Source organism: Squalius cephalus, assembly GCF_949319135.1.
Source record: "Squalius cephalus genome assembly, chromosome: 23".
NCBI lineage: Eukaryota > Metazoa > Chordata > Actinopteri > Cypriniformes > Leuciscidae > Squalius > Squalius cephalus.
Window position 1 is genome coordinate 30,553,276 of NC_137144.1, and position 288,358 is coordinate 30,841,633.

Genomic DNA, 288,358 nt, shown 5'->3' on the forward strand with positions numbered 1-288,358 from the left:
AAAACTCTAGATCTTCGCAATTTAACGTCACAAAGGCCTTAAGATTACACTCACTAAATTTGAAGAGGATCAAATCAAATCTGTAGGAGGAGTTCGTTAAAGTACAACATCAGGAAATTCCGAAAAATGCCCAAAATCTAGGAGGAAGTTCAAAATAGCTCACTTCCTGTTGTGTTTAGGGCTATGCTCCAAGAGACTTTTCTGTAGGTATTGGGTCATTACATGTATGTACCAAATTTCATACCTGTACATGAAACCAGGAGCCGGGGCAAAATGTGGGGGCAATAATTTACCGAATTTGCCCCCCCCAATTCTGAAAACCATATCACACGTAAATTTTCACCACTTCTGAAGCGTGTGCAAAGTTTCATGAGTTTTCGAGCATGTTTAGGCCCTCTAAAAAGCGATTCACTTTGGAGAAGAAGAAGAAGAAGAATAATAAACGGAGCAAAAACAATAGGGTCCTCTCACCATCGGTGCTCGGGCCCTAATAATAATAATAAGAACTAGAATGTACATTTCCTGAAGAAAATGTGAAATGGTGCTTGCAGTGGCAAAACTCGCCACTCGGTTGCTAGAATGTGGTACATGATTGCATACGAGCCAACAAACATGTCTGTACGATGTTCTGGTGCTGAGATATGGCTTATTCATGTTGTTCAGGTGGTTGCTAGGGTGTTGCTAGGGTGTTTTGTGTGGTTGCTAGGGCGTTGCTAGGCGGTTGCTATGGTATTGCTAGGCGGTTGCTAGGGTATTCTGGGTGGTTGCTAGGGCGTTGCTAGGCAGTTGCTAGGGTGTTCTGGGTGGTTGCTATGGTGTTGCTAGGGTATTCTGGGTGGTTGTTAGGGCGTTGCTAGGCAGTTGCTAGGGTGTTCTGGGTGGTTGCTAGGGTATTCTTGGTGGTTGCTAGGCAGTTGCTAGGTGGTTGCTAGGGTGTTCTGGGTGGTTGCTAGGCAGTTGCTAGGTGTTCTGGGTGGTTGCTAGGCAGTTGCTAGGGTATTCTGGGTGGTTGCTATGGTGTTGCTAGGGTATTCTGAGTGGTTGCTATGGTGTTGCTAGGCGGTTGCTAGGGTATTCTGGGTGGTTGCTATGGTGTTGCTAGGCAGTTGCTAGGGTATTCTGGGTGGTTGCTATGGTGTTGCTAGGGTATTCTGAGTGGTTGCTATGGTGTTGCTAGGCGGTTGCTAGGGTATTCTGGGTGGTTGCTATGGTGTTGCTAGGCAGTTGCTAGGGTATTCTGGGTGGTTGCTATGGTGTTGCTAGGCGGTTGCTAGGGTATTCTGGTGGTTGCTAGGCGGTTGCTAGGGTATTCTGGTGGTTGCTAGGGTGTTGCTAGGCAGTTGCTAGGGTGTTCTGGTTGGTTGCTATGGTGTTGCTAGGCGGTTGCTAGGGTATTCTGGGTGGTTGCTAGGGCGTTGCTAGGCGGTTGCTAGGCAGTTGCTAGGTGGTTGCTAGGGTGTTCTGGGCAGTTGCTATGGTGTTGCTAAGCAGTTGCTATGGTGTTGCTAAGCAGTTGCTAAGGTGTTCTGGTTGGTTGCTAGGCGGTTGCTAGGGTATTCTTGGTGGTTGCTAGGGTGTTGCTAGGGCGTTCTGGGTGGTTGCTATGGTGTTGCTAGGCGGTTGCTATGGTATTCTGGGTGGTTGCTTGGGTGTTCTGGGTGGTTGCTAGGCAGTTGCTAGGGTGTTCTGGGTGGTTGCTAGGGCGTTGCTAGGCAGTTGCTAGGGTGTTCTGGGTGGTTGCTTGGCGGTTGCTAGGCAGTTGCTATGGTATTCTGGGTGGTTGCTAGGGCGTTGCTAGGCAGTTGCTAGGGTGTTCTGGGTGGTTGCTAGGGTATTCTTGGTGGTTGCTAGGCAGTTGCTAGGTGGTTGCTAGGGTGTTCTGGGTGGTTGCTATGGTGTTGCGAGTGGATGCTATGGTATTCTGGGTGGTTGCTTGGGTGTTCTGGGTGGTTGCTAGGCAGTTGCTAGGGTGTTCTGGGTGGTTGCTAGGGCGTTGCTAGGCAGTTGCTAGGGTGTTCTGGGTGGTTGCTTGGCGGTTGCTAGGCAGTTGCTATGGTATTCTGGGTGGTTGCTAGGGCGTTGCTAGGCAGTTGCTAGGGTGTTCTGGGTGGTTGCTAGGGTATTCTTGGTGGTTGCTAGGCAGTTGCTAGGTGGTTGCTAGGGTGTTCTGGGTGGTTGCTATGGTGTTGCGAGTGGATGCTAGGGCGTTGTTAGGCAGTTGCTAGGGTGTTCTGAGTGGTTGCTAAGCAGTTGCTAGGTGTTCTGGGTGGTTGCTAGGCAGTTGCTAGGGTGTTCTGGGTGGTTGCTAGGGTATTTTTGGTGGTGACTAGAGCTTTTCTAGATGTTGCTAGGGTGTTCAGGGTGGTTGCTAAGGTATTTTTTGTAGTTGCTATGGTGTTACTAGGTGGTTAGTAGATGGTTACTATTAGAGTTTTTATAGAGTTCTTAAAATATTTAATAACAAATGGCTTCAGTACGGCACGAGGCCTGCGGCCTCGTGCCTATAGCCGAATATGCACAAGCATGGAGCAATATCACAAGGCTACGAGTGTGATATTGCTTTAAAAAATGTAAAAACAATTTTTTTTAATTATTTATTGGTTTAGGGTGGTTGCTAGGGAGCTCTTAGTGGTTGCTAGGGTGCTGAAACTGGTTGTTAGAGTGTGGCTATGAAGAATTTAGGCCATTACTTATTGGCTGCTTGATAATATAAATCCTCTGAGGGAGAGAGAGAGGGAGAGATGCAGGGGTGTCAGGCCCTTTGGAGTCTGTGTGTGTGAAAACGGCAGTTGGGATTAAAATATTTTTAGAACTCCCAATGTAAAGTCAATGGGACTTTTTTGGCCGCTTTTTCGCCCGCTGTGCGAACATCGTACACCCGATCGCTTAGAAAAGTCATAGCACACCTCTCCTTAATGAGCCGGTCGATTTGACACCTCACTCAGGGGTCTGAGACAAACGGTGCGGGGCGAGTTTCGCGCCAAACTTTGTCCAGAATAATAAGAAGAAGAATAATAAGTATGCAAGAGAACACTAATGATGCCTTGCTTTCAGCAAGCACCATTAATAATAAGTATGAGCAATAACAATAGTGATGCCTTGCTTTCAGCAAGCACCACTAATAAGTATGCAAGAGAACACTAATGATGCCTTGCTTTCAGCAAGCACCATTAATAAGTATGAGCAATAACAATAGTGATGCTTTCAAAAAAGCACCACTAATAATAAGAATAATAAGTATGAGCAATAACAATAGTGATGCCTTGCTTTCAGCAAGCACCACTAATAAGTATGGAGGATAACAATAGTGATGCCTTGCTTTCAGCAAGCACCACTAATAAGTATGAGCAATAACAATAGTGATGCCTTGCTTTCAGCAAGCACCACTAATAATAATAAGAAGAATAATAAGTATGAGCAATAACAATAGTGATGCCTTGCTTTCAGCAAGCACCACTAATTAAGAAGAAGAATAATAAGTATGCAAGAGAACACTAATGATGCCTTGCTTTCAGCAAGCACCATTAATAATAATAATAATAAGTATGCAAGAGAACACTAATGATGCCTTGCTTTCAGCAAGCACCATTAATAATAAGTTTAAATAGGATTTCAGTAAGTTGGCTTTCTCAAGCCAACTTAATAAATGAATACCTCTATCTCCATAGACAGTATATACACGTCTATCTCCCTGCAGCATATGTATTCTGGTTCTGTAGCCATCTTCTCACATCTGCAACATAAGCATCTGTACGACAAGTAATGCACCCCTGGCATATATATAATTTTGTTTGTACTTAAGAAAAAAAAATATTTGTTTGTACTTAGCAAACGTTATCACAGTATTTGTGTGTGTGTAGTTTCAAAAAAATGTGCGACATTATTACAATTCGTGTGTGTGTGTGTGTGTGTGTGTGTGTGTGTGTGTGTGTGTGTTGCACATCCATACTGTAATTGCAAAGGGGACGCGATTAAAACTTTGTAAGTACATAAATGTACCAAATAACCTTTCCGAGACGTTTAGTCCATTCTCATTCGTGTTTATTCTGTGCCAGACTCTCTTCATCATCTAGGTCCAGCAGCAGGGCGGGGATATGCAGCTCATTTACATTTAAAGTGGTACACACCAAAACAGCTTTTTTTAAAACAGGCCCCAAAAATGTCATTTTCAAATGGTTATAATGAATTAACTGTGGGGTATTTTGTGCTTAAACTTCACAAATACATTCTGGGGACACCCAAGACCAATATTACATCTTGTAAAAAGGGGCATAATAGGTGCCCTTTAAGGTCATAAAACTCTGGGCTTCTGATAGTACCCAGAATATCTAAGTCCACTAAAGGAGGGAGAGCGTTTCCACATTTAGCTCCTAAACTCTGGAATAGCCTTCCTGATCATGTTCAGGGCTCAGACTCACTCTCCCAGTTTAAATCAAGATTAAAGACACATCTCTTTAGCCTAGCATTCATATAATGCATCTCCTAACCTTATACAGTTATAGCAGATCAAATACACATGATCATTCTAGCTTAATGTTATGAACAGCAGCTACGCTAATTATGTTCTATTTGCTTCTCTGTTTTATCTTGGGAAGCCCATGCTGATGTAACTAGAGAGTATGTCAGCTCCAGTTTGGATCACGCCTCTTATGAAGACTTCAGACGATCATAACTCCTGTGAAGAGACGGCGCCAACTATCCTTGTACAGGGTGCATCTGTCCTAGAGGCAAAGTTGTAGATTTAAAGGGTTAGTTCACCCAAAAATGAAAATACTGTCAGTAATTACTCACCCTCATGTTGTTCCAACCGCGTAAGACCTTCGTTCATCTTCGGAACACAAATTAAGATATTTTTGATGAAATCTGAGCCCTGTCTGGACGGCTGATGAATATTGTTCCCCAGATGTGGAGTTTTTACTGTTGAAGTGCTGTCCTTATTATCTACCGAGGGAATTTACTGCTGTGTTTTTGGCCGCTGTTTACATCCCCCCGCGAGCTAATCCTACGGTAGCACTCAGCAAACTTCATGAGGTCATCAGCGCATCAGAAACGGCTCATCCTGACGCTGTTTTTATTGTTGCTGGTGACTTTAACCAGTGCAGTTTACGGACTGTATTCCCCAAATACCACCAGCATGTGGACATTCCCACTCGTGATAAGAACACTCTCGATCATGTTTACAGTAATATACGTAGTGCATACAGGGCTGCACCCCGCCCCCACTTCGGACATTCAGATCACATCTCTTTGTTCATGTACCCTGCTTACAGACAAAGATTGAAACAAGCACACCCGGTCATCAAACAGGTTAAACTCTGGACCCAAGAGACTGAGAGCACCTTGCAGGACTGTTTTGCCCTGACAGACTGGGACGTGTTTGAGGCTGCAGCCACCCTGGAGGACTCTTCCGTCAGTGTACAGGATTATGCTGAGTATGTGACTGGGTACATCAGCACTTGTGTTGATAACATCGTGCCCACCATACAAATTAGGAAGTTTCCAAACCAGAAGCCCTGGATAAACACTGAGGTACGTCACATGCTGCGTGCTCGCTCTCTTGCATTTAGATCAGGCAATGAGACCGAGTACAAAGCTGCGAAGTATGGACTGAGGAAAACCATCATAGCGGCTAAGAGGCAGTACAGAGAGAAGCTGGACAGCTTCTATTCCACTGCTGACTCAGGGCGGATGTGGCAAGGCCTGCAGCACATCACAGACTATAGGACTACCACCAACAATATCATCTTAACAGACAGCCTGCCGGATGACCTCAATACATTTTACACCCGCTTTGAGGCCCCCAGCCACACTGCAGAAAGAGGGCCCACGTACACATGGACCACCCAATCCGCCTTCCCCCCACCATCCGTCTCAACAACCCAGGTACACAAAGCTCTGAGGAAGATCAACCCCCGCAAAGCATCAGGACCAGACAACATCCCTGGGTGGGCCCTCAGAACATGTGCCAATGAGCTAGTTGATGTTCTTACCTCCATCTTTAACCTTTCCCTCAGCCAGTGCACTGTTCCTTTGTGCTTTAAGACCACGATCATTGTCCCCCTGTCTAAAAAGAGCACACCCACCTGCCTGAATGATTATAGGCCAGTGGCACTCACTCCGATCATCATGAAGTGTTTCGAGAGAGTGGTGCTGGCCCACATTCAGAACAGCATACCAGACACTCTTGACCCCCTGCAGTATGCCTACCGGCCCAATAGGTCCACTTCTGATGCCATTGCTGCTGCCATCCACTATTCCCTCTCTCATCTGGAAAATAAGGATTCATACCTAAGGATACTCTTCATCGACTACAGCTCTGCCTTCAATACGGTCATTCCCCATAAACTCACTCACAAACTGTCCACACTTGGTCTGCACCCCACACTCTGTGACTGGCTCCTAGATTTCCTGACTGGCAGGCCTCAGTCGGTCAGGATCGGTAATAGGACTTCAGCCAGAATCATCACAAACATTGGCACTCCACAGGGTTGTGTACTTAGCCCCATTCTCTACACCCTGTTCACCTACGACTGTGTCGCCTCCCACAAGGACAACATCATCCTGAAGTTCGCGGACGACACCGCAGTGATAGGACGTATTGCTGGCGGCGATGAGGCAGCTTACAGGAGGGAGGTGGCCAGTCTGGTGTCATGGTGTGGTGACAATAATCTCATCCTCAACACGGAGAAGACGAAGGAAATGATAGTGGACATGAGAAAGGAGAGGAGTATGCATCAGCCACTGTTCATCCGGGAGCTTGAAGTGGAGAGGGTGAGCAATTTTAAATACTTGGGTGTCCACATTAGTGAGGACCTCACTTGGAAACCACACGTCACACAGCTGGTTAAGAAGGCCCAACAGCGGCTGTATTTTCTGAGGAGGCTGAGGAGGTTTGGCATGTCATCTAATATCCTCAACAACTTCTACAGTTGTGTTATCGAGAGTGTCCTGACTAATTGCATCACTGTGTGGTACGGCAGCACTACTGTCATGGACCGTAAACGCCTGCAGAGAGTGGTGAAGACTGCACAGAAGATTACCAGGACTCCATTGCCCTCTCTAGAGAGCATATACCACCGCAGGGTCATCAGGAGAGCTGCTTCCATCCTCAAAGACCCCTCCCATCCCCAGCACGGACTGTTCACACTTCTACCCTCAGGACGGAGGTATAGAAGTGTGAAATGCAGGACTTCAAGACTGAAGAACTCTTTTTTTCCTTCTGCCATTAGACTCCTAAACAGTTGATAGGAGTTTGCAACCATGGACATAATTTTATTGCTCTATTTAACTGCACTATCTCACTTTTATTGCTTTTATTAAGAAATTCACTATTAAGAAATTTTTCTTTTTGCTATTTTTATTTTTGTATGACATTGTATTTATTGTATTTATTTTATGACATTTAATGTGGACGGCAAAGTAAGAATTTCATTGTACAGGGAAACATGTTTTCTGTCTGTGCATATGACAATAAACTCTTTGAACTTGAACTTGAACTTGAACTCACTCCTCCGTAGGCTGCTAGGTGGCCCAAACCAAAAAGTTATTAAAGAGATTGTTAATATAGTCCAAGTGACTACAGTGGTTCAATCTTAAGTTTATCAAGCGACGAGAATACTTTTTGTGCGCAAAAACAAACAAAAATAACGACTTTATTCCACTATTCATTTCCTTCTCTCTGGGCCTCTAGTTGGTTCACGTAGTGTTTTTGCGCTGCGCGTCTGTGTTACACGTCGCCACGTAGGCTCACTATTGGCCGACGCCGGTCATGTGTGTGATGCGTGTTGACGTGCAACACAGACGCGCAGCGCAAAAACACTACAAGGCCCAGAGAGAAGGAAATGAATAGTGGAATAAAGTCATTATTTTTGTTTGTTTTTGCGCACAAAAAGTATTCTCGTCGCTTGATAAACTTAAGATTGAACCACTGTAGTCACTTGGACTATATTAACGATCTCTTTAATAACTTTTTGGTTTGGGCCACCTAGCAGCCTACGGAGGAGTGAGACAGGGCTCAGATTTCATCAAAAATATCTTAATTTGTGTTCCGAAGATGAACGAAGGTCTTACGCGGTTGGAACAACATGAGGGTGAGTAATTACTGACAGAATTTTCATTTTTGGGTGAACTAACCCTTTAATTTGGACATTGGTGTGGCTGAAGTGTGAAGTGTTTTAGTCCTGGTGCATTCTCTCTTGTGAGATTTCATTGTATTTATAAATGTTTTGCTTTTTTTGTGGTATGTTACTTACATGAAAGCTGATTACTGCAATTATTTAACATAATTCTCAGGTTAGTGTGTGGGACATAATTGTGGCAAGTAGGACGGGGCCAAGAGCCATGGGAATGGAATGGAACAGGAATGGGAGCTGTGTTTCATCGAGGAGCTCCAGGAGGATAAAAGGAATAGCGACGAGAGGCTTCTCTCCTTTCCCATGGCTCTCAGCCCCATCCTTCTTTCCACCATGATCAATACATATCCAACATCATCTGATCATATTTTCTCTTGGCTTTTATTGCCATAACAAATGTGCTTTATAAACACATTGTCCTAGAAGCACTGATCACCATAATGGTGAATTCAAACAAAACATGTTTAATAATAACATTATCAGCATCTAAGAATCTGTTCATTTTCACTGAGAACTTTAGTAGATGCAACAGGTATACAATTATACTGTTAAAATATATGTATTATTAAGTAGAATTCACACAAATGTGTTCGTTTACATATACCTGCTGTGGCTGTCTGGTCGACATGTGAGCGATTTCCCCTTTAATTGTTGTGATGTCATGAATCAACATAACTTCCTGTTCTGTTCCTGTTCCTCCTCTTCCCTTTTGCATTGTAACTGCTGAAGTAGGTTTCTTGTGACTTCTGATAATCTTATTTAATCTTTATTGTAATTATTGCTTTTAGATATGTATTTTTACTCCAAATATATATACTTACCCTGTGTGATTATTTTTGTTGTTTTACCCTTTTTTGAGATACACTTTTGTCTTATGCAAAATATGAAGAAATGAGAGGACATGATGATAAGTGTACATCATATTTATTTGATAGAAAACAAGGGCAATTCACTCTTAAAGAGGTTGCTTGTTTGTGTTTTGAGAGGAATAAAATCCAGCAAAACTACTGCCTGCTGCGGCTGCCCCATGTCTGACTATCCATCAATTCCACAAAGCTACATAATGCAGACTAAAGTGTTTTATAACTGGCGTCACAGGCCACAGGCACACAACATACTTGGTGTTACCAATCATACCACTGATTACATAGACATATGACAGAAATAAAATCAATCTGGTTAGTAGTAAGAGGCTAATAATGCTGTTTGTGGAATTGTTTAATCATTCTCTGTTCAGATCTTGAGAGATGTAATGTGTTTATTTGCAGTTGATGGTGTGTCAGATAAGAGAGACATCTAAAACAGGCAGTGTTGAAGTACTCCAGGATCAGGGTTGGGAACCCAGTGCTCTAAATTATTAACAATGCATTTAAGATGAAGTCAAAACAGAGTCATAACATACCCGAGGCACTAACAAATTGTGAAATAAATTATCTTTAAGTGGATATAGTTAGAGGCAAACTCCATTTCCAGTCCAGTGTTTTTAGGATCCATTTTTGTATGTTCACACATCTAGAGTAAAGACAGGATGGGCGAGATAAATACATGTAATGAACATTATATGCCATGTATGTAAAATAAAACAAAATGAATGTTGTAAGAAAAAATACCTCCTCCATGCACCTTCATAACAAACGAAAGGACAGATAAATGCTTAATATTGTAAAAATTAAATGTCAGGTTGTCCTCCAGAGGCTTTGTACCAAAGATAACCCTTATGGCATCTGGATCTATAAAACAAAGGGGAACACATACCAATATTAATAGATATTACCAGCTCAAACATTTAAACCAGTGAATGTCTACACTCAAAATACTTAAATATCTGTGTATGAATGCATAATTTGCAATGAACATAAAATAAAGTGTTTATACATGAAGATCGTAACCTGGAGGAGTGCAGAGCGCAATTAACATCTGATATCAAAGACCGCTATCGTTTTCAAGGTAGTAACATACTAACTATTCATGTTAAATAAAGTAATACTGTTTGTATGTGCTTTATAATAGGGCTTCAACATGGTGCGGGATTGTTTTAAAGTACCCAAAAAATCCTACAAACACATTTTAAAGTCCTCCTGTGGTGAAAATCAAGCTATTAATATTGTTTATATGTCTATGTGGTGTTTTAAGGCAAACCATGTAAAAATTCAGAAGTCAACACCATTGCTGAGTAAAAACAAAAACAAAACAAAAAACGGTTTGAAATCGCCGGTGTTCCTTAACCTACCATAAACTACTTTTTAACCAATCACGTCAACGTGTGGGGGCGGTCTTAAGCGTATTAGCTATGCTCTGAAGCAAGTCTCAAGAGAAGCCAAGTTATCCCAGTATATTATTCTGTTGAAATTAAATTTTATGTTCATGTATCAATATAGCAGGTGAATATATCATGGTGAAGGTAGCCTACACTCAGATATGATTTTTTAAATAAACACTACACTTACAACAATTAAATTAGCAGAAAAGACATACTTTGTATTTAAAATGAGCCTAAAATGCAAAATAATAGATCTGATTAAGGATAGTTAGAGCCATTTCTAAGCACATACATAACAAAACATTTGAAAGGTAAAAAAAATATATATATATTGTTGCATACAGTATGTAGTTTGTAGAAATTAAAATATTAAATATAATTACAAAATATAAAAAAATCGTCAAATACAGTTATTTATATTGTATCAGATTTATATTGTTTTTAGAAAATCTTAATTTTATAATCATAAATCAAAACTTGTCTCACTTTTCCATGTGCCATAGGTTGCAGACCCCTGCTCTATGTCATATTATTATACTTTATAATTTTTATGTTTTAGAGAAAAATACATTTAAAACTTTGAATTAAAATTTCTAGAATAAACATAACATTAACCTACCTGGTGCTGAAGGATTCTTTTCTTTATATTTCTTCTTCAGTTCCAAAATGGTGGTTTTTTTAAAAAGGGTCTCATTGTCTGCAACTTCTAGCTGTTTATTCTTTTTATCGAAGTTAATGATCACCTGAAAGACCATCTTCACACAGCAGAGGTTTGAAGTATCACACTGTGAAAATGAAAGCACTGCATTATTTATAATCGATGTGGTGCCACATACAGATGAATACACTTGTGTGGAAGGAGGAGCTTCATGAAACAACAGGAGACAAGGTAAACATGTAGCTGCTCATTTTCAATTTTAAAGTCACCCAGGATCTCACAATAAAAACAAGTCTCAAGCTGAATAAAATCAAGTTTGATATGCTCTTTCTCCTAATCTTCGAAGGTTTGTTGGCAGAAATCAATTTTATTTAGTTGACATTTATTAAAGAAGTTATGAAGACAGCTTGTCCAAAAGATCAAATCTTTGCCTTGTGTCTAGTTTCAGTCTTGGTGAGTTCTTGATGTTGTTTGTTGGTTTTTCTGTTCCTGAGTCCTGTACCCTGACTCACATAGACATTTTAACAAAATTACTGTTGGCATATATAAACAATAATCAATAATTTAAAGCAAATACATCTAATTTAGAATAACCAGACCAGCTGACCCTCAATTAACAGTAGAAGGAGAATTAAAAAATGTAATTGCTTGGGAGATAAAAGTTTGGACCTGTTTTTCATGCATCAGGGAACACAATACCATTGGCCAGATGGCAGTAATCCAAAAGCATAAAATAAAGGTTGCCTCTTATCATTCATAATGATGTTAGCTTTACTCTAGCAGTGAGATGGCAGTAAATGTGATTTTTGTAATCCCATTTGCTACAATAGCAAAAGAAAAATCCATTAAAGCGATTCCACGACCCCCCTAAAAAGGGGGAAAATATCAAGAGATTAATTACAGCAGTAGAGAATTATGTGAAATTTGTTGTAGCTCCCTAAGCTGTTGTATTAAAAGCAGTGTTAATTTTATTATTATTATTATTATTATTATTATTTGCAATTAACTTTGCAAGTCTTTGTAATATAGCGCAAAGTATTTCATTATAAATGTATACTAAATTTGTATGAATTAAAATATGAAAAACTTTACTAGATTTGTGATGTTGACACCTGTGGAAACACGCCATAACAGTCTGTTAAAAACGAAAGGGAAGCTGCTTTTAGCTTCAGAATCATGTGATTTACAAGAAGAGCCTCTTACTGGAGAAAATGAAACTAAAATATGAATAAACAGGAGGGTGTGTATGTCCTACATTATAGCACATAAATAATGCTGAATCATTTGTTTCTCCAGGAACTGATAAGCCTGCTATAAGAGTCATTTTTGTCCCGATCTTGTACTTTGAGATTTTGCATATCTTGTACTTTGAGATTATGTGTTTAGTGTTTAATAAGTAGAGATTTCTCTTCTGAGAAATCGAAAGTGAAAAAAAAGAGACCAAAATTCCCCTAAATCCCCTGAGTAAAGGTTTATTGTTGTGTACAGTGAAATGACTTTTCAACTGAGGTTATGTGATGTGGAGGTGTAGTGCTGTACAGTCTGGGAACATCATCCCTGTATAAACAGCTGGATAGCAGAATAAGTGTTTAGTTTGATATTTAAGTTTACAAAAAAAAATTTGGGGGGGGGGTTGGTAAAGTTTTATGGGTTTATCAGTCACATAAATAGGAAAAGAATGTGTGTGTGTGTGCGTGTGTGTGTGTGTGTGTGAGAGAGAGAGAGAGAGAGAGAGTGTGTGTGTGTGTGTGTGTGTGTGTGTGTGTGTGTGTGAGAGAGAGAGAGAGAGAGAGAGAGAGAGAGAGAGAGAGAGAGAGAGAGAAAGAGAGAGAGAGAGAGAGAGAGAGAGAGAGAGAGAGAGTGTGTGTGTGTGTGTGTGTGTGTGTGTGTGTGTGTGTGTGTGTGTGTGTGTGTGTGAGTGTGTGTGTGTGAGAGAGAGAGAGAGAGAGAGAGAGAGAGAGAGAGAGAGAGAGAGAGAGAGAGAGAGAGAGAGAGAGTGTGTGTGTGTGTGTGTGTCAAGTCCCATTTGTTTGTATAGTGCTCTATACAGTACACACAGTTTCAAAGCAGGTTCACAATAACAGGAAAATAACAATATTAACTCTTTCCCCATCAGCATTTAAAAAATAGCAAAGTGCCAATCAGCCGCAGCATTTTTGACCATTTTCAAAAAAAAATGTTCATGGATGGAATATTTTGTTGTATGAATATCTGAACATACAATATATCAAAAGAAAGAACAGAGCCTCTGATTTTAAACACACACACACACACACACACACACACACACACACACACACACACACACACAACCTGTTTTATTCTACCTTCATGCATTTTTTATCAACACTTGAATGTAAGTTTCATTCAAAAAATAGATTTTTTTTATTATAATTTTTTTGTGAAAGACTTTGTCCGGATGGGATTCAGAAAGATGATAAAAACACAGATGGAGTAGATCGAGTCCATAACACCCCCAAAGCTTCACAGTCCTGGGTCGAAATTTCATTCTGTAACATTAGGCAGTTAAGCAGTCTGTTTAATTTTGATGATAGGCGTACCCCATGGCTGCCATAATTAACACTGCTCCCGGATAACCAAAAACGGGCAAAGAGGTGAGATTAACTGAGATGGCTAACAGAAAGCAGACAAATAGCTAGTAGTGAGAGCAGTGCAGCGGCAATCCACCTGTCACTCAAGTGGCCACGCCCTTAATTATGCAGAACTTTAAGGCTTAATATATTATTATATAGTTATTAAAAAAAATCACCTCCCTCACAGTCATCATGAAGGGCAAATTTAGCTATATAGACTAAACCCACTTTTTGTAGCAGGCTGTAAACATTTTTTTTTTTCTGCTGTAAAGTTGGTCATATTAACATGGGGAGACTATGGGACTGACTCTCTTTTGGAGCCTGTCACTAGTGGCCTGTCAATGAACTGCAGTTAAAGTGACTTCCGTGTTGGATTCAAGAGAGAGACAGGAAGGTTGGTTGCCCTAGGCGAGATTGAGTTTTGCGCCCCCTGTTTCTGGCATTTCTATTCACCTTCAAAATTGACGCAGCATTAAAATTTGTCTCGTCTGGACTTCATAATGGCAAATTCGTGACAGCAATGAAACGTCCAGTATTGGGCAGTTCTAAGGTCAGTGGATATTCGGGGCTTTAACCCAAACTAAAATTGGGTATTTTTATTTAAAGGAATTAATTAATTAATTATAAAAGCGATTTAAGGGAATAAAGAAAAAGAAAGACTTATTTTATTAGTGAAATAATTTAAAATATTTGCAAATTATATTTTATTTTTAAGTATGCATACATTCTCTCTACATGAATCAAGGAAATTATAGCATATTTTCAATTCAAAAAGGCAAAATTTAATTTAAAAAAAAAGTTTAGTAATTTGCGTCACCAGCAGATACTGTCGGTAGTAAATATTAAATGTTTATCTACTTACATTTTACCAGGCATTCGTTCCCTGTTAACATCCTTCTGTGAACGGTAAGCCCCACCTTCTTTAAACAATTTGACATTAATGAGCTAGACCGCTGAACTTTTAGTCATCATAACAACAAACAGAGTGGTGCGTAATGGAGTGCATCAGAGCAGCATCAATAATATCAAATACATTGCAGTGAATCTCTTATTTGCATCTTAAAGGTATAATGGAGGATTTTTTACTTCCGGGTGGATCCCCTATACCAGGGGTCACCAACTGGCGGACTCCGGTCCGAGTCCGGACCGCAAAATGCGTCCATACGGACCGCGAAGCCTTTTGACATAATGAAATAAATAAATGCCGCTTTTCTAATAAATGCCGAAATTTTCTAATAAAATCACATTTATATCAGGCACATCAAAGTCAGCTCAGTAGATCCGTTTTGGTCCTACAGCGCAACGGGTTGCTATGGTTGCTACTACAGTTACTATGCTCACTGTTGCTACGTTCAGACGCGCAGTCATGCGTGCAGTGAAGAGAGCAGAGAGCGCGCAGACAGATGAAACTTTCAGCAAGTGAAAAACGCAGACGGATAAAACTTTCAGTGAGTTAAAAACAATGTAATTTCAACAATTTGGAAAGTTGACGCTGAAAACCGTGTTGAATGGGTGGAAAAATACACATTCGTCCTGCATCGAGCTGTACGAGGCCTGTATGTCTCATTTGCTCTGAGTCTGTCGCGGTTGTCAAAAGTGGAAACATTAAACGTCAATACGAAGCTAAACATAGACACTTATCCTCAGCAGTCCGAGGTAAGGGCGCGGAAAATAAATGAGCTCAAAGCCCATAATGAGCGATCTACACGGGTCCTCTCTCACTCATTTGCCGCCCAACAACGAGCATATGAGTGTATACTGAGAATACAGTGATTTTTAGACAATTTTATTTAAATTTCATAAGATGTTATTTACATTTTTATGGACTTAAAGGAACTGTACAAAATAAGAGATAAAGGGTTTCTAGCACTTTTTCATTTTTCCAACACTGGTGGCACTATTTTTGCCTGTTTGTGTTTCTGAATGATATTGCTGATTATCTTTTACCAATGCAACTTGAAGCACAGAAGAGAGCAGTGTTCAACATAAGATACATTTAGTTAAGTAGAGACAATACATGTAAATGAAGATAAAATGGGATATGAGATAATAATTAAAAAAAAAAGTTATCTACACTCATTTCTTTAGTCTGGTAAAACCCATCAATTTATATTTTTAGGTATATAATTGTCCGGACCTCGGCTGGTGAGGAGGGTTCATTTACTGGACCTCAAGCAATTTTAGTTGAAGACCCCTGCCCTATACTATTGGTCCTCCTAATTTTCAATCATTCTGGTGAATCAATCAAACTTATTCAAAAAGTGGAGAGGGCGGGTCTTATCTAAAATTCGGAAAGATCCTCCACTATACCTTTAAGTTTAATGCCAATAATATTGACAGGTTTGCGAAAAGTGTAGAACTCGGTGAACTCGCGCAAAACACATCTTCAGCACAGCGACTCATTTAAACGCCTCTGATTGGCTTATGCTTTCAACAGACATGTCTGTGATTTGCTCAACGCTGCAAAAACACGTTGCAAGTACCTTTAATGCAAGGGGAAAAATATAAATAAAACTGTAATATGCACTTTTCATGATAAGGTAATCGCGGCAGCTGTAATCTTATTCACATTTGTTTTTCTGATTAATTGTTTTGCTGTATGAGAAAGACAAGGTAACAAAATATTCGGGGATTCACTAAAAACATTCTGGGCTTAAGCCCCCTTAGCCCAGCCCTAGCGCCGCCACTGGGTGACGCCCTCTTTATTGGGCTTTCTTTGCCAGAGTGTGTTGTGTGTGGGTATTGTGTGTGGTGTGATAATTGAGGGCCACAGCAGGCCAGCTCTCTCCTTTAAACTTTCTTTTGTATTTATTAATTTTTTTGGTATATTACAGTTGTGTTGTTGTCAAGTTATTATTTCTGTTAAGTGTGAATATTGAGCCCTTTCAAGATTAGTGTATTGGTTGTTTTACTTAATTTATTGTATACTTTAATAAAGTTGCCTCATCTTTGTACTCCCTTTGCTTATGTCTCTCTGCTCACCCACTTATGGTTAAAGAACCTGAACACCGTCATTTTATCCATTACCTGACCTGACGGCCCTGCCACATCTTGGCGTAGTCGGCAGGGTGCCATATTTTGGGTGAACTTGTTTTTTGAGGCGTGGATCTGGGAGTGTTTTGAAAGGGGTGTGTTTGACGTTTTAATTAATCTCTTTCTCTCTTTCTCAAGGCAAGGCAGCAGTACATGTTATTTTTAAGTAAATCTCCTCTCGTGGGTGATTTCCCTCTACAAGTGGCAAGTAGTGTGTAGTGATGGAGGGGAGTTGCAAGAATTAAGGGAGTTATTAGCACAGCTAAAAGCAGATAATGAGCAGTTGTGTCAAGAACATGTATTATGGGCAGGAACAGACACCGGTTCGGGAACAGACACCGGTACCGATGTTTGCGGCTTGCGGGGCTCCTCATCCACAAAGCCCACCGTAAAGGACGAGCAACTTATCTGTAGGGCAAGGTCAATGTACTGCTTTAAAGTCCATTGAGGGGTGTTGTCAGGCATGAGGTATACCAGAATGTCCATAAGCCCATAGCAGAACATGTCCTTTAAGACCTCATCGTTAAAGTATACCCCATGGCAGAGCTCAAAAAATTCTTCTACGTACCTTTCAATCGGGTGGTCTCCTTGGCTGAGGTAAAAGAGATGGATTGCTGGGTCCATAATTTGGTTTAGTATTCTGTTACGATTAAATCCTGGAGGCAAGTTGAAGTGAACCCAAATGCAACTTTACTTCAAAACATAATCAAACATAAAACAAGGGCATGGCAAGGCATGAAACTCAGAACTCAAAACAAGAACCTGGACAAACATTCAATACTAGACCAAGACACAGGGCAAACATGAGGGCTTAAATATACAGACGATGATCAGACGATTAACAAATGATAAGTGTTGTGGCAAAAATTCTATCAAACAATTATCACTGCGTAAGAGACACTCTGATTCGAATTGTCTTTTAAAAGTATTTATTCTTGCAAGAATAGTTCCCAGTCCAACCACACAGTCCAGCTGCAGGCGGAATGAAACGCAGAGGAAGAGTTGGCTGGCAGTTTTATAGTGTTCTTTTCAAAGCTATCTCTTGTCACTCACTTGTTTAGACAAAAGGAACAAAGGAACTTTTTGGCTACCCTTAAGAACTCCCCAGCTCAGGGGTCTTCTCACCTCTGAAGTCAGAGGTCACTGCCCAACCATCTTCTGAGTGTCTCACACATACCTTCCAGCTGTATAAACATAATAACAGAAAACAAGGTTCCCGTACCCAGAATACAAATAAGGAACCCATATGGCATTCCTTTGCTAAATCTACTAAAATCAATGAAAATAAAAAAATTCCATCACACAAGACACATGGCAGGATCACATGACAATCAGGGAATCACAGACAAGAACAAGGAACAAGACACAAAACCCACAACGTGACACATAGATTAGGTGAGCCGGAAAATGGGACACTTCCTATAACACCTGATGTACTCGTTACATCATAAGAAGAATGGCATCTACGCTAATGTTAGTCTTTCTGTTTATTCCGAGGTTTACTGAAGTCAGCCGGATCTGGGCCGTATCCAGAACAGATGGTGGACCTGCGCCTGGACCCATCCACAACGCATCCTGAAGTGCCACCCTCATAAGCCCTGTGAAGGCCTCATCAACACGACAGGCATCGGCACTGATCCTCAACAAACTCGTCTCCACACCAGCGTGATGACTCCGACTTCCAACCAGATGAAACTGGATAATATTCTGAATGTTCTGATCCAATCTGACTTCTGACCTGTAATGCTGCCTGGATCATAATCATAAACTGTTCTCTCGTTGGCCAGAGGAGAACTGAGCGACTGAGTCTAGGTTCTCCCAAGGTTTTTTTCTCTATTCTGTCCCTGATGGAGTTTTGGTTCCTTGCCACTGTTGCCTTGGCTTTTGGCTTGCTTAGTTGGGGACATTTAATATTCAACTATATTATTGATCTGCCTTACTTAAGGTGGATGATGACGCAATTTTCTTCTAGAAACAAACTTTGTTGTATTATTTTCATGTTATCACTGTGAAGCTGCTTTGATTCTGTATTGTAAAAAGCGCTATAGAAATAAAGGTGACATGTTTTTACTCCAATCACATTTCATAATGTCATAAAATTGGAAAACATTTTCTCACCTCCCTCATCACCTGCTGACCAACTTCTACTGGTCAGTAATAGAGAGCAAGCGCCATTACACACTCGAGTTTTCGGATATGTGTGGAAGCCATTCTGACACTTCTGTGGAAAAAAAACGAAAATTATATTTTGCTAAATGTCAAATAAGCTGTTTATGTAACATTATTTATTTGCCATCTGGCTTGTTTGGCAAATTAATGTCGTTGCCGTCGCGTTTATCATTTTATGCATATCGTCACAAATTGAAATATTTAGTTCACACTTGTGGAGGTTCCCTGATTGTATATGTGTTATAGCAAAGTCCTTTTAGGCAAGTCGTGCCACTCGGCCGCCATCTTGGCAACGCCTCCGGGCAGCTATTTCAGACTAACAAGACCAGGCTCCTATCTAAATGAATGGGCAGAGAGTCAGAACTGCACTTTCACTGGTCACCGGGACATAAAAACTGCATGTATAGAAACAGCAGTAAAATATGATAAAAATCGCTGAAAAAGTTTGATGACTTTGCCCCAAAATAAGGTTTAAAACGCCTTTTCCCCCACAGGTTATACTTTTACTACGCATGCACAAGTGTTCACGTTCACGACACCAACTTCATTTACGTCTCTATCCAGAATGCCGGTGTTGTGCCAAGCACTTAAACAATTATATGTATTTAAATGTCTGAAACCTAAAATAAACATTATGTGGTTAAAAACACTGAACAGTTGTGATATAGCCTATGACAAGTGCTGAGCGCGTCTGTCTTTGGCTCAGCGCCAGCCACAGCGCGAAAGCACAGACTGAATATGGCAGTTATGTCACGTCACTGTACATTCGCTCCCTATTGGTCAGCTGCTGACTGTTAAAAGCAGATGATTGGCTTTCCAGCGGGAGGGGCGGGACATGTGCATACAGCCGCCATCTTTGACGTTACGGGTTTTCCTTATATAGTTGTATTGAGGATTGAGGAAGTGGCATGTCTCATATAAATTGTCTCTGGTTATATAATTTATTGACTTTTATATGTCAGTGATGCGGTTTATTTCGTGCTGAGCGCATTCGTTTACCAGTTGTGATAAAGTGCAGTACTATTGTTTTTGGAGCAGTTTAATGCCTTCAAACAAAATCTACCAGAGGAATTGTCAAGAAAAGGAAAGGCCATTTAAGATTTGCTTGATTTAAAAGGCATGAAGATACAACGTGAAGATGCAGTACAACTGGATCAAGGAAAACACCACCTTTTCTGCCTACTGTGGTAACTGTCATGAACCAGGGTTAATCTCTCTACTTTTCTCTCTCTCTCCTGATTACACACACACACACACACACACATTCACTCGCTCTCTCAGCTGTTCCTCATTTCTATCAGCAATTGCGCTGATCATCTTCACACCTGTTATCTCTTTCCCTTTGATTATGTTTGCTACTTCTAGTTACCTCTTTTCCTGCTTCCTTGCCAGATTATTGTTGTATCGGTAAGATACGGCTTCATGAGGTCTTACTCTATTCCTCTCCCGGATTTCCTACAGTCTCCTGTCTTGTACGTTCTGGCTGTGTGTATGCTTATTCTGTGTTTCTTTCATTAAAGACTGATTTTTCCTGCATTTGCTCTTGGGTCCTCTGTTCATTCCATGACAGAAATATATATATACTGTATACTTTTGCCTTTATAACGTTAGACATTCTTTACCAGCTCCCTCCTCATTTGATTCATAGTGTTTCTGTTGTTTTCTTATCTATTGACTTTGCTGCTGTACTGTGCATCCCAAGCACCACCCTGCATGCTCCTTATGGCTTTGTATTTTGTTTATAGCATTTCTTTTATTAATCATTATGAGTGTACAATATTGGCAAAACACATTTAAATTTAAAGTCTGAGGAAAAAGGTTGATAGAAAAGGTTGGTTGTTGAATAGCCCTTCAAAGATTTTTATGTTTATATGGTCAATACAAAAACAAATTTTATTGGAAATATTTAAACACCTAGCCTATGTTTGGAGCGGTTTTCTAAAGTAGTTGTGTAAAGTTTTTTTTTATAAAAGTTCATATAAATGTAAGCAACAAATTTTTTTTATGAAATTATGTATAGAGCATGTTGTTGTGTTACTGTTTATTTAGTTGAAAATAATGAAACATATTATAAGGTATAATTGAGCAGACAAGAACATGACATGACATGAATATGACATGCAATTGGAATCGACTGGAAATTGAATTGAATTGGAAAGAATTAGGGATGGCTGTTGATAATTTAATGAATGTAAAATGTATGATTGTTTTTCAACCTCAACCTGGTCTGCATACTTTGTAGTTCAGTTTCATTTATTTAATTTCTTGTGTAGCTAAAAAATATTTATTTTGCAGAAATCCTGAACGAAGGTCGAAAAGGCTGCGATGAAGGAAACCAAATGGCAACACATTCCTCCAAGACTGCTAAAGTTCCTGTATGAAAAACTTCGAAAATCCATGTAAAGTTTGAGCTTTTGTCAAATCTCAAAATGAAACTTTAACTGAACATACTGAAAAAGGAACATTTTTCACCAAAGTATGAAAATAATGTCATTAAATACTCGCCCTCCTGATGTTCCAAACCTGCAAGACTTTTGTTCATCTTCAGAAAAAAAGATTTAGAAAAAATCAAAAAAGATTTTTAATGAAATCTGAGAACTTTCTCTTCTTCTGTTGACAGCCTAAACAACAACCACTTTCAAACTCCAGAAAGGTAGTAAAGACATCATAAAAATAACATTGTGTCCAAACCAAATGTGATAAATTCTAGCAGCAAGTAGTTTGTCTGTCTACACCCTATGCGTCGTGATGTAATGCGACAAAAGGGGCTTTCGCACCAGAGGAACCTTTTCCTAATTCCAAGAACTATTGGCTAAAGTAGGCCTAGCCTACCCGGATTTTGGCGCGTTCGCACCACTGGAACTAGGAGCGATTTTAGTTCTAGGAACTCCTTTTGGAGGAACTAATTTACTTCACAGTCAGTCTAAATCAGCGCTATAGGATCTATCCGTGACGGTAGTGTTCACTGATTGGCCGAACGCACGTGAAACAGCAGCACCCGCCATTTTAAAAAAGCTGTGTAAACACACAGATTATAGCCTATATATTTACCTCACAAACTATCTATGAACATGGAAATAGATGAAATAGATGATGATGGATGAAGCTCTTAACCTTTATGCTGAGGATAAAATCCAACGCAACTTTGAGGAGACCGAGAGAAACATGATTATGTATTTCTGCTCAGCAACGCTGGACATCAACCACACGGAAAACGCTAATACCTTTTCATTACGGTCTACTTTCAATGTATAACAGTTCTATCTAATGATGTATTAGACAAGACTAGACAGATCATAAACTAATGAACACAAAGAATGCGAGTAGCCTACTGTGTGATCAGATGTCATTTTCAGTGCCATCAAAATAAAGGTCCGTCGCACGTCAAAATAAAAGTCACAACAAGTTCAAGTTCAAGTTCTTTATTCAGTCACACAGAATTCACAATGAAATGTATAAGTACATAATCAAATTCATATTTTACATCATTTAAAGAACATACTGTGTGACTGAAACATTTTTTGTCATACGCTTGTTTGTTCACAAACACTTTCACAAACTGAGTTGACAGTTGTTTTTTTTGTTTTGTTTTTTTCAGTTTTGTTCCAGCTGCAACATCACAGAAACATAGAATCCATTTCTAAAATACACTTGTCACGTGTCACTGGTTAGGACAAAAATGATGTTTGACATGGAAAAGATGCCTTTTATCGTGTGTAGTTAGAACACGGTGTAATCTATTTCAGTGGTTTAACTAAAAAAAAAAAGTGATGCAAATGCTTTGTGTATGAAAAAAAACAAAAACAAAAATTCACAATATTTTCATATATTCCCTATATATTATATATATTGAGTTAATTAATAAAATATGTTTATGACATTATTTTTTGAAAGCATCCTCACTTTACAACATTTTTACACAAGTGCCTTAAAATTTTCACAGTACTGTAGCTTTGCAGGAAGGTTTCTTCAATCGTCTTGGAGACATTTCCACAGTTCTTCTCGATTTACTCTGTGTCAGTTTTTTTCTGACTTGATGATGATAAGATCAGACCGGTGTTGTGCCGAATTTCGACCCCCGCCAAATTATTACCCCCCTAGCATTTTTAAAAGGGGGGTAGTAATTTGGCAGGGTAATAATTCAGCACAACACCAGCTGTTGTCAGACTCCTTGTGCATACAAAAATCTCACTGTATTATTACAATTAATGGCAAAATGAATGTTTGGAAATGTAAACTGATATTTCCTACTCACACACTGCAGCAAAAGATATAAATAGCTGGCTTAAAACTATTTTTTATGGTGAAAAAACTAACGTGCCTAAAACTTTTGCAGTGTTTTATTATATATATGTATGTATATACAGTGGGTACGGAAAGGGTCTGAATACTTAGGAACGTGATATTTCAGTTTTTCTTTTTTTAATAAATGTGCAAAAATGTCAACAATTCTGTGTTTTTCTGTCAATATGGGGTGCTGTGTGTAGCCTACAATAATGAGGAAAAAAAAATAACTTAAATGATTTTATCAAATGGCTGCAATATAACAAAGAGTGAAAAATTTAAGGGGGTCTGAACACTTTCCGTACCCACTGTATATATATATATGTGTGTGTATGTATGTGTATATATATTTTTTTTTTTTTTTATCGCCCGATAAGAGTCTCACGTTAACGCAGCACGTTAACACCGATAACGGCCCACCACTAATATAAATATATACATACATATATATATTAGTGGTGGGCCGTTATCAGCGTTAACGTGCTGCGTTAACGTGAGACTCTTATCGGGCGATAAAAAAATATCGCTGTTAATCTATTCTCAAAGTTGGGTTGGGAGCTGGGTCTATACTACGCAAGCTATGATGACTTTTACCTTGATATTTTAGCGCGGATGTATACCTAGCAGAAGTGCACTGTAGTGGGCTTCGAACCTGTGTGTAACTGTGTATGCCTACTGTGAAATGACCACATCAAACGTAGCCTACATGCTAACATGGATGCAGCTATGAAGCCGCCGGGTTTGCTTCAGGGAAAATGTATTTCTCAGATTCTCAGATCGGATAGCTATCTGATTTATCAAAACGATTCATTTACACCTCGTCACATAAATGTGTTTTTGCGAAACGGATTTAAATCAGATCTTCAATTCCCGCGCTATATGCAGATTTAACGGAGTGCACGTCACCGAAAGCAACAGATATGAGCTGCATTTTATGGATCATCAGCTAAAATTTCAAAATCAAAGACCGCAATAAGAGAGAGCAATAAAAGATAATTTCGTTTCTTTACTTTTAATGATGAAGATTGTGTGTTAAGCGTCTTCGACTTACTTTCACTTTGATTTGCGTTAGTTTGCACGTTGGCTTAATAAATAGATGCTCAGCTGCTCATCTGCGGTGGTGCGTGTTCCAGTTGCGTCGTCATATCTGGCTATAACATGACATATAGCCTATAACACGCTCTCACACGTTTATTTTTTAGCATTTTTGGCAGTAGGTTGTATTGCTCACAGTCTGGTCCGTGTAACGCTTCACAATTCAGTTTTCAGACCATACAATGCAAATGCAAAAATTAAAAAATTAAACCAGATGTTAATTTTTCCCTTTTTTCCAGTTATATTATCAATGGATAATTACATTTTCACCGCTTTTCATTTCTTTTTTACAGTTTCTAAATTGTAAATTTAAATTCGTTTTTTTTTAAATATATAAAAAACTGATTTTCGTTCTGGTCAAGGTGCATTTTTCAATTTGCAAGGAACATGGGCGAGTCTATTATCATTGAGGGGGAGACCGGGGCAGAACGGAAGTGGATGGTGGTAATTGCGCGCGAGATCATTAGTGTGCTTCTTAAGCAAGTCGAGAGTGATAAACATGGATGACCTGTTGCAGTTCAGTTTACATCACGGTGCTAAACGGCTGACCATAAGTGCCAGAGATATTTCTCGGGATCGGCTGGAATCTATTTTTAAGGTAACGTTATTAATACACACTTTTAGTAAACCCTGTCAGCTAGAATAGCGAAGTTACCAGACCAATGGTCAATCAGTCGCTAAGATTGTACCATTATTTTTAGATGGAGCCGGAGTGCATATATCTGGAGGATGACATAACAAGGGAAACCTATTTCCCAAACCTAAACGGCGTGTTTCAGACCGATATAATGCGTCACCGAGGATCATTTGCTGTATGTGGCAGTACTAAAGAGCACACCACCGCGGCCGCCATGACGCCAAGCGCTGCCTCATGTGGCCCAAGTCCTATGATTTCTCCTCAATGCCACAGTACACCTTTTAGGCCAAGAGGGAACGTTAGCAATCCAGGTAACACTTTCCAGAACCCGCTGAAGCGTACAAGATCAGCAAGGAAACAGATTTATGTTGCCGACATTGAAGACAGTGGGAAGATTTCACCATACAGTAAGTGTATTATTTTCTGGGAAATAAACCTTTTAATGTTTTAATTTCAATGTCCTTTAAGCAGTTGCAATGATTGTTGTTGTTGTTGTTGTTGTTGTTGTTGTTGTTGTTGTTGTTTCACAGCCACCGTGCATGTTACAATATCAGAGGGTCAGGGTGTGCAACTCGTGGGGCAAACTGTACAGGAGTACTTGAATTCTGCTGACTGTTACACCATCTGTGACGTCAAGGGTCTTGCAATAGCAGATACCTCTGAGACAAAAGGTAATACAACATTATTATTATTATTATTATTATTATTATTATCGTTATTGCTGAAATAGTAACATGGCTTGCAAAAAAAATGGTGTTAGAACTACATACCTGTGGTATAACTGAGCCCCTGGTGTGATATAAGGTTTAGTGACTGCATCTACTTTTGATAGTTTGATAGTAAGATCCTTTTATTTTTTTATTTTAGATTTGGAGTTTTGGAAGTCATCCAGTCGCAAGATCTTCGCCATTAAAAGCAGTGACTTGGTGAAACTTAAAAGACAGGAAAACGTGTCTAAAAGGAAAAGGTGGGTATATATATATATATATATATATATATATATATATATATATATAATATAAATATAAATTAGTCCTCCCCAAAATTAAAATACTCATTTACTCACCCTCATGCTATCCCAGGTGTATATGGCTTTTATTTCTTCAGATAAACACTTTTTTTTTTTTTGGAAACTAATCCATCTCTGTGAGTCCATATAATGCAAGCTTATGGGGATTTAAAGTTGACAATTAAAACATTGGACAGTTAATATGTCTGTAATCTATGCAAACCTGAAGGAATCAATGTCTTCTGAGGCTGAACAATAGGTGTGTCAAAATAAATGCAAATAATTTTAACTTTAATATAAATATAAAAAAAATAATCACTTCTTGCCAACTGTCATATTGCACACTCATGAGATAGATGTTGTGAAGCGTGATGCACGTAACAGTTCCTGTGTGTGGTTCTTGAATCATAAACTATCTAATTGCCTTTCACTTGCATTACATGGACTCAGAGTTGGTCTATTTCCCTACAAATCTGGCATGAGATGAGGGTGAGTAAAGGACTAGATCATTTTCCTTTTTGGGTGGGCTATCCCTGTAAAAACCAGGGTAGGAATATTTTTGGAAAGGATATTTTGTGTATGTTCAGATATTGTTTTGTAGAATATAACTATGCAATCCTATAAGTTTTAAATTGTAAGCAAAGCAGATTTTACTGTGACCTACATTAACTGTTGAAAGATATTTTACATATTGTTAGATATGTCGCATATAATGTCATAGAAAAACTTACGCCCGTTTCACACATACTCCGTGTGCAGTCCGTGTTGCGGTGCAGGAGCAGCATGCCCTATAGTGCTTTCACATATGCTGCGTTTGCAGTGCGTAACTGATCCACGGCTATACCACAAACGCATATAGCCTACTCACCATTTTGATTTCAAATCCAGAAGTTATAATAAACTTTTATTTAAAAAAGGAAAAAATAGACTCGGTACGGAAACAATACATGCACTGCTGTATATGCACCGCAACTGGAACGGATCGACAGACTGCATCCGCGTGCAGTGTGAAAGCTCTAACCTGTTAACATGGGTACGGAAAAAAGCACGCACTGCAAACGGAGTATGTGTGAGATGGGTGTAACTGTATTTGCATGTGTGCTAATTGGTGCTTTTTCACTTGTTTAGAGTTGAAACGGAGGAAAGTGAAGTGCTGGAAAGCCTTCAAGAAGTTGAGTTGGAGGTCAAGAATGCTGCTGCACGCATAATGGAGAAAGTTGATGAACAATGCAGTGAACTGAACATTGTTGGCACTCAGGTTAAGGGCAAAACTTTTTGGCATAAAACGTTTTAGGGCTTCATGCACTTCATTTTTTTTTTTTTTTTTTTTTTTTTTTTGGCAGATGTATAAGTGAATTTGGTCATAGTTCAACCATGTGATCATCACTGACAGTTATCTTAATATTCCAAACTTTTAGGGCTTCATGCACTTCATTTTTTTTTTTGTTTTTTTTTTTTTGTGGCAGATGTATAAGTGAATTTGGTCATAGTTCAACCATGTGATCATCACTGACAGTTATCTTAATATTCCAAACTTTTAGGGCTTCATGCACTTCATTTTTTTTTTTTTTTTTGTGGCAGATGTATAAGTGAATTTGTTCACAAACATGTGATCACCACAAACAGTTGTATTACAATATTTTACTTTGAGTGAATGCTTTTACTTGCAACCTTTCTGGAGCATAGTTAACTAAGGAGTAATATTTCACTTTACTTTGTTGACCATTGTCATTTCCAGATACTTGATTATGGTTTTTGCTTGTCAGTATTTCTATTCATTAAAAATGAGCAAGTTCTGATTTGCAAATGGACTTATTGTGTTCATTATTGTTATTTAGTTTTCTCATAGTGACTGTTTTTGTATGATTTAATAGCTTTACTACCATATGGGGTGCAGCTTAGTGTTTAATATACAAATGGGGGCTTTATTATATACAAAATAACGATAATGGTTCCAGATCACACGCTCATTCACTATTCCCTACAATCATTCACTAATTGTAGACTTGAATGAAAAGTGAGTGAATTGAGAAACTGATGAACCTGATCAGCAGAATCATTAAAGGTCAGAGAAAAGAGAAACACAATAACTACAATAGACTTCAGTGTGAAACCAGTTTAAGGTGGGTTTTTTTTTTTTTATGTACAAAAGTTCTTGTAGAGAATTAACAGATAATTGGTCAATATTATCAACATCATGGAGCTCAGTATTTTAAGTTAATTAATTAACTCTAACAAAATTATGAAGGAAAAGATGGGATCAGTTCAGACATATTTTAAACATTTTGCCTTATGTAAACAGACTGTTTTTTATTTATTTATTTTTTTTAAATAATTTAATTAGGCTACTTATTTTTTTCTTATAGATTTTATTACATTTCATATTTTTGAGTAGACCTAATGGAACCTTCGATAGGACATGTTCTTCTGGCATCTCCAGCACCCATTTTTATATAAAATGTTTTTATTTTAGATGTGATTGTAAACTACCCAATAGAGATGTTTTTTTATTATTATTATTACCCAATAGAGATGTGCGGATGGGGTATTTCATCCTCAACTGCATCACAAAACTCATCCGCACCAACTTTTTTTAAAACCAAATTTCACAGCCGCACCCGCCCGTCATCCTGACTGTTTTAAGATCTATTGACGATACAATGCTGATGCGAACCGCTAGAAAGCCCTTGTCTGTTCTAGTTCTGATCCAATGCAGCAAAGATGGCTAATGTATGAGGTTTGGCAGGGGAGGAGCTAGACTCTCTCAGTACAGTGGGGGCGGAGCTTCATCATGCTACTCTGCTACCAAGTCATTAAAAAAAAAAAAAAAGAAAACGTAAAATATCTGATGAATGAAAATGTAGCCTAATAATGTGTCACTTGTTGAGCCAAGTAAGCTTATATGCTAAATAAAACGCAAAGAAAAGCGACATTTTTTGACAAGTTTGTATTGATGAACAAAGAAAACAGTTTGCCATTGAAGTAAAAAAAAATTCAGCACCACGGAAAGCTAGGCTACATCTGATTGACAGCAATGGTGCTGAACAGGGTTGCGTTTCCCAAAAGCATCGTAAGCCTAAGAAGTTCGTAACTTAAGAAGCACTTGAAAATCTTCGTAGAACTAGTGCTCTGGAGGCCTAGGCTTAATCGTAAATCCCCAAGTGCATCGGACAACCGGCAGATTACACTTTTATTGATTTAACAGATTACTCTGCAACGTGAGTAGGCAATAAAATAAGATTTTGATTGTAGGCTACTTTATTGTAGCCTATAGGCTAGGCCTACTAGTTTTTTTTTAATAAAATTATAAATAAAATAATTAAAAAGGGAAGAAAAAATATAAATAGCCTACACATCAAAATTAAGTGAATGTAGGCTAGGCGAAATTCACTTTAAAGAAATGTCTTGCCTTAAGGCTTTCTAAGGACCATCATGCCGTTCAATTTTCATAATCAGCATTGATGGAAAAAATATTATATTTTAACAAATATGAAATGCGCTTATTTAATGGCTACAACACATAGTAGGTATACAGACTCTCTAGCCTAAATATTGAAATTAACATTAACAATGCTGCAAGAAGTGCAGTGCGCAGTTTATTAATATGGCCTAACTGTTAACTAATATAGCCTAAGTGTTGTGTTACCCTATTTTTTATACACCGATTCAGACGTCTCGTGAGTTGGACATATCAGTTGCTTTAACCATTAAAGTGAATGGTTCAAATAAGTCATTCGTTTGCATATCGGGTCTACGGCACAATTGTGTGATTATCTATAGTCAGGCCTATACTTTTTTAGATTTTTTAATTTTTTTTAATTTTTTAATTTTTTTTTATGTGGGTAGCCTGGTAGCCTACATTATTGAAAAAAATTGAGAAGCACTGCAGTGTAACTTGTGTTTGTTCCGTTACCTATAACCTGCGTTTGGAGTAGCCGGATCCACCGCCCCCCTCCCAGTCCCTCTGCGCTCCGGGACCTCCCAAATTATAAATTAAGCACTGACTACTATCCCAAAAACTGCTTTATTGAGAAAAATAGAAAACTTAGAAAAGAAAAACACTAACACCTTCTGAACAAGACCTAATGATTCTGGAATAAGCTACATTTTCCCTGGAATAGGCTACATCAACTGAATTATAGCCTATATCATTGTTATGACCTATGGCTCCAAGCGGTCTGTAATGTTCATGTACATGTGCAAAGCATCCCAAAAGACACCACTGTTACCCACGAGAGTGTCATAAAAAATATGATCACACTGGTATGTCGACGACCACAAATTTTCCCTCTGGAGTTGGCGGTCAGGGTAGCCATCAAGGGGGTCTTGTCCATAGGGAGATGGATATGTTAAACAAACTCCCTCCATTGCTAATATATTCTGCTGCCGCGACCTCGGCAGGTGGTATAAGGTGAGACTGGATTCGTGCGGTCCTCAGATGGGCTGCGAACAGAACATCAGGAATGCCCTTGTGTGGAATCGTGTGTGCGTTCCATGCAGGAACGAAGTTCTGTAATCCCACCAAGCAGCATTTAGAAGCAATGCTAGATACACAGTGCTTGACACGTGGATCATCCATGTCCAAGAAACCATTGTTCGTAAGATAACACAGAGCATGCTTGATAGGATAGTTTATGCGTGCGTTTATTTCTACCCACTTTCTTTCAGCGGCATGGTTTTGCCTGGACTGACTTTGAATGAAAGGAAGACGCTGGGTATTGGTCCGAAGGGCCTCGAGATTGTCCTGCTGATAAAGACACAAATAAAATTCACGACCATGGTCAACTCTTAACTGGTCAAACAGTCCATGGTTCAAGCAAATGTCTCTATATACCTCATCATATATTGTCAGATTGTTCTTAATTGGCATGACAGAGTATCCCAATATTTTCCCACTAAACCCATCACTTGCAACTACTTCGGTCACACCAAAATCAACTAGCTTCTCATTTTGATCCATGTGAAGTTTGTGTCCAGCGTATTCTGCGTAGTAAACATGAGGGTTTGTTTGACGAGCGGTTCCCTCTCTTCTCATTTGAGTGTAGGTTGGAGCAATTTGAGCCAATGCGCGCCTGACGCTCCTTTCTCCCAGCCTGAATCCCGAGGCTCGCAACATTCCTGTCATTACCTTTCTCCCACACACCGGGCCGCATGCGGTGACCGCTGATCCAACAACCGTATCCACTCCACTTCTGCCAAGTCGTGCATAATCAAAGCGATGAATGTTTTTTGAAGCGCAAAACTGATAAATAGACGACATACTTGCACCTCTTTCTATTCCATATTGTGTCTTCAAGTGATTTTGCACTTCTCTACAAGTGTATCCAAACTCCTCTACTAATCTACGGATCACAGTTTCATAACTATCCAGTGAACTACAGGCAGACATTTTTAGCGGACAAGCTACAGCAAGTCAGCTAGTTAACGTTAATAGGCTAGAAAACCTTTGGCGAAGTCTTTACTGGGGGGGGGGGGGGGTTCTTAAGGTCACAACGCAGCGAGAGTTCGTTGGAATATAACTAGGCACTAAATAAAAGACTAAGGCAGTCACTATGAGAAAACTAAATAACAATAATGAACACAATAAGTCCATTTGCAAATCAGAACTTGCTCATTTTTAATGAATAGAAATACTGACAAGCAAAAACCATAATCAAGTATCTGGAAATGACAATGGTCAACAAAGTAAAGTGAAATATTACTCCTTAGTTAACTATGCTCCAGAAAGGTTGCAAGTAAAAGCATTCACTCAAAGTAAAATATTGTAATAAAACTGTTTGTGGTGATCACATGTTTGTGAACAAATTCACTTATACATCTGCCACAAAAAAAAAAAAAAAAATGAAGTGCATGAAGCCCTAAAAGTTTGGAATATTAAGATAACTGTCAGTGATGATCACATGGTTGAACTATGACCAAATTCACTTATACATCTGCCACAAAAAAAAAAAAACAAAAAAAAAAATGAAGTGCATGAAGCCCTAAAAGTTTGGAATATTAAGATAACTGTCAGTGATGATCACATGGTTGAACTATGACCAAATTCACTTATACATCTGCCACAAAAAAAAAAAAAAAAAAAAAAAAAAATGAAGTGCATGAAGCCCTAAAACGTTTTATGCCAAAAAGTTTTGCCCTTAACCTGAGTGCCAACAATGTTCAGTTCACTGCATTGTTCATCAACTTTCTCCATTATGCGTGCAGCAGCATTCTTGACCTCCAACTCAACTTCTTGAAGGCTTTCCAGCACTTCACTTTCCTCCGTTTCAACTCTAAACAAGTGAAAAAGCACCAATTAGCACACATGCAAATACAGTTACACCCATCTCACACATACTCCGTTTGCAGTGCGTGCTTTTTTCCGTACCCATGTTAACAGGTTAGAGCTTTCACACTGCACGCGGATGCAGTCTGTCGATCCGTTCCAGTTGCGGTGCATATACAGCAGTGCATGTATTGTTTCCGTACCGAGTCTATTTTTTCCTTTTTTAAATAAAAGTTTATTATAACTTCTGGATTTGAAATCAAAATGGTGAGTAGGCTATATGCGTTTGTGGTATAGCCGTGGATCAGTTACGCACTGCAAACGCAGCATATGTGAAAGCACTATAGGGCATGCTGCTCCTGCACCGCAACACGGACTGCACACGGAGTATGTGTGAAACGGGCGTAAGTTTTTCTATGACATTATATGCGACATATCTAACAATATGTAAAATATCTTTCAACAGTTAATGTAGGTCACAGTAAAATCTGCTTTGCTTACAATTTAAAACTTATAGGATTGCATAGTTATATTCTACAAAACAATATCTGAACATACACAAAATATCCTTTCCAAAAATATTCCTACCCTGGTTTTTACAGGGATAGCCCACCCAAAAAGGAAAATGATCTAGTCCTTTACTCACCCTCATCTCATGCCAGATTTGTAGGGAAATAGACCAACTCTGAGTCCATGTAATGCAAGTGAAAGGCAATTAGATAGTTTATGATTCAAGAACCACACACAGGAACTGTTACGTGCATCACGCTTCACAACATCTATCTCATGAGTGTGCAATATGACAGTTGGCAAGAAGTGATTATTTTTTTTCATATTTATATTAAAGTTAAAATTATTTGCATTTATTTTGACACACCTATTGTTCAGCCTCAGAAGACATTGATTCCTTCAGGTTTGCATAGATTACAGACATATTAACTGTCCAATGTTTTAATTGTCAACTTTAAATCCCCATAAGCTTGCATTATATGGACTCACAGAGATGGATTAGTTTCCAAAAAAAAAAAAAGTGTTTATCTGAAGAAATAAAAGCCATATACACCTGGGATAGCATGAGGGTGAGTAAATGAGTATTTTAATTTTGGGGAGGACTAATTTATATTTATATTATATATATATATATATATATATATATATATATATATATATATATATATACCCACCTTTTCCTTTTAGACACGTTTTCCTGTCTTTTAAGTTTCACCAAGTCACTGCTTTTAATGGCGAAGATCTTGCGACTGGATGACTTCCAAAACTCCAAATCTAAAATAAAAAAATAAAAGGATCTTACTATCAAACTATCAAAAGTAGATGCAGTCACTAAACCTTATATCACACCAGGGGCTCAGTTATACCACAGGTATGTAGTTCTAACACCATTTTTTTTGCAAGCCATGTTACTATTTCAGCAATAACGATAATAATAATAATAATAATAATAATAATGTTGTATTACCTTTTGTCTCAGAGGTATCTGCTATTGCAAGACCCTTGACGTCACAGATGGTGTAACAGTCAGCAGAATTCAAGTACTCCTGTACAGTTTGCCCCACGAGTTGCACACCCTGACCCTCTGATATTGTAACATGCACGGTGGCTGTGAAACAACAACAACAACAACAACAACAATCATTGCAACTGCTTAAAGGACATTGAAATTAAAACATTAAAAGGTTTATTTCCCAGAAAATAATACACTTACTGTATGGTGAAATCTTCCCACTGTCTTCAATGTCGGCAACATAAATCTGTTTCCTTGCTGATCTTGTACGCTTCAGCGGGTTCTGGAAAGTGTTACCTGGATTGCTAACGTTCCCTCTTGGCCTAAAAGGTGTACTGTGGCATTGAGGAGAAATCATAGGACTTGGGCCACATGAGGCAGCGCTTGGCGTCATGGCGGCCGCGGTGGTGTGCTCTTTAGTACTGCCACATACAGCAAATGATCCTCGGTGACGCATTATATCGGTCTGAAACACGCCGTTTCGGTTTGGGAAATAGGTTTCCCTTGTTATGTCATCCTCCAGATATATGCACTCCGGCTCCATCTAAAAATAATGGTACAATCTTAGCGACTGATTGACTATTGGTCTGGTAACTTCGCTATTCTAGCTGACAGGGTTTACTAAAAGTGTGTATTAATAACGTTACCTTAAAAATAGATTCCAGCCGATCCCGAGAAATATCTCTGGCACTTATGGTCAGCCGTTTAGCACCGTGATGTAAACTGAACTGCAACAGGTCATCCATGTTTATCACTCTCGACTTGCTTAAGAAGCACACTAATGATCTCGCGCGCAATTACCACCATCCACTTCCGTTCTGCCCCGGTCTCCCCCTCAATGATAATAGACTCGCCCATGTTCCTTGCAAATTGAAAAATGCACCTTGACCAGAACGAAAATCAGTTTTTTATATATTTTAAAAAAACTAATTTAAATTTACAATTTAGAAACTGTAAAAAAGAAATGAAAAGCGGTGAAAATGTAATTATCCATTGATAATATAACTGGAAAAAAGGGAAAAATTAACATCTGGTTTAATTTTTTAATTTTTGCATTTGCATTGTATGGTCTGAAAACTGAATTGTGAAGCGTTACACGGACCACAGTCTGTAAACGTGTTTAGTTTATTTTAGAATACAATTTGAATCGACAAGACACTTGTTTTCTCTGTTGGATTATTTATAAATATATGTATGTATTATATGTATATGATCCATTTCTTATGTATATATATATATATATATATATATATATATATATATATACACATACACACACACACACACACACACACACACACACACATATATATATATATATATATATATATATATATATATATATATATATATGAATACTTAAGATGTAAAAGCCTCTTAAGTGCCATCTGAAATTTTCTTCTAGTTTGATTTTATTATCAAGCTTGTATGTTTATGTTCAGTTATTTCACTTTAGTGGCAATGAAAAGGACCTATTAATTGTCATTGTCACGGTTTGGGTTTTGTTTATTGTTCCTGGTTCTTGTCTGTCATGTGATCCCCTGTTCTAGTCATGTGATCTTGCCTTGTGTTCCCCTGTCTGTTGTCATTTTGTCATTGGTTGATTGTTTAAATGTTCACAGGTGTCCCTTGTCTCGTCATTAGTCCAGTATGTATTTAAGCCCTGTGTCTAGTTCAGTCTTTGTGAGTTCTTGATGTTGTTAAGTGGATGTTGGTTGTTCTGTTCCTGAGTCCTGTTCCCCGTTCCTGTATTTGAGTTTGTAAGTCTGGAGTTTGTTTAATAAAGTGAGCTGCATTTGGATCCTGCTTCCTCCATGTTTCAACCGAATCATAACAGAAGAACTCACCACAAAATGGATCCAGCAGTGGTTAGCAACCAGGCCCTGAGGAAATTCCTTTCTTCATTGTTTCAGGATGGCCAGCCCATTGAGAGATATGCGAGGGACTTTTTGACTTGCTGTCATCTGGGATCATTAGATGACATCCAGCTCATGGAGCTGTTTTGGAGCGGGTTGGATGATGACATTGCTCAATTTATGCCGGAGGACTATACCGGCTGGACCCTGGAGGGATATGTCGACCTGGCCCTCTCCTTGAGCGGTTTGGCATTTACTGTGGGCTTGGCTAATGAAACACCCCTTGAGCTCACAGTACCCCCAGAGCCCTCACCGCTGGTCCCGTCCAGTCCAGAGTCTTCACAGCTTCACGTCTCATGTGCCCAGCCTGAGAATCTTCACGTCACGCCAACCATCAAGCCAGCCACTGGATTGGTCTATGGCCGTCAAGGACTGGTTTCCAGCGTGGCCGATTCCCCGCTGATGTCAGCACATGCTGCCACAAAGGCCATCGTTCCAGGGACTCGTCCCGCCGAGCCTTGGCTCCACGTCAGCCCTGCCGAGCCTGAGCTTCACGTCACGTCAGCCGATCCAGAGACTGAGCTTCACGTCGCTTCTGCTGATCCAGAGACTGTTCACGTCGCTTCTGCTGATCCAGAGACTGTTCACGTCGCTTCTGCTGATCCAGAGACGGTTCACGTCGCTTCTGCTGATCCAGAGACTGTTCACGTCGCTTCTGCTGATCCAGAGACAGTTCAAGTCGCTTCTGCTGATCTAGAGACGGTTCACGTCGCTTCTGCTGATCTAGAGACGGTTCACGTCGCTTCTGCTGATCCAGAGCTTCCCGCCAGTCCAGCCGAGCCTGCACTTCCCGCCAGTCCAGCCGAGCCTGCACTTCCCGCCAGTCCAGCCGAGCCTGCACTTCCCGCCAGTCCAGCCGAGCCTGCACTTCCCGCCAGCTCAGAGCCCTCTTCGCCGCTGGTCCTGCCCAGCTCAGAGCCCTCTTCGCCGCTGGTCCTGCCCAGCTCAGAGCCCTCTTCGCCGCTGGTCCTGCCCAGCTCAGAGCCCTCTTCGCCGCTGGTCCTGCCCAGCTCAGAGCCCTCTTCGCCGCTGGTCCTGCCCAGCTCAGAGCCCTCTTCATCGCTGGTCCTGCCCAGCTCAGAGTCCTCTTCACCGCTGGTCCTGCCCAGCTCAGAGCCCTTTTCATCGCTGGTCCTGTCCAGTCCTGACCTGCCCTCGTCGCAGACCTCGTCCAGCCCTGACCTGCCTTCATCGCCTGTCTCATCCAGCCCTGACACGCCTTCGCCACCGGACTCCTCCTACCTGGCGTCTAAGTCCGTTAACCTCCCCAAGAAAATTTTGGGGGGGGGCAATAAGCCTTCACCGCCATGGCCACCCGAAGGGTCTTCTCCGCCGTGGCCGCCCGAAGGGTCTTCTCCGCCGTGGCCGCCCGAAGGGTCTTCTCCGCCGTGGCCGCCCGAAGGGTCTTCTCCGCCGTGGCCGCCCGAAGGGTCTTCTCCGCCGTGGCCGCCCGAAGGGTCTTCTCCGCCGTGGCCGCCCGAAGGGATTTCTTTACCGTGGCCGCCCGAGGGGTCTTCTCCGCCCTGGTCCTCTGCACATCCTGATCCGCCGTGGCCACCCTTAGGGTCTTCTCCGCCGTGGCCGCCTGAGGGGTCTTCTCCGCCCTGGTCCTCTGCACATCCTGATCCGCCCTGGCCACCCGCACACCCTGGTCTGCTCTGGTCCCCTGAACAGTCTGGTCCACCCACGCTTCATGGCCCAGGCCCGCCATTGCCATGTCCTGGATCTATTCCTCTGCACGGGCCTGGCCCTCCATCCCTCCCCCAAGACCGCCTCCGCTCCACCACCCTCCTGAACTTATGTTTTTGTTTTGATGGGCGTCGGGAGCCGCCCATAGAGGGGGGGCTATGTCACGGTTTGGGTTTTGTTTATTGTTCCTGGTTCTTGTCTGTCATGTGATCCCCTGTTCTAGTCATGTGATCTTGCCTTGTGTTCCCCTGTCTGTTGTCATTTTGTCATTGGTTGATTGTTTAAATGTTCACAGGTGTCCCTTGTCTCGTCATTAGTCCAGTATGTATTTAAGCCCTGTGTCTAGTTCAGTCTTTGTGAGTTCTTGATGTTGTTAAGTGGATGTTGGTTGTTCTGTTCCTGAGTCCTGTTCCCCGTTCCTGTATTTGAGTTTGTAAGTCTGGAGTTTGTTTAATAAAGTGAGCTGCATTTGGATCCTGCTTCCTCCATGTTTCAACCGAATCATAACAGTCATTAAAGTGAAATTACTGAACCTAAATAATACAAGCTTGATAAAAATCTTCATTTTAGACACACATGAATGTGTGTGTGTGTGTGTGTGTGTGTATTGTATCTGACTTAAATGTGTTACCCTACTGTTCACTGTGTGTGTGTCATACATACACAAGGGCGCCGTAAAGGGGTGGAAGGTTAGGACGATTCTAAGGGCCCAGGCTGATTTAGGGCCCAGAAGAGCAGACCCCCTTTTTCTTTTCTTATTTCTTTTCTCTTTTTTATACATACATTAAATGTGCTAGGGCCCCTCATGCACTAAATGTGTATTTTGTCCGTTTTGACCATAGATTTAATATTTCAAAAACAAATAATGTATTTACTGTTTCAGTCACACCCCTCCCCCTTACAATGGTTCATTCCACCTGCGCTGTCCGAGCTACGATCGCTAACGTCTCTTGCTTATTGCACTTGCTATGATGCAGCGCAGACAGTGACACACGCAGGCATGTCACATCAAAAGTTAGGGCATCAAAAAAGGAAAGGAAAGAGAAGACAGAGAACGCCGAAGTCGACAGTATGTCACACAGTTTTTCAAAAAGAAAGGTATAGCTTGCCCTATTCCTGTATTCCAAAACTTTCAGAGTTACTTATTTTTGTTGCTACATGACCTGCTTTTATCTAGCTAGCTTAGAAAAATAATTACTGAATTATGTATTATATTACATAATTATTATGTATTATGTAAGATAATTATTATTATAATTATTATGTATTATTTACATCCAACAATAATAACATTTCTGGGTTATCATGTCTCTACACCATAGACTGTAAAAAATAGCTCTACACAGATTCAGCGGCTGCTGCGCACCCACGTCCTCCTTCTCCCCCCGTGCGAAATTCGCGTCCGATATTTTAGCACGTTAAAAAATAAATACAACCTCACATTATGTCAATCACACTTGCACACTGCCTCCGAAACTTTCGTCCGTCAAAAAAAAAATCGGATCGGGTTCGATTTTCTGCGTTTTTCGCATCCGTTAGGCCGGTGACACACTGGATGCGTGGCGTGAGCGTGGCGTTTTTGCGTGTCAGCTGCGTGGCGGCTGCATCGCGTTTTCCATGTCTTTGCACACCAGAAGCGTGTCTGATGCGGCGCTGCTGCTGCTAGGTGACATATTGGTGATATATTTGACACATGGGGAGAGAGTTGTGGAAGGCCTAGGCTACTTCATGTTAAACATAAATATATAGCAGCAAAGACAACGTCGGCAGTGTTGACGGCAATATAGGCTACAGAATATTTCGTTCTGTATTGACAGGTGCAGTATTTGAAAATCAATAATATTTTTTGAAATTGCATTTATATTTGCATTTATGTCAAACCCTAGACACTTTCAAACATCAAAATGACATTTATTAATATGTATTTGTGTCAAAATGTCATATAAACATCTTTTCCTATTCAATTTTGCTTGGAAACGCTTCCAAGACGCTTGCGTGTCACGTGAAAAATAGGCCGGCGGTTCTATTTCTAGAATGCGGCTCGTGCCGCGCCTGAGACGCGCGTGTCACGCAGGCAGTGTGCAAGCTCTAACCTGTTAACATGGGAGCCGAAATAAAAACGGACACGCCACGCAGCTGAGACGCTTACGCCACGCATCCAGTGTGTCACCGGCCTAACAAGGGTTTGAATGGTGTTTTGACAGTTTAGAGCCACAGAATGACGGATACGAAAAAAACGCATGCGAAAATTTCGGATTCAGTGTGCAAGGACCTTCAGCCGAACAAGGTGAGCCTGAGCGCGAAACTTCACGAAGATTGAAGCCTCTAAACACGTCTTATCTACTGTGTTCGCCACATGATGATAACTTTACAAAACAAAAAGTAATCTATACACTTCAAAAATCACAAAATCAGTTTGCCGTGTGTGTCGTGTGTTCTGTGAAGTGACAGTGCTGCTGCTACGATCGATTATGTCAAACTTGACGTTCTTAATATGAATAAAATGCCCCAGAAAAAAATAATATAAAAAAACTGAATAAAACATGTGTCTGTAGTAACCATTGGCTATAAGGAGTTTACAAAATAGATATTTTAATATTAAGAAAACTAAATAGGCCAATAGAAATAATATGGTTATTACGTGTGTGTTTGACTTATACAAATATATATATTTTTTCTTGTTTTTGTAGGCTTTGTACTCATCTTTAGACATTTTAACTACGCAATGTGCTAAGTATCTTTTTTAAAGTATACAGGGCATGTTTATTGGGTTAAATTTTATCTGTAAAAAATGTAGGGGGCCCAGAAATTTTGGTTTCCATAGGGCCCAGAATTTCTGGCGGCACCCCTGTACATACACATACACACTGTGATATTGCATGAATGAATCAACAGAGATAAACACACGCATACTATTGATTTATTCATGTTTATTCATTGATGGTAATATCACAAGCAAATGAATTACTTTTTTCTTACCAAAAATCAACATCTGTCATTGTTCATATGTATTTACAGCACTATATTTATTGCACAAATTATTGTATATATTACCTCTCTCACTTATATTTATGCTATATTTTTGACAATACTGGTGAGCTGCTAAACAGTCTTTTGTTGTTTTAATGACAATATCTATTCTACACAAATTCTGACATGAAAATAATAATTTTCATAATTAAGTCAATTGTTATTTTCCCATTTTCCTTTTCAATTTGAGCTTCTAGGCAAAACACTTTTAGACAAAACGTGTTCACTTTGCAGTAGAAAAAGTACACTAACAGAAAAATAGCTGGTTTTAGTTTGATAATCACATCAATAGTCTCTTATAGGAGAAAATTATTAAAAATATGTTCCAGGATGTTGTACATGGTGTGTCTGTCCTACTGCACAGTACAGAAACCTGATTCATTGCATTCTGCAGGAACTGATAAGCCTGCATGTTTACTGTTCATAGAACAGTGATTACCATAAACACTATCTCTTCTGAGAAACTGAAACTGAAACAAAAGACTGAGCAAAATTTTCATTGGAGAAAATGTTTATTAGCATGTTTTTCAGCTAAAATTATAATCATCTGTCATCTTTACAGCTCAAGTCCTGTGTAATAATTAGATGCCCCCCTCCCCCAACAGAGAGATTAAAGTACAACATCAAAATGACATGAAGAAACACATATCATGCAACTTTTCAGTAATATCTTCGCCCCCCCCCCCCCCCCCCAGAAAGTTGGGTTTTGTCACTTGCACCTCTCAGGTCATTTAGGATCCATATGTCTAAGAGAGACACATAAAAAGGTTAGTAATAAATATATATGACATTATATATGGCAATAAAACAAAAAGGATTGTGATGCAAGAAAGTCATACCTCCCTCCAGGCATTTTCAAAACAAAAAATAGGACAGATAAATGTCTAATATTGTAAAAACCAAGTGTCCTGTTGTCCTCCAGAGGGTCTTTTCCAAAGACAACCCTTATGCTATCTATAGAAATAAAATGGATGAAAAAAGCTATTACTCTACTAAGCCTTTCAAAATATGATAGCCTACCATGTCAAACTTTTTTCTTTTCTTTTTTAAATATATAGGCTATATATATTTTTTAATTAATTATTTTTATTTATTTAAGCAATAACAATGCTCTAAAATGAAGTTATTTAGATTTGTTTATTGCCTAAATGCTGAGAAGTTTTGTGCAACTCAACTGCTGGGTCAAACTAATTGATGTAACCCACAGTTGAGTAATCTGCGACAATCCAGATAAAACTTAATCATTCTTTCTAAATTAAATTAAGGTTTGTAGGCCTAATCAATTGTATTCCTATCAAATTATAAGCCTACTTAGATCACACATTATACCTTTATTTTATTGTAGGCTACTTTGCAGCTAACATGGAACGTTAGCCTCATACAAATGCAGCCGTAACCGTGTCTACACACAAATGACGCCACCATATGGAAGTGAAAGGAGAGGGCAGAAGGGCTGCGCGACGCCACGAACGAGATTACAGTTTCTGCAAATTTGCCGTTCAGTCAGCTCCAATGTCTGTAATGGGGCCGATCTATTGATCTATAGGCTACAATGTTCCAGGCCGTTCTCGCGTCACTCGTTTAACGAGTGATGATAGCTTTTTAAACATGACTATTAGCATAGACTGACATTTATGGACAAGATATAATCTTCTGTTACCAGTTCACCGAGGCTACTGTTATCGCTCCTGTCACTTCCGGGAACGTTGTTCTAAATATTTTCAGTTGCCTATTATGATATCCGAATTGCCATCGAAAAAATTGTTTTATATGAACCGTTCCTGTCATATAAAATATATTTTAGAATGCATTAATCATATAAATAAACTTCAATATGAGGTTGTTTGACCCAACACTGTCAGTGTGCCAAAACAATCAATATTTATCCAGCACTGGATTGTCAAATAAATCATCTTTTTTTTTTTTTTAAACCTAGCATGTTTTAAATACAATTTTGCTTTTAATTTCAATGTGTAGTCTATTATAAAAACAATGTGAGTTTAACCTACCTGGTGCTCCGGGGTTCTTTACTTTAAATTTCGTCTTCAGTTCCAAAATAGTGGTTTTATCAAACGTTTCCTGAGTGTCTGCCACTTCTAGTGGTTTATTCCTTTTATCATTGAAATTAATGAGCACCTGAAAGACCATTTTCACACAGTCGAGTTCTGGGCTATATCAGATCAGATCACACTGAGAAAACGAAAGCACTGCGCTTATAAAACGCCTCCTACAGACGAGCACTCTTGTGTGGAAGGAGGAGCTTCATGAAACAGTACAATATAGAAAGCTGCTCACTTTCGATTTCATTGCCATCTTGGATCTTGTATAACACTTGTGTCTAGTTGGTTAAGGTTAAATATGCTCTTTCTGTGTTGACTCTATGATCAAGAGATAAATCTGGTTTATATCGCAAATCGTGAAGCTGATGCGTTATAACAATGCAGACAATACCAAGCAAGATATATTCGCTTTTCTCCTCGGGAAATCACCCAACGATGTCTGATCAAAAAGGTAAAACTGACTTATACTACATGCCTTATGAAATAGCTAGATAAGATATAGCAAACTGTAATTAGATATTATGATGAGAGAATAATGTTTTGGTTGACATCAATAAACTCTCTTAATTAGTTTTCATAATCTGTTCCTCTCATTAGTTTATTTCCTCGATATAAGGATGGACACTTACAAATAGCCTAATATAGGACTGTTTTAAGAAAAAGAAAAATTAGGCCAAAAAGGCCCACAATTTTAAATAATACCTAACAGGGCAAGAAAGACAGGTCGTCGTGTTGTGTTAATTCAGAAACAGAAGGAGCTGCTCCTGTTATAGAGAGATTTAAGTCGTGTTTTTAATGACGTATTCCTCTATTAATTTACTTACACGCAGTAGATTTGCTGAACCAAACAGAACAAGAGTGAAAAACTGCTTTGACTAGGCTATGGCATCTCTGCACAACAACAGCAACAACTGTGCCTGTGTTCACAATAGCCCCTTTAGGCCTACCCTCATTCACTATTCCCTACATTAATCCAGATAAATCTTGTCCAGTTAAATGAGTGAATAAAACGAGTGAGTGAATTCGGACACTGAGTGGCAGGAAGGGCTGTTGCTTTTGCATAGTTAATAATAATAATAACTTTATTAAATTATTTAATAATTAATCAAAAGAGAATTTATATCTGTATGATATTACAAATGTAGCAGCATTAGACCAGCGTTTTGAATGGATGGATGTATAGATTCAGCTGTGGCGCCATCTTTTGGCCAAATGTGGTAATTCATTCGGTACGAGCCTCACGCTGCATTATGGTTATCGTACACATATTTCTCTTTTTTATTGCATAATTATAAATCAGTATTGTTTTTTTATTGAAGGATATTTTTTCGATGTGATGAAAATAGTAAAAGTAAATCATAAGCAAATACTTTGCAGTTAGGTTTGAATTTAAGGTATCTTTCTTCATTAATTTGGTATTCAAGCATCATACAGATAAAGTTTAAGACATCACCTAGCTCTATATTTTCAGAGATATCAGAGTGAAAAAGAACCTTTCTGACAGAAATATTTCACAGCTGTTTAAATACAAGTAAAGAAGCTGAGACATAAGCCAAACATGTCAGACTTTAAGAACAGAAGTAGAATAAGTTTAGATTCTTCCTCTTCTTAGCAAAAAGAGCAGACTGGGGAAACATTTTTGTTAAATGTACTTAAATATTTAGTACAAGGGTATTAATGATGAATTATATATATTTTACTTCTTTTATTTTATTATTAAACAACACATTGTTTGGCACTTTTCATATCTTTAATATTTGGGGAAAGTGATAACCATTTAGCCCTTTCCCATAAGCTTTAATAATTGAAATATTACTAGCAGTGACAAAGTTTCTTGAAAACTGATTTGTACATTTAACATCCAGGATATATTAACCCCTTTTATAAATAGTTGGTGAATATTCCAACTCAAATTACAGGATAATTTATAAGATTTCACAAAAAAAACAAAAACAAAAAAAAAACAGAAGGGATAGTATTTGTAAGATTAACCAGGGCTCCAGACTAACTTTTCCACTGGTTGCACTGGTGCTAGCAAATTTCTCAGTTGGTTCCACCAGCACATGATTTGGGCGCAATCTTTTTTTTTTTTTTTTTTTGCTACAACATGGACTTAATTAGGGATGTGCACGTGTACCTGAGTAGTCAAGTATTTGCACAGGACGGTGGCAAAGTTTATATTTTTATTTTCTGATCGGTTATAGCAGCATTTGGCACCTTAAGCTGTGATTGGTTAGCGTTGCCTGAGCATGGGGTCCAGAGTCGAGACAGAGAGAAACATGGCTTATTCATGTAGTGATGTTAGCTAAACATCAATGAAGGTGTTGCTAATTCAGTGTTGCTACTGTGAAAAGCGTGATCACTGCCAGTAGCCGATTGGTGGCACATTTTCACCACAGCGCTGTGGCTACAGTGGCACTTCGCCAGAAACAACAACAGCAGAACGTACCCAAACACACACTTATCCAGTACTGTGTGGAATTCTGTGTGCAATATGTTTTGTGCAATATGCAATGTGTTTTGGAACAGAGATGGACTGTGTGCGTTGTTCTGTCAGATCGCAATATCCCAAAACTTGCAGATGCGAAGACACTTGACTTGAAAGATGAGCACTGGTAGAACTGATACACATTCTCCAGTCTCTGAAGTCTGTCATAACAGCAATGTGTAGTGAGACGCATGTTTGCGTTTCGATGATCTATCTGATCACACATAGCTTCATCACTAAACACCTAAACACACAAACTGGTGTGTCTCCAAAAGTGTCGGAATTCAAGACAGCCGTGGCAGAATCTCTGAAACGGCGCATAGTCACTGTTGCTGAGGATGCTGAGAAAATGGCTCTACCTCTGATTGCGGCAACATTGGATCCAAGACACAAACATCTGAAGCTTCTTGAGATAGAGCTTCGATAGAGAGTTAGCTTTACGACACAGTTACAAATTTTGGTGGGGGGGGGGGGGTTAATTCATGTAGCCTAGGTTATATGTGCAGCAGCTGCGTGTCTGGGAATGTGTTCTCCAAGAACAAATACATTAACATTGCCATATCCATTACCATGCCAGTCTGTATTACCATGCCAATCTCTCAGAGAGTTGTCATGACAATTATATATATAGATTAATAATAATGTTAGTAATATACACAAAAATATATATTATATATAAAAAATATATAATATACTCCATTGTTTAAAAGGGTCGGTAAGATTTTGTAAATGTTTTTGAAAGAAGTCTCTTCTGCTCACCAAGGCTGCATTAATATGATAAAAAAATGCAGCAAAAACAGTAATATTGTGAAATATTATTACAATTTTAAATAGCCATTTTCTATGTGAATTTATGTTAAAATCAAATTTATTCCTGTGATCAAAGCTGAAAACTTGAAACAGTGATACGTTTTAGTTTTTATGATTCTTTGATGAATACAAAGTTATTATTATTAGTTGAAAATTAGCTGTTTTTATATTATTAGATGATAATGGGCTGCTAATGAAATGTGAAAAGTGTGGAGGATTTTTTATTAAGATTTTATTAGGAAAGATTGAAATATAAATGTGAAATATAAATGGGAATTATTTTTATTTAATTTATTTAATTATTTAAGTCTATATAAACATTATAAATGTTTTTACTTATTTTATTGCACATTTTCACATTTATAATGCAAGACAGAGAACATATTACCATTGTAAGGCACATCACACTTATTGACACACAAAAACGCAAGATTTGAAACGTAATGGACTCATATAAATCAGGACATTTCTTCTTTTTTTTGACGTACTCGCAAAACAATGAGGAAATAAAATGAATGTGAGTTTACATTTCTTCCATTTACATGTGTGAATGTGATATTTACAAAATAACAATGTTCACAAAGTCAACACAAATAGGCAACACTGAATAACAGTCAACAATATATGCAGGACAATTAGACTAAATTTGATTTGATGGAGGTGGTAAAGGACCAGGATAACTGATAGGGGGCGCTGTCTCAATAAATGTTGAAAACCACTGCTCTGAATAAAAAGGAAGTTATTTCAAACAGTTGACTGACATTATACAGTGAGTTTGATGCAAATACATAATATGAATCTCATAAATTGTTGAGTTTTGATGTGCTATTCTAAGCTAATGTGCTAGCTTGTCCACCTAGCTTTTACACACCTGTTGACAGTACTAATGACTAGTTTTGAAAAGAGGAACTCAAAGCTGCTTCATGATTTTATGGGAATTACAATTTCAACATTGCCACGTCCAAGGCAACCAAGCCTGTCCACACGGCTGTGTGTAAGCACAGACACTTGTTGAGCTCAGAGTGTACTTGGATCACCCCTGAATGACTCTAGATCCTGGGGTCTAATCCATGTCTAAACTATAGAACCTGATAAATGTGTGAGTAGAAGACCATCCTGTCGCAGCACAAACATCCTGTCAGGTACACCCCGAGCAAGAGCTTTGGAAGACGCAAGGGGATTTCGTTCAGGAGTGATTTAGGTCTGCAAACCAAACTTGGAGCAACTAGTAGAAGGTGAAGTCTAACCTGGCTAGAACTACTGGGAGCTCGAGAACCGTACCCCAGTCCTTGAGAGAAGCGTCTATCGTTAAAGACTTGAGCAGACTTAAGGTAATTATGTTGGCTGCTGCAGCCATGAGACATTAAAGCCTCTGAATTTCCAATACAGAGAGCTCCTGACCTAGCTTGAGTGCTTAGAATCGAAGTCATGCGTGCAGGAGAAAGATGTGGCTGCATCATGGTCGAATCCCACACTACCCCTACAAAAGTGGTTCACTGATTGGGAGAAAGCATACTTTTGGTGGGGTTTAATCTCCGTTCCAGACACACCATATGAGTGAGATCTCGATGGTGTGCTGCTAGCTTCTCTGATTGAGCTAGAATGAGCCAATTGTCTGTGTAATTCAGTACACGGATGCTCTGGAGTCACCGAGGAGCCAGAGCAGCATTTATGTGTAACCGGTGGCTCGCGATGCCCTGCGTGATGCCCGGCCAGCGACACCAGTTAGAAGACTTGTCTGCATTGTGTAGCATTGTACAGACAGACACGGGACAACAGGCGGCAGGTTCAATGGATTTAATCTGATATCTGATATATAAAACAAATAAAAGCAGCCTCTGAGCGAATCACCCTTATAATGCTCTATAAAACAAATGCTAGGGGTAGAATGGTATCTGGGCTCTGGTCGCTGTGTGTCAGGAACCCAGAGACGCGATCGGGTTGATACATTGACACTGTGGCACAGTGTTTATGTGGGGCGGCGTGCTGAGAATAGCGGCCGGCCGATTCACACATAACACTCTTGTCACGGGGACTGTGAAGTGTTTTATTGAAGGGAGCCCTATATGTGTATGTGACGCAGTGCGTGCAGTGTTTACTAGTAAGCATGAGCGCTGAGAAGCGGGCACACTTCTTACACTTAAAACACAATTGGTGTTTTTTGATGGGAGCCCTAAGTGAGTGTGTGTCACTGAACGGGCAGTCTTTATGAGTAGGGGTGGGCACTGAACAGCGAGCACATATCCTACATTTGAAACACACGCGGCTTGAGCTGATTTTATTGATATGGGCCCTGAATGAGTGAATGTCACTGAACGGGCCATGGTTATGTGTAGGGGTGAGCACTGGGAAGTGGGCACAATTCCTACATTTATAACACTTTTGGAGTGAGTCGGACCAACAGACATAATGCTCTTTTCGAGATTTATCTGGGTCGCCGTAAAAACGGCGTTTGAGTACAGGCGAGCGGGTTGTGTAACAGGCTCGTTGGCTGTGAAATACACTCCTCCAGTCACCTCTGCTGTAGGGACTGCGAGAGCGAAGCGTGTTGTTTTCAATGGCGGTCCGGCCGCAGCAGGACTCGACCATCGTCGTCTTCCCAAGATGGTCAGGAAGACTTTGGAGGCTCGGGATTCAGTGTAATCTTAGGCCTGGGTCCCCGAGGGGGAGGCGGCCTGCGGAACTTGAGCGTCTGGGGATGAAGTGTCGCATTGCCTGTGACGTCTTCTGAACCTCTGTTTAGCGCTCAGCAAACCCTTTAACAGACGTGCCGAAGAGACCCGAAGGAGGCACAGGCGAGGAAGGTGGCTCTGTCAGAGTCTTTCATGTCAGAAAGTGTGACTGTGAGAGACGCCATGCTTCTTCCAATGGCCTGTGCAGTGGACTTGGTGGCTCGTAGAGCTAAGTCCGTGGCGCTTCTAAGATCCGTGAAGTTTTCAGGATTCGGGCCCGCCTTGTCCATCAAGCAGAGGAGGTTGGCTTGATAAACTTGAAGCACGGCCATGGAATGAAGTGCTGAAGTGGCCTGACCGGCAGCGGCATAAGCGCGACCGATGAGGGCCGAAGTAGTCCGGTAGGCTTTGGAAGGCAAAGCGGGCTTGGATTGCCACCCTGCGGACGGCGGGCAGAGGTGCGTGGCTACCGCTTCCTCGACGGGAGTAATGGCCAGGTAGCCTTTGTCTTTTGCGCCATCGACAGACTAGAGCGTCGAAGAGACAGATGTATGCAGCCCTGAGTGAGGCGGCGGGCGGTGTCCGGGGAGGTAAAGCCTGTTGGGCGCGGGCTCTTCGGGCAGCGACCAATCGAGGCTGAGGTCCTCCACGGCCTTGGTAAGGAGGCGGAGAAGTTCGGAGTCGACGCTGGCCCGTACACTGGACTCTTTTAGTGAAGGGGCGGAGTCCAGAATGGAGCCCGACCACTCAACAGCTGTCTTCTTCTGGGTTATCTCCCTCAAACTCGTCGGGCACGGTGGTAGCGGTGGCGGGAGCGTCAATGAGCGATGTACGCGGGGATTCCACCGGCATGTCTTCGCGAGGAGAAACACCTTCCGGGGGTCTCTGAGAGCGGCGCTTCTTCCAGCGCTGCCCAGGTTCCACATCAAACACTGCCAGTCGACATAGTCAAAGTGTCGCATTCCGGGCAGTTGCCCTGGGAAAGTGCGTGTTCAGCGTGGTTTCTGCCCAGGCAGGAAACGCACAGGATGTGGCGGTCCCCGTCGCTGAGCTGGGCTCTACACGAGCCGCACTTGGAACGAGGCATTTGAAACAACGCCTCTGCTCTTTTAGCGGATAAACGTGAGTGTCGAGGCAGCGAACACACACGGAAGCAAATGAAAGGATATAGGCAACGGATGGCGCAGCAGGAGCGGCGGCTGAAGGCGGCGAGAAGACGGCCGGCTTCCTCAGTCTCTTATTCTGCGATGCAGATGCTGCGAAAAGTGCCTTTTCGACGGCGCAGGCTTCTCTCCGGAGATCCAGCAATGTGAATACTTTGCTGAAGAGATGAAAAATCAAAGAGCATCCTATCGGGACCTGGCTTATAAAGGCATAAGCCACGCCCATTCTGGCGGGCCGTGACGACTGAGACACGCGCGCCCTCATTGGTGCTACATCATGAGCAGTCTCCCGATAGGTTGCAGCAGTTGCAGCAGAGCGACCAATAGGTGCGTGAGCTGCCTCGCCTAGGTCTGCTCTCTGCAGCAATTGCGTTTTAAATAATACAAAATTAAGGATAATTTTTGGCTTCAGTATTCTCTAGCTAGCTTACGCAACACGAGAGTACTCTTGTAAGAGAACTTCCTGTGTTTTGGAGGAATCTCAATGTGAAAATAGGCGTCCTTTAGATCTATTGAGTTTGTAATGTAGCTTTCAGAATTAACTGCAACATTAATTAATTAAAAATAATTAATTTTACAATCAACTGATCTGTTTGTCCACCGAACCGACATTACGATCTGTTATCTACTCGAAGAAAGATTATTCTTCTGGCCAAGGATAACTTTCTCATTGGCTATTACTAATAGTACAAAAAGTATGTAGCAAGAACAAACGTTTAAGTGACTTTGATTTGTAAACCATAAACACAGAGATAATCAAGTGTGTATATTAGTTGTACATTAGCAGGGATGCACATAAGTGGTGCGCAGGTGCGCATGCGCTACTCAATTAAACAATGCGTACCAGATGAATTGCCGCAACCCTCATTTGCGTACCTAAGATTTGGGGATAGATAGGTGCGCAATCTGTGGTGTTGGATAGGCCTCAGAACTAGAGATGCGCGGATGGGCTATTTTATCCGCAACCGCATCGCAAAACTCATCATCCGTCCGCCATCCATCCGCACCAACGTTTTTGACCAATTTTCAAAACCGCACCCGCCTGCCATCCGCTGATTGGGCAATGCAAGGCGCTGCTGATGACAGCCGCGAGACTAGAAAACTCTCTTACCTCAGAATATCAGCAGTGAACTCTGTCTCCGATCGGCGCACCTGGACAAAAATAAATAAATTATTTAAATAAATAAATAGCCTAAATTAAACGAACTTCGGCAAACCTGACCGTACAATATTTTCATTGTAGCCTAATAGAAAACGCATTTTGGCACATCATTTAGGATTTTTCGTTGGTGCGCCATCAGCTAGCCTATGCCTACAAAAGACAGATGAAATTTAATATTAATAATTGATCCATGTCGGTATACACAGCCTAATATTTTACACTTAGGCTATAATTAAAAAATAGCCTAAACAATCAAGATAGCCTATTTACTTTTTTTATTTATTAAAACCAGGAAATTGGTTAATGAAACATGGATTAAAATTAAGATACAATTAATACAAAACGAAATGCGCTTTAAAGAAAGGCTTTGTGCTTTCTGTTTGAGGTCTCTGTGAAAGTTTGAAAGTCTTTTAGTGCCGCGGCGCTTTCAGAGTGGTCGCGTCCGTAATGGAGAACTGTCACTCACGTAAGATTGTTTTTTTCCTCATAAATGACAAAATACTTTAAAAAAAAAAGACAAACCATCAATTTAAAAAAAAAATATATATATATATATAAAGGATGGATTTATAGCGTTTTGGGGGAAAAAATGGATGGATGACCTTCTATTGCCTTTGTTTTTAATTCTCCTTTTTTGAGTTTGTCACGTAAAGTTACCTCCTTCGCCGGCGTTGCCATCTCTGATAATAACAAGCAGTCTGCGTAGACTCGACTAGGCCATATTAGCCTACTGCCTGATAAAAATTTGACTATTTTAAAGTGTGCTCGATTTTTTTTTTTTTTTTTTTTTTATGTAGGTATAGTCAGATAATAACAATATTTAACAATAGGCTATATTATGCATCCCTCTAATTTGTTCCTCCCGTGAGGTGGGTTAAGGAAAAAATGCATTTGAAAATGTGAGGACCAAGCAAAACCAAAATGTTATGTGCACCCCTGTACATTAGGCACACATGAGTTAATTAATATTAATGCGAAAAAAACCATGTAGTGCGCTCTTGGTGCACAGATAGCTTTTTGCACAAGCACATTTCAGTTTGGTCGCATGTCTGGTGAGTTTTTGATATAGAAGTTTGCGAGGGTCAGTGGTGTTAATGTACATATGGACATCAGACGTCACTCCAAGCACAGACACAAACACTCACTGTGACAGAGGAACTGCTCACTGATGATGTCAAATGCTTTCAGATCGCCATATTCGACATTCAGAATGTTTTTATTTAATTTGTATTTTGCGATTTCAGCAAAACATCTAAAATTGTTTGAATTTCATGATAAAATGAACATAGTTTGAAAGATGAGACTTTGTTTCTGATTGAAAATAACAAAACAAAGATTTTTGTGATTATTGCGGGGTTAATAGTGGTTAATAGGCTAAACGCTGTATTCATTGTGTACATGTGCGTAATCACGTACTGAAAAATCCTGGTACATACGTGTACCATTACACCCCTGTTAGAAACACATCTAAAAGTTGATAAAGAAGTTACTTGCATTGGCTTTGGTGCTGAACAAGAGTCCGGATGCATGTAGAATACAGAGATTCTTGATCAGTTTGTTAGGAGTGAGCTGGAAGCTTTTGTTGAATTCTTCCGAAGAACGGGGAATTGTAATGAAGTGAACTCAAAAGTAAAAATGCCGTCAAGTCAGAGATGTTGGTCTCAAAAGGAATGAGCATCGATGTTTCTGAGTAGAGATCTCTTAAGGCCCTATCAGTCAAACCTATCTTTGGTTAAGTAGCCAATACCGAGATGCTAACTTTGAGCTCGAGAAAGTCCCTTTGTCCCTTATTTGCATGTTTATGATGGTCTGGAGTGTTTTGCAGAATCAAACCGAAGTATTGTTAAAAAGAATATGACGCAAACTATGGTAACATACTAAACACCATTAATTAAGAAATGAGAAGAACGGTTTAAATTCTCTTAAAACATAACTACCTGTGTTTACGCGAATACTCACCAAGACCAGCATTTTGACTTTATTTTGTGTGTATTTGAATGAGGAGAGGAGAGTTTGTGTGTAACTGAGTCCACTGAGATGAGATTCAGTTGAACCCAAGTGCAGTTTTATTAAAGATTATCCAGAACAAACCAAACAAGACGATGACTTAAACTAGATTTGACGATAAACATAGCATGACCATAAACGTTCAAATAAACATTAACTTGACCTGACAAAACTAGATGCATGAGACTCTCCAACAGCAGTTACAGGGAATAACACAGGACAAGAGACTGTGGAAACATGAAGTCAATAAATACACAGATACTAATGACTTGAAAAGACACACCTATGAACATGATTAAACAATTAACCAAATGACAACATAGGATACATGACAAGGGGAGCGCATGACAAAACCAGGAACATGACAATGACCATGAATTACAAAATAAAACATGAACAAAGAAACCCCAAACAGAATGTGACAGTGTGTAACTCGCTGTCAGAGAGAGAGAGAGAGAGAGAAAGAGGAAGAGCCGCTGGTATTGTCTATCTTTTCTGCGGAAAATGAGTATTGGAAGTGTTTCAGATATTTCAGTATCGATATGTATTGAAAAATCTATATTTTTGACAACATTAGTTGCACTTAGTTTGTTATTTCAGATACCTTTTTAAAAGACTACAACTGAAAATGTATGTATTATACAGTGAGGAAAATAAGTATTTGAACACCCTGCTATTTTGCAAGTTCTCCCACTTGGAAATCATGGAGGGGTCTGAAATTGTCATCGTAGGTGCATGTCCACTGTGAGAGACATAATCTAAAAAAAAAAATCCATAAATCACAATATATGATTTTTTAACTATTTATTTGTATGATACAGCTGCAAATAAGTATTTGAACACCTGTCTATCAGCTAGAATTCTGACCCTCAAAGACCTGTTAGTCTGCCTTTAAAATGTCCACCTCCACTCCATTTATTATCCTAAATTAGATGCACCTGTTTGAGGTCGTTAGCTGCATAAAGACACCTGTCCACCCCATACAATCAGTAAGAATCCAACTACTAACATGGCCAAGACCAAAGTGCTGTCCAAAGACACTAGAGACAAAATTGTACACCTCCACAAGGCTGGAAAGGGCTACGGGGAAATTGCCAAGCAGCTTGGTGAAAAAAGGTCCACTGTTGGAGCAATCATTAGAAACTGGAAGAAGCTAAACATGACTGTCAATCTCCCTCGGACTGGGGCTCCATGCAAGATCTCACCTCGTGGGGTCTCAATGATCCTAAGAAAGGTGAGAAATCAGCCCAGAACTACACGGGAGGAGCTGGTCAATGACCTGAAAAGAGCTGGGACCACCGTTTCCAAGGTTACTGTTGGTAATACACTAAGACGTCATGGTTTGAAATCATGCATGGCACTGAAGGTTCCCCTGCTTAAACCAGCACATGTCAAGGCCCGTCTTAAGTTTGCCAATGACCATTTGGATGATCCAGAGGAGTCATGGGAGAAAGTCATGTGGTCAGATGAGACCAAAATAGAACTTTTTGGTCATAATTCCACTAAACGTGTTTGGAGGAAGAAGAATGATGAGTACCATCCCAAGAACACCATCCCTACTGTGAAGCATGGGGGTGGTAGCATCATGCTTTGGGGGTGTTTTTCTGCACATGGGACAGGGCGACTGCACTGTATTAAGGAGAGGATGACCGGGGCCATGTATTGCGAGATTTTGGGAAACAACCTCCTTCCCTCAGTTAGAGCATTGAAGATGGGTCGAGGCTGGGTCTTCCAACATGACAATGACCCGAAGCAAACAGCCAGGATAACCAAGGAGTGGCTCTGTAAGAAGCATATCAAGGTTCTGGCGTGGCCTAGCCAGTCTCCAGACCTAAACCCAATAGAGAATCTTTGGAGGGAGCTCAAACTCCGTGTTTCTCAGCGACAGCCCAGAAACCTGACTGATCTAGAGAAGATCTGTGTGGAGGAGTGGGCCAAAATCCCTCCTGCAGTGTGTGCAAACCTGGTGAAAAACTACAGGAAACGTTTGACCTCTGTAATTGCAAACAAAGGCTACTGTACCAAATATTAACATTGATTTTCTCAGGTGTTCAAATACTTATTTGCAGCTGTATCATACAAATAAATAGTTAAAAAATCATACATTGTGATTTCTGGATTTTTTTTTTAGATTATGTCTCTCACAGTGGACATGCACCTACGATGACAATTTCAGACCCCTCCATGATTTCTAAGTGGGAGAACTTGCAAAATAGCAGGGTGTTCAAATACTTATTTTCCTCACTGTATATAATATTCAACCCACCAAAGTGGCTAGTAGGAGTGACTTCGTTACACGCCACTGCTGAAATACTCATTAAAAATCGTCATAAATGTACTGTGCACATTGGACTACTGAAATCTGTAAAGGATCAAAACTTTAAAAGATTGATAAGATCACTGGAACACTAATGATTATTTATTCAAAAAATAATTATGATTACAATTACAGCTACTGCAGTGTTATAGCATTCGGTTCAGATTATTCTCCAGGTATTCTCCCATTACACCAGTTTCTATTTACAATTTGGTTTTGGGGTGTTTAATTGAATAATGAATAACTATTGTGTGTGTGTGTGTGTGTGTGTGTGTGTGTGTGTGTGTGTGTGTGTGTGTGTGTGTACATATATCCTTTTGAGTTTCTTTTAATAACTCAAAATTTGTATTATTCAAAATTGATTATTTTATTGTATTCCAGTTCCCTGTGGTTTGATCAATCAAGGAATGACCTGCTACTTGAACACAGTTCTGCAGACGCTCTTCATGACAGACAAGTTTAGGAAGCATGTGATGAGGTGGGAAATATACTTAATGCTTAATAATTCAGTGAAAATCAAAATCTTGTGTAAGTATTTTATTGATCATTAAACTTTGTGTTTAGCTTGAGGAATGAAGCCACCAGTAAACCCTCAGGAGAAAACCTACTAAAGGCGCTGGCTGATTTATTCTGGAGTTTAACGAAGCAGGAACGAAGAGCTGTTTCCACAGATGAGGTCACTAAAGCTCTAAACATCACTAGTGGTTAGTCACTTTAAACATTTGTTTTTATACTACTGGTTCTTTAAGTTAGTTAACTACTTTAGTTTACATGAACTAAGAATGAACAATACTTCTACAGCATTTATTAATCTTAGTTAATATACATTTCAAAATGTCACACTGTGAACTAACATGAACAAACAATGAACAGCTGTATTTTTATTAACTAACATTAACAAAGATTAATAAAAACTGTAACACATATATTGTTCAATGTTAGTTCATGTTAGTTTACATCCACCATTGTTAACTAATGAACCTTATAGAAAAGTGTTACACCAATAAAGATAAGGTAACATTTCTATGAAGTCCATGCTTATAATGAATTATAGCCCCATTTATACTTAGAGATGCAACGATTACAATTTTCTTGGCTGATTCCGATTTCCGATTTTTCATTGAGTTTGAGCTGCCGATACTGATTTTAACCGATTCAGATTTCATTTTTTTTAGCCACTTTACAGCACACACAAATATTTATTTTCTATCTTTTCTTTAATAGAACATTTTGCATAGAACATAGAATTTTTTTTGAACAGATATTTGCTATAAAATGGAACTATATAAATTACTCCTGGTGTGGGAAATTAAAAGTTTATTAAAATTAAACTAAAATAACGCTTATACTGTATATTCTGACTAGTTTACTTTTTTTTTTTTTTTTTTTTTTTATAAAACACCATATAGTACTTTTACCCAAACTGAATAATAAAAACAAGTTTGAATGGGTACATTTTCTCTAAATATTATTTTCTGACATAACCTACTCCAGGTCTTGTTAAAACACACTAGACAACATGCAAATTCTGTGCATTTTGGGCACTTTTTGTGTGAAATAATACTTATTTTGTCCATTAAAAGTGTGCTTTTACTTTAATTGAGTGTGAGCAGCAGCAAAAATAGACTCGGCGCCGAAATCCGCGCTTCACTGCTGCTCACGCTCTGCTCCTGCTCGCGGTGTGAATGCACTCATTGATTAACATGCACGCCGGAAAAAAATATGCGCTGCTCATGCGCCACTCACGCTTGCGGTGTGAAACGGCCGTAACCCCTCATTTACACCGCACACATCTGTGGCGCATTACTGCTGCGACACGGCTACCGGAGCTGATCGCGCCCATTCTAGTCAATGCTTGTGTTTACACCGGCCGCGACGCGGCGCGTTTCAGAAGCTTCCCAGAAGCGGCTCTCCACGCCGCTTCGCTAAATATAGGCGCCTAGTCTATTTCTGATGGATGCGCGTCCAAGTCGCACCGGAAATACAAAATAAAAGTAAAAAAAACATTGTCAAAAACATTGTCAAATTCAAAATAAACACCCTGTGCAAACTCCCAATTGTATTACACACCAATATCCTTGGTAGAAACCATAGACAGTATGGTAGAAACCCAAAAATCAAGAAAAACTACGTCGGACAGGCAAATCACGTGGTCTTGCGCATCCAGTCGCTCCGCTTCTGAAATGCTCCTGGTGTGAGTTGGCACCGCGTGGAGGACGGAATAAAACCTTGTCGCAGCCCTAATGCGCCGCAGGCGTTTGCAGTGTAAATGAGGGTTAATTCTCGAGGTTTCCTATTGCGTTCCGTTTGCACGTGTGATTCTGATGTTGCCCGATGTTAATCATGCGGCGCCCGGGAGCATTTGACCGGCATAAAATCGGCATATGTCAGACTAACCGGCCGGTCACCGGTCATGGCCGATCACGTGAAAATCGTCCAATTCCGGTCACCAGCCGATCAATCGGTGCATCTCTAAAATCTGAATCTCCTTTTTCAATGTGCATGCTCATAATCCATTATACACTAATTTATAAATGATCAAATATAAAACACTTGTTTGCGGTTGTATTTTATGAGGTTTGTCTTTAATGGCTAATGTTTGCATTTGAGGTCATGAATGGTAATTTTGATTTGTTAAAATCTATATCTCCTCAGCCATATGCATGGTTTTGCTTATAGCAGTTTCAAATTATACTCTTTTTTTTTTTTATTCAAGTTTTTATTGTTTTCATCCGGTACATGACAATATCATACAAAACACAGATTACAGAAACAAATGCTACAGTACATATAAGGCCAAAATATATACAGTGGTTGCTATTAACAGAAGGTAACGGAATACTAAATGAGAAAAAAAAAAGAGAGAGAAAAAGAAAAGGGCTAAGTAGTGCATAATAATGAGGAGTCAGAGTTATTGTGTCACCTGGACAGACAACGTCACATACCGTAAGACCAAAAATCTTCCCTGACAGGGATACACACAGACACACATGCTCTGTTCTTATTATGCAGTTTGTAAAGCAAACGTTCATAAGAGGCTGTCTTTGTCATTATGTTGACCCTTGTGGGTTTGTGGTCATGTCCAAACATTGAGACAAATGCTCAATAGGGCTGGATGGCCGAGACATATTCACCTTCCCCCATAAAGTTAACTGAATTTTTCCCCATTTGTCCAGGTTATTTTTTATGTTTTGTAAAAGTGGTGTCAAATTTAACATAGGTGTAAAATGTCATTTAACATCTTTTCTAACTCCTTGATACCCAAATTTAGTTACCACATTTGCGTTACATATTCCGGATATAGCCATAGCTTCAGACTTTGTCCAGTTAATCTTATATCCAGACACTTTAGAGTAGGATTGGACTGTCCCCATTAAATGAGGTAAGGACTTATCTGGCATGGCATGGGGGCCAATTTTCGATAAGCCCTCTCAGTTTCGAAATCCCCCTCCATGTCAATCCCCAGTGCTTCACTCAAAACTTTCTTCACACAAGGTGCCGTTCGTCCCATACTTCTCTTTCAACCCCACAAGCCTTACATTGTTTCGCTTACTATGGTTCTCAAGCACTTGAACACGATCCCACAAAACTTTTATCTTCTTTTCTTTAGCATCTTTGTCTGTTGTCAACCCCTCTGTCATGTCTTCATGATGTGAAATACGGCCCTCCGCCTCCTCCATTCTGACTTGCAGCCCGATCACAGTATCTTTTAACTCATTCATTGTATCTTTAATGGCGAATGTGTACGCTGCAACTACCTACTGGGTCATTATTTTATTACAGGAATTATTGTTCATTAGTTACATTTACAAATAATCAAAACAAGATGTACTGCCAACAACTCGAGGCAATTGATATGCCAATGCAGATGGAGGTCTGTCCAGATCCCCGCTACTGCATGCCCGTTGTACGTGGCGCCCCAGCCTGTGTTGGAGGCATCTGTGAAAACCACAGCATGCTTGGACACTTGTTCTAGGGGCACTCCGGCCCGGAGAAACGAAGGGTCCGACTATGGGCTGAGTAATCGATGGCAGGCTCGAGTGATTGTCACCCGCAGTGTGCCGCTCTGCCACGCCCACTGTAAATGGCTGCCTCTGCAATCTTCGTTAAGACACGAGGCGAAAGGGGTAGAAGGGCAGTAGAAGGGTAGGACCTTGTACTGATACGCTTGACCCTCGAACAGGGTGGAGACATGAAAGTAAGTCTCCTTCAGGTCGATCACTGCGAACCAATCTCCAGGATGAATGCTTTTGAAAATGCATTTCTGTGTTAGCATCTTGAACAAAATCTTGTAAAGGGTCCGATTCAAGACACGCAGGTCCAAGATTGGTCTCAACCCACCCCCTTTCTTGGGTACAATGAAATAGGGGCTGCAGAAGTCGCACTTCATTTCGGCTAGTGGAACCAGTTCTATTGCATCCTTCGCCAGTAGGATTGCAATTTCCGCATGCATGACAGGGGCTCTTTCGCTCGACACCGAAATGAACACCTCTGAACACGGGGAACCCAGCTGGACGGATTGGAAAGCAGTCTCCAGCCTTCCAGAAAACGCTCCAGGGGAACCAAAGGCACCACAGACGTACCCGGGGTAGGGCAGCGATGTGGATAGCAGGGAACTGGCACGGAGGGCCCGGGAGCGGTCCAGAGCGGAGTCTGAGTGTGCAATGCAGCACTGACCTGTTTACACTGATCGGCATTGGGTACGGGAGAAGACATAATCGGGTCCTCAAACCATACCCGACTGGCGACACTATAGAGCAGGCATTCTCAACCCTGGTCCTCGAGGGCCACTTTCCTGCAGAGTTTAGCTCCAACCTTGATCAAACTCACCTGTCTGTAGCTCTCTCGTAATCCTGAAGAGCTTAATTAGCTGGTTCAGGTGTGTTTGATTAGGGTTGGAGCTAAACTCTGCAGGAAAGTGGCCCTCGAGGACCAGGGTTGAGAACGCCTGCTATAGAGGATTGATGGTTGCAAGGCTTTATAGGGTCGCACACCATCAATCTGACTCTCTTGGAACCCAGGGATAGAGGAACAGAAACTCTGAAAAACTCCTCCCTCCATCCCTGAGTGGCCTGTATCAGGGATGCTTAGTCTTGCTCTTGCCACCTGGTTTGGCAGCGCCTCATACAGGCTGGGTGGCCTGCCTGTGGCTAGCTCTCTGCTGAGGCCTGAGTGAAGGCTGCTGTGGTGGCCCAGCGGGAGTTTGAACAGCGGCAGGGGGGGCGCCCTCGGTGATGTGCAGGTGGAGGAACTACCACCAGCGGTGATATGACAGCAGCAGACTGCTGGGGCAGGATTATGTTGGACCTCCTCCAACTGCTCCTGATCAGTAGAGAACTGTTGGGGGCAGTTCTTCACTGCGTCGCTGAACAACCCAGGCTGGGAAATTGGGGACTGCAGGAACTGAACCTTGTCCGCATCTGCCATATCAACCAGGGGTGCGTTTCCCGAAAGCATTGTTAGTCAACTATGGTCGCAAGTTCCGTCGTTATCAGCATAGTTCAACGAGTCAGTGTTTCCCGAAAGAGAGCCAAGTCAGTTGCAGTGCGGAGCTCACTCATGAGCATACGGTCTAGACTACCCTTGTGCATATCCATGAGTGTTTTGGACTGATATTAGTGGTGCACGATATATCGGCTGCCGATATAATATCGGCCAATATGGTATTTTTTTTACACGTCGGTATCGTTCCGATGTCAAAATATGGCCGATGTGAACAGGCCGATAGTCATTCCTGTGTATTTGACTTGTGAAGTTGAAGATGAAGTTAGTAGTGAACACACCTGAGAGAAATGCACATTTCATACGGTTGACATAAGCAGAGAACAGTCTGCTTTCTTTCTTTTTTAAGTATTCTGTTTAAAAGTATACATTTCAAGCTTTCTATATATGTCTCAGGTCTGTGAGGCAAGTAGGCTACCTTATATGCTGATGTGTGTTGACTAGAGGTACACTAAAGATTTAGGAAAGTTACCAACTACGCCACCCCGGGGCCTCTTTCCGGGGAAATGCCCTATAACCAAGAGCAAGGCTCAGAGGTTTGTTATATCCGAGTCAGGTATCAGACATGGGTTGAGTATAAAACAATACAAAACTTTATTTTCTCAATAAAAACATATAAAATTTTATTCAAGACAACACCAATAAATCAAAAATAATCGAAAAACAAAATAACACACGGACGCTCACTTCAGAATGGGGTGCTGGCTCTCCTTGGCAGAAATGATATAGCAATCATACGTGCACACTCACTTCACACTCACTCCACACCTCACTGTGAGCACAGCATTCAGGCAAAAGAACCCACCACCACAATCGGGAAGAGACACTTATTTTCTGCAACTGGCTGCCCCAATTCTAAAGAGAGAAGAAAAGAAAAGTAACACGAAACACACACACAATAAACCAATAATATCAAAACATTAAACAGAGCCACAGGCAATCTAAGACACAATTTTAAAAGAGTTCACCACATCAGTTTGGCTCATCAAATCGAGGTGGGGTCCGGTCCGGTCAAATCGAGGTGGGGTCCGGTCACCCCAACAATGCTGGGTGGACAGAAATGGGCAAAACAGCCAACAAGGTTACAATAAAGAAACACCTCTTTCAGGCTGCCCTCAGGTTATCCACACAGAAGAAATAAACATAAATAAACTTAAATCACACACAATATATATATATGGATTATATATCCAGCACAACTCCAATCAATAAGAAAAATATATAATTATAATCCACACAACAATGAGCTCACAAGAAAATCAAATAATGTTTAAAGAAAACAAACTGCAGAAGAGCTGGTGACAGTTAGGTGGCTGATCTGATACTTGGGCGCCACTGAAGACTTTCGACTCAATTTAGTTACTCACGACACAGTCGATGATAAAGGTACCACGCCAACGGCCCAGTCATCGGTCCAGCTGATGGAGTGCGTTCAACACCGTGAACATAAACAATGGACGAAGGATCAAGCAGCACAGCGCGTCGACACGCGAACTGAAAGAGAGTTAATAATGCTCGTTGGCCGGTTCAATAGAGCAGACACACTCGGAACAGTCCCGTCTCACTTTGAACCAGAGGTTTAGTCACTGTAACGAGTCCGATAAAGTCGGAAAAGGCAGCAAAACAATGCTGACAGCAAAAAGGAACATCCGAACAGAGGTTTAGATGAACCCAAAGCCCACTGTAACGTCCCTTGTGCTCTTTGGCCCGCACCTGTAGTGCGATTCACACGGCACCAAAACTGCTGTGTATTAAACACGCATCAAATCGACGGCATCCCACAGAGCTCCTCTGTCCAACCGTACAAACATTCACGCGTCCCGCCGGAAACACGGTGTCTCGCTCAAATGACGCAGAGAAAACGCACTTCTTCTTCTTTTTTGTTTTTAACGGCGGTTGGCAACCAACTTTTGGTGCATTACTGCCACCTCCTGCTCCGGAGTGTGAATCAGACAATAGGCTTACAATCTAGTTTCCACATAAAAAAAATAAAAACATAAAAAATCTTATAACACATAGACACCAGGGTGGGAATTATACCGCGGCCACGCGGCTAGGGCTGTATTTTGGCTAAAATCATAATCGCAATTAATCGAACAAGTTACCTCGGTTATGATTATTGAACGATTATTTAAATTTTTTTTCTTTCTCATATGTCAATGGCAAGTTCACAGTTATTTTTTTCTAATGAAAGAGTGCATAATCATTTCTTTGTGATTCTAAAATAAGGAAACACACAGATAGATATTAATGCTTATTTATTAAATATTTCAAACAATTGAATAAAATGCACTGTTTGCACTGTTCATATTCGATAATGTGATTGTGCTCTAAGTGTTGAAACAGATAATCGCCTTGGTAAAATAACGTCGGTTATAGGCTCTGAATTTCGGTTTCGATTACTTTTCGATTAATCATCCAGCCCTACACGCGGCCATGGCCGCCGTTGCCCTACACTTTGGCCTTCATGCCCCGTGAAAAAAAAATCATTGTGCGGCCACAGTGGCCTGTGTGCCCTGGCTCTGTCCAAGTTCCATGTATAAAGCGCCAGTGCAGCATAGTGGCGGGCTTGCTTTGAATTACAGCGGGCAGGGATCTGATTGTTTCACACGGACCGTTGTTCAATGTTCAGGAAGCACACCATAGCGCGTGATACATTTTGAATTTAGTTGGCGCGATGGCGGAGAGTAAAGATGTCCATAAACGGCAGATTATGTCTAAAGTTTGGGATCGCTTCCTTTTAGCGTCGCTGAAACAAGGTAACTTCTGTCCCCCGCATTTTTTTTAACCCAGCGCCAATATTTCCGCCCGTGCCTAAGCCTATACATTGATGTTCGCTGATTTTAATCCCATACTGTATTTGTAGTGATGTCGTGATGCGGTTTGACTAGATATGATGTTTAGCTTTGATGTTTTTAAGTAGTAAACGAACGTATTCACGTTCAATTGCAAGAGAGTATAGCCTAAAAAAGACACACACACACACACACACACACACTTGTTTGTAGGCTATGTCACAAAAAACAACAAAAAATGAAACTCCCCAGCCTGCTTCTCCAAATCCACTCGTACTTTTGGGGAAGACATAATCGGCTAGCAAAGTAATTGAGCATAGAACATTTTCAATTAACAAAAAAATATATAATACTACAAAACGTGCTAATATACTTCAACTAGCCTATGTGAAAAACAAAATGCTGTTCTTTTTCTATTTAACAAAATGCATATTTGCAATAAAACATTCCCCTTTTCAAAGCTTTTTTTTTTTTTTTTATAAATTGTATACATTGTGTACCTGTTTGGCTTGATATTTTATATTCATTTCATTTATTTTTGTTCTCCGGTGGGTAATTTGCAGAAGGTGCAATCCTTTTTTTGTAATGTTGTATTAAGAAGACAAAACTAAGGCCAAATGGCCTTTACTATTTAAGTTTGTATTCATAGTTTTACATGTTATACATGTTTTACAGTATAAAGTTGACTTAACTGTATTGTTATATAATTGTTGGCACTGGCACTTATAAACACTAAATGGGTAAACATTACAATAAATAGGCTTAGTTTTGGAACCAAATGTTGGAGTTGGAATAAATACCTCTGTTTTTTTTGTTTTTGTTTTTTTGAGAAATAAAAGCCAAATGCTTGATCATTTTACAGCCACATCATTTTCATTATGCATTATTTGTTTTGGTTGTTTAAAAGCACACCATCCATCCATCCATCTTCTACCGCTTATCCGGGGCCGGGTCGCGGGGGCAGCAGTCTAAGCAGGGATGCCCAGACTTCCCTCTCCCTAGACACTTCCTCCAGCTCTTCTGGGGGGACACCGAGGCGTTCCCAGGCCAGCCGGGAGACATAGTCTCTCCAGCGTGTCCTAGGTCTTCCCCGGGGTCTCCTCCCGGTGGGACATGCCCGGAACACCTTCCCAGGAAGGCGTCCAGGAGGCATCCGGAAAAGATGCCCGAGCCACCTCAGCTGACCCCTCTCGATGTGGAGGAGCAGCGGCTCTACTCTGAGCTCCTCCCGAGTGACCGAGCTTCTCACCCTATCTCTAAGGGATCGCCCAGCCACCCTGCGGAGAAAGCTCATTTCGGCCACTTGTATCCGGGATCTTGTCCTTTCGGTCATGACCCAAAGCTCATGACCATAGGTGAGAGTAGGAACGTAGATTGACCGGTAAATCGAGAGCTGAGCCGCTTCACCACGACAGACCGGTACAGCGACCGCATTACTGCAGAAGCTGCACCGATCCGTCTGTCAATCTCCCGTTCCATCCTTCCCTCACTCGTGAACAAGACCCCGAGATACTTGAACTCCTCCACTTGAGGCAGGAACTCTCCACCAACCTGAAGCGGGCAAGCCACCCTTTTCCGACTGAGGACCATGGCCTCGGATTTGGAGGTGCTGATTCTCATCCCAGTCGCTTCACACTCGGCTGCAAACCGTCCCAGTGCATGCTGGAGGTCCTGGTTTGATGAGGCCAACATGACCACATCATCCGCAAAGAGCAGAGATGAAATCGTGTGGTCCCCAAACCTGACCCCCTCCGGCCCCTGGCTGCGCCTAGAAATTCTGTCCATAAAAATTATGAACAGAACCGGCGACAAAGGGCAGCCCTGCCGGAGTCCAACACGCACCGGGAACAAGTCTGACTTACTGCTGGCAATACGAACCAAGCTCCTGCTTTGGTCGTACAGGGACCGGACAGCCCTTAGCAAAGGACCCCGGACCCCATACTCCCAGAGCACCCTCCACAAGATGCCGCGAGGGACACAGTCGAATGCCTTCTCCAAATCCACAAAGCACATGTGGATTGGTTGGGCAAACTCCCATGAGCCCTCCAGCACCCTGTAGAGGGTATAGAGCTGGTCCAGTGTTCCAAGACCGGGACGAAAACCACACTGTTCCTCCTGAATCCGAGGTTCTACAATCGGCCGGATTCTCCTCTCCAGTACCCTGGCATAGACTTTCCCAGGGATGCTGAGAAGTGTGATCCCCCTATAGTTGGAGCACACCCTCCGGTCCCCCTTCTTGAAAAGAGGGACCACCACCCCGGTCTGCCAGTCCAAAGGCACTGTCCCCGACCGCCACGCGATGCTGCAGAGACGTGTCAGCCAAGACAGCCCCACAACATCCAGAGACTTGAGGTACTCAGGGCGGATCTCATCCACCCCCGGTGCCTTGCCACCGAGGAGTTTCTTGACTACCTCGGTGACTTCAGGTTGGGTGATGGACGAGTCCGCCTCCGAGCCCTCAGCCTCTGCTTCCTCAATGGAAGACGTGACGGCGGGATTGAGGAGATCCTCGAAGTATTCCTTCCACCGTCCGGTGATATCCCCAGTCGAGGTCAACAGCTGCCCACCTCCACTGTAAACAGCGTTGGTAGGGCACTGCTTCCCCCTCCTGAGGCGCCGGACGGTTTGCCAGAATCTCTTCGAGGCCAGCCGATAGTCCTTCTCCATGGCCTCACCGAACTCCTCCCAGGCCTGAGTTTTTGCCTCCACAACCACCCGGGCTGCAGTCCGCTTGGCCCGTCGGTACCCATCAGCTGCCTCAGGAGTCCCACAAGCCAGCCAGGCCCGATAGGACTCCTTCTTCAGCTTGACGGCATCCCTTACTTCCGGTGTCCACCACCGGGTTCGGGGATTGCCGCCTCGACAGGCACCGGAGGCCTTACGGCCACAGCTCCAAGTGGCCGCATTGACAATGGAGGTGGAGAACATGGTCCACTCGGACTCAATATCTCCAGACTCCCTCGGGATCTGGTCGAAGCTCTGCCGGAGGTGGGAGTTGAAGATCTCTCTGACAGGAGATTCGGCCAAACGTTCCCAACAGACCCTCACAGTACGTTTGGGTCTGCCGAGTCTGTCCAGCTTCCTCCCCCGCCTTCGGATCCAACTCACCACCAGGTGGTGATCAGTTGACAGCTCCGCCCCTCTCTTCACCCGAGTGTCCAAGACATACGGCCAGAGGTCGGATGAAACGACCACAAAGTCGATCATCGACCTCCGGCCTAGGGTGTCTTGGTGCCATGTGCACTGATGGACACCCTTATGCTTGAACATGGTGTTCGTTATGGACAAGCTGTAACTAGCATAGAAGTCCAATAACAGAACACCACTCGGGTTCAGGTCAGGGGGGCCGTTCTTCCCAATCACGCCCCTACATGTGTCACTGTCGAACAACGGAGTAGAACAACGGAGTCCCCAGTCGGAGCACTTTCCAGCACCCCTCCCAGAGACTCCAAGAAGGCCGGGTACTCTGCACTGCCGTTCGGCCCGTAGGCACAAACGACAGTGAGAGACCTATCCCCGACCCGAAGGCACAGGGAAGCGACCCTCTCGTTCACCGGGGTGAACTCCAACACATGGCGGCTGAGCTGGGGGGCTATAAGCAAACCCACACCAGCCCACCGCCTCACACCATGGGCAACTCCAGAGTGGTGAAGAGTCCATCCTCTCTCAAGGAGTGTGGTTCCAGAGCCCAAGCCGTGCGTAGAGGTGATCCCAACTATCTCTAGTCGGAATCTCTCAACCTCACGCACAATCTCAGGCTCCTTCCCTGCCAGAGAGGTGACGTTCCATGTCCCTAGAGCTAGATTCCGCATCCAGGGATCGGGTTGTCTAGGCCCCCGCCTTCGACTGCCGCCCGATCCACTTAGCACCGGCCCCTTGCGGTCCCTCCTGCAGGTGGTGGGTCCATGGGAGGGTGGCCCCACGTCGCTCCTTCGGGCTGAGCCTGTCCGGACCCCATGGGGGGAGGCCCGACCACCAGGCGCTCGCATACGAGCCCCAACCCCGGGCCTGGCTCCAGGGTGACCCGTCGCCTAGGATCTGTTTGCCTTGGGAGACCCTACCAGGGGCATATAGCCCCAGACAACATAGCTCCTAGGGTCATTCGGGTACTCAAACCCCTCCACCACGGTAAGGTGGCAGTTCAAGGAAGGGTAAAAGCACACTCATTTTTTTTTTATCCGATTATTTTATGGGGTGTATACCTTCTGGATGTAATTGTGCTCTTTCTCTCTCTCTCATTAAAAAATGTTTTATATAAAACAATTAATACAAAACGAAAAGACAGGCTAATTTAGTGCCGCTTTCAGAGCGCTCACGTCCGTAACGGAGAACTGTCACGTCCGTAACATTGTTTTTTTTTGTGTGTGTGTGAAATAAATTTCTAAATAAATGCGACTTATAGTCCAGTGCGACTTTGTGCGACTATGTTTTTTTCCTCTTCATGACGCATTTTTTGACTGATCGTTTTATGACTCGTAGATATTCGAATACATTGCTTGATATTTGATACCCGTTCGAATTAGATTTTTCCCAGAAGTGACAGCACGTGTGATTTGTGGATTACCGATAAGCGCGAGTCTGGTTACGTTATTGTGTTAATAATAACTAAAGTACCTTCATAAATCTATTTTGTATAAAAACAGCGCGTTCGTTACTTATAGATTAAAAAGTACCATTGTATCAGTGCTGCGCGAGCTCTCTCTCACAAACACAGATGCGCGCACACACAGAGAAGATAATTGTAAAATGAAAATTGATGGGCTAAGTTTAAATTTTGTTCTTGCTTGTTTTGTTCTTGATTTTTTTTTTGTCAGACACATTTTGTATTATCCATCCGTGTTTTTAAAATTCGTTAAATGACGGACGTTTTAGTCCTACTGTTAACACCATAGACAGTAAAAGAAATGGACAGAGCGACCCCATAGGTTTCAACAGAGACAAGTGAAGCCAATTGGAAGCACTTCTTCCTGATGGCTGAGCGACTGCGCAGACTCAAACTGAGCTTGACGGCGTAGCTGTGACGTGAGCAACCCGTCTGGCTTCTAGTAGCTGTGCCAAGAGAAATCTGAATCATTCCCTTCCAAAACTCGCAGAGACGGAGAGCGTGAGTAGGAGCTGTCCATGAGCTGGTGCAGGCGAAACTTTTGCTAAGTATTCTGATTAATTACTTTGTCGTTTTGCCTCACGTCCCCCCGATCGCCCTCGAGCTTCTCCTCCTGTCCATACGGTAATCTCTCTACTGTGCGACAGAGAGTTGTGTGGTTATGACGCAATCATTAGCCTATTTTTACAAAAACTGCTTCTACGGGGCCATAACATAAGCTACAAGGTAATGGAGCCTTTTATACATTGTCGTTTTTCTTTAGAAATAAATAATGGACAAATGGAGTCTTTAAACGCTTCAGATGTAAAGTTATTCGCTGTCAAAGTGACGCCAAAATGAATGGGAGTCAATGGGATGCTAACAGCAGGTGGTGGTCTGCTAATCAATGGCGGCGCCCGGGGAAACTTCAACCCTGCCCCCCTGGTTATCACAGCCCTCATTATAGGCCTATGTCGGATTCGTCTAACTTAAGGCCATTGCACACTGAATTTAAACAAAAAATATTGGTTTCCTTGGACAAAACAAAACACTATGCTAATGAATACTACTCAATGGAATTGTTTTGATTTAACACAAAAATAATTTGATATTATTTTTAATGCGTGGATTAATTCAAATAATTTAAAGGTGCTGTAAGTCATCCTGGGAGACGTTACTTCTTGTTGACATTCGAATTGTTGTCAAACAAAATGGAGGCTAGCTAGACCCTCCCTCCTCCTCATCCCGTCTCCTCCCTCCTCCCCTCCCTTCCGCCATAAAGTCAAAATAGTCACTACAAACAAAGTTAAGTTTTACTGATACTTCATTCAATGTGTAATGTCGCCAAGTTAGATAAATGCTTTTATATATTGCAGAACAGAATGCAGAAAAAGAGAAACATTATCTTAAAATCGTTTCGCCACCTGAGGTTATATCTATGTTAGCTCCCATACAAGGACGCAATAATAACAAAATAACGTTAGCTTCGCGTTTCCCAGTGAGCATAAACAACGGCGGTGGCGTAAACAAATTTAGTCAAAGTTGTCAATAGCCTATAAATGAACATTCAAATTCATAACAAACAGTGGATGAAAACAATCATTCACACAAATTGTCGCCCTTCTGTGAATTTGCTTGATCATTTACAATAGAGATTGATCACTAGCTGCTAGAAACATACATGTTGTATTCACCAAAGTTAACGCTGACTGCATAAATCTAGCTAATTACATCCTTGTGTTGGTTTGGCGAACATGAACGTCAGTTTAGAAAGAAAAATGTATTTACCTGTTCTGCAAAAACAGAGCAACTGAATGTCGGATTGGGAGCCCTTCTGCCGCCGGAGTTCTCGCCACCTTTCGAAGGTTTTTCCGATGTAAATTCGGTATTTCGCGCGTCCCTTATCCTTGTCCCTCTTCTTTGCAATTTGTTCATCGGAACGTCGTCTCTTTGGTCGTGTGTCGGCCATAATTCAAACTAGGGATGTCCCGATCAGGTTTTTTTGCCCTCGAGTCCGAGTCATTTGATTTTGAGTATCTACCGATACCGAGTCCCGATCCGATACTTCTATAATACATAAAAAAGAATAAAGTAGAGCGAAAAACAGATACAGGATGTTCCTTATTTTTTATTTAATTCACCTTATTTTAACATTCAACAACTCTGTTAACAAACAGAGCACTTCTGTGAGGTAGCTTGAACAATCAAGTAATAAATAACATCAATTCTTCACTTTTGGAATTTAGTGCAATAGTAAATATAAAAAGTCTAATATATAAACAAATAGCACCTCAACTTAAAATACCCGGCAGGCATGTAAATTAACAGATTAGAGCATTCACACCGCACGCAGAGGCGGCGCGGCAGTGCGTAGCAGAGCAGAGCCGCGATCGTTTCGGCACCGAGTCTATTTTTGCTGCGCCGCATACGCTGAATTAATGTGACCATACATTGTTCATGGCCAAAATACACTGCAGTTTTATCCAAAAAGTGCATTGATGATATCTATTGTGTTTTAAAGAGTCAATCAAATGACCAACAGCAATTTAAAAAGAAAACAAATGTCCAAAAACAAACTTGTTGCCATAACAATAAAAACAAAGATGAACCAAAAGTTATATAAATGAAATTATTAATAAAATAAACTTCTTGACTATGACAAGTCTTTTCTCCTAAATGTATTTGAAAACGAAATAAAGCAATGCCAACTTATCCATTATAGAGTAGCTACTCTGTCTGTACACAACCCGCGGTTCAGCCGCACGTGACAAACGCTGCCAGTGTGAAAGCAAAACGCGCGTGTCCTGCTTCTGCTCACCATATGCACTGCTCCTGCGCTGCTAATGCTCTGCTAACGCGTGCAGTGTGAAACCGGCGTAACTCTGTGCCACCGCATAACTATAGATGTGTTAAAAAATAATGAAAATATATATACATATATCCGAGTCCTGATCGGGAGGTAACGTCCGATTCCGATCGAGTCTGAAAACACGTGATCGGGCCCGATTTCCGATCACGTGATCGGATCGGGACATCCCTAATTCAAACTGCCCTCTTCATGCTTCTCTGTTGTCTGTTCTCTCTCCTCCACACACCCCCTTCACATGCACGCGCACTAACCCACCAAACCCCACCCTCCAATACTTCTTGTCTGTTATTGGCTGGAGCACTGTTTGCTGTGTTTCTTGGTGCGGGTGAGCTGCAGTTTGTTTTTGATGATGTTTCATTAACAAAGTTCGGGAGGAGCACGTTCAAATAATCAATCAATCAACTCATCAAACAATTACCCTATCAGCATGAGAGGAAGCATATATATTCACTCTGTCAACTCACCTAACTTCCTTGACAGTTTCAGCATCCCTCCACCACCCCGACTCCTCACTCTTGGCTGTAAGAACTTTCACCCCCTCGACAACTCGATTCCAGTGTCCAATGGGCTCACTTGTAGAAGCTCCTTTCTTTGTTGTTGAAGCTCCTGTTGGACACAATTACTGTCATCACAAGCCGTTCAATTCCTGTCTGTTCTTTGTTGTCCTGCAACGTTAAACAGCAGTGAGATAGAAACCTAAGAAATATTGATCAAAAGAGAAAATATCAAACTTAGTTTTTTTGATCAGTGTTCTTACACTGTAAAAAATTTGTAACACTCCCAAATCAAAAATTTCAATTGACCGATAACATCTAAATTTTTCAATTGGCCCAAGTGAAATTCTGTAAATTCTAAAATTAAATGTACAGCTTTTCACTTGGGCCAATTGAAAAATTTAGATGTTATCGGTCAATTGAAATTTTTGATTTGGGAGTGTTACAAATTTTTTACAGTGTATATACAGATCCAATCAACGATATAGTGGCCTCTTGGGGAAGTAACCAACAATAATTTTGATTTAAATTCACATATCTAATATATTGAAATTAAGATTATAAATTTAGTTTATAATAAGAAAATAACCTTTCTAAAAAACAAGAAATACATTTTGTTAAATAAAGTTAATTACATTTCATGAAGTCTACAAACCCCCAGTATGACTTTTACAGTGTAACTAGGGATACAGATGGGCAGGCAGACAGGCAAAACCAAAACACAAAGACAATAAAACAGAACTGCATGTTACAGTTTTTACTTCCACTTAGAATAAGTGAGGGACACTTAAACCAATTTTTTGTTTTATTGGATAGAGAAAGAAAGAGATGATTACCTGAACCTGTGCAGATCTCAACAGCTTTGGCCATCAGCGCGTCTACAGAGACCAAACCATATGTTTTCACTACTAAGAAATGTAATGTCACTTTTCAGTGGTCATGGAGTTATAGAGATAAATTCAAACTTACAACCTCTTGTAAGAATAAATATTCCTTTAACCATATCAGTTCATGCACTGGAGAGGGCCTGTGCTGCCGTGACACTGAAATCCTAGAAATAGTGTGTTTTGTGGATGTTTGTGATACTATTTTCAGGTCTTGTTGCAGTTGCTTAAAGGATATTATAATGTCTATTCACTCTTATGCCAGTTGTATTTCATAGTTATCTTTCTCACTTAGTTTTTGAGCAGCAAGATGCAGCAGAATATCTGCAGATGATATTACACAGAGTACCTGAGCCATCAGAGGTAATTTCACTCTTATTTATTAAAGATATGCTGTAAATGTAGAATTTAAACATATTCTGTGTGACTGTGATAATCTCTTTAATACTAGATTTTCAGAGGATTAATGGTGACATCTACAGTGTGTTCTTACTGCAACCAGAACAATGAAGAGGAGACTGAGTTTTTATCAATACCTCTGTCTGTTGATGCCAGAGGACGTTGTGATGTGGTAAGAGAAACTGACTTTATCACCAGTGGACATAAAATAATATAAATTTAGGCCTGATCATGTTTGAGGTGAACGACATTGATAATTTTTTTTTAATTTACAACCTAAATGATGAATAATAAAACTGCTTTAAATCTTTAAACTTAATTTATCATTTTAGAAAGATGCTTTGATGGAGTATTTGGAAATCCATGACATGAGCGGAGATGATCAGCTATTCTGTGTTACATGTGATTCAATGAGAAACATGAAGACGGCAAGTATCATTTGCTTTTTATTAACTAATGTCTATTTAGAACATTACCAATATATTGTCTTATTGATAAAAATAGTTTTAGCTTTTAAAAACAATTATTTATATAATGTATGCATACATTTAATATGGTGTTTTATAAAAAAAGACAAAATCAAACTAAAGATTAAAGATTTATATATCGATACTGTGAAGAATCAATGATTATGAAGCTGCTTTGACACAATCTGTATTGGATAAAGTGCTATAGAAATAAATGTGGCAGTAAAATCATAATTAATGTGTCAATGATATGCAATTTATGCATTATCTCTCTCTTTTTACATCAGAAAAATGATATCAAAATGTGGCCAGACGTGTTGACTCTGCAGCTGAAGAGATTTGAGATGGGCTTCAGAGGAAACAAACTTCACTACCTGAAAAATGAATGCAAAGTTAACATTCCTTCAGATATACAGGTAAAAAATAATAATAAAATAAATTGAGTTTTCATCATTATATACATGTCTAATTATTTTCAAACAAAACTTGCTTTACAGTAAGCGAGAACAGACTGACACCAGAAACAATGAGGTCAAAGTGTTAAAAAGAAATATTAAGCTAAAATGTCCTAATCAATGAGATATCTAAAATTGTAAGAATTTGTATTGATCTTTTTTCTTTTCTTTTTCTTTTTCTTACACTTGGAATAAATCTTAAAGCGTTTTTTAACAATTTGACCTTAAAGGAGAACTCCGGTCAGTTTTAACATTGAGCTCATTTCTTTGTACATTTGGAGTGCTGTCAATACAGAGAACAACGACAAAAATCGGTGTTGCCTACACCGTGTTATCCTCTATTTAAGATTTGCACCCTGTTGACTTCAATGGGGCAAGTTTTAAACCTGCTCTTAGATTGTCGAGTTCTCCACTATTGCTTAGTACCTATGATCACGCGCGTGAACTCGGCAATTGACTACTATGGACTTTGACCGAAAACAGGATGTAAACACAGGTATGTGCGCTGGCTGAAATAACATCATTTTTATTCATATCTTTCACATCTACTGCAGTCAGATTCACCCGTATTCACGGTGAAGGAATCACTCACATTGGCTGTGCACTTGTAATGACACATCAAGGATGTTAAGAGGCTAAAAGCAGGTTTAAAACTTGCCCTATTGAAATCAACAGGGTGCAAATTTTAAAAAGAGGATAACACAGTGTAGGCAACACCGATTTTTGTCGTTGTTCTCTGTATTGACAGCACTCCAAATTTACAAAAATGTTAAAATTGACCAGAGTTCTCCTTTAACAATTGGATTTTAAACTTTGTAACGCCACTTTACATGATAATGCAGTCATGATGGATGTATAGGTTGTTTGTTTAAGTTAACTCAACTGATGTGTTTTCCCCCAATTCAGCACAAAATCAAAACTGCAAAGCCAATAGAGCACATACTGTATGTGCATTCTCCTTCCATAAACCACAAGCTCAAACTCAATGTGTTTTTTTCTCTTCAGGTTTATGAGGAGTCCCCAGTGTATGACCTGTATGCCATCATTAATCACCATGGCTTCTACGATGGCGGCCATTATGAAGCATTCATTAAAGATAAGAGTGGACACTGGTACCGTTTTAATGATGACAGGGTTGAAGAGGTGAGTTTAGGATTGATTATATATTAGAGGACACTGAAGGTGATGGAGGGAAATGTAGGGTTTTGTGTAAGGTGGAATAGACAGAAACATTATTTGATGTTCTGAACAGAGCAAATACATCGGGAATATTTCAGGAGGACAACTAGAAATGATTTGTCTTCAAACCTTTCTGTTGGATGATTTACTAATTTATCAAGTCCTTTTTCCTATAGCTTTATGGTTCAGGTCAACAGTGGATCAATAAAAGGTAATCTTACATTATAAATCACAAACCACACCATAGCTAAATGAAAGACTGAACCACTTAACATTTGCTCTAACATATATGCATACTTTTCTTATTTACAGCTCTAGCTCTGCGTATTTACTGATGTACAGAAAAAGTGAGTATTATTTTATTTAGTGTTACATTAAACCTTGTAAACTTAATTAGTTGATTAATTCATTTTAGTAACAATATTTTTTGCATATATACAATAAAAAATAGCAATACTAAACTTTTCAAAGCAAGGAAACTTTCACCTTAACTAACCACCCTTTACACAAGCTGTTACGATCAGCAGCTGTAGTGCCCTTGAGGGCCAGCAGGGGGCACTCCATCCTAGACTTGTCACTGTTTTGGACTCCATTACCCATAACTCTCTGCCAGGTTTATCAGCAATGATTGTTTGCAGCTGGTTGTCATTAGCATCATCACTTCTTTCTATGAATGTCAGATTCTATCAGAACAGTGTAAATGCAACAAAAACACGGCCAAACATGCATAAAAACACCTTTTACAAATCTATTGCAAATTTTTTTTTAAAAGTAAAATCTTTCAAATGCAATTATCTAATAAGATTGTCAAGTGTCTATATGTCCTTTTATCAATTGTCAGGGTTTGTTTTGTTTGTGCTATGAATGGCTCAGCTAAACAGGCCAATAAGAGACTATTCATTATTATTCAATTTAATTTTTCTAATGTCTAATTAAAACGTCTACAGTGGAATAAAACTGATCAGAGATCAGGTAAACCCACAGACACTGGTTCACTGGTTCTCAGTGACTCCTCGTGATCATGTGTTGACAGAGATCATCGCCCCCAGTGAAACATTGAAACGGTTATGCGTAATGAAGCCTCGTTTGCTGAGATCTCGTGACTCTGTCAGTGTGATATACACTCTCAGAACCACTGATTCAGAACAAACGATTTGTAAAGGTTTGGAAGCTTCATGAAGCAGTGTTTTGAGATTGCCATCAGTAGTTTGGACTGATTTACTGTTGTTTGAACCCTGTTTTGTCTACGATTGTGGATGACCCTTCATTAAAAGTAGCTACTCTGCATTTGGATCCTCAGCCTTCGTGCCTCGGAGCATTGTGCAACACAAGCGGTGTTACAGTAGCTAAAAGTCCAATGCACATAATGTTGCTAAATTATTAATAGTAAACATTTATAAACATTTACAAATGATGAATAGTTTCAACTATAGATTGGGTACTGCAAAAACATGAACAAATAATTAATAAATGATTTGTAAAAAATACACACCACAACAAACAAAGACCAAAGGATGACTTTTACTCGTAGTGAAAAAAAAAGTATCTATATTTTTCTTTTTTTATTGGAATATACAAAGGGTACAGCAATATTAATAAATGTATACATTCCTTTTTTCTTTTTTTTACAACTAAGGGTGGACACAAACATGAACAGTCAAAATCCTCAAAAAAAACAACAACTTCTATTACCTTTCTTAAGTATCTCATTAATGCATTAAGGGCCCTATCTTGCACCCAGCGCAATTGACTTTGTACACCGAAGCATGTATCATTCCTATTTTGCACTCCACAGAAGCACGTCGGTTAACTAAGAAATACACTTGCGCTCGCGGGGGTGGATCAGCGCAAAGAGGCGGCGTGTTCCGGCGCAAACGTTCCCTCATGCTATTTTACAGGTTTAGAAAACAATTCCACCACTATCCGAAAAAAACTAGTTTAAAGTCAGTGGTGCGTTGCGCATGTTATTCATATGCTATTTTAAGGGCCATAATCAATGTAGCATGTGCACAACACACACTTTGATCCTCTCATCTACACAGAAGCAGCAGTTCTCATTTTTGCAAATCATACATTATTACGATGGATGGAAGAATAGATAGATAGATAGATAGATGATAGATGGATAGATAGATAGATAGATAGATAGATGGATAGATGGATAGATGGATGGATGGATGGATAGATGATAGATGGATAGATAGATAGATAGATGGATGGATGGATGGATGGATGGATAGATAGATGATAGATGAAAGAAAGATAGATAGATGATAGATAGATAGATAGATAGATAGATAGATAGATAGATAGATAGATAGATAGATAGATAGATAGATAGATAGATAGATAGATAGATAGATGGATGGATGGATGGATGGATGGATGGATGGATGGATGGATGGATGGATGGATAGATGATAGATAGATGATAGATGGATAGATGGATAGATGGATAGATGGATGGATGGATGGATGGATGGATAGATAGATAGATAGATAGATTATTATAAAAGCATAAATCTAGCTTACACATTATCATACGCCTATTTAACCGAAGCTAATTTGTCTGTGTTTTTCCATCCCCAATGTCACTTCTCTGTGTTTTACGGCCCTGACGAGAACGTCGGTCTCCTCGGCTGTGAACCGCTCCTGGCAAATCCGCCGTTATAATAGCAATCCGCCATGGAAAAAGCGCGCCTGCTCTTAAAGGGAATGTGAGATGACGCTCTGATTGGTTTATTTCACGTTACGCCCAAACCACACCTATGAGAAATGAAGCTACTTCAGACCAACACATTTTAGATTTGCGTCGGACGCAAGAGTCATTTATCCCGCCGGATAAATAGCAACAGCGCCGAGACCCGCCCACAAAGTTACTTGCGCTTTGACACTTGCGTTTCAGATCGTTAAAATAGGGCCCTATATGTTAAATCGGTGACACTACTGTAAGTCTCATTTCTACATGTATTATTCCACACGCTGCTTCTGCCATCCATCCAAAACTTATTAACTTGGCTTATTTATATTCCCAACAGTTTAACAATAGATTTTTTAATTGGATGAGTTTCATAGTGTCCCTTTACCGAAATCCAGTAAGTCAAGTCAAGTCAAGTCAAGTCAAGTCAACTTTATTTATATAGCGCTTTTCACAATACAGATTGTATCAAAGCAGCTTCACAGTATTAAATAAAATAATACATCAATGTTTGTTTCTAGTGTAAAACGTCCACGTTTGGTAATGCTGATCAATAGTATTGTTGATTGATTAATTAAATTAAGTATCCCCAACTGAGTAAGCCAAAGGCAACAGTGGCAAGGAACCGAAAAACTCCATGAGGTGACCCAATGGAGAAAAAAAAACCTTGGGAGAACCCGGGCTCAGTCGGGGCCAGTTCTCCTCTGGCGTTTATGAACTAGAGGTCGGATTTAACTGTAAGATTAAAAATATTATATAAATGCCTGGCTGAAGAGATGCGTCTTTAATCTAGTTTTAAACTGGGAGAGCGAGTCTGAGCAACGAACAGTATCAGGAAGGCTATTCCAGAGTTTTGGAGCTAAATTTGAAAATGCTCTCCCTCCTTTGGTGGTTCTGGATATCCTAGGTATGACCAAAAGCCTTGAATTTAGTGATCTTAAAGAGCGCGATGGATTATAGGGCGATAGAAGATCCGTTAAATAGACTGGAGCTAAGCCGTTTAGGGCTTTATAAGTCAGTAGCAATACCTTGTAATCAGGGCTTGACATTAACTTTTTTGCTCACTAGCCAATGTGGCTAGTGGTTTTCCAAAGTTACTAGCCACACAGCATTTTTACTAGCCACATTTTTGTTGTTGTGAAATTACCTGATAAAAGTTGACTATGGCGTGCTAAAATTTACTTGAACTAGATTTACAACCCTTTTAAATATAAAACCACTGTACACACCCAAATCAAGACTACATACATATATAACAATACAGGTCATTATCATTAGCTCTGATAAGGTTGTGTGTAAAGCTCCTTTTTTTAAAATAAAACCATGTATTATGTGTTATATGTCGCCACATAGCTCCACCGGCATACGAAGTAACTCCAGCAGAGCAGCTAGCTGTCTCTTCGTTTCTGTGTTGCAACACTGTGTGCATGTAATACTAATTAGGGTTGTCAAAATTGGTCAAAAATGCCGTTCGAATATTCCCTCTAAAAAAACACATAGCTATCGAACTATTCGAACATCTGGTTGCGCATTTTGTCAATGACGCGCATTACGTCAATAACAGGACAAATTAATACAAAGAGACATAACTACTTGTATAGGTAGTTTATTTAAGTTTAAACATATTTGACAACGTATTACCTACACGAAAACAAGTAAATCAACTAATGGCCAAGACCGCAGACCTCACTCTCGCTCGCACTCGCAGGCACTCTTTCTCTCTCTCGCCCTCACGAATAGAGCGTCTGGCGCGAGTCTGGCGCGAGTGATTTCAATGTTAAGTCAATGTAAAGACGCGTTTACGCGCGTCTGGAGGACTTGCGGCGCGAATGAGGCGTCACGCTCTCTGCGCATAACGGTTTAAATGAACAACAACAATAAGCAAATGTTGAGTGCTGATCAAGAGTTTTGTGCAAGCAATTTAAGGTTGTGACTCTTATATAGCAGGCTTCATTCAATGATTGAAACAAGTATTATTAACATTAATTTAAGTTTTACAGTAGGCCTATACTGCCCTACAAAGGCAAAAGACCTTAAGTCGCTAGAGTGTGGAACTGAGAAAAATGACTTTAAAGATTTTTAGTTGTCCCGTCAAATTAATTATAGGTAGGACACTGGAAATCTGGCAAATAGTTGTTTTAGTAATGGAAATTATATACATAAAAAAAAATTTGAGCTCAAACTTGACTTTTGACCACTATTTTAAAGTTACTGTACTCTGCCTTTGTATTGTCAGCAAAAAGTGAGAAGTCATGCCAAGGCAAAAGGCAGTAACTTCCACATTATCAATATTTGGTTGCTGATCACCATTAACAAAATCATTATAGTAACACCTGTATAAAATCTAGTCACCATGGCATTTATTTTGTATGATTTACAATTATTTATAGCCATCTACTTATTGCTATCCTGTGCTTTGGTTGCATTCTGATGGCATTATTAATACATTTGACATGACAAAATACCTCCATAGATATATTAGTCCAGCATTGGCTCGACCGCGTTTAGGGCAGTGCTGAAGTCGCCGGCGAAGTTTTGGCACTCTGCCAGCTAGATGCATGAGTGTTTCAACCAGGTCCTGTACCCGAACTGAGTGAGGCGGGGCTTTAACTCTTGGTTGTATTCATCTGATACGGCAATGCGTAATGTTTTTCTGTCAACTCTGCATAATCCTTCGCGATCGTTATCGCACGTTTGTCGACGGCGGGTTCAGACCATACTAAATGTTCTGACCGCAGTTGTGCAGGAGAAAGCTCTGAGGACATTAGAAGTTAGAGGGACTGATGGCAGCTGTACAAAGTACACAGGCTACACCGTAATTTTAACATTAAAACAAAGGCAGATAACAGTACAATCTGGTAGGCATTATTTGATAGAACACCGGCACAGTAACTTCATATTGACGCGCGGCTAAACAAAGGCAGAGCACCGTAACTCCATTTCGAGCGTTCCAAAACAAAGCCAAAGAGCCGTAACTGATGTTACGGTGCTCTGCCTTTGTTTCTCATGGGCTTTTGGAAGTTACTGTTAAGACAATTCATTATTTTCTCGCAAAAACAACGGAATTGATTTAAGATACTTATCCACATGATAAAGGAGGTCTTGAATGTGCCAAAAATATAAATAACTCATTTTCGACCAAAAACGAAGTTACGGTCTTTTGCCTTTGCACGGCAGTATATAGAACCGACATTGAACGCTCCGAGCGAGCTGTGCTGTGGTAAACAGAACTTTTCCTTGACATGAAACGGTACATAATCAAACCAGTGGAAGCCTGCAGTGCATGAAACTGCTGTATCTAACCTACCTTATTCATGCAATATCTATTCAGTCAGTACAGTAGCCTTTAGTAATGTTTCTGTTTAACGTTAAGCTTTCCTGTCACTGATCCCTCAGGCAGCGCGCCCACTCGCAAAGCAGACAGCCGCGCCTCTGCTACCGCGGGCGTTTTTCCACATTCGAATATTCATTTTCACCTTCAAAATTCTGTTTTTTTAAAACTATTCGAATTCGAATTTAGAATATTCGTTGACAGCCCTAATCCTCATGGGAGTTGTAGCGTCGTAGTGTCACACTTATTTCAAATGCCTTTTGAAAAGACAACAATTATTCAACCCGCCAAAGTGGCTAGTTGGAGTGACTATGTTACCCGCCACGAGCAAAATCCACCCGCATTTGGCGGGTTGGCGGGTGTTAATGTCAAGCCCTGCTTGTAATTAATACGGAACTTTATAGGTAACCAATGTAGTGATGATAAAATCGGTGTTATATGATCATATTTTCTTGATCTAGTAAGAACTCTAGCGGCGGCATTTTGGACTAACTGTAGCTTGTTTATTGAGGATGCAGGACAACCGGCTAATAAAGCATTACAGTAATCTAGTCTCGAGGTCATGAATGCATGAACTAACTTTTCTGCATCAGAAACTGATAGCATGTTACGTAGCTTAGCAATGTTTCTAAGGTGGAAAAAGGCTGTTCTTGTAACATATGAAATATGATTTTCAAAAGACAGGTTGCAGTCAAGTATAACACCCAGGTCTTTTACTGTAGAGGATAAAGTAACAGGACATCCTACTATATTAAAGTTGTATTGTGAGAGGTTTTGTGGGCGTTTTTTTGAACCGATAAGTAGTACCTCTGTCTTGTCTGGATTTAATAAAAGAAAATTACGCGCCATCCATATGTATATCTTTAACACACTCTGTCAATTTGGATAATTTAGCATTTTCATCCGGCCGTGATGAAATATATATTTGAGTGTCATCAGCATAACAATGGAAACTAATTCCATGTTTCCTTATAATATTTCCAAGTGGCAGCATATATATTGAGAATAACAGAGGGCCTAACACAGATCCCTGCGGCACTCCATAGTTTACTGGAGTTATGATAGATTTTTCTCCATTTAAATAGACAAAATGGTAGCGGTCAGATAAGTATGATCTGAACCAGCTTAATGCTTGTCCTTGAACACCAGTATAATTTTGTAGTTGATCTAAGAGTATTGTGTGATCTATAGTATCGAACGCAGCACTAAGATCAAGTAAAACTAGTATTGAGATACAGCCTTGGTCAGAAGCTAAGAGTAAATCATTTGTGATTTTAACGAGCGCAGTTTCAGTGCTATGATGCGGCCTGAATCCTGACTGAAACTTTTCATAGATGTCATTTTCTTGCAGGAAAGGGCCCAGTTGAGCGGACACCACTTTTTCTAGTATTTTAGACATAAAAGGAAGATTTGAAATGGGTCTATAATTTGCTAGGTTATTTGGGTCTAATTGTGGTTTCTTAATGAGAGGTTTTATAACTGCCAGTTTAAATGTTCTTGGAACATGACCTAAAGATAAAGATGAGTTAATAATATTGAGGAGAGGCTCTTCCACTACAGGTAACACTTCTTTCAGTAGTTTAGTTGGTATAGGATCTAATAAACATGTTGTTGTTTTAGATGAAATGATAAGTTTATTTAACTCTTTTTGTTCTATAGTTGTAAAGCACTGTAATTGTTCTTGCGGGGTGATAATTGAGGCTGAGTTATAAGGCGCGATTGAGGATTGAACGTTTACAATTGTGTTTCTGATATTTTCTATTTTCTCAGTGAAAACATTCATGAAATCATTACTACTAAACTGTAACGGAATATTTTGTTCAGGTGACGTCTATTTATTTGTTAGTCTAGCCACGGTGTTAAATAAAAACCTTGGATTATTTTGGTTATTTTCTATTAGTTTGCGGAGGTGCTCAGCCCTGGCCGCTTTTAGGGCCTTTTTATAATGTGACATACTGTCTTTCCATGCGATTCTTAAGACCTCTAAATTAGTTTGTTTCCATTTACGCTCTAAATTACGAGTTTCTCTCTTTAGAACACGCGTAGTATTGTTGTACCACGGTGCTTTAATTTTCTCTCTGACCTTTTTAGTCTAATAGGTGCAACAATATCCAATTTCCCATAGAGAATGGTGCTCATAGTGCTAGTTGATTCCTCTAGTTCATCTGTTTGTTTGGGTTCACTGAGCAGCTGAGACAGATCAGATAAGCAATTTGTAAAATGATCTATGGTGGATGGAAGGATTGTTCTGCCTAATCGATAACGCGGAGCAGCATGATATATTACAGGGGTACGTAATATGCAAGTTACCATGTAATGGTCAGTGACATCATCACTTTGTGGAATGATATCTATATCGGTTGGATCGGTTCCATGTGATATAATTAAATCGAGTGTATGATTAAGACGATGAGTTGGTCCGGTAACGTTTTGCTTAACCCCAAAGGAGTTTAATAAATCTGTCAACGCAGCCCCTAACGCATCATTTGGATTATCTACGTGTATGTTAAAATCTCCAACAATTAATGCTTTATCGACATTGACTAATAGGTCTGAGAGAAAATCTGCAAACTCTTTTAGGAAATCAGCGTAAGGCCCTGGCGGTCTATATACGGTAGCCAAGGCTAAAGATAATAGGGATGTTTTTCTAACATCTAAGAGCGTAACATTTAGTACAAGAACTTCAAATGAAATAAACTTATAACCTGTTTTCTGAGTAACATTGAGAATATCTCTATAGATTGTTGCAACACTGCCGCCACGACCAATCAGAAGGGGCTCGTGCTTATAGGAGTATCCTGCTGGGGTAGACTCATTTAGACTGAAATAATCATTTGGTTGAAGCCAGGTTTCAGTAAGGCAAAGTACATTGAAGCTATTATCTGTGAATATTTCATTTACAATAACTACCTTAGGTGTGAGTGATCTAATGTTTAAAAGACCTAGCTTTAGAAATTGTTTTTGTTTACTAATAGCAACATTTTCTGTTTTAATAACAATTAGATTTTTCCTAGATCCTGCAGTAGATTTATTATTTGATCTCACTAAACGAGGAATAGACACGGTTTCTATGCAATATTCTACACTAGTATTTATATCAGTTAATTTGGTGCAGCAGAGACTGTGATTTGGACTTTTGGTTACTAGTCAAAAGGTATTTAACAAGTCAAAAGGTATTAAGCTCATGTTGCAGTAAGTCAACATGAGCTGTAATTTTCTTATATCAAGAGGCAGTTCACTCATTTCTACCTGTAAATCAGGAATAGGAGAAGATTTGAGAGCACTTCATCATATTCGTAATGCCTGTGATTAAATCATTTATAATTTCTGCAGCAGAGTTTTGGACGCAGACCCGTATGCTATACATCCATAATCTATGGTTGACCGGATTAATGCACAATATATTTTCTTCAATGAGTGACGCCTGGCGCCCAATCCACTCCAGCTAAACATCTTAAAATATTTAAAACATTTTTGCATTTATCAACTATTTTTTTGTATATGAATTGCAAATGTCAGTTTTGAGTCCTACCATACCCCCAGATATCTTATCACTTTCACTTGTTCTAACTGTTTGACGTACAATTGTAATCTTATACTAGGACTTTCTCTCTTTTTTTGAAAAACAGATGACCTGTGTTTTCGACACTGATAAACGAAATCCCCATTTACCTGTCCATTTCTGAACTTCATTAACTGCAATCTGCATACTTCTAGTCACATACGAAACATTCCTCCATCTCTTCCACAGTGCTCCTAGCCTGGCTAACGTCAGACCTCTTTCTCTTTGAGACGTGGTCTGGGAAACTACATGTGCATTTTCTCGTATTTGAGGCGTGGTTTACGAATGCCCAGAGCTGTTTATTGGGCGCTACGAATGTCTATCAAATGCGCCTGTACGTAGCTCATAGCCAATCGTTTCAATTATACCAGATGACGTATGTAGATCTTCAGATCTCCAGATATTCAACGAAGAAGAAGACGATGGGTCAGAGATTTATGAGTACACCAGAGTCCTGCACGGGTCCGATTTTGTAAATCCGCACCCGCCTGTACCCGCACTGCTTAAAACAGCACCCGACCCGTTTACCGACAGCAGCACTAATTAAAATCTGCACCCGACCCGCTTAAAATAGAACCGACACCCGACCCGCACCCGAAATAAAATCAGTTTAGACTATCACATTATAGACACACTTACAAAAATGTTTATTGCCAGGTCATACAGACGTTATTACACGACAATTAACACAAGGACAACTTCAGCCGAAGCTGTCAAAAGGGCGGTACATGAAGAACATGGCTAACGTTACCACAAAACTGAGTAGCCTTATCACTTTTTACTAATCGAACAGACACGGCTACAACACTATATGCCACGCAATTTCGTCTAGACTAACGTTACATCTGACAATTTTGGGTTCAAACACGCCCTGCACACCACACATACTTAACAGTGTTAAATATGAAAAATACTGTTCGATAGAACTGCTTTGTTACCACAGTTATCTGCGTGCTTCCTCGGCGATGAAGTTCCACATTTGCGGCTATCCAACACGAAAATGTTTGCAGCAAAGCCTTTCACAATATTTTCTTCAGATAACTCCAAATTTTCCCACACACTGGACTTGATTTTTGATGACGTATCGTCGACAACTTTACAATCTCCACTAGCTATTCTTTTCTTCAACTCCTCAGCATCCATCTCGACGACTGCAAGCAGATCGCGCGCGCGGTTATGATGAATTTTTAAAAGTGAAAGTAGCCTAGGTAATGTTATAGATCCTGGGAGGGTGTGGCGCGTCGGCACAAATAAACTGATGTGGATTTTAAATTATTTTATCAACTTGAAATACAGGCATATTTTTGTAGATGTGTTCCTAAAAATATGCATATATTTTTACGTCTGTCATGTTGGATCCATAGATATAAACAAACTGCTTCGGTGTGTCGCATAGATGTCGTCATCGTCTTGCTGCTCCCTCCCCGTTCTGTGGTTGGTTCCCTTTTTCAGGGGAAAATCTGGTCCATGGTGTCCAGACTGCCTAGCAGCGTGAATAAAATCGCGCTGCGCTCAAGGCAGTATGGGGAAACCCAGGCTACAATGCTCTATCATCTGCATCTCCATCATCCATCAAATCTTGATCCCAGCCATAGATCTGTCAAAAAGGAAACTATGTAACCAGTTAAACATTCTTCCTCCAATACCCGTCTCATCCAGTTTAATTAGAAGCCCCTCTTTCCATATCATATCGTAGGCTTTCTCCACATCAGAAAATACCCCTAATAAAACCTCCTTAGCAACTTGAGCCTTCCTGATGTCAGACTCTAGACATAAAACCGCATCCATAGTGTTCAGACCTTTCCAAAACCCACTCTAAGAAGGAGAAAAATATATAGCACATGATTTAATCTATAAGTGACCATTCTCTCCATAATTTTACACAGATTGGACGTTAATGCAATAGGCCTTTAACTAGACACTACTGAATGGTCCATTTCTTGGTATTGCAATGGGAATAATTATACCATGTTTCCAATTAGTCTGTAAAACTCCTTTTTCCCAGATTTTATTAAAAAGACAATATGCATAACATCGATCTGAAAGGTGCTTTACCATTTCATAGCACACATCGTCTTTCCCTGGAGAAGTTTGCTTAGCTCCTATAATAGCCCTTTTTAGCTTGTATAAGGAAAAATCATTATCTAATGTACTTCTGACGATCCTCTATGAGTTAATAATTCTTTATTGTCTCTTGAACAACTCTCTCTATATCTTCTTACATTTACATTTACATTTACATTTACATTTACATTTACATTTACATTGCCCAGCAGTGGATCTTCTGTAATATTATCATTGCTATGCACTTTTACCAAACCAAAAATGTCAGCTTTTTCTATGTCCAAAACAGCTGGTTTGTTTCCATTTATAATAACTGGAATGGTATTTATTTTTTATATCCATAGGTTAATTAAAATACATATTACAAATCAGCAAAGATAAATGGTGAATTCTTGACAAAATTAAGTAAATGATCCCAGTTTGTATAAAATTTGTCAGTGGAAAATATTAGTGCAAACTTTAGAAAAGACATTTTCTATAGAAAAGACATTTTCTAATCATGAGAAAGTGGAAAGTGCAGTAAAATTAGTCTGCGAGCTATCAATGAGGCAAAGGCAAGAACATTAGCATATTTTTTGTATACTCGTCCAAAATCACTGGGACACCAAAGATTACAATCAAAGGGCATGGTTTGATATAAATATTGCAGAGAAAAATTTGCGCTGAAAAGGCATGGACACAGTTATTTCTGAGGCTGGCCTTAATCCATATGCATTGAATGAACGTCAGTCCAGTGTTAATGTGTTTCTCATGTCAGGATACTGTGGGCTGGAATATCAAGGGTTCAACTGCTTGAATGCAGTTCTTCAGACGCTCTTCATGACGAAGGGATTCAGGGAACATGTCCAGAGGTAAAGAAACATCTTTCACTTCCAGCAGTGGAAACAACATGACAAACAGCTGATCGATAAACACTCAATGTCTTCTGTAGTTTGGACAGAGACGGTGTTTCGTCTGATGGACACTTGGCTGAAGAGTTGAAGAAGTTGTTCAGTGAATTAGAAACACAACAGAGAACTGCAGTTTCAGCAGCTGGAGTCACGAAGAGCCTCGGCATTACAGGTGGTTGGTCTCTTTATTGCTGTTTCCAGCATTCAGTCAATGTTTCTGCTGATGAAAGTTACTCAATATAAGTGTTTGATTGTTATTTGCTTTCTCTCCATCAAACCCAAAGTTCATGAACAACGAGACGCAGCAGAACTTCTACGTTTGATCCTTGAAAAGACTCCTGGATCCTCTGAGGTAACTAGTTTCTTCTGGGTGATTCTGTCATCTTCATGAGGAGCATCTATCATCATCTCACAGCAGTTCAGCTCTGGAAGTGTTTCTCAGAGAACGCTCAGAGACATTATTGCCTCATATCTGGTTTAGATCTCCTCTACAAACGCACTTCACTCGGATCCTTGACTATCATTTGTTGGCATGAGACACAATTAAAGGTTTATCAGCAGTCTAATGTGCTGGAGGCTGAACTGCAGAGAATGATCATTTTAACAGTGAAAGCACACGTATATCTGTGGATCATCACTAAAGTCTGTTTTCTTCACATCTGTGTAGCTTTTTAAGGGCACTATGAAGAAGACGAGAACATGCAGGTCATGCAGAGACAAACCACAAGAAACCTCTGAGGATTTCCACTCATTGACCGTGTCTCTTCAGAACTCTCAGGATGTGGTGAGCAGATCTTTGCTCTTCTGAGTGAATCTCTAAGAGTTATTTCTATACACAGATACTCATCTAAAGCAACTTTATTCTGCCGTCTCATCCTGAAATCTTTCTTCCTTTTCCCATTGATTTCTTGTAAATGTAGGAAGATGCTTTACAGGCATATATTAGTGGAGAATATCAGCAGTACTGTGTTTTCTGTGGAAATAAGACAGACATTGAGACTGTGAGTATCTTTTCTAGTGTATATTAAATCTTCAAGTGTGGAATTTTGATCCTCATTTAACAGAGAAATTATCACTTTAAAAATAGTTGAATTTCATGTGAACGTCAATTAAAAACAACCCTGAAATCTGTCAAATCAAGCTGTCGTTCACTGTGACATTAGCCTCAAATGTTGAAAGTATCTTGTGAAGAAAAGCAGCACAAGTCATTAATGCTGCACTAATACATTATTATTTTCTCCACAGAAAAGGGAAATGATCAAGTTTCCAGAACACATGATTGTTGTGTTGAAGAGATCTGAGATGAAGAAGAGCTCATATGTGTCGAGCTCCAGTAAAAATGACCAGGAAGTGATCATTCATCCTCATATCACGGTACTGACAATAATATGAGTGTCTGTTGCAGTGATTCGGTTTAATGCTGTACGGACACACACATCACAACCGCTTTAGACACACATTGTGTTTTGTGATTATAGACTTATTTGTGAATTTAAACTCATTTCCATTTCTTGCTGAAGTCAGAGACTGTAATTCTGTTGCGGCTGTTTTCAATTAATCTGTGCTTTTATTAAACTTGAACACAGAAGATCTGATTGGTGGATTTTAAGATGAAGAAGAGAAAATAATGTAATATTGTGTAATGTAAATATATAACTAACATAATGATCATAATTCCTCCTTGTGTTACAGGTTTTCTCCCATAAATATGAGCTCTATGTCGTAGTAAACTATGTTGTTGGACGTTATAATGCAGACATCAGATGTGAAGATGAAATCTGGCGTCGCTTTGATGACCGCAGTGTATCAGAGGTATTTATATATATTTATACTGAATATGTGTAACGAGGTTAGTTGCTGTGGGAAGGAGGAGGCGGGAACCGGCGAACCTTTAAAGACTTTAATAATAAACAAACACAAAACTAAAGTAAAGGCGGCAGACCCTCACGGACGACTGCCGCACACACACACACACACACACACACACACACACACACACACATAGACACAGCATGAGTCCAGGCCTGGTCCTCTCTCGTCCTTCACTGTCGGCGCTCCTCTTCTGTGCTTCTGAAGCTCCTCTGTGAGATACGAGACGGTGTGGCGCGCAGGTGAAGCTCTTTATTAATCACATCACCGGCCTCACGCTGTTCTCTCACAGCCCTCGGCCTCAACATGCACAAGCTTTACTGTGTCACTGAAGCATTAGTGTATGTGAGATTTCATTAGTGTGTTTGTATAATTACTCACATCTCCTGTTATTTTTTCCTCAAAGAGTTCCTTGAACGGCGTCTTCATAAACGAGAGCTCCACACACAGGTATCAGTTTTATTTCTGATCACAGCAGCTTTAGAGACTTTGTTCATGACAGATATTAGTGTTTTATGAGCTCATATCTGAACAGATCTTAAAGTGTGTGTTTCTTCACAGCAGTTCAGACGCCCGTTTACTCGTGTACAGACACAGAGATCAGTGTGAGTATCACAGTACTTCATGATTTCAGTGAGAGAAGGTCAGTGACAGCATGATGATCTGCAATGTTCTGTCAGTAACTCAATCATAGTTATACGCCGTCATGACTGCACAGATGAAGAGCTCAAAGTTACTGTGTAAACGTGGGAAACACAGTGAACTAAAGGACAGCCGTTAACAAGCACTACAAGTGACAGTCAGCATCTGGAGTTGTGCAAATGACATTTATTTTTCTAAAGATTGACTAGTAGTGTCAGACAGCTCAGTGTCTGTCCTCTTACAGTTACAGTACGACACACACAGAGTTCTCAGAGTTATAGTTCAGTATTGATGGCTTGGTAAAGATGTACACTTGACACTAGCTGAGATTCACACACTGACTCTGATTATGAGCAGAATTAACCAGAGTTTGTGCTTTTGGTCTTACAGCAGCTGGAGACTCTGGAGAACATCAGAGGTAATGAATCTGATTCTGTCAAATATGTACATTATTCTGTTGGATTCTGTGGTGTGTGTCATTAGATCTGAACTGAATCTGTTATGATAAGATTATAGTGAACAGATGTAAGCAGCACAGCGCTGGTGTAAAGCTTCAGTGTAGTATATACTTGTGTGTCATCACTTCAGCACTGCTCATTAGTCTACAGATTTTCAGCTAGAAAGATTGAGAATGTTTTTCATGTCATGATGAGAATCTTAAACAGTGTTTATAAAGTGAGGTGTGTCAACTCTTTCTGGACTGGATGTGAGAATCATCAATGTCTCTCCAGCTTATTCAAACTCTCTTCTGATATGATGGTGATATTTATCAACTGCTCATTTAAAATAAAAGTGTTTTATTTTCTTCCACAGACGTGAAGTTCAGCGATTGATGACGGCCAATGAAGTCACCCAACCAGTTGCTGCTGGAGAGGTTGTGTGTGTTTTATTAGGGGTTTCATTGTGAACACACATCGTTTGAGCTTCGTGTGCTTGTTTAATAACAGATAATTGGTGTTTGACATGCCATCTTTTTATGTTATAGTAGTTATTTAATTTAATAGTGATATTCTGTTATTCTGCTATTATTCAGCAGTGTTGGGTCTGTGGACTCTGAATATAATGCAGTTGTAGATTGTAAAGATGTTGTCGACACTGTCATTTAGTCAGATATTGTAGCGCTGAATGTGTAAACAGTCTTTGAGTTTGATCAAGTTCCTCTAAAACATATTACAGAGACAGAAGACACAGAAACCCAGAGATGATCATCTCCAGAGTCCTTTCTCAACTAACACAAAGAAGACTGACTCAACAGCCAGGAACAGAAGTAAGACATGAACCCTTCATCTGATCTGAACATCTCCATCAGTAAAGAGTGTGTGAATCATGATTAGAGTAGAGCTGTACCGAGAGAAAACACTTTCTCCGTCCCTGAAACCCTGTGGAGAAGAACAGCATTGATGCCTCACGTTACTGTCTGTGTTTCTCACAATGATCCGGTGTGTTTTCTGTGGGAAACAGTCTGATCTTCAGTGAGTTCTCTGCAGTTCACACAACCGTTCATATTGGGAGTGTTTTCTGAAGATGGACATTAATAACACACAGTCATAGATGACTTCTTTTCTCACATTTCATTTCATTTCATTGCTGATGAATATTGATTGACTATGTCCAGACCTACTCTCTTTTAAACCTAGCCAACATTTGCTTTGAACCGTAGAGTCAGTTTCTGATCTCGATGGACACTCGATGGCTCTGTATGTTGTAAGATCTGCCGGATGTGTTTCTGTAGTTTCTCTGGTCAGCTGGATGGACGTCAGTCCAGTGTTAATGTGTTTCTCATGTCAGGATACTGTGGGCTGGAATATCAAGGGAACACCTCCTACTTGAATGCAGTTCTTCAGACGCTCTTCATGACGAAGAGATTCAGGGAACATGTCCAGAGGTAAAGAAACATCTTTCACTTCCAGCAGTGGAAACAACATGACAAACAGCCGATCGATAAACACTCAATGTCTTCTGTAGTTTGGACAGAGACGGTTCATCTGATGGACACTTGGGTGAAGAGTTGAAGAAGTTGTTCAGTGAATTAGAAACACAACAGAAAACTGCAGTTTCAGCAGCTGGAGTCACGAAGAGCCTCGGCATTACAGACGGTTGGTCTCTTTATTGCTGTTTCCAGCATTCAGTCAATGTTTCTGCTGATGAAAGTTACTCAATATAAGTGTTTGATTGTTATTTGCTTTCTCTCCATTAAACCCAAAGTTCATGAACAACGAGACGCAGCAGAACTTCTAGATTTGATCATTAAAAAGACTCCTGGATCCTCTGAGGTAACTAGTTTCTTCTGGGTGATTCTGTCATCTTCATGAGGAGCATCTATCATCATCTCTCAGCAGTTCAGCTCTGGAAGTGTTTCTCAGTGAACGCTCAGAGACATTATTGCCTCATATCTGGTTTAGATCTCCTCTACAAACGCACTTCACTCGGATCCTTGACTATCATTTGTTGGCATGAGACACAATTAAAGGTTTATCAGCAGTCTAATGTGCTGGAGGCTGAACTGCAGAGAATGATCATTTTAACAGTGAAAGCACACGTATATCTGTGGATCATCACTAAAGTCTGTTTCTTCACATCCATGTAGCTTTTTAAGGGCGCTATGAAGAAGACGAGAACATGCAGGTCATGCAGAGACAAACTAGAAGAAATCAAGGAGGATTTCGACTCATTGCAAATCTTTTTTGAAAATGTTCAGGATGTGGTAAGCAGATCTTTGCTCTCGAAGGATAATTAAATATACTCAGTTGGGCTGTCAGTTTTTTAATAATGCCAATTAAATCAAATGTCCTTTTGAAGTTCATTTTGATTTATAACACCATTAGCAATTAAAACAAATTTTTTTTTTTATGTTTGATATTTGTAATCAGACCACAGTAATCAAGGGTAAACCGACTCCCTACCACAGATTGTTTTATAGACACCATATAGTTATCTAACCATGATTTATAATTAAAAAGCTATACATCTAAGTACATTTAAAAAAACGTAAAAGGGTGATTCTTAGACTATGGGCACTTTTATGTACTTTGGTCATATTTTTAAAAATACATACAATTTTGGACAAAATCCTCTTTCTTTTTCAAACTAACAATAAAACCTCCTTAAAAACTTTTTACTACCTTTCTATTATGATTTTTTCATACTTTTCAACCTCCTTATAGGTGTCAAAATCACTGTTTTCTCCTTGTCGCACACCCAGACTTTTTAACTTCAACAATGAAAATACAGTTTAAAAGTATGACTTATCTGGTAACTATTAATATACCTAAATTAAGCACTAGTAAAATAATTAAAATACATTATAGTATTTAATGTGAGACCACCATCAATATTACTTTTTATACAAAATATAGCTGTCGCACAGTATTGGTGTCATTTCCACCACAACACTGTAATGTCCCTTTAAAAAGTTTGTGTGAAAGATTGTTTAGGTGGTTTCTATGGGAATGTTCAGAGACATCAGAGCACATGTTGGACATGGAGGCAATTTTAAATTTTCATCAAGAACAAAATAAGAAAAATCAAGGTAAATATTGCTTGATCAGTTAATATATTTATTCTACGTCATTTCCAAACATGCTGTACCTTCAAGGGTGTTTTTAAAAAGTTAAAAATTGTAAGTTAAATAAGAGTATTTTACATGCATGAAATGCTAAGTATAAATTCAAAGGTAATCAGTGAAGCTATCTTCCATTTTTTCACAAAAAACTACAGAAATGTCATTTCCACCACACTGCCCTCTATGGTGGAAATGACAGCATGTGGTGGAAACATGCTGTACTTTCAAGGGTGTTTTTAAAAAGTAAAAAAAAAATAAGTTAAATAAGAGTATTTTGCATGCATGAAATGCTAAGTATTAATTCAAAGCTGATCAGTGAAGCTATCTTCCATTTTTTCACAAAAAACTACAGAAATGTCATTTCCACCACAGTCATTTCCAGCACACTGCCCTCTGTGGTGGAAATGACAGCATGTGGTGGAAATGACATTTATGATTACAAAGTACAATTGATATGGATTGCAAGAGTAGATTGACGTTGTGAATTGAGTTTACTGAGTGTGATGAGTTTAAGAGTTTTTCAAATAAATATTTCTCTAAATATTACTGTTTCTCTACACTCACGTTAATTCATTGTCATTTCCACCACCCTGTCATTTCCATCACCACACACATTTTTAAAAAACATTTAAAAAGTTCTCATCACACATTAAAAATGTATCCACAATTTACGAGATCATGCTCTACTTAATATAAAAATTCAAGTTATTTATTTTCTGATAAGCTCTTGCCCTAACCAATATTACATTTCAGAGTGTGACAAGTGCACAGTTCACCATTTGGTCCTTAGGGCAGTTCATTTATCTCATTGACAAATGTATAATTTTTGTACATTGTGGAAAAACTAATAAAACTAGTTACAAAAATGATCTTAGACAATTCTTGAGTGGCATAAGTTATTCTGTTTTTAAATAACAGCTGTATATAGATGTGGTGGAAATGACATTTGTTCATTGCAGGTCGGAATTTTTTTTAAATATTAACAATTTCTCTTGTAATCTAAGTTTGTCCTCTTACAGACCTTAAAACTAGACAAATTATTTAAACTTATGAGACTGTGTTACGTGACTTTTGAACAAGTTTTTTTTATTCAACTTCACAAGCCTAAAAGTGCCCCTAGTTGAAGAAACGCCCAAATATGAACATTTAAAAAAAAAAGCAGGTGTAAGGTTTGGTTGAAGGAAGGACCCAAAAGCAGATTAACTTTATTTGGATTAACTTAGACTGACTCTTGTTAGAAAGAGCAGGTCTAAAGAGAGGTCAAACATGTGAGGGTCAGGCCAGAGAGACAATCCTTGTAGCGATCAGATCATAGACTGTAAAAAATATGGACAAAGCGTCTGTGACGTCACCCATAGACTTTCTGAAGAACGGGTTTGAAGCCGTTTATGGGGGGTATGGGCGGCGCCATCTTGGAAAATCTTGGGAAATCCTAACCCCGCCCACCTTCTGACGCAGCACTCTGCTACTCCGGTCATCTCTGTGTATATTTTAGGCAACGAAATATGTTATAAAACACCATACTAACTCTTTTTGTTTCCATTTAAAGAAATCTTAAACATTATAGCCACACAAATGTGGTTCAGGCAATGCATATTGGTTATATTCACTGCACATAACGTTTGCCTATTTATAAAAAAAACAAAATATAAAACACAAACCTGCCTCTTTTCGTTTTAAATATAATATAAAAATATTAAACATTTTAATATGGTCCAGACAATATGTGCATTTGTACTAAACAACAGATGTTGCAGTAAACAACATTACAGATCATATTCGTTGTGTTAAAATTTAAAATGACAAAAACTTAACCCAAAAACTCTCTTTTTGTTAAATTTCAGTTTTATCAATATTAGTTATTATAAAAGTATAAGTAAAAGGTAAAGTTACAAGAAGCTATACAAATAAAGCTAATTCAGTCAAACATATAAAGTCAGCGCTCTAGTCTAACCATACAACGGTAAAGTTAAATATAGCTTATAAAGTTATGAAACTTCCCCTCAGCCAAACCGATTGGCCAGGGAACAAATTATAGATTTACAAGACCAAAAATCGGCCGTTAGATATACACAAGACGAATTATATCTCATGTTTAACCACTACAGAGACGCCAGAGTCAGCGGCAAACCTCAGAACGACTAGCCGAGGAAAGGCTGTTCCAGGCGGGGTACATGAGCGCCGAGCGCCCGGTCATCGCTGGATCTCACAACTGGATACAATTTTCATAAATCTTTATAAATAAACCACAGATTTGAGCTTTAAACAACTACATTCTCGCCTGAAAAACTCTTAAAACTACATTTCATGATACAGAAACAGTAGTATTATATGTCAACTGTATTAAATAACGGCGCTTCTTATGTTGTCATTCTCCGTGGCGCTGCCTTGTCAGCTGTCAATCAAGATGTCAATCAAAGTTAACCACGCCCTTATTGTCATACATTTTAAATGTATGTATAAATGTATGTATCTAGATACGATCTAAACTAACGAGTTAGAAAAAAATTCACAGCCCTCATGGTTGTCAGGCACTCAGAACCTATCGAAAAATACAATAAAAGTCCATGGGACCAACCTGTAAAAACATGAATTTATGCTGTGAAAACGGACATTTTAACATGATGGTCTATGGACATTTGCTCCCTTTCGGGACTTTCCCCTAGCGGATTTTCGATGTATTGCAGTTTTTCGCACTTCCGGGTAGGCTTCATTTTTCAGATCAGAATGTTGCCAGTTGGATCAGATGCAGAAAGAAGACGATAGAGGAGTCAGATAGATGAAAAAGTCATTACCAGGAATACAGCAGCAGAGACAGAGCAGATCAGTCCCAAGGTCAGCGGCAAGCAGAGGTCATACATGAGCAGGCCATTCCTGTAAACAGAACCAAAGACAAGTGTTTGTCAGCTCTGGGATGGGCAGTATGTTGACCAGTGGGCAGAGGACAGGAGTGAAAGCGGGGAAAAACACGAAACCAACAAAGGTGACAAGATGGATCGAGGCATGGGTGAATATGAGAGGCATAAAACACACTGGCAGTGAGACAGGGCAAGAAGGAAGAGAATATAAAGCAAAGAAATCAAGGAGAGAGTAGAAACAGCTGTGAGACAAACTACTGTGATGACTGTTGAACACTATCAGCTGCTAATGGCCACTACATGGGAAAGATGAAAACAAAGATTAGAGCGAAGAGAAGGAGAGATAACACTTGAGTTCTGACACCATATCTGTAACAAAAACTAATTAACTTATTACATTAATAAAATTGTAACTGATCAAAGTTATTACTGTAAATCTACATGTAAGATTTTTGTATTGGTGCCGATTTGTTGATTGAAAATCTTCCTAACATGTTCATTGCTTGAATTCCTAGTTAAAGTTGTGAGGAAAAGGAAACAGCATCAGATCTTTTCTTCTGTATAGTGATGTACATTACTGTAAAAGAATAAATGTAGGGCGAGACTTGGTTCTGTGCATTAGTGGTGGTTTGGATGCAGAGATATGGGTGTGGGATAAAAATGGTTTCAGCAACTCATGCCACACTTCTTTCTGGCCGTCTCAGTCACAGCGCTGTTTAATGCTCTCTGCTGCTTACTCACTCAAGACCGATCCATGCTTTAAACTGGGAGAGTAAATCCGACACTTTGTCACAATATGATCAGACATTGATTCCCTTATTCTGGGCATCCACTGTGAGATTTATGCTGTCAAACTAGCTTTCAAACTAAATTTTTCCATCGGAAGAGCTCGTGTGTCAATCGTTGATGCTTGTATGGTCGCAGCTCGCATTGTGTGAGAGGAATTACGAGCTGAGCCGATACCATATAACCTCCTCCCAAGATCCTGATCATTTTTAAAATGTTAAAAAAAATCAGCTCGATATATTGGGAGTCGGCCCACATTTCAATAGAGTAGGCTCTCCCCAATTCCAAAATCATTCGCAGAAACATAACATAGGAAACCCTACAGCATGAAAAACACACACTCACACAGAGAGAGAGTGTTTTTGAATGGAATGACCATGCTGTTCTCTGCCATTCAACAAATCAGCCAAGTTTATTTTCTATATCTGCTTTATTTTCTGCTATTCTGCAACATTGGAAACTCCAACCTCAATGTTTAGTGCAAAAGCTCATCCAATTGCTGTGCATGCAGTACAGTCGAACTGTGTACCAACTGCTGTGACATGATTATCAGGTTGACTGGCTCATAGGGCTTGCATAGACTAGTCGAGTAGTCGATAGATCGACTACTTCAACTACTAGTCGACGCTGTCGGAAACAATCGACTACTCGAGCGTCCATTAACCATAAATGAATTAAAAATGGCGCACGTCACCAACAGACACCACACGTCAGATGTGTGGAAGTATTTCATCAAGGATGACAAAAATATTGTAATTGGCCAACTCTGCAAGAGGCCGTTCACATATTGCTTCTAAAAACCATGCTAAAAACGCGTGGAAAGCGCGCGCGGCCGTGCCGCTGTCTCCTACAAGCGCTTGCGCTCCCATGGCGTCTGTCGTTGCTATGCAACCAAACTGCGCTCTCCATGATGACGACGAAGAAGTATCATTCAGCAAAGGATTAATTGATTTCTAGCCCTTGCATTAGCTTTACTACTAGATATATTTCTGGAGATGAGAAGGAAAAACCCGCCTGGAAAAACTAGCGCACCATGTTGCTTTCATTATGAGCGCGCCTACATTTGAAATAACGACCTTGAGCGCGGAAAGACGCGATATGTGAACTGCCCCTCGAAGCAGACGTCTGAAATGAAAGGCAAGAACGGCTATTTATTTGGTACGGTGACGCATTGCTGCCACATACATATTATTTTTTCCTCCCAATTATGTCGTAATAACGAGATCTTATGTCGTAATAACGAGATCTTATGTCGTTTTAACGACATCTTTTCTCGTAATAACGAGATCTTATGTCGTTAAAACGACATCTTTTTCTCGTAATAACGAGATCTTATGTCGTTAAAACGACATCTTTTTCTCGTAATAACGAGATCTTATGTCGTTAAAACGACATCTTTTTCTCGTAATAACGAGATCTTATGTCGTTAAAACGACATCTTTTTCTCGTAATAACGAGATCTTATGTCGTTAAAACGGCATCTTTTTCTCGTAATAACGAGATGTTATGTCGTTAAAACAACATCTTTTTTTGCCCTTATAAGGACATGTGTAGTCATGTACAAAATATGCCTTTATCCACATAAAATTGACAGCCTATTGCGCCTTTATCACACGTTCAAAAAGCTTAAGCAAATATAGCAGCCCCCAATCATGCAAAATTAATCAATGAGGCCCTTTTTTGAAAATATATTTTATATAGGCTAGGATTTTTTATATTTTATATTTAAGTTTTTTTTAATATGATATATTATATAGGCCTAATAAGATTTATTTTTGTTAATATGCTATATCTTCATTACCTAGAGATATAATTAAACAAAAAGTAGTCAAAACACATCTAACAGAACATAGCCTAAGTTGTTTATTTTTTACAACATTGTGTTCTTATTTTGTTTAATTAACGAAATGTCAATCTTCGTCTTTATAACAGAAGATACAATACAAAAATCTTCAAGATAACGGATTGTCACCTTATAAACAGTCATTTTTTAATGGAATAATACACCCTTATAATAAAGAAAAAGCTTCAGTGATAAAGAATATGAACGCAATGCATTTAATTATACGTTAAGCGTTTTCCTTCCATAGAAACCCTTTATTATAAAGAAAATAGGTGGCTCTTAACGTGTCTTTCTATGGGAGGATGGCATTGCGGTGCACAGCAAATATTCAATGCATTCAATGCAAATATTCAATGGTATTCAATGCAAAACAAAAATGAAAAATACAAGTAGCCAATAAAATAAACAAATTATTGTGGCATTAATTAGCCCATAAACAATATTTATTTTAAAGCCTAAACGAATTTGTTTAAAGAAAAACACCAGCGTTGGGCGTTTATCTGTATAGGCTAAGTGTTTCAGCCGCCCTTTTCAAACTGCCGCAATAAAATGCAACAAAATTTGATTAGTTAAACATGAAGAGGATTATCCGTCTGGCATGGCCGCTCGCTCTAACGTTAACCTAGATAAATGTTTGCTATTATGAAGCGCATATCCAAGTGTTTGTGCAGAGTGTGGAGCGCGCACTATGACATGGATGGAGGCGCCGGTGCCATCACTCGCATTTTCCTATCAACAGTGGAAACAACTTAAAATACTCCATCATTTCTGGTCATACAGAAAATCATAATACATCAGTCGCAACTACTTTTGTTTGTGTAAACTCACAACAACAAGAAAACGGTGTGCTTTTGTAAAATAAAATAAAACAAACAGGGCGCGCTTTCATGGTCTCTGAATTGGAGCAAATACGGTACCATCTGATAATGTAATCCTGTCTGTAAAGGCACATCTAGGCTACATTACAGCGGAGATGTATGGAGATACAGTGCAGGCAGCCTACACTGAAAAGACTAGTTCATTAATAAACAATTAAAATGCTTCGTTATTTTTTTCAGATACATTTATTATATCATTAGCCTACTTTTGCCGGCGCTTTGCGGCAAGTTTAATGCTTGCGCTTGATCGCGGAATAGGCTATAGCCTACATGCACCCAGCATTGAATATAAACGTGCGATCAGTCCTAATTGCTTAAATGAATGACTACTAGTCTAGAAAAATCCTTTAGTCTATGGCAAATCTAATCAATAGCCTACAGTTAATATTTGACATTATTTCATTAGTAATTAGTATCCAGCTCTTCACATTTAATTAGTTGAGCTAGCATAATTAATGAACTAATAAAATAATAAAAGAAAATTTTAATTAAGATACTAACCATATTTCTATATAGCATTGCTTATTCCACCACACAAAGGACTGTTTATAAGGTGACATGTGAAGATTGTAGGCTGTATATTGAAGATTTTTGTATTTATTGTATTGTATATTCTGTTATAAAGACGACATTTCGTTAATTAAACAAAATAAGAACACAATGTTGTAAAATTTTCTGTTTTGTGTTTTGACTACTTTTTGGTTAATTATATCTCTAGGTAATGAATGAAGATATAGCCTATTAACAAAAATAAATCTTATATATAATATATTAGCCTATATATATATATATATATATATAAAAAAACTTATAGGCCTATTTAAAATATTTTCCAAAAAGGGCCTCATTGATTAATTTAGCATGATTGGGGGCTTCTATATTTGCTTAAGCTTTTTGAACGTGTGATAAAGGCGCGATAGGCTGTCAATTTTATGTGGATAAAGGCATATTTTGTACACGACTACACATGTCCTTATAAGGGCAAAAAAAGATGTCGTTTTAACGACATAACATCTCGTTATTACGAGAAAAGATGTCGTTAAAACGACATAAGATCTCGTTATTACGACATAAGATCTCGTTATTACGAGAAAAGATGTCGTTAAAACGACATAAGATCTCGTTATTACGACATAATTGATGGGAAAAAATAATATGTATGTGGCAGCAATGCGTCACCGTAATTTGGCTTTAGACTGTTACATTAAAATTTAATGAAATGTCATAATTATAATGTTTTGAGAGTTTACTTATGTAATTGTTGCATTAGGCTATGAATTAATAAATGTTTATTGATAAGATCTTACGGTGGCCGAGAGAGCTCAACGCGCTGCAAATGAAGAAAACGCATGCAAACAGAAAAAAACGCATGCAAACAGAAAAAAACGCATGCAAACAGAAAAAAAAACGCATGCAAACAGAAAAAAACACATGCAAATAGAAAAAAACCCACCAGCGAATAAGAAAACATCTTCATCAGTTTTACGATCACGTGCGTCCCAATACTCACAACACAACCAAATACGGAAACGCGCTGCAAATACTGAAACGCGCTGCAAAAGTTCACAACACAATCAAATACAGAAACGCGCTGCAAATACTGAAACGCGCTGCAAAAGTTCACAACACAACCAAATACGGAAACGCGCTGCAAATAGAACAGAACACAACGGAAATGTTTCCGGGGAACGCAATAAGTGACGGACCCGGCTAGGACGTGCTTACAGCTGTCTACTTTTATTATTTATTTATTTTTTATTTTTTTGCAAAACATACAAAGATGACACGTTTATGACATACAACTTTGTATACAATATAGGCCTGCAAAATGTATATTTGCGATATGTTCAATGCCATAAGAATACTAAAAAGGACAATGAGCTGAAGACTAAAATAAATAAATAAATAAAAAAGATAGAGAAAAAGAAAGAGGAAAAGACATTAATCTATACATCAGTTACATTGAACACATTTTGTCATGTTATGTTAAAATAAGTTTCATAAGAAATGTTAGAATGTAGCTATAGGTCCAAATATGAGACGGCAAGTTGTAAAGTTGAGACACTCACACAAAGATAACACATATTTTAAAAACTTTGTTGTATAAAATGTATATTTATTTGCAACAGCTATGTTAACAGCATTAATACTATATTTCTGGTAAGAACAGCTGATGGACACGCACTGCGTTGTCATGGGAACATCCCAGGTGAAAATAATGAGGAAATTACGTTGTCTTTCGTTGCTCCCTTCATCAACATAATGGCACACAACAAGTGCCCCGCTCCCTCCAAAGTGCCCAATTCAAGGGCTCTGCCGTCTGCCCTTTTAAGAGAGTAGGGCATAGGTAAAGCCAGAGCCCGCGTCTCTCTGGTAAAGCTCGCGAGCCGTCCGTCCGTCACTTATTGGGTTCCCGGAAACATTTCCGTTGTGTTCTGTCCTATTTGCAGCGCGTTTTTGTATTTGGTTGTGTTGTGAATTTTTGCAGCGCGTTTCTGTATTTGGTTGTGTTGTGAACTTTTGCAGCGCGTTTCTGTATTTGGTTGTGTTGTGAACTTTTGCAGCGCGTTTCTGTATTTGGTTGTGTTGTGAACTTTTGCAGAGCGTTTCTGTATTTGGTTGTGTAGTGAGTATTTGGAGCACACATGTGTTGTGAAACTGATGATGTTTTCTTAATTTGCGGGTGTTTTTTTCTATTTGCATGTGTTTTCTTCAGTTGCAGCGCGTTGAGCTCTCTCGGCCACCGTAAGATCTAGCTATTTCATGTCTTTTCATTTACAGTAGCATGAACGACGAGTAGTCGAGTAACTCGAGTATTGTTTTGATAAGAAATCGACTAGCAGAAATCAGTAGTTGTGCAACCCCTACTGGCTCATAACGTATGCAAGGGCCCATGACCTCCCGAATGTCTGAACTCTTTACGCACTAAGCCAAGCTTTAGTCAGCAATATTGTAACAATCGGCCAAATCGGTAGCATTACAAGAATAAAATTGGGGCCAGATTAAACTGTTGAGAGGTTTTGAAGTGTTTTAAAAGATGAGACGACAACAGAAATAAAGTGAATAAATGAAGTGTATTTACAATTTCTACCAGGAACTTAAAACAACACAATACAACCTAGAAGCCTTAGGCTGTTAAAAGTATAGAGTCCATTGGTACCATACCATAAAACAGTTTTTAAGAGTCCTTGCGTGCTGTAAGTCCCAATGTGTAAGTGTCCACCGGTGTATATACAATCCAACTGTAGTGATAATCCAATGAAAAGTGATAAGTAGAAAGTAGAAGTAGAAAGTCCTTAAAAGAAACTCCTCGATCCAGCTTTGGTCCTTTTAATAGAGACCCCATTTGTTTGCCATGCTGCTTCCTTTATGATGGCTGTTTCCTGTCATGTGAACAGTCGCATGACAGGCAGACCCAGAATTGTTTAAAGACATACACGCTTTAAAACAGATAAGAGGAATAAAATGACTTAAGCCCTATTCGGACGGGACTAGTTTTCCAAACGACGTTTGAGTTACAATTCTTATCAACCTACGTCTGTGATTTCATGTATGGATTCAGACGGGACTAACATCTCCATCGAGGTCTGTGTTTTACATGTGGGCATTGCAGAAGATCACGTGTTCAGAATGCGTGGATTGCGTATGGTCATATACTTTTAAAATTAAGCACTTTGAAATATAAAGTAAAACGTCCTAACGTATTTAGTGTTTTGTAAACATTTTATAAAAATTGTAGTATAAAAAAACTATACATACATTTATCACCATGATTTCATAGAACTGGGTTCTTATAATAAACCCACTGGAATAAAAAGTTTTAACTTATATAATTTACACGTTATGTAGGCTAATTAAGTGCAGAAATTAAAGTAATCTTGCCTGAAACTGATATTACAGTAGCCAGTCTTAACGGTTTACGTGATTTGGCTCTTCTTGTTGATTTCATTTTTTTATTTTTTTATTTTTTATTTTTTATTTAACACATCTACATCCATTATCAGTGCACAACAAGCAGACACGTGAATACCGGCGTGATAGCAAGAGATTGTACGGTAGTTCATGTTGACCAAAACACACAAGAAAAGGCGTTTTGGAAAAAAAACATTTTCGGCAATCACAGACATTCGCATTCGGACGGGATTAGATTTCTCAGAGGACCGCCGAGTTTGACGAAAAACAGTAGGTAATTTGCTCTGGAATTTTTACAGAGGTCATGTGAGAAAAAGACAGACATGGCAGATTCGGACAGGATTAAAATCTCAAAGTACAGTACATCTGTCAAACAGAAATTTCTCTAACGTCCCCCTGTGAAACTAGTCCCGTCCGAATAGGGCTTTAGACAACATGTAAACCTATTAAAACTCTAATATACATAAAATCATCATAATATATAGAGTGGTTAAAACATCTGTCATGTGTGACAGTGTCACAATATGATATTTGCCAATACTGCAAAACAAGCTGCGTTTCGCAAATTACGATTACGATATGATTAGATTCAGGGCTATATCGATATTACGTGCCTATTTTACACAACCACTTGGATTTTTATTGTTCACATTTACATATGATAAGATGTTATGTATAATAAATGTTATGTGTATGTGGTGTGCTGTCCGAGGAGAGTGCTTAGAGCTCAGAATTTGGCCTGAACTCCCAAAAAGCAAACGAGCAAAGGACAGCCGGTAGATGGATTTACTAAAAGCCCCTCCAAAATTGAGTGTGATAAATTGGCAGGCTGGTGTTTTGTGAAGGTGCCTGGCCATTTGAACAGCTCACAGTGTCGGACCTATCGGCTGACAAACTTTGTTTTAGGGTGTATTCACACCTGCCTCGTTTGGTTCGATTGAATCGAACTCTAGTTCGTTTCCCCCCTTGGTGCGGACCTTTTGGGCAGGTGTGAATACAGCAATCGAACTCGGGTGCGGACCAAACAATCGAACCGAGACCCAGCTGAAGAGGTGGTCTCGGTACGGTTCCAAACGAACTCTGGTACGGTTCGTTTACGGTGTGAACATGAACCGACCCAATTGCAGAAAACTGCGCCTTTTATTTGACTGCTCTTATGAGAATACGGACATTTTGGCATAATGGTGTCTAAAGCGAGCGAGCGAGCGAGCGCACGGCAGAGAGAGAGGGAGCGAGAGACCTTGCGTGCGTGTGCCAGCTAGTGTGCCTCACGAAGCGCATGTAAGGAATCAAGCAATCAATTGTCGGTGCGGGCGGGCTTTTATCTATACCATAGTTTCTTCATATTGCGTTTGTAGAGAATAACACCAAATCAGTAAAATAACAAATATTACATTACGAAATATCTCCATGCTGAGCCTGTTTGTGCACTTCCTGCTTTTCCCTGCTTGAGAATTCCTGTCCAATGAATGGACGACCTTAGCACACGTGTGGTTCTCTTACGAGAGGTTCTCTCGTATTGCGTAGTTACTACGCTACGGGAAAGCCTTTCTTTCTCGAGATACTGAAGCCAAAAATTATCCTTAATTTTTATAATCTTGTCAACGCAGTGCGGCAGCCTGCAGACCTAGGGCAGGCTTACTAGCGTGCCCATTGGCTGCCCTGCGGCAACTGCAGCAGCCTACCGCTGAGCCCTTGGCGTGACGTCACGACCAATGAGCGCGCTTGGCGCGCTTAATGCGTCACAGCCCGCGAAAAGGGGTGTGGCTTAGCGTATAAAAGCGGGGCTCGGAGGCTGCTTCTCTGATTTCTGTCTTTTCAGCGAAGCTCTACGCATCGCTGCTCTCTGAGGAAGCCGCCGTCGAAACAAGCGACCAGCACGCCGAGGATCTCAGCCTGAGGACGCCGGCCGCCTTCGCCGCCTTCAGCTTTCCCTGCCTGCTTCGCTATCCGGCGAATATATCCTTTTACTGCTCTGTGTTGTATGTGTTTGTGTGTTCGCCCCGCGACACACTTTGCATCTAAAAGAGCGCGAGGCGTTGTTGCAAATGCCTCGCTCATCCTGTGGCTCGTGCAGAGCCGCGCTCAGCGACGGAGACCGCCACGTGATCTGCGCTCTCTGCCTGGGTTTCGACCACGCAGCCCGCGCCCTTCACGGGCGGCTGCGAACAGTGTGAGGACTTGCCGATGTCGACCCTGCGGGCTCGACTCGCCATGTTTCACGATCCTCCACCTTCTCCGGCTGCCTCTTCCGGGCCGTGTAAGAAAATACGCCGCTCTCAAAGGCTTTCCGAGCCGGTGGTTATAGCTGAGCGCTCGCCGGAGCCCCTCCCGCGAGCCTCGCTCTCTCCTTCTCCCCCGCCCTTCACCGACGCGCAGCGGCCGGCCTCTGCCCGCACTGCCGTCGCATCAGGGGGTGAAGCAGACCAGCTGGTTACTCCCCTCTGTCAAGCCGCGCAAACGGCGCCGCTCACAAGGGATGTCAGAACGGACGGTCACGGGCTATAGCTTCCTTTACGTTACAAGGAAGCTACCCCCCCCCCCGGATGACGCACGCCCTCTCCCCCTCTGTTCGAGCCGCGCAAGGCGCCGCTCACAAGGGATGTCAGAAGTAGACGGTCACGGGCTGGCTTCCTTTACGTTATAAGAAAGCTACCCCGCGCCTCGGTCGCGCGCGTCACTCTCCGGCCACCTCCGTTTCTCACACATTTCTCAGTCCCCTCCTAGCTCAGGCGACTAGAAATATCTATATTGCAGTAAACGAGCCTGTTGTTATACACGCACGCCTGCAAACAAACGATGTCACAGCACATAATGACATCTTCCCGCTCTCTCTCCCTTTGTTCGAGCCGCGCAACTGCGCCGTTCTCAAGGGATATCAGAGCGGACGTCACGAGCACCGGCGAAAGGAGGAAGAGAGAGTGATTTCGTCCCGCTTAGGCCGGACTTCCTCCAATCCTCGCATATTTCTCAGTCCCCTCTAAGTTCAGGCGGCTGGAAATACTAATACTGCAGTAAACGAGCCTGTTTTAATACACGCGCGCCTGCAAACAAACGCAAACAACATATGCTCGCACTGACTGGAAGCTCATGTGTGTCCCTGTGGCTCAGTGGCAGAACATTAGGCTTCCGCACCAGAGATCCGTGTTCGAATCCGGCTCTGGCAGCAGAAAAACTTTTTTCTGCTTGCTTCTCCGAGTTCGCGGCCAGCTTTCTTACATACAGAAAGCAAACCCGCATCTCACGGGATACATATTTCTCAGCCCCCTCTAAGTTCAGGCGGCTGGAAATACTAATACTGCAGTAAACGAGCCTGTTTTAATACACGCGCGCCTGCAAACAAACGCAAACAACATATGCTCGCACTGACTGGAAGCTCATGTGTGTCCCTGTGGCTCAGTGGCAGAACATTAGGCTTCCGCACCAGAGATCCGTGTTCGAATCCGGCTCTGGCAGCAGAAAAACTTTTTTCTGCTTGCTTCTCCGAGTTCGCGGCCAGCTTTCTTACATACAGAAAGCAAACCCGCATCTCACGGGATACATATTTCTCAGTCCCCTCTAAGTTCAGGCGGCTGGAAATACTAATGCTGCAGTAAACGGGCCTGTCTTAATACACGCGCGCCTGCAAACAAACGCCGAAACACGACGCTCGGTCATATGCTCGCACCAACTGGAAGCTCATGTGTGCCCCTGTGGCTCAGTGGCAGAATATTACGCTTCTGCACTGGAGAACCGTGTTCAAATCCGGCTCTGGCGGCAGAAAAATATTTTTTTTTTTCTGCTGGCTTCTCCGAGCTCGCGGCCAGCTTTCTTACATACAGAAAGCGAACCCGCATCTCACAGGATGGTGCTTGAGTATTTATGAGCGTCTAAACATATGAGCCATCAAAGCATTTGATCTATAACGCCGATGGTGTTACAAGTGTAGAAAATGTGCCCACTCCCATGTGCTCACTGCTACACACAAAACACGGTCTCCCCGGTAACGCTCACAGAGCGCACTCTCATAAAGCGGACACATGCCGCTTGAGTACTAAGTGTAGTAAATGTGCCCACAACTCTGTGCTCACACCTAGCTGCTGCCCGCTCTATCACACAGTTACCCCGGGTTGCAGATCCTCTAAAGCTCACAAACATTCCGGCTCTGGCCGAAGGTGTCATAAGTGTAGAAAATGTGCCCACTCCCATGTGCTCACTGCTTCACACAAACATGGTCCCCATGGTAACGCGCATAGAGCGCTCTCTCATAAAGCGGACACAAGCCGCTCGAGTACTAAGTGTAGTAAATGTGCCCACAACTTTGTGCTCACACCTACCCGCTGCTCGCTCTGCCATTCAGTTACCTCGGGTCGCACACCCTCTAAGCTCCCAAACACTGGCCGTGTCATAAGTGTAAACTCTGCGCCCGCTCACGTGCACGCGCACTCACTTTTAGACATTACAATCCCCACGCCGCTTTCGCGCCAGGGGTGTTTGTCAGCAAATCGCGCTCCATCCTCTGGGACCGAGCTACCGAACGCTGTACAGCCGGCCAATACTGTTTACCAGCCCCCGTGTTCGAGCACCAGCGGCGCGCACGCCGCTCCATCCTCTCTGATACAGGTTCCCCAATCCCGCGCAGTGCGGCGATCTGAACCCAGAGACCATTCGACCCCTAGCTATGCATGCGGAAGCATGGGAAGCTATTCAGGGCGCGTCAGAATGGGTGCTGAGTACTATAAAACACGGCTATTCGCTTCAATTCGCTCGTCGCCCTCCGCGCTTTCTAGCACAGACGGAGACGAAAGTGAGTTCAGAAGCTGCGCACCTGCTTCAAGCTGAAATAGCGAAGCTGCTGCGCAAAAGGGCTATAGAACAGGTTCATCCTTCTCTGAGCGAGTCGAGCTTTTACAGCCGCTACTTCCTCGTACCCAAGAAGGACGGAGCGTTAAGACCTATTTTAGATCTGAGACATCTGAACAAAGCCCTCATGAGACGGCCGTTCAAAATGATCACAACCAGAAAAATCCTCGCGCAGATTCGCCCAGGAGACTGGTTTATCTCTCTCGATCTAAAAGACGCATATTTTCAGATCCAGATAACTCCCCGTCACAGGCCATTCTTGAGATTCGCCTTCAACGGTCGAGTATATCAGTACACAATCCTGCCCTTCGGCCTGTCTTTGGCACCCCGTACATTACGAAATGCATGGACACGGCTCTCGCTCCCCTGAGAAAACAGGGAATGCGAATACTGAATTATCTGGACGATTGGCTTATTCTAGCGCTGTCAGAGACGGAACTTGTGTCTCACAGAACAGCGCTTCTTAGCCATCTGGAGGATCTGGGTCTCTCGGTCACTGGACCAAGAGCTCGCTATCGCCCCGTCAGTCAATTTCCTTCTTGGAATAGAACTGGACTCGGTGGCTATGACGGCCAGACTGTCGGAGCAGCGCGCGCGCCGCATCCGCCTCCTCGCCGCATCCCTCCAAATAGGCAGCCGGGTTCCGCTGAGGACATTCCAGCGTATCCTGGGGCATATTGCCTCAGCTGCAGCAGCGCTCCAGCTGGGCTTACTGCGCATGCGCCCGCTTCAACGCTGGCTGAAAGCGCGCGTGCCCCACCGAGCCTGGGCGGCCGGCGGCTTGCGAGTCAAAGTGAATCAGAGCTGCATTTCAGCCCTGCAGCCCTGGCTGGCAGCCGAATGGTATCACACAGGAGTGACTATGGGAGTGATTTCACACCGGAAAGTTGTCTCGACAGACGCTTCCAACCTAGGTTGGGGAGCGCTCTTCGAAGGCAGACCGGTCTATGGCCGCTGGTCAGACCAGGAGAATCTCCTACACATAAACTGTCTAGAGATGCTCGCGGTCGAGAAAGCGCTCAAACACTTCCTCCCATTCCTCCACGGTCACCATGTTCTAGTCCGCACGGACAATACATCGGTAGTGGCCTATGTGAATCGCCAGGGCGGTGTCAGATCAAAGACGCTCTGCACCCTGGCGGAACGCCTCCTCGTGTGGGCTCAGCACTCTGCGCTCGCTGAGAGCCGCGCATGTGCCTGGCCACCTGAACGAGGGCCCCGACAGACTGTCCAGGGACAACGTTCCCCCTGGGGAGTGGTCTCTACACCCCCAAACAGTCCAGTCACTGTGGCGCCGTTTCGGCAAAGCGAAAGTCGACCTTTTTGCGTCAAAAGACAACGCTCATTGCCCAGAGTTCTTCTCGAAGAACGAGGACGCGCTGGCCCAGACCTGGCCCAGCGGCCCGCTGTATGCTTTTCCCCCGGTCTCTCTGCTGCCTCAGGTCATCAAGAGAATCAGGGAAGCGCGCCACACAGTGCTCCTCTTAGCCCCATACTGGGAGAACCAAGCTTGGTTCCCGGATCTAATACAGCTGGCAGACTCAGCCCCCTGGCCGATACCGGTGAAGAGAGACCTTCTCTCTCTAGCCCGCGGCTCGATATGGCATCCCCATCCAGAGCGCTGTCTCTGCATGCGTGGAGCCTCAACGATTACACGCTGATCTGCCAGACGGGGTCATGAACACGATCATACAATCTAGAGCCCCCTCTACGAGGCGGCTCTACATGTCGAAATGGTCAGTGTTTAACAGATGGTGCACTGCTAAGGGGCTCGATCCACAGACATGTGGGGTATCGCGAGTACTGTGTTTCCTTCAAGAGTTACTGGACGCGGGCAGGTCCCCCTCCACGCTCAAAGTCTATGTCACGGCCATTTCAGCGCTCTCTGTTCAGAGCTGGGCCGCGCATTAGGAAGGAACGAGTTCGTCATCCGCTTCCTTAGAGGAGCCAGGAGGATGAACCCCCCGCGACCCCCCTCGGTTCCTATGTGGGATCTTTCACTGGTCTTGGAGGCCCTGAAAGCGCATCCCTTCGAACCCTTGGAAACTGTGGATATGAAATACCTCACGCTCAAAACCGTTTTTCTGATAGCACTGTCTTCAGTCAAACGAGTGGTGGAACAGCTCTTTGTTTCGTTTGGCGGGCGCACCAAGGGTCTCGCCGCCTCGAAACACAGCCTGTCCAGATGGATAGTGGACGCTATTGCTGCTGCTTATGCGTCTAAAGACCTGCAGTGCCCATTGGGCATTCAAGCTCACTCCACCAGAGGCATGGCCTCGTCGTGGGCGTGGTCCAGCGGGATTCCCATTCATGACATTTGTGCAGCGGCAGGCTGGGCCTCCCCCTCCACATTTGTTAGGTTTTACAACCTGGATGTTCCCGCCTTGCAGGCGAAAGTGTTATCAGTCTAAGTCTCGCGTATGCCAGCCCACTATCTGTGCGCGGGCTACGTTGTGTGATTTAGCTCTACTGGTTGAGCTGCACTATACAGGGAATTGTCAGTTCGGACCGGCCGTGCCGCTCCTAACCCCCTAGTGTGTGCTTATGTACGGCGCTAGCCCTCTGTGGGCCGCCCGGCTCTCTGCTATCACGTTCCCCGGGCTCTCCCTGGGACTCATTCAGTGGATGCTGGGCGCGCACGGCGTTGACAAGGGTGTTCCCGTAGCGTAGTAACTACGCAATACGAGAGAACCTCTCGTAAGAGAACGTTTCGGTTACTAACGTAACCTCTGTTCTCTCTAGAAGAGGGAACGAGTATTGCGTAGCCCGCCGTGCTCGCGCCACGAGCTCATTCGCTTCATGCGACAGAAACCAGAGAAGCAGCCTCCGAGCCCCGCTTTTATACGCTAAGCCACACCCCTTTTCGCGGGCTGTGACGCATTAAGCGCGCCAAGCGCGCTCATTGGTCGTGACGTCACGCCAAGGGCTCAGCGGTAGGCTGCTGCAGTTGCCGCAGGGCAGCCAATGGGCACGCTAGTAAGCCTGCCCTAGGTCTGCAGGCTGCCGCACTGCGTTGACAAGATTATAAAAATTAAGGATAATTTTTGGCTTCAGTATCTCGAGAAAGAAAGGCTTTCCCGTAGCGTAGTAACTACGCAATACTCGTTCCCTCTTCTAGAGAGAACAGAGGTTACGTTAGTAACCGAAACGTTTTGTTTACACATTTTGGTTCACTTGTAAAAAGAGCAGTGTGAAAGCGAACCGTACCAAACAAAAAAAATCAACATCCTATTTGGTCTGGACCAAAGCAAGTGAACTATCGGACTTTCCTGGTGTGAATACACCCTTAATGTTGTTGACTGTTGACTGTCACTTACACTAAAGGTCAGTCTTGAGTAGTGTTGGGTACCAAAGTAACCGGTATGTAACCGAACCAGACAGATTTCGGTGCCTCATGTCGGTGCCACTTAAATCCTCAGCTGTTGGTTGAAATATTTGCCCTCTGGTTCTCCAAAACGCACGTAAGGGACCATTCGGTATTTATGGAATGGACCACCGGAGGAAAATAGGGGAGGGTCATGTATTTTTATTCTTTGTTGAGGGGAGGATCATCCAACTTTTGTATTCATGAAAACAGCAACATTTCAAAGTGGCTTGTTTGGTGCATATTTTTTCCATGTAGCTCCATAGCTCTCGCGGTCTCAGCCCCCCATCGCTATCATAGCTGTTTGACAGTGCGCACACACTTCAGTACTCACTCAGAAAAAGTGCATCATGTCAGAACAGAACACCAATGAAATGTTTACCCGGCAAAGCTTTAAAGCACGAGCAAATAATGAACTTTTGTGATTGCGAATAAGTGCAGTGTCCTGTGAGTGTAACTCTACCGCTGCATTAACATGTGATGTGAGTGTCGAGTTTTACAGTATTGGGACTGAGGCGCCAGAACTGCAGCTGATAGAATGTGCGATGTTGTACGATGCTACCATATTTTAGTTTCCATTCTTATTTTGTTTCCACAATAATGTTAGTGAGTAAATCTACTGAAAATTGCCACCATAACAGTGGAGTGTGATGTGTAAGATGTAGGGCTACCACATCTTTAAAGCAGCGCTCAGTAGTCTCGGGATTTCTTCGCTGTATTCTCGCTTTTTGCTCGCAGGTTTCTCTCTAGAGCTCCCCCGCAGCTTCGGAATAGATATTTGACAACACTGTTGTAAAAACTCGTTGGTGATTCTCAGACACCAGAGGCTAGTAGATCAACGACATCAAAGCAGATGGGACATTCTTTAAAACGTCTTCTTCATTCGGGTTCGGACAGCGTGAGGGAGCGCAATAATGACAGCATTTTAGCAGATTTCTTTTGGCCGTAAAGCAGTTGTTTACATCGCGAGACCTGATATCACGCGAGACTTCCTGACGCGGCGGCCGGTGGCCCGCCGCCCCAAAGTTGCAAGTGCGTATTTTCCGCTCACGGGCACCAGGGGGGTGCGAAACGACCACCATTTAACCCGAAATAAGTAATATAACCATTCCAATGACTCCGAAGCTGTTCAGTTAAGGTAAAAAAAGTTACTTAGTTCACCTTTAAATTACTATTAGTAGGCTATTATTTGAAGTTAACATAAGATACGTAGACCTACGCAAAAAAAAGGTTGAGGATAAATTCTTTAAAATTGGGCAATTCCAGCTTTATGGACGTGACATTTGCAGTCAAAACTTGAAATATAAATTCTCAGAAAATGCATTTAATACCAATATATTGAAACGTCTGTTTACATATCCATACTCCCTTAATAAAGGAGTCAAGACATTAGAAAAATATCAGTCTACACATGCTTTTTATATTTAATATGAGGGAAATACATGTGACGTGACACAAAATCTTTAACTTTTAGGTGGCAAAATATGTTTTAGTAATTCTATGAATTACACTGCGCAAATCAAAAGTAATATACCCACCGGATGAAGGGTCGGCCTCCACAGAACATAAAATATTATTTTTATTTTATTTTCGTGTTTGCATTTATGAGGAAAAAACAATGCTACGGACGTGACAGTTCTCCGTTATGGATGTGAGACCTCAAGCAGAAAGCACAAAGCCTTTCTTTAAAGTGTATTTTGTTTTTTATTATTAGTATCTTAATTTTAATCAATGTTTCGTCAACCAATTGCCTGGATTTAATAAATAAGAAGTAAATATAGTATAAAATAGATAATTACGACACGGAGGCGCCGGCGCGTGAACTGGAGCTCGTCTCATAAATGAACCGAAACTCAGTGTAAGGTACTTGCCTCACGGACCTGAGACATATATAGAAAGCTTGAAATGTCGTCTTTTAAACAGAACAATTCAAAACAAAATAAAAAACTGTTCTCTGCTTATGTAATCCATATGAAATGTGCATTTCTCTCTGGTGTGTTCACTACTGCGAAGATCGCGAGTCAGCGTCATTCTTCATCTTTGCAGTCGACACAGAAAACACTTGTTTATTAATAAACAATTAAAATGTCTCCTTATTTTTTTACTTCAGATCTCAAAACTCCTCAGGTAGCCCCTTAAATAAAAAAACGAACAGTCCCTAAGAAGCATCATCACTGCATGTGATCTCTAGTTAACCCTTTGACACATACAATTGTTCGGACTGGTGAGATTAGTTCTCATTCAGATCGCGTGATCATCAACTTCTAAATTCAAATGCCGTTGAGCTAGAGACGTAGACGCGCTCAACACTGTCATACTGTATATCATACTGTATATCACAACTATCATTGTTTTAAACCACATAAGGTTTATTTTAGGTTTCAGACATTTAAATACACATAAGTTCTAGGCTAGCAAAACAATACATTTATAGTCCATAAAATACACACTGCGTCTATGGAAGTGGCAATACAAATCCTTATAATTATAAATTGATGATGTGTTTAGACACAGATAGTGGTAACTATAAAATTTACTCTATTCTTCTCACACTTCACCAGCCACTTACTTTAATGTATTTCGGGAGAACTGGATGAATTGACCGTTTGTAGGCCTAAATCTGAAAGATGCAATTCTCTGAACTGCCATGCTTTGAGGCGGCCATCGTGCGTTACTGATCAACTAACATGAATCATGATCAAAAACAACATTTGCTCTTTTTCATCACCACTAGGCTAGGGCAGGCAAAATGCAAGAATTTATATTTAAATCTATGCTATATAATGCTTATAACTCACCAATAGCAGATTACAAGAGGACAATACGTCTGTTGTTTTCCTCTGAGCTATTCCGAGATGCTATTCCTGATTTATAAAAAATATAGCTGCAAGCAGCGATACGGGGCAGTAACAGCAGTGCAGAGCCAGAAGAGCAAAAACAGCAGAAATAGAGTGTACATGAAAAACAGATTGGTTCAGAAGTACAGGTGAGAATTAACTCATTAACACATAAAAAAACACAGTTCTAATCCAAGAGGAAGAAAGATTATTACAACACTTACCTAAATAATAAAGGAATCAAAGTTACAGATTTATCCCATTTGTGATAAGTCTTCCAATACTTTGGAAATGTATGCAAGAACTATTGTTTTCTTTCAATTGTATTAATTCTATTTTTTATTTAATTTTGACATTATATACATTACATAACCTAAACAACCTTCTTAAGAATTTTTATATATATATATATATATATATATATATATATATATATATATATATATATATATATATATATATATACATATATATATAATTTTTTTTGCTTGAGGAAACCCTACTCATGTGCATGCAAACTGAAAAAAAAGGCATTCTACTAAATAATATACTTTACGTTTGGTGAACCCTGACCTGTGAATTTGTGAGGCCAAGGCTTTAAACTGCTTTTTTAAAAGACCATTGTTTAACTATTTGTTTTTTTAAACCAGTTGTATTTGCATATTTACACATCCACTTCAGAAAATAACTTATAGTGGATAGTGAAACTTATGACCTTTTAGTGAAGCATATAGTCATAATTTATCTGACTTAGTATTTGTGTATTGGAACTAATTCCTCTACACAGATAATAGGCCAAACCGATGTGGAGCAACTTTATTTAGCTGTTTCTTCCTAAATGTTTCTTCCATTTACTATTGTTTTCTGCTTTTAAAATTTTAGGAAGATGCTTTACAGGCGTGTATTGATGACATATGTGGAGAGCATCAGCATTACGATGTTCACTGTGGAAAAATGACAGTCATGGAAACAGTAAGTATGTTTTCTAGTGTGTCCATCAGATCTTCGAGTCAGATTAAGTGTGGAATTATTTTACATTTTAACAGAGATATTTTGACAGATTTAAACAGTTTGAAAATATTTTCGTGAGAATTTAAAAAACCCAATTAAAAACAGCCCTGAAATCTTCTAAATCAATTACTCGTTCACTGTGACATTTGCCTCAAATGCTGAAAGTATCTTGTGAAGAAAAGCAGCACAAGTCATTAATGCTGCACTAATATATTATTATTTTCTCCACAGAAAAGGGAAATGATCAAGTTTCCAGAACACATGATTGTTGTGTTGAAGAGATCTGAGATGATGAAGAGCTCATATAGGTCGAGCTCCAGTAGAAATGACCAGGAAGCGATCATTCATCCTCATATCACGGTACTGACATAATATGTTAGTTTAATGATTTACAGACACACATCACAACCACTTTAGAATGTACTGACATTTGTAAGTATAATTTTTTTTAAATTCAAGCTCATTTCAAATTCATTACATTTCCACTTCTTGCCGAAGTCAAAGACTGTAATTAGGGCCCGAGCACCGATGGTGAGAGGACCCTATTGTTTTTGCTCCGTTTATTATTAGGGCCCGAGCACCGATGGTGAGAGGACCCTATTGTTTTTGCTTCGTTTATTAGGGCCCGAGCACCGATGGTGAGAGGACCCTATTGTTTTTGCTCCGTTTATTCTTCTTCTTCTTCTTCTTCTTCTCCAAAGTGAATCGCTTTTTAGAGGGCCTAAACATGCTCGAAAACTCATGAAACTTTGCACACGCTTCAGAAGTGGTGAAAATTTACGTGTGATATGGTTTTCAGAATTGGGGGGGGCAAATTCGGTAAATTATTGCCCCCACATTTTGCCCCGGCTCCTGGTTTCACGTACAGGTATGAAATTTGGTACATACATGTAATGACCCAATACCTACAGAAAAGTCTCTTGGAGCATAGCCCTAAACACAACAGGAAGTGAGCTATTTTGAACTTCCTCCTAGATTTTGGGCATTTTTCGTAATTTCCTGATGTTGTACTTTAACGAACTCCTCCTACAGATTTGATCTGATCCTCTTCAAATTTGGTGAGTGTAATCTTAAGGCCGTTGTGACGTTAAATTGCGAAGATCTAGAGTTTTCGTCGAAGGGTGTGCCCTCGGCGGCCTGACAAATGTTCACCCAATTTCGGCCTTCTGGTGATATATGCATGATCAGATAAGTTCAATATTAATGTTGCTTGCAGTTCCGATGTTGCTAGGCAACCACAGACAGCCTGCAGTAACTCAGGCATACAATTTCCAATCTGTCCCAAACTTCACATGTTTGATAAGAGTCCTGTCCTGAACACATGACCATGCTCATATTTGGTTATAGCAATAGCGCCACCTGCTGGTAGCAGGAAGTGTGGCAAATACAAAACATGCTCGAAAAATCATGAAACTTTGCACACGCTTCAGAAGTGGTGAAAATTTACGTGTGATATGGTTTTCAGAATTGGGGGGGGCAAATTCGGTAAATTATTGCCCTCACATTTTGCCCCGGCTCCTGGTTTCACGTACAGGTATGAAATTTGGTACATACATGTAATGACCCAATACCTACAGAAAAGTCTCTTGGAGCATAGCCCTAAACACAACAGGAAGTGAGCTATTTTGAACTTCCTCCTAGATTTTGGGCATTTTTCGTAATTTCCTGATGTTGTACTTTAACGAACTCCTCCTACAGTTTTGATCTGATCCTCTTCAAATTTGGTGAGTGTAATCTTAAGGCCTTTCCTAAAGGCGCCGGGTGGCGGCGGCAGGGGTGCAAGGGCCCTTTTCATCGCTGCTTGCAGCTTTAATTATTAGGGCCCAAGCCCTGAAAGGGCGCAGAGCCCTATTGTTCTTCTAAGGATTATTTATTATTTTTTTTTTTTCAACCTTTCGGGCACTTTTGGGGCCCTTAACGTGCTCGAAAACTCTTGAAACTTTGCACACGGGTCAGAACCCGCGGCCATTAGGGCCGGGCTGAAGTTGGGACACGGGCGTGGCAGGGAGGCTCGACAGCGCCCCCTGGAACGGGGTCTGAAAACTTGGTCCATAAATCAAACACGCTTGCATGTAATAATATGAAACTCGGTACACATATAGATCTCATTGGGCCAAACAACTTTCGTACTTTTACTTTTTACGCCAGCCCAACAGGAAGTCGGCTATTATGGGTTGTTTGGAAACGCATGCTTTGGAATTTAATGTACTCCTCCTAGGGAATTCATCCATTCGCCTCCAAACTCAGTCAGCATGAAGTCAAGACATTGAGGATGCTAAATTGCGGACGGATTTTTGATATCTCGAACGGTTTGGCTGTGGCGAGGACACAAATTTATGGCGAATAATGGAAACAGGAAGTGTGTAATAACTTCTGCATACATTAACTGATCTTGATTAAACTTCAGCAGTGTGTTCGTTGTAAGAGGCCGATCACATGGATGTGACTATTGTGAGTCAAAGTTATAGCGCCACCAACTGGCAGCAGGAAGTGTGTCCCTTTCAAAATGCTTTGAAATCACCCTCTTATTTTTACCCGATTTGCTTCAAACTTTATGTGTATAATGTAAACACACGGCAGATGTAGACCTGTGAAAGGATTTTTGATATCTTTAATACTGTTGCCATGGCAACGCTTCAAACTTTAATATTCTTTTTTGATGCTTTTGAGACTCTTAACATACTTGAAATTGGATGAAACTCGACAGACACATCACATTTATTAGCCCGTAGACATGTGCAAAGTTTCAGAAACGGGCGTGGTGAGGGGCTCAGTAGCGCTACCTTTAGTCATAAGTGGGGGGGTTAGTTTTATCAACAGCAACAAAACTTGGTATGTGTATTGTTCTCATCAAGACGGACAACTTTCTAATTGACATTAACTACCTCCGACCAACAGGAAGAGAGATATTTTGGTTTGAATGTGGATTTTCTGAAGAATTTTCTCTCCCTCTCTCTGTGTCTCTGTGTGTGTGAGGGGAGGGGGGGATTTGACTATTGCATTTATATTGTTAATCAAGGTTTCAGGGGCTTTTGGGGTCCTTAACGTGCTCAAAAACTCTTGAAACTTTGCACACAAGTCAGAACCCCCTGCCATCAGGGACGGGCTGAAGCTGGTACCCGGGCGTGGCAGGGGGGCTCAACAGCGCCCCCTTGAACGGGGTCCCAAAACTTGGTCCATAGATCAAACACGCTTGCATTAATTAATATGAAACTCGGTACACATATAGATCTCATCGGGCCGAACAACTTTCCCCCGGTCAAGTTTTACGCTAGCCCAACTGGAAGTCGGCTATTATGGGTTGTTTGGAAAACGCTTGCTGTGGAATGCGAAGTACTCCTCCTAGAGAATTCATCCAATCCCCAACAAACTCGGTGTGCATGTAGTCAAGACATTGAGGATTCTAAATTGCGGACGGATTTTTGATATCTCGAACGGTTTGGCCGTGGCGAGGAAACGAATTTATGGCGAGAAAAGAGAAACACGAAGTGGAATAACTTCTGCATACATTAACTGATCTTGATGAAACTTCACCAGTGTGTTCGTGGTAAGAGGCCGATCAGATGGATGTAACTATTGTGAGTCAAAGTTATAGCGCCACCAACTGGCAGCAGGAAGTGTGTCACTTTCAAAATGCTTTTGACAAAAGTGGGGGGGTTAGTTTTACCCACAGTTACAAAAATCAGTACGTACATTGGTCTCATCGAGCCGGACAACTTTCTAATATACAGTTATTAGCTTCGACCAATAGGAAGTCAGATATTTTGGTTTGAATGTGGATTTATTTGCAAATTCAGCCTCTGCTTTTTACCCACTCCTGCTAAGTGTTTTTTTTTTTATCCACACCAAACTTTTTTAACACAATGAAAATACATTAAAGATGCTAAATTGTGAACGGATATTAAATACTTCAAACGGTTTTGACATGGCGAGGGATTAAAATAATGTCAAAAAAGGAATCAGAAAACATCTCATATCTTCTTAAAATTTAATTATACACCATTTATTTTTATGGAAAATTATACAAATATCAGAACTAAACCGAAACAGAACTAGTTTTGGGTTTATTCAGTTTTTTTCAATTCAAGAATTATGTACAAGTTTAAAATCAGCCAGAATGCGCTATTTAGTAAAAAAAAAAAAGTCATACATAGGGCTATACTGCCCTCTTGTGTTCAAAATCAGGTAGGCCCATTGTATATTGTGTTTATATATAAATATAATAGCGATGTGACTGAGAATTTTTTTCCCACTGGTTAATCGATGTGTGACACCGCGGCGGGGGCTTTTAAATCGCTAACTTAAAGGGATACTCCACTTTAAATTGAAAATTCTGTCATCATATACTCACCCTCATGTTGTTTCAATCCTTTATTAATTTCTTTCTTCTGCTGAACAGAAAGGAAGATATTTAGAAGAATGTCAGTAACCAGACAGTTTCTGGTCTCATTGACTTCCATAGTATACATTTTTTTCCTACTATGGAAGTCAATGGGATCAGAAACTGTCTGGTTACTGACATTCTCCTAAATATCTTCCTTTCTGTTCAGCAGAAGAAAGAAATTCATAAAGGATTAAAACAACATGAGGGTGAGTATATGATGACAGAATTTTCATTTTAAAGTGGAGCATCCCTTTAAAAGCGAAAGTGAAATACGGTCGTCCAGTAGCAATGAACTAAAAAACATTCACTCTGTTCTGCTCGTTCCTCGCTGTAGACGCGTTATTGCCCATGCAGCCGTGAGCATTTTAGTTTCATTTAAAAAATAGCGCCATTTCGGGGGTGGGATTGCTTGAATGTTTTTTTACAAAAGCACAATGTTGTGTTTTATTGCGAGTGTACATAAATATAAGTAAACACAGTGCAGTTTAAACGATGTCCTGTATGAACAAACCGACGGAGTAGCCTATGTTTTTTTGTTTCCACTGTTCGATCGTGCCCACGCCTCACACACACACACACACACACACACACACACACACACACACACACTGTGCATTCCAGCACTGCAATCTTGACATCGCAGCCGGTTCATTACAGCCGTAATAAAATATAATAATAAATATAAATAGTCAACCTATTTGCAGCAAATGATAGTAGATTTTAGATCAATATATTTGTTTTCCTTACAATTTTAATTAACACTAACTTTATTCTCATCTGAATTATAAATAATTTATTTCTGTATAAAATAATACTACCATTAAAAAATACATTTGATTGTCTTTTTTAATCAATGGAGAATGTGTGACTTAAAAATAAACAGATTAGTGCTCGGTTTGAGGACAAGAAATGAAAACCAATGCAATATGATGAATGTCCAAAAACGTTCGCTCTTCTCTGCCCGTTCCTCGCTTCGCCATATATATATATATATTTTTTTTTTTTTTTTTTTTGTTACATATATATAATGTATATACATATATTTATTTTTTTTGTTACATTTTTATATATATGTATATGTATATATATATATATATATATATATATATATATATATATATATAAATATAGCTGCGAGCAGCGATGGAGGGCCCAAGCCGGTGACACCGCCACCCCGGTGGCTTTAGTGTAACTAAAGGCACCAGGGTGGCGGTGCCACCGGCTTGGGCCCGCAATCGCTGCTCGCAGCTATATTTATTCTTCTTCTTCTCCAAAGTGAATCGCTTTTTAGAGGGTCTTAACATGCTCGATAACTCATGAAACTTTGCACACGCTTCAGAAGTGGTGAAAATTTACGTGTGATATGGTTTTCAGAATTGGGTGGGGCAAATTCGGTAAATTATTGCCCCCACATTTTGCCCCGGTTCTACGTTTCACGCACAGGTATGAAATTTGGTACATACATGTAATGACCCAATACCTATAAAAAAGTATCTTGGAGCATAGCCCTAAACACAACAGGAAGTGAGCTATTTTGAACTTCCTCCCAGATTTTGGGCGTTTTTCATAATTTCCTGATGTTGTACTTTAACGAACTCCTCCTACAGATTTGATCTGATCCTCTTCAAATTTGGTGAGTGTAATCTTAAGGCCTTTGGGACGTTAAATTGCGAAGATCTTGAGTTTTCGTCGAAGGGTGTGCCCTCGGCGGCCTGACAAACATTCACCCAATTTCGGTCTTTTGGTGATTTATGCATGATCAGATAAGTTCTCTGTCAATATTGCTTGCAGTTCCGATGTTGCTAGGCAACCACAAACAGCCTGCAGTAACTCAGGAATACGATGTCCAATCTGTCCCAAACTTCACATGTTTGATAAGAGTCCTGTCCTGAACACTTGACCATGCTCATATTTGGTTATAGCAATAGCGCCACCTGCTGGTAGCAGGAAGTGTGGCAAATACAAAACATGCTCGAAAAATCATGAAACTTTGCACACGCTTCAGAAGTGGTGAAAATTTACGTGTGATATGGTTTTCAAAATTGGGTGGGGCAAAATGGCTTAATTATTGCCCCTACATTTTGCCCCGGCTCTACGTTTCACGTACAGGTATGAAATTTGGTACATACATGTAATGACCCAATACCTACAAAAAAGTATCTTGGAGCGTAGCCCTAAACACAACAGGAAGTCAGCTATTTTGAACTTCCTCTCAGATTTTGTGCAGTTTTTGCCATTTCCAGACGTTATACTTTAAAGGTCCCATGACATGAAATTTTCACTTTCTGAGGTTTTTTAACATTAATATGAGTTCCCCTTGCCTGTATATGGTCCCCAAGTTTCTAGAAATTTGAATCGGTGTAAATCGAGCTTTTGCTATCTTTCTCTGCCTTTGAGAAAATGGAGGCTCAATCAGGCTGATCTTGAATCTCCTCCTTATGACATCATAAGGAGAAATGTTACCTCCCCTCTCTTTGCTTTGCCCGCCCAGAGAATATTTCCCGACCATGAGAAAATGAGCTAGGAAGTAGGAGGAGCGCGCGCGCGCGATTTTAGTTTGTCCACGAGAGATATCATGGCTTTTGAGCGAGCGAATAATTGCTCAATAACTGGATGTACAAATGAACACCGCCCCAGAAGAACCAGTGGATTAATTTCATTTTCTCTGGAAATGCGCCGACACAACTTCCCAAAGTTTTGCATGTCTGCGGCAAACATTTCACCGACGACTGTTCCCTCAACTTGGGTCAATACAGAGGGCTTGCTGAACGTCTGAAACTAAAGTCTGGATCAGTACCAACTCTCTTTGGCTCAGCTACACACCTCGGACAAGCAAGTCAACTAATGATAAGTGTGTTGCTTGTTTACTGTTTATGGTTACCTAGCTTGTTACACGTAGAATGTGGACACACACACTGTAACGCGAGTGTTGTACACTTCTTTGTTATTTGGATAACCGTTTTCCTGTTGTTTATATGGTGCGCGCGATATCCGCATTTCAAGATCGCAGAGCTTGATGTGATTGTAATAAGATAAATTACAGACGTTACAGATCTCTGTACTAGAACATCTAGGCAAAATAAACAGTTTTCCCCCCATGCTATATATATATATACTTTTATATATATTACTTTTAATATATATGAAATATAAATTATGTAAACAAATAAATTATGTAATATCATTTTGTCGTTTCATAGATCTAATTTGAAGTATTATTGTTATTCACTAAAGTACCGTATCCAGACATAATATTTTAAACTAACCATTCGGAAACGTCCTGCTGGTGCCGCTGAGTTGCAACTTCTTCATCCGTTGCTTCTCCATCTGGATCCGATTCTGGGTCGAACTGAAATGCTTGAACGACTGCGTGTCTTCGTGCCATTGCAATACATCCAACGTAAACATGCATGGTACCGTTGCTCAATAGTATGTCCCTGCAAGATGGTCAAGGCCACACCCACCCTCCACTTTGCGCCGCCTTTCTACTCCTCATTAACATTTAAAGCTACAGACACCGAAACGGCGCGTCTAAAGGAAGCTCATTCTGGGACTGGCTTGTAGTGGCTATAATTCTGCACCAAGGCTGAATTTTTGGAAAAAGATTTCAGATACAGTACTAGGGACCACTAATGCCTATATTAAAGCCTACAAAAAGTAGCATGTCATGGGACCTTTAACAAACTCCTCCTACAGTTTTGATCTGGTCCTCTTCAAATTTAGTGAGTGCAATCTTAAGGCCTTTCCTAAAGGCGCCCGGTGGCGGTGGCATGAGTGCGAGGGCCCTTTTCATCGCTGCTTGCAGCTTTAATTAGGGCCCGAGCACCGATGGTGAGAGGACCCTATTGTTTTTGCTCCGTTTATTAGGGCCCAAGCCCTGAAAGGGCGAAGGCCCTATTGTTTTCGTTAGGATTATTAGGGCCCAAGCCCTGAAAGGGCGAAGGCCCTATTGTTTTCGTTAGGATTGTTATTATTATTAGGGCCCAAGCCCTGAAAGGGCGAAGGCCCTATTGTTTCCGGTAGGATTATTTTTAGGGCCCAAGCCCTGAAAGGGCGAAGGCCCTATTGTTTTCGTTAGGATTATTATTATTAGGGCCCAAGCCCTGAAAGGGCGCAGAGCCCTATTGTTTTCGTTAGGATTATTATTAGGGCCCAAGCCCTGAAAGGGCGAAGGCCCTATTGTTTCCGGTAGGATTATTTATTAGGGCCCAAGCCCTGAAAGGGCGAAGGCCCTATTGTTTTCGTTAGGATTATTAGGGCCCAAGCCCTGAAAGGGCGAAGGCCCTATTGTTTTCGTTAGGATTATTATTATTATTAGGGCCCAAGCCCTGAAAGGGCGAAGGCCCTATTGTTTTCGTTAGGATTATTATTATTATTATTGTTCAAGGGTTCGGGGGCTTTTGGGGCCTTTAACGTGCTCAAAAACTCATGAAACTTTGCACACAGGTCAGAAGCTGCGGCCATTAGGGCCGGGCTGAAGATGGTACCTGGGCGTGGCAGGGGGGCTCGACAGCGCCCCCTTGAATGGGGTCCGAGTGCAGTCCGAAAACTTGGTCCATATACCAAACACTCTTGCATGAATTAATATGAAACTCGGTACACATATAGATCTTATTGGGCTGAACAACTTTCGTGCTCTAAGTTTTACGCCAGCCCAACAGGAAGTCGGCTATTATGGGTTGTTTGGAAAACGCATGCTGTGGAATTTGATGTACTCCTCCTAGGAAATTCATCCATTCGCCTCAAAACTCGGTGTGCATGAAGTCAAGACATTGAGGATGATAAATTGCGGACGGATTTTTGATATCTCGAACGGTTTGGCCAAGGCGAGGAAACGAATTTATGGCGAATAATGGGACACAGGAAGTGTATTATAACTTCTGCATACATTGACTGATCTTGATAAAACTTCAGCAGTGTGTTCGTGGTCAGAGGCCGATCACATTGATGTGACTATTGTGAGTCAAAGTTATAGCGCCACCAACTGGCAGCAGGAAGTGTGTCACTTTCAACATGCTTTGAAATCACCCTCTTATTTTTACCCGATTTGCTTCAAACTTTATGTGTATAATGTAAACACACGGCAGATGTAGACCTGTGAAAGGATTTTTGATATCTTTAATACTGTTGCCATGGCAACGCTTCAAACTTTAATATTCTTTTTTGATGCTTTTGAGACTCTTAACATACTTGAAATTGGATGAAACTCGACAGACACATCACATTTATTAGCCCGTAGACATGTGCAAAGTTTCAGAAACCGGCGTGGTGAGGGGCTCAGTAGCGCCACCTTTAGTCATAAATGGGGCGGTTAGTTTTATCAACAGCAACAAAACTTGGTATGTGTATTGTTCTCATCAAGACGGACAACTTTCTAATTTACATGAACCATCTCCGACCAACAGGAAGAGAGATATTTTGGTTTGAATGTGGATTTTCTGAAGAATTTTCTCTCCCTCTCTCTGTGTCTGTGTGTGTGTGAGGGGAGGGGGGGATTTGACTATTGCTTTTATATTGTTAATCAAGGTTTCAGGGGCTTTTGGGGTCCTTAACGTGCTCAAAAACTCTTGAAACTTTGCACACAGGTCAGAACCCACGGCCATCAGGGCCGGGCTGAAGCTGGTACCCGGGCGTGGCTGGGGGGCTCAACAGCGCCCCCTTGAACGGGGTTCTAAAACTTGATCCATATATCAAACACGCTCGCATGAATTAATATGAAACTCGGTACACATATAGATCTCATCAGGCCGAACAACTTTACCCCGGTCAAGTTTTACGCCAGCCCAACAGGAAGTCGGCTATTATGGGTTGTTTGGAAAACGCTTGCTGTGGAATGTGAAATACTCCTCCTAGAAAATTCACCGTGTCCCCTTCAAACTCGGTGTGCATGTAGTCAAGACTTTGAGGATGCTAAATTGCGGACGGATTTTTGATATCTCGAACGGTTTGGCTGTGGCGAGGAATCGAATTTATGGCGAGAAAAGAGAAACACGGAAGTGGAATAACTTCTGCATACATTAACTGATCTTGATGAAACTTCAGCAGTGTGTTCGTGGTAAGAGGCCGATCAGATGGATGTAGCTATTGTAAGTCAAAGTTATAGCGCCACCAACTGGCAGCAGGAAGTGTGTCACTTTCAACATGCTTTTGACAAAAGTGGGGGGGTTACTTTTAACTACAGTAAAGAAAAAATAGTTTGTATATTGTTCTCATCAAGCCGGACAACTTTCTAATTTACATTCAATAGCTCTGGCCATCAGGAAGTCAGATATTTTGGTCTGAATTAGAGTGCGGATCGGGCCGAATTTTTCTGTCCGAGCCCGGCCCGCGTCCGACAGAGCAGTAACCGAACCCGACCCGAGCCCGACAGGCATAAAGATATTTATGTCCGAGCCCGACCCGAGACCGACAGTTAAAATCCCATTTTTTTCTCATACTAATGACACATGTACGTTTGTGTGGAAAGCCCGCTTTTATTAAGCAACTGTAGGAAGGCATTCGGAAATGTCAACAGGATGAGTGCATCAGCGCGCACGGAGAAACAAGCGCACTGGCGCGCATGCACGTGTTTGGTTGTCACGGCTACATAAACAAATTTGAAATTTGCGCACACAGGATGACAGATGTTATGGTAAAATTTCACATGCATTTTAATCACAAAAACGAACGTTTGCATCAAATGAAAGCATCACATTGGCTACCTACATAATAAGCTGTTTTAAATTTAAAATGTTCAATATCGCGCTGATGTGACCGAGCCCGACCCGAACCCGAACATAATTTCTAAATATCTGTCCGAACCCGGCCCGGCCCGTCGGGTACCGACGGGTCCCGTCGGGCTCGGGTCGGGTATCCATCCTCTAGTCTGAATGTGATTTTTTTTGCAAAATCAGCCTCTGAATTTTTAGCCACTCCTCTTAAACTATTTATTTTATTCGTACCAAACTTTTTCAACATGATGAAACTACATTAAATATGCTAAATTGTGAATGGATAAAAAAGATCTCAAACGGTTTTGCTATGGCGAGGGATTAAAGTAAAAATCTTCTAAAAATGTAATTATATACCATTTATTTCTATATAAAAGTATACAAATATCACAACTAAACCCATTTTATTCTGTTTTTGCAATTCAAGAAGAATGAAAAAGTTAAAAACAGGCTATTTAGTGCTATTTGGTTCAACAAAAAAGCAAACATAGGGCTATACTGCCCTCTTGTGTCCAAAAGGACATCAAAATAGTATATAAAACTTTTTACCAGGTAGGCCAATATTGTATTTAAATATACATTTATTAGGTATGTGTCTGAGGATATTTTCCCACCGGTTAATCGACGTGTGACACGAGTGGGTGCTTTTAAATCGCTAATATAATAGTGAAAGAAAAATAATGATAATGTTGCACACACAAATCACACACATGTGGGAAAGAATGATGCTTTTAAACAACACTAAACCGCCATTAGGTGTCGCCAGGCATCCATCTTAATAAGCGAGTCATTGATTCATTCGTTCAAACGATTCGTTCGACTGAGTCGATCATGATTAAGACAGATGTTTATGGATTGATCATTCAATCTTTGAGTCAACCGATTCGTTAAAAATGCTGAATCGTTCAGTTATGAGAAAACACGTGATGCGTGATGGTTCTGCCGGGATCTTTGTTTAACTATTTTCGCTGCTGAAACAGAACAAAAACAGTCAACATTGCATCTATAATGTAAGTGACTTAATTGTAACTGTTTATTAACCTGTTGTATGAAATCTAGGGGTGGGAGAAAAAATTGATTCTTAGATGCATCGCGATGCGGACGTGGACGATTCTGAATCGATTCACAAATGTCAAAAAATCGATTCTCTAAAAAAATATTTTTCTAATAACGTAATATTGACGGAAGGCAAAAGGCGGAACTCTAAGCGGACGTGCGTGCAGTCTGTGGCGCGCACATAACAGAGAAGTTTCTTCTGCTCACCAAGGCTGCATTTATTTGATTAAAAATACAAACAAAAACAGTAATATTGTAAAATAGTATTCCAATTTAAAACAGCTGCTTTCTATTTTAATATATTTTAAACTGTTATTTATTCCTGTGATCAAAGCTGAGTTTTCAGCATCATTACTCCAGTCGTCACTGTCACATGATCCTTCAGAAATTATTCTAATATGATGATTGATACTCAAGAAACATTCATTATTATTTTAAATGTCGAAAACAGTTGTGTACAGTCTTTGATGAATAGAAAGTTCAAAAGAACAGCATTTATCTGAAATCTAAAGCTTTTGTAACGTTAAACACGTACCGCTCAAAAGTTTGTGGTTAGTAATAATTAAAATTTTATTTTTGGGGGAAAGAAATAAAATAAATCAGTACTTTTATTTATGAAGGATGAGTTAAACTGATCAACAGTTACAGTAAAGACATTTATAATGTTAAAAATATATATATTTGAAATATATGCTGTTCTTTTGAACTTTACATTCATCAAAGCATTTTGAAAAAAAAAAAATCTGTACACAACTGTTTTCAACATTGAAAATAATAATGAATATTTATTGAGCATCAATCATCATATTAGTATGATTTCTGAAGGATCATGTGACACTGAAGACTGGAGTAATGATGCTGAAAACTCAACTTTGATCACAGAAATGAATTACTATGTAAAATATTTTAAAATTGAAAACAGCTGTTTTAAATTGGAATAATATTTCACAATATTACTGTTTTTGTTTGTATTTTTAATCAATAAATGCAGCCTTGGTGAGCAGAAGAGACTTCTCCTAAAAACATTAAAAATCTTACTGACCCCAAACTTTTGAACAATAATATATATATATATATATATATATACATATATATGTATGTGTGTGTATGTATGCATGTATATATATATATATAAATATAGCTGCGAGCAGCGATGGAGGGCCAAAGCCGGCGGTACCGCCACCCCGGTGCCTTTAGGTAACTAAAGGCACCGGGGTTGCGGTGCCACCGGCTTGGGCCCGTAATCGCTGCTCGCAGCTATATTTATTATTATTATTGTTCAAGGGTTCGGGGGCTTTTGGGGCCTTTAACGTGCTCAAAAACTCATGAAACTTTGCACACAGGTCAGAAGCTGCGGCCATTAGGGCCGGGCTGAAGATGGTACCTGGGCGTGGCAGGGGGGCTCGACAGCGCCCCCTTGAATGGGGTCCGAGTGCGGTCCGAAAACTTGGTCCATATACCAAACACACTTGCATGAATTAATATGAAACTCGGTACACATATAGATCTTATTGGGCTGAACAACTTTCGTGCTCTAAGTTTTACGCCAGCCCAACAGGAAGTCGGCTATTATGGGTTGTTTGGAAAACGCATGCTGTGGAATTTGATGTACTCCTCCTAGGAAATTCATCCATTCGCCTCAAACCTCTGTGTGCATGAAGTCAAGACATTGAGGATGATAAATTGCGGACGGATTTTTGATATCTCGAACGGTTTGGCCGTGGCGAGGAAACGAATTTATGGCGAATAATGGGACACAGGAAGTGTATTATAACTTCTGCATACATTGACTGATCTTGATAAAACTTCCACAGTGTGTTCGTGGTCAGAGGCCGATCACATTGATGTGACTATTGTGAGTCAAAGTTATAGCGCCACCAACTGGCAGCAGGAAGTGTGTCACTTTCAAAATGCTTTGAAATCACCCTCTTATTTTTACCCGATTTGCTTCAAACTTTATGTGTATAATGTAAACACACGGCAGATGTAGACCTGTGAAAGGATTTTTGATATCTTTAATACTGTTGCCGTGGCAACGCTTCAAACTTTAATATTCTTTTTTGATGCTTTTGAGACTCTTAACATACTTGAAATTGGATGAAACTCGACAGACACATCACATTTATTAGCCCGTAGACATGTGCAAAGTTTCAGAAACAGGCGTGGTGAGGGGCTCAGTATCGCCACCTTTAGTCATAAATGGGGCGGTTAGTTTTATCAACAGCAACAAAACTTGGTATGTGTATTGTTCTCATCAAGACGGACAACTTTCTAATTGACATTAACCATCTCCGACCAACAGGAAGAGAGATATTTTGGTTTGAATGTGGATTTTCTGAAGAATTTTCTCTCCCTCTCTCTGTGTCTGTGTGTGTGTGAGGGGAGGGGGGGGGGGGTTTGACTATTGCTTTTATATTGTTAATCAAGGTTTCAGGGGCTTTTGGGGTCCTTAACGTGCTCAAAAACTCTTGAAACTTTGCACACAGGTCAGAACCCACGGCCATCAGGGCCGGGCTGAAGCTGGTACCCGGGCGTGGCTGGGGGGCTCAACAGCGCCCCCTTGAACGGGGTTCTAAAACTTGATCCATATATCAAACACGCTCGCATGAATTAATATGAAACTCGGTACACATATAGATCTCATCGGGCCGAACAACTTTACCCCGGTCAAGTTTTACGCCAGCCCAACAGGAAGTCGGCAATTATGGGTTGTTTGGAGAACGCTTGCTGTGGAATTTGAAACACTTCTCCTAGAGAATTAATTAAATCGCCACCAAACTCGGTGTGCATGAAGTCAAGACATTGAGGATGCTAAATTGCGGACGGATTTTTGATATCTCGAACGCTTTGGTCGTGGTGAGGAAACGCATTTATTGCGAGAAAAGAGAAACACGAAGTGGTATAACTTCAGCATACATTAACTGATCTTGATGAAACTTCAGCAGTGTGTTCGTGGTAAGAGGCCGATCAGATGGATGTAACTATTGTGAGTCAAAGTTATAGCGCCACCAACTGGCAGCAGGAAGTGTGTCACTTTCAAAATGTTTTTGACAAAAGTGGGGGGGTTAGGTTTACCCACAATTACAAAAATCAGTAAGTATATTGGTCTCATCGAGCTGGACAACTTTCTAATTTGCAGTCATTAGCTTGGACCAACAGGAAGTCAGATATTTTGGTTTGAATGTGGATTTATTTGCAAATTCAGCCTCTGCTTTTTACCCACTCTTGCTAAGTGGTTTTTTTTTTATTCACACCAAACTTTTTCAACATGATGAAAATACATTAAAGATGCTAAATTGAGAACGGATATTGAATATCTCAAACGGTTTTGACATGGCGAGGGATTAAAATAATGTCAAAAAAGGAATCAGAAAACATCTCATATATTCTTAAAATTTAATTATACACCATTTATTTTTATATAAAATTATACAAATATTAGAACTAAACCTATTTTATTCTGTTTTTGCAATTCAAGAAGTATGAAAAAGTTAAAAACAGGCTATTTAGTGCTATTTGTTTCAACAAAAAAGCAAACATAGGGCTATACTGCCCTCTTGTGTCCAAAAGGATATCAAAATAGTATATAAAACGTTTTACTAGGTAGGCCTATTGTATTTAAATATAAATTTATTAGGTATATGACTGTGAGGATATTTTCCCATCGGTTAAGCGACGTGTGACACGAGCGGGTGCTTTTAAATCGCTAATATAAAAGTGAAAGTAAAAAAACGGACGTCCGCACGGACATTAATAATGGTGCACGTTGGAAAGAATGATACTTTTAAACATAACACTAAACCGCCATTAGGTGTCGCCAGGCGACCATCTTAATGAGCGAGTCATTGATTCATTCGTTCAAACGATTCATTCCAATGACTGAATCTCAGTCATTCATGATTGAGACAGATGTTTATGGATTGACCATTGAATCTTTGAGTCAAGCGATTCGTTTCAAAATGCTGAATCCTTCAGTAATGAGAAAACAAGTTGCTGTGATCTTTGTTTAACTATTTTTGCTGCTGAAACAGAACAAAAACAGTCAATATTGCATCTAAAATGTAAGTGACTTAATTGTAACTGTTTATTAACCTGTTGTATGAAATCAATGTCACAGTTTCAATTGTGATTGTATTCAGGAAATAGTTGCCTACTCGTCAAGTGAGGTTGCTTAACTCTATCATATGTTATAAAATATATAAAAACTCCATATTTGTAATTTTTATAGTCAGTATGTTGTTAACTGGGTTGCTTTTTTGTGTGCTGCGCTCATTTGTTTACAATTCTCCTGGAGAAGCAGCATGAGCCTCAGCAGTGCAACCTTGTTACCACTGATCAGTAATACATTTATTATTAACTACTGATTGCAACTTAAAATGAATGTAATGAAATTAGAATAATCTCTCGTTTTAGTGATTCCCAAGTTATTTTTTTGTTATTGACGTTCTAATCAGGCTATACTTTGGTCGGGCAAGTAAAATTCTCTTTCAGGTAGGCCTATTGTATTTATATATAAATATATTAGGGATGTGACTGTGATAAAATTTTCCCACCGGTTAATCGACATGTGACACCGCTGAGGGCTTTTAAATCGCTAACTATAGTATACTATATACTAGTAAAATACAGACGTCCGCACAGACATTGATAATGGTGCGGAGTAGAGCGAGCATTTTCAATGTATTCCTATGGATGTAGGAATTAACTAAAACATTTTATTTATGTTTTTGTGTCCACTGTTCAACCGCAACCGCGTCACACACACATTCCAGAATTGCAATCTTGACATTCATTATAGCCCTAATACAATATAATAATAAAAATAGTCAACCTAACATAAACGAATTACACTGCTCTGTTTAAATAGTCAGTAGTACAATCTGTACCATTCACAGTAAGCAGAGCTCCACTGTGATGTTTCCAAGCACATTTTTGCGCGCGTGAAGAGGATGATTTTTTCCCTCGATATTGGAACACGAGTGAAGTACAAAGCCTATAATAAAGAATAGTTTAGCATCCAAATACATCGCAAAAATTTAAACATTTTGATTCTAATGAGAGGGTTACGTGAGACCAACACTGCTTACTTTCGTTTTTATTTTTACATTAAATTTAAAGGATTTGTTGTGGAATATTTTGAGTGTATCATAAAATCAGAATAAGGTAATACAAGTAATATTTTCTGTCTTATAAATATATATATATATATATATATATATATATATATATATGTGTGTGTGTGTGTGTGTGTGTATATATATATATATATATATATATATATATATGTGTGTGTGTGTGTGTGTGTATATATATATATATATATATATAAATATAGCTGCGAGCAGCGATGGAGGGCCAAAGCCGGTGGCACCGCCATCCCCGGTGCCTTTAGGTAACTAAAGGCACCGGGGTGGCGGTGCCACCGGCTTGGGCCCGCAATCGCTGCTCGCAGCTATATTTATTATTATTATTATTATTGTTCTTCAAGGGTTCGGGGGCTTTTGGGGCCTTTAACGTGCTCAAAAACTCATGAAACTTTGCACGCAGGTCAGAACCCGCGGCCATTAGGGCCGGGCTGAAGCTGGTACCCGGGCGTGGCAGGGGGGCTCAACAGCGCCCCCTAGAACACAATCTTAAATCTTGGACACATACAAGAACGTATTAGTATGAAACTCGGTACACATATAGATCTCATCGGGCCGAACAACTTTCGCGCTCTAAGTTATTAGCTCTGCCCAACAGGAAGTCAGCTATTATGGGTTGTTTGAAAAACGCATGCTGTGGAATTTAATGTACTCCTCCTAGGGAATTGATCCGATCCACACCAAACTCGGTCAGCATGAAGTCAAGATATTGAGGATGCTAAATTGCGGACGGATTTTTGATATCTCGAACGGTTTGGCCGTGGCGATGAAACGAATTTATAGCGAGAAAAGATAAACAGGAAGTGTGTTATAACTTCTGCATACATTAACTGATCTTGATGAAACTTCCGCAGTGTGTTCGTTGTAAGAGGCCGATCACATGGATGTGACTATTGTGAGTCAAAGTTATAGCGCCACCAACTGGCAGCAGGAAGTGTGTCACTTTCAAAATGCTTTGAAATCACCCTCTTATTTTTACCCGATTTGCTTCAAACTTTATGTGTATAATGTAGACACACGGCAGATGTAGACCTGTGAAAGGTTTATTGATATCTTAAATACTGTTGCCGTGGCAACGCATCAAACTTTAATATTCTTTTCAGATGCTTTTGAGACTCTTAACATACTTGAAATTGGATGAAACTCGACAGACACATCACATTTATTAGCCGGTAGACATGTGCAAAGTTTCAGAAACGGGCGTGGTGAGGGGCTCAGTAGCGCCACCTTTAGTCATAAATGGGGCGGTTAGTTTTATCAACAGCAACAAAACTTGGTATGTGTATTGTTCTCATCAAGACGGACAACTTTCTATTTGACATTAACCATCTCCGACCAACAGGAAGAGAGATATTTTGGTTTGAATGTGGATTTTCTGAAGAATTTTCTCTCCCTCTCTCTGTGTCTCTGTGTGTGTGAGGGGAGGGGGGATTTGACTATTGCTTTTATATTGTTAATCAAGGTTTCAGGGGCTTTTGGGGTCCTTAACGTGCTCAAAAACTCTTGAAACTTTGCACACAAGTCAGAACCCACGGCCATCAGGGCCGGGCTGAAGCTGGTACCCGGGCGTGGCTGGGGGGCTCAACAGCGCCCCCTTGAACGGGGTTCTAAAACTTGATCCATATATCAAACACGCTCGCATGAATTAATATGAAACTCGGTACACATATAGATCTCATCGGGCCGAACAACTTTACCCCGGTCAAGTTTTACGCCAGCCCAACAGGAAGTCGGCTATTATGGGTTGTTTGGAAAACGCTTGCTGTGGAATGTGAAATACTCCTCCTAGAAAATTCACCGTGTCCCCTTCAAACTCGGTGTGCATGTAGTCAAGACTTTGAGGATGCTAAATTGCGGACGGATTTTTGATATCTCGAACGGTTTGGCTGTGGCGAGGAATCGAATTTATGGCGAGAAAAGAGAAACACGGAAGTGGAATAACTTCTGCATACATTAACTGATCTTGATGAAACTTCAGCAGTGTGTTCGTGGTAAGAGGCCGATCAGATGGATGTAGCTATTGTGAGTCAAAGTTATAGCGCCACCAACTGGCAGCAGGAAGTGTGTCACTTTCAACATGCTTTAGACAAAAGTGGGGGGGTTAGTTTTAACTACAGTAAAGAAAAAATAGTTTTTATATTGTTCTCATCAAGCCGGACAACTTTCTAATTTACATTCAATAGCTCTGGCCATCAGGAAGTCAGATATTTTGGTCTGAATGTGAATTTTTTTGCAAAATCAGCCTCTGAATTTTTAGCCACTCCTCTTAAACTATTTATTTTATTCGTACCAAACTTTTTCAACATGATGAAACTACATTAAATATGCTAAGTTGTGAATGGATAATAAATATCTCAAACGGTTTTGCTATGGCGAGGGATTAAAGTAATGTCCAAACAGGAAACACTAAAAATCTTCTAAAAATGTAATTATATACCATTTATTTCTATATAAAAGTATACAAATATCACAACTAAACCCATTTTATTCTGTTTTTGCAATTCAAGAAGAATGAAAAAGTTAAAAACAGGCTATTTAGTGCTATTTGGTTTAACAAAAAAGCAAACATAGGGCTATACTGCCCTCTTGTGTCCAAAAGGACATCAAAATAGTATATAAAACTTTTTACCAGGTAGGCCAATATTGTATTTAAATATACATTTATTAGGTATGTGTCTGAGGATATTTTCCCACCGGTTAATCGACGTGTGACACGAGTGGGTGCTTTTAAATCGCTAATATAAAAGTGAAAGTAAAAAAACGGACGTCCGCACGGACATTGATAATGGTGCACGTTGGAAAGAATGATACTTTTAAACATAACACTAAACCGCCATTAGGTGTCGCCAGGCGACCATCTTAATGAGCGAGTCATTGATTCATTCGTTCAAATGATTCGTTCCAATGACTGAGTCATTCATGATTGAGACAGATGTTTATGGATTGACCATTGAATCTTTGAGTCAAGCGATTCGTTTCAAAATGCTGAATCATTCAGTAATGAGAAAACAAGTTGCTGTGAGATGCACAATGGTTCTGCTGTGATCTTTGTTTAACTATTTTTGCTGCTGAAACAGAACAAAAACAGTCAATATTGCATCTAAAATGTAAGTGACTTAATTGTAACTGTTTATTAACCTGTTGTATGAAATCAATGTCACAGTTTCAATCGTGATTGTATTCAGGAAATAGTTGCCTACTCGTCAAGTGAGGTTGCTTAACTCTATCATATGTTATAAAATATATAAAAACTCCATATTTGTAATTTTTATAGTCAGTATGTTGTTAACTGGGTTGCTTTTTTGTGTGCTGCGCTCATTTGTTTACAATTCTCCTGGAGAAGCAGCATGAGCCTCAGCAGTGCAACCTTGTTACCATTGATCAGTAATACATTTATTATTAACTGATGATTGCAACTTAAAATGAATGTAATGAAATTAGAATAATCTCTCGTTTTAGTGATTCCCAAGTTATTTTTTTGTTATTGACGTTCTAATCAGGCTATACTCTGGTCGGGCAAGTAAAATTCTCTTTCAGGTAGGCCTATTGTATTTATATATAAATATATTAGGGATGTGACTGTGATAACATTTTCCCACCGGTTAATCGACGTGTGACACCACTGAGCGCTTTTAAATCGCTAACTATAGTATACTATATACTAGTAAAATACAGACGTCCGCACAGACATTGATAATGGTGCGGAGTAGAGCGAGCATTTTCAATTTATTCCTATGGATGTAGGAATTAACTAAAACATTTTATTTATGTTTTTGTGTCCACTGTTCAACCGCAACCGCGTCACACACACACACACACACACATTCCAGAATTGCAATCTTGACATCGCAGCCTGTTCATTATAGCCCTAATACAATATAATAATAAAAATAGTCAACCTAACATAAACGAATTACACTGCTCTGTTTAAATAGTCAGTAGTACAATCTGTACCATTCACAGTAAGCAGAGCTCCACTGTGATGTTTCCAAGAACATTTTTGCGCGTGTGAAGAGGATGATTTTTTCCATCGATATTGGAACACGAGTGAAGTACAAAGCCTATAATAAAGAATAGTTTAGCATCCAAATACATCGCAAATATTGAAACATTTTGATTCTAATGAGAGGGTTACGTGAGACCAACACTGCTTACTTTCGTTTTTATTTTTACATTAAATTTAAAGGATTTGTTGTGGAATATTTTGGGTGTATCATAAAATCAGAATAAGGTAAGACAAGTAAAATTTTCTGTCTTATATTTATATATATATATACGTATATATATAAGTATATATATATATATATATATATATATATATGTGTGTGTGTGCGTGTGTATATATATATATATATATATATATATAGATAGCTAGATAGATAGATATAGATATAGATAGATAGATATTTATATACATATATATATATATATATATATATATGTATGTGTGTGTGTGTGTGTGTGTATATATATATATATATATATAAATATAGCTGCGAGCAGCGATGGAGGGCCAAAGCCGGTGGCACCGCCATCCCCGGTGCTTTTAGGTAACTAAAGGCACCGGGGTGGCGGTGCCACCGGCTTGGGCCCGCAATCGCTGCTCGCAGCTATATTTAGGGCCCAAGCCCTGAAAGGGCGAAGGCCCTATTGTTTTCGTTAGGATTATTAGGGCCCAAGCCCTGAAAGGGCGAAGGCCCTATTGTTTTCGGTAGGATTATTGTTTATTAGGGCCCAAGCCCTGAAAGGGCGGAGGCCCTATTGTTTTCGTAAGGATTTTTTTTTTTTTTTTTCTTCATTATTTTTTTTTTTGCCTTTTTGCCACTTTTGGGGCCCTTAACATGCTCAAAAACTCTTGAAATTTTGCACACACGTCAGAACCCGCGGCCATCAGGGCCGGGCTGAAGCTGGTACCGGGGCGTGGCAGGGGGGCTCGACAGCGCCCCCTGGAATGGGGTCCGAAAACTTGGTCCATAAATCAAACACGCTTGCATGTAATAATATGAAACTCAGTACACATATAGATCTCATCGGGCCGAACAACTTTCGTGCTCTAAGTTTTACAAAAGCCCAACAGGAAGTCGGTTATTATACGTTGTTTGGAAAACGCATACAATGGAATGTGAAATACTCCTCCTAGGGATTTCATCCGATCGCCACCAAACTCGGTGAGAATAAAGTCAAGACATTGAGGATGAATTCTTGCGAACGGATTTTTGATATCTCAAACGGTTTGGCCGTGGCGAGGAAACAAATTTATGGCGAATAATGGGACACAGGAAGTGTGTTATAACTTCTGCATACATTAACTGATCTTGATGAAACTTCAGCAGTGTGTTTGTTGTAAGAGGCCGATCACATGGATGTGACTATTGTGAGTCAAAGTTATAGCGCCACCAACTGGCAGCAGGAAGTGTGTCACTTTCAAAATTCTTTGAATTCACCCTCTTAATTTTACCCGATTTGCTTCAAACTTTATGTGTATAATGTAGACACACGGCAGATGTAGACCTGTGAAAGAATTATTGATATCTTAGATACTGTTGCCGTGGCAACGCATCAAACTTTAATATTCTTTTCGGATGCGTTTGAGACTCTTAGCATGCTTGAAATTGGATGAAACTCGACAGATACATCACATTTATTAGCCAGTAGACATGTGAAAAGTTTCAGAAACGGGCGTGGCAGGGGGGCTCAACAGCGCCCCCTTGAACGGGGTCTGAAAACTTGGTCCATATATCAAACACGCTTGCATGAATTAATATGAAACTCGGTACACATATAGATCTCATCGGGCCGAACAACTTTCCCTCTGTCAAGTTTCACGCCAGCCCAACAGGAAGTCGGCTATTATGGGTTGTTTGGAAAACGCTTGCTGTGGAATGTGAACTACTCCTCCTAGAAAATTCATCCCATCCCCACCAAACTCGGTGTGCATGAAGTCAAGACATTGAGGATGCTAAATTGCGGACGGATTTTTGATATCTCAAACGGTTTGGCCGTGGCAAGGAAACGAATTTATGGCGAATAAGGGACACAGGAAGTGTGTTATAACTTCAGCATACATTATCTGATCTTGATGAAACTTCAGCAGTGTGTTCGTTGTAAGAGGCCGAACACAAGGATGTGACTATTGTGAGTCAAAGTTATAGCGCCACCAACTGGCAGCAGGAAGTGTGTCACTTTCAAAATGCTTTGAAATCACCCTCTTATTTTTACCCGATTTGCTTCAAACTTTATGTGTATAATGTAAACACACGGCAGATGTAGACCTGTGAAAGGATTTTTGATATCTTTAATACTGTTGTCGTGGCAACGCATCAAACTTTAATATTGTTTTTTGATGCTTTTGAGACTCTTAACATACTTGAAATTGAATGAAACTCGACAGACACATCACACTTATTAGCCCGTAGACTTGTGCAAAGTTTCAGAAACGGGCGTGGTGAGGGGCTCAGTAGCGCCACCTTTAGTCATAAATGGGGGGGGTTAGTTTTATCAACAGCAACAAAACTTGGTATGTGTATTGTTCTCATCAAGACGGACAACTTTCTAATTTACATTAACGATCTCTGACCAACAGGAAAAGAGATATTTTGGTTTGAATGTGGATTTTCTGAAGAATTTTCTCTCCCTCTCTCTGTGTCTCTGTGTGTGTGAGGGGAGGGGGGGATTTGACTATTGCTTTTATATTGTTAATCAAGGTTTCAGGGGCTTTTGGGGTCCTTAACGTGCTCAAAAACTCTTGAAACTTTACACACAGGTCAGAACCCACGGCCATCAGTGCCGGGCTGAAGCTGGTACCCGGGCGTGGCAGGGGGCTCAACAGCGCCCCCTTGAACACGGTCTGAAAACTTGGTCCATATGTCAAACACACTTGCATGAATTAATATGAAACTCGGTACACATATAGATCTCATCGGGCCGAACAACTTCCGCAGTCTAAGTTATTAGCTCCGCCCAACAGGAAGTCAGCTATTATGGGTTGTTTGGAAAACGCTTGCTGTGGAATGTGAACTACTCCTCCTAGAGAATTCATCCAATCCCCACCAAACTCGGTGTGCATGAAGTCAAGACATTGAGGATGCTAAATTGCGGACGGATTTTTGATATCTCGAACGGTTTGGCCGTGGCGAGGAAACAAATTTATGGCGAGAAAAGAGAAACACGAAGTGTTATAACTTCTGCATACATTAACTGATCTTGATGAAACTTCAGCAGTGTGTTCATGGTAAGAGGCCGGTCAGATGGATGTAACTATTGTGAGTCAAAGTTATAGCGCCACCAACTGGTAGCAGGAAGTGTGTCACTTTCAAAATGCTTTTATCAAAAGTGGGGGGGTTACTTTTACCCACAGTTACAAAAATCAGTACGCATATTGGTCTCATCGAGCCGGACAACTTTCTAATTTACAGTCATTAGCTCCGAGCAACAGGAAGTCAGATATTTTGGTTTGAATGTGGATTTTTTGGATATGTCAGACTCTGAGTTTTTAGTTACTCCTCCTAAGTGGTTTATTTTATTCACACCAAACTTTTTCAACATGATAAAAAATACATTCAAGATTATATATATATATATATATATATATATATATATATATATATATAAATATAGCTGCGAGCAGCGATGAAGGGCCAAAGCCGGCGGCACCGCCACCCCGGTGCCTTTAGGTAACTAAAGGCATCGGGGTTGCGGTGCCACCGGCTTGGGCCCGTAATCGCTGCTCGCAGCTATATTTATTATTATTATTATTATTTTTTTCTACTTCTCGGGCACTTTTGGGGCCCTTAACATGCTCAAAAACTCTTGAAATTTTGCACACACGTCAGAACCTGCGGCCATCAGGGCCGGACTGAAGCTGGTACCCGGGCGTGGCACGGGGGCTCGACAGCGCCCCCTGGAATTATGTCGGAAAAATTGGTCCATAAATCAAACACGCTTGCATGTAATAATATGAAACTCAGTACACATATAGATCTCATCGGGCCGAACAACTTTCGTGCTCTAAGTTTTACACCAGCCCAACAGGAAGTCGGTTATTATACGTTGTTTGGAAAATGCATACAATGGAATGTGAAATACTCCTCCTAGGGAATTCATCCGATCGCCACCAAACTAGGTGTGAATGAAGTCAAGACATTGAGGATGCTAAATTGCGAACGGATTTTTGATATCTCGAACGGTTTGGCCGTGGCGAGGAAACGAATTTATGGCGAATAATGGGACACAGGAAGTGTGTTATAACTTCTGCATACATTAACTGATCTTGATGAAACTTCAGCAGTGTGTTCGTTGTAAGAGGCCGAACACAAGGATGTGACTATTGTGAGTCAAAGTTATAGCGCCACCAACTGGCAGCAGGAAGTGTGTCACTTTCAAAATGCTTTGAAATCACTCTCTTATTTTTACCCGATTTGCTTCAAACTTTATGTGTATAATGTAGACACACGGCAGATAAAGACCTGTGAAAGGATTATTGATATCTTAGATACTGTTGCCATGGCAACGGATCAAACTTTATTATTCTTTTTTGATGCTTTTGAGACTCTTAACATACTTGAAATTGCATGAAACTCAACAGACACATCACACTTATTAGCCAGTAGACATGTGCAAAGTTTCAAAAACGGGCGTGGTGGAATGGCTCAGTAGCGCCACCTTTAGTCAAAAATGGGGCCTTAGTTTTTCCTAGAATCACAAAAATCGGTATGTATATTGTTCTCATCGAGCCGGACAACTTTCTAATTTACACTTAATAGCTCAAAGCAACAGAAAGTCAGATATTTTGGTTTGAATGTGATTTTTTGGAGAATTTTCTCTCTCTCTCTCTGTCTCTGAGTGTGTGAGGGGTGGGGGTGATTTGTCAGTTGAGTGAGATTTACTTTTTCATTTGTTTTTCAAGGTTTCTGGGGCTTTTGGGTCCCTAAACGTGCTCGAAAACTCTTGAAACTTTGCACACAGGTCAGAACCCGCGGCCATCAGGGCGGGGCTGAATCTGGTAGCCGGGCGTGGCAGGGGGGCTCGACAGCGCCCCCTTGAACGGGGTTCTAAAACTTGGTCCATATATCAAACAAACTTGCATGAATTAATTTGAAACTCGGTACACATATAGATCTCATCGGGCCGAACAACTTTACCCCGGTCAAGTTTTACGCCAGCCCAACAGGAAGTCGGCTATTATGGGTTGTTTGGAAAACGCTTGCTGTGGAATGTGAAATACTCCTCCTAGAAAATTCACCGTGTCCCCTTCAAACTCGGTGTGCATGTAGTCAAGGCATTGAGGATGCTAAATTGCGGACGGATTTTTGATATCTCGAACGGTTTGGCTGTGGCGAGGAATCGAATTTATGGCGAGAAAAGAGAAACACGGAAGTGGAATAACTTCTGCATACATTAACTGATCTTGATGAAACTTCAGCAGTGTGTTCGTGGTAAGAGGCCGATCAGATGGATGTAGCTATTGTGAGTCAAAGTTATAGCGCCACCAACTGGCAGCAGGAAGTGTGTCACTTTCAACATGCTTTTGACAAAAGTGGGGGGGTTAGTTTTAACTACAGTAAAGAAAAAATAGTTTGTATATTGTTCTCATCAAGCTGGACAACTTTCTAATTTACATTCAATAGCTCTGGCCATCAGGAAGTCAGATATTTTGGTCTGAATGTGATTTTTTTTTGCTAAATCAGCCTCTGAATTTTTAGCCACTCCTCTTAAACTATTTATTTTATTCGTACCAAACTTTTTCAACATGATGAAACTACATTAAATATGCTAAATTGTGAATGGATAATAAATATCTTAAACGGTTTTGCTATGGCGAGGGATTAAATAATGTCCAAAAAGGAAACACTAAAAATCTTCTAAAAATGTAATTATATACCATTTATTTCTATATAAAAGAATACAAATATCACAACTAAACCCATTTTATTCTGTTTTTGCAATTCAAGAAGAATGAAAAAGTTAAAACAGGCTATTTAGTGCTATTTGGTTCAACAAAAAAGCAAACATATAGGGCTATACTGCCCTCTTGTGTCCAAAAGGACATCAAAATAGTATATAAAACTTTTAACCAGGTAGGCCAATATTGTATTTAAATATACATTTATTAGGTAGCCTATGTGTCTGAGGATATTTTCCCACCGGTTAATCGACGTGTGACACGAGTGGGTGCTTTTAAATCGCTAATATAATAGTGAAAGAAAAATAATGATAATGTTGCACACACAAATCACACACATGTGGGAAAGAATGAACAACACTAAACCGCCATTAGGTGTCGCCAGGCATCCATCTTAATAAGCGAGTCATTGATTCATTCGTTCAAACGATTCGTTCGAATGAGTCGATCATGATTAAGACAGATGTTTATGGATTGATCATTCAATCTTTGAGTCAACCGATTCGTTAAAAATGCTGAATCGTTCAGTTATGAGAAAACACGTGATAAGTGATGGTTCTGCCGTGATCTTTGTTTAACTATTTTCGCTGCTGAAACAGAACAAAAACAGTCAACATTGCATCTAAAATGTAAGTGACTTAATTGTAACTGTTTATTAACCTGCTGTATGAAATCTAGGGGTGGGAGAAAAAAATTATTCTTAGATGCATCGCGATGCGGACGTGGACGATTCTGAATCGATTCACAAATGTCAAAAAATCGATTCTCTAAAAAAAAAATTTCTAATAACGTAATATTGACGGAAGGCAAAAGGCGGAACTCTAAGCGGACGTGCGTGCAGTCTGTGGCGCGCACATAACAGAGAAGTTTCTTCTGCTCACCAAGGCTGCATTTATTTGATTAAAAATACAAACAAAAACAGTAATATTGTAAAATATTATTCCAATTTAAAACAGCTGCTTTCTATTTTAATATATTTTAAACTGTTATTTATTCCTGTGATCAAAGCTGAGTTTTCAGCATCATTACTCCAGTCGTCACTGTCACATGATCCTTCAGAAATTATTCTAATATGATGATTGATACTCAAGAAACATTCATTATTATTTTAAATGTCGAAAACAGTTGTGTACAGTCTTTGATGAATAGAAAGTTCAAAAGAACAGCATTTATCTGAAATCTAAAGCTTTTGTAACATTAAACACTACCGCTCAAAAGTTTTGGGTTAGTAATAATTAAAATTTTATTTTTTGGGGAAATAAATAAAATAAATCAGTACTTTTATTTATGAAGGATGAGTTAAACTGATCAACAGTTACAGTAAAGACATTTATAATGTTAAAAATATATATATTTGAAATATATGCTGTTCTTTTGAACTTTACATTCATCAAAGCATTTTGAAAAAAAAAAATCTGTACACAACTGTTTTCAACATTGAAAATAATAATGAATATTTATTGAGCATCAATCATCATATTAGTATGATTTCTGAAGGATCATGTGACACTGAAGACGGGAGTAATGATGCTGAAAACTCAACTTTGATCACAGAAATGAATTACTATGTAAAATATTTAAAAATTGAAAACAGCTGTTTTAAATTGGAATAATATTTCACAATATTACTGTTTTTGTTTGTATTTTTAATCAATAAATGCAGCCTTGGTGAGCAGAAGAGACTTCTCCTAAAAACATAAAAAATCTTACTGACCCCAAACTTTTGAACAATAATATATATATATATATATATATATATATATATATATATATATATATATACATATATATGTATGTGTGTGTATGTATGTATGTATATATATATATATATATATATAAATATAGCTGCGAGCAGCGATGGAGGGCCAAAGCCGGCGGTACCGCCACCCCCGGTGCCTTTAGGTAACTAAAGGCACCGGGGTTGCGGTGCCACCGGCTTGGGCCCGTAATCGCTGCTCGCAGCTATATTTATTATTATTATTATTATTATTGTTCAAGGGTTCGGGGGCTTTTGGGGCCTTTAACGTGCTCAAAAACTCATGAAACTTTGCACACAGGTCAGAAGCTGCGGCCATTAGGGCCGGGCTGAAGATGGTACCTGGGCGTGGCAGGGGGGCTCGACAGCGCCCCCTTGAATGGGGTCCGAGTGCGGTCCGAAAACTTGGTCCATATACCAAACACACTTGCATGAATTAATATGAAACTCGGTACACATATAGATCTTATTGGGCTGAACAACTTTCGTGCTCTAAGTTTTACGCCAGCCCAACAGGAAGTCGGCTATTATGGGTTGTTTGGAAAACGCATGCTGTGGAATTTGATGTACTCCTCCTAGGAAATTCATCCATTCGCCTCAAAACTCTGTGTGCATGAAGTCAAGACATTGAGGATGATAAATTGCGGACGGATTTTTGATATCTCGAACGGTTTGGCCGTGGCGAGGAAACGAATTTATGGCGAATAATGGGACACAGGAAGTGTATTATAACTTCTGCATACATTGACTGATCTTGATAAAACTTCCACAGTGTGTTCGTGGTCAGAGGCCGATCACATTGATGTGACTATTGTGAGTCAAAGTTATAGCGCCACCAACTGGCAGCAGGAAGTGTGTCACTTTCAAAATGCTTTGAAATCACCCTCTTATTTTTACCCGATTTGCTTCAAACTTTATGTGTATAATGTAAACACACGGCAGATGTAGACCTGTGAAAGGATTTTTGATATCTTTAATACTGTTGCCATGGCAACGCTTCAAACTTTAATATTCTTTTTTGATGCTTTTGAGACTCTTAACATACTTGAAATTGGATGAAACTCGACAGACACATCACATTTATTAGCCCGTAGACATGTGCAAAGTTTCAGAAACAGGCGTGGTGAGGGGCTCAGTATCGCCACCTTTAGTCATAAATGGGGCGGTTAGTTTTATCAACAGCAACAAAACTTGGTATGTGTATTGTTCTCATCAAGACGGACAACTTTCTAATTGACATTAACCATCTCCGACCAACAGGAAGAGAGATATTTTGGTTTGAATGTGGATTTTCTGAAGAATTTTCTCTCCCTCTCTCTGTGTCTGTGTGTGTGTGAGGGGAGGGGGGGGGATTTGACTATTGCTTTTATATTGTTAATCAAGGTTTCAGGGGCTTTTGGGGTCCTTAACGTGCTCAAAAACTCTTGAAACTTTGCACACAGGTCAGAACCCACGGCCATCAGGGCCGGGCTGAAGCTGGTACCCGGGCGTGGCTGGGGGGCTCAACAGCGCCCCCTTGAACGGGGTTCTAAAACTTGATCCATATATCAAACACGCTCGCATGAATTAATATGAAACTCGGTACACATATAGATCTCATCGGGCCGAACAACTTTACCCCGGTCAAGTTTTACGCCAGCCCAACAGGAAGTCGGCAATTATGGGTTGTTTGGAGAACGCTTGCTGTGGAATTTGAAACACTTCTCCTAGAGAATTAATTAAATCGCCACCAAACTCGGTGTGCATGAAGTCAAGACATTGAGGATGCTAAATTGCGGACGGATTTTTGATATCTCGAACGCTTTGGTCGTGGTGAGGAAACGCATTTATTGCGAGAAAAGAGAAACACGAAGTGGTATAACTTCAGCATACATTAACTGATCTTGATGAAACTTCAGCAGTGTGTTCGTGGTAAGAGGCCGATCAGATGGATGTAACTATTGTGAGTCAAAGTTATAGCGCCACCAACTGGCAGCAGGAAGTGTGTCACTTTCAAAATGTTTTTGACAAAAGTGGGGGGGTTAGGTTTACCCACAATTACAAAAATCAGTAAGTATATTGGTCTCATCGAGCTGGACAACTTTCTAATTTGCAGTCATTAGCTTGGACCAACAGGAAGTCAGATATTTTGGTTTGAATGTGGATTTATTTGCAAATTCAGCCTCTGCTTTTTACCCACTCCTGCTAAGTGGTTTTTTTTTTATTCACACCAAACTTTTTCAACATGATGAAAATACATTAAAGATGCTAAATTGAGAACGGATATTGAATATCTCAAACGGTTTTGACATGGCGAGGGATTAAAATAATGTCAAAAAAGGAATCAGAAAACATCTCATATATTCTTAAAATTTAATTATACACCATTTATTTTTATATAAAATTATACAAATATTAGAACTAAACCTATTTTATTCTGTTTTTGCAATTCAAGAAGTATGAAAAAGTTAAAAACAGGCTATTTAGTGCTATTTGTTTCAACAAAAAAGCAAACATAGGGCTATACTGCCCTCTTGTGTCCAAAAGGATATCAAAATAGTATATAAAACGTTTTACTAGGTAGGCCTATTGTATTTAAATATAAATTTATTAGGTATATGACTGTGAGGATATTTTCCCATCGGTTAAGCGACGTGTGACACGAGCGGGTGCTTTTAAATCGCTAATATAAAAGTGAAAGTAAAAAAACGGACGTCCGCACGGACATTAATAATGGTGCACGTTGGAAAGAATGATACTTTTAAACATAACACTAAACCGCCATTAGGTGTCGCCAGGCGACCATCTTAATGAGCGAGTCATTGATTCATTCGTTCAAACGATTCATTCCAATGACTGAATCTCAGTCATTCATGATTGAGACAGATGTTTATGGATTGACCATTGAATCTTTGAGTCAAGCGATTCGTTTCAAAATGCTGAATCCTTCAGTAATGAGAAAACAAGTTGCTGTGATCTTTGTTTAACTATTTTTGCTGCTGAAACAGAGCAAAAACAGTCAATATTGCATCTAAAATGTAAGTGACTTAATTGTAACTGTTTATTAACCTGTTGTATGAAATCAATGTCACAGTTTCAATTGTGATTGTATTCAGGAAATAGTTGCCTACTCGTCAAGTGAGGTTGCTTAACTCTATCATATGTTATAAAATATATAAAAACTCCATATTTGTAATTTTTATAGTCAGTATGTTGTTAACTGGGTTGCTTTTTTGTGTGCTGCGCTCATTTGTTTACAATTCTCCTGGAGAAGCAGCATGAGCCTCAGCAGTGCAACCTTGTTACCACTGATCAGTAATACATTTATTATTAACTGCTGATTGCAACTTAAAATGAATGTAATGAAATTAGAATAATCTCTCGTTTTAGTGATTCCCAAGTTATTTTTTTGTTATTGACGTTCTAATCAGGCTATACTTTGGTCGGGCAAGTAAAATTCTCTTTCAGGTAGGCCTATTGTATTTATATATAAATATATTAGGGATGTGACTGTGATAAAATTTTCCCACCGGTTAATCGACATGTGACACCGCTGAGGGCTTTTAAATCGCTAACTATAGTATACTATATACTAGTAAAATACAGACGTCCGCACAGACATTGATAATGGTGCGGAGTAGAGCGAGCATTTTCAATGTATTCCTATGGATGTAGGAATTAACTAAAACATTTTATTTATGTTTTTGTGTCCACTGTTCAACCGCAACCGCGTCACACACACATTCCAGAATTGCAATCTTGACATTCATTATAGCCCTAATACAATATAATAATAAAAATAGTCAACCTAACATAAACGAATTACACTGCTCTGTTTAAATAGTCAGTAGTACAATCTGTACCATTCACAGTAAGCAGAGCTCCACTGTGATGTTTCCAAGCACATTTTTGCGCGCGTGAAGAGGATGATTTTTTCCCTCGATATTGGAACACGAGTGAAGTACAAAGCCTATAATAAAGAATAGTTTAGCATCCAAATACATCGCAAAAATTTAAACATTTTGATTCTAATGAGAGGGTTACGTGAGACCAACACTGCTTACTTTCGTTTTTATTTTTACATTAAATTTAAAGGATTTGTTGTGGAATATTTTGAGTGTATCATAAAATCAGAATAAGGTAATACAAGTAATATTTTCTGTCTTATAAATATATATATATATATATATATATATATATGTGTGTGTGTGTGTGTGTGTGTGTGTATATATATATATATATATATATATATATATATATATATGTGTGTGTGTGTGTGTGTGTATATATATATATATATATATATATATATATATATAAATATAGCTGCGAGCAGCGATGGAGGGCCAAAGCCGGTGGCACCGCCATCCCCGGTGCCTTTAGGTAACTAAAGGCACCGGGGTGGCGGTGCCACCGGCTTGGGCCCGCAATCGCTGCTCGCAGCTATATTTATTATTATTATTATTATTATTATTATTGTTGTTCAAGGGTTCGGGGGCTTTTGGGGCCTTTAACGTGCTCAAAAACTCATGAAACTTTGCACACAGGTCAGAACCTGCGGCCATTAGGGCCGGGCTGAAGCTGGTACCCGGGCGTGGCAGGGGGGCTCAACAGCGCCCCCTGGAACCGAATCCGAACACTTGACCATAAATCAAACACACTTGCATATAATAATATGAAACTCGGAACAGATATAGATCTCATCGGGCCGAACAACTTTCGTGCTCTAAGTTTTACGCCAGCCCAACAGGAAGTCGGCTATTATGGGTTGTTTGGAAACGCATGCTGTGGAATTTAATGTACTTCTCCTAGGGAATTCATCCAATCGGCTCCAAACTCGGTCAGCATGAAGTCAAGACATTGAGGATGCTAAATTGCGGACAGATTTTTGATATCTCGAACGGTTTGGCCGTGGCGAGGAAACGAATTTATGGCGAATAATGGAAACAGGAAGTGTGTTATAACTTCTGCATACATTAACTGATCTTGATTAAACTTCAGCAGTGTGTACGTTGTAAGAGGCCGATCACATGGATGTGACTATTGTGAGTCAAAGTTATAGCGCCACCAACTGGCAGCAGGAAGTGTGTCACTTTCAAAATGCTTTGAAATCACCCTCTTATTTTTACCCGATTTGCTTCAAACTTTATGTGTATAATGTAAACACACGGCAGATGTAGACCTGTGAAAGGATTTTTGATATCTTTAACACTGTTGCCATGGCAACGCTTCAAACTTTAATATTCTTTTTTGATGCTTTTGAGACTCTTAACATACTTGAAATTGGATGAAACTCGACAGACACATCACATTTATTAGCCCGTAGACATGTGCAAAGTTTCAGAAACGGGCGTGGTGAGGGGCTCAGTAGCGCCACCTTTAGTCATAAGTGGGGGGGTTAGTTTTATCAACAGCAACAAAACTTGGTATGTGTATTGTTCTCATCAAGACGGACAACTTTCTAATTTACATGAACTTTCTCCAACCAACAGGAAGAGAGATATTTTGGTTTGAATGTGGATTTTCTGAAGAATTTTCTCTCCCTCTCTCTGTGTCTCTGTGTGTGTGAGGGGAGGGGGGGATTTGTTTATTGCTTTTATTGAGTTTTTCAAGGTTTCAGGGGCTTTTGGGGTCCTTAACGTGCTCAAAAACTCTTGAAACTTTGCACACAGGTCAGAACCTGCGGCCATCAGGGCCGGGCTGAAGCTGGTACCCGGGCGTGGCAGGGGGGGTCAACAGCGCCCCCTTGAATTGGGTCCGAAAACTTGGTCCATAGATCAAACACGCTTGCATGAATTAATATGAAACTCGGTACACATATAGATCTCATCGGGCCGAACAACCCTCCCCTGGTCAAGTTTTACGCCAGCCCAACAGGAAGTCGGCTATTATGGGTTGTTTGGAAAACGCTTGCTGTGGAATGCGAAGTACTCCTCCTAGAGAATTCATCCAATCCCCACCAAACTCGGTGTGCATGAAGTCAAGACATTGAGGATTCTAAATTGCGGACGGATTTTTGATATCTGGAACGGTTTGGCCGTGGCGAGGAAACAAATTTATGGCGAAAAAATGAAACAGGAAGTGTGTTATAACTTCTGCATACATTAACTGATCTTGATGAAACTTCAGCAGTGTGTTCGTTGTAAGAGGCCGATCGCACAGATGTGACTATTGTGAGTCAAAGTTATAGCGCCACCAACAGGCAGCAGGAAGTACATCACTTTCAAAATGCTTTGAAATCAGTGTCTTATTTTTACCCGATTTGCTTCAAACTTTATGTGTACAATGTAGACACACGGCAGATGTAAACCTGTGAAAGGATTATTGATATCTTAGATACTGTTGCCGTGGCAACGCATCAAACTTTAATATTCTTTTTTGATGCTTTTGAGACTCTTAACATACTTGAAATTGCATGAAACTCAACAGACACATCACATTTATTAGCCAGTAGACATGTGCAAAGTTTCAGAAACGGGGGTGGTGGAATGGCTCAGTAGCGCCACCTTTAGTCAAAAATGGGGGTTTAGTTTTTCCTAGAATCACAAAACTTGGTATGTGTATTGTTCTCATCAAGACGGACAACTTTCTAATTTACATGAACCATCTCCGACCAACAGGAAGAGAGATATTTTGGTTTGAATGTGGATTTTCTGAAGAATTTTCTCTCCCTCTCTCTGTGTCTGTGTGTGTGTGAGGGGAGGGGGGGATTTGACTATTGCTTTTATATTGTTAATCAAGGTTTCAGGGGCTTTTGGGGTCCTTAACGTGCTCAAAAACTCTTGAAACTTTGCACACAGGTCAGAACCCACGGCCATCAGGGCCGGGCTGAAGCTGGTACCCGGGCGTGGCTGGGGGGCTCAACAGCGCCCCCTTGAACGGGGTTCTAAAACTTGATCCATATATCAAACACGCTCGCATGAATTAATATGAAACTCGGTACACATATAGATCTCATCGGGCCGAACAACTTTACCCCGGTCAAGTTTTACGCCAGCCCAACAGGAAGTCGGCTATTATGGGTTGTTTGGAAAACGCTTGCTGTGGAATGTGAAATACTCCTCCTAGAAAATTCACCGTGTCCCCTTCAAACTCGGTGTGCATGTAGTCAAGACATTGAGGATGCTAAATTGCGGACGGATTTTTGATATCTCGAACGGTTTGGCTGTGGCGAGGAATCGAATTTATGGCGAGAAAAGAGAAACACGGAAGTGGAATAACTTCTGCATACATTAACTGATCTTGATGAAACTTCAGCAGTGTGTTCGTGGTAAGAGGCCGATCAGATGGATGTAGCTATTGTGAGTCAAAGTTATAGCGCCACCAACTGGCAGCAGGAAGTGTGTCACTTTCAACATGCTTTTGACAAAAGTGGGGGGGTTACTTTTAACTACAGTAAAGAAAAAATAGTTTCTATATTGTTCTCATCAAGCCGGACAACTTTCTAATTTACATTCAATAGCTCTGGCCATCAGGAAGTCAGATATTTTGGTCTGAATGTGAATTTTTTTGCAAAATCAGCCTCTGAATTTTTAGCCACTCCTCTTAAACTATTTATTTTATTCGTACCAAACTTTTTCAACATGATGAAACTACATTAAATATGCTAAATTGTGAATGGATAATAAATATCTCAAACGGTTTTGCTATGGCGAGGGATTAAAGTAAAAATCTTCTAAAAATGTAATTATATACCATTTATTTCTATATAAAAGTATACAAATATCACAACTAAACCCATTTTATTCTGTTTTTGCAATTCAAGAAGAATGAAAAAGTTAAAAACAGGCTATTTAGTGCTATTTGGTTCAACAAAAAAGCAAACATAGGGCTATACTGCCCTCTTGTGTCCAAAAGGACATCAAAATAGTATATAAAACTTTTTACCAGGTAGGCCAATATTGTATTTAAATATACATTTATTAGGTATGTGTCTGAGGATATTTTCCCACCGGTTAATCGACGTGTGGTGTGACACGAGTGGATGCTTTTAAATCGCTAATATAATAGTGAAAGAAAAATAATGATAATGTTGCACACACAAATCACACACATGTGGGAAAGAATTATGCTTTTAAACAACACTAAACCGCCATTAGGTGTCGCCAGGCATCCATCTTAATAAGCGAGTCATTGATTCATTCGTTCAAACGATTCGTTCGAATGAGTCGATCATGATTAAGACAGATGTTTATGGATTGATCATTCAATCTTTGAGTCAACCGATTCGTTAAAAATGCTGAATCGTTCAGTTATGAGAAAACACGTGATGCGTGATGGTTCTGCCGGGATCTTTGTTTAACTATTTTCGCTGCTGAAACAGAACAAAAACAGTCAACATTGCATCTAAAATGTAAGTGACTTAATTGTAACTGTTTATTAACCTGTTGTATGAAATCTAGGGGTGGGAGAAAAAATTTATTCTTAGATGCATCGCGATGCGGACGTGGACGATTCTGAATCGATTCACAAATGTCAAAAAATCGATTCTCTAAAAAAATATTTTTCTAATAACGTAATATTGACGGAAGGCAAAAGGCGGAACTCTAAGCGGACGTGCGTGCAGTCTGTGGCGCGCACATAACAGAGAAGTTTCTTCTGCTCACCAAGGCTGCATTTATTTGATTAAAAATACAAACAAAAACAGTAATATTGTAAAATAGTATTCCAATTTAAAACAGCTGCTTTCTATTTTAATATATTTTAAACTGTTATTTATTCCTGTGATCAAAGCTGAGTTTTCAGCATCATTACTCCAGTCGTCACTGTCACATGATCCTTCAGAAATTATTATAATATGATGATTGATACTCAAGAAACATTCATTATTATTTTAAATGTCGAAAACAGTTGTGTACAGTCTTTGATGAATAGAAAGTTCAAAAGAACAGCATTTATCTGAAATCTAAAGCTTTTGTAACGTTAAACACTACCGCTCAAAAGTTTGTGGTTAGTAATAATTAAAATTTTATTTTTGGGGGAAAGAAATAAAATAAATCAGTACTTTTATTTATGAAGGATGAGTTAAACTGATCAACAGTTACAGTAAAGACATTTATAATGTTAAAAATATATATATTTGAAATATATGCTGTTCTTTTGAACTTTACATTCATCAAAGCATTTTGAAAAAAAAAAAATCTGTACACAACTGTTTTCAACATTGAAAATAATAATGAATATTTATTGAGCATTAATCATCATATTAGTATGATTTCTGAAGGATCATGTGACACTGAAGACTGGAGTAATGATGCTGAAAACTCAACTTTGATCACAGAAATGAATTACTATGTAAAATATTTTAAAATTGAAAACAGCTGTTTTAAATTGGAATAATATTTCACAATATTACTGTTTTTGTTTGTATTTTTAATCAATAAATGCAGCCTTGGTGAGCAGAAGAGACTTCTCCTAAAAACATTAAAAATCTTACTGACCCCAAACTTTTGAACAATAATATATATATATATATATATATACATATATATGTATGTGTGTGTATGTATGTATGTGTATATATATATATATATATATATATATATATATATATATATAAATATAGCTGCGAGCAGCGATGGAGGGCCAAAGCCGGCGGTACCGCCACCCCGGTGCCTTTAGGTAACTAAAGGCACCGGGGTTGCGGTGCCACCGGCTTGGGCCCGTAATCGCTGCTCGCAGCTATATTTATTATTATTATTATTATTATTGTTCAAGGGTTCGGGGGCTTTTGGGGCCTTTAACGTGCTCAAAAACTCATGAAACTTTGCACACAGGTCAGAAGCTGCGGCCATTAGGGCCGGGCTGAAGATGGTACCTGGGCGTGGCAGGGGGGCTCGACAGCGCCCCCTTGAATGGGGTCCGAGTGCGGTCCGAAAACTTGGTCCATATACCAAACACTCTTGCATGAATTAATATGAAACTCGGTACACATATAGATCTTATTGGGCTGAACAACTTTCGTGCTCTAAGTTTTACGCCAGCCCAACAGGAAGTCGGCTATTATGGGTTGTTTGGAAAACGCATGCTGTGGAATTTGATGTACTCCTCCTAGGAAATTCATCCATTCGCCTCAAAACTCGGTGTGCATGAAGTCAAGACATTGAGGATGATAAATTGCGGACAGATTTTTGATATCTCGAACGGTTTGGCCGTGGCGAGGAAACGAATTTATGGCGAATAATGGGACACAGGAAGTGTATTATAACTTCTGCATACATTGACTGATCTTGATAAAACTTCAGCAGTGTGTTCGTGGTCAGAGGCCGATCACATTGATGTGACTATTGTGAGTCAAAGTTATAGCGCCACCAACTGGCAGCAGGAAGTGTGTCACTTTCAAAATGCTTTGAAATCACCCTCTTATTTTTACCCGAATTGCTTCAAACTTTATGTGTATAATGTAAACACTGGGCAGATGTAGACCTGTGAAAGGATTTTTGATATCTTTAATACTGTTGCCATGGCAAAGCTTCAAACTTTAATATTCTTTTTTGATGCTTTTGAGACTCTTAACATACTTGAAATTGGATGAAACTCGACAGACACATCACATTTATTAGCCCGTAGACATGTGCAAAGTTTCAGAAACGGGCGTGGTGAGGGGCTCAGTAGCGCCACCTTTAGTCATAAATGGGGCGGTTAGTTTTATCAACAGCAACAAAACTTGGTATGTGTATTGTTCTCATCAAGACGGACAACTTTCTAATTGACATTAACCATCTCCGACCAACAGGAAGAGAGATATTTTGGTTTGAATGTGGATTTTCTGAAGAATTTTCTCTCCCTCTCTCTGTGTCTCTGTGTGTGTGAGGGGAGGGGGGATTTGAATATTGCTTTTATATTGTTAATCAAGGTTTCAGGGGCTTTTGGGGTCCTTAACGTGCTCAAAAACTCTTGAAACTTTGCACACAAGTCAGAACCCACGGCCATCAGGGCCGGGCTGAAGCTGGTACCCGGGCGTGGCTGGGGGGCTCAACAGCGCCCCCTTGAACGGGGTTCTAAAACTTGATCCATATATCAAACACGCTCGCATGAATTAATATGAAACTCGGTACACATATAGATCTCATCGGGCCGAACAACTTTACCCCGGTCAAGTTTTACGCCAGCCCAACAGGAAGTCGGCTATTATGGGTTGTTTGGAAAACGCTTGCTGTGGAATGTGAAATACTCCTCCTAGAAAATTCACCGTGTCCCCTTCAAACTCGGTGTGCATGTAGTCAAGACTTTGAGGATGCTAAATTGCGGACGGATTTTTGATATCTCGAACGGTTTGGCCGTGGCGAGGAATCGAATTTATGGCGAGAAAAGAGAAACACGGAAGTGGAATAACTTCTGCATACATTAACTGATCTTGATGAAACTTCAGCAGTGTGTTCGTGGTAAGAGGCCGATCAGATGGATGTAGCTATTGTGAGTCAAAGTTATAGCGCCACCAACTGGCAGCAGGAAGTGTGTCACTTTCAACATGCTTTTGACAAAAGTGGGGGGGTTAGTTTTAACTACAGTAAAGAAAAAATAGTTTTTATATTGTTCTCATCAAGCCGGACAACTTTCTAATTTACATTCAATAGCTCTGGCCATCAGGAAGTCAGATATTTTGGTCTGAATGTGAATTTTTTTGCAAAATCAGCCTCTGAATTTTTAGCCACTCCTCTTAAACTATTTATTTTATTCGTACCAAACTTTTTCAACATGATGAAACTACATTAAATATGCTAAATTGTGAATGGATAATAAATATCTCAAACGGTTTTGCTATGGCGAGGGAGTAATGTCCAAAAAGGAAACACAAAAAATCTTCTAAAAATTTAATTATATACCATTTATTTCTATATAAAAGTATACAGACAACTCCATAAGGACCAGCGAGCAGCACGCAAGAGACACAACAAGAGCGCGCAAGTGGTTTTTTCTAGAATACTCTGTTCTCCTGTTATTTCAGTGCTGTATTTTAATCGAGGTAAGGCCATCTTCGATTCTCTGCTTACTTTGGATTTTTAACTTCACATAATTCTGTATTTTCGTTAGACGCGCTGCTTTATTTAACACAAAGCCGCGAGTGATATTAATTATTATTGCAGTCTAATTTGCACTTAAGCCGTTGCTCTTATTGCAGTTTCGTCTTGGCACATTTTCGCGTTATTCAGACTTAATTGCCCGACCGAAACAGCTTATGTAAGAATAGATTTAAATAGTGAAGTCTCAGACAACTCCATAAGGACCAGCGAGCAGCACGCAAGAGACACAACAAGAGCGCGCAAGTGGTTTTTTCTAGAATACTCTGTTCTCCTGTTATTTCAGTGCTGTATTTTAATCGAGGTAAGGCCATCTTCGATTCTCTGCTTACTTTGGATTTTTAACTTCACATAATTCTGTATTTTCGTTAGACGCGCTGCTTTATTTAACACAAAGCCGCGAGTGATATTAATTATTATTGCAGTCTAATTTGCACTTAAGCCGTTGCTCTTATTGCAGTTTCGTCTTGGCACATTTTCGCGTTATTCAGACTTAATTGCCCGACCGAAACAGCTTATGTAAGAATAGATTTAAATAGTGAAGTCTCAGACAACTCCATAAGGACCAGCGAGCAGCACGCAAGAGACACAACAAGAGCGCGCAAGTGGTTTTTTCTAGAATACTCTGTTCTCCTGTTATTTCAGTGCTGTATTTTAATCGAGGTAAGGCCATCTTCGATTCTCTGCTTACTTTGGATTTTTAACTTCACATAATTCTGTATTTTCGTTAGACGCGCTGCTTTATTTAACACAAAGCCGCGAGTGATATTAATTATTATTGCAGTCTAATTTGCACTTAAGCCGTTGCTCTTATTGCAGTTTCGTCTTGGCACATTTTCGCGTTATTCAGACTTAATTGCCCGACCGAAACAGCTGTACTCACTCAAGCGGCGAAAGCATTATCTGTATATCTGTGTAATTTGCGCGCTGTCGCGGAAGCGTCAGCGGAAGCGTTCAGCTCTCGTGTGAAGACCGACTCGGGTAAAGACCATCGACTCTACCTGCGCGACTCCACCGAGCAAGGACACCAGAAAGGCACTTAAGTATCTCCTTTTCCCTTTTCCTTCACTCTTTTTTCTTATTGTTCACCTTAAACAACATGTGCTTTCAACACATTACTGTTATCACTCGGCAACGCCCTTTCATCACGCTCAAAAGGCAGCGCAATACTGCCAATCTGCGTCCCATTCTCTCATCCCCACACACTCCTCTCTCTCTTTCCGTGGGTCTATGGAATTGCCAGTCAGCAGTCAATAAAGCTGACTTCATTCCAGCCTTTGCATCTCATTCTACTCTAAATATCTTAGGCCTGACTGAGACCTGGATTCGTCCAGAAGACTCAGCAACCCCCGCTGCTCTCTCTAGCAATTTCTCCTTCTCTCACTCCCCTCGCCAGTCTGGGAGAGGCGGGGGTACAGGGCTCCTCGTTTCTAACAATTACAAATACTCTGCGCTCTCTTCTATATGCAACAACAACTCATTTGAATATCATGCTATTACACTCACAACTCCCATTAAGATCCATATTGTAGTCATTTACCGTCCCCCAGGTCAGCTGGGTAATTTTGTGGATGAGCTGGATGTGCTGCTGTCCTCCTTCCCTGAGGACGGCACCCCACTTCTAGTCTTTGGTGACTTCAACATCCATCTCGACAAGCCGTATGCAGCAGACTTCATCTCTCTCCTAGCCTCTTTCGATCTCACACAACTCATCACCACAGGTACTCACAAATCAGGCAACCAACTGGACCTGGTTTACACACGCAACTGCACCACAGACAACATCTTGGTGAGACCTCTCCATGTCTCAGATCATTTCCTCATTACCTTCAGTCTACAACTCTCTACCCCTGCACCACCAACCCCACCACCAGTCACTTTCAGGCGAAACCTGCGCTCACTTTCCCCCTCCCATCTTTCCTCTGCCGTCTCATCTTCTCTTCCCCCACCCTCACAATTCTCATCTCTGGATGTGAATACCGCAACGGATACCCTATGTTCCACTCTAACCTCTTCTCTAGACATTATCTGCCCTCTCTCCTCCAGGCCAGCACGCGCCACTCCCTCTAACCCCTGGTTATCTGAGGTTCTTAGGGAACACCGGACCGAACTCAGGGCAGCGGAGAGGAAATGGCACAAATCAAAAGACGCATCTGACCTGAGTACGTATCAATCTCTCCTCTCTTCCTTTTCTGTTGATGTTCATGCTGCAAAATCTTCATACTTCCACAACAAGATCAACAACTCCTCCAACACACGATTACTCTTCAAGACATTCAACTCTCTCCTCTGTCCACCTCCACCACCACCCGCCGCCTCCTTAACTGCTGACGATTTTGCGATCTTCTTCACCAACAAAACAACATCTATCAGCAGTCAGTTCTCAGCTCCACACACACAGGAACCCAGACCGACCCCTTCCACAGCCAACATCCCTCTGCCCTCCTTTTCTCCACTAACCGAGGAAGAAGTATCTACACTTCTCCTCTCCAGTCACCCTACCACCTGCCCTCTAGACCCCATCCCCTCACACCTTCTACAAGCCATCTCTCCCACACTTCTACCAGCACTCACACACATCATTAACTCATCCCTCCATACTGGCATTTTCCCTACAGCATTCAAGCAGGCTCGGGTTACTCCACTGCTTAAAAAACCAACGCTAAACACATCATTTGTAGAACATTACAGACCTATCTCTCTCCTACCATTCATTGCGAAGACACTTGAAAGAGCTGTTTTCAACCAAGTAACATCCTTTCTGTCTCTCAACAACCAGCTGGATGTCAACCAATCCGGCTTCAAGAAAGGGCATTCTACTGAGACTGCACTACTGTCAGTCACAGAAGCCCTACGGATCGCAAAAGCTGCTTCCAAATCCTCAGTCCTCATCCTCCTGGATCTGTCTGCTGCCTTCGACACTGTGAATCATCAAATCCTTCTGTCCAGCCTCTCAGCACTGGGCATCACAGGAACTTCACTCCACTGGTTTGAGTCCTATCTCACAGGTAGGTCCTTCAAGGTCGCATGGAGAGGCGAGGTATCCAGAGCACATCAACTGACCACAGGGGTTCCCCAGGGTTCAGTTCTTGGTCCCCTCCTCTTCTCCATCTACACCACATCACTGGGACACATCATACAAGCACACGGCTTCTCCTACCACTGCTATGCTGATGACACACAGCTCTTCCTCTCGTTTCAACCAGATGATCCCACAGTAGCTGCACGGATCTCAAGCTGCCTGGCAGACATCTCGACGTGGATGAAGGAACATCACCTGCAGCTCAACTTGGCAAAGACTGAGCTTCTCGTCCTCCCTGCCAATCCGTCTCTACAGCACAACTTCACTATCCAGCTAGAGTCATCATCAATCACCCCATCAAAGTCGGTGAGAAATCTTGGAGTAACGTTTGATGACCAGCTGACCTTCACAGATCACATTTCAAAGACAGCTCGATCATGCAGGTTTGCACTGCACAACATCAGGAAGATCAGGCCTTTCCTAACTGAGCATGCAACACAACTTCTCGTCCAGGCCCTGGTCATTTCTAGGCTTGACTACTGTAATGCTCTTCTGGCCGGACTTCCAGCATGTGCAACTAAACCTCTACAGATGATCCAAAATGCTGCAGCCCGTCTTGTCTTCAACGAGCCAAAGAGGGCCCACGTCACTCCTCTGTTCAGCTCACTGCACTGGCTACCTCTCGCTGCTCGCATCAAGTTCAAGGCATTGACGCTTGCTTACAGATCTATCACAGGCTCAGCTCCCTCCTACTTTCACTCACTCCTACGAGTCTACATCCCTGCCAGAAGCCTACGATCGGCCAACGAGCGACGTCTCGTGGTTCCATCCCAGAAAGCCACAAAATCACTTTCCAGAACATTCTCATTCACAGTTCCATGCTGGTGGAACGCTCTCCCCACCCTCATCCGGAATGCAGAATCCCTGACAACCTTCAAAAAACATCTGAAAACCCATCTCTTCCGGGAGCACTTAACCTCATAAAAAAAAAAAAAAAAAAAAAAAAAAAAAAAAACACCTCCCCTTTCCCTCTAACCCTCACTTATCGGGCTTATGCTACTCTGAATAATGCCTGAACGTTGTATCTTGAGCACTTCTTGCGCTGCTTCTTGTTTTTTGCCTCTTCATGATGTCTCGCTTAATCTAGTCCTACTTTGTAAGTCGCTTTGGATAAAAGCGTCTGCTAAATGACTAAATGTAAATGTAAATGTAAATACAAATATCACAACTAAACCCATTTTATTCTGTTTTTGCAATTCAAGAAGAATGAAAAAGTTAAAAACAGGCTATTTAGTGCTATTTGGTTCAACAAAAAAGCAAACATAGGGCTATACTGCCCTCTTGTGTCCAAAAGGACATCAAAATAGTATATAAAACTTTTTACCAGGTAGGCCAATATTGTATTTAAATATACATTTATTAGGTATGTGTCTGAGGATATTTTCCCACCGGTTAATCGACGTGTGACACGAGTGGGTGCTTTTAAATCGCTAATATAAAAGTGAAAGTAAAAAAACGGACGTCCGCACGGACATTGATAATGGTGCACGTTGGAAAGAATGATACTTTTAAACATAACACTAAACCGCCATTAGGTGTCGCCAGGCGACCATCTTAATGAGCGAGTCATTGATTCATTCGTTCAAATGATTCGTTCCAATGACTGAGTCATTCATGATTGAGACAGATGTTTATGGATTGACCATTGAATCTTTGAGTCAAGCGATTCGTTTCAAAATGCTGAATCATTCAGTAATGAGAAAACAAGTTGTTGTGATCTTTGTTTAACTATTTTTGCTGCTGAAACAGAACAAAAACAGTCAATATTGCATCTAAAATGTAAGTGACTTAATTGTAACTGTTTATTAACCTGTTGTATGAAATCAATGTCACAGTTTCAATCGTGATTGTATTCAGGAAATAGTTGCCTACTCGTGAAGTGAGGTTGCTTAACTCTATCATATGTTATAAAATATATAAAAACTCCATATTTGTAATTTTTATAGTCAGTATGTTGTTAACTGGGTTGCTTTTTTGTGTGCTGCGCTCATTTGTTTACAATTCTCCTGGAGAAGCAGCATGAGCCTCAGCAGTGCAACCTTGTTACCATTGATCAGTAATACATTTATTATTAACTGATGATTACAACTTAAAATGAATGTAATGAAATTAGAATAATCTCTCGTTTTAGTGATTCCCAAGTTATTTTTTTGTTATTGACGTTCTAATCAGGCTATACTCTGGTCGGGCAAGTAAAATTCTCTTTCAGGTAGGCCTATTGTATTTATATATAAATATATTAGGGATGTGACTGTGATAAAATTTTCCCACCGGTTAATCGACGTGTGACACCACTGAGCGCTTTTAAATTGCTAACTATAGTATACTATATACTAGTAAAATACAGACGTCCGCACAGACATTGATAATGGTGCGGAGTAGAGCGAGCATTTTCAATTTATTCCTATGGATGTAGGAATTAACTAAAACATTTTATTTATGTTTTTGTGTCCACTGTTCAACCGCAACCGCGTCACACACACACACACATTCCAGAATTGCAATCTTGACATCGCAGCCTGTTCATTATAGCCCTAATACAATATAATAATAAAAATAGTCAACCTAACATAAACGAATTACACTGCTCTGTTTAAATAGTCAGTAGTACAATCTGTACCATTCACAGTAAGCAGAGCTCCACTGTGATGTTTCCAAGAACATTTTTGCGCGTGTGAAGAGGATGATTTTTTCCATCGATATTGGAACACGAGTGAAGTACAAAGCCTATAATAAAAAAATAGTTTAGCATCCAAATACATCGCAAATATTGAAACATTTTGATTCTAATGAGAGGGTTACGTGAGACCAACACTGCTTACTTTCGTTTTTATTTTTACATTAAATTTAAAGGATTTGTTGTGGAATATTTTGGGTGTATCATAAAATCAGAATAAGGTAAGACAAGTAAAATTTTCTGTCTTATATTTGTGTGTGTGTGTGTGTGCGTGTGTATGTATATATATATATATATATATATATATATATATATAGATAGATAGATAGATAGATAGATATAGATAGATAGATATTTATATACATATATATATATATATATTAGAGGTGGGCATAGATTAATTTTTTTAATCTAGATTAATCTAGATTAATTTTGAAATTAATCTAGATTAATCTAGATTAAAATGGCTCATTTGAATTCTGCCGAAGGCATTCAGAATATGTGTGCTACCCAAATAATGACTATAAAAGTAAGTCTTTGAGAACGGGTTTCTCAAGCCAGGTGGCGCATTAGACCAGGGGCTCATCTCCTGTTTCCAAAATGCATCACAAACTGCTTGAGAAAGCTGTTCTACTCATAGACTGTAAAAGGTTACTACTGTACTGTTACCGTACGTAGGCAACATTAGGTAGGCCTATGTTATTATCAACTACTATAGGCTATCAATTAGGGATGGGCGATATGGCCTAAAATCCATATTGTGATATACATTGCAGCCTCTTGCGATAACGATATTATAATAAAACCATTTCAGAACAGGTTACACAGACCCTGCTAAACAACTGCTAAATGTTTTTTTTTTTTTCTTCTTTTTTTTTTTTTTTGAAAGGGTGTATGTAGTTTTGAGAACATATATTGTGCAAAACTGTAAGTATACAACATAATTTTGCAGATAAATAAAATTTAAGTACACTAGCTGCAGAGACTTTTAGGTCTAATGTTTATTATGGCTTGGAGCTTATGAAACCCCAAATTTAAAATGAGAATATTGTCTAACTGATGTCTTTTCAGTTAAAAAGAAACACAACAACGATTCTTAAAATCGGGCGCTTTTAATAAAAAGAGATTATGTGCTACACCACTCACTAAGATATATTGGGAATAATACGCGCGCTGGTATTCAGTGATATGTTTCGTTTCGTTTTGAATTTGAGGTGGTAGAACGGATTAGTCGTGTGTTTACTTACCGAACTGTTACACCACACAGTCTACGTCGGACGGCTTAAATCCGAACCTAGTCCAAATAATGGATGTTGCACGGATCTTTTACACCAGCTTTCACTTTCAGCCGTGTTTACTTAAGATGACGACGAATATGATGCGTTGCAGCCGGGTGTTCCTCGCGGCCGCGGGTAGATTGCGTCATCATAGCTTGTGTAGATTGAGCCAGCTCCCAACGCTCCCAACCCAATTTGGAGAATAGATTAACGGCGATATTTTTTTTATCGCGCGATAAGAGTCTCGCGTTAACGCAGCGCGTTAACGCCGATAACGGCCCACCACTAATATATATATATATTTATATATGTGTGTGTGTGTGTGTGTGTGTATATATATATATATATATATATATATATATATATATATATATATATATATATATATATAAATATAGCTGCGAGCAGCGATGGAGGGCCCAAGCCGGTGACACCGCCACCCCGGTGGCTTTAGTGTAACTAAAGGCACCAGGGTGGCGGTGCCACCGGCTTGGGCCCGCAATCGCTGCTCGCAGCTATATTTATTAGGGCCCAAGCCCTGAAGGGGCGAAGGCCCTATTGTTTTCGTTAGGATTATTAGGGCCCAAGCCCTGAAAGGGCGAAGGCCCTATTGTTTCCGGTAGGATTATTTATTATTAGGGCCCAAGCCCTGAAAGGGCGAAGGCCCTATTGTTTTCGTTAGGATTATTATTATTAGGGCCCAAGCCCTGAAAGGGCGAAGGCCCTATTGTTTCCGTAAGGATTATTTTTTTTCTTTTTCTTCATTATTTTTTTTTTTGCCTTTTTGCCACTTTTGGGGCCCTTAACATGCTCAAAAACTCTTGAAATTTTGCACACACGTCAGAACCTGCGGCCATCAGGGCCGGGCTGAAGCTGGTACCGGGGCGTGGCAGGGGGGCTCGACAGCTCCCCCTGGAATGGGGTCCGAAAACTTGGTCCATAAATCAAACACACTTGCATGTATTAATATGAAACTCAGTACACATATAGATCTCATCGGGCCGAACAACTTTCGTGCTCTAAGTTTTACAAAAGCCCAACAGGAAGTCGGTTATTATACGTTGTTTGGAAAACGCATACAATGGAATGTGAAATACTCCTCCTAGGGATTTCATCCGATCGCCACCAAACTCGGTGAGAATAAAGTCAAGACATTGAGGATGAATTCTTGCGAACGGATTTTTGATATCTCGAACGGTTTGGCCGTGGCGAGGAAACGAATTTATGGTGAATAATGGGACACAGGAAGTGTGTTATAACTTCTGCATACATTAACTGATCTTGATGAAACTTCAGCAGTGTGTTCGTTGTAAGAGGCCGATCACATGGATGTGACTATTGTGAGTCAAAGTTATAGCGCCACCAACTGGCAGCAGGAAGTGTGTCACTTTCAAAATGCTTTGAAATCACCCTCTTATTTTTACCCGATTTGCTTCAACCTTTATGTGTATAATGTAGACACACGGCAGATGTAGACCTGTGAAAGGATTTTTCATATCTTTAATACGGTTGCCGTGGCAACGCTTCAAACTTTAATATTCTTTTTTGATGCTTTTGAGACTCTTAACATACTTGAAATTGCATGAAACTCAACAGACACATTACATTTATTAGCCAGTAGACATGTGCAAAGTTTCAGAAACGGGCGTGGTGGAATGGCTCAGTAGCGCCACCTTTAGTCAAAAATGGGGGCTTAGTTTTTCCTAGAATCACAAAACTTGGTATGTATATTGTTCTCATCAAGCCGGAAAACTTTCTAATTTACAGTCATATTCTCAGACCAAGAGGAAGTCAGATATTTTGGTTTGAATGTGATTTTTTGGGAGAATTTTCTCTCTCTCTCTCTCTGACTCTGTGTGTGTGAGGGGTGGGAGGGATTTGTCTGTTGGGTGAGATTTGCTTTTTTGTTTTTCAAGGTTTCAGGGCTTTTGGGGCCCTTAACGTGCTCAAAAACTCTTGAAACTTTGCACACAGGTCAGAACCAACGCCCATCAGGGCCGGGCTGAAGCTGGTACCCGGACGTGGCAGGGGGGCTCGACAGCGCCCCCTGGAACGGGATCCGAACACGTGTCCATAAATCAAACACACTTGCATGTAATAATATGAAACTCGGTACACACATAGATCTCCTCAGGCCGAACAACTTTCGTGCTCTAAGTTTTACGCCAGCTCAACAGGAAGTCTGCTATTTAGCGTTGTTTGGAAACGCATGCTGTTGAATTTAATGTACTCCTCCTAGGAAATTCATCGATTCGCCTCCAAACTTGGTCAGCATGAAGTCAAGACATTGAGGATGCTAAATTGCGGACGGATTTTGAATATCTCGGAACGGTTTGGCCGTGGCGAGGAAACGAATTTATGGCGAAAAAATGAAACAGGAAGTGTGTTATAACTTCAGCATACATTAACTGATCTTGATGAAACTTCACCAGTGTGTTCGTTGTAAGAGGCCGATCACATGGATGTGACTATTGTGAGTCAAAGTTATAGCGCCACCAACTGGCAGCAGGAAGTGTGTCACTTTCAACATGCTTTTGACAAAAGTGGGGGGGTTAGTTTTAACTAGAGTAAAAAAAAATAGTTTGTATATTGTTCTCATCAAGCCGGACAACTTTCTAATTTACATTCATTAGCTCCTCCCATCAGGAAGTGAGATATTTTCATGTGAATGTGGATTTTTTTGCAAAATCAGCCTCTGAATTTTTAGCCACTCCTCTTAAACTATTTATTTTATTCCCACCAAACTTTTTCAACATGATGAAAATACATTAAAGATGCTAAATTGTGAACGGATATTGAATATCTCTAACGGTTTTGCTATGGCGAGGGATTAAATTAATGTCAAAAAGGAAGCAGGAAACATCTCATAACTTCTAAAAATGTAATTATACACCATTTATTTTTATATAAAATTATACAAATATTAGAACTAAACCTATTTTATTCTTTTTTTGCAATTCAAGAAGTATGAAAAAGTTAAAAACAGGCTATTTAGTGCTATTTGGTTCAACAAAAAAGCAAACATAGGGCTATACTGCCCTCTTGTGTCCAAAAGGATATCCAAATAGTATATAAAACGTTTTACTAGGTAGGCCTATTGTATTTAAATATAAATTTATTAGGTATATGACGGTGAGGATATTGTCCCATTGGTTAATCGATGTGTGACACGAGCGGGTGCTTTTAAATCGCTAATATAAAAGTGAAAGTAAAGACGTCCGCACAGACATTGATAATGGTGCACACACGTTGGAAAGAAAGATACTTTTAAACATAACACTAAACCGCCATTAGGTGTCGCCAGGCGACCGTCTTAATGAGCGAGTCATTAATTCATTCGTTCAAACGATTCGTTCGAATGACTGAGTCATTCATGATTGAGACAGATGTTTATGGATTGGTCATTGAATCTTTGAGTCAACCGATTCATTCAAAATGCTGAATCATTCAGAAATGAGAAAACAAGTTGCTGTGAGATGTGCAATGGTTCTGCTGTGATCTTGGTTTAACTATTTTTGCTGCTGAAACAGAACAAAAACAGTCAATATTGCATCTTAAATGTAAGTGACTTAATTGTAACTGTTTATTAACCTGTTGATGAAATCAACGTCGCAGTTTCAATCGTGATTGTATTCAGGAAACACAGCCTACTCGTCAAGTGAGGTTGCTCTTATCATGTTATAAAATATATAAAAACTCCATATTTGTAATTTTTATAGTCAGTATGTTGTTAACTGGGTTTCTTTTTTGTGTGCTGCGCTCAGTTGTTTACGTTTCTCCTGGAGAAGCTGCACGAGCCTCAGCAGCGCAACCTTGTTACCATTGATCAGTAATACATTTATTATCAACTGTTGATTGCAACTTAAAATTAATGTAATATAATTAGAATAATCTCTCGTTTTAGTGATTCCCAAGTTATTTTTTTGTCATTGACGTTCTAATCAGGCTACTATGGTTGGGCAAGCTAAACTCTCTTTCAGGTAGGCGGCCTATACTAGGTATGTGACAGTGAGAATATAAGCACCGGTTAATCGACGTGTGACACCCATAGACTGTAAAAAAATAGGTGACACCGCTGGGGGCTTTTGAATCGCTAACTTAAAAACGAAAGTAAAATATGTTCGTCCGCACTGACATTGATTATGGTTGGGAGCAGAGCGAGCATTTTCAATTAATTCCTATGGAAGTAGGAATGAATGCCCGTGCAGCCGTGAGCATTTTATTTCAATTTTAAAGTTAGCACCATAAAGTATATTTTTATGTCTCCACTGTTCAATCACGCCCACGCCACACACACACACACACACACACTCCAGCATTGCAATCTTGACATCGCAGCCTGTTCATTATAGCCCTAATAAAATATAATTATAAAATAGTCAACCTAACGTATTAAAATTACACTGCTCTGTTTAAGTAGTTAGTAGTACAATTTGTACCATTTTTTTTGTGAAGTGACAAGACAGAGAATATTACTTGTCTGATATATATATAATGTATATATCTTTTGTTATATATATATGTATATATATATATATATATATATATATAAATATAGCTGCGAGCAGCGATGGAGGGCCCAAGCCGGCAGCATCGCCACCCTGCGGTCTTTAGTGTAACTAAAGGCACCAGGGTGGCGGTGCCACCGGCTTGGGCCCGCAATCGCTGCTCGCAGCTATATTTATTATTGTTGTTCAAGGGTTCGGGGGCTTTTGGGACCCTTAACAGACTCAAAAACTCATGAAACTTTGCACACAGGTCAGAACCCGCGGCCATTAGGGCCGGGCTGAAGCTGGTACCCGGGCGTGGCAGGGGGGCTCGACAGCGCCCCCTAGAACACAATCTTAAATCTTGGACACATACAAGAACGTATTAGTATGAAACTCGGTACACATATAGATCTCATCGGGCCGAACAACTTTCGCACTCTAAGTTATTAGCTCTGCCCAACAGGAAGTCAGCTATTATGGGTTGTTTGAAAAACGCATGCTGTGGAATTTAATGTACTCCTCCTAGGGAATTGATCCAATCCACACCAAACTCGGTCAGCATGAAGTCAAGACATTGAGGATGCTAAATTGCGGACGGATTTTTGATATCTCGAACGGTTTGGCCGTGGCGATGAAACGAATTTATAGCGAGAAAAGATAAACAGGAAGTGTGTTATAACTTCTGCATACATTAACTGATCTTGATGAAACTTCCGCAGTGTGTTCGTTGTAAGAGGCCGATCACATGGATGTGACTATTGTGAGTCAAAGTTATAGCGCCACCAACTGGCAGCAGGAAGTGTGTCACTTTCAAAATGCTTTGAAATCACCCTCTCATTTTTACCCGATTTGCTTCAAACTTTATGTGTATAATGTAGACACACAGCAGATGTAGACCTGTGAAAGGTTTATTGATATCTTAAATACTGTTGCCGTGGCAACGCATCAAACTTTAATATTCTTTTCAGATGCTTTCGAGACTCTTAACATACTTGAAATTGGATGAAACTCGACAGACACATCACATTTATTAGCCGGTAGACATGTGCAAAGTTTCAGAAACGGGCGTGGTGAGGGGCTCAGTAGCGCCACCTTTAGTCAAAAATGGGGGCTTAGTTTTAAGTAGAGTCACAAAAATCGTTATGTATATTGTTCTCATCAAGCCGGACAACTTTCTAATTTATAGTCATAAGCTGTGACCAACAGGAAGTGAGATATTTTGGTTTGAATGTGATTTTTTGTAGAATTCTCTCCCTCTCTCTCTCTGCCTCTGCGTCTCTGTGTGTGTGAGGGGTGGGGGGATTTGTCTTTTGAGTGAGATTTGTTTAAAATTCCTGTTTTTCAAGGTTTCAGGGGCTTTTGGGGCCTTTAACGTGCTCGAAAACTCTTGAAACTTTGCACACAGGTCAGAGAACCCGCGGCCATCAGGGCCGGGCTGAAGCTGGTACCCGGGCGTGGCAGGGGGGCTCAACAGCGCCCCCTGGAATGGGATCCGAACACTTGTCCATAAATCAAACACACTTGCATGTAATGATATGAAACTCGGTACACATATAGATCACATCGGGCTGAACAACTTTCGTGCTCTAAGTTTTACGCCAGCCCAACAGGAAGTCGGCAATTATGGGTTGTTTGGAGAACGCTTGCTGTGGAATGCGAAGTACTCCTCCTAGAGAATTCATCCAATCCCCACCAAACTCGGTGTGCATGAAGTCAAGACATTGAGGATTCTAAATTGCGGACGGATTTTTGATATCTCGAACGGTTTGGCCGTGGCGAGGAAACGAATTTATGGCGAGAAAAGAGAAACACGAAGTGGTATAACTTCTGCATACATTAACGGATCTTGATGAAACTTCACCAGTGTGTTCGTGGTAAGAGGCCGATCAGATGGATGTAACTATTGTGAGTCAAAGTTATAGCGCCACCAACTGGCAGCAGGAAGTGTGTCACTTTCAAAATGCTTTTGACAAAAGTGGGGGGGTTAGTTTTACCCACAGTTTTAAAAATCAGTACGTACATTGGTCTCATCGAGCCGGACAACTTTCTAATATACAGTTATTAGCTTCGACCAATAGGAAGTCAGATATTTTGGTTTGAATGTGGATTTATTTGCAAATTCAGCCTCTGCTTTTTACCCACTCCTGCTAAGTGTTTTTTTTTTTTTATTCACACCAAACTTTTTCAACATGATGAAAATACATTAAAGATGCTAAATTGAGAACGGATATTGAATATCTCAAACGGTTTTGACATGGCGAGGGATTAAAATAATGTCAAAAAAGGAATCAGAAAACATCTCATATATTCTTAAAATTTAATTATACACCATTTATTTTTATATAAAATAATACAAATATTAGAACTAAACCTATTTTATTCTGTTTTTGCAATTCAAGAAGTATGAAAAAGTTAAAAACAGGCTATTTAGTGCTATTTGTTTCAACAAAAAAGCAAACATAGGGCTATACTGCCCTCTTGTGTCCAAAAGGATATCAAAATAGTATATAAAACGTTTTACTAGGTAGGCCTATTGTATTTAAATATAAATTTATTAGGTATATGACTGTGAGGATATTTTCCCATCGGTTAAGCGACGTGTGACACGAGCGGGTGCTTTTAAATCGCTAATATAAAAGTGAAAGTAAAAAAACGGACGTCCGCACGGACATTGATAATGGTGCACGTTGGAAAGAATGATACTTTTAAACATAACACTAAACCGCCATTAGGTGTCGCCAGGCGACCATCTTAATGAGCGAGTCATTGATTCATTCGTTCAAACGATTCATTCCAATGACTGAGTCATTCATGATTGAGACAGATGTTTATGGATTGACCATTGAATCTTTGAGTCAAGCGATTCGTTTCAAAATGCTGAATCATTCAGTAATGAGAAAACAAGTTGCTGTGATCTTTGTTTAACTATTTTTGCTGCTGAAACAGAACAAAAACAGTCAATATTGCATCTAAAATGTAAGTGACTTAATTGTAACTGTTTATTAACCTGTTGTATGAAATCAATGTCACAGTTTCAATTGTGATTGTATTCAGGAAATAGTTGCCTACTCGTCAAGTGAGGTTGCTTAACTCTATCATATGTTATAAAATATATAAAAACTCCATATTTGTAATTTTTATAGTCAGTATGTTGTTAACTGGGTTGCTTTTTTGTGTGCTGCGCTCATTTGTTTACAATTCTCCTGGAGAAGCAGCATGAGCCTCAGCAGTGCAACCTTGTTACCATTGATCAGTAATACATTTATTATTAACTGCTGATTGCAACTTAAAATGAATGTAATGAAATTAGAATAATCTCTCGTTTTAGTGATTCCCAAGTTATTTTTTTGTTATTGACGTTCTAATCAGGCTATACTTTGGTCGCGCAAGTAAAATTCTCTTTCAGGTAGGCCTATTGTATTTATATATAAATATATTAGGGATGTGACTGTGATAACATTTTCCCACCGGTTAATCGACATGTGACACCACTGAGGGCTTTTAAATCGCTAACTATAGTATACTATATACTAGTAAAATACAGATGTCCGCACAGACATTGATAATGGTGCGGAGTAGAGCGAGCATTTTCAATGTATTCCTATGGATGTAGGAATTAACTAAAACATTTTATTTATGTTTTTGTGTCCACTGTTCAACCGCAACCGCGTCACACACACATTCCAGAATTGCAATCTTGACATTCATTATAGCCCTAATACAATATAATAATAAAAATAGTCAACCTAACATAAACGAATTACACTGCTCTGTTTAAATAGTCAGTAGTACAATCTGTACCATTCACAGTAAGCAGAGCTCCACTGTGATGTTTCCAAGCACATTTTTGCGCGCGTGAAGAGGATGATTTTTTCCATCGATATTGGAACACGAGTGAAGTACAAAGCCTATAATAAAGAATAGTTTAGCATCCAAATACATCGCAAAAATTGAAACATTTTGATTCTAATGAGAGGGTTACGTGAGACCAACACTGCTTACTTTCGTTTTTATTTTTACATTAAATTTAAAGGATTTGTTGTGGAATATTTTGAGTGTATCATAAAATCAGAATAAGGTAATACAAGTAATATTTTCTGTCTTATAAATATATATATATATATATATATATGTGTGTGTGTGTGTGTGTGTGTGTATATATAAATATAGCTGCGAGCAGCGATGGAGGGCCAAAAACGCTTGCTGTGGAATGCGAAGTACTCCTCCTAGAGAATTCATCCAATCCCCACCAAACTCGGTGTGCATGAAGTCAAGACTTTGAGGATGCTAAATTGCGGACGGATTTTTGATATCTCGAACGGTTTGGCTGTGGCGAGGAATCGAATTTATGGCGAGAAAAGAGAAACACGGAAGTGGAATAACTTCTGCATACATTAACTGATCTTGATGAAACTTCAGCAGTGTGTTCGTGGTAAGAGGCCGATCAGATGGATGTAGCTATTGTGAGTCAAAGTTATAGCGCCACCAACTGGCAGCAGGAAGTGTGTCACTTTCAACATGCTTTTGACAAAAGTGGGGGGGTTACTTTTAACTACAGTAAAGAAAAAATAGTTTCTATATTGTACTCATCAAGCCGGACAACTTTCTAATTTACATTCAATAGCTCTGGCCATCAGGAAGTCAGATATTTTGGTCTGAATGTGAATTTTTTTGCAAAATCAGCCTCTGAATTTTTAGCCACTCCTCTTAAACTATTTATTTTATTCGTACCAAACTTTTTCAACATGATGAAACTACATTAATCCCTCGCCATAGCAAAACCGTTTGAGATATTTATTATCCATTCACAATTTAGCATATTTAAAGTAAAAATCTTCTAAAAATGTAATTATATACCATTTATTTCTATATAAAAGTATACAAATATCACAACTAAACCCATTTTATTCTGTTTTTGCAATTCAAGAAGAATGAAAAAGTTAAAAACAGGCTATTTAGTGCTATTTGGTTCAACAAAAAAGCAAACATAGGGCTATACTGCCCTCTTGTGTCCAAAAGGACATCAAAATAGTATATAAAACTTTTTACCAGGTAGGCCAATATTGTATTTAAATATACATTTATTAGGTATGTGTCTGAGGATATTTTCCCACCGGTTAATCGACGTGTGACACGAGTGGGTGCTTTTAAATCGCTAATATAATAGTGAAAGAAAAATAATGATAATGTTGCACACACAAATCATACACATGTGGGAAAGAATGATGCTTTTAAACAACACTAAACCGCCATTAGGTGTCGCCAGGCATCCATCTTAATAAGCGAGTCATTGATTCATTCGTTCAAACGATTCGTTCGAATGAGTCGATCATGATTAAGACAGATGTTTATGGATTGATCATTCAATCTTTGAGTCAACCGATTCGTTAAAAATGCTGAATCGTTCAGTTATGAGAAAACACGTGATGCGTGATGGTTCTGCCGTGATCTTTGTTTAACTATTTTCGCTGCTGAAACAGAACAAAAACAGTCAACATTGCATCTAAAATGTAAGTGACTTAATTGTAACTGTTTATTAACCTGTTGTATGAAATCTAGGGGTGGGAGAAAAAATTTATTCTTAGATGCATCGCGATGCGGACGTGGACGATTCTGAATCGATTCACAAATGTCAAAAAATCGATTCTCTAAAAAAATATTTTTCTAATAACGTAATATTGACGGAAGGCAAAAGGCGGAACTCTAAGCGGACGTGCGTGCAGTCTGTGGTGCGCACATAACAGAGAAGTTTCTTCTGCTCACCAAGGCTGCATTTATTTGATTAAAAATACAAACAAAAACAGTAATATTGTAAAATAGTATTCCAATTTAAAACAGCTGCTTTCTATTTTAATATATTTTAAACTGTTATTTATTCCTGTGATCAAAGCTGAGTTTTCAGCATCATTACTCCAGTCGTCACTGTCACATGATCCTTCAGAAATTATTCTAATATGATGATTGATACTCAAGAAACATTCATTATTATTTTAAATGTCGAAAACAGTTGTGTACAGTCTTTGATGAATAGAAAGTTCAAAAGAACAGCATTTATCTGAAATCTAAAGCTTTTGTAACGTTAAACACTACCGCTCAAAAGTTTGTGGTTAGTAATAATTAAAATTTTATTTTTGGGGGAAAGAAATAAAATAAATCAGTACTTTTATTTATGAAGGATGAGTTAAACTGATCAACAGTTACAGTAAAGACATTTATAATGTTAAAAATATATATATTTGAAATATATGCTGTTCTTTTGAACTTTACATTCATCAAAGCATTTTGAAAAAAAAAAAAATCTGTACACAACTGTTTTCAACATTGAAAATAATAATGAATATTTATTGAGCATCAATCATCATATTAGTATGATTTCTGAAGGATCATGTGACACTGAAGACTGGAGTAATGATGCTGAAAACTCAACTTTGATCACAGAAATGAATTACTATGTAAAATATTTTAAAATTGAAAACAGCTGTTTTAAATTGGAATAATATTTCACAATATTACTGTTTTTGTTTGTATTTTTAATCAATAAATGCAGCCTTGGTGAGCAGAAGAGACTTCTCCTAAAAACATAAAAAATCTTACTGACCCCAAACTTTTGAACAATAATATATATATATATATATATATATATATATATATATATATATATATATATATATATATATATATATGTATGTGTGTGTATGTATATAAATATATATATATATATATATATAAATATAGCTGCGAGCAGCGATGGAGGGCCAAAGCCGGCGGTACCGCCACCCCGGTGCCTTTAGGTAACTAAAGGCACCGGGGTTGCGGTGCCACCGGCTTGGGCCCGTAATCGCTGCTCGCAGCTATATTTATTCTTCTTCTTCTTCTTCTTCTTCTTCTTCTTCTCCAAAATGAATCGCTTTTTAGAGGGCCTAAACATGCTCGAAAACTCATGAAACTTTGCACACGCTTCAGAAGTGGTGAAAATTTACGTGTGATATGGTTTTCAGAATTGGGGGGGGCAAATTCGGTAAATTATTGCCCCCACATTTTGCCCCGGCTCCTGGTTTCACGTACAGGTATGAAATTTGGTACATACATGTAATGACCCAATACCTACAGAAAAGTCTCTTCGAGCATAGCCCTAAACACAACAGGAAGAGAGCTATTTTGAACTTCCTCCTAGATTTTGGGCATTTTTCGTAATTTCCTGATGTTGTACTTTAACGAACTCCTCCTACAGATTTGATCTGATCCTCTTCAAATTTGGTGAGTGTAATCTTAAGGCCGTTGTGACGTTAAATTGCGAAGATCTAGAGTTTTCGTCGAAGGGTGTGCCCTCGGCGGCCTGACAAATGTTCACCCAATTTCGGCCTTCTGGTGATATATGCATGATCAGATAAGTTCAATATTAATGTTGCTTGCAGTTCCGATGTTGCTAGGCAACCACAGACAGCCTGCAGTAACTCAGGCATACAATTTCCAATCTGTCCCAAACTTCACATGTTTGATAAGAGTCCTGTCCTGAACACATGACCATGCTCATATTTAGTTATAGCAATAGCGCCACCTGCTGGTAGCAGGAAGTGTGGCAAATACAAAACATGCTCGAAAAATCATGAAACTTTGCACACGCTTCAGAAGTGGTGAAAATTTACGTGTGATATGGTTTTCAAAATTGGGGGGGGGCAAATTCGGTAAATTATTGCCCCCACATTTTGCCCCGGCTCCTGGTTTCACGTACAGGTATGAAATTTGGTGCATACATGTATTGACCCAATACCTACAGAAAAGTCTCTTGGAGCATAGCCCTAAACACAACAGGAAGTGAGCTATTTTGAACTTCCTCCTAGATTTTGGGCATTTTTCGTAATTTCCTGATGTTGTACTTTAACGAACTCCTCCTACAGTTTTGATCTGATCCTCTTCAAATTTGGTGAGTGTAATCTTAAGGCCTTTCCTAAAGGCGCCGGGTGGCGGCGGCAGGGGTGCGAGGGCCCTTTTCATCGCTGCTTGCAGCTTTAATTCTGTGTTGTTGCTGTTTTCAATCCATCTGTGCTCAATTCAGTTCACATTTATTTGTATAGCGCTTTTCACAACATTTTTTCACAAACAATGAAACAGAGAAGCAAATGGAGGAGACCTTCTAAGATGGCTGCTGAATAAGTCAACTTTTTGTAGCTCCGCTGATAGAAAATATTTTATTTTGTTTCAACAGTCGTTAGACAGTTAGTCGACAACAGTCGTCGTTTTGTTTCCATTAGTTAAAACAATTTTTCCTTCTACACTTACGTAGAATTTAGCTGTTCCATAAAAAAGCCAAAAAGCTCTGAAAAATGTAAAGAACGGACAAAGGATTTGCCAGATGTGTCTATGGAAGTTCGTGACTATGCAGTACCTGATGCTTCTCTTATAAATGACTTACAAATGAACGTTATTATAAAGTGTGACCAGCTCCGGATGATTTGATAGATCGTGTGCCACCAAAAAAAGACCCAATGGGCCCTATCATACACCCGGCGCAACGCAGCGCTAACAGCGTGACACGACTGTGTTTTGCTAGTTTCAGCCTGACGCAGTTTTCTTTTTCACGTCCTGCGCCGCGTTGTTTAAATAGCAAATGCATTTGCGCTCATCTGGTCACCCATAGGCTGCTGGTCTGAGAACCAGGTGTGTTCAGGCACATTGTGTAAATAAGGATATGGTGAATCTGGCTTGTCCCGTAGATGGTCTGCTCGCACACTAACCTCGCGCACGAGCAGATCCGTTTCCGTGCTAGAAAAGCGTTCAGTTTTACCGCTTGCTAATTCCTCCATGTAAATAGCGAATCCGCCATGGCACGAGTGCAACTGGCCTTTAAAGGGAATGGGAGACGAGACTCTGATTGGTTTATTTCATGTTACACCCAAAACACACACATTACTGATTATGAGAATAGAGACAACCCTTTTAGACCAGCGCCGGGAGCGCTGACCATTTTTCCCGTCGTTAATGAAGCAAAAGTGGATTCAGACGCCCTAAGTGCACTTGTGCCATGCGCTTAGATTGTTAAAATAGGACCCAATATGTTGTTGAAGACAATTATGGAGAAATATGATCTTATAGACATCTGGAGGCTTAAAAATCCAAATAATTGAACTTACATTTGGTGTAATACTGATTTTTCCAGACAATCAAGAATAAACTTTTGTCTTGTATTTAGAAATGTAGAACTGGACAATATTTCTGTTAACATCTTTCCAACCCCTCTTACTGACCACAAAGCAGTCTATCTACTTACCACTATGACCTGAAATCATACTGGAAACCTAATAGCAATTTTTATTTTATTTTTTTACTCTCTTAATTAGTTTTTTTTTTTTTTTTAAGAAGGCCAAGGCTGATAAAGGATATTGCGTTGACTGGGAACTCTGTAAGTTTGAAGCTTCAAAATATTTAAGGCATTTTGGCAATTAGCCATTTAGCTTTAGTTAGCCATTTTGTTAACCTTCATAAAGAACAGGAAGATACAATTATATTTGAAATTACTTCACTTCTTAAGAAGCAGAAAAACTGTGTATGGCAGATTTACAAAATAAGTTAGATACCATCTATAAAGGGAAAGCGGAAGGAGCTTTTGTAAGGTCAAGGAAAAGATGGTTGGAGGAAGGGGAACAGAATAGCTCTTTTTTTTAGATTAGAAAAGGCTCAGGCTAATTTAAACTAGATGTACCGCATGGCGGTACAAAATATGACCGCCACTCAGGCCTGCACTGGCTTTCCACAAAAATAAATGACGTGGAGCAATTTGGCTGTATTGCGTGTTTATGTATATACCTAAAAAAAGTAGTAGTATGTGCATGTCTGTCTGTGTGTGTTTGTGTGTGCGCATGTGTGTTTGTGTGTGTGTGTGTCTGTGCATGTGGATTTGTATGTATTTGTATGTGTGTGTATGGGTGTGTGTCTGTGCGTGTGGATGTCAGTGTGTGTGCATGCTTGCGTTTGTTTGTATTCCTGCATGTGTGTGTGTGACAGTTAGGGTTGCCAACTTCAGAAAAGGAAAATGCGGGACAATCGTGGTTATTTATAGGAAAATGAGGGACACTCAAAATATTTGTACTGTATCACACAGTGTATGTCATTTCAGTGTCTGCAGTTAAGTTTGTGTTTAACCCTCTGATGGTCTTTTTTTATGTCTACACTTGAGTTCTTTGGGGTCTCTAGAGACCCCAGACAATAACATTTAATTTTGTAACAAGATAATAGTTTTTTTTTTTACAAATGTAATTTTATTCTGTTTGTTAATGTTTTTACTCAACATTTGTGCAGTTTTTGGAGAATTTATGATATTTTTTAAATTTCTATAAATAAATAAATAAATAAATATTTAAATAGCCTTTTTACAAAAAAACAGCATTTGATGTAAAATTCACTTTATAAAAGACCCAGATTTCTAACTTTCATTCATGGGGATAACATGGATGATTTTAAATGGTTTAATGTAACATTTATGCCCATTTTTTGGAAAATGCAGTTTTAAAATAAAAAATAATAATTTTAACCACTAGATGGCTATAGAGCTCCAGTATATGCTATTTGCTATTAGACTACCTGAAAGATATCTTTTCACAAGTTGGATTCAGTTGGATTCATATCTAAATATTATAAAATCACAATTATAACAAAAATAAAATATTTTTGTCAAAGTTTAGCATTTTTTGTACCAAAAAAAACCCCCAGTTTTTCAATAATGTTACATTATGATTAGAATCAAACCTGAACAAAATGTTATAAAGAGAAATGTTGGAGTCTTAAGATTTTATCATTTATTTCAATCATTTATTTTTAATCTAATTCTAGATTCTAGACACACTCAATTGTGTGTGTGTGTGTGTGTGTGTGTGTGTGTGTCTGAGAGATAAAGAGAGAGAGAGTGTGTGAGTACACATTGTCGATGAGCCAGTGTCACCACACCACTTTATATTTGTAGTGGTTCCGCATTTTGGATGATTTTATTTGACACATTATAGCCTTACAAATGTTCCTGTGTGTGTATGCGTGTGTGTGTGTGTGTGTGTGTGTGTGTGTGTGTGTGTGTGTGTGTGTGTTTACATTTTCAATGTGTCAGTATCACCAATTTATTTTTGTGGTGGTACTGCATTTTGGATGATTTTATTTGACAAATTATAGCCTTACAAATGTTCCTGTGTGTGTGTGTGTGTGTGTGTGTGTGTGTGTGTGTGTGTGTGTGTGTGTGTGTGTGTGTGTGTGTGTGTGTGTGTGTGTGTGTGTGTGTGTGTGTTGTGCACATTTTTCAATGTGTCAGTGTCACCAATTTAGTTTTGTGGTGGTACTGCATTTTGGATGATTTTATTTGACACACTATAGCCTTACAAATGTTCCTGTGTGTGTATGCGTGTGTGTGTGTGTGTATGCGTGTGTGTGTGTGTGTGTGTGTGTGTGTGTGTGTGTGTGTGTGTGTGCACATTTTTCAATGTGTCAGTGTCACCAATTTAGTTTTGTGGTGGTACTGCATTTTGGATGATTTTATTTGACACACTATAGCCTTACAAATGTTCCTGTGTGTGTATGCGTGTGTGTGTGTATGTGTGTGTGTGTGTGTGTGTGTGTGTGTGTGCACATTTTTCAATGTGTCAGTGTCACCAATTTAGTTTTGTGGTGGTACTACATTTTGGATGATTTTATTTGACAAATTATAGCCTTACAAATGTTCCTGTGTGTGTGTGTGTGTGTGTGTGTGTGTGTGTGTGTGTGTGTGTTTGTGCACATTTTTCAATGTGTCAGTGTCACCAATTTAGTTTTGTGGTCGTACTGCATTTTGGATGATTTTATTTGACACACTATAGCCTTACAAATGTTCCTGTGTGTGTATGCGTGTGTGTGTGTATGCGTGTGTGTGTGTGTGTGTGTGTGTGTGTGTGTGTGTGTGTGTGTGTGTGTGTGTGTGTGCACATTTTTCAATGTGTCAGTGTCACCAATTTAGTTTTGTGGTGGTACTGCATTTTGGATGATTTTATTTGACAAATTATAGCCTTACAAATGTTCCTGTGTGTGTGTGTGTGTGTGTGTGTGTGTGTGTGTGTGTGTGTGTGTGTGTGTGTGTGTGTGTGTGTGTGTGTGTGTGTGTGTGTGTGTGTGTGTACATTTTTCAATGTGTCAGTGTCACCAATTTATTTTTGTGGTGGTACTGCATTTTGGATGATTTTATTTTACAAATGATAAGAGAACAGTTTTTATAGTCTCAAAAATGTATTCCTCTATGTGTGTGTGTGTGTGTGTGTGTGTGTGTGTGTGCGCTTGTTGTGAGCAAAATAATTCAGCATTGTGGATGCTTTTTGAATTGGTGGAAGTGTGCCACTTTATTTCTGTCATTTCTGTCGATGTGTTCTGCGTTGTTTCTGATTTTGATGATGAATTTTGTCTATTTTGATTGCGGGGTCTCCAGAGACCCCGAGGACCTCGAGTGTCACAAATTTTGTCACGCTAACATAAAAACAGATATCATTCCACTTTATTTTTTTTTTTGTAGATCTAGAAAGTGTTAAGAGCCGTAGAAGGTTTCATACCATTTGGACAAAGGGAACATTTTTTTTAATTTGAGCAAAAGTCATTTGCGGGTCAAAAAGACCCCGCGGACCATCAGAGGGTTAAAAGGTTATCAGACATAAACACATTTGTATTGCTTAACCTATTTATGTATTTAATTCGAAAAATAATTTTAATGTCATACATGAAAAAAGTCACATTACAAACAAACCATAGTTCAAAATAACAGCATGTATCTAAAATAGAAAGCTTTTTTAACATTATACACTAGGCTTACAGTTCAAAAGTTTGGGGTTAGTAAGATTATTTTTTGGGAAAAAAAATAAAGAAAGTAATTGCCTACTTTTATTCAGCAAGGATGCATTACATTAATCAAAAGTGACAGTTAAGATAATGTTACAAAAGCTTTCTATGTACTTTCTAAAAGCTTTAAAACATTAATCATAATCAGAAATGTTTTTTGAGCATATTATTCTCTCAGGTAGATTACATGTTTTCTTGCGTGGCTGGATGTTAGACTCATGAACAATAATTACGTTGTTTGCATTCGCCAAAATTTATTAGCCGAAATCAAAACGTGGACAGTGAAAGGAAATTACCGTTAGCGCGAGACGAGTCCGGCTTGAAGCGGAAGCGACCAGACGGCAGAGGATGTTCGCAAATCAAACAATGATTTGTCTCAAAACAGTGATTAAAAAAAGCTGTGATTGGATGATGACAGGTGCCGGTGATCATTCTCAAGTGTCGTGGTCAGCACTGCTGCTGTTGCTGTTGTATCCATAGATATCATATAAAGGCTAGATGTCTCGTCCGCGCTGCTGGCCAATGGAGCTCGACATCCGCACACGGCGGCCATCTTAAGACAGGATGCTCGTTCACTCATAACATGGTGCATGTACTTTTAAATAACCATAACTTGCTCAATTTTATACCGATTTTCAAACGGTTTGGTTTGTTATAAACGTCAGAGATGTAGCTATTATACTGCATACATATGAATAATTATGTTCAAAATGTTTAAGCATTCAGAATTATAGCCACGTTAATAACGTTTGTAAGAAACCAAACCGTTTGTAAATCCGTCCAGATTTCAGCGAGATAAGAGGATTTGTGTGCGTGCTGCTCACTCACCTTAATTCACAGAGTCCTGTCCTAAGATGGCCGCCGGTGATGCCGGAAGTGACTCCGCCTTAAGACATCTAGCCTTTATATGATATCTATGGTTGTATCAGTCAGTGGTTTATCAGCTTGTCAAAAAACGGGACACGGGAGGTCACGCACGGGACAAATAAATTAGGCCCAAAATACGGGACGTCCCGCCTAATTCGGGACAGTTGGCAACCTTAGTGACAGTATCATCCTAACCAGCAACCCTTCGCTCAACAGCACCATCTACAGGCCGATGAGTGTACAGTCACTAAATGTGCACATAAATGAATTTATTTTATAACTCCCCATGGATGAAATACTACGAAACTTAGCATACCCCCAGAGGATGTCAAGTTAATCATACACATGAAATATGGTGCAGTTCTGAACATCTCAACTGAAGATAGGGGCGATTAAAGCAGAATAATATTGCATTTTCATTTTTTATGGGAGGGGCGCAAATCACAAATGAGTAATTATGGGCTAGGTTGATGTGGGCCCTTAAGAGCAACATACCATAAAAATTTCTTCATCCTCGGTTCCACGGTTCAGGTAGTTATTTAGGAAAAACTGCATTTTTTGGGTTTGGGGGGGCCCAGCGCGGGGGGGGGGGGAGTGGCCCCCGGGGACCAAACGAAATTTTTCCGTAAAAGTCTAGTGGGGCTACATGCCCACCAAATTTCATGTTCCCCGGTGTTTCGGTGTCCCTGGAATCGTTGCCGAAAAATTCAGTAGATGACGAAAAAAAAAAAAAAAAAAAACTTTGACAATCCCTATATGATTGATATATCATAATATACATCAATCAAAAATGTATGGGAAAATCACATCTGACCCCAGCCTTACGAAAAAATATGTTTATTCAAGTGTTCTATTAGTATACTTCTTTAAAACTAAAAACAAGAAAGTATACTTTCAGTCTACATTTTATATACTGCTCAAAAATATACTTTATGTACTTCTCAGAAATATACTTCAAATTACACTTAAGTGTACTTGACTTATACTGAGAGAAAATTCCAAGAGTATTTGGCCTGTACTTGTACTCAATCTTTTGATCGAGATATACTTAAAAGTATTATTAAGTATTCAAAGTATACTTGGCTTGTAGTTGTGTTAACTCTTTTCATCGAGTAACCTATTAAATTTACTTTATTATTAAATTAAATTAACCTATTAAATTAAATTTTCATATACAGTCTTATGAAACTTGCATTGTTTGACAATATTGATTAGAATATTGCGAAAGAAACCTAAAATTCTCGGGCCAGCAGCATGTGTCCAAATTTCAATCTTAATCGTTCTATTTCCTCAGAAACGATCTGTAAACAGGGCTTCGGTGTAAAATACCGAACTTGTCCTTTAAACTTTAAACTTGTCCTTAAACCTTGTTGTTCAATAATGTAATGAAGGACAGCTTTTCTCATATGAATTATTTCTTCTCATTTTAAGATACCAGTTAGTAAAAGATAGTTTTCTATTGTTATCGGTTCGATTCCTTCAGGTACTCATATAAGCTGCATTTGAGCTGCATTTCTCTGAGTTGGCCTCATTTGATGTTTTTGATACCTTTTGTTGTCATGATGGATTGTAGGGCGATAGAAGATCAATTAAATACACAGGAACTAAACCATTTATAGCAGAGCTATAGAAGAGGGCCCAACACAGAGTACGAAAAAATTTCGTTTGGTCCCCGGGGTCCACTTACCCCGGGGACCCCCCCCGCGCGCTGGGCCCCCCGTGAATTTTTCGTCAACGATACCAGGGACACCGAAACACCGGGGAACATGAAATTTGGTGGGCATGTAGCCCCACTATAGATTTTACGGAAAAATTTTGTTTGGTCCCCGGGGGCCACACCCCCCCCCGCGCTGGGCCCCCCGTGAATTTTTCGTCAACGATACCAGGGACACCGAAGAACCGGGGAACATGACATTTGGTGGGCATGTAGCCCCACTATAGATTTTACGGAAAAATTTCGTTTGGTCCCCGGGGGCCACTCCCTCCCCGCGCTGGGGCCCCCGTGAATTTTTCGTCAACGATACCAGGGACACCGAAAAACCGGGGAACATGACATTTGGTGGGCATGTAGCCCCACTATAGATTTTACGGAAAAATTTCGTTTGGTCCCCGGGGGCCACTCCCTCCCCGCGCTGGGGCCCCCGTGAATTTTTCGTCAACGATATCAGGGACACCGAAACACCGGGGAACATGAAATTTGGTGGGCATGTAGCCCCACTAGACTTTTACGGAAAAATTTCGTTTGGTCCCCGGGGGCCACTCCCCCCCCGCGCTGGGCCCCCCCAAACCCAAAAAATTAAGTTTTTTCCTAAATAACTACCTGAACCGTGGCACCGAGGATGAATAATTTTTTATGGTATGTTGTTCTACTAGACTTTTACGGAAAAATTTCGTTTGGTCCCCGGGGGCCACTTACCCCCCCCGCGCTGGGGCCCCCGTGAATTTTTCGTCAATGATATCAGGGACACCGAAACACCGGGGAACATGAAATTTGGTGGGCATGTAGCCCCACTAGACTTTTACGGAAAAATTTAGTTTGGTCCCCGGGGGCCACTCCCCCTCCGCGCTGGGCCCCCCGTGAATTTTTCGTCAACGATACCAGGGACACCGAAACACCGGGGAACATGAAATTTGGTGGGCATGTAGCCCCACTATAGATTTTACGGAAAAATTTCGTTTGGTCCCCGGGGGCCACCCCCCCCCCGCGCGCTGGGCTCCCCGTGAATTTTTCGTCAACGATACCAGGGACACCGAAACACCGGGGAACATGAAATTTGGTGGGCATGTAGCCCCACTATAGATTTTACGGAAAAATTTCGTTTGGTCCCCGGGGTCCACTTACCCCCCCCGCGCGCTGGGCCCCCCGTGAATTTTTCGTCAACGATACCAGGGACACCGAAACACCGGGGAACATGAAATTTGGTGGGCATGTAGCCCCACTATAGATTTTACGGAAAAATTTCGTTTGGTCCCCGGGGGCCACTCCCTCCCCGCGCTGGGGCCCCCGTGAATTTTTCGTCAACGATATCAGGGACACCGAAACACCGGGGAACATGAAATTTGGTGGGCATGTAGCCCCACTAGACTTTTACGGAAAAATTTCGTTTGGTCCCCGGGGGCCACTCCCCCCCCGCGCTGGGCCCCCCCAAACCCAAAAAATTCAGTTTTTCCTAAATAACTACCTGAACCGTGGCACCGAGGATGAATAATTTTTTATGGTATGTTGTTCTACTAGACTTTTACGGAAAAATTTCGTTTGGTCCCCAGGGGCCACTTACCCCCCCGCGCTGGGGCCCCCGTGAATTTTTCGTCAATGATATCAGGGACACCGAAACACCGGGGAACATGAAATTTGGTGGGCATGTAGCCCCACTAGACTTTTACGGAAAAATTTTGTTTGGTCCCCAGGGGCCACTTACCCCCCCCGCGCTGGGGCCCCCGTGAATTTTTCGTCAATGATATCAGGGACACCGAAACACCGGGGAACATGAAATTTGGTGGGCATGTAGCCCCACTAGACTTTTACGGAAAAAGTTCGTTTGGTCCCCGGGGGCCACTCCCCCTCCGCACTGGGCCCCCCGTGAATTTTTCGTCAACGATACCAGGGACACCGAAACACGGGGGAACATGAAATTTGGTGGGCATGTAGCCCCACTATAGATTTTACGGAAAAATTTCGTTTGGTCCCCGGGGGCCACCCCCCCCCGCGCGCTGGGCCCCCCATGAATTTTTCGTCAACGATACCAGGGACACCGAAACACCGGGGAACATGAAATTTGGTGGGCATGTAGCCCCACTATAGATTTTACGGAAAAATTTCGTTTGGTCCCCGGGGTCCACTCCCCCCCCCCCGCGCTGGGCCCCCCGTGAATTTTTCGTCAACGATACCAGGGACACCGAAAAACCGGGGAACATGAAATTTGGTGGGCATGTAGCCCCACTAGACTTTTACGGAAAAATTCCATTTGGTCCCCGGGGGCCACTCCCCCCCCGCGCTGGGCCCCCCGTGAATTTTTCGTCAACGATACCAGGGACACCGAAAAACCGGGGAACATGAAATTTGGTGGGCATGTAGCCCCACTATAGATTTTACGGAAAAATTTCATTTGGTCCCCGGGGGCCACCCCCCCCCCCGCGCGCTGGGCCCCCCGTGAATTTTTCGTCAACGATATCAGGGACACCGAAACACCGGGGAACATGAAATTTGGTGGGCATGTAGCCCCACTAGACTTTTACGGAAAAATTTCGTTTGGTCCCCGGGGGCCACTCCCCCCCCGCGCTGGGCCCCCCCAAACCCAAAAAATTCAGTTTTTCCTAAATAACTACCTGAACCGTGGCACCGAGGATGAATAATTTTTTATGGTATGTTGTTCTACTAGACTTTTACGGAAAAATTTCGTTTGGTCCCCGGGGGCCACTTACCCCCCCCGCGCTGGGGCCCCCGTGAATTTTTCGTCAATGATATCAGGGACACCGAAACACCGGGGAACATGAAATTTGGTGGGCATGTAGCCCCACTAGACTTTTACGGAAAAATTTCGTTTGGTCCCCGGGGGCCACTCCCCCTCCACGCTGGGCCCCCCGTGAATTTTTCGTCAACGATACCAGGGACACCGAAACACCGGGGAACATGAAATTTGGTGGGCATGTAGCCCCACTATAGATTTTACGGAAAAATTTTGTTTGGTCCCCGGGGGCCACTCCCCCCCCCGCGCTGGGCCCCCCGTGAATTTTTCGTCAACGATACCAGGGACACCGAAACACCGGGGAACATGAAATTTGGTGGGCATGTAGCCCCACTATAGATTTTACGGAAAATTGTTCGTTTGGTCCCCGGGGGCCACTCCCTCCCCGCGCTGGGGTCCCCGTGAATTTTTCGTCAACGATATCAGGGACACCGAAACACCGGGGAACATGAAATTTGGTGGGCATGTAGCCCCACTAGACTTTTACGGAAAAATTTCGTTTGGTCCCCGGGGGCCACTCCCCCCCCGCGCTGGGCCCCCCCAAACCCAAAAAATTCAGTTTTTCCTAAATAACTACCTGAACCGTGGCACCGAGGATGAATAATTTTTTATGGTATGTTGGTCTACTAGACTTTTACGGAAAAATTTAGTTTGGTCCCCGGGGGCCACTTACCCCCCCCCCGCGCTGGGGCCCCCGTGAATTTTTCGTCAATGATATCAGGGACACCGAAACACCGGGGAACATGAAATTTGGTGGGCATGTAGCCCCACTATAGATTTTACGGAAAAATTTCGTTTGGTCCCCGGGGGCCACTCCCCCCCCCGCGCTGGGCCCCCCGTGAATTTTTCGTCAACGATACCAGGGACACCGAAACACCGGGGAACATGAAATTTGGTGGGCATGTAGCCCCACTATAGATTTTACGGAAAAATTTCGTTTGGTCCCCGGGGGCCACCCCCCCCCCCCGCGCTGGGCCCCCCGTGAATTTTTCGTCAACGATACCAGGGACACCGAAACACCGGGGAACATGAAATTTGGTGGGCATGTAGCCCCACTATAGATTTTACGGAAAAATTTCGTTTGGTCCCCGGGGGCCACTCCCCCCCCCGCGCTGGGCCCCCCGTGAATTTTTCGTCAACGATACCAGGGACACCGAAACACCGGGGAACATGAAATTTGGTGGGCATGTAGCCCCACTATAGATTTTACGGAAAAATTCCGTTTGGTCCCCGGGGGCCACTCCCCCCCCCGCGCTGGGCCCCCCCCAAACCCAAAAAATGCAGTTTTTCCTAAATAACTACCTGAACCGTGGCACCGAGGATGAAGACATTTTTATGGTATGTTGGTCTTAAGGGCCCACATCAACCTAGCCCATAATCGATTGTCAAAGTTTTTTTTTAGTTTTTTTTTCGTCATCTGAATTTTTCGTCAACGATACCAGGGACACCGAAACACCGAGGAACATGAAATTTGGTGGGCATGTAGCCCCACTAGACTTTTACGGAAAAATTTCATTTGGTCCCTGGGGGCCACTCCCCCCCGCACTGGGCCCCCCCAAACCCAAAAAATGCAGTTTTTCCTAAATAACTACCTGAACCGTGGCACCGAGGATGAAGAAATTTTTATGGTATGTTGCTCTTAAGGGCCCACATCAACCTAGCCCATAATCACTCATTTGTGATTTGCGCCCCTCCCATAAAAAATGAAAATGCAATATTATTCTGCTTTAATCGCCCCTATCTTCAGTTGAGATGTTCAGAACTGCACCATATTTCATGTATATGATTAACTTGACATCCTCTGGGGGTATGCTAAGTTTCGTAGAATTTCATCCATGGGGGGGTATAAAATAAATTCATTTATGTGCACATTTAGTGACTGTACACTCATCGGCCTGTAGATGGTGGTGTTGAGCGAAGGGTTGCTGGTTTAGGATGATACTGTCACACACACACATGCAGGAATACAAACAAACGCAAGCATGCACACACACTGACATCCACACGCACAGACACACACCCATACACACACATACAAATCCACATGCACAGACACACACACATGCGCACACACATGTACGCACGCATACATACACGCACAGCAGAGGTGGGAGACTCGAGTCATATGACTTGACTCGAGTCGCAATTTTCTGGACTTGAGACTTACTTGACTAGATCTCTGAAAAGACTCGACTTGACTTTAGACTTGCTCCTTGTGACTTTAGACTTGACTCGGACTTGTGCCTATTTACTTGAAATGACTTGTGGAAAATAATTTATTTCAATTATTGTGAATTTTTATTTTTTTTACGGAAACTCGTTTTCGCTCCTCTGTGGCTGTCAATCATTCTCCATTCAGTATTCAAACAGCGCGCGCGCCTCTTCCGGTTGGATGCACGGTAAAACTCTCTCCATTCTCCAATATGATATATTCACATTATAATGCATGATCTGTAGATAAAAGGCTGTGGATTTGCATAAAATGACTTTATTTTGTTGGAGTTTGTTGCTGTTTTTAAACGACTCACTACCGTGTGCTTGTTAGATCACGCACATCACAAGGACTATGAATCGGCATCAAATGCACAATAACTGGAATTTAAAACTGTGAAACAAATGATCAATAAACTGTTGGACAGATATACACTAGGATTTGTGTGCTCGACATTTCTTCGCTTTGTGCCGTGAACTTTTAAATGCGCACTTGTGCAGCACAGCGCTGAACACTGTGACTCCATGTCGCTTTGAGCACATCATTCTGCATACGCGCTTTGTGCGTTCTGTTTTGAAGCGTTTCATTATCATAGTTTTGCGCACTGAAAGATTATTAAAAGCTTATATTTTTTTATACCTAGCCTGCTCAATACATTTAAAATAAGCATCATTTAATTGTATATTATTTCTGTGTAGTGTAGGCTATATAAATACACTTCTGAATTCTTGACATTAATATATAAATATAAAATTGTGAAATGTATGACTGCCTGATTGAATTTTATAAGAGTACTAATAGTAATTTGTTTTTATTAACATGTTTAGATTTTATAAAATTACTGTGCAGATTTTTTCAAGAATTACTTTTTGCTGCTGATTTATACACATTAAGTTTAATAAAAATGCATAATATATTTATGTAATATTTAAAGGTGTTAACTGGAATCTTACACTGCAAAATAATAACTTAAAAAGGATTAAATTCATCACAATTATGTAAGTATCTGGAAATTTGACATCACAGCAAAATAACTATATGTATGGCTAGCACAAGATGGGAAAAGTTTTATTAATTCTTGTTTACTTGTGTTCATTTAATTTATTTTTATTTTAGAGCATTTAAAGTGCTTCTTAATGATATTTTATTTATTACACACAAGTTAGTTTATTTATTTTTGTAACCCATCAGCCCTCTGTGTCTGTAATAAAAGTCCCAGAGTTAAAAAAAAATTGTAAAACGAGCCTGTGTGTGACTTGGTATGACTTGATGACTAAGTTGCGACTTGACTTGACTTGACAAAGAGTATGACTTGACTTGACCCTTACAACAGAATGACTTGACTTGACTTTGACTTGCAATGTTAAGACTTGGACTTGACTTGAGACTTGCATTTAGTGACTTACTCCCACCTCTGACGCACAGACACACACATACATACAGACACACACATACACAAACACACACACATACACACACATACACACACACACACACACACACACACAGACAGACATGCACATACTACTACTTTTTTTAGGTATATTCATAAACACGCAATACAGCCAAATTGCACCACGTCATTTATTTTTGTGGAAAGCCAGTGCAGGCCTGAGCGGCGGTCATATTTTGTACCGCCATGCGGTACATCTAGTTTAGTGATGTTATCTTAGATTTTTCCAGATTCAAAAAGACAAAATTGTAACGGTCTCGAGTAAAAGATCGAGTAAAACTAGTATTGAGATATAGCCTTGGTCAGAAGCTAGAAGTAAGTCATTTGTAATTTTAACGAGCGCAGTTTCAGTGCTATGATGCGGCCTATCCAGACTATATTGCATGAAAGAGCACATTTGATCGGCCACAACTTTTTCTAGTATTTTAGACATAAATGGAAGATTTGAAATGGGTCCGTAATTTTACAGTTCATTTGTATCTAGTTGTGGCTTCTTAAAGGGATAGTTCACCCAAAAATTAAAATATTTAATTTGTAATCATTTAGTTATCCTCAAGTTGTTTTAAACATGAATTATTTTTCTTCTTCTGCTGAACACAAAAGAAGATATTCTGAAGAATGTCAGTAACCAGACAGTTGATGGACCCCACTGATTTCTATAGTAGGAAAAAAATACAATGGGACTCAATGGGATCCAGAAACTGTCTGGTTACTGACATTCTTCAAAATATCTTTTACTATCAGCAGAAGTAAGAAACTCATACATGTTTAAAACAACTTGAGGGTGAGTAAATGATTGCAGAATATTTAATTTTCATTTTTAGGTGAAATAACTACCAGCTTGAAAACTTGATGCAAATGAAAAAGGTGCACTGAAGTATTCACAAAGCATTTTATCTTACCACTAGGTACTCCTAAATCGCACTAAAAGATTTTAGCTAGGAGTTTTCTCTTAAAAGTTATTCACAACGCCTTTCAGACCTACTCTTAATAAAGAAAAATGACAACTCCTAAACTAAGAGTGAGTCTCCGTTGCTATGGATGACGTCATTACTCATGCACGAGCTTGACTGAAGTGACCACCTTGATTGGCTGATGATTGTAACGCGGGAATGATTCCAAACCCCTCCCCTACGATGATGAGTGACAGGTGACAGGTCTGAGAATGCGTGCGCTACACAAGTAGTGCGAAGGACGGAATAACTGAATAAATAGCCTGAATGAATAAAGAGTAAGGCAAAACAAATAGCCTAGTAGCCTAATGAAACATATGGATTGATGCAATATCTTTGCAACATTATTGGATTAATCTGTCACTATATGCCTCTGCCTACGTTTGCAAAGATTCACAATGAAACGTTACAATTAGTTTACATGCAATGCCTAGTTTTGCTTGTTGTTGGTGGCGTTATTGCATCCCTAGTTATGCCTACAATGAAAAATTGTTCCCTCGCGTGAAATGCCACAAAAAGCGGTTTGTGAATAGGTCTTAGTGAGTTAGGAGTCCTCTCGACTTCTTTTAAGCTGTCCCAGGCTTAGGTGCTACTTTTAGGGCTAAAATGCTTCGTGAATTACTCTTAGTCAAAAAAATTAGGAGTCCTAAAGTTACGAGAGACATGCCCATTATTTTTAGGAGTTGCTCCTAAATTCACCAGTTAGGAGCTACTTTTAGCCTTAAAATTCTTTGTGAATACGGCCCCAGATTAGGATGAAGAAGAGAAAATAATGTAATAATGTAGAAATATAATTAACATAATGATCATAATTCCTCCTTGTGTTACAGGTTTTCTCCCAGAAGTATGAGCTCTATGTCGTAGTAAACTATGTTGTTGGACGTTATAATGCAGACATCAGATGTGAAGATGAAATCTGGCGTCGCTTTGATGACCGCAGTGTATCAGAGGTATTTATATATATTTATACTGAATATGTGTAACGAGGTTAGTTGCTGTGGGAAGGAGGAGGCGGGAACCGGCGAACCTTTAAAGACTTTAATAATAAACAAACACAAACCGAAAGTAAAGGCGGCAGACCCTCACGGACGACTGCCGCACACACACACATAGACACAGCATGAGTCCAGGTCTGGTCCTCTCTCGTCCTTCACTGTCGGCGCTCCTCTTCTGTGCTTCTGAAGCTCCTCTGTGAGATACGAGACGGTGTGGCGCGCAGGTGAAGCTCTTTATTATTCACATCACCGGCCTCACGCTGTTCTCTCACGGCCCTCGGCCTCAACATGCACAAGCTTTACTGTGTCACTGAAGCATTAGTGTATGTGAGATTTCATTAGTGTGTTTGTATAATTACTCACATCTCCTGTTATTTTTTCCTCAAAGAGTTCCTTGAACGGCGTCTTCAGAAACGAGAGCTCCACACACAGGTATCAGTTTTATTTCTGATCACAGCAGCTTTAGAGACTTTGTTCATAACAGATATTAATGTTTCTGTGAGCTCATATCTGAACAGATCTTAAAGTGTGTGTTTCTCCACAGCAGTTCAGACGCCCGTTTACTCGTGTACAGACACAGAGATCAGTGTGAGTATCACAGTACTTCATGATTTCAGTGAGAGAAGGTCAGTGACAGCATGATGATCTGCAATGTTCTGTCAGTAACTCAATCATAGTTATACGCCGTCATGACTGCACAGATGAAGAGCTCAAAGTTACTGTGTAAACGTGGGAAACACAGTGAACTAAAGGACAGCCGTTAACAAGCACTACAAGTGACAGTCAGCATCTGGAGTTGTGCAAATGACATTTATTTTTCTAAAGATTGACTAGTAGTGTCAGACAGTTCAGTGTCTGTCCTCTTACAGTTACAGTACGACACACACAGAGTTCTCAGAGTTATAGTTCAGTATTGATGGCTTGGTAAAGATGTACACTTGACACTAGCTGAGATTCACACACTGACTCTGATTATGAGCAGAATTAACCAGAGTTTGTGCTTTTGGTCTTACAGCAGCTGGAGACTCTGGAGAACATCAGAGGTAATGAATCTGATTCTGTCAAATATGTACATTATTCTGTTGGATTCTGTGGTGTGTGTCATTAGATCTGAACTGAATCTGTTATGATAAGATTATAGTGAACAGATGTAAGCAGCACAGCGCTGGTGTAAAGCTTCAGTGTAGTATATACTTGTGTGTCATCACTTCAGCACTGCTCATTAGTCTACAGATTTTCAGCTAGAAAGATTGAGAATGTTTTTCATGTCATGATGAGAATCTTAAACAGTGTTTATAAAGTGAGGTGTGTCAACTCTTTCTGGACTGGATGTGAGAATCATCAATGTCTCTCCAGCTTATTCAAACTCTCTTCTGATATGATGGTGATATTTATCAACTGCTCATTAAAAAAAGGGTTTTATTTTCTTCCACAGGAGTGAAGTTCAGCGATTGATGACGGCCAATGAAGTCACCCAACCAGTTGCTGCTGGAGAGGTTGTGTGTGTTTTATTAGGGGTTTCATTGTGAACACACATCGTTTGAGCTTCGTGTGCTTGTTTAATAACAGATAATTGGTGTTTGACATGCCATCTTTTTATGTTATAGTAGTTATTTAATTTAATAGTGATATTCTGTTATTCTGCTATTATTCAGCAGTGTTGGGTCTGTGGACTCTGAATATAATGCAGTTGTAGATTGTAAAGATGTTGTCGACACTGTCATTTAGTCAGATATTGTAGCGCTGAATGTGTAAACAGTCTTTGAGTTTGATCAAGTTCCTCTAAAACATATTACAGAGACAGAAGACACAGAAACCCAGAGATGATCATCTCCAGAGTCCTTTCTCAACTAACACAAAGAAGACTGACTCAACAGCCAGGAACAGAAGTAAGACATGAACCCTTCATCTGATCTGAACATCTCCATCAGTAAAGAGTGTGTGAATCATGATTAGAGTAGAGCTGTACCGAGAGAAAACACTTTCTCTGTCCCTGAAACCCTGTGGAGATGAACAGCATTGATGCCTCACGTTACTGTCTGTGTTTCTCACAATGATCCGGTGTGTTTTCTGTGGGAAACAGTCTGATCTTCAGTGAGTTCTCTGCAGTTCACACAACCGTTCATATTGGGAGTGTTTTCTGAAGATGGACATTAATAACACACAGTCATAGATGACTTATTTTCTCACATTTCATTTCATTTCATTGCTGATGAATATTGATTGACTATGTCCAGACCTACTCTCTTTTAAACCTAGCCAACATTTGCTTTGAACCGTAGAGTCAGTTTCTGATCTCGATGGACACTCGATGGCTCTGTATGTTGTAAGATCTGCCGGATGTGTTTCTGGAGTTTCTCTGGTCAGCTGGATGGACGTCAGTCCAGTGTTAATGTGTTTCTCATATCAGGATACTGTGGGCTGGAATATCAAGGGAACACCTCCTACTTGAATGCAGTTCTTCAGACGCTCTTCATGACGAAGAGATTCAGGGAACATGTCCAGAGGTAAAGATACATCTTTCACTTCCAGCAGTGGAAACAACATGACAAACAGCCGATCGATAAACACTCAATGTCTTCTGTAGTTTGGACAGAGACGGTGTTTCGTCTGATGGACACTTGGCTGAAGAGTTGAAGAAGTTGTTCAGTGAATTAGAAACACAACAGAGAACTGCAGTTTCAGCAGCTGGAGTCACGAAGAGCCTCGGCATTACAGACGGTTGGTCTCTTTATTGCTGTTTCAAGCATTCAGTCAATGTTTCTGCTGATGAAAGTTACTCAATATAAGTGTTTGATTGTTATTTGCTTTCTCTCCATCAAACCCAAAGTTCATGAACAACGAGACGCAGCAGAACTTCTACATTTGATCATTGAAAAGACTCCTGGATCCTCTGAGGTAACTAGTTTCTTCTGGGTTATTCTTTTGTCTCTTTCATGAGGAGCATCTATCATCATCTCACTGCAGTTCAGCTCTGGAAGTGTTTCTCAGAGAACGCTCAGAGACATTATTGCCTCATATCTGGTTTAGATCTCCTCTACAAACGCACTTCACTCGGATCCTTGACTATCATTTGTTGGCATGAGACTGTAAGCTCCAATCACCGGCCCAAAGACGGTGTCCAGTGTCTTGGTTCGAAGGGAATTCAGCGTGTATGTCTTTTCGGGCGCTTCTGGAAAAATCACTTTAATTTATTAAACAGTGGATTTCCAATTTTAATTCTGACTCCATGAATAATTTAATCTGACTCCAAATTTTAAGTAACTCTTTGTTTATTCCAATTGTCTATCTTAACAGCTGATCCGCAGATTAGTTGTGATTTAATTTAGACCAAGAATTATTCTAGGCATCTCATACTTTCAAATATTCGCTCATTATGGACCTAGTGTCACTTTGAGACGTCACGTCGCGACTGCGCGCTCACGATCACAAACTAGCCAGTCCTGAAATAGTCAGAGGGTGCAGTACAAATATTTTACCCCATGCGGTCGCACACTACAGACCCATAGGCATAATTTATATAATATTTGCAGCATACAACATGCTAAGTCAGGAAATAGTCAGAAATCAGAAGGTTTTTCTAAGATGTGCCCCATGGTCCATTCAAAGTGCCTTCAGTTTGATCTATTCTGGACAAAGTTTTGCGGAAACACCAGACTACACATTAATCTACTGGAAATAATGATTTCAGAAGAATGCAGAATAAATCAAGGTTAACATTTATTTTTGCCAGGCAGAATTAAACATCCAATAAAAAGAATTAAAAAGAATACATAATACACAACTGATCAGCATATAATAGAGACAACATTCAAAATGCAATATCAAAAATAGTTTCAAAGAGTCAGCATACCTGGCAATAGAGACACACAGCAACAGTGTGGGAAGTTCTGTTTACAGATGCTTCCTTGAGTGGTTTGCCAATTCCCTTTAAATACCCAAGTGGAACAAAAGAACAATAAACATCTAGCACCCAAATATTTATTCAGCTTTTGCTGGACCCTTTCTCGTGCCCAAGTGGTCACGCCTGGGTTTGGGGGATAAACACAAATGGTTATCTATTATCTTTATTGGGGCATCTTCCCACATCAGAAGAACAGGCATTGTTTTCTTTGTTCTGACTGTTCTGCTGCTGCGGGAATGAAACTTCTTTACCATTCGCACCAGAAGTATTTATTTTGACCTCTCATAAAACAACTGGAGACAGTAGGTGTGTGTGTTTTGCATGACTGAATGAGACCTGGGGGGAGAAGATAGTGTGAGGAGTCAGGACCCCAGCATGGGGGGAAGAGACGAGATTGGAGAAGTTGTGTTGTGCTCTCTGTCCCATAGATCTCTTCTTCAGATTAGTGAGTTTTATTGTTTTATTGCGGTTTAGGATTCTTGAATTCAGTCTTAGTAAAAGTCCATCCTTACAGTTTCCGCCCCTGGCCCCTTGGGGCAGATTTAGATCAGTCCCTGAGGGGCCAAAATTTGATGAAGTCCGCTTATGGTTGCAGTTTCCGTAGGGCTGGTACCTGTAATGGACTGAGCGCAATGGCCACGTTCGTTGAAGTGCGCATTGTGCGGAGAAGGCATCTGAAGTAGCAGCACTGGCAGAGTGTGAATAAGAAGATGAGCACACTGGCGAGGACACATCCACGGAACGTCCAGTCCCACCAGGTATAAGCATACCTTGCTGAGCGGGTAGAGGAGCTGGACAGGATTTCTGCAGTCTTTCTCGCCAGATTCGCTTCCACTTGAGCTTGGTTGAGATGGTACTCAGTCTGTAAGATGATTTCTTGCACCAAGTCCATTGTTTTGACCAAAGCTTGAGTGCTCTGTTCATAGAAAGTGTCCTCCCACCAGGGAGAGACGTCCACGTCCATCGGTACCCTCCCCAGGATGTTTATCTGACCCATTGAAAAGTCCTCTTTCACTTCCAAACAGAACGTGTGGTTCGCAGGGCAGGTCAGACCTCCATAGGAGAAGGAATTCATCTCACTGACGACGCACCACTGTGTGTGAGACACTTGAACAGCATCAGAATGACCATGCAGTGACTGAACATTAATGAGCTTAGAATCATTGGAAGAAAAGGGTTGTAGAGTGTTGCAGGTACAGATAATGTAACTAGATGTCTCATGGCAACAGGTGCGAGTGGTAAACAAAGTTTCAGTGCCCTTCAAAGTCATATACCCCGTCAGATGATCCCATTTTATAATTTGATCTCTCACTACCACGCCAATAGAGCGTATGGTAGTGGAATTTAGATAAATTTGATCTGGGTGAATTAGAGGGAAAGTGGCAAAGAACCCAATACAGCCAGTACATTCATTTCCAGTATACATCATTAATGTTGAAAGTAGGGCTGCAACAAACGATTATTTTGATAATCGATTAATCTAACGATTATTAGAACGATTAATCGACTATTCATCGATTATTTCGCCGACTAATCAGTACGTTTGGAACGATTATTCAGCCTTTTCAATTAGTTAAAACATGGAGTTATACATATTCTAACTATAATATAAAAAAAGAAAATCACTTCAGCTTTTGAAATGGTTGTTTTAATGAACTTCGAGCAACTAAACAGGTCATTCTCTTTAAGTTTTCAGATTTCTGTCCAACTCAAATCACACACAAATGCTCTCTAAGCATTGTTTAAATATTCTGTTCTCTTTCAATAGAAAAAAATAAACAAAAAAAATTATCAGCTGCATTACAGACACACTTAAACTGCAAACAATTATTATAAGAATCTTTTTTTTTTTTTTTAATTGATATGACAATTGAGCTGAGCTGACAGAGACATTCTCATTCACCTTTTAATTTACAGTATAAAAAATTAACTGACATGATATTCTTCATAACATCTCCTTTTGTAAGTCTTCATGAATATGTAACAAAATACAGGCAAGGGATAAGACTGTAATAACGTTACCTAATAGAGCTACAATAATAAAAACAGCCCCGACTCCTAAGCTCGATCAAGCTTTATTGAATTCTACGCAAAAATGAATCATCACATTACTGTAATTATATTATTATTGTTAATATTATTGCTATTATTAGTAGTATTGCATTCTCTAAAAAGAGATTTACTGCTAGTTATTTAGCTTCAGCTGGAGAATATTCACCTCTCACCGGCTCGTCTCGTGCCGGGTTTTTCCTCTTTAAGTGTTTTAACATGCATGTTGTGCTCCCGTGAAAAGCAAGTTCCGCCTTGCATGTATTGCATACGACAGCATTCTTGATTTGCAGTTTTGTGAAACTTTACACACCTTACTAGTTCGGATTCGTTTGCACTCCGTCATAATTCGCGCTGTGTTTTCTTCTACCGCAATAGCATTTGTAACGGCTGCATTACACTCTAGCGCTACAGCGCCGTAGCGGTCAAATCGCGATATTGCAGGCCCTTACATTAGGTCACGTGGGATCAAACGACTACTCGACAACAAAGATATTTGTCGACAATTTTTTATTGTCGACATTGTCGACAATGTCGACTAATCGTTTCAGCCCTAGTTGAAAGCAATTCAGAATACGTAAGGGATAATCCACGGCTAGCCATGCATTAAAGGATTTTAATGCACGACGTAGAGGCGAAGAACCACCCGACGCGAAGCGGAGGGTGGTTGCCTCTACGAAGTGCATTACAATTCTTTAATGCATGGCTAGCCGTGGATTATCCCGCTTATACCTTGGTTATTTGCCAAGTTAAAAATAAGTTAAAGCTGTAACTGATGTTTACAGTGTAATTTTTTAACAGACGTGTAAAAATGACGGTTATTTCTTAAGTTAAGGCTCGTCAGTTCTTGCACTCCGTCCGCTTTAAATAAAGTAGAGCCATCGGATTGCTTTTATTTGAATGAATTCACATTTATTTAAATTCATTATTAAAAGAGAGAGACAGAGAACTGAAGGAGAAGGAACAGAGAGAGAGAGAGATGCGTGCACGAGTTACCTGTGTGCGTCGATCTCTTCTTTAAAGTCTAGCAGATACAGTCCCCTCATTGCTTAAGCATATAGCTAACTTAATGATTCTTTAATGGATTTATTACAATTATTTATGAATGACAGGCAACACTGATACAAATTAAACGAAATTCAAAAATCATCCATTTAGCCTACCTAAACGTTTCCATATGCGTCTCTCACTCTGCTTGCAAGTGTATCTGTGTTACTATGGTTACCAATGTAGCGGATTAATTTCGAACTGTAATCAAACTGACTGGAACTACCTGTGCATTAAACGGTTTTACTGCACACCTTCCAGCCAATCAGAATCGAGTATTTAAACAGCCCATGGTATAATTAATATTTTTCATTCTCTCTGATGCAAGCCATCTATGCAGATCTAAAATTTCAATAAGATCATTTAAAACATGCCTAGGTGTTTTATGGAGACGAAGATCTAAAATCTCTTGTCTTGCTGCAGTAAACAAATCTTGTGCGTACAATCTACAGGCTAAGTCATGCTCGATGGTACGGGTCTGATTGAAAATTGATTGACTGGTCGTCAGAAGCGCCTGCGCCTCAGATCTGACCGCTTTGATAATGTTTTCGTTACTATTGGTGATGTGTTGAAAACCAGTAGCTACCTGATTTGCCAACCAAGTTGAATATTGAGATTGACCTGTTATTTTGTAAGTGTTGGATATAGAATTAACTGAGCCAAAAAGGCCTGCTATATTTCCAAACAGGTCTCGTTTGGTACGAGCAGATGGAATTTGAACTGCAAGTCTGTTTTTGTAATCAGAAATTAAATCATCGATGCGTGACTGTAGCCATGTATACGTCTTATCATTAAAGTTGCAGTGTTTAACATAAGCAGATAACACATTAGAGATGTTATACGTGACATGTGTTATCACAAGATTGACGTCATGTAGTAAAGTCTTATTTACATTTCCTTTGATTATGCCACCTGGAGGGGTGGTATACAATTTCGGACACTGTGTGGGTTTTTTGTAACCGCATGTGGTTAAGTTAAAGCAATGGTGTAAAGTCCATGAACAATTGTGAGGGCTAGTGAAATTATCCATATTTGCCTCACATTTTCCCACACAGTACGTTCCTTCTTTTCGGCCGGTCCAAACAAATGTTTTCAAATTATTGTTAGATACCTTATTTGTTAGATTGAAAAGAAGTTCAGTAAACTTTAAATGTGTATTGTTATGTGTTGTGGTGTGTGTGCACCTATATGTGTTTGGTTGGAGGTCCTTAGTGGAATAACATTTTTTTGGATCTCCGCCATTGTTGTTATTTTCATATAGTGTGTGCATATTACCAATATTTGAATCTGGAAATTCTTCAAGTTGGTACCAGGCGGTAATGTTATGGTGAACTTGTGGTGCGCGTGTGTAGCTTGTGAGGTTTTTGTCTGGAAGATGGGTAGAACCTGTCTTACAGCATATTTTTGTTGCACAATTTGGTTCCGGTGCTAATCCGGGGGGCCATGTGACTATTTCTTTGTATGTGACTGGAATGTATGATGTGGACGGCCCCTTAATATATTTCCATACCCATCTACCGCATCCTAGGGTGTGTGCGAGTGTGACTCGTTGTCCCAATTCGATGCAGGTGGGTCCGGACACCGTCCTGGCATCTGGCCTCCATGGAATTGCGATGACTGTCCTATGAAGGAAAAGATCATAATTAATTCACTGAACCTTTGAACCGTTTACATTGGGACATGTGGTACCATCTTAATTTTCCTCTGATGGTCACGGCCACGCAACTGTTGCAAACAGCTTTAATTTCATAGGGCCCGTGCCATCTAGGGGAAAATGCGCTTTGTTTTACAAAAACGCGTACCATCACAATGTCTCCTTCTGAAAATGTTGTCTCAGAGGTTGGGTTAAATTGTGCATCATTTGTCAGGTCTGACTGTTGTTGTTTCAGTCCAGCCTGGGCGTGCAGCACCTTCAGCCTTTCTTGCAATTGCACCAACACCGTCTGCTGAGTTGCGAGCATGAGGGGCCCCAGGTCTGCTGGGGAAATTTCTGGATCAATGGGTAACTTCATCACCCTTCCAGTCATAAGCTCATATGGGCTGATGCCCGTAGCTTTTGATGGGGTTGCTCGCAGCACAGTCAGAACAGTGGGCAAAGCATCACTCCACCTGTTTTGGTGTTGAGCTATTTGCTTAGCAATATTTTCTTTGATGGTGCGGTTCGCACGTTCAACCATACCAGAACTTTGCGGCCTGTATGGAATGTGAAATTTTTGCTTGATATTCAGCATTTTGCACATATTTTTCATGACTTGTCCAGTAAAGTGAGTCCCTTGATCTGATTCAATTTGAATGGGTGCTCCCCAAAGGGGGATGATTTGGTTCGCTATCACACGTGCCACGGTGTTTGCTGTATTATTGCGAGTGGGAATTGCTTCAATCCATTTTGAGAATTTGTCAATTATCACGAGGCAATAACGATACCCGCCCTTGGCACTGGGAAGCGGACCAATGAAATCTAATTGTAAGGACTCCCAGGGCCCTTTTGGTGGTTCCGGTCTACGTAGGTTTGTTCGGCCTAGCTTTCCCTGGTTAATTGTTGCACACACCAGACAGTCATAGCACCATCTTTCAATGTCAGCTGTCATTCCTTGCCACCAAAACTGTTTTTGTATCAACTGTGCTGTTTTTGTTGCCGATACATGCGCATAATCATGATATAATTTGATTATTGGCTTTTGGAGGGCTTCTGGAACGACAAATTTTCCATCTCGGATTACTATGCCTTCAATTATATTCACCATCTGATCATGTTTCAAGTGTGATACAAGTTCTCCATCAGAGACCCACAGATCTTGCTGGTACTGTTTGAGGTCGATGGGTGTGACTTGCGAAGCACTTGCTACAGAAACAGAGGTTGTCTCGTTTTGCCAATGGTCGCCTTTCACTGCTGCCAGCTTAGCTAATTGGTCAACAATGTTATTGTTGTTCTCGTGTTCATCTGGATTTTTGTTAATGTGCGCGCGCACTTTTACCACGGAGATGGAGTTGTTCCGCGCTTGTACAGCTTGCCATATTGCAGTTATAGTGTTGAAATGTTTTATGGGTGTCCCAGCAGAAGTGAGAAACTTTCTCAATTGCCATTGGGCCATAAAATCAGTTACGACGCCAAAAGAATACCGACTGTCAGTGTACACGCAGAGCGGTTCAGGGTGTGCCTTGATCGCTTCTAGCAGTGCAATGAGTTCAGCTTCTTGTGCGGATATGTTAGCTGGTAGTTTAAACAACAATTGCCGTTTAGCATCTGTCTCGGGAAGATGAGGGGTCCACACTGCACAGCCAGTATAGAAATGACCATTTTGACAGAATCGAGAACCATCAATGTACACATGCACTTGGCCTGGAAGTGGCTCGTCATGGACAAGGCTTTGTGCCTCTTGTTTGGGCTGGCATGTGTGCGGGTGTCCCTCAACATCCCCGAGCAGATGTGGCAAAATTCGTGTGTTTTTTGTTGTGATTTCGCGCGCTTGAATGTCTGCTAGCCATCTTGCTAATCTTTGGGAGGAAACTCCCTTTATTCGGCCCTGTAACAGCATTCGCACAGGCGTGTGCATTGTGTGTATAACTACAGACTGGAAACCTACAATGGGTTCTGTTGTTTTTAACATCCAATGCACCGCAAGCACATGCTGTGTACATGGGTCGAATCCTTGTTCGACCAGAGATTTTTTCCGGCTGTAGTAAGCGATTGGACGCAGTTTTCCTCCATATTCCTGAGCTAAGACTCCGCTTAGTGTAATTTCATGCGCGTCTACTTGAATGTGGAAATTTTTTGATGGGTTGGGCAAACCCAGGGCGGGCGCGGCACACAAACGTTGTTTCAAATCTGTAAAAGCCTGTTCGTGTTCATCGGCCCATTCAAGGACATCATTTGGTTTTGTTTTCCCTTTTAAAAGCGAATACAACGGTGCGGCGGTATTTGCAAAATCAGGGATGAAATCTCGTAAATAGTTTGCTGTACCCAATACATTTTGCAGCGAGTTTAAAGTATAAGGTCGAGGCAGTTCGGCAATGCATTTTTTCCTGTCGTCTGTTAAGGCTCTGTGACTTTGAGTCAGAGTGTATCCTAAATAGTGTACTTCCCTTTGTGCAATTTGGGCTTTGTCTTTGTTCATTTTAAAGCCTGCGCCAGCTAGCATCTGTAACACTTCGTCAACCAGGTGCAAGTGGTTCTCAAGTGGTTCTTCTGTGGCTATCAGTATGTCGTCTACATAGTGAACTACTTTGCCAGTCCCTAGTAAGGGACTGAGCACATCTGCCACAGCTCGATGAAAAATCGAGGGGCTGTTGTGAAGGCCTTGCGGCATTCTTTCCCAGGTATACTGCATTTGATTTACAGTAAAGGCCAGCTTCCACTGGTCTTCTCGTTTGACTTTAATAGACCAAAAACCATTTTTGATGTCAAGCACTGTGAACCACGAAGCATTGGTTGAGACTTGTGATAAGATTGTAGCTGGATTTGCCACTATGGCTGTTGCTTTAGGCAGAACTTTATTGAGACGCTGATAATCAATGCAAAGACGCCATTTACCGTTAGGTTTTGGAACTGGTAAACACGGAGAATTTGTAGTTGAACAGCATCGCCGAACTATGCCTCTAATCTCAAGCTGTTTCACTATCTCATGAACAGCGACCTCTGCCTCTGGCTTAATGCGATATTGTTTTTGTGGGGGAGGGGGCTCTCCCTCAATGCATACTTCAAAATCAACGAGGCCGCAGTCGTGTTCATGATTAGCCCAAACGTCGCTGTGTTTGTTGATGAGAAGTTGAATTGGATCTGTGCTGGATATGGACATGATATTGGCCTTGCCTTGCGGCAGGCACTTCTTTGCCGTTTTGTTTGTTTGAACTTCAATTTGTTTTTCAAAACAATGAATTACAAAGCCATGTTTTCTCATAATGTCCATACCCAATACAGTTCCTTCGCTGTTATCTGGTAAATACCAGAATTGTTCTTTTAGCACTACCATGCCTAAATCGAGTTGGACTGATTTTGTTTGAGTTGCTGTCATCAAAGTGTCGCCTATTCCTTTAATTTGAATCGTTCGCGTGCTTAGCGGTAACGGAATGTTTGTGCAAGAACAAGCGGCTCCGCTATCAATAAGAATGTTAACTAACCGGCCTCCAAGATTAGCTTTTATTTTGATTCGGTTTCCGCCTGTAATAACGCTTCCTATAGCAACGGAGGCCACGCACCCCTATTGGGGATTGTTATATTTCGCCAACAGGATAGCAAGATCTGCCTGCAAGTTTTTGTAAGGGCCGCCCTGGTTCGTCGATTGTTCTTCAATTTGTTTTGAGCTATTCTCTGAAGGATTATTTTCTGAAATCAAATTCCCTAAGCGTCTGAGAATTTCGTCGTCATTTTTGGAATGCGTTTTTTGATTGGTCTGCTCTCTTTTTAGCTTGAAGCAGCTCTGAATAGTATGGCCAGTTTTCTTGCAATAAAAGCATTGTAGTGGCTTAGTCCTAAGACCAGGATTTTTAGCACCTTTTCCTTCAGCTAACCATTGCGTTGTTGAAACAGAACGAGCTTTGCTTTGCTTGAGCCTAGTTTCTATTTTGGAAGCCCAATCCACCAGTGACCGGTAGGTATTTTCAGATGGATCGGCTCCATGAACGAGCGCCTGCTGTATATGAGGGCCTGCATTATTTTTCAGGAGTTGAAGTAAAACTTCCTGATCACGCTGTGCATCTTCTAACCCTGAGTGCTCTTTGTAAGTCACCCATAAACGTTCAGCATAAATTTCAAATGGCTCTTTGGTGGCCTGTTTGATATCTAAAATTCTGTTCCACTCGGCGTGTGATGGTCCCCTTAACTCTAATAAAGTCTCCCTCAATCTTTCATAAACCTCATTTTCATCTTCATCTTCCTGTTTGATTATAATTTCTCCAGATCTCAATTCACGTGACATTTTTGGTTTTAGCTCGTCTGGAATAGTGAGGAGGGCTACTTGCCAAACGTCTCTAGGCTCTAACTTGTACACTGAGGCCTGTAACATTAAGTTGTCCCAGTAGGGTTGAAAAGGGCCTTTTCTTGGCATTGTGCCCACAACTTCTTTGTGTTTTGTGCACTCTTCGCAAGTTAAAGGTCGGCTAATGGTAGTGACTTCATCATCTGCATTAGTCATTGTTTTAAGAACAGCAACTTTTACGGGCTTTCGGAGAACAGTGCCAGATTTACTTCGAGTTCGTATGGGACTGCGGGGTTTCGGTTCTTCGGGTCTATTTGGATAATACATTTCCGTCGCGGGTTCTGGAGAAAGATTGCGCACTCCCAGAATAGAGCGTCCCTTTGGAGTTTGTCTACGAGCTTCTCTCAGTGACAACTGATCTTGGATGCCGCTCGGTAGAGCTGCTACCATATCATCCTCATCGCTATCACTGTATACATCATCGCCAATTTTTGAATTTATCGCCGCTATTTTAACTGCAGCTATAGGAAAGCCTGCAGAACCGCAGCACTCCTCGAGCGCGGACGTGTATTGTTTATCTACTTGAAGTTTCTTCTCAAGTTTTTTAATTTGTGTTCCCATCACGTCGCCCTGTCTTGCCCAAGTTTGTTTATCATACACAGATGCTTCGACCTGTGCTCTGAGTTTTTTCAACTCATCTGATCGCGCTGTTTCTAGTTCTTTGATGTTTGAAATCACGCGTTCGTTTTCAACAATAGTTTTTAAATCATTTCGACGTAGCAAATAGATGATCGCGACCGGAATTTTCCGAAAATGAGATTTAGTCTCTAGTTTTTTCCCTTCGGTCGCGTACCAGGCTAAAATTTGTTCATTATTCCAATCAAAATCTACCCCATTGTTACGCAAACGAAAAAGAAGATCTTTGATTTGCAAAGCAAGAGTTTCCATTACATCCTTGTCTACACTCGAACTACCATTTCCCTGATAAGCCATGTTTTTCTTGTAATCTTAGATTTATACCGGTTTTCTGCGGTTCCGGTCTATCCTGGGTATTCCGACCCGTTCTACCAATGTGTCTATATGAGGTGCGTCTAAGTTTTCCCTCAACACTTTCTAAAAGATAAAGGAAAAACGTACTTACCACAGTAGCTGGAGACAGAGAAGGAGAAGCTCAAACCTCATGCTCCGTTCAGATCTGAATTGTCGCGCCGAAAGACGTCACTCGCCTGAGACTGGGAGATTATGTCGGGGTCACCACTTTGTAAGCTCCAATCACCGGCCCAAAGACGGTGTCCAGTGTCTTGGTTCGAAGGGAATTCAGCGTGTATGTCTTTTCGGGCGCTTCTGGAAAAATCACTTTAATTTATTAAACAGTGGATTTCCAATTTTAATTCTGACTCCATGAATAATTTAATCTGACTCCAAATTTTAAGTAACTCTTTGTTTATTCCAATTGTCTATCTTAACAGCTGATCCGCAGATTAGTTGTGATTTAATTTAGACCAAGAATTATTCTAGGCATCTCATACTTTCAAATATTCGCTCATTATGGACCTAGTGTCACTTTGAGACGTCACGTCGCGACTGCGCGCTCACGATCACAAACTAGCCAGTCCTGAAATAGTCAGAGGGTGCAGTACAAATATTTTACCCCATGCGGTCGCACACTACAGACCCATAGGCATAATTTATATAATATTTGCAGCATACAACATGCTAAGTCAGGAAATAGTCAGAAATCAGAAGGTTTTTCTAAGATGTGCCCCATGGTCCATTCAAAGTGCCTTCAGTTTGATCTATTCTGGACAAAGTTTTGCGGAAACACCAGACTACACATTAATCTACTGGAAATAATGATTTCAGAAGAATGCAGAATAAATCAAGGTTAACATTTATTTTTGCCAGGCAGAATTAAACATCCAATAAAAAGAATTAAAAAGAATACATAATACACAACTGATCAGCATATAATAGAGACAACATTCAAAATGCAATATCAAAAATAGTTTCAAAGAGTCAGCATACCTGGCAATAGAGACACACAGCAACAGTGTGGGAAGTTCTGTTTACAGATGCTTCCTTGAGTGGTTTGCCAATTCCCTTTAAATACCCAAGTGGAACAAAAGAACAATAAACATCTAGCACCCAAATATTTATTCAGCTTTTGCTGGACCCTTTCTCGTGCCCAAGTGGTCACGCCTGGGTTTGGGGGATAAACACAAATGGTTATCTATTATCTTTATTGGGGCATCTTCCCACATCAGAAGAACAGGCATTGTTTTCTTTGTTCTGACTGTTCTGCTGCTGCGGGAATGAAACTTCTTTACCATTCGCACCAGAAGTATTTATTTTGACCTCTCATAAAACAACTGGAGACAGTAGGTGTGTGTGTTTTGCATGACTGAATGAGACCTGGGGGGAGAAGATAGTGTGAGGAGTCAGGACCCCAGCATGGGGGGAAGAGACGAGATTGGAGAAGTTGTGTTGTGCTCTCTGTCCCATAGATCTCTTCTTCAGATTAGTGAGTTTTATTGTTTTATTGCGGTTTAGGATTCTTGAATTCACTCTTAGTAAAAGTCCATCCTTACAAGACACAATTAAAGGTTTATCAGCAGTCTAATGTGCTGGAGGCTGAACTGCAGAGAATGATCATTTTAACAGTGAAAGCACACGTATATCTGTGGATCATCACTAAAGTCTGTTTCTTCACATCTGTGTAGCTTTTTAAGGGCACTATGAAGAAGACGAGAACATGCAGGTCATGCAGAGACAATCCAGAAGAAACCTCTGAGGATTTCCACTCATTGACCGTGTCTCTTCAGAACTCTCAGGATGTGGTTAGCAGATCTTTGCTCTTCTGAGTGAATCTCTAAGAGTTATTTCTATACACAGATACTCATCTAAAGCAACTTTATTCTGCCGTCTCATCCTGAAATCTTTCTTCCTTTTCCCATTGATTTCTTGTAAATGTAGGAAGATGTTTTACAGGCACAAGCTCTTGAAAATAAGAAAGGGGATTCAGTGTATTGTGATCACTGTAGGAGAACTACAAACAACGAAACTGTGAGTATATTTTCTAGTGTCCATTATCTTCAAGTAACATCAAGTGTGGAATTATGATTCTCATTTAACACAAAAAAAATCTCTATGAAAATAGATTAATTAAAAACAACCCTGAAACCTGCAAAATCAAGCAGTCGTTCACTGTGACATTTGCCTCAAATGTTGAAAGTATCTTGTGAAGAAAAGCAGCACAAGTCATTAATGCTGCACTAATATATTATTATTTTCTCCACAGAAAAGGGAAATGATCAAGTTTCCAGAACACATGATTGTTGTGTTGAAGAGATCTGAGATGAAGAAGAGCTCATATGTGTCGAGCTCCAGTAAAAATGACCAGGAAGTGATCATTCGTCCTCATATCACGGTACTGACAATAATATGTTAGTATAATGGTTTAATGCTTTACAGGCACACACATCACAACCATTTTGCTCTGACATTTGTGATTATAGACTTATTTGTGAATTTAAACTCATTTCCATTTCTTGCTGAAGTCAAAGGCTGTAATTCTGTTGCGGCTGTTTTCAATTCATCTGTGCTTTAATAAACTTGATACAAATTAAAAAGAGCACAGAAGATTTTAAGATGAAGAAGAGAAAATAATGTAATGTTGTATAATGTAAACATATAATTAACATGATGAAGATAATTCCTCCTGCTGTAACAGGTTCTCTGCCATGAATATGAGCTCTATGCCGTAGTAAACTACAGTAAAACACTTCGAGTTGGCGGACGTCATAATGCAGACATCAGATGTGAAGATGAAATCTGGCATCGATTTGAGGACCGCTGTGTATCAGAGGTATAAATAAATCTACAAGCATAATTGATGCGAAGAGGTCAAGGCGGAGTCGTTAAGATCTATATGCAGTTTAATAAGTGATAGAGAAAACATTGTGCACTGAACCCCCGCCTGTTTCCTGTACTAAGTCCAGTCCAACCAGGCAAACAAATACAATCCACAAGGCAGGCGAGTAGTTGAAAACAACAGGCAATCAGATCCAAATACACTCTGGGTAAACGTGTAAACATGCACAGGTCAAACACAGGCAACAGACAATAGAAACACTCACAACTGCAGACTACGCTAACAAGACTTTGAATTAGTGAACACGGGCAGCTTAAATAGACCAGGACTAACAGGAAACAGGCACGCAGGGAAATGAGTCTGGGCAGAGGATTATGGGAAATGCAGTTCTTAAGAAAACAGACTTAAAACTCAGGAGATGGAGCAGATGCAGTGGGTGGAACAATTATTTTGCCACTGAAGTAATTAGTGTATGTGAGATTTCATAAGTGTGTTTGTATAATTACTCACATCTCCTGTTATTTTTTCCTCAAAGAGTTCCTTGAACGGCGTCTTCAGAAACGAGAGCTCCACACACAGGTATCAGTTTTATTTCTGATCACAGCAGCTTTAGAGACTTTGTTCATAACAGATATTAATGTTTCTGTGAGCTCATATCTGAACAGATCTTAAAGTGTGTGTTTCTCCACAGCAGTTCAGACGCCCGTTTACTCGTGTACAGACGCAGAGAGCGACGTGAGTATCACAGTACTTCATGATTTCAGTGAGAGAAGGTCAGTGACAGCATGATGATCTGCAATGTTCTGTCAGTAACTCAATCATAGTTATACGCCGTCATGACTGCACAGATGAAGAGCTCAAAGTTACTGTGTAAACGTGGGAAACACAGTGAACTAAAGGACAGCCGTTAACAAGCACTACAAGTGACAGTCAGCATCTGGAGTTGTGCAAATGACATTTATTTTTCTAAAGATTGACTAGTAGTGTCAGACAGTTCAGTGTCTGTCCTCTTACAGTTACAGTACGACACACACAGAGTTCTCAGAGTTATAGTTCAGTATTGATGGCTTGGTAAAGATGTACACTTGACACTGGCTGAGATTCACACACTGACTCTGATTATGAGCAGAATTAACCAGAGTTTGTGCTTTTGGTCTTACAGCAGCTGGAGACTCTGGAGAACATCACAGGTAATGAATCTGATTCTGTCAAATATGTACATTAGTGTGTTGGATTCTGTGGTGTGTGTCATTAGATCTGAACTGAATCTGTTATGATAAGATTATAGTGAACAGATGTAAGCAGCACAGCGCTGGTGTAAAGCTTCAGTGTAGTATATACTTGTGTGTCATCACTTCAGCACTGCTCATTAGTCTACAGATTTTCAGCTAGAAAGATTGAGAATGTTTTTCATGTCATGATGAGAATCTTAAACAGTGTTTATAAAGTGAGGTGTGTCAACTCTTTCTGGACTGGATGTGAGAATCATCAATGTCTCTCCAGCTTATTCAAACTCTCTTCTGATATGATGGTGATATTTATCAACTGCTCATTAAAAAAAGGGTTTTATTTTCTTCCACAGACGTGAAGTTCAGCGATTGATGACGGCCAATGAAGTCACCCAACCAGTTGCTGCTGGAGAGGTTGTGTGTGTTTTATTAGGGGTTTCATTGTGAACACACATCGTTTGAGCTTCGTGTGCTTGTTTAATAACAGATAATTGGTGTTTGACATGCCATCTTTTTATGTTATAGTAGTTATTTAATTTAATAGTGATATTCTGTTATTCTGCTATTATTCAGCAGTGTTGGGTCTGTGGACTCTGAATATAATGCAGTTGTAGATTGTAAAGATGTTGTCGACACTGTCATTTAGTCAGATATTGTAGCGCTGAATGTGTAAACAGTCTTTGAGTTTGATCAAGTTCCTCTAAAACATATTACAGAGACAGAAGACACAGAAACCCAGAGATGATCATCTCCAGAGTCCTTTCTCAACTAACACAAAGAAGACTGACTCAACAGCCAGGAACAGAAGTAAGACATGAACCCTTCATCTGATCTGAACATCTCCATCAGTAAAGAGTGTGTGAATCATGATTAGAGTAGAGCTGTACCGAGAGAAAACACTTTCTCTGTCCCTGAAACCCTGTGGAGATGAACAGCATTGATGCCTCACGTTACTGTCTGTGTTTCTCACAATGATCCGGTGTGTTTTCTGTGGGAAACAGTCTGATCTTCAGTGAGTTCTCTGCAGTTCACACAACCGTTCATATTGGGAGTGTTTTCTGAAGATGGACATTAATAACACACAGTCATAGATGACTTATTTTCTCACATTTCATTTCATTTCATTGCTGATGAATATTGATTGACTATGTCCAGACCTACTCTCTTTTAAACCTAGCCAACATTTGCTTTGAACTGTAGAGTCAGTTTCTGATCTCGATGGACACTCGATGGCTCTGTATGTTGTAAGATCTGCCGGATGTGTTTCTGTAGTTTCTCTGGTCAGCTGGATGGACGTCAGTCCAGTGTTAATGTGTTTCTCATGTCAGGATACTGTGGGCTGGAATATCAAGGGAACACCTCCTACTTGAATGCAGTTCTTCAGACGCTCTTCATGACGAAGGGATTCAGGGAACATGTCCAGAGGTAAAGATACATCTTTCACTTCCAGCAGTGGAAACAACATGACAAACAGCCGATCGATAAACACTCAATGTCTTCTGTAGTTTGGACAGAGACGGTGTTTCGTCTGATGGACACTTGGCTGAAGAGTTGAAGAAGTTGTTCAGTGAATTAGAAACACAACAGAAAACTGCAGTTTCAGCAGCTGGAGTCGCGAAGAGCCTCGGCATTACAGACGGTTGGTCTCTTTATTGCTGTTTCAAGCATTCAGTCAATGTTTCTGCTGATGAAAGTTACTCAATATAAGTGTTTGATTGTTATTTGCTTTCTCTCCATCAAACCCAAAGTTCATGAACAACGAGACGCAGCAGAACTTCTACATTTGATCATTAAAAAGACTCCTGGATCCTCTGAGGTAACTAGTTTCTTCTGGGTTATTCTTTTGTCTCTTTCATGAGGAGCATCTATCATCATCTCACAGCAGTTCAGCTCTGGAAGTGTTTCTCAGAGAACGCTCAGAGACATTATTGCCTCATATCTGGTTTAGATCTCCTCTACAAACGCACTTCACTCGGATCCTTGACTATCATTTGTTGGCATGAGACACAATTAAAGGTTTATCAGCAGTCTAATGTGCTGGAGGCTGAACTGCAGAGAATGATCATTTTAACAGTGAAAGCACACGTATATCTGTGGATCATCACTAAAGTCTGTTTCTTCACATCTGTGTAGCTTTTTAAGGGCACTATGAAGAAGACGAGAACATGCAGGTCATGCAGAGACAATCCAGAAGAAACCTCTGAGGATTTCCACTCATTGACCGTGTCTCTTCAGAACTCTCAGGATGTGGTGAGCAGATCTTTGCTCTTCTGAGTGAATCTCTAAGAGTTATTTCTATACACAGATACTCATCTAAAGCAACTTTATTCTGCCGTCTCATCCTGAAATCTTTCTTCCTTTTCCCATTGATTTCTTGTAAATGTAGGAAGATGTTTTACAGGCACAAGCTCTTGAAAATAAGAGACTGGATTCAGTGTATTGTGATCACTGTAGGAGAACTACAAACAACGAAACTGTGAGTATATTTTCTAGTGTCCATTATCTTCAAGTAACATCAAGTGTGGAATTATGATTCTCATTTAACACAAAAAAAATCTCTATGAAAATAGATTAATTAAAAACATCCCTGAAATCTGTCAAATCAAGCTGTCGTTCACTGTGACATTAGCCTCAAATGTTGAAAGTATCTTGTGAAGAAAAGCAGCACAAGTCATTAATGCTGCACTAATATATTATTATTTTCTCCACAGAAAAGGGAAATGATCAAGTTTCCAGAACACATGATTGTTGTGTTGAAGAGATCTGAGATGAAGAAGAGCTCATATGTGTCGAGCTCCAGTAAAAATGACCAGGAAGTGATCATTCGTCCTCATATCACGGTACTGACAATAATATGTTAGTATAATGGTTTAATGCTTTACAGGCACACACATCACAACCATTTTGCTCTGACATTTGTGATTATAGACTTATTTGTGAATTTAAACTCATTTCCATTTCTTGCTGAAGTCAAAGGCTGTAATTCTGTTGCGGCTGTTTTCAATTCATCTGTGCTTTAATAAACTTGATACAAATTAAAAAGAGCACAGAAGATTTTAAGATGAAGAAGAGAAAATAATGTAATGTTGTATAATGTAAACATATAATTAACATGATGAAGATAATTCCTCCTGCTGTAACAGGTTCTCTGCCATGAATATGAGCTCTATGCCGTAGTAAACTACAGTAAAACACTTCGAGTTGGCGGACGTCATAATGCAGACATCAGATGTGAAGATGAAATCTGGCATCGATTTGAGGACCGCAGTGTATCAGAGGTATAAATAAATCTACAAGCATAATTGATGCGAAGAGGTCAAGGCGGAGTCGTTAAGATCTATATGCAGTTTAATAAGTGATAGAGAAAACATTGTGCACTGAACCCCCGCCTGTTTCCTGTACTAAGTCCAGTCCAACCAGGCAAACAAATACAATCCACAAGGCAGGCGAGTAGTTGAAAACAACAGGCAATCAGATCCAAATACACTCTGGGTAAACGTGTAAACATGCACAGGTCAAACACAGGCAACAGACAATAGAAACACTCACAACTGCAGACTACGCTAACAAGACTTTGAATTAGTGAACACGGGCAGCTTAAATAGACCAGGACTAACAGGAAACAGGCACGCAGGGAAATGAGTCTGGGCAGAGGATTATGGGAAATGCAGTTCTTAAGAAAACAGACTTAAAACTCAGGAGATGGAGCAGATGCAGTGGGTGGAACAATTATTTTGCCACTGAAGTAATTAGTGTATGTGAGATTTCATAAGTGTGTTTGTATAATTACTCACATCTCCTGTTATTTTTATCTCAAAGCGTTCCTTGAACGTCATCTTCAGAAACGAGAGCTCCACACACAGGTATCAGTTTTATTTCTGATCACAGCAGCTTTAGAGACTTTGTTCATGACAGATATTAATGTTTCTGAGCTCATATCTGAACAGATCTTAAAGTGTGTTTCTCCACAGGAGTTCAGACGCCTGTTTACTCGTGTACAGACGCAGAGAGCGACGTGAGTATCACAGTATTTCATGATTTCAGTGAGAGAAGGTCAGTGACAGCATGATGATCTGCAATGCTCTGTCAGTAACATGACTGCACAGATGAAGAGCTCAAAGTTACTGTGTAAACGTGGGAAACACAGTGAACTAAAGGACAGCCGTTAACAAGCACTACAAGTGACAGTCAGCATCTGGAGTTGTGCAAATGACATTTATTTTTCTAAAGATTGACTAGTAGTGTCAGACAGTTCAGTGTCTGTCCTCTTACAGTTACAGTACGACACACACAGAGTTCTCAGAGTTATAGTTCAGTATTGATGGCTTGGTAAAGATGTGCACTTGACACTAGCTGAGATTCACACACTGACTCTGATTATGAGCAGAATTAACCAGAGTTTGTGCTTTTGGTCTTACAGCAGCTGGAGACTCTGGAGAACATCAGAGGTAATGAATCTGATTCTGTCAAATATGTACATTATTCTGTTGGATTCTGTGGTGTGTGTCATTAGATCTGAACTGAATCTGTTATGATAAGATTATAGTGAACAGATGTAAGCAGCACAGCGCTGGTGTAAAGCTTCAGTGTAGTATATACTTGTGTGTCATCACTTCAGCACTGCTCATTAGTCTACAGATTTTCAGCTAGAAAGATTGAGAATGTTTTTCATGTCATGAGTATTGTATCTTTCAGAAGAGTATAACGGCGTATGCAGGCAAATATGACACACACAAGCATTAACACAATATACAACAATGATAATCTTTAAACAGCATTTATAAAGTGAGGTGTGTCAACTCTTTCTGGACTGGATGTGAGAATCATCAATGTCTCTCCAGCTTATTCAAACTCTCTTCTGATATGATGGTGATATTTATCAACTACTCATTTAAAATAAGTGTTTTATTTTCCTCCACAGACGTGAAGTTCAGCAATCAATGACGGCCAGTGAAGTGACCCAACCAGTTGCTGCTGGAGAGGTTGTGTGTGTTTTATTAGGGGTTCATTGGAACACACATCGTTTGAGCTTCGTGTGCCTGTTTAATAACAGAAAATTGGTGTTTGACATGCCATCTTTTTATGTTCTAGTAGTTATTTAATTTAATAGTGATATTCTGTTCTACTGCTATTATTCAGCAGTGTTGGGTCTGTGGACTCTGAATATAATGCAGTTGTAGATGTCCGATCAAGTATCATTGTTGACTCTGTCATTTAGTCAGATATTGTAGCGCTGAATGTGTAAACAGTCTTTGAGTTCAGGTTCCTCTAAAACATATTACAGAGCCAGAAGACACAGAAACCCATAGAGGATCATCTCCAGAGTCTCTCAAACAGAAAGAAGACTGACTCAACAGCCGAGAACAGAAGTAAGACATGAACCCTTCATCTGATCTGAACATCTCCATCAGTAAAGAGCGTGTGAATCATGATTAGAGTAGAGCTGTACTGAGAGAAAACACTTTCTCTGTCCCTGAAACCCTGTGGAGATGAACAGCATTGATTTCTCACGTTACTGTCTGTGTTTGTCACAATGATCGGGTTTGTTTTCTGTGAGAAACAGTCTGATCTTCAGTGAGTTCTCTGCAGTTCACACAACCGTTCATACTGGGAGTGTTTTCTGAAGATGGACATTATTAACACGCAGTCATAGATGACTTCTTTTCTCACATTTCATTTCATTGCTGTTGAAGCTGATGAATATTGATTGACTATGTCCAGACCAACTCTCTTTTAAACCTAGCCAACATTTGCTTTGAACTGTAGAGTCAGTTTCTGATCTCGATGGACACTCGATGGCTCTGTATGTTGTAAGATCTGCCGGATGTGTTTCTGTAGTTTCTCTGGTCAGCTGGATGGACGTCAGTCCAGTGTTAATGTGTTTCTCATGTCAGGATACTGTGGGCTGGAATATCAAGGGTTCAACTGCTTGAATGCAGTTCTTCAGACGCTCTTCATGACGAAGGGATTCAGGGAACATGTCCAGAGGTAAAGAAACATCTTTCACTTCCAGCAGTGGAAACAACATGACAAACAGCTGATCGATAAACACTCAATGTCTTCTGTAGTTTGGACAGAGACGGTGTTTCGTCTGATGGACACTTGGGTGAAGAGTTGAAGAAGTTGTTCAGTGAATTAGAAACACAACAGAAAACTGCAGTTTCAGCAGCTGGAGTCACGAAGAGCCTCGGCATTACAGACGGTTGGTCTCTTTATTGCTGTTTCCAGCATTCAGTCAATGTTTCTGCTGATGAAAGTTACTCAATATAAGTGTTTGATTGTTATTTGCTTTCTCTCCATCAAACCCAAAGTTCATGAACAACGAGACGCAGCAGAACTTCTACGTTTGATCCTTGAAAAGACTCCTGGATCCTCTGAGGTAACTAGTTTCTTCTGGGTGATTCTGTCATCTTCATGAGGAGCATCTATCATCATCTCACAGCAGTTCAGCTCTGGAAGTGTTGCTCAGAGAACGCTCAGAGACATTATTGCCTCATATCTGGTTTAGATCTCCTCTACAAACGCACTTCACTCGGATCCTTGACTATCATTTGTTGGCATGAGACACAATTAAAGGTTTATCAGCAGTCTAATGTGCTGGAGGCTGAACTGCAGAGAATGATCATTTTAACAGTGAAAGCACACGTATATCTGTGGATCATCACTAAAGTCTGTTTTCTTCACATCTGTGTAGCTTTTTATGGGCACTATGAAGACGACGAGAACATGCGGGTCATACAGACACAATCCAGAAGAAACCTCTGAGGATTTCCACTCATTGACCGTGTCTCTTCAGAACTCTCCGGATGTGGTGAGCAGATCTTTGCTCTTCTGAGTGAATCTCTACAGAACTGATTCCTCTACACAGATACTGATCTAAAGCAACTTTATTCTGCCGTCTCATCCTGAAATCTTTCTTCCGTTTCCCATTGTTTTCTTGCAAATGTAGGAAGATGCTTTACAGGCATATATTAGTGGAGAATATCAGCAGTACTGTGTTTTCTGTGGAAAAAAGACAGACAGTGAGACCGTGAGTATCTTTTCTAGTGTATATTAAATCTTCAGGTGTGGAATTTTGATCCTCATTTAACAGAGAAATTATCACTTTAAAAATGGTTGACTTTCATGTTAACGTCAATTAAAAACAGCCCTGAAATCTGCCAAATCAAGCAGTCGTTCACTGTGATATTTGCCTCAAATGCTGAAAGTATCTTGTGAAGAAAATCAGCACAGTTCATTCATGCTGGACTAATATATTATTATTATCTCCACAGAAAAGGGAAATGATCAAGTTTCCAGAACACATGATTATTAATTTGAAGAGATCTGAGATGAAGAAGAGCTCATATGTGTCGAGCTCCAGTAGAAATTACCAGGAAGTGATCATTCATCCTCATATCACGGTACTGACATAATATGAGTGTCTGTTGCAGTGATTCGGTTTAATGCTGTACGGACACACACATCACAACCTCTTTAGACACACACTGTGTTTTGTGATTATAGATTATTTGTGAATTTAAACTCATTTCCATTTCTTGCTGAAGTCAAAGACTGTAATTCTGTTGCGACTGTTTTCAATTCATCTGTACTTTTATTAAACTTGAACACAGAAGATCTGATTGGTGGATTTTAAGATGAAGAAGAGAAAATAATGTAATATTGTGTAATGCAAATATATAATTAACATAATGAAGATAATTTCTGTGTGTTACAGGTTTTCTCCCATAAGTATGAGCTCTATGTCGTAGTAAACTATGTTGTTGGACGTTATAATGCAGACATCAGATGTGGAGATGAAATCTGGCGTCGCTTTGATGACCGCAGTGTATCAGAGGTATTTATATATATTTATACTGTATGTATATGTGTAACGAGGTTAGTTGTTGTGGGAAGAAGGAGGCGGGAACCGGCGAACCTTTAAAGACTTTAATAATAAACAAACACAAACCGAAAGTAAAGGCGACAGTCATCCGTGAGGGGCAGCCGCACACACACACACACACACACACACACACACACACACACACACACACACACACACATAGACACAGCATAAGTCCAGGCCTGGTCCTCTCTCGTCCTTCACTGTCGGCGCTCCTCTTCTGTGCTTCTGAAGCTCCTCTGTGAGATACGAGACGGTGTGGCGCGCAGGTGAAGCTCATCAGTAATCACCGGCCTCACGCTGTTCTCTCACAGCCCTCGGCCTCAACATGCACAAGCTTTACTGTCACTGAAGCATTAGTGTATGTGGGATTTCATTAGTGTGTTTGTATAATTACTCACATCTCCTGTTATCTTTTCCTCTAAGAGTTCCTTGAACGGCGTCTTCAGAAGCGAGAGCTCCACACACAGGTATCAGTTTTATTTCTGATCACAGCAGCTTTAGAGACTTTGTTCATGACAGATATTAATGTTTCTGTGAGCTCATATCTGAGCGGATCTTAAAGTGTGTTTCTCCACAGGAGTTCAGAAGCCTGTTTACTCGTGTACAGACACGGAGAGCAGTGTGAGTATCACAGTATTTCATGATTTCAGTGAGAGAAGGTCAGTGACAGCATGATGATGTAGCAGAATTAACAGACCGGATTGGACGATCACAAGACTTGATATTAACCTTTGAAGTATTGAGTACAGTGTTAAACAATACTGGCTTATAATTGATTTCATCAATCTCTGTATTACTGACAGAGAGACCTGCTGAAATCACCAAATCAAGAGTATGGCCTTGTAGACTCTGTGACAGACAAAGTGAGATTAAAAGAGTCAATACTTTGAATAAATTTATTAACCAAAGGATGAGAGGGACAACACATATTGTATATTAAAATCACCTAGAATTAATAGTTTGTCATTAGAGATGCACCGATTGATCGGCTGGTGACCGGAATTGGCCGATTTTCACGTGATCGGCCATGACCGGCGACCGGCCGGTCAGTCTGACATATGCCGATTTTATGCCGGTCAAATGCACTCGGGCGCCGCATGATTAACCTTTTGAGCGGTACGGTCTCATATATGAGATTTGTATGTCTGTGCCCATGAGAGTACGGTGCGGTGCCACATTTAGATGTTCAGTGACGTCGCATAACTGCCAGATTCAGTGTTGCCAGATTGGGCGGTTTTGAATTTGATTGTGCGGGTAAAAAAGGGTTTGGGCGGGTGGACAAAATTTGGGCTGGTTTGGGGTAAGTTCGGCGGTTTTCAAACATCTACATTTTAAAGTCTAATTGATTAAAAAACTAAACTAAAGTGTGCATGTAGTCCATAAAATCAGTCATCATGACATTACTGTGTACACACACGCGCGCCCATGCAGAGTCAGCTGGCGTTAGTGTTGACATCACCGACGACTTTTAGCCAATCAGTGATCAGCAGGCAGATGCGATTGAGCGCGATAAGTTGTAGCTGTATATTGAAGTGATCGCTAATGCCAAAGTGATCGGCTAGCTATAGCCTTCTAAACAGTAAGTTTTAGCTACACAGTAAAGAGTAGTGAGCAACTCTAAAAACGTACACCTGGTGGGAGATAGATGGTGAATATAACTCTGAGGAGAGCACAGTTGAATGACTTGAAATTAAATGAAATATGGGACGTGAAATATGTCCATGGCCATGTGCACACTAGCCTAACCTTACCAGAGACATCGGCAACTTTTACACCGTCCAGATTGCACTATACTCGACCCTGACAGCTGCTGAAAAAGGTTTGAATCAACGATGAATGAGTTTGACTGCTAAATTCTGCGTTATGTTCTGCAATGTGTACTTCCGAGGGTTAAAGTAATCGGTTCATTTCTTGATTGCCGTTTTGACAGTGTCCATCTGGACATTTTAGTCATATTGGCTAATTCTCCTTTATTATTGCCCTGTTTTGATCTGGGGTTTTTTTTTTGTATTTTATTTTTTATCATTGATCTGTTATTTTTTATTTTATTTTATCATTGTTATTTTGTTTTAAAGAGATACAAATTGTTGTTATCAACCCTGAATGACATGGTAATGAATTTATATCATATTATTTTGGCGGCAGTAAAATTTTGGGCGGTTTTTTCTTGTAGTGGGCGGGTTTTGGTGAGCTTTTGGGCTGGAAATCACCGTCCCAATCTGGCAACACTGACTGTGCTTTCGCGCGTTGGCTGCCTGGCGCTGAGCCAGAGTCGGACGCGTTCAGCGCTGTTATGGCACAACTAAGCAGTGTTTTCAACCTCATAATGTTTATTTTAGGTTTCAGATATTTAAATACACATAAGCACGATTAAAACAATACATTTGGAGTTTGTAAAACACACACTGATGTCTGTGGAAGCAGCAATAACAATCTATTCAAATATAATTTGCCGACATGTGTGTTGTTATTCATATCAGACAAACATAGGGGAAGTAACTATAAAGTTTACTCTATTCTTCTCAGTTCACCGGCCACTTTCTTGCATTTATTTCGGAGAAACTGATGAATTCACGTGCTGTAAATCCGACTGACAGGACAACATTGCGGCGCCCATCTCATTATAGATCAAGATTAAAGGTTTTTAAACGACCACTCACTTACACGTATTTGAGAATCGGAATATCAGATAGGCTAGTTGATGACATGGTAAGCAAGTTTGTGAATATTTTGAATAAAAAAGGAAAAGTGAAATAAAAGCGACACATCTGTCATACAGTTTTATTGTGGCTGCGGTGTATCGCGTGACACGTCGCCATGGAAACATTAAAGGGAACGTTCGCGAAAAAACTCACTCGGGGGGTGGGGGTGTCAGTTAGAATATTTTAAACTTACGCGTGAAAGGGTTAAAGAAAAGATGGAAAATAAATATTTGTGTGTGCTGTAAAGTGGTTAGAAAATAAATAAATCGGAATCGGCTAAAATCGGTATCGGCAGGTCAAACTCAGTGAAAAATCGGAAATCGGAATCGGCCTAGAAAATTGTAATCGGTGCATCTCTATTTGTCATAATAGGGTACCAGAGAAGATAAAAAATCTGAAAATTCCTGCAGAAATTTCAGTCATCAGGTGCTAAAAAATTACAGTCATCAGCAAAGTGCGCTGCTGCTCAACATCTGTGAAGTAGCGCGATCAAGAGTTCTGAGGTTGCCGAAGTTTACCCCAGCCTGGGGGCTTGATCTTAAAAAAAGCTTGATCCGGTAACAATCTGTATGCCAAATCCAAGTGCTGTGGCCAGAGAGGTACGAGGCACGAAGGTCTTCACTCCGATGTATTAAAATAAAAGAGTAATCCATTGTTAGAGACGTAGGCGAGAGAAGTAGCAGAGACAGATTCCAATGGTTCAACACAATTGCGATGAGCTTTTCTTAATTGCACCATAGTGCCACCACGCTTCTCGCGTCTTCTTGCCTGTCTCCTTCTGTGCAAAGAACAGCCTGGGACTCGACAAATGTCCGATGGAAGCCGGGCTAGGAACGGATTAGAAGATCCACGTTCTCGTTCATCATAACGAGAAGTCCTGAAGTCCTGAAAAGTGAAGCCAAAGCGTTTCTATCACCCCCCGGTGGCTGGTCCCAGTATAGCTCATAAAGCCCGCCTCCCCTAGTCTAATGGGACGTGAGACAAACTAAACAATCAAATTACACTTCAAATATTTTTTTTTCCAAAGATATTTTCTGTCAATTTAGGTTGTTTTTATCACGCTGATGTAAGTTTAAGTGTTCATTTTTTTTAATAAGTTTGATCTTAGTTATTTATTTGGTGCTATAAAAACGGAAATGTGACGTCATGATTGACAGCTTCTCTAAACAAAGTCACTGAGACACCAACAGACTTTTTTGGGGATTATTGGGAAGAGATTGGAGCTTCAAACTTTAATTTCTACATGTCCATAACCAGAGGTGGGTAGTTTTCGGAGCAATGTAATTGGAAAGTCATGTGACCAAATGATAATGGGAGTGTCATTAATTAAGTGGGGTTAAAACACCTGTTGTGTGTGTGTGTTCGTATGGACGAATGGGGGTGAGTGCTGGAGCACATATTTTGTTGACCGTGCAAACCTATACAAAATAAAACAACATGCAAGCTTCATGGATAAGCGTGTCACAGAAGTTATTCCTGCACTAAGCTCCTTAGCAGTTTTTGGATTGTTTTTATGTGCCGCTACAGTAGTAACGAAGTACATTTACAAAGTTAAATTTACTTGAGTATTTTTTAGGGAAATGTTTACTTTTAAGAGTAGATTTAAATGTGGGTACTTTTACTTTAACTCGAGTACATTTCTAATTAATTTTTTTTTACTTCATTACGTTGGGCGACGTTCCTCTCGTTACTTTATTTTAATGCAATAACTTGTTAAATGTGTAGTTTATTCCAAGCACGCTGTATCTTTTATTTATTTTATTTTGTCTATGAATGAGCGATGCTCAATTCACAATTGAATCACTCTTTTGTGTTGATTCTGTTCTAAAGTCCTATTCGCACTGGATTAGTATTATCTGGGGACCTCGTGTGATTTAGAAATTACCCCCCCACATCTGAATTTCGTGTGGCGCATTCGCACGGCATAAACGAAGCCTGTGATTTTACTCGAAATTACTATCTCCCGGATATGATGTCAATAGGCTATTGCTTGGAAATGCCTTGTTATTATAGGTCTAGCTGTAAGATCATAAACAGAAGAATGTTCCTCACCACATGCTGCTATATGTCATCCATCTCCATCTAATCATTATTTTTGTTTTGCTCTTCTGATGGTTTTCAGCTTTCTCTTTCTGTAAGTTGTATATCGTATCATGGTGTATAGCGACCCAGCAACCAAAATACTATCTAAACACTCCTACGCAGCCTCCATTCTTCGCGAAAGATGGATGAAAAAGCGCACAAGAAACAAAAACCTTGAAAAAATTATATACGACCCCGCCAAATCACATAGATGCCGATTCGCACGGGACTAATATTATCACGGGACCTCTGTGTTCGGCGAAATATGGTAGGTAATTTGCGGGGGAATTTTTACTCTACAAATTACAAACATGGCCGATTCGCACGGGATTAATATCAAAGACAACCTCCGCAAGTATTACAAATTACTAAAGGTCACCAGGTAATACTTATCCCGTGCGAATAGGGCTTTAGACACAGGTAACCAGTTTAAACACGCTTGCAGAAATATACATTTGATTACATTTTGGAAAACAGACAGCAGAAGATCTATCAATGTCAATGTGCATTTGATCGTTGTTTGTGTTCAGATGTTCAGTAGCAGTCATGAGCGCGAGCACATATAGAGTAACTCTTTCTTTGTGTCAATGGTTCTGTTTACATGCCTTTGAATTAGGGCTGTGCGATTAACCGAAATCGGAATAAAATCGCGATTTAAGCATGCACGATTTCTAAATCGCTTCATAGCACGATTTTTTTCCGTGCTCCCGGCTCCAACCTCCCAGTATGCTATCCGAACCAATCAGAATGCAGCGCGCCTAAAGTGAGCGAGAGAACCAAACAGACCGGGCAGGCATATCGACAGATATTCTACAGAAACAGGGAAGATGAGTTCAGGACAGTACTTGGTGGCCAAAAAAAAATCAACATATGTGGTGTGGGATTACTTTGGATACAGGAGAGATGATTTATCACAGAGTAAGGTAATTTGCAAGACCTGTCAATCTGTCATTCATTTCGGCAAAACAGGGTAACACAACAAATATTTTTCAACACCTGAGGCAGCGCCACACATAGCTTTATGACCAATGCATGGCAAAAAAATCCCTCGGTCCATTGAGCCGCACATGCAGATGACATGTCAGCACACCGTGAGCTCTCTAACACCGCACCGTTTCGTCCCACTTTCGGTGTGTTTGGCTTCCCATAGTATTCCAAATGCAAGGCCAGTGTTGAATCCTTCTGAGTGAACACGAGTGAATCTGACTGCAGTAGATGTGAAAGATATGTATAAAAATGATGTTATTTAAGCCAGCGCACATACCTGTATTTACATCCTGTTTTCGGTTGAAGTCCAAAGTAGTCGATTGCCGAGTTCACGCACGTGATCATAGGTAACTTAACCAATGCGCGTGAACTCGGCAATCGACTACTTTGGGCTTCAACCAAAAACAGGATGTAAATACAGGTATGTGCGCTGGCTTAAATAACATCATTTTTATACATATCTTTCACATCTACTGCAGTCAGATTCACTCGTGTTCACTCAGAAGGAATCACTCACATTGGCTGTGCACTTGTAATGACACATCAAGGATGTTAAGAGGCTAAAAGCAGTTTTAAAATATGCCCCATTGAAGTCAACAGGGTGCAAATTTTAAAAATAGAATAACTCGGTGTAGGCAACACCGATTTTTGTCATTGTTCTCTGTATTGACAGCACTCCAAATGTACAATAAAATGAGCTCAATGTTAAAATTGACCGGAGTTCTCCTTTAAGGTCCACCCATGCAATGGATAAATTAACAGCTTAAGCATGTAAAGGCAACTTCACTACTTTAATATTAGCCTAATGAAAAATAAAGTGACTCTTACAAATAAATAAATCTTTATTTACAATTAATAAATCTCCTTGTTTGTTTCTATATGAGTGTTAACAATTCAGCAGCAAGTCAAAATCAATTCAAACAAAGCCCAGCCAAGATGCGAATTTCCAAAAACGTTTACTCCAATTTCAATTTAATAAGAAACAACTGAAATCACATAACTCACTATTCCTACGCTACTTGCTCTGGCCAGCGTAGCGCAAATCGCTCTGAATCTGAAGGGCTACATTTTATTTCTCCATTTAATAAACAAACTATTCCGTCAGATAGCCTAAATATTTGTTGTGAAAGAAATATAGTTACATTTTCAAGCATTTTATCCAAAATGTAAGCACTTTTCAAACCTTAAACACATCGAAATTCAAGCACTTTCAAGGATTTCAAGCAAGCACCCGTACGAACCCTGCACATTACTCAAGTTACACTACTCACTATTATTACACTGCTTACATCACATTACTCGCTTAATACACTGCTTACTTGTACTGAAATTTTGCTCTTCTCTCTTTCAAAGTAGCAAAGTGATCAATTACTCTCTCATTGAAAGCAGGCATGTTCCTGACTAGTTCCCTCTCCATGGAAAGCCAGTGCATTCAGACGATAGAATTAACTGCGCTCGCCATGACGTTGTTCAAGTTCAACTGGCCTCAACTCGCGAGATGTCCTAACAGTCTCTCGCTCTCTTTTTTATTTTTATTTTTTTAATCACATTTGATAAAGATATTAAAGTAGTGTTTCATTTTTTTTTTCAAATATTATTTGTCACTTAATCTTAAAGATTTTTAATAGTGTATGTTTGTTCCCACCAATCGCTGCACAAGTTACGTATAAGGATACGTATGATGACGTAAGCACGTTAGTGCGAGCCCTCCCGGAACCCATTGAGAATGCATTGCAGTGCCTGCAGTTCGAAAAAAAACATATTTGAATGTAAGTCTATGGGAACATTCTGGGCGATTCTCAGCCAGAGTGAAATCGCCCAAAAAGAGGCGGTACTCCACAGAACGTGACATGACGCTGATTGGACTATATCCAGAGACAGAACATACAGTGACGGCTAGCGTAACTCTGTGGTTGAATGAGATTGTGAATGTGATTGAAAAAGTCCCTTTCACACTTTGGTGGTGCGTCGCCCAATCGCCCTAATGTAGAAACCGCCACTGATTGCGATACATCCATATGAAGACGTTGTTCTGCAGGTTCGTCGTCTTCATTTTCATCTCGCTCCGGCTCCGACTCTGGCTCGAACATGTAAGGCTGGCTGGACAAGTCTTCCGTTGTTGACATTTTGTTGATAACGTGTGAATAAAAAGTTTCTGTGCCGCTAGATAATCGTATCTCTGCTATCAAACTACAAAAATGGCCGAACGGGGTGGAGTTGAACCGAGTGTCACCGCTACAACCTGGAGAGGGGGCGGGGTATGAAGTGTCTCAATATTATTTAAAGAGACCGCACCAAAACGAGTTGCTCTCAGAAGCACATCAGAAAAGGGGTAGAAAAGGGGCCTGTGGAGCTATAATAATGAGGAATTCAGACCCAAGCATTGCAGTTCCGCTTTATATAGACTACAAATGTATGATTTATATGTAAAAAGGAACAATTTAAAATTGTTAACTGAGCAAACAAAACACAGCAAATAAAAACGCCATTGTGTTGGGGACCAGGAGGAAACAAGCAGTCAAGAGCGCAACAATCAGAAAGGGGTGGGTTTTATGCAATCTGGAGACAGTGGCCAGCTGCCTCTGCTCTGCCTGATGGCCTCAGCTCCACTCCACCAGGAAGTTCACCCTGTAACAAAACACAGAGAGAGACACACACACACACACAAATACCCTGTTAGAGTCCCCGGGGCCGTCACACATCATACATGTGTGTTTACAGTGGAAGTTAGATACGGCTGAGCCTGCGCATAACACATGTCATAACCAAATGTTATGTGATTGGCTTACGGGTAACCAATGATCTTAAACTTCAGACAAGCCCCCGCCCCGCCCCCGCCCCGCCCCGCCCCGCCCCGTGAGAAAGAGAGAAAGAAAACGCTTTTCAATTATGCCCTTCCAGACTACGAAGCAAAGCAAAGTAGCAGAGTTTGGTATTACCAGGCTAACTTTTTTTTACTCTTAAGTAACTATTAAGATTATTACTTTTAGTTTTACTTTGAGTAAATATTTCTATAAGTACTTGAGTACAGTTTTTGGATACTCTACCCACCTCTCAGCCTGGCTCTGCCCTCCTGCGTATTTCCGCTCAATTTTATTTCCCTTCAGTTCTAATTCTGGGATTGTGGTGTATGCTTTGGTTCTCTTACGAGAGTTCTCTCGTACTGCGTTTGAAAAACACTACGGGAAAAGTCTCTTTTCACGAAACACTGAAGCAAAAATTATCCTTTAATTTTCATATATGTAAAACGCGTTGTGGCAGCAGCAGACAGCTGAAGCAAGACGGCTTGTCCGCTCATTGGCTGCTTCGCGCCCTCCTCGCCACTTCCCGCCGAGACGGGCGTGACTTACCTCTATAAAAGGAGCTCGAGAAGGCTGATTCACTTGATTTTAATCTCTTCAGCGAAGCGCACGCATCGCTGGCCAACGCCGCCTTCTACAGCCGTACCTGCTGCGCTTTCCGACGCCCATATCCTTTACTGTTGCTCTGTTATTTGTGTGTGTGTGAGTGTTCTCATAGCACTCACCCCCTAAAAGAGCGGCGTCTTTCTAAAGATGCCTAAATCCTGCGGCTCGTGCAGAGCCCCACTCGCCGAGGGAGACGGCCACGTCATCTGTGTTTCCTGCCTCGGTGAGGACCATGCAGCGCTCGCGCTCGCTGACGGCGGCTGCCCTCACTGCGAGCTTTTGCCTATGGTGGCTCTGAGGACCCGCCTGGCATCCTTTTCGTAGCCTGCATTCTCCGCCGCGCTGCCACGCCGTAAGAAGCGCCGCTCGCAGCGGGTCCCGGAACCCTCTCCAGCCCGACCAAGCTCGCCGGTTCGCCCGCCAGCTTCACCGGCCTCGCCCGATTCACTTCCTGATGCTCAGCGCCCGCAGTCTGCCGCCGCTTCATCAGAGGAAGTTGTTTCAGAGGCCGCGTCGGGGGAAAAGGATTCCTGTTCTCTCCTGGCTTCAGGCAGCGAGGATTGGGCGAGCTCTGAGGATCTCGCCCGCCTCCTGCCCGAAAGCCCTCAGCGAGAGCCAGCATTGAGACGGAGCTCATGCGAGTACTCGCTTTGGCCGTGGCGAGCCTCGGCCTCGAGTGGTCTGCACCGGAGCCCCCCTCTCGCACCCGGCTCGATGGTAGCTTCCTCCCTGGTGAGCGCACTTCTCCGGAATCTAAGCCCGCTCCTTTTCTTCCTGAGTTACATGAAGAAGTTGCGAAGGCCTGGAACGCGCCCTACTCTGCGCGAACGCGCTCATCTGTGTCGCCTGCATTCTCCTCACTGGACAAGGCGAATGACCGAGGCTACCTCTCTATGCCGCCGGTGGAACAGGCTATAGCGACCCATCTGTGCCCGCCCTCTGCTGGACGGCGGACTAAACCGGTGTTGCCTTCAAAAGCCTGCCGCATGACGTCGACGCTGCTCGCGCGAATATTCTCCGCCGCTGGGCAAGCCGCGTCAGCGCTACACACCATGGCTACATTACAGATTTTCCAGGGTGATCTCCTCCGTAAATGGGACGAGGTTGGGCCTGATGCTGTCTGTATTGCGGATTTGAGGAGTGCTTCGGACCTCACGCTCCGAGCCACCAAAGCTGCCGCACAAGCCATGGGACGGCTGTATGGCTTCCGCCACTGTCGCTGAGAGGCACTTATGGCTGACGATCACGGAGATGGCCGATTCCGAGCGCACCGCGTTTCTCGACGCCCCGCTGTCTCCCGCTGGCCTCTTTGGTTCTTCTCTCTCCGAGTTCGTAGAGAGATTTACTGAAGCCCAGAAAGCGTCCCAAGCCTTCAAGCACTTCCTACCGAAGCGCTCTGGTTCCGCGACGAGTCGTGATAAACGGACCCCGCGAACCTCACAGCCTCAGCCCCCGCCTTCGGCCTCCTCTTCGCAGCAGCCACATCAGCGCAGCTCGAGACCCCGCTCTCGATCGAGCGCCCGGCGCCCCGCGACCGAGGATTGTGGTGAAACCAGAGGCCCCGAAGAAGTCCTAGCCCGCCTAGGAAAGCGCAGGTGTGTGAGTCCCGTTGCGGCCGGCCTCCCACCCAAGCGCCTCGCTGTTTCAGCCCCAAGTTTCGCGGCTGTTCCAGCATTTTCTGCAAAGCGCAAGCCTGTACAAGTGCCCGCTTGCCTGCACTCAAAAGCCGTTTTACGGCTACCCAGATACACACAGGCTGCTTACACAGACAGCGTGCCCCAAGCAGTAAATGTGCCCGCTCACAGCCCACATCTACTCGCACACATGAGTCCCACGGGACTCGCGCAGCCCTCCCTCACTCAGCCAAACACTGTTGTAAGGTCGAGGGCGAGCGCTCCGCCCGCTGTATTAAGCGCGCCCCCCGCCTCAAATGCCGCAGGCATAACGCCTACGTTTGTGAGCCCCGTAGCACCTCTGTCGCACGGCGAACAGAGCGCGCTCTGTATCCGGCCCTTAGCCAACCATGCAGATGCATGGGCAGCGCTTCCAGGGGTTTCGGACTGGGTCTTAGGCATTATAAAGAGAGGCTTCTCGCTACAGTTTCATCGACACCCTCCGTGCTTCACAGCGCGCGTCGAAACTTCGGTACCGCTGAATGTAGCACACCTACTTCGCGCCGAAATATCGAAACTGATAAGCAAAGGGGCAATAGAGCTTGTTCCCCGAGCTCAAAGCGAACAGGGGATATACAGCAGATACTTTCTAGTCCCCAAAAAGGACGGCGGTATCAGACCCATTCTGGATCTCAGACGACTGAACAGAGTGTTAGTGAAACGCCGTTTCAAAATGCTCACAACCAGCAAAATTCTCGCGCATATTCGCCGGGAAGACTGGTTCATGTCGATAGATCTGAAGGACGCGTATTTTCAAATACAGATAGCGTCACATCACAGGCGATTCTTGAGATTCGCCTTCGAGGGTCAGACATACCAGTATACAGTCCTGCCTTTCGGCTTGTCCCTGGCACCTCGTACATTTACGAAATGCATGGACGCAGCGCTCGCTCCTCTCAGACTCAGAGGCATGCGAGTGCTGAACTATTTGGACGACTGGTTGATCCTAGCCCAATCACGATCTCAGCTCATAGAGCACAGAGCCATTTTACTCGATCACCTCGAGAATCTTGGTATCACGGTCAATTGGGCGAAGAGTTCACTGAACCCCAGTCAAACGATTCCGTTTCTGGGTATTGTTCTGGACTCACAGTCTATGACAGCGCGGCTGTCGCCACAGCGCGTGCTGGACATTCAGCGCGCGGCGAAGTCTTTCCGCCGCGGCGCTTTCACCCCGCTCAGGAAATTTCAAAGGATGCTGGGTCTCATGGCCTCAGCATCGTCAGTTCTCCGGCTGGGCTTGCTCCGCATGCGCCCGCTGCAGTTCTGGTTGAAAGCGCGGGTACCGCGCAGAGCGTGGGTGTCCGGTCATTTACGCCTCAAGGTCGATCAGGACTGTGTCACAGCCCTGGTGCCTTGGATGGCGAACGACTGGTACCAATCAGGTGTAAGCCTGGGGACTTCCTCGAGGGTGAGGATGGTGTCTACGGACGCATCCACCTCGGGATGGGGAGCGCTGCTCGAGGGCAGACCGTTCTTCGGCCTATGGTCGGAACGAGAAAAGCTCCAACACATAAACTGCCTAGAAATGCTGGCAGTGCACAACACGCTGACGCGTTTTTGTCCCCACGTCAAGGACCAGCACGTCATAGTCCGTTCGGACAACATGGCAGTGGTGTCCTACATAAATCGCCAGGGCGGTCTGAATTCCATATCCCTGTACAGGCTGGCGAAACGCCTCCTACTATGGGCTCAGCACAACCTACGCTCGCTGAGAGCAGTACATGTGCCCGGGCTGCTGAATGTGGGCCCGGACAGACTGTCCAGGAACAACGTTCCTACAGGCGAATGGTCTCTACACCCACAAACAGTCCGGCTGTTGTGGGAGAGATTTGGCAAAGCGGAGGTGGACCTATTCGCGTCCCACGAAAACGCTCACTGCCCCGCATTCTTTTCAAAGACCGACAGCGCGCTGTCCCAAAAGTGGCCGCGCTGCCCGCTATACGCTTTTCCCCCCGTCTCCCTCCTGCCTCAGGTGTTGGAACGGGTCAGGAAAACAAAATGCCCAGTGCTGCTTGTAGCACCGTTCTGGAAGAACCAGGCATGGTTCCCAGTTCTGATGCAGTTAGCAGACATCGCTCCATGGCCAGTGCCGTTGAGGAGAGATCTCCTCTCGCAGGCCAGGGGCTCGATCTGGCACCCACACCCGGAACTGTGGTCCCTTCATGTGTGGGCGCTCAACGGATACCCGTTGGTCTCGCAGAGGGAGTCATGAATACCATCACGGAGGCTAGAGCGCCGTCGACCAGGCGGCTCTACGCTTCAAAGTGGTCGGTTTTCTCCGCTTGGTGTACAGCTCGGAGCCTTTCACCCCTCGAATGTGAGGTAGCGGAGGTTCTCTCCTTCCTACAAGAGCTGTTGGATAAGGGCAGATCCCCTTCCACGCTCAAAGTGTATGTGGCGGCTATTTCAGCGTTCTCCGGTTCAACGCTGGGTCAGTCACTGGGGAGGAATGATTTAGTCATCCGCTTCCTCAGGCGAGCTAGGAGACTGAATCCACCCAGACCTCCTTCAGTCCCTATGTGGGACCTTTCTACGGTCCTGGCGGCCATGAAAGGTGCCCCTTTCGAGCCTATCCAATCAATCAGCCTCAAACATTTGTCTTTCAAAACAGTGTTTGTGATGGCTCTCGCTTCAGTGAAGCGCATAGGCGATCTGCACGCGCTCTCCGTGAGCCCGACGTGCTTGGAGTTTGGTCCTAATGACTCTAAAGTCATACTCAAACCTAAGCACGGCTATGTGCCGAAATCCCTCAACACGCCTTTTCGGGCTCAGGTCATTTCCCTGGCTGCCCTGCCGGCGTGAGGAAGGGGACTCGAGTTTTCTTTGCCCTGTTAGGGCTTTAAGAACTTATATGTCCCGCTCTGCTGCCTTTAGACAGACAGAGCAGCTCTTTGTCTCGTTCAGCGGACGTTCCAAAGGAACGGCTGTTTCGAAACAGAGTCTATCCAGATGGATAGTTGACGCCATAGCGCTGGCTTATACTGCCAAGGGCATTCAATGCCCGTTGGGAGTCAGAGCGCACTCTACGAGAAGCGTTGCTTCTTTGTGGGCTTGGTCCAGCGGGATTTCCTTACAGGATATATGTACGGCGGCAGGCTGGGCCTCTCCGTCTACATTTATCAGGTTTTATAACCTAGAGGTACCCGCCTTACAGGCTAAGCTTTTGTCGGTGTAATCTATTTACAGGCGCAATGCGCTACCGACTATACTGGGCAGAACTGTGTAAGACCCACGTTTTCCCACATTAGTGCACATTAGGCTCCATACCCTGGCTATGTGATGTCATATTCGCGTCTGTGGACATGTCTATATAAGGACGGAGGAAACCCCTCCTGTCTTTAGACTCTCCCTGTGAGGTCATGTTAAGCCTGCGGACGCTACAATATAGGGAATTAAGGCTCCCCCCTTATTCCCTGACTCTGTGTGAGTCTATCTGGTGATTATGCACTGTATGCCTGAAATAGCTTCCGGTGATCAGTGTTTTTATCCCAGCACACACAGCGTTTTGCAAGGGGTTCCCGTAGCGTTTTTCAAACGCAGTACGAGAGAACTCTCGTAAGAGAACGTACTCGGTTACTAACGTAACCTCGGTTCTCTCTAGAAGAGGGAACGAGTACTGCGTTCCCTTGCCGTGCGTTTGGTTCACTCTGGTTCGCTTCGGCGATCAAAATCAAGTGAATCAGCCTTCTCAAGCTCCTTTTATAGAGGTAAGCCACCCTCATTGGTCTGATGTTGCATCAGCCTGCGCTCGATAGGCTTATGCAGTTGCCGCAGAGCAGCCAATGAGCGGACAAGCCGTCTTGCTTCAGCTGTCTGCTGCTGCCGCAATGCGTTTTACATATATGAAAATTAAAGGATAATTTTTGCTTCAGTGTTTCGTGAAAAGAGACTTTTCCCGTAGCGTTTTTCAAACGCAGTACTCGTTCCCTCTTCTAGAGAGAACCGAGGTTACGTTAGTAACCGAGTACGTTTTCTCTGATCATTTTTTTACCGGGCCAATCAGCGAACAGAGGGAGTGGCTGAGAACAATCACGTTGATGTCGTGCGTTAGTTTAAGTTGTAGGGTTACGTCACCACCAAAGGTTAGCGATTGGTTAAGGCAGATCCAGAGTGACTCTGGGAAGATTCAATAGTTTTAAACTTCAACAGAATACCGCCTACAAGCACTGTAGAAGAATCTCTGTTATTGTTGGTTTTAGGATAGTTACCATCATGGTGACAAGTGGTGCATGCGGCTTGATTTGAGAGCAAATAAAATCTTTATATTGTTGTACTCATATATCAAGTGCTGTATAACATACTATTGTTAGCATGATAACATGTTAGCAAACTAGCTTGTTAAAACTATAAGTTAATACTAATTAAAGTGTTCACATTGAGATTACATGAAGGTTTTAAGTTAAATGTATGACAGTGTACTCTGATTTAAATTCTTCTTAACTTGAAATGTTTAAGTACAAACTTAAAATCTAAAGTTCTGCTTACCTAAACTTTGAATTTCAAAACATAAAAAATTTGAGGCAATCGATTGCCTTAAATTTTTTGAGTTCTGCTAACTTATTCGGGTTTACAGTGAGGAAGTTAACACTTGTCAATGGAGAGAGGCCAGACTCTCTGTACAAATGAAATGTACGAGAGTCTGGTAGAACCAGGCTACCCACCTCTGTCCATAACTGTTTTATTTCACACCGACATAATGAGTTGTTCTGCATCTGTATTAACCGTTTCTGAGTGAGTGAGGGAGGGACCTTGATATCGCATGTCCTTCATGTTCCCTACTGCGCAGAATCAGGTCCCAAATCTTCCCAAGATGTCAGCGCCATATTGAGACATTGGTAGCTTCACTTTCTACAATGTAAGAGAGTGAAGGTGCGTTGTCCATCTTTTTTTACACTCTATAGGTTAGGGTTAACCCAAATCAAGTACTATTCTATGCCATTTTGTAGTGTAAATAGTGCGAGTAGTGCGTTCACACTTAAAATTCTTAAAAGAAAAAAAAGTGCACTTTAAGTATGCGGATGATGAACTTATTTAACTGGAAAAACAAAGTGTGTAATGTTGGACACTTCATGCACTCGACTGTCACAGCTTTAAAGGGTTAGTTCACCCAAAAATGAAAATTATTATGTCTTTAATGACTCACCCTCATGTTGTTCCAAGCCCGTAAGACCTCCGTTCATCTTCAGAACACAGTTTAAGATATTTTAGTTTTAGTCCGAGAGCTTTCTGTCACTCCATTGAAAACCTATGGACGGTATGGCCTCGAATGAGTTCGCGTAGTGTTTCAGCGTAGCACGTCTGTGTTGTACGTCACACGTAGGCTCACTATTGGCCGATGCTGGTCATGTGTGTGATGCGTGTGACGTACAACACAGACGTGCTACGCTGAAACACTACGCGAACTCACTTGAGGCACAGAGAGAAGGAAATGAATAGTGGAATAAAGTCGTTATTTTTGTTTGTTTTTGCACACAAAAACTATTCTCGTCGCTTGATAAACTTAAGAGTGAGCCACTGATGTCACATGGACTACTTTGATGATGTCTTTATACGCTGATTTCACGCAGCCGTTATTTTGAAATCGAGAGCGAGGCTCCGGTGGGAAGAAAACCGGAAGTGTCGCCTTTAATCACAGGAGAGTCGTGAATGCGATGGCGTATTGTTGTGTTTAATGATGTTGTGTCAATTCTAAAACTGTACATACATTTCTTTCATACTTTAGACTATATACAGTGAAATTCATTTATAAATAAAATATTTTTTTTATATAATTCAGAAAGTAAAAAAAGAAGCAGGAATGAACTATATACATATCCTATATTGGATATTAACATCCAAAAGTGTAAATCGCGGCAGCAGCTTCAGGTTGGTAGTCCAAAGGCATTGTTGTTTATCTTTACTTCCGGGGTTTTTCCCACCGGAGCCTCACTTTCGATTTCAAAATGGCGGCTGCGTGAAATCAGCGTATTGCCTTTCTGGACAAGGACAGTATACCGTCCATACAGTAGGTATACTGTGGAGTGACAGAAAGCTCTCGGACTAAATCTAAAATATCTTAAACTGTGTTCTGAAGATGAACGGAGGTCTTGCGGGCTTGGAACGACATGAGGGCGAGTCATTAATGACAATATTTTTCATTTTTGGGTGAACTAACCCTTTAATAACGTAGCGGAGGGGGAGGGGCATCAGACTCTGATGTTGAACGACAAAATAAACGTATAAAGTTCATAGATTACACGGTTGAGTACATAGTGCATAAGTGCATAGCAGTAACGTGCGGTGAAATCTTGTCATGGGTAGGCTGTGACCTATCAATGTGGCATAAATGTTTATATTCATTCAGTTAATGTAGCAACCCAAGTTCATATCAGGCATCATCACATTGCTGCCTGCATACAGCAAAGTCAGTCATATGTGAGGCTAATGCACAATCAAATCTAATAATCAAATTAATGGACACATCTATCTTATGACTTATACAACAAACAAATGTTTTGTGCAGGACACAGTAACGTTAAGAGAGGGAGGCGGCGCGGTGTCAGCGAACCGACAAGCAGCCTAATCACTATTGTAGTTTGTATTAATGCCATGGTTCAACAAATAATGTAAAGGTTAAATAATAATTCACTTAGACTTTATAAGAAGCAATTGCGACTTTATTTCTCACAATTCTGACTTTATATCTTGCAATTCTGACTTTATAACATGCAATTGCGACTTTATTTCACGCAATTCTGACTTTATATCTCGCAATTCTGACTTTATAACACACAATTGCGACTTTATTTCACGCAATTCTGAGAAATAATGACAGAATTGCGAGATGTAAACTCGCAATTGTGAGATAAAAAGTCGCAATTATCTTTTAAAATGTTTTATTCTGTGGCGGAAACAAGCTTCCATACCTCCTGGCCTCTTCCTCCCATCCATCCTCCCTGACGCGTTATGGTAGGGCCGGCCCAGCTATCGGTAGGCGCCGGCGGTGCCGCGGTACGTTAGCCTACTCCTGAGAAAACGTTTTGGAAAAGACGGGCTATGGACCCAACCAACTCTATAGGAGGGGAGGGGAGAACTCCCTCACATGGTACAACCTATGCAGAGGCTGCGCGCTGCGGTGTCAGAATGCGGAACGTCCGTGTGTAGCCTAATGTAACTAACGTGACAAATGTGAAAAAAGAAAATCCTCGACCGGCCCAAAAGTGAAGCGGCCCACCGGGAATTCTCCCGATTACCCACCCCGGGCCTGTTGACAGCCAACGCTAGGCGCCGCTAGATCGGGAAGCGCGGATTGAGTGAGAGCGAGTGGATCACGTGACATGAAGCAAGCTCGGTCTCTGCCTCAATGTTGATTATTCAAGACAGTATGAGAACTGACTGTGCATGCGCAAACCTACATAAACTACGTTCTATGGACCAAAGAGGCACTGCTAACCTCTGCCTCAATGGCCATTGCCTTGCATTTCCTGCATGAAACAATGGTTTTAGGAGCAAACAATGGCAAAATGAGTATATTATATGTGTATTCCTGAAAATTTTTGTTACAAAAATGTATATTTGGAATAAAATAAATGCAATTAATAATGTGGTGAATTAATAAAGTTCTTGGAATTAATAAATGTAATGTCAACATTTCCTTTGGTGAGGCACTGCCTACCCTGCCTACCCTGACCGCACGTCCCTGGTGCATAGTGTATAAGTTCATAGTGTATAAGTGCGTCATTTGGGACATAGCTTATGTCTCATATCATCAGTAAACCATTGCGTTACCAAGGCAACAACTGACGCATGTGTATTACATTCCTAAGAGCTTCATTATAAGCTTCACAGTGGAAAATGAAACCATATCTGATCAGCACAGAATGGAGCGGTTCAACAGTGAGAACGGTTTGGCCAGATGGTGGGAAAGCGGCTAATCTGTATTGGATAAAGAGTTATATAAATAAAGCTGACTTGACTGGTCAGGGAGTGTTTCACAGGAAAAAGGTGGAGAATGTGCATCTCAGACAACTGACCGCTGTCATTTCATCCTCAGCATCTCATCTAGACCAGCGATCACAGATCCCGACTGAAGCACAGCATCAGGGGCTAGAGGCTCACAAGGAGCGACTCATGACACAAGTATGCTGATTTCTATATATACAATAATCTCTTGGGATTTTGAAGTCATATATATAAAGCACATTTATAAATCAATCTTGAGTAGAAATCTTTTTCACTCTTATTTATATTGCAGAAAGTAACAAAACTTGGACAGAACTGAGCTAAAATTGAATTGGTCTCATAACTAATGAACTTTGCACAGTTATTAAACTGAACTGAATTGATCTGAATAATGATTCTATGATCTCCTGCAGATTTGATGAAGTTTGCATCACTGATCATTATTTCCTATATATATTTATTACATGGCTTGGTTGAATTCTAATGTAGAATGCGGTGTGTTATTTCTTGATAACAATCCGCTGCTAAGGATAACACACCATTGCCATGAAAAATAGAGCGTTGCTATGGACGCAGGATTCTAACTGTAGAGACGGAATGGACTATGTTCTTTAGCGGAAGCAATACAATCATTTTTAAATCAATAAGCTCCTTTTTAAATCAATATTTTGTGTCAAATTATTGATTTATTTGGTAGGTAGCCATGTAATAAGCGGGATAATGTAGAGCGAGGCGGTTGTTATAGCAAATAAACCCCTTCAGGATTCAAGCTCCGCTTCACGTCGGTGTCCTGATCAGCCTGAGGGGGTGTATTCGCTATAACAACTGCCTCACTCTACACACACACACACACACACACACACACACACACACACACACATATATATATAGGTAACTGAGTACCAGGAGTGGTTATTATTTTAAAAAAAGAGTGTGAAGAGATACTGGTCAAGAGATTAAACTGTAGATGTGCAAATGATTATATCTGATAATTTGTGAGCAAATGAACCAGCTCTTTACTGCTTATGTAATGTGATGAATGCTGATTGGTCAGGTTCTGGAGGCTGTAGATGGAGTGACCTATGAGGAGGCTGAAGTGGCACTAGATCAGAATAACTGGGACTTCACACCTGCAGTACAGCAACTGAAGGTAATGGAGAATTAACCCTTTTCATTCAGAGTTCCTCTCAGTTTCTTTCATTTCTTTCTGTCATTCTCTTGTGTTTTCATGTTTTCAGGTAGATCATCTGTATAACATTACCCAGGACACGCGTGAGAAATGCAGACAAACTCTTCTGATGGTCAACTGGGACCTGCAGAGGGTTGTCAGTGCCCTTACTCACCCGTACAGTCAAGGGACAGCACTGTAGAGATAAACACAGTTCAGAAAACTATAAAAACAGAACCACAGACTAAAAAGACCATGTTTAAGACATTTTAAACAATTTTAGGACAATTGTATGACCATTTATATGTTGTCTTTAGTCTAAAATTAAACAAAAATTCATATATAGTTGTAATTTGATACACAAGTTACACAAGAAACACTAATCATCCAAGATAAATTAAATTGATTCATAATGTGACTGATTTCACACTTTTTAAATTTGTAACATTCTACTGTAACCTTATTTACATAACACGTATACAATGTAATGCATTCTCTGTTTATACAGTTGTGGTTTTGTGTATTTTTGAAAATTGTTATAGGAAATGAAGCTCTTGAGAAAAACAAAGTTTGTAAACAAATTAACAATCAAATATGTCAAAAAAGTATCCTGCTGTAATTTTAGCAAAGAAAAAAAATGCATATTTAATGCATTATTAAACTTTCCTAAAAAATAAAGTGAAATATTATACAAGATATAAGATAGAATGAATCACATTCATTTTGAATCAGCAGTGTCTCAAGTGTGGATTATGGTGCATTCACAGCATGTTAGGATCAATGTAATTAGAAGATAATCCAGAACTTTCAGAACATATACCCCCGGTTCCACAGATAAGGCTTAAGCTAGTCCCAGAATAACATGCATGTTTTAACTGAAAGCAACTTGCACTGAGATATCTTAAATTAGGACAGATAGAGAGGGTTTGTCTCAAGATTTTTCGTTTTTTTTTTTTTTTTTACAAAGACACATTTATAAAAGCTACTTACATGTCCTAATTGAACTAAGGCCTAATCTTGGTTTAGTCTAAGCCCTGTCTGTGAAACCAGGCCTTAGAGTTTACAGAGAGATTACAGAGAATATGAACACATTTTACAAATCAGAATCTCGTTATTATGGTCATGGCAACATACTGTGAATGCACCATTAGGCCAGAGAATCTCAACTAAACCACAAGAATACGTGATGTGAATCAAAAGTAGATTTGACTGAGAACCTGTGTGCATTTTCTTTTTTACATTGAAATGTACATGGATAACTGTGTGACATCAGCTCTATGATTGGCCATTGTTAATTGGTCAGATGTTGTTTTAAATTCTATCTTGTGGTTTTTCTACAAGACTCAAAGCACAAGACAAAGTAAATATGTATAACAAGTTTGGGTCTGACATTTTATTTCTGTGAACGTCTGCAACTTCTCAAATTCGGAACAGAGATTTCCCCTCGGTGACGATCACAAACCCACCTCAGCATTCAACTGAAGACTTGACACATTTGCATAATGACTGTGAGTGTAAATTTCAACACTGAAATGTTCACTTGACCTTCCTCTCTTCTCTCCTCCTCTTCCTCATTCACCTCCACTCACTTGAACTCTTCCTGTAATTTGATCACTTTATACATTGTATGAATCCAAATCAATTAACGTGTGACTTTTTCATTCCTAGCTCTGATTGGTATGAAAACTATTTAGATTATTAGGGTTCAAATAGTAAGAATTGTCTATTATTTAAAAACTGATATTATGATTTTCAATATTTTGCTTATATGGGTTTTTAGTGCAAGTCATTTAATCTTTTTGATCATTTTTGCTATTTTATTATATTATTTTAGTCTGTTTCCATCAGTCATTGACATATAACCATCAAGATAAAGGACATCAGGGAAGCTGATTACAAAAAAAAAAAAAAATGCTGATTAAGGTGTATGAATCAATGTTTATATTCTTCTGTTTCAGCTTTGTGTCATTCATTTTTTATTGTCTCTAACACAATTATTGGTTATGATTTTTTGCTTCATATACATGGCAATGAGGAAAAACAATGTTGTTTCAGATGTTTCTCTGTACGCTTTTAATCCGAATAAATGGACAACATTTAATAATTTTGATGACTGAATGCTGAATTATTTCAATACATAAAATTCTCAATTTATAAAATGAATAAACAAATGAGACTCAAGCAGACGATAACGTTTTAATTTATAAACTTTAAGACTGAGTAAAAAGCTCACAGGTTTATCTACATAGTGTCTGTACACACTATAACTGCTAGTGCAGTGCAATTAATCGTAAATGATTTTCAATTTTGGATTATTAATAATGAAAAGAAGATAATAGAGGTAAAACGATTATTGTTCCACAGCAGCGCGCATTTGTTCGAGTTGGAGTTGAACGCGCTTAAAGCATTAGTTCACTTTCAAAAAAATTCTTTGCTGATAATTTACTCACCCCGATGTCATCCAATATATCCATGCCTTTCTTTCTTCAATTAAGGTTTTTGAGGAAAACATTCCAGGATTGTTCTACACAGAATAGACTTCAATGACAACCATCTATCCCAATGTTCAAAGAAGGTTCAAATGTCCGTCTCAGTGCAGCTTCAAAGTCTCGACACAATCCCAATCAAGAAATAAGAGTCTTATCCAGCCAAACGATCTGTCATTTTCTAAAAAAAAATTGGCACTTAGAGGCTTTTGCATCTAAACTCTTCATATATATATATATATATATATATATATATATACAGTCGTGCTCAGAATTAATTGTACCCCTGGTAAACATGATCAAAAATGTCCTTTTGATCATGTTCAGCATCGGTGATCAGCGTTTAAAAGAGAGGCTCTTAAGAGAAATAAACCTGTGTAGAGCAGCAGAGGCAGCAAAAACACAGATTCAAGCAATGGGAGAGCAGAATAAAACTGTCCAACGCCATTAAAAAGAAGACAAAAGATGCAAAACCAAACAAGAGATATGAAAGAGCGTCATCTCAACTGCAAAAAGTCACTGTTGATTCATTATTCATTAGGACAGTGGAACTAAAAGAGGCCCCCAGCTCTGCACAGAAAGCATGGTACGCAGACGTAGACATCAGAAATGTGACAGTGAAGTTTAAATTGGACTCAGGGGCTGAAGCCAATATTATACCTCTCAACATTTAGCAATCTCTGCATGAAACAGCGTTGTTGCAACCGACTTCGACTATGCTGGTGGCGTATGTTGGAAGAAAATTAAGGCCAGAAGGTGTGTAATGTGAATGTCCAGTCGGACCATAAGCCATTGGAGACTATCTTCAAAAAGCCACTGAGCAAAGCACCAGCGAGACTCCAACGTATGCTCTTACAGCTACAGAGATATGACCTCATTGTCCAGTACACGCCAGGGAAGGACATGTTAAATGCTGATGCATTGTCACGTGCCGTTGCTGAGGATCACCACTCATGTATGACCTCAGTGATGAAAGAGTTGTACTTGAAGCACTTGAAGCAACACAGGCTCTCAGTGAAGACATGCTAAAGCAGCTTACAGACGCTACTGCAAGAGACAGTACTCTCCAGCTGCTTGTGAAAATGCAAAAGTCAGGATGGCCAACGCATAGAAAGCAAGATCTCTCCATTCAACAGTTCTGGCCTGTTAGACACACTGCGGCTGTGCAAGATGGTATATTAATGGTATCTGACAGGATCCTGATCCCTGAGACAATGATATCGGAGATGCTTAAGAAAGTACATATTCCACATCAGGGGATGCAACGCACGAAAGCACATGCCAGAAAGTTCATGAATTAGCCTGGTATGACCAAACATATTGAACAGATGGTCGAAACATGTCCAACGTGTCAACAGTTTCAGCCCAGGAACCAGAAAGAGCCACTCATCTCTCATGAAGTACCAGAGCTACCCTGGTTAAAAGTTGCAGCTGACATCTTCGAAATCAGAGGTCAGTCGTTTCTTCTGATTGTTGATTATATGTCAAAGTTTCCTGAGGTGATAATTATCAAAGACAAAACTGCACCCACAGTCATTGCAAAGATAAAAGCAGTGTATGCCAGGCACAGTATTCCTAAAGAGCTATTGTGTGACCATGTGCCATTTGCAAGCTACGAAATGAAGAAATTTGCAGCTGAGTGGGGCATCAAACTGACACACTCAAAGTGTGGTGTAGTGTTAGTGTTGTGGTGTAGTGTTTAATACATTTGTGGTGTAATTGCATATTGACTCCTCCACTGGCCACCTTGTTTTATAATACTGTGGTTACTGGGAGTGAGGGAGATATACATGCACAGGCTGGTGAGCAGCACACGCTGCTAGTGTTCAATAATAAATATATAGTTCTGAGATACATCTCAATGTGTGTGTAGTTTAATAAATGCACTACACGAGAAGGAACACTATACATACAGTACGCACACCTCATATGAAACCATTTTCACTGCAGCGTTTTGGAGATCTGTCATATTTGACTATTTCAGATGCCAATAGAGACCTAATTTCTATTAAGTAGAAAAAATGAATGGTCAGTTTTTACAGGGGACGTCCCATACAGTATGCACACCTCATATCAGACCATTTTACTGCAGCATTTTAAAGATATGTTATATTTCACTTAGTGGTGGGCCGTTATCGGCGTTAACGTGCTGCGTTAACGCGAGACTCTTATCGCGCGATAAAAAAAAATATCGCCGTTAATCTATTCTCCAAGTTGGGTTGGGAGATGGCTGCTATAATGACGCAATCTACCCGCGGCCGCGAGGTAAACCGGTAAACCCGGCTGCAACGCATATTCGTCGTCATCTTAATTAAACACGGCTGAAAGTGAAGCTGATGAAAAAGATGGTGCAACATCCATTATTTGGACTTGGTTCGGATTTAAGCCGTCCGACAAACAGCAGCAAACTATAGACAGAGTGTGTGGGGTGACAGTTCGGTAAGTTAACACACGACTAATCCGTTCTACCACCTCAAATTCAAAACGAAACATGATATCACTGAATACCAGCGCGCGCGTATTATTCCCATTCCAATATATCTTAGTGGTGCACAGTGGCGGACTGGCACCAAAAAGAGGCCCTGGCAATTTTAGCAGAGAGGCCACATTTGTCTTCTCAAGTCATCTGCAACCAACAAAGAAACATAACATTACACAAACAACACACTCTTCTTCACACGCTTCTTCTCTCTCTTTTTTTCTGCTCCACCTTTTTCTACTCGCCGTTTTCTCATTCCTCGATCCATTTTCTTTCACTCCGTGTTGTGAATGCTCTCATTACCCATCATTCACTTGTCATTATCTATCATCTCATCAGGTCAATGATCGCGAGAAATTCCACTGACTAAAAACATTCAAAATACCTTAGAGATTAGCCTACATACATTTAGGCTATTTGTCCTTCACAGGAAAAATAGAAATAAAAAGTCATTATTATTATTTAGTTCATAGGGCTATTCTTTTTCAGAGATAGGCCGTGGTGTTTGTTTGTTTGCTTTTTTCCTTGTTTTTTTGTGGCCGCCTGCAGCTCCGCTTAATTTATTATTATTTTATTCACATTTACATTTACATTTATGCATTTGGCAGACGCTTTTATCCAAAGCGACTTACATTGCATTCAAGGTACACATTTTTACATTTTGTCAGTTCATATACTTAGTCTGTTGATTTGCGACGGCCTATTGTTGCAGACACTCCGCTTTATTTATTTATTTAGCCTTTTTATATGGTTGTGATGAGCGCCGAGCGAGCCGCTGGCTGTGCTGCCGGTTGCGGGCGGCCAATCCGCCAAAAGGCGGCCGCATCTCCGCTTTATTTATTCATTTAGCCTTTTTATATGGTTGTGCGCCACAAGTTGTGATGAGCGGCGAGCGAGCCGCCGGTGGTGCTGCCGCTTGCAGCCATTGCGCCAATAGGCGGCCGCTTCCTCGCTTTATTTAGCCTATTTATTTGTTTGTGATGCGGCCACAACAAGTGATGAGACCAGGCGGCCGCAGTGGCATTTGCCCACATTGCCCAATGGCCAGTCCGTCACTGGTGGTGCACATAATCTCTGTCTGCGCCCGATTTTAAGAATCGTTGTTGTGTTTCTTTTTAACTGAAAAGACATCAGTTAGACAATATTATAACTTTAAATTTGGGGATTCATAAGCTCCAAGCCATAATAAACATTAGACCTACTTAAGTCTCTGCAGCTAGTGTACTTAAATTTTATTTATCTGCAAAATTATGTTGTGTACTTGCAGTTTTGCACAATATATGTTCTCAAAACTACATAGGCTACATCCTTTAAAAAAAACAAATACATTTAGCAGTTGTTTAGTTCTGTGTAACCTGTTCTGAAATGGTTTTATTATAATATATATTGTTATCGCAAGAGGCTGCAATGTATATCACAATATAGATTTTAGGCCATATCGCCCATCCCTAATTGATAGCCTATAGTAGTTGATAATAACATAGGCCTACCTAGACGGTAACAGTACAGTAGTAACCTTTACAGTCTATGTGTAGAACAGCTTTCTCAAGCAGTTTGTGATGCATTTTGGAAACAGGAGATGAGCCCCTGGTCTAATGCGCCACCTGGCTTAAACCCGTTCTCAAAGACTTACTTTTATAGTCATTATTTGGGTAGCACACATATTCTGAATGCCTTCGGCAGAATTCAAATAAGCCATTTTAATCTAGATTAATTTCAAAATTAATCTAGATTAATCTAGATGAAAAAAAAAATCTATGCCCACCTCTAATTTCACTACTTCAGAGGCCTATAAAGACCATATTTCTAATAAGTAAAAAAATATAAACCTCCCGGAAGGCTCGACCTTACACCGGCAGATGGATAGAGGCGGCTTAGCTGGAGGACAAAGAAGCCGGAGAGAGCCATACAAAACCGTCCAGGGTGGTGTAGATGGTGGATGACAGCCAGGGGATGGCCTTGAGCAGGAAAGAGCAGACAGAGACCCAGGCCACAGCCAGCCAGCCACAGGGATGAAAGAGCACAGGATCCAGGGCGACGGGTCAAGGTGGAGCGGAGCTAGGGTTGCCAACTTCAGAAAAGAAAAATGCGGGACAATCGTGGTTCTTTACAGGAAAATGCGGGACACTCAAAATATTTGTAGGGTATCACACAGTATATGTCAGTTCAGGTTCGTATGTATTTAAAATGTTCTCAGATAAAAACACATTTGTTTTGCTTAACCTATTTATGTACAATTTAATTCTAAAACGAATTTTAGGGTCACACACAAAGTCACATTACACACAAACCATAGCTCAAAATAGAATTTATCTGAAATAGAAAGCTTTTGTAACAGTAGGCCTATACACTACATTTTAAAGAAATTAAAGAAAGTAATAGCATACTTTTCCCTCAGGAAGATTTCATGTTTTCTTGCGTGGCTGGATGTTGGACTCATGATGAACAATAATCATGTTTGAATTCACCAAACTGATTTGCCGAAATCAAAACCCAGCCGGACAGTGAAAGGGATTTGCCGTTAGCGCGAGTCCGGAACCTCCGGATCGAACCAGGAGCGACCAGACAGTAGAGGATTCTGTTCGCAAATCAAACAATAATCTGATATTCGTTATGGTCTGATGCGCGTGAGTGTGGACTGTGATTGGATGATGTGGTCGCGTGATCATTCTCAAGTGTCGTGTTGCTGTTGTATCAGTCAGTGGTTAGATCAGTGTGTAGCAGTCTCTTTAATCGGGACAAGGGAGGTCCCGTGCGGGACAAATAAATTAGACCCAAAATTCGGGACGTCCCGGCTAATTCGGGACAGTTGGCAACCCTAAGCGGAGCACTCAGAGGCTGGAGGCGGAGCCACAGTCTCCACACTCCCAGGAGGAGATGGCTCCCAGCTAGGGCTGGGCGATATATCGGATGACATTGTTATGCACATCTCGTCAGAAAAGCCGGTTCCTTGATTAGTAGTAAATCGCCATCACCTGCCTTCAGATGTAGATGCCCAAGATGTAGCTGTGCCACTGAGAGGAGGCTGAGATGCACTGCGGGACTGATGGGAGGAAGAGATGACTGGGTAGCAGGAGTGGGTGCAGAGACAGACAGATACTGAGGAAACATACAAGTGGTTTGGAGAGGGAGGTTGGGCGGGATCAGACAGTAGTGTGACGAGTCTCTAGTTATTCCTGCTGTAGTCGACCGGTGGGTGTGGCTGCGAGACTCACCAGAAGAATGATGTTTCTTCCTGTATTAAAGCTTAGGCTTTGAGAGCCCGTGGCAGCTTCAGGGAGCTTCGAGGCGTGGTAGTGTCACGATGAGACTGTTGTGAGATTTGACTGCTCCCGTTCATTTTGTTTGTCAATTACTTTGGTTTTTATTCTTGTTTGTTTATGTTCACCTTTGCTATTACTTTGAGCTTAGTTATGTCCAGTACATTACGCGCAGGGCTTGACATTAACTTTTTTGCTCACTAGCCAATGTGGCTAGTGGTTTTCCAAAGTTACTAGCCACACAGCATTTTTACTAGCCACATTTTTGTTTTTGTGAAATTACCTGATAAAAGTTGACTATGGCGTGCTAAAATTTACTTGAACTAGATTTACAACCCTTTTAAATGTAAAACCACTGTACACACCCAAATCAAGACTACATAAATATATAACAATACAGGTCATTATCATTAGCTCTGATAAGGTTGTGTGTAAAGCTCCTTTTTAAAAATAAAACCATGTATTATGTAGGCTATTAAATGTCGCCACATAGCTCCACACCGGCATACGACTTAACTCCAGCAGGGCATGCAGCTAACTGTCTCTTCATTTCTGTGTTGTCGGTCACAAAGTTGTCAAAATTGCTCAAAAATTACGTTCAAATATTCCCTCTAAAAAAAAAACACAGCCTATATTCGAACTATTCGAACATCTGGTTGCGCATTTTGTCAATGACGCGCATTACGTCAATAACAGGACAAATGAATACAAAGAGACATAACTACTTGTATAGATAGTTTATTTAAGTTTAAACATATTTGACAACGTATTACCTACACAAAAACAAGTAAATCAACTATGGCCAAGACCGCAGACCTCTCTCTCTCTCTCTCTCTCTCTCTCTCTCTCTCTCTCTCTCTCTCTCTCTCTCTCTCTCTCTCTCTCTCTCTCTCTCTCTCTCTCTCTCTCTCTCTGCGTTCACACCAAACGTGAATAGAGCATCTGGCGCGAGTGTAAAGACGCGTTTACGCACGTCTGGAGGTCTTGCGGCGCGAATGAGGCGTCACGCTCTCTGTGCATAACGGTTTAAATGAACAACAACAATAAAGTGCAAGCAATTTAAGGTCGCGACTCTTATATAGCAGGCTTCATTCAGTGATTGAAACAAATATTATTTACAATAATTTAAGTTTTACAGTAGCCAATATAAAACCGACATTGAACGCTCCGAGCGAGCTGTGCTGTGGTAAACATGGAACTTTTCCTTGACATGAAACAGTCAATAATCAAACCAGTGGAAGCCTGCAGTGCATCATGAAACTACTGTATCTAACCTACCTTATTCATGCAATATCAATTCAGTCAATACAGTAGCCTACACTTTAGTAATGTTTCTGTTTAACGTTAACACTTCTTCCTGTTACCTGTCCCTGATCCCTCAGGCAGCGCGCCAACTCGCAAAGCAGACAGCCGCGCCTCTACTACCGCGGGCGTTTTTCCACATTCGAATATTCATTTTCACCTTCGAAATTCTGTTTTTTAAACCTATTCGAATATATACTCGAATTTAGAATATTTGTTGACATCCCTATGGGAGTTGTAGTGTCGTAGTGTCACACTTATTTCAGATGCGTTTTGAAAAGACTACAATTATTCAACCCGCCAAAGTGGCTAGTTGGAGTGACTATGTTACCCGCCACGAGCAAAATCCACCCGCATTTGGCGGGTTGGCGGGTGTTAATGTCAAGCCCTGGTTATGTCTGATAGTGATGGTGAAATGAAGTTTTGTAAAGCACCGGGGCTTTCCCCCTTGACTGTATCATAAAATGGTTCATTACTCAAAGCTTTTCAACATGTTGCACAATAACAATATCTTGTGGTCAAAAGGTGGAAAAGCTGTCTTTCTGTCCCAGAAGACCCATCCTTTTTTTATTGTTTCATGTGATTAATCACTTTGAGCTCTGTAAACCACAAAGCAATAATATTAATCCTCATAATTCATGTGTTAGTGTTGATGTAGTTCTTACACAATGTATGAGAAAACAACTCTATGAATGAATTTATTAAAAAAAAAAAATAAAAAAAAAATGGGAAAATGAACTTGAACAGAAACAATTCTTTGATCAACAAATGCAGCCTTATTCACATAAACTTTAGCCTCAGTCCTAATCATATGTAATCGTAAATAGGCAAGGCTCATGTAGGCATAATCAAAATAAAAGAAAATGTATGTGGAATGGTGAAGTGCTTGTTAACTGGGAGCTGACATTATATTTTATGGGTAATTTAAAAAATTCAATATTTTTATTAAGGAACAGGACTTGTTCAACAGTGTGAGGGCTAAGTCTATTTCTGTTTATTTACTACTAACGAAGAGTATGACACTCGAAACCGGCTCAAGGGGTTTGTTCTATTTTTGAATCTGAATATGAAGCAGTCACGCGACTGTGTGTGGAACGTCACAAATCACGTGGTTATGACCAAACAAACCAAGCTCCGAGAACACTGCTTCAATGTGATATGTTTCGTTTTTTTGATACAAGCTACAAAGCCTCAGTGCCGAACGTCACATCACTACTGTCTGACACTTTAACATAATTTGTCAGACTGATATGGTAGTTATTTTGTAATTGATTTCCTGTTTTATATATTTTTCTATTTATGTGAATAAATATTTGTTGCAACCTTACCAACCTTACTATGTCCTCCATTGTCACGGCTCTGAGCCGGTCATGACGATAGCAAAGGAGGCAGAAAATCAACCTCTCCAAAATCAAAACAGTTTTCTAGTGCAGTCACCAAAAACTCAATCTCAGTGGCAGGTGGGTGGGGATCACTTCCATGCACTCATATTCCACAAGCACTCTCTCTGTGATAGATGTTTCAGCTGGCTCGCTCACCTGATTAGATACGTGTTGCTCAAGCTCCGTTGCGGTGTTCAACGTCGCTCCTGTTGGCTCGAACGTAGCGGCAGATTCACTCTCGCTGCTTGCGGTGGGCTCATGCTGCTGTTTCTCACGGTCTGGGTGGTCTTGGCTGGGAGCTGGGTTGTGAGTGGGACTGGCATTGTGAGTGGCGATCCACAAGACGCCAACACCCACTCCACAAATTCCATGAAGCTCCTTCGAGGACCCTCCCCAGACAACTGTGGTATTGTGGCGTTGTTCAGAAATGAGCACAGGCAGTTGTCAGAAAAGGTAGTCTGATGGGCTAGGTCGTGAAACTCCTCTAAGTGTTCCTCGAGGGAAGCGTTCTCCCTGTTCAAGGCACAGGAGGTGAATAGTATGGAGGTCCTCAAAGTCCAAACACACACAGACACACACACACACACACACACACACACACACACATACGCCGCTTATCTTGTTTAGGGTCTACCGTCACAGATCGTGTTGTAGAAGGCACATGAACACGATGATGAAGGCAAAATGAAGACATGTCACCTAACCCTCACAGAAACATTTTAGCATTTTTACATTTTCAAATAAGCATAATTTAGTATATTCGTCAGTTTGACCGCTGGATGTAGGTGATCTCAGGTTTTCCTTGTGGGGACAATTGCTGCCCACAAGGATGGACAAACAAGAACACACACATACACAAACACGCATGAGGTGTGCATACTGCATACTGACCATTAGTTTTTTCTACTTATTATAAATGAGGTCTTTATAGGCCTCTGAAGTAGTAAAATGTGACATATCTCCAAAATGCTGCAGTAAAATGGTCTGATATGATGTGTGCATACTGTATATGCACACATCATTCTCACTGAAACTTGGCAAGTTCCTGAAGATTTTCTACAGTTAAATCTTCTTACGCCAGATGGATATAATTATCTGTCCAGACCGCGACCCCATGGTAAAGGGGGTGGTCTCGCTATCATCCATCGTGATAACTTCCGTATCAAGCAACTTGACTTTCATGACATCAATACATTTGAGTACATGGTTTTGAAGGCTGACTCTCTCATAATTATTTTGCTCTATCGACCTCCTAAGGTCCTGTCTAACTTCTTTTCTGAACTCAGTGAACTGTTGACCCTTGCCTGCTCATTGTCATTTCCCATTCTACTGCTTGGTGACTTTAATATTCATGTTGATGCTGTTTGCTCTAACACCAACCAGTTACTTTCTATCTTTGAATGTTTTAATCTGACTCAACATGTTAATTTTCCTACTCATACGTGTGGTCATACCCTTGATTTGATTTGTACATCAAGGGCCAATATCTCTTCCATCACTTCTACCGACACTGGTATTTCTGATCATAAACTTCTTGATTTTAGCTTCAGCCTGCCTATGCATAAGAATTGTTCTACAACTGTCATATCTTACCGCAATCTGAAAGCTGTTGATACTGCATTATTTTGTACCTCCGTTTCCTCTTCTAATCTCTCTGATGTCTTTGATATCTCTTCACCCTCACTGATACTATCTAACTATAACTCCATAATCTCGGATATCTTGGATAAGCATGCTCCTGTTAAGACCAGAAGTGTCCCTTCCACACATTCGTCTCCTTGGTACACTCCTGAGCTCCGTATCTTAAAGGCCACTGGTAGACGGCTTGAGCGTTACTACAGGAAAACTGGCCTGACTGTTCACCATTTGGCATTTACTGAACATATCAAAAAATACAAATCTGCCCTGAACCTGGCTCGTTCCAGTTTTGTATCTGCTACAATTAATAAATCAAGCAACAGGCCAGAAGCATTATTTAACACAATAAATAAACTTACCAAACCTCCATCTCATGTCGCTCTAGCTTCTGATGAACTTTGCACTTCATTCTTGGCTTACTTGCTAGAAAAGACAGATGCCGTAAACCAGTGCCTCTTTAATGATGCCACTAACATTAGTTATCTGCCGAATCAACCTGGTCAATCCCTGCCTCTCTTTTCTCTGACTATTCCTTCTTCTGTCTCTGAGTTAATCTTGAAATCCAACCCTTCATCTTGTCATCTTGACCCTGCTCCTACTACTCTACTGAAACTTTGCCATTCAGTTATTTCTGCACCTATCTCTCACTTCATCAATGCATCTCTTACCTCTGCTTCATTTCCTGTCACTCAAAACTGCTGCTGTTACCCCTGTTCTCAAGAAACCCAACCTTGATCCCTCAGTTTTATCTAATTATCGTCCCATTTCAAATCTCCCCTTCATAGCTAAATTACTGGAAAGTACTGTTGCCTCCCAGCTTAAGTCTTTTCTAGATGAAAATAATCTTTTTGATCCTTTTCAATCTGGTTTTCGCCCTTTGCATAGTACTGAAACTGCACTAGTTAAGGTACTGAATGATCTGCTTCTCTCTGGTGATTCTGGTTCTCTGTCTATGCTCCTGCTGCTTGACCTCAGCTCTGCCTTCGATACCGTCTCCCATCAACTACTCATTTCGCGCCTTTCGGATGTGGGTATTTCTGGTGCTGCTCTTTCCTGGTTTTCTTCCTATCTCTCTGACAGACTGTTCTAAATTTCACTTCAGAATTTTCGCTCACCTACTGTCCCCCTGAAGCAAGGTGTCCCTCAGGGATCCGTTCTTGGGCCATTATTATTCATAATCTATATAATACCTCTTGGTCAGATCCTCCGCCGTCATGGTTTTAATTATAATTTTTACGCTGACGACATTCAATTATATGCTACTTGTACATCAACTTTATCTCTCACAACTGACAAAATCTCTGCTTGTGTACATGAAATAAAAGATTGGCTTCATTCAAATTTTCTAAAACTTAACATGGACAAAACTGAGATTATTTTTACCGGACCTTCATCACTCACTAATAAAATTCCCACCAACTTCACCTGTGAGATCGCTGGCTCTCTTATCAAACCATCTAGTACTGTTAAAAATCTTGGTGTAATTTTTGATTCCTCTCTATCTTTCCACTCTCACATTAATTCCATCACTAAATTGGCATTCTTTCATCTACGTCGTATCGCTCAGCTCCGTCCCTTTATCAGTATCTCAGATGCTGAAACTGTCATCCATGCATTTGTCACCTCACGTCTTGATTACTGCAATGCACTTTTCATTGGCCTATCAGCTAGCTCCAATTCCAAATTACAATATATTCAAAAAACTCTGCTGCCAGACTACTCACCCACACCAAGCGTTCTGCACATATTTCCCCAATTCTGCATGATCTTCACTGGCTTCCTGTGGCTTACCGTATCAAATTCAAAATTCTCCTTCTCACTTTTAAATCTCTGCACGGCTTGGCTCCCCCCTATCTCTGTAACCTGCTTCTCCCCTACACCCCTACTCGCTCTTTACGATCCGCTGATTCCAGCCTTCTCGTCGTCCCTCGGCATCGCCTTGCTTCAATGGGGGGCAGATCATTCAGTGTTGTTGCACCCAAAATGTGGAACTCTCTCCCCCGATCACTCTGTTCTGTTAACACTATCTCTGAATTCAAATCCATGCTCAAAACTCACCTATTTTCTGAATGTTATAAATCTTAATTTAGTTTTTTTTTTTTTTTTCTCAAAGTTATATCTGTTTGTATTCTGCTGGTTGCCGCCCCATCTACCAATTCTCACTTACTGTACTTGCACTCTCAATTGCCTACTGTTGTTCTGTCTGCTGTCTTTGTCAACTGCCTTTATTGTTGTTTGTTTATTGTAAAGTGTCCTTGAGCTCTGGAAAGGCGCTATATAAATAAAACTTATTATTATTATTATTATTGTATAGGACGTCCCCTATTAAAACTGTCCATTCGATTTTTCTGTTTATTAGAAATTAGGTTTTTATAGGTGTATAAAGTATTCATATGAGGTATGCTTATAGTATGGGACGTCTCCTAAAAGAACTGGTCATTGTTTTTTTCCACTTTAAGTTTTGTAAGAAAAAATTATGTGGACGTCGAAGATCTCAAAAATGAAGTTTATTACAGCATAGCAGTGGCAAGGTACACAAAGCACCTTGGGTTCACCGGCGTCGGAATGAACCCAGAACATCCAAATCTTAAACCTTTTATCCTGTTACAGTTTACAACTCTCAATGTCAATTAAGTTGCCCTTGTTGTAACAGCTGTGGTCTGTATGTTAATGAAGTTGAGATACCCCATTGTCTGAGAAGGTTCTCTGTGTCCCACACCCATTCCCATTCTACAATTGACTACCATTTGCTCACTGATGTGATCAACCCAAATGGTCAAGAAACAATATAACTTGACTGCCTTAATCTCTATGATAATTAAGCCATTTTGGGGATGAGCTCATTCTAAAATATATTTAGGAGTGGAATATGGGTCGAGGCAGACTACAATTTCTTACAGTCCCCTCTCTGATGCTCTTGGCCCAAAAGAAGCATCACATCCACTCCCTTCTCACAGATTACACCTCCCTTCCCTAGTGGGCAGGTGCCCAGTGGCGGTGAAGCCCTGCCTTAGGTTGTCCCCCTCTGGCCACCGGAGAATCTTACCCGTCTTTGGGTCGACACCTCATGCACACTGGTTACAGCTCCATCCAATTGGGCAGAATTATCAAAGAGACTCTTCTAAAATTTGGCAATATGATGTACAAACATTTTCTTGGGTGTGGGTGAGAAGACATTCAAGAACCATCACAGCCAGTAGAAGTATCTTAAAGCAATCATTAAGTTATCTGCAATTCGACATTTAAACATAGAACACATAACATAATGCATTGGCAATAAGAAAGATACATACACATACAGCCGTTTTAAATGTTACATTCCGAATTAAACCAGAATAGGCCATATCTACATCATGCATTTGTTTTGCAAAAATCTTGTCTTTCTTCAAGGCCTTGTTGGGCTCTCACAATGTCAGATGTTCAGTGATGTTCACATCAGTGATGTTAGCATATTGTTTAGTTTTGATAACTCAAGTAATCAGCAATCAATAGACAATATAGTGTGTGTGTGTGTGTGTGTGTGTGTGTGTGTGTGTGTGTGTGTCATTTTGTGTTTTGTGTCCATTTTCTCAGTGTGGACATCCTTTATCCACTTGTTTTCCCTCTATGTGGAAAAACTGCTGTCCGTAGTCTCTGAAATTGTTTGTTTCTGAAATCTCCTCTTGTTTCACTTCTCATTGTCCATTTTTTTCCACTTGGAGCGCAAGTCCTTCTAGAAGAAGCAGTCACTGGTGTTGTTCGAGTCTGTGCCTCTTCATCAGTTCCTTCCATCCCATGGTGGGTCTCAGGTTTCTAGGTCTTTTAGGCCTGGAGTTCTGGATCTTGCAGGTCTGGAAATCTCTATTCTTTTCTTTTTCTTGAGAAAATCCCCCTGGCTCCACTTCCTTCTCGTCCTTCAAATGACCAGATCATCTTTCTCCAGGAGGTAACAAATTTCAGACAAACATCTCGATGCTTATATCTGAAACTATAATCAAAAGAAGAGGTTGCCCCCCTTTCCCCCACAAGCATCGTTTCACATTCAAACATCAAAGTCACGGAAGTTTAATCTCAAAACATCAAACATCGGTAATGTTTTTAAAAATTATTTCTAAACATAATGTCATTAAAACATTTATTATAAATTACAACTACATATCAATGCTAATAAAACAGGTTTCATAAATCATAAAGAATCACCCCCCTTTTGATAGTAAACCTTTTTCTACAATGTGTTACTATCATAAAACTAATTCTGATTTGCATTGCTTGTGACTGAGCTACAGTCATGTTGCTCGTGTAGTGATATGTTTGACAAGGTGTGAATGACCTTTATTTCCTTCCAACAGTGCCAACTGGGTTTCTAAATTGCCTATTTTCCTGAGCAAACCACGATAGCCCATCTTTCTTTTGTGTGAAATGTGACACTGTCTTGCCTTGTGCCCCATCTTTCCACAAGCAAAACAAACAACTTCCTGATCTTCCTTTCTTTTCTCCAAACAGTGCCTTGCAATGTGACCATCCTTTCCACATGCATGACAGACAAAGTTTTGAAGAGGTCTCTCATTGTCTTGACAATGTCTAGCAATGTGACCAGCTTTTCCACATGCATAGCAAAGAATAACACCTTCTGAATTTATTCTTGCAAATCTCCTTGGTCTATAATGGAAACCATTATACAATGTAGTTGAACATTCTCTCTCGCCAAATGCAGCAACTGGATATCTAGATTTGGCAGCTTTCTTTTGACTATTTGCATTAGCATTATTGTTGTAAAACTGTGTCATTTTAGCAATAATGTCAATATATTCAGAGAGTGGTGTCACTAGCATTGTCACAGCAGACCGGGTGAGTGGGTCACATTTGTTAATCAAGGCAGTCTTGAAACTGACATCATTCTTAGTAATATCAGGATTGCCACTGAAAGTCTTAAATGTCTCCAATAATCGTTCTGAAAATGCTGCTGCATGCTCCCCTTTCCTCATGTGCATCTCAGATATTTTATCCCAGTTAACTGACATCACACCTAAAACTTCAAGCAGTGCCTTTTTCCTCTCTGACTTATTAGCATTTCTGTCCTTTACTTCCTGAGTTAAGGCTCCAGACAAAGTGTCAGGCAGGCACATTCTTAACAAAACACATGCATCACTATCTGTTAAATTGTAAACTTCAGCATATTCCTCCAAGTTTTTCAGAAAATCTAATGGATCTTGTTTGGCAGGATCAAATTTCCCAATATTCTTGATCACAGCTTCTAGTTCAGTTGGATTAAATCCTCGGACTATGGTAGAAGTCATTGGTTCTTCCCTTCCTTCTCTAGCACGCATAGTTGTAGTAGTATGAACTGGTGCCATGGGAAATCTGACTCTACAGTCAGAGTATTGGCTATTGAATGACTGAGAATCTTGTTCCCAACCCTCAGTCCTGTCTTCCTGTAAATCTGGCATCTCTGGAACTGGGTTACACAATGTGACGCCTAACAATGTCTTACTAGGGTTTTTCTCAGTTGTGCCATTCTTTATCATAAACTGACAAGTCGCCTTCGCCTCCTCCAAATTTTTAGACAATGTTTCCACAGATGATTTAAGCATACTATTGTTAGTTCTAAGAAGTGCGATCTCATTCTGCATCTTGACCTTTTCTTCTTTCCATATCGTTTCACTAGCCAGGTAATTTTTTGTAGAAATTACCCCAACACTGAGTCGCTCATTTTCAGCCTCTAACTCATCTACTCTCCTCCTAGTTACTTTGTATGAAGCAAAAAGTGCTTGAAGCGCATTAGCAATTTTCCCATTTTTGTTCTTAGGCATTTTGGGATCATTTTCAAACTTAGAGATAGCCCACTTGTACGGTTTATTAACAATATTCTCTATTCCGTCAAACATTCCCTGAGAACCGTATTTAGCAATGTATTTAACAATCATTTCTTCCATTTTCAAAAGTCTTATCAGGCTTTAGAGTATCTCGTGATCTAATAGTTATTCACAAAGTCTGATTTAGATGACTACATGTTATCTAGTTCCTTTAAAATATCCGTTATTCTAATAAGTCTAATTATTCACAGCTCCAGTACTTCAGACACAAATGAACAAAATAGCCACACTACCTGAGGCTTCTAAACTTAACCACAGCCACAATCCATTGGGCCTTAAATTTCATTACGCAAAACAGTTAAGAAATGTAACACTGTCACAGTACGTCAGATGAAACCACACTACGTCAGATTTTATGTTTTTTTCTTAAAACTATTTACTTAGCCACAGTACTTCGGGCTTAAACAATATTTATAAAAAAAATCAACACTGTCACAGTACGTCGGACACAACCACACTACGTCGGGTTTTTTATGTTATTTTTTTTTTTAAACAGCTTGCTTATCAGTACTTTGGGTTCAAACAATATTTATGAATTTTAAAACAATGCCACAGTACGTCGGGCAAAACCACACTGCTTCGGGTTCTTTGTTTTAAACTTCACAAAGTCACGGCACATCAGACTTACTAGTCTGCTATAACGCACAATAGTTGTGAAATAATTCTGTGACCACACTGCGTCGGGTCTATTCAATTACTTTAGAATTTCCTCAGAATTATTACAAATTCACAATCGGTTTCAGTTACTTTAGAAACATATACATTTGTTTCAGTTACTTTAGAAACAACCAATCTAATATAACTCTGCCACCACACTACTTCGGGTTGATTCAGTTACTTTAGAATCTTAACAGAATTATAAGAGACCAACATCAAGTTTCAGTTACTTTAGAAACTTTACACTTAAGCACTTTGTTTCAATTACTTTAGAAACAACAATTCCATTACAACTCTGCCACCACACTGCTTCGGGCTTATTCAGTTACGTTAGAATCTTAAACAAAATTGTACAGAATAGGCTTAAAACTCCTCCTGCTAATACTGAATAAACCAAATTCGATCTCTTCTGTCCCTAATTTTTCTTTTCTAGATTTTTTTTTTTAAACGAGGAATTCCTTGACAAAAACAGCATAAATGAAAGAAAACAGCTTTTTCTTACCTTTTCCCTTTTTTGTTGGAAATCCGTCGATTCCTGGGTCTGGCTCGCCAATGTAAGAAAAAATTATGTGGACGTCGAAGATCTCAAAAATGAAGTTTATTACAGCTTAGCAGTGGCAAGGTACACAAAGCACCTTGGGTTCACCGGCGTCAGAATGAACCCAGAACATCCAAATCTTAAACCTTTTATCCTGTTACAGTTTACAACTCTCAATGTCAATTAAGTTGCCCTTGTTGTAACAGCTGTGGTCTGTATGTTAATGAAGTTGAGATACCCCATTGTCTGAGAAGGTTCTCTGTGTCCCACACCCATTCCCATTCTACAATTGACTACCATTTGCTCACTGATGTGATCAACCCAAATGGTCAAGAAACAATATAACTTGACTGCCTTAATCTCTATGATAATTAAGCCATTTTGGGGATGAGCTCATTCTAAAATATATTTAGGAGTGGAATATGGGTCGAGGCAGACTACAATTTCTTACAGTTTGAATAATGTGACATATCTCCAAAACGCTGTAATGATAAAGTTTAATTTGAGGTGTGCATACTGTATGGAACGTTCCCTATAAGAAATGGCCATTAGTTTTTTCCAAGCCTCGTCATGACCTCGTCATCATGTCAGAACTTTAACATTGACCACCTAAATGTGCGCTCAATCTCAAACAAAACGGCCCTAATAAACGATATCATTGTGGACAAAAAATGTGATTTGTTTTGTCTCTCAGAGACCTGGCAAAAACCCGGTGACTACATTAATTTAAACATGCTGACTCCCCCTGGCTACTGCTACTTATCCAAACCCAGATCTGTAGGGAGAGGGGGTGGGTTGGCTGTAGTGTACCGCTCAGATCTGACTGTTAAAGAACTTAGGCCATTTGAAGTGACATCCTTTGAATATATTGCTGTGAAGGTTGTTCCAACCATACCCCTTCTGCTATTGCTAATCTATCGCCCCCCTAAACCATCTGTACATTTTCTGTCTGAATTGAATAAACTTCTCACTGTTATTTCATCTCTTTGTTCTGCTATGATTAACATTCATGTGGATACAAATTGTTCATACACCTCAGAGTTTAACTCTGTATTGGACTGTTTTAGTTTAACACAGCATGTTGACTTTGCTACTCACACTCACGGCCACACTTTGGATCTGCTCTGCTCTTCTGGTCTAAATGACATCTCTGTCTCTGGTTCCATCTCAGGTGTCTCTGACCATAAGCTTATTGAATGCCGTTTTCATATGATCACTCCTCCTCCATCCTCAGAAAAAACAACTATCACATATCGTAACATCAGGCCAATAAACCACAGCATGTTTGCTGCCTCTATAGAGGCCTCACCACTATTGGACCTTGACGAGCTCTCGTCCGCGGATGACCTAGTTGCTACGTACAATGGCACCCTGACCAGCCTGCTTGATAGCTTAGCCCCTGTCAGGACTAGGCTTATACCAGCTAACCGTACTTGCCCCTGGTTCACCCCTGAGCTCAGGAAACTTAAGGCCTCTGGCCGCCGTCTTGAACGGCTATATAAGAAAACTGGCCTTACAATTCACTCCATGCTTTACACCGAACATACTCTGACATATAGGGATGCCCTCAATGCTGCCCGTTCAAACTATTACTCATTACTCATAACCTCCTCCATGTCCAGGCCTAAAACCCTTTTCAGGACTGTGGACAAACTCCTCAAACCACCTGTCACTGCCTGTTCTAAGACCCCTGAGCAGTGTCAGGCCTTCTTACACTTCTTTGATGACAAAATTAGCCAAATTTACCACCGCTTCAACCACAATGCTATCTCTCTCTCTTCATCTCCCCCCTCTCTGGGTCCTAAGCTCTCCCATTTCACCGCTATTGACTCCCTCACTATCACTGACATTATTAATAAATCAAACTCTTCATCGTGTCAGCTTGACCCTGCCCCCACCCCTCTACTTAAAGCCTGCAACACATCCTTATCTGAACCCATTGCACTGATTGTAAATACCTGCCTGAACTCTGGTGTTGTGCCTGCTGCCCTCAAGACTGCTGCAGTCACACCCATTCTCAAAAAACCGGACTGCGACCCAACATCACTATCAAACTACCGCCCTATCTCCAACCTCCCCTTTCTGGCCAAGGTAATGGAAAGAGTGGTGGCTTCTCAACTTCACACTTTTCTTAATCACCATGACCTGTACGAGTCTTTTCAATCTGGCTTCCGTTCATGTCACAGTACAGAGACTGCTCTTCTACGCATAGTTAATGACCTCCTCCTGTCTGCTGACTCTGGTTCACTTAACATTCTCATCCTCCTTGACCTTAGTGCTGCTTTCGATACCATCAACCACAATGTTCTAATTGCCCGTCTGTCTGCTATTGGTGTTTCTGGCACAGCACTCACTTGGTTTCAGTCTTACCTCTCCAACAGAAAGCAATTTGTAACACTGGGTCCACATCAGTCTTCCAAGTCCCCTGTCACTCGTGGTGTTCCCCAGGGTTCTGTACTTGGGCCACTACTTTTTCTCATATACATCCTCCCTATTGGGCAGATCATACGCAGCCACGGTCTTAACTTCCACTGTTATGCAGATGACATCCAACTCTATCTTACCACTCCCTCTCCCTCTGACCCACCACCATGCTCCCTCACTGACTGCCTTTCTGACTTAAAATTATGGATGCAAAACAATTTTCTCAAATTCAACACAGATAAAACCGAAATTCTCCTGATTGGCCCTAAAAGCATCCTCTCCAAATCTCCCAGCTTCACTCTCAACATTGATGGTTCACCTGTTCACTCTACCCCTGTTGTTAAAAACCTTGGCATTCTGCTTGACTCCTCCCTTAGCTTTGATCCTCATATCAAATCACTCACTAAGACTGCCTTCTTTCACCTCCGCAACATTGCTCGCCTCCAACCCTTCCTCTCTGTTAGTGATGCTCAGATTTTGGTTAACTCCTTTATTATGTCCCGTCTAGACTACTGCAACTCACTTTTCCTTGGTCTCCCTGCTAAATCACTTCAAAGGCTACAATATATTCAAAACTCAGCAGCCAGGCTCCTCACCCATACCAGACGATCAGCACATATCACCCCTATTCTCCACCAACTCCACTGGCCACCGGTTCCGTCCCGGATCAAATACAAAGTGTTACTACTCACCTTCAAAGCACTCCACAACCTTGCTCCCCCCTACATCCGTGACCTCCTGATCCCTTACACTCCTTCCCGCTCACTCAGATCCTCTGACCAAAATCTCTTGGCTATCCCCCGCTCCAGACTCTCCACCCTGGGTGGCAGGTCCTTCAGTGCCTTGGCCCCCAAACTCTGGAACCGCCTCCCACAACCTCTTCGTGACTGTCCTTCTCTTCCCTTCTTTAAAGCACATCTCAAGACCTTTTTGTTTAACGATCACTTCTCCACACCTAACTCATAGCTTCATACAGATAACTTGTCTTGTTGTATTGTTTTGGTTGTTGTTGTTGTGTTTCCTTGCCTTCCTACTATGTAAAGCGACCTTGGGTTTGAGAAAGGCGCTATATAAAATAAACTTATTATTATTATTATTATTATTATTAAGTATTTAAAATTAAGTCTCTATAGGCATCTGAAATAGTCAAATATGGCATATCTCCAAAATGCTGCAGTAAAACGGTTTAATGTGAGGTGTGCATACTGTTTGGGACGTGCCCTATTGAAACTGACCATTAGTTTTTTCTACTTAATAGAAATTAGGTCGTTATGGGTCTCTGAAATAGTAAAATATGACAGATCTCCAAAAAGCTGCAGTAAAAATGGTTTCATATGAGGTGTGCGTACTGTATGGGACCGTCCCAACAGGCCATTAGTTTTTTTTTCTAATTAGAAATGTGGCCTTTATCGACTAAAGTGATGTATCTCCAAAATGCTGCAGTAAAACTGTTTCAAATGAGGTGTGCATAATATTTAATATTGTAATATATATATATATATATATATATATATATATATATATATATATATATATATATATATATGAAAAAAAATGTTCTTGATTTCACTGCTTTTTGCAAATAAAATCATGCTGTAAACCTCTACATAAAAATTCTTGAGATGTGACTTATAAAGAAAAAAATTAGTCAAAGAAATACACAACTTGCAAAGACAACGTCAGGTGTAAATTAAAAGGATAACAGAGTAAAGTACAAAAACTCTCAAAACATGGCATCTTGTTATATCGCCTCTCACGGACGGACGGACGGACGGACGGACGGACGGACGGACGGATGGATGGATGGATAGATAGATAGATAGATAATGATTGTCACAGTTATGTTCTTCTGTCCTGTGGTTTATTTTGTTTTTATCTGTCACATGTCTTCCTTGTTCACTTTTCCCGCTCCTCGTTAGTCTTCATTCAGACTTCAAATCCTGTGATTTATTTTTTTCAGTTTCAAAGAAATTTTATTCAGTTTAAATGTATATTTTCACTAATTTCTTGAAAAGTAACATTCATTTTTATTGGCACAAAAGTAATTCCATATTCTCTCAGGGTAAAATTTCTGAGCCTGTGTGAGCAAGAAAAACACCTCACATGTCCTCATTCCTGTTAATGAGAGTACATTTATTTATTTATTTATTTATTTATTTATTTATTTATTTGTTTGTTTGTTTGTTTGTTTGTTTGATAGGGACAATGCTCATTGATCAACAAACAAGTTACTTGCTGTAAACAAGCCAGAGTTAGCTACAAGTGCTAGATTCCATCTGTTGTCCCTAGCCAGGTCTTAACAGGCACCCTAAAATACAAAAGTCAATAAAAAATACACTATTAATTTAATAAATACAGTAGCAATGTAATAAATACAGCAGGAATTTTAAAACAATATGAGCCTCAAACAGAAAATATATTGCTCACCTCACCGACCTAACCCTCAACTTACAGAATAAAATACAGTATATACATAAAACAAAAAAAAAGTATGTTCATGAACTCAAGTATTTGGTGTATGATTACAATTGTAATTGTCCCTAATCCAGGATTTAAGCTGTTTTTTTTAAAAGTGGAGAGACTATTACACTCCCTTAACTCATTGGGCAGACTATTCCAAAAAATTGTGGCTCTGACAGAAAAGGCTGTGTTTCCAATCCTACTTTGTCTATATTGAACTATACAGTCCCCTCTGGTGGTTGCTCTGGTTACTCTATTGACCTTATCTTTCTGTTTTATAAACTGACACAGTGGTGGTGGATCAGTGGATCAGGTGGATCAGATTAAGCATCAGTTAAAAATTGTCTACTTTAGAAGAATTAGTGTCTGCACAAACATAAAGCATGTAAATGTTCAGTCTTACCCAAGGAAACTATGCAGGTAAATGTCATGATAAAAACAATTCTGGCAGAACAGGACAAACTTTGAGTCTGGGCTCAGTTGAAGGAAAATTCTCAAGTGGTTTGACTTAAAGGTATCCCTGAAGGGGGAAGAAATCCCTGAGGCAACAAACGTTAAGTCAAAAGCCCAATTTATACTTCTGCGTCGAACTTACGCCGTAGCTACGTCGTAGGCTGTGTGTGACGCGCGTACCCTGACGTGCACCTCTCCAAAAATGTAACAACGCGTCAACTCTACGCGGATGCAAGCGCTGTGATTGGTCTGCTAGGACCGCTCCCTCGGGTTTCACATGCTCCCTCTGCGCGCGTGAACGTGGACAACGACGCAGAAGTATAAATGAAAACCAACGCGTTGCCTAGCATAGAGGCTCCGGCGTAGGTCCGACGCAGAAGTATAAATCAGCCTTTAACCATCATCCTTAATTGTTTATATTAAGCCTTTCACGAACCTTTCTGGCAAAACATGGCAATGTTGAAGTGGTTGCTATAATTACGAAATCTCAAACAATAAACAGAACATAACGGACCACTGACTTTTAAACAAGTTTAACATTTACTAAACTATACAACTGTACTATAATATTTTAGTTATGGTGATTATTAAATGCGGTCTGACAGACAACACAGTGTCCGAAATTGTGAGCACATTGTTTCTAATGAGTCCAGCTACGACACCGGAGGATGCTCAAAATCCTGCCGCACCACTGTTACGATTTCCTGATTGGTCTAGGGGAGGAATGAAACAGTAAAAAAATGGATGGTGGTGAAATGAATGTGCAACAGCATGAAGCCACCCCGTCTCCAGACCCAGAGTTGTTTCACAATAACCACATAGGCCTAGTGATCTCATTCAAGAAAGTAGTTTTATTTACAAATTAGGCAAAAGAAAAAGAGAGGTATCAAGTTCAGAAGGGGGTATAGCCAAAATAACAAACATAATCAATCTTACTCCTCATTAATCAAACTACCTAAACTAAAAGAAAAGAAAACAAAAGTACAACAAAATAAGCTAACTCCCTTGCTAGCATAAACAGGAGAAAAAAGTATGATTCAAAATAAATGGCACCCTCCTCCCTACTAACCTCACAAAATAAAGAAATAAGTAATTAAGTAACAAACCAAGAGAAAATGATGCATTAAGTCAAACAATGATTAACCATTTAAGGTAACACTCACTTCTGCCTTTAAAGTCTCAATCAGGGATTGAAATAGAAAGAGACTAAAAAGAGAAAAACTACTTCACTAAGTAGTACACACAATATAAGGTAGAGATACACTGTTCACTACTGGCTTCAACAAAGTCTCAGGTCTGGGGTTGAAGAAGGGACCTCATTGCTGCTGCTGCACACAGTCAAGCCACCACCAACACTGCTCTTCTTCTTATTCTTCTTCTTCTTGTTTAATGGCGATTAACTCCAAAGGAGCATTATCGCCACCTACTGTGCTGGATGGCAAAATAACCTTGGGTGATAAGTCTGAAGTTTAAAACTATTTCCTCTTCCTTCTTTCACAAATGGACCATTAACTATATTTCCTTGTTGAACCCTACTCTATCATCCCACATACATCATCATTATTTATTATACCTGCAATAGAGGTTTCATTGAGCTTCATCCGGCGCTGCGTGTTCAGCTCCTCCGTCCACACTCAGTCCCCATGGCAGGTTCAACATTTCAAGCATATCATATTCTAAATCCCAAACCTGAATCATATATAAACGTAATTAGTGCTCTATATATCTGTCTATCCATTAAACCTTTTCCTAAAATATCCTCATTCTTCAATCTATCCTCTCCATTCTTCAGATGACTGAATAACACATCCCGGAAAATATTATACTTACTACAAATAAATAATACATGACATACATTTTCAGATACACCACACACATCACATAATCCATTTTCATGTAACCCCATAATTGCCAGTGTTGAGTTTAACCCTGTATGTCCCAGTCTTAACCTAGACAGCAATACTTCTTCTTTCCTATTTCTTCCCTGGCAATTTATCCTCCCTACTGTCTGTGTGATACTATAACACCATCTCCCTGTGCTACTACTGTCCCATCTAATTTGCCACTTATTCATTAACTTTCTCTTTAAAATCGATTTTGCCTCCTTTTTCCCCATAGGTACTTTAACATCCACCTCCCTCTTGTCTAGTGCTTTTTTTGCTAGTTTATCAGCAACTTCATTACCAGATACCCCAATGTGTGCTGGTACCCAACAGAAATACACCACTATTCCAGCCTCTTTCAGTCTGTATAGTGATAAATATACTTCCATTAATAAATCTTCTCTGTCTGATCTTGCATGTACTATACTAATTAAAGCTGAAGAAGAATCTGAACATATTACCACTTTATTTGGTCTGACTTGTTCGACCCACTGTAGTCCTATGATTATAGCTGTTAACTCTGCAGTGTACACAGACATCTCATCAGTCAACCTCAAACTAATCTGTTTTTTAAAATGTGGAATATATACACCTAATCCAACCTTTTGACTGATAGGTTCCTTCAGGGCCGGCTCTGTAAATCTGGGGGCCCTAAGCAGGATAATTTTGGGGCCCTGCCTTGCAGTGAATAATGGAGTATTGCCACCGCAAACCAGCAACTGTATACAATCTAACCCTTACACATTTCATCTGTACCTCTTTAACATGATTGCCCACAATTATTTAACTGCTTATTAAAGTACACTCACTGAAACAGTAAAAGTAGATTACAGATTTGCCAAATTTCTACATCTACTTTATTACTGTCTGAATGCTAAATTTTAAAAGAGCACTAACTGTTTTTGTCCACTAGGCAGCTTAAAACATTTAGTATTAAAACATCTTCAATAAAGTTGTTGCTTATACTACAGGTGTTGCTGGAGTCTCGATCTTTGAACTTCTTTTCCCTTTTCCACACTTTAAAAAGAGGGAGAAGTTGGACCAGTAATTTCTTTGCTTCCTTCTAAAGTGATTTAAACATATTCTTCTATATTGACGTATCAAAGAGATTAAAAATTCTACAAAAGATTCTAGTTTGAGTTGGTATTTATTTTTTATATATTCCAACTACAAAAACATAACTTCAGCGAACAATCATTAGCCAAATGTGTATATAAAATGTTTAGTTATAAAATATATACATAAATCTAATAAAAACTCTAGGGAAAACTTTTTACATTTTACAGAAAAAAAAACAAAAACATTTTACAGTGTCATTGTTACACGTTACACGTTACAACAGTAAATTATGCATACCCCTAAACCACACCCTAATCCTACCCTAACTTAGTATTACCCGGTACTTAAATGTATAATTACACTGTTACACGGACACCTTAAAATTAAGTGAAACCAAACTCTAATACCCTTTTTACACATTCAGTACACATTCAAATCCCAAAACAGTAAACAACAAAACAATTAACAGCATTTAAAATGCAATGAATGATACATAAATTAATCAAATAAATAAGCAAATAATATAAATAAGAAAAAAGGAAGAAAATAAGTCTAAAACCCTAAAAACCCCACAAACTTTCACTTCACCCCATCTCCTTTTTATTCCGTTCCTTCTAATGACTTTCTCTCAGAATGTGTGTCTTCTTGCTTTTTGAGATGCAAAGTCCTCTATAATGTCATCATAGGACATCTTGCTTCCAACCTGATGGTTGACACTGATGATTGACAGACCACTGAGGCGTTCTTGTGCCATGGAGGACCTTAGGTAAGTTTTTATAAGCTTCAGCTTTGAGAAACTCCTTTCTGCAGAGGCTACTGTCACTGGTAGTGTGCAGGCTATTCTCAATGCAACCCAAAGGTTTGGATAAAGCCCAGTCAGTCCTTTTTGGTGGAGAAAATTGAGAAGTTCAAATGCTGTCATTGCCTCTGGTAAGTTTGGAATTGGAAGACTCTGGATTTCTGCAGTCAGTTCTTGCCAGTCAAGGTCAGTCTCCTCCCCGTCAGTCAGTGTGTTGCCAAGTAGCTCACAGTGCTCTCTGAGTGCCTCGTCATCCATGTCAGTGAAACTGACCAAAACACTGAATTTATCTCTTACATTCTTTAATGACTTGAAGCGATCTTCCAGTGACTGGATGGCAGTGTCAACAACAACATTAAAGAATGTTAACTCCATTCTCTTTACTGCATCATTCACAGTCTCATCTGCTGCCTCATAGCTAAACTGCCTTTTTGAGCTTCGAATCCTCTTCTGTGCCAGCACTGCCTCAACATTCATGTTCTCGCATGATTCTCTTGCCTTTGACAGGACATCAGAGAAACCGGTGTCTCTGTAGTTCAACAGAGATTCTTTTGTTTTGTCAATAAGATTGACAGCAACATCAAGCTGCATGTTGGCAGATTGCAGGAGTTTACTGGTAATGTTGATTTTGGATAGGATATCAAACCAGGCCACTGTACAGATTTGAAATCTGAATGATCCTATTTCTTCTGCCAAAGACTGGGCCTCAATTCTTGTAGCAGCATCATTTGTTTGGTCTCTGACTTCAGTCAAGGCCTCTCTGACTTTGTCAGTTTGGTACCGTAAAGGCTGAATGCTGTTGACTCTACTCTCCCATCTTGTCTCACTCCATGACTTCAGCGTGATCTGGACATGCTTCTTAAGAATGGCCCACCTCTGAGGAGCAGCAGAGAACAAGTTGTAAAGCTTCTGGACTATGCCAAAGAAGCTGATGGCATCTACTGACTGCTTTGCTGAATCTGCAACCATTAGATTAAGGGTGTGTGTTCCACATGGAACATATAGAGCACGAGCATTTCTTTCAAGCAGCCTGGCCTGCACTCCTTTATTTTTCCCCTTCATGTTGGAGCCATTATCGTATGACTGACCCCTGCAATCTTGAAAACGGATGCCCAGCTCCTCCAGCTTGTTCAAAATCAATGAAGACAGGCCAAGGCCAGTGGACTCTGGAGCAGGTAGGAAACCCAGAAAGTGCTCTTTAATCTCTGGGGGTGTTGACGTGGTGACAATTCTGACAACAACCGACATTTGTTCCTGGTGACTGATGTCTGGAGTGCAGTCTAAAATTATGGCAAAATACTTCGACTGCTTTATTTCTGCCACCATAGTGCTAAGTATTTTCCCACTAATACAAGCAATAAGTTCATTTTGGATAATTTTCCCCAAGTAGGTAGTGTGATTTTCACCAGAGCTGATGCGTCTGACGTGGTCATTTAAAACTGGATCATACTTTGCAAGAAGTTCTACCTCTTTCAGAAAATTGCCGTTGTTTGGACTGTTGATGGTGTCTGCTGATCCTCTGAGAGCAAGGTTTCTTTCAGCCAGTGATTGAATGATGCTGATCAAACGTTTGAGTACCTCTCTCCATTGATTCTGCTCTGCTTGCAAGAGAGCTATCGCAGTGTGGTCAATTGTTTTTCCTGCTTTAAGTTGACACTCTAAATCCTTCCATGCTAACAAATGTTTAACATGATCTGGGCTGGTTTCATGGGACTTTAATATTGCACTGATATTGACCCAGTCATTCTGACCCTCTGTGGCAAGCTTTGATGACTTTCTCGAAAACAACTTGCAGCAAAAGCAGTAGACTGCATCACTCTGCTTTGAGTATGTTAACCAGTCACGTTTAACTTTCTCACCATTTGCAAGGTTTCGAAACATATGATGGTAGTGAAAGCTTCTGTGGAAATGGGACTTGGGGAATTCAAAGTCTCTGTCTACATTCACAGGACCTCTGTAAACTAAGTCATCCCTTACTTGGTCAGACAGTTTTGATGGCCACTGAGCAGGATCAGTTGGTGGTGGAGCAGGGATCCAAGTAACCAAAGAGGTCGGTTGGCTTAGATCAGCAGTTGCAGTTGGAACTGTGGGAAGATTAGATGGGAAATGTTTAGCTACTCGTGTACAAAACATTTGAGTTAATAACAGAGGTAGAAACATATTGTGGGAACAAACTAAACTTACCAACTGTATCACTGGAACCAGCAGGGATAAACACCGGTCGGGATGAAGATGTTGTATCACCTTTAGTGTGGCATGATAATGATGGGCCTGACATGAAATAAAAACATCAACATCATTGTGTTTAGGCCTAGTTGTTTTCTTTCTTCTTAAGTGTGTTAGTATTAATCATTATATCAACATCATACATAAGGTCAATTTGTTGTAAACAAATAAATATTAATAATTTAGCATTAACAATATATAGCTAACTTACCATCCATTGTGGTATGCCGCTCGCTGTGCTCTACTGAAGCAGCAGTAGAGTCACCTCCTCCAGCTGTTGAGATTATAATATAATCATAAATACAGTATGCAGAGTAGATAAAACACATTGATCCTAAATTAATATTAAAGTACAATAAGAAAACATAGTAAATTGTGATAATAAAACTAAATTTTTTATTGGCAAGAGGAAAATTAGCTATGTTGAAGTTGCAAACAAAACTATTCAAAAGAATGGCAGTAGGAAATATTTACTTGTGTCATCTCTGGTGTCAGCCTCCTGAGATGTTTCTCCACGACCACCAAAATATTTAAGAATGGCTCCTCCTGAGAAAGTGAAATTTTGTTTTTTACAATTAGTGTGAGCAGAAAATAATGTTAAGAGTAAATTAAAAGAAATCCAAGGTTAAATGATATTATTTAATTATTGGTTGATTAACTCTTACATACTGTTCATATTTTAAACCTTCACAGCATGGAGTGAGACATTTTTCACCTTTTATGATTACATACAGTACTACATTCTTTACCAAAATTTATCACAAATCCATTTTGCTTTTAGGTGTCTTGTATTGATCATCATTCAATAATGTTTCAGAGAGAACACAGTGTTTTCTTTAGGTTTAAATGGTCTGGGCGATTTAGCTTAACAATATATAAAATATTTTATATTAGTATAGATTAATATTTATTAATATTTATTCAATTCAATTATTGTGATATGATTTAATATTGACTCATTTGGATAAATATTAGGTAGGCTACACAAGATAGCCATTATTCTCAAGAAAAAAACTACTCACCAAATGCTGTAGCCTAAACACAGAGAGCCCTATCAGCTGGCAGTAGGGTAGAGTGGGGGAAAACGCCCCCCACCTGTTTTTCCCAAAATAACCACTAAAAGTAGTCAAGATACATTTTTACTGTTGCTATGCACTACGTTGATAACGGGGATATACAAATCTCTATGGAGAAGCTGACACCAGCGACACATTTGAAGAGAAGAGGATTACAGGGTAAATGCTATAATTTTCAGATATTAGTAAATAAGTGTTTAAGAGAATATTGTTCTGCAGGATATCGCAGTGATGTATGATAGATGAATAGTGAAGTCTGTAGTTTGAGATCATATATTATTTATAAGGAATATAATTATATTTTAAAAATTAAACATTTTTTTTAAAACTCATAGCTTGTGGGGTAAAACGCCCCCTACGCTGAGGGGTAACCCCCCCCCCCCCCCCCCCCCGGGGGCATAGTTTCTCTATCATAATTACTATAATAAAATATTTCTGTCTATCAAATCCTTTGTTTTACACTTAATGCAGTATAACTAGGTGGTAAAATCTAAATATTTGAACAAAACATGAAAAAATTACCTCAAGTGAACATTAACTAGCAAAGTTAGCTCACTGATGGAAGGTAGTTAAATTTGGCTATTTTGAACATTGCAGAAATAAATATTAATATATATACATGTTGATACATTACTTGCCTTTTACCTTTAGAGATTAAAAACTATTGTCTGTTAATTTTGCTGTTGATCTATGAAGCAAACTGGTTGGTAAGAAAGGGGGCATTTTACCCCACCGCTGGGGCAAAACGCCCCCTTTGTACAAAAATATTTTCAGTGAAAATACTAATTAATTATGAAGGCTGAGCAATTTTAATATTTGGTGAATAACTCCTGCCATAGTCACTCAAAACCGGGATGGCAATTCTAGTCACATTTATGTTTTGTTTCACTGTAATGTCACATTTTCCTTAAGGGGGGCGTTTTCCCCCACTCTACCCTATTATTTAAAGTTAAAAATAACTCAAATAAATAATACTTTTTTTTTATTACAACTTTATTTAATGATAGAAGTAAAAATATAATAAATATAGTACACATACATTTAGAAAAATACTCTCTATAGCTCTTTTTTTCTAGCCAACTAACGTGCTATAGCCTATATATAACGTTATTATGGTCATCAAATTGCTTTCCTGAGGTAAATGTTATGTGACATAATTGTTCTCCAGCTGTTTTATTGAGCCCTTTGTTTGACTGATTGGTCGATATTATGTATGATGATGAGGAATATACATTTCGGTAAGTTGGAACGTTACTGTATCTTTCAAAAGTGTTCATTCGTGTTTATTCAGCATAATTGACGGCCAGCTAGCTAACGTCAGCTGCACCGAGTTCCTACTACCGACTTTTTTCATAAGTTACTATATTAATGACTAAACATACACTTGCAAATTAAATAAGTAAAGATAAAGTAATAATAACTAACAGTTATGTTAAGGGCGTGTCCATTAATATTAGGCCTGAGTCGCCTGGCATAACGTTACCACGCCTTAACTTAAATTACGTTATTAAAAATGAACTTACCTTGCACTTGTCTCTTCTCGTCGTCATCCTTCTTCTTTTTCCTTTTTTCTGCTCCCGATGGATAGATTCGTTTCATTTTCAAATTTCGAAGTCCAAGCAACAACGATTTTAACGTTACACGGTTGGTTGACCAACCGCGGCAGCGCCGGCGCGTACCATCTATAGTTAGGGGGCCCCCTAGAGGTGGCGGGGCCCTAAGCAGCCACTTAGTTCGCTTATAGGGAGAGCCGGCTCTGTGTGCGGTTGGGGTATTTCATCCTCAACTGCATCACAAAACTCATCCGCACCAACTTTTTTTAAAACCAAATTTCACAGCCGCACCCGCCCGTCATCCTGACTGTTTTAAGATCTATTGACGATACAATGCTGATGCGAGCCGCTAGAAAGCCCTTGTCTGTTCTAGTTCTGATCCAATGCAGCAAAGATGGCTAATGTATGAGGTTTGGCAGGGGAGGAGCTAGACTCTCAGTACAGTGGGGGGCGGAGCTTCATCATGCTACTCTGCTACCAAGTCATAAAAAAAAAAAAAAAAGAAAACGTAAAATATCTGATGAATGAAAATGTAGCCTAATAATGTGTCACTTGTTGAGCCAAGTAAGCTTATATGCTAAATAAAACGCAAAGAAAAGCGACATTTTTTGACAAGTTTGTATTGATGAACAAAGAAAACAGTTTGCCAAGTAAAAAAAATTTCAGCACCACGGAAAGCTAGGCTACATCTGATTGACAGCAATGGTGCTGAACAGGGTTGCGTTTCCCAAAAGCATCGTAAGCCTAAGAAGTTCGTAACTTAAGAAGCACTTGAAAATCTTCGTAGAACTAGTGCTCTGGAGGCCTAGGCTTAATCGTAAATCCCCAAGTGCATCGGACAACCGGCAGATTACACTTTTATAGATTTAACAGATTACTCTGCAACGTGAGTAGGCAATAAAATAAGATTTTGATTGTAGGCTACTTTATTGTAGCCTATAGGCTAGGCCTACTAGTTTTTTTTTTTATAAAATTATAAATAAAATAATTAAAAAGGGAAGAAAAAATATAAATAGCCTACACATCAAAATTAAGTGAATGTAGGCTAGGCGAAATTCACTTTAAAGAAATGTCTTGCCTTAAGGCTTTCTAAGGACCATCATGCCGTTCAATTTTCATAATCAGCATTGATGGAAAAAATATTATATTTTAACAAATATGAAATGCGCTTATTTAATGGCTACAACACATAGTAGGTATACAGACTCTCTAGCCTAAATATTGAAATTAACATTAACAATGCTGCAAGAAGTGCAGTGCGCAGTTTATTAATATGGCCTAACTGTTAACTAATATAGCCTAAGTGTTGTGTTACCCTATTTTTTATACACCGATTCAGACGTCTCGTGAGTTGGACATATCAGTTGCTTTAACCATTAAAGTGAATGGTTCAAATAAGTCATTCGTTTGCATATCGGGTCTACGGCACAATTGTGTGATTATCTATAGTCAGGCCTATACTTTTTTAGATTTTTTTATTTTTTTTTATGTGGGTAGCCTGGTAGCCTACATTATTGAAAAAAATTGAGAAGCACTGCAGTGTAACTTGTGTTTGTTCCGTTACCTATAACCTGCGTTTGGAGTAGCCGGATCCACCGCCCCCCTCCCAGTCCCTCTGCGCTCTGGGACCTCCCAAATTATAAATTAAGCACTGACTACTATCCCAAAAACTGCTTTATTGAGAAAAATAGAAAACTTAGAAAAGAAAAACACTAACACCTTCTGAACAAGACCTATTCTGGAATAAGCTACATTTTCCCTGGAATAGGCTACATCAACTGAATTATAGCCTATATCATTGTTATGACCTATGGCTCCAAGCGGTCTGTAATGTTCATGTACATGTGCAAAGCATCCCAAAAGACACCACTGTTACCCACGAGAGTGTCATAAAAAATATGATCACACTGGTATGTCGACGACCACAAATTTTCCCTCTGGAGTTGGCGGTCAGGGTAGCCATCAAGGGGGTCTTGTCCATAGGGAGATGGATATGTTAAACTCCCTCCATTGCTAATATATTCTGCTGCCGCGACCTCGGCAGGTGGTATAAGTTGAGACTGGATTCGTGCGGTCCTCAGATGGGCTGCGAACAGAACATCAGGAATGCCCTTGTGTGGAATCGTGTGTGCGTTCCATGCAGGAACGAAGTTCTGTAATCCCACCAAGCAGCATTTAGAAGCAATGCTAGATACACAGTGCTTGACACGTGGATCATCCATGTCCAAGAAACCATTGTTCGTAAGATAACACAGAGCATGCTTGATAGGATAGTTTATGCGTGCGTTTATTTCTACCCACTTTCTTTCAGCGGCATGGTTTTGCCTGGACTGACTTTGAATGAAAGGAAGACGCTGGGTATTGGTCCGAAGGGCCTCGAGATTGTCCTGCTGATAAAGACACAAATAAAATTCACGACCATGGTCAACTCTTAACTGGTCAAACAGTCCATGGTTCAAGCAAATGTCTCTATATACCTCATCATATATTGTCAGATTGTTCTTAATTGGCATGACAGAGTATCCCAATATTTTCCCACTAAACCCATCACTTGCAACTACTTCGGTCACACCAAAATCAACTAGCTTCTCATTTTGATCCATGTGAAGTTTGTGTCCGGCGTATTCTGCGTAGTAAACATGAGGGTTTGTTTGACGAGCGGTTCCCTCTCTTCTCATTTGAGTGTAGGTTGGAGCAATTTGAGCCAATGCGCGCCTGACGCTCCTTTCTCCCAGCCTGAATCCCGAGGCTCGCAACATTCCTGTCATTACCTTTCTCCCACACACCGGGCCGCATGCGGTGACCGCTGATCCAACAACCGTATCCACTCCACTTCTGCCAAGTCGTGCATAATCAAAGCGATGAATGTTTTTTGAAGCGCAAAACTGATAAATAGACGACATACTTGCACCTCTTTCTATTCCATATTGTGTCTTCAAGTGATTTTGCACTTCTCTACAAGTGTATCCAAACTCCTCTACTAATCTACGGATCACAGTTTCATAACTATCCAGTGAACTACAGGCAGACATTTTTAGCGGACAAGCTACAGCAAGTCAGCTAGTTAACGTTAATAGGCTAGAAAACCTTTGGCGAAGTCTTTACTGGGGGGGGGTGGGGGTGGCGGGGGGTTCTTAAGGTCACAACGCAGCGAGAGTTCGTTGGAATATAACTAGGCACTAAATAAAAGACTAAGACAGTCACTATGAGAAAACTAAATAACAATAATGAACACAATAAGTCCATTTGCAAATCAGAACTTGCTCATTTTTAATGAATAGAAATACTGACAAGCAAAAACCATAATCAAGTATCTGGAAATGACAATGGTCAACAAAGTAAAGTGAAATATTACTCCTTAGTTAACTATGCTCCAGAAAGGTTGCAAGTAAAAGCATTCACTCAAAGTAAAATATTGTAATAAAACTGTTTGTGGTGATCACATGTTTGTGAACAAATTCACTTATACATCTGCCACAAAAAAAAAAAAAAAAAATGAAGTGCATGAAGCCCTAAAAGTTTGGAATATTAAGATAACTGTCAGTGATGATCACATGGTTGAACTATGACCAAATTCACTTATACATCTGCCACAAAAAAAAAAAAAAAAAAAAAAATGAAGTGCATGAAGCCCTAAAAGTTTGGAATATTAAGATAACTGTCAGTGATGATCACATGGTTGAACTATGACCAAATTCACTTATACATCTGCCACAAAAAAAAAAAAAAAAAAAAAAATGAAGTGCATGAAGCCCTAAAACGTTTTATGCCAAAAAGTTTAGGCATAAGAGAACCATAAACTGACAGAACTTTTATCTGAACTAAATTGAATGCTGGCATTGTAATGGCTTTAACTGCTTCGGGCTGGGCTATATTATCGATGACATTGCTATGCGCATCTCGTCAGTAAAGCCGGTTCCTTGATTCGTAGCAAATCGCCATCACCTGCTTTCAGATGAATGAGCCATATCGCATTATTTTTATTGCACGCGATACACCTGCGATAATTAATGCGATATGGCTCAGCTTTTTAGTGAACTAGGGCTGCGTTCCAAACCGCATACTCAATGAGTAGGTACTTAATTTCAATAAGTACTTACTTAACGAGCGCTAAAAGAGTAGGTACTTTATAGCCAGATCTCGTTGAGTATGAATGCGAACCGGACATCTGCCATGTTGACGTTATCATGTGACCTACTACGACGCGTTATCACACGCGCAACAACTTAAAAGATTTGAACGACACGTTTAATTCATCTATCTGTACAATATCTTGATATTGATTAAACTTGCTCATTTTGTGGTCTTTTTGAAGAAACTGCTGCCCATTTATTTTGTGAATACATTTAGGGTTGATTTAAGTTCTTATATTTAACCCTACTAATGTGACCCACCGTTTTATCCTTAACGATATTATTTATTTTTATTACGAAATCCCAAAATTGTCATCTCTTTGTCATCTCACAAGCAAAAGTAGCTAACTGCTTTATTTTTTCCTCTTTTTCTTGTTGAATTTAACTGTCGTTTCATCCCTCAGGCCTAGGCCTATAAATAACAAAGAAAGTTTTTTTAAAATGTATTATAATGAATTATTTAAGAAAATATATTAAGATATTCAACCTTGTAGGTTCTTTTTTCCTGTGTAAAAAATCTCATGTTATGTATGCAAACCCATAATATATATATATATATATATATATATATAATATATAAATTATGGGTTTGCATACATGAGATTTTTTACAGATCTCATAACATCAGTAACTCGACAGCCCTAGTGGTGGAACGAGTGGAACGGGTTTCCTCAGCGTTTGTAATGTCTGCACAAAGGGCAGCTTTTCGAAGATTCGCCTTTGGAGGAAAACTGTTGATTTTATACTTGAAAAATTTAAGTATCATCAATATTAAAAATTAATATTACCTCAGAATGAATTGCATTGCTATCCCACCCCAAAACATACAATAACAACAACGATAAATGCTGACCAATACTTAATTATATTACTTTTTACTGAAAATGATATAATTCAATAAAACAAACAAAATGTAATGTATGTCATTTGACATAGCTATGCATGATTGAATACACTCTAGATGTGTATATAATGAACATATCTACATTTTCTTTCAAACAATTAAATAAAACATTAATTAAATAATTATATTTTATTTACTGACAACAATGAGAAATATTAATAAATTAGTAAAAGAATGAATGAAAGTCACCATCACACAATAAACAAATGCATAAGTCAACATATGAAACAAAGCTTTATTCAAACTACAATCATGTATGTAGACTACAGGCGCTGAACCCCACATCCTTCTGCCATCTCAACACAGCGGTTCCCATTCTGCGGCTTTATTCTGATGAATCAGCTGACCGCCAGAGCTGAGCCGTTCCCTCGTGCCGGAGGTTGTTGCGTGATGTGTTGTGCTTTTCACAATCTGAGGCAATAAGAGCAGGTGGAGTGATGGAGGGTCTCATAAGGGCAAGTGGAGTGATGGAGGGTCTCGTAAGGGCAGTTGGAGTGATGGAGGGACTCATCCATGGCACCGTTTCCAGGATTCAGCTCTGGGCTCCTCATCCTCAGTGCTCACACCAGCCTGCTAACATTTCAGATCCTACAAAATGCACAAACATAACACAAAAGCAGTAATTTTAAACGCACAATGTCATTTGATTTCAGTATTATTTAGAAGACAAAAACGCTTTTTTTCCACAAATGCCGCCATCATCTTCCCTTGCAGGTCCTGCTCCACCACAGAAGATCTGCAGCAAATGCACAGAAATCAAGAATCAGAAAGGTGCTGTAATAGCTCTGTTTGAAACTACAATAATTAAAATAAACTACAACTTAAGATTTAAATAGTTGTTATTCATTTCTGTAGTATACTCACTCAAAGCCTTCATGAGCCACTCTCCACCAGATAAACACATCTGTTCATCTGTCCCTGTAACATCCAGACAAGATTCACATTACCTCTGTGATTTATGAACTCAACACTACATTTACATGTTGAGGTTGTTTTAACTTTTTATCCAACATAAATGTTCCTCAATTTATCAACTACTAGTGGACAAATAAAATAGATAACTTATGTTTAACGTTAGTTACTTCATAGATTTGTTCTACATAATAGCACACATTCATCATCACTCAGATGTCTATTTCATGTTGTGATATTTCAAGATTTTCCTGTCAGATGTAAAGAGACATTTAAAATAAGCGTCTTTAAGATGTATATGGTTTATGTAAATCCACTTTAGAGACGTAACTTACGTGTCCTTACTGGAGCTCCCCTGTTAGCTAACGTTATACATAATAAAACGTGTTTTTACAGCAAAATCAGAACTATACTATACTGTGTAACGTCTTTACACCTTCAACAATTCAACAGTTTACTCTACAGTAGTTCAACACATACAATTTTAACAAAAGGAACTGCGTTTACTCACATGTGAAAGCACCCGCGTCGCCGATCTCTGCGCTGTTTGATAATGACGTATCCTCTCGCGTGGCCTCCTGGGATAGAAGAGTAGCCATCGGATGAGCACTCAAAAATCTGGGCGGAAGCAGTAAGCCATCCGGGAACTTCTCGCCTACTCTTTTATGAATACTGATGTTTCGAACGTACTGCTTCCTTCACGTACTGTTTTCGCCTACTATATAGTAGGAAAGTAGGCATATTCGAACGCACTTAAGTCCGAATCTCGCGATAATTAGTACGTCACCCAGGTAATTCTCGCCTACTCTTTTGGATTCGTACATACTTTTTCGCTCGCCTACTCTTTTTCCCATACTAAATAGTAGGGAAGTATGCGGTTTGGAACGCAGCCTAGGGCTCGGTGTAGTAAATGCCGCTCCATCTGAAAGCAGGTGATGGCGATTTACTACTAATCAAGGAACCGGCTTCACTGACGAGATGCGCATAGCAATGTCATAGATAATATAGCCCAGCCCTATGCATGGGATGATCTTCCATTTAGAAGATAATCATCTCAATTTTTCCAGCACCTCACTCAGACCCCTGAGAAACACAAGTCTGCTGGAGAACCCTGCAGTCTTGCAGAAAAGGCAGGCATCGTTGTCATTGAGATAGGTCTGCACACACTCCCCACACCCAGCCACTTGGCCACAGCATGCAGTAACTACAATGGTCGTATTAGGAATGCTGGTACACATTCGGCAGCTCAGAGCTTCTTTCAGAGAGGACATGATCTGAAATGTGTCAGATAAACCAGTGACTTTCTGACTCACTGAATCTAGAACATCAACCAGTTGTGCCACACTGTCCTTAACCTGAGTGCCAACAATGTTCAGTTCACTGCATTGTTCATCAACTTTCTCCATTATGCGTGCAGCAGCATTCTTGACCTCCAACTCAACTTCTTGAAGGCTTTCCAGCACTTCACTTTCCTCCGTTTCAACTCTAAACAAGTGAAAAAGCACCAATTAGCACACATGCAAATACAGTTACACCCATCTCACACATACTCCGTTTGCAGTGCGTGCTTTTTTCCGTACCCATGTTAACAGGTTAGAGCTTTCACACTGCACGCGGATGCAGTCTGTCGATCCGTTCCAGTTGCGGTGCATATACAGCAGTGCATGTATTGTTTCCGTACCGAGTCTATTTTTTCCTTTTTTAAATAAAAGTTTATTATAACTTCTGGATTTGAAATCAAAATGGTGAGTAGGCTATATGCGTTTGTGGTATAGCCGTGGATCAGTTACGCACTGCAAACGCAGCATATGTGAAAGCACTATAGGGCATGCTGCTCCTGCACCGCAACACGGACTGCACACGGAGTATGTGTGAAACGGGCGTAAGTTTTTCTATGACATTATATGCGACATATCTAACAATATGTAAAATATCTTTCAACAGTTAATGTAGGTCACAGTAAAATCTGCTTTGCTTACAATTTAAAACTTATAGGATTGCATAGTTATATTCTACAAAACAATATCTGAACATACACAAAATATCCTTTCCAAAAATATTCCTACCCTGGTTTTTACAGGGATAGCCCACCCAAAAAGGAAAATGATCTAGTCCTTTACTCACCCTCATCTCATGCCAGATTTGTAGGGAAATAGACCAACTCTGAGTCCATGTAATGCAAGTGAAAGGCAATTAGATAGTTTATGATTCAAGAACCACACACAGGAACTGTTACGTGCATCACGCTTCACAACATCTATCTCATGAGTGTGCAATATGACAGTTGGCAAGAAGTGATTATTTTTTTTATATTTATATTAAAGTTAAAATTATTTGCATTTATTTTGACACACCTATTGTTCAGCCTCAGAAGACATTGATTCCTTCAGGTTTGCATAGATTACAGACATATTAACTGTCCGATGTTTTAATTGTCAACTTTAAATCCCCATAAGCTTGCATTATATGGACTCACAGAGATGGATTAGTTTCCCAAAAAAAAAAAAGTGTTTATCTGAAGAAATAAAAGCCATATACACCTATACACTATTTTGAACATTGCTGAAATAAATATTAATATATATACATGTTGATACATTACTTGCCTTTTACCTTTAGAGATTAAAAACTATTGTCTGTTAATTTTGCTGTTGATCTATGAAGCAAACTGGTTGGTAAGAAAGGGGGCATTTTACCCCACCGCTGGGGCAAAACGCCCCCTTTGTACAAAAATATTTTCAGTGAAAATACTAATTAATTATGAAGGCTGAGCAATTTTAATATTTGGTGAATAACTCCTGCCATAGTCACTCAAAACCGGGATGGCAATTCTAGTCACATTTATGTTTTGTTTCACTGTAATGTCACATTTTCCTTAAGGGGGGCGTTTTCCCCCACTCTACCCTATTATTTAAAGTTAAAAATAACTCAAATAAATAATACTTTTTTTTTATTACAACTTTATTTAATGATAGAAGTAAAAATATAATAAATATAGTACACATACATTTAGAAAAATACTCTCTATAGCTCTTTTTTTCTAGCCAACTAACGTGCTATAGCCTATATATAACGTTATTATGGTCATCAAATTGCTTTCCTGAGGTAAATGTTATGTGACATAATTGTTCTCCAGCTGTTTTATTGAGCCCTTTGTTTGACTGATTGGTCGATATTATGTATGATGATGAGGAATATACATTTCGGTAAGTTGGAACGTTACTGTATCTTTCAAAAGTGTTCATTCGTGTTTATTCAGCATAATTGACGGCCAGCTAGCTAACGTCAGCTGCACCGAGTTCCTACTACCGACTTTTTTCATAAGTTACTATATTAATGACTAAACATACACTTGCAAATTAAATAAGTAAAGATAAAGTAATAATAACTAACAGTTATGTTAAGGGCGTGTCCATTAATATTAGGCCTGAGTCGCCTGGCATAACGTTACCACGCCTTAACTTAAATTACGTTATTAAAAATGAACTTACCTTGCACTTGTCTCTTCTCGTCGTCATCCTTCTTCTTTTTCCTTTTTTCTGCTCCCGATGGATAGATTCGTTTCATTTTCAAATTTCGAAGTCCAAGCAACAACGATTTTAACGTTACACGGTTGGTTGACCAACCGCGGCAGCGCCGGCGCGTACCATCTATAGTTAGGGGGCCCCCTAGAGGTGGCGGGGCCCTAAGCAGCCGCTTAGTTCGCTTATAGGGAGAGCCGGCTCTGGGTTCCTTAGAACCATCTGTGAATATTTGTAATACTGAAAAAAATGTGTTATTTAAAAAAGCATTAACCTCATTTCCAATGTACTCTTCTTTGGGCTTGTCTAGTAAACTCAAATCTACAATCGGATCAGGGACTTTCCATGGTGGAGTATCAGTAAGTGGTATACTGGGACAGAAGATCTTATTGTCCATGCAACATTCCTTAGCCCATACTCTGCTCTTCCATCCAAAACTGTGTCCTCCATCATATGAGTATTCCCAGCACTCCTCCAGTACTTTGCGAGTAAGGTGATTATTTCCTGATTTGGTAACACTTTACGGTAAGGGTACATGAATTATCATGAATTCATGTATAAATTCATGCATGAAATATGCATTCATTCATGCATTAATATCTCATGAATCATCAGGAACTAACATGAGTTCAACGTTTTTCATTCATGACTTCATGGATGAACAACACCTTAATTAAAACATTAACTAAGATGAGTACATCATCATGAATTATGATTTATTACGCATGATCATGATGTTTTCTTTGTTCACACAAAAAATTGGTCTTTACCACCCATTGTGGATACAGCTATGGTTATGGTACATGAATCATCATGAATTCATGAATAAAAAAGTATTAATTCATGCATGCAAGACTCTTCGAATTATTAAAGGAATGTACAAAAATCCACATTATCTAATGCATGCATACAGGCTAGAACAGTATATCAATTAATGTGAGAACTTTTTTTCTGAATTATGATCTGAGTTTCCAAGCATGTTCATGTCTTCTCATAGCCTGCAGGTAAATGGACAGAGCCCAAAATTGGCCAATCACAGCACATAACATACAAATTCTGTTGGCGTTCAAATACTAGTCATCATTAACTAAGCATTATTTATCAATGACTTCATCATGTGTGTGGCCCCTCAACTAAAGTGGTGACTTGGTGCTTTGAAACACTGATGAACAATGTGTTTTCATTATGATCTGAGTTATCCAGCATGTTCATGTCTTCTTCATAGCCTGCAGGTAAATGGACAGACCCCCAAATTGGCCAATCACAGCACATAACATACGAATTCTGTTGGCATTCAAATACAGTAGTCATCATTAACTAAGCATTATTTATCAATGACTTCATCATGTGTGTGGCCCCTCAACTAAAGTGGTGACTTGGTGCTTTGAAACACTGATGAACAATGTGGCATAACTGTGAAATGACATGAATATGAACATTCAAGTTCAAGTCTTTGCAAACAATGTACTGTGGACACAAATGGACTTTGATCTTAACTGTACTGCTTTATTCTTAAACGGTATAAACCAGTTAAAAACCATAAAGCTGTTTCAAAAATGTTTCACAAACAGCTTGATCTCTTTTTGGGTAAAGAGTCACCTTTAAGCTACTGATGTGACTCCTCCATATCATGAAATTGTAAAACAGCTTTATGGTTTTGTAAAGAGTTTTCAGATATAGGCAGGCACTTAAAATAAAGTTCATGTATGCACTGAATTCCTTCTCAGCTCTTTCCAGCTGTTGATTTAACTGGTTTATACCGTTCAGAATAAAGCAGTAAAGTTACATAACATTATTACGATTTTACAGCTAAAAAATGTACGTTAAACTATTTACGAATATTTCATATTATAAAGATATCTGTATAATTTCCCTTTTACCATGTTATAGATTATAAATGTAAGATCCCTTAAACCTACTCCCACACCTACACATAAGTTACCCATTTTATAGACAATATTAAAAGGATAAAACGTAATGGACAGATATGTGTAGGAAAATGGCAGTTTTATTAACAATGTAGCATTAAAAGATAGTTTGAGCAACTAATCCTACCCCTACCCCTAAACCCAGTGCTTTAAGTGGGCCGGTACGCGCCGGTACTCAGTACCGCCACTTCCAAATATAGCTCTTGAGCGTACCGCCACCTCTCCGTGCGCCCAGAACGTGCTTTTAGCGTACCGGTACGCTCATTTGCACATCTGTTTTAATCCATCTGGCTGCGCTGCCGCTTTTCAGAGCGCCCTTCACAATGCACGGCGCGCGCTCTATTTCAGCATAATGGTTGTTTGTTGCCATGACGAAGGAGGAGGAAGCACAACTGAAACCGCCATGGAAGCACGAGAGGACCTCCCGTTATCGTAAACGACCACCCGCCAACTCTCACGCATTCACCGTCCGTGAGACACATGCACGCAATTGACACTTTTCACACGCTCTCACAACACATCCATTTTCTCACGCACAGAAAAATCGCGAAGCAAAGAGGACACGGAGACAGAGCAGGTTAGTTATGATATAAAACAAAATCCCAGCTCTCAGATTCTGTCATTTTTATAACGAAATTCAAACAATAAATACCGTTTTGGCGCTTGTAAATGTGACATGACAGATCCCTAGCGCACGTGAACCGATCATCTCTATTAACACGAATGAACACAATGTTTAAAGAAACAGTACAACTTACCGAAATGTATATTCAGCCTACATAATATCGATCAATCAGTGTTTTTCAACCGCGGAAAGGGTCAGTAAAACAGCTGGAGAACAATTGTCACATAATATTTACCTCAGGAAAGCCATTTGATGACCATAATATAGGCTATAGCACGTGAGTTGGCTAGAAAAAAAAACAGCTATAGAGAGTATTTTTGCTAAATATGTGTACTATATTACATATTTATTATATTTTTTTACTTATATCATTAAATAAAGTTGTTATTAGGATAAAAAAAATGCATTATATTTAATTTGAATTATTTTTAACCTTAAATAATTCTACCAGCTGATAGGGCTCTCTGTATGTTTACATCATTAGGTGAGATTTTTTTTCTTGAGAAAAATGAATGCCTATCTTGTGTACCTAATATTTATCCAAATTAGATTAAGAAAAAGATTATTTTTTACATTTTATACAACACTGCGTCTTATAAAGTCAGAATTCTGACATCTTTTCTCAGAAATGTGAGATATAAACTATCTATAAAGCTAGTCAAATTCTAAGGGAAAAAAAGACTGACTTTTTTTTCTTTCTCAGAATAGTTATCTCACAATTCTGACTTTATAACACGCATTTTGCGACTTTATATCATGCGATTCTGACTTTATATATCCCAATTGCGCCTTTATTTCTCAGAATTGTGACTTTATATCTCGCAATTGCGACTTTATATCTCAGAATTGCGACTTTATTTCTCACAATTCTGACTTCTTATCTCGCAATTATGAGAAAAAAAGTCACAATTCTGACTTGATATATCGCAATTGTGAGAAAAAAAGTCAGAATTGTGAGATAACAAGTCGCAATTATTATTATTTATTTATTATTCAGTGGCGGAAACAAGCTTCCATAGTTACCTCAGGGGAGAAGGGGAGTCAGCAAAAAAAAAAAAAAAAAAAAAAAAAAGAGTACCGGCACCTCTTTTGAGCCACTTAAAGCACTAACCTAACCATTTCTTAAAACTACGTAACTACAATTGTAAATTAAAAGAACAGACAGACAATCACAATCATTTATTTATTGAGAAAATGTCAAAACCGGTACCAAGAGTCGTTAACATGACGATGTGTCGCAGTCCTCTCTGGTAGTAACGTTATTTAATAGTTGCGACACGGCTACCGGAGCTGATCGTGCCCATTCTAGTCAATGCTTGTGTTTACACCGGCCGCGACGCGGCGCGTTTCAGAAGCTTCCCTGAAGCGGCTCTCCGCGCCGCTTCGCTAAATATAGGCGCCTAGTCTATTTTTGACGGACGCGCGTCCAAGTCGCACCGGAAATACAAAATAAAAGTTAAAAAAACTTTGTCAAATTCAAAATAAACACCCTGTGCAACAACCCAAACGTACTGCACACCAATATCTTGGTAGAAACCCAAAAATCAAGAAAAACCACGTCGGACAGGCAAATCACGTGGTCTCGCGCATCCAGTCGCTCCTCTTCTGAAATGCTCCTGGTGTGAGTTGGCACCGCGTGGAGGACGGAATAAAACCTTGTCGCAGACGTAATGCACCGCACATGTGTGCAGTGTAAATGAGGGGTTATACTCGACGCGTCCGCACGAGCGCGAAGGTGCGCGCGGCAAAAATGATGTCATTGCGGTGTGGGCGGTCGTGCGCGTTGGGTTAGCAAGACCCAATTTCGGCTGGCGGTGTGCGCGACATTTTTTGTAACAACGCGCGCGGCGCCGCATCCGAAGATGAACGACTTCGAGCCGAATCTGGCCGAGCTCGAACTTCTCACCACACCGGCACCCAGTTTGCAGTATAAATGAGTTGCTTACATTTAGAAAATGAGCATACAATAGCATAAAAAGTATTTTTAATGAACATAAAGGTCCATGTTTAATAAAAATGTTCACGAAACTTAATGAAATGTTTAGTGAAATTAGAAAATATGAAGGAGATCGTTGATTTAGTTATGTTTTTTACACATTCTAGTATACATATATTTTGTTTTATTGTCACGAGTAATAATCTCAGGGTTTACTGGGTTTTACACGATTCTTTTTGTAGTGTGGTATTGGTGTGGTATTGGTACTAAAATAAACATTGTCACGTGTGTATAGCTTTCTTCTTCTCACTGCTGATTCCTGGTGGTTTAGAGGACAATTACTCGAGTCGCCCCCTATCGTTTCAAAGAATAGTACAACGGCGAGCGCGTCAAGTATAAACGCCTCGTCCGTTTCGGGAGGTGCGCGCGCAGTCTGCGGAGACTCGCGCTGCGGAGCCAGGCGAAAGTATAAACAAGGCTTTACAGAGCAGAATTTAAGTTATTAATCCATGAAAATGTTAATCCGGTTCGGTTTGCTGTTCGCTCTGTGAAGGCGCGCTCGCTTCTCCATTTCAAATGAAGTACACAACTTAAACACGGCATGTCGCAATGGGTGACGAAGCATCCGAGAGCCAATGAGCGTTTGATATCACTGCCGTAATTCCTCATTTACACTGCACACATCTGCGGCGCATTACGGCTGCGACACGGCTACCGAAGCTGATCGCGCCCATTCTAGTCAATGCTTGTGTTTACACCGGCCGTGACGCGGCGCGTTTCAGAAGCTTCCCAGAAGCGGCTCTCCGCGCCGCTTCGCTAAATATAGGCGCCTAGTCTATTTTTGACGGACGCGCGTCCAAGTCGCACCAGAAATACAAAATAAAAGTAAAAAAAAACATTGTCAAATTCAAAATAAACACCCTGTGCAAACTCCCAAACGTATTACACACCAATATCCTTGGTAGAAACCATAGACAGTATGGTAGAAACCCAAAAATCAAGAAAAACCACGTCGGACAGGCAAATCACGTGGTCTCGCGCATCCAGTCGCTCCGCTTCTGAAATGCTCCTGGTGTGAGTTGGCACCGCGTGGAGGACGGAATAAAACCTTGTCGCAGAGGTAATGCACCGCACATGTGTGCAGTGTAAATGAGGGGTAAAACATATCGTAACGCTTCGGGGCGGGCGCAATTTTTGAATTTGAATTCACCACGAGCGCGGGATTTGACGTTGGTCTCTGAGAGAAATGGAGATGAAGATCACTGGATAAAGGGCTGCATTTGGATCTGTTTCTTGCAAACAACGTATGGATTATAAAGATTTGATCACATTAAGCTAATAAAATTGATTTCTTTTGTGAATTTATGCTGTGTTTTAGTGTATTATGAGTCAAAACATTAATGCCACGATTTGAATATGCATAAGTTAAATAGGAATACGCCCAGATTTGTACGTCGTTGTTTGTATAAGTTGTTTATAAGTAAATAAATTACGTTTTTGTGCTGTCCACTGTAAGTATTATACGTTTCTGTGTGTATAAAACGTAAATAAATGTACGTATGGTAGAACTACACTTTACATAAAAATACACACGTATTCTCATGAGATCACGTTGCAAGTTAGTCCATTTGTGTCCACAGTACATTGTTTGCAAAGGCTTGAACTTGAATGTTCATATTCATGTCATTTCACAGTTATGCCACATTGTTCATCAGTGTTTCAAAGCACCAAGTCACCACTTTAGTTGAGGGGCCACACACATGATGAAGTCATTGATAAATCATGCTTAGTTAATGATGACTACTGTATTTGAATGCCAACAGAATTCGTATGTTATGTGCTGTGATTGGCCAATTTTGCGGTCTGTCCATTTACCTGCAGGCTATGAAGAAGACATGAACATGCTGGATAACTCAGATCATAATGAAAACACATTGTTCATCAGTGTTTCAAAGCACCAAGTCACCACTTTAGTTGAGGGGCCACACACATGATGAAATCATTGATAAATAATGCTTAGTTAATGATGACTACTGTATTTGAACGCCAACAGAATTCGTATAATATGTGCTGTGATTGGCCAATTTTGGGCTCTGTCCATTTACCTGCAGGCTATGAGAAGACATGAACATGCTTGGAAACTCAGATCATAATTCAGAAAAAAAGTTCCCACATTAATTGATATACTGTTCTAGCCTGTATGCATGCATTAGATAATGTGGATTTTTGTACATTCCTTTAATAATTCGAAGAGCAGTCTTGCATGCATGAATTAATACTTTTTTATGCATGAATTCATGATGATTCATGTACCATAACCATAGCTGTATCCACAATGGGTGGTAAAGACCAATTTTTTGTGTGAACAAAGAAAACATCATGATCATGCGTAATAAATCATAATTCATGATGATGTACTCATCTTAGTTAATGTTTTAATTAAGGTGTTGTTCATCCATGAAGTCATGAATGAAAAACGTTGAACTCATGTTAGTTCCTGATGATTCATGAGATATTAATGCATGAATGAATGCATATTTCATGCATGAATTTATACATGAATTCATGATAATTCATGTACCCTTACCATAAAGTGTTACCATTGTTGAAGATTTACCCAGTATGTAATTGCCAGTTTTTCCCTTCTAATATCTAGAGGCATCTCTCCCATTTCTACTCCAATTGCATCTACAGGGGATGTTTTAACTGCTCCACAACATATTCTTAGTGCTTTGGATTGAATTATATCTAATTTTTTCAGTAAAGACTTGGATGCCGAACCATATACAATACATCCATAATCAAAGCAAGAACGAATCAGTGCTTGATACATGCACAACAATGCACTACGACTAGCTCCCCAATTGTGACTAGCAACCGTACGCATGCAATTTAAGATCTTTTTACCAACACTACTCTGATGGTGTTTGCAGTTTAAATACTCCCAGCATCCAATCACAGCAGGCCACTGATTATCTGTACCAGGTGGAACCATTTCTCCTATGAAGAGAGACAGGGATAGAGAAAAAGAGAAAACCACACAGCTGAACACACACAAACAGAACCTTACGGCTCTGGACGTAACACCACTCATGTAGTTTTCCATTAAATTACATTATATTTGTCCAGCTTGTTGTTATTGTACTCGCTCATCAACGCCACTTTGTACGGTGGCCGCGAGAGCTCAACGCGCTGCAATT

General features: G+C 40.4%; 2 protein-coding genes and 2 long non-coding RNA genes across 4 annotated transcripts; 1 reads left to right on the plus strand and 3 right to left on the minus strand.

Annotated features, from left to right (window-relative positions):
- Positions 1–9,041: 9,041 nt before the first annotated feature.
- On the minus strand, positions 9,042–11,251 carry LOC307151577. Its single transcript, XR_013819906.1, has 3 exons — positions 11,012–11,251; positions 9,743–9,862; positions 9,042–9,644 (listed from the first exon to the last, which is right to left on the minus strand). It is a non-coding gene; the product is annotated as an uncharacterized lncRNA (long non-coding RNA).
- A 28,923-nt stretch (positions 11,252–40,174) lies between these two features.
- LOC307151706 lies at positions 40,175–42,499 on the minus strand. Its single transcript, XR_013819922.1, has 3 exons — positions 42,303–42,499; positions 41,133–41,247; positions 40,175–41,039 (listed from the first exon to the last, which is right to left on the minus strand). It is a non-coding gene; the product is annotated as an uncharacterized lncRNA (long non-coding RNA).
- A 41-nt stretch (positions 42,500–42,540) lies between these two features.
- On the plus strand, positions 42,541–239,778 carry LOC307151533 (uncharacterized protein). Its single transcript, XM_079859626.1, has 70 exons — positions 42,541–42,804; positions 55,354–55,450; positions 55,537–55,676; positions 72,394–72,461; positions 72,550–72,669; positions 72,830–72,925; positions 73,252–73,380; positions 74,425–74,562; positions 74,775–74,809; positions 74,911–74,945; positions 87,011–87,104; positions 87,185–87,315; positions 87,428–87,495; positions 87,811–87,927; positions 88,064–88,144; positions 88,389–88,517; positions 88,836–88,955; positions 89,419–89,462; positions 89,574–89,617; positions 90,045–90,072; positions 90,468–90,528; positions 90,831–90,921; positions 91,443–91,539; positions 91,620–91,750; positions 91,860–91,927; positions 92,242–92,358; positions 115,419–115,508; positions 115,779–115,907; positions 191,642–191,761; positions 192,195–192,238; positions 192,351–192,394; positions 192,822–192,849; positions 193,242–193,302; positions 193,605–193,695; positions 194,217–194,313; positions 194,394–194,527; positions 194,637–194,704; positions 207,442–207,558; positions 207,695–207,784; positions 208,020–208,148; positions 208,452–208,586; positions 209,128–209,171; positions 209,284–209,327; positions 209,755–209,782; positions 210,175–210,235; positions 210,538–210,628; positions 211,150–211,246; positions 211,327–211,460; positions 211,570–211,637; positions 211,955–212,071; positions 212,208–212,297; positions 212,533–212,661; positions 212,965–213,099; positions 213,641–213,684; positions 213,793–213,836; positions 214,242–214,269; positions 214,743–214,803; positions 215,106–215,190; positions 215,716–215,809; positions 215,890–216,023; positions 216,133–216,200; positions 216,516–216,632; positions 216,771–216,851; positions 217,096–217,224; positions 217,539–217,658; positions 218,133–218,176; positions 218,287–218,330; positions 236,596–236,681; positions 237,559–237,654; positions 237,743–239,778. The coding sequence occupies exons 1-70, from the start codon at positions 42,732–42,734 to the stop codon at positions 237,872–237,874; spliced, it is 6,174 nt and encodes a 2,057-aa protein (XP_079715752.1). The 5' UTR covers positions 42,541–42,731; the 3' UTR covers positions 237,875–239,778.
- LOC307151547 (uncharacterized protein) lies at positions 194,791–197,136 on the minus strand (the record flags this gene model as incomplete). The annotated part of the gene is made up of 1 exon (XM_079859649.1): positions 194,791–197,136. The coding sequence occupies one exon, from the start codon at positions 197,134–197,136 to the stop codon at positions 196,294–196,296; it is 843 nt and encodes a 280-aa protein (XP_079715775.1). The 3' UTR covers positions 194,791–196,293.
- Positions 239,779–288,358: the final 48,580 nt, after the last annotated feature.

Bases quoted from the DNA above. Each gene is read 5' to 3' on its own strand.
- LOC307151533 (XM_079859626.1), top strand. From the start codon at position 42,732: ATGCAGACAATACCAAGCAAGATATATTCGCTTTTCTCCTCGGGAAAT. The intron at 212,072-212,207 runs GTGAGCAGATCT...TTGTAAATGTAG, and splicing joins TTCAGAACTCTCAGGATGTG to GAAGATGTTTTACAGGCACA. The intron at 216,024-216,132 runs GTTGGTCTCTTT...TCAAACCCAAAG, and splicing joins GAGCCTCGGCATTACAGACG to TTCATGAACAACGAGACGCA.